Source organism: Coloeus monedula (assembly GCF_965178545.1).
Source record: "Coloeus monedula genome assembly, chromosome: 14".
Lineage (NCBI taxonomy): Eukaryota > Metazoa > Chordata > Aves > Passeriformes > Corvidae > Coloeus > Coloeus monedula.
The window spans coordinates 2,488,950-2,777,307 of NC_138794.1; the positions used below are offsets into that span (position 1 = coordinate 2,488,950).

Genomic DNA, 288,358 nt, shown 5'->3' on the forward strand with positions numbered 1-288,358 from the left:
GTAGAGGCTAATAGTTGCAATTTTAGCACATACATTTAAATGTGAAAAAACAACAGGACACTTCTAAAATCCAAGCTGGTTTTCATTTTCAAATGTTCATATGCTACAGCTCAGATATATTCACCCCACTTAGAGCTAACCACACTGATTTGATGTTTCTATGCAGGCAAAGAAGCAACACAGGTGAAAATCCCACAGAGTCACCAGGATGTGATGCCCAATGATGAGCAGTAATTATTGCAGCAACACTTCAGCCAGCATGAGTGTCAACGAAATGTCTGCTTTCCCTCTGACTTTAGAACAAAAAACTGGCTTTGCCTTTGTGGGGATTTTGTGTGTTTTCTTGGGACTTCTAATTATCAGATGCTTCAAAATCTTGCTAGACCCCTACAGCAGTATGCCTTCTTCCACGTGGGAAGATGAAGTTGAGGGGTTGGACAAAGGAACATTTGAATATGCTCTTGCATGAAAACTCACAGAATATCCTGCCTTAAATTTGATGTTGATTTCATTTTGGAAACCAACTGTTGTTACATTTGTTATACATACCTGCATTTTGGAGATATGTTGGTGACATCCATTTTGTTAAATAAATATTTGTTGCAAACTCAAAAGGTACTTCATGTTGCTTTTATTTGATGAACAGTGGAATGGTAGATGAGAAATGACTAACAGCAAACAAATACACAATAATTCACTAGAAAGTTACCATGCCCAGTGTTTTAAGGATCAGATGATATCTGGCTCTTCAGAGGAGCATCTCATGTCTACTGTGTCTCATGATAGGCTGAAGAAAAAGATGAAGAACACAAAAGACAGGCTCATGAATGGTGAATGTTCAAGTGGTAGCCCCCTCCCCTCCTCATCCAACACAATTTTCTGAAACTCAGTGTCTATACTTGTACACTGAGGATACAAAAGTGGAGGACAACAAAAGGTTGTGACTTAGAGGAGGTGCCTGCAAGAGGTGTGTGTCCATGATTTTATTCCACTTGGTTACAGAAGATGATTCCGTTTAAAGTGGAGCTTAAACTGTCTGGTTAACAGCTCCCAGGAGTAATTACACCAGCCTGGCAAGGTCAAAGCAGACACAGTCATGCTGCTTACCCATTTTTACCCAGCCCCCAGGCAGGTCGGGGTCCAGAGCTCTGTACACTCCACTCTCCACAGCTGGTTCTTCTGTTTGTGCTCCTGCAGTTGTGCACAGTATGGGATCTGGACTGTCACTGATGAACTGGTCATGGGAGATCCTCTGAAAGCAGAGACTCAAATCTGGATATTCAAGGTCACCCTCATACACACAGCTGTTTAGCAAGTGTGACAGTACTTGACAGAAATTCAATTCCGTTTTTAAGAAGGCTGGCATTAGAATTTTAGGCACTGTCACTTTTGCTAAACAGATCTGTTTGCAATGAGGAGCTGAGACAAGGAGATCAGTTGCAGCAGTTGTTTTCTTTTTCATGTATTCTGAAAAATACATGTTATTCCTTTTGCCCCATATACTAGGCAGAGGGAGACAGTGAACAGCAGACCTGAAGTGTCATTTGGAACATGAAATACTCGATTGTACAGAGAAGGACATGAATCTCCTGTCTGAAAAATACAAGAGAGGAACAGCCAATATTAATCTACACTGGTCCATTCAAATTATAAAACATAAACAATTTTGTGAATGTAAGGGCTTTTCAACTGCTTCAGATTATATGTAAGAAAAAATTCCAGACCCTCAGAGATTCAGTATATTGCATATATCCTAGCTGATTTAGCCATAAAATCCAAGGTAGATATCAGTACAATGATTCATGTGATTTGTTATTGCTGGATAGCATCATCCACTGCAGAGACCTGACACTGCCATTCTTTTAATGTACATCTAATCAGCACAGCTGAGCTCTGTGCTGTCAGGTTGGAGTGCTGAAGGTACTTAAGTTATCTGGGTTAAATATAGTTCAGTTATCTCTGAACTACACAGCAAGCACTGCAAACATATCCAAAGAACTCCAATATTGTCTTATTATTTTTGTTCTTTACCCAATCTATTGCTGGAAACAATTATCTAATCCCCTTATAATTACAAAGCTTCATCATTTCCTGCCTGCTCTTTTCTTCATCCCAAAAAGACTAGGAAGTCAGCCTTCCCAGAAATAATACAGAGCACATAATTTTTCAAAGGTTTTCCTTAAATATACAGAGTAAAACTTTAAATAGGGTCAGGAGTAAATGTTTTAAAACTGCATGTAGGACAAGAGGACCCCACAAAGACTGATCCCACTGACTTCACTGAATCTTCTGCATAAAATGCACTGAGCAGATCCTGTCCTGAACTCTTGTTATCTGCATGACTATATATGCAGAACTGAAAGATAGAGAGAATATGATCTGTTCAGAATCAGGCATAGCTGGGAGGGAAATGGAGATAACAAAAGTATTTTCAGGCCCCCTTAGAAATTTTGCAATGCCATAAACCCAGTAATTGTAATGGATAGGTACATTTGCTGGTTAATAGTTAACAAGCTAGAATGCCTTTCTAAATCACCATCTAGAAATGTTTTGAAAGAGAGTGATTGGATGGCCTATTCAGTATATTAAACAGGAGAAAAATCTGGCCAATAAGGCAGAGTCTGTAATGCCTCAAAGAGAGGGTCACACTGTATGCATGAATAAAAGAGGCAGATTGTCCTTCCCTAAAAACACAGGATTGAATGGTAAGTTAAATTACCCTGAATAAGGTAAACTTGATTATTTATGCATAATGCTAGAAAACTAAACACAAAGTTAATGGCAAATAACAGTTCAGAGATCTCTGGAAATACATTGTGAAAACCAAAGTATTGTTTTCAAGAACAGCAGAAAGGTAAGAGACTTTACTTTTCCTAGCAAAACACTAATATGGAAATAAGACAGTCAAATGACAGAATCATTTTACTTGGTAGCAAGAGTTTCATTGTCATCAAAGACTCAGGATTTCATTCAGTCATGGAGATGGAAACAAACATAGTTTCACTGACCTCAATGAGAGAAGATTTGGTTTTGCTCCTTCATGCCTGAAGATGAAACACTTCCTTGCAACTTTAAGAGGCTGAAGGAAGCAGAATACTATGATCATAAATGTGTAATAATAATAATAATAATAATAATACAGAGCCAGTAGAAGTAAAATAAACTAAATAAATGTAATATGTTGCTGTGAGGCTTACACACATTAAGGAGGAAAACTAACATAAATATGAAGGTGACAAAGTGGTGCCTCAGCAGAGAGGTGACAGCAGAATATTACCTATAGCTGATGGAAGAAATAAGAAAATATGCTTTAGCTGTATCTCATACTGAAGATGGAGGACATCTGATTATCAGCTCTTCAAATTATAACTTGATATGTGATTTTAGAGAAAATTTACATTGCTGAGCTATAAATATTGATGCAGTATTTTATCTTTCAGTGCCAAAGGGCCAAATGCATTTCACAAAATCATTGAGAAATTTAAATTGAAAAAATCATAGGAGTTCATCTAGTCCAACCTCTTGTGAAAATATGGAACTTAAAAAAAATGTCTGTAATGGGCTTATTTATCCAGATTTTCAGTTCATACATTTGCTTATAAGATATATTTTGTTTCTAAAACTTTCTGCTTTTACAAATGCTTGCAGAGTTTCAATGTCTAAGCATGCTCTGGTTTAGTGCCTTTGAACAAACCTGGGCTCCTACTGAATTATACAGGTCTATACAACCATACTCCCTAATCTCCTTAGAAATATGTTTCAAGACATATGATTGCCAGCATTTCAATAGCTCATTTCAGGGCCGTCTAGGTCATACTTTAAATTGCTGCAAAGGTACTTAACCCACTAAAGGCTTTAAATATGAGTACCCCCTCTTCTCTTGGAGTTTATGTTTGCTCGTTCATTTTCTTTGAGGGGGTCTGTGTGGGAAAGAGGAGGTGAGAAGCAGCTGTGTGTTCACCTGTCTATGAACTGCCACTCAGAGGGACCTAGACAGGCCAGAGGAATGGGCCAGCAGGAACCTCATGACATTCAACAAGGACAAATGCAAATCCTGTACCTCAAACAGATTTAACATCTGCACCATACAGGGAGCAACTCTCCTGGAAGGGACTGGGGGAGCCCCAGGTTACAGAGGAGAGAGCCCCATGCAATCCATGTTTTAATGGCATGATCACGTTCCAAGCTTGTGTACATTGATGCTCATGATGCCACCCTGCTCTTTTGTGGGTTTTTATAAAACAGATTGAAACTAGAGGAGTTCTTGGCCCAGTTACAGCTCAGGCCTTTACCTCCTTTGGAGCTTGTACCAAAATACTGCTGGTTTGGTTAGAGGGTCAAGTGCACCCATCAGAGACAGAAACATCTTCAAAAGCTCTGTCTTTGCTTCAACTATGCTTTTACTCAACGAGTCATAGGATGATAGTCTCATGGATACTTGGTGAGGCAGGGGAGAGGGGAGAGCTTGTGGTGGAAAACATATCTAACCATGCAAGATAATAGAAATAGTCTATTTATATTTTTATAGCAGAAAACTGGCAGCCTACATCAGGAAGACTGCTTAGAGATTCAACAGAAAATTCTCAGCCCTTCATTATTTAAGAAGCAAAGATCTGATATGCAACAGCACTAAACCCTTTGCTGTAGCTGCAACTGAGTGGCTGCAGCCACAGAAGAGTACACGGATCAGTGACCCAAGTCTGTAGCATCCCTGAAGATGTCAATGAACAATGCACCAAATGTATTCTTGGATCCAAATGCAAATCGCTTTCAAGTTAACATAATTAATGAAGACCATGACAACAGCGAAACAACCCAAGAGGATGTGGGCTCTGACCCACCACACTATGAAGAAACATCTTTTACTGATGAAACACATAACAGACTAAGAATCAGTTACAGACCAGGAAAAAGAGAATTATATGACAATTTCCGTCAAAATGGGGAGAAAACAGAAGCTAGTTTACATCCCTATGATACTCACAGTAAAATGTATTATCTACAAACTTTTGGCCATAACACAATGGACCCAGTTCCCAAAATTGATTATTATAGAAACACTGGCAGCGTCAGTGGGAATAAGCTCAACAGACCAAGCTTATTAGAAATTCATGAACAACTGGCAAAGGTAAGTGAAAAGGAAAGATAAAATTTTCTCTATTCCATTTCCAGACTGTTAATTCTGTTTATTAATACGAGAAAGTCCTTAAATTCATGAACCTTGCCCAAGAGAAAAAGTACAAGTAACTACTTACCATATTTCCTTTGGTAGCTGCAGTCTGTTTTCTGCTCTGTACCCTGCTCCAAGCAAAGATTTTTATTAAAAGGTAATTGTAAAGTACTTGATAAGCAGAAAAACACAGCTTAATCTTGTCTAAAAGTATGGATCTACCAAACCTCTTCTGTTTCACATAAGAGTTAGGATGGCAGATGGTGAATGCCAATTCATAATTTAACCAAGCTACACAATTCACACTTATTCTAGACTTGAATTTTACATCAATGCATAACTAATTTTGACAGATTCCTCCGTTGTGCTCATTAATAAATATAAGTATTATAAAAAATACTATGTGCAACAAACAGAATTTCAGTTAATCAGATATCCAGAGCACGACTCAATTGTTGCTGTAACAAACCATTCGAACAGCAAGAAAGAATCCAGAACAAGGGTGTTGAGGGATAACAGACAAACACTTTTCAGGTGCTGATACAGTGAGCAAATTTGGGGTTAATTATGCACTTATCAGGGCAGGGCTGGAAAGAGAAAGATCATTGCTATAGTTAAACTGAGACTAAAAGTGTCAATATGCAGCAAAAACTCCGGTTCTTTTTTTTTAGTTAGGTAGTTGTGAAATGAGAAAACTTGAGAGAAAATAAGCTCTCATCCCCATTCCACTCAGTTTTTCATATTTCTGAGGTCTGAATAATGTGGACAAGCTTCTGATTTTTGAATGGTGGTCCCGATCTTGTTCAGACTTCTGTTTCCTGGAGATTCCTCTTTCCTAAGGAGGGTTAATACAAAGTAATGAAATTAAACAAAAAATACAGCCGTTAGTAAATTAGGACCTGATTCCTTAGGATCTTATTAGGGCAGCTTCCTAGTTTTGGCCTGACTTACTCAAATTAAGCTCTCCACAAACCTGTGTAAAATGGCTTACAAGGAGAGGAGAAGCATTTCCAAAGATGAAAACAAAGCAGATAGGAAAAGGGAAAAATATTAATTTAGTATCCCTATTCATTTGCAGATGTACGAACTGTTACTCAAAGGACTAAACACATTTCCATGCCCAGAAGAAATTTCCTCTTATAGAAATAATTTACTTCAGTAGTGGCCAGAGAAGAGTAAAACTGTGTCTTAGCTTTGAACATAATGCTGAATGAACATGTATTGAACATTAGCATATTAAAGGATTTCAGTTTTGATCATAACCAGAAAATTCTGGGTTTTTTACTGTTGTATCTCTCAATGGTTTGTGTATTATAAACAAAATTAAATAAATTTGTTTAGGTTTTGTTTAAGGCTATCACTTAAAGAAGATTAAAAAGAAGGCAGATTACATCATAGAATAATGAAGAGAAAATTGTTTCACATGTTGGGACTGTTGGAAAAGAGAAAAGGGCATAATCCAACTTGGTAATTTCCAGACTTTTTCCAGTATCCGGTATCCGTTTTACAGAAATATAATCTTATGCCTTTCAAAATAGGAAGGTGAATGTCAGAGGTAATGGGATTTTTGTTACTCTGGCATCCTGCTGTGCCCTTACGTGGGTTGTGGCCCTGGTCTGGGAGCACAAGCACAGCTCTGGAACAAACAACGCCCCATTAGCATGGCTGGAGCCCAGTCCTGGCTGTCCCATGGCCTCACTTGGTGACCTTGGACAAACCACTTCGCTCTGCAGAGCTTATGCTGAAGAATAAACAAAGACAAGGTCACCAAATAGGAGCTTAGCAGGGAAGGAGCTGAGTGTGAAAAGGCAGAGCTCCTGTCAGGAGGCACAGGCTGTACGTGCGTGGGATGGGGCTCCAGCCCCCAGCAAGGAGGGGATGAGATGCCACACTGAGCGTGGACAGGAGTTACAGTAATAGCCCAAGGTGCACTTCTGAAGCAGATGCTTTATTCCTTTTTTACTTAACCACTAAAATCTGGCCTTACCACACCATACCCCAAGGCAATCCCACCCCCCTCGCCCCCAATTTGAAACTCAAGTTGTTGAAGACAACTGTTCTGTCAGAGCTCATTGCCAGATTCTGATGAGAAGTGGCATATGTTTGACTTCAGATTGCTAAACATCACATAAGCATTCCCATTGTGCTTTGATGCTGGGCTTAACATCAGAAGATAAATATTAATATTTAATACATTTTTTTAATATGTAATTTTTCAAATTTCAGAATGTAAGACAGGCTGAAAGGAAATTCAAATATCTAGTTTTCACACTGCTGGAGTCAAATGTGTGTCATCTTTTAGCAAGATGTGTCAGTTTTTGCACACATTAAGCCAATTAAATCCCTAAAAAATAGTCTAAGTGCTATTTCACAGCTGATGGCTGGTGATAATTACTTGGGTTTAATATTTACCCTACATAAGAAATAATCTAACCTTTCTTCCTCTTGGCTATTCTCCACACTTGTTATGGAGATTTGATGAGCTCATCATCTTTAGCCCCAGGAGAGATGAAGACTAAACCATTCTGAAACAAGGAAAGGAAAATGTTTGGGTTAGGTTTTTTGGGGTTTTTTTTAAGCAGTTAACTTTTTATTTTAGGAGCTTTTCAAAATGTTCTGTCACTTTTATTCCACATCCTTAATGCATGAGTAGCACAGGTACAGCTGCTTGGTAAATAACCAATCATTCACTAAAGCACACCAATTTAAAATGCATTTATGGAAGGTTTAAGGCCATAATTTATGATAATGGCATAGAGAGCACAAATTAATTCAAAGTACAGAGGAAACAACTTGTTTCAAGTACAAAGACCAAACCCTTTTAATTTTTTTGTCTTTGAAATTCTAACCACTGTAGCAAAAGCCCATCATATTATTCTGCTGATCTTCCTTCACTCACTTTAATCATTTACTGTATTTTGAGCAAACACAGGCATTATTATTTCAGGGTAAGAACTGTCAAAATTATCTAAGTATCTCAAAGGAGCTCAAAGTCACAGGCTTTCAATAGATCTTGTATTCCCACTTTTCTTAGGGCCAACAGGCACCAAGTTTAGCCCATGTTGAAATGTATTATCCAGTCACTTATTTTTCATTTGTGAGCACAGTCCTGGATTTACTGTGTCAAAGGCATTCTAAAACCCTACATCACTTTGTCTAGAGCCCCCATCCTTGAGGGGCAAGTCCAAACATTAGTGTAAGAGGCATACACAGTTGGTCTTTATGTCTGTTTTGGGTTTGTGTGTTTGGTGTTTTTAAAATTATGGACAAAATATAGAAACAACCTTAAAGTTAACCAAGATTTAAAATCTCGTGTTTCACAGGATCACAGATGTCTTTCCTCCTTGACCTGCTTAGTTAATCTGGAGATATCTTCATCACCCTCTAAAGCCTAAAAATATCTTGATTCCTCTCCAGGAGTGGTATCTGCTCCTGACTCTCTGCCAGACCATGGCAAGGTGCAGGGTCCTTCCTGAAGGCCTTTGAGGAGGACCCAGAAAATCCAGCAATTGCTAACCTAATGCCAGCTCCTCACAGGAACAGTGAGAGCTCTGAATTTAAAAAAAAAAAAAATTAAATTAAATTAAATTAAAAGACAATGACAGTGAGTATAAATCTCAGTACCATGACTAATTCCTACTTGAACCACAAGAAACATATCATGGTGCTAAATTGTCTCAAAGATTCTGGGGCAAAAGAGCTGAAGAGATAAAATACACATTTATGTCAGTAACTGGATGTGAACAATCTAAAATTCTGGGCTATTTACACCATAAATATGGCAATTCCTAATCCTATCTACTATGGTAACACCAGTGGTGGCAAAGCCACAGAAAGGATTATTCATTTACTACATTTCACTGGCATTTCTCTAACTGTTTTCAGGAATATGTTACCCACCTGCTGCTGCAGTTCTGTTTGTACTTTGTTCAATAGGAAACACTAGATTTCATCACAGAACTTTACCATGCAGCACTCAGTTAGGTCTCTTTTCACTGTGTGCAATTATCCCTGTTTCTACACTTAGCGTTATTCATGAATTGTTGCAAGAGCATGCAGAGGCCAACCACAAGACCCTCATTATGTCAGATGCTCTGTAACATGTCAACACAATGTATATGTGGAATAGCTTACAATAAAACCAAGTTGCTATCAGATCAGGTAATAATGTATTTATGCTGCTTAAGCAATTCTTTCATCTCCTCCCCTTGTTAGCAAGCCCACCTGCTGATGCCTGGTGTGAGCAGACTATTGCTCTCTACTCCAGTGACAGTAAAACCTGATCTTTGGAATTCTTTTCCATTATGCCTCCCTTATGCAGCCAGGTGTCCTCTGCCTGGCACAAAAGGATGTCTTTGTTTTGTGTGTGATCCTCCAGAACATTGCTGTGAGCACCGGCTCCGTGGAGAGAGTGGCGAATGGAGAAAGCACCGCTGGGGATGAGACAGCACTCAGCAAGGAAGAGGAAAACAAAACGGGATTTGTCAAGTTTGGATGGGTGAAGGGTGTGCTGGTGAGAAACTTACCTGCATTTCTAAAAAAAACAATTAAAAGAAAATAAAATCAGTTCTGTTACACTTAAGTCTTTGAAGAACTAAGAGAGGGAGGCAGACTTCAGGGATGTTTGGGGTGCTTTCTAAAAGCAAGAAATGCACTTTATCACCCTTCTGGTTTTTAACATTACTTTCAAAACTGAACTAATGCAGTATTTTTTCTTTAAAACCTAGGTAAGATGCATGCTTAATATTTGGGGTGTGATGCTCTTTATTCGACTTTCCTGGATTGTAGGTCAAGCAGGAATTGGTATGTATCTTATTTAATATCATTCTTAACAGTGAAAGGGATAAAGAGGATAAACTATACATGATCATGATTAATATATAATCTGAGATGTGCATTTGCATGTTGAACTAAATAATGTTTTCAAATGCTTGCCAGGGTAAAAGACATTAATCCTCCAAACCATTGGAATTTTCCAGACTCACAGCCAAATTACTGCTTAGAGGCATAGATCTGTTAACTATGCATATGATCATCACATTTGAGTATTTCTGAGCTTTAGTGAAATTTGTATTTAGATCCTGTAACAGATGTAAACTTTATGACTTGGGCCAATTTCTAATATGTGCGTACAGAGTTAACCTTTAAGAGTTCACACTTTGCTTATCTGTGAAACCCAAACCTTGTCATCTACATATTATAAACAACACTTCTTCACACTTCTCTGCAAAGATGAAAACAGAACTGGAAGGAGGTCTCATCTCATCAGGATTTTGTTATTTTTAACTACAGAACAGCACTAGATACTAGAATACTATGAAAGACTAAGTTTAAAAAACTCTGTTACAGCTTTCATATAAATTAAATAAGTACATTTCATTGTGTGCTGTATCTTTGCTTCTTCGCTGTGCAATTTAATTAATCCAAATTCCAGATCCCAGATCCCTGGGAGACTGGGCCCCGAGGCCTCCATCCAGTATACTGCTGAGTGAAACTGGTGAGAGCAGGAAGTGCTCCCAACACTGCAAGAGCAGCTCAGTGAGGTGCAGTGTCCCACAGCTGGGTGGTACAACTCCCTCCTTAGAGCTACTGCTCTGGGGAAGCACAGAAACCTGAGCTGCCATGGCAGTGTCCCTCTGTGATCCATGATCATACAATCAGAGCAATGAGGCCCTGATCTTTGACTGGCACCCAGATGTTATGAAAAACAGCAATCCAAAGGCAGGATGGCAAGTATTCCAGTTTGGATGCTCACAGAATGGAAACATTAAGGGGTGTCAGCTCTGCTGGGCTTGGACGAAAGTCAGTGCTCAAAATCAGATTGAATATAAATGTCATTCATATCCTTGTTAATGGAAGTGAGACAAAACATCTCCAAAAATTTACATGGTTGAAGTCTTATTTCCAATAAAAAGCAGTAACTTCTAAGAAGTTTCACTTGAGCAAGACTGAGCTTTTAATAAAAGAGTAACAAATGAAACACTTATTAAGAAAAAAATCACAAACTTTCAGAGACACAAATAGGAAAAGAAAAACCAACGCAACAATAAAAGATGCAGAACTAAGCGGAAGAACTTTACTACTTCTGCAGTGCTCCATGCATGGCTCCAGCGCTGTGCCTGACAAAAGGGTGCTTTCTGATTTTATGATGCATACCAAATGAGCACATACAGCCCAGGGCACTCATAACTATATGCCTTGCCATGAAAATTCTGCATCTTAATATTGCCAAGACTTTGCTCTGGGGTTTCATGCAAAATTAGTTTTTAAGGGCAGTTTAGTAACTTATTGAGATCATCAAGAAGTATTACTTTGTTTTGAGGTGTGAGAACAGCCATAGGCAAGAGTAATTCATTTTGGAACAACTTACTTAGGAGCCATATGCCTGGTTTTCAATCTGAACTTTAATCAGATTTTAACACTAATTTGCACCAACATCAGTTACAACCTTTCTGCTTTCATTTTTAATTTTACCATTTTAACTCATTGATGAGCAGGCTCTTCTTTCTTATGCTTTATTGCTCTGCTGTTGCTTTTTTCAATTGCCTGTATTATGCAAGGGGGTTACTTTTACTTCTGAAAATGAAACGTCAAATTCCATTTGAATAATTTCTCAATGCATTTTTGGAATGCCTTTTGAGCAATCAGCTTTAAGTCCCCAGCCAAGCTGCTTAAGGAGAACAGTGATGGAAGCTCATCATCACCAAGGCTCAGGGATTTCACTGAGTACTGCTACTAACATGGAAATTAAATGAGACAGTTAAACCACCATCTGGGCACCATTTATATCCCCATCATTAGAGGGCCAAAGAGAGACAATCCAATTATTTCCATGCCCTGATAGGCTATCTTGGGCAAAAGCTCTTACAGGGGAAAAAGTAGGATTCTGCAAGGTTCTCTGGTTATCATCAGCTAGGAAAAAAGGGACAGTATGGTTCTGACAAGATTACAGGTCCAAAACTAGGCTGGTATTTCCTCCTAACATCTGGGGACTCTCTGAGATCTGTATTTGTACCTATACATGGAATGGTTAGACAAAGACAGAGAAAAACACCAAGTTTATGCTACTTGAAAATCTTGAATATCACAGTTCTGTTACATTACATTATATTACAATGATGTTTTGGTTGAGTCATTTTATTTTATGCACTTTTTTTCTTAAATGATAACATATTTTTAAAAAATTAACATTAAAGCCTTCCCATGAAGATGTTACTATGAAATCAGCAAAATATCTGACCCTATATATCATATATGTGTTAACAATATGAATTGTGAAATGCAACAAAACATCCTTGAAAAGTATCCTTAGGATGCACATACACTAACCAAATAATTTAAAAACTGCTTTGGGAATTATGTGTCTAACTTACTCAGTTTAAGAGTTAACAGCTCTTAAAGACATATTCAGCCACTTCTCAGACAAAGAATTTGCATGGCTGAACAATATCCTCCTATGTAATGGTAGCTGACCAAAAGGAATGACCATCTGGATTTTTTTATACAGACCTGCATATAAAACACTTGCATGACTAGTTATAGTAAGAGTTCAGAAATCAGTAAGATAAAAATGATTTATTAGAGGCTCAAATCACTTTAAATATCCTACACTATGTTATATATCATTTATGGCTCACAGATTACATTGCTCTGTCTTAAAGAATTGTGATAACATAGCTATAATTTAAGCAGCAAAGAACATTAATTCAGGGACTGGATGTCTATAACCATCCACTATGAACTGAACTCAGGAATCTGATCTGTAAGTCAGATGGTAGAAATACAGGAGATAAATCAATAAGTTTGAGTACTTCTAGCTCAACATCAATTGTAGGATCCAAGTTTCAATTCGGATGAGCCCTGGTCAATAAATACTACAAGCAGTGTACATTCTCCAGTTCCACACTGAATGTCTACATACCCTGTGGAAACAAGGCAGATACTGCATAAGCCTTAGCAGTTCAGATAAAACTAAGAACTAATTCCAGGCTTGGCAGCAAACTGTAATTCTTTATTTTTTTTCTCCTGGTTTTCTCCCTCTCATAGATAGAAATGTGAATAAAAGGAATAAAGTTGAGAGAAAATCATTATATTATTTCTTCACCTGACTTAAAAAGGATTTCTGGAACTAGAGAGCCAAACTCCTCTTGGTAGTGGCAGAAATGTAACAGCAATGGCTGCAATTGTTCCTCGGGAGGTCCAGTTTGTACACGAACAAAGCTTTTTTATTGGGCAGGCAGTGTAGCCCTGGACATGTAATCCAAAGAAGCTGTGGGATATTTATCCATGGAGGTTTTCAAGAGCCAGCTAGCCAAGGTCATCACTGATTTAATCCTAGCAATAGTTCTGCTATGACTGGGAGGCTACAGACCTTCAGAAGTCACTTCAAATCCATGCTTCTGTGATTCTAAATCATACAAAGCACATTCTGCTCATGTAATTTCTAGCACAGTTTCACAAAGTTAACAGAAACACAGCCATATAGCCAAAGACTGGAAACAGTCTCAGATTTCAGACTTACACTGAAACCCAGTTACCTATAACTAATCACCTATCACTGATCTTCAGATGTTTGATTATCCTTGTGATATCAGCTAAAAAAGAAGAAAAATATTCTAAGTTCTCTATGACTATACATTACAGGTCACCTGTTAAAGTAATTGCCTCTAAAAAGCAGTATTTTCATTTTCAAGTGTTTCTTCTGTGTTAGAGTAAAACTACTTTTTGCAGGGAAAGAGGCAGATGTGCAGAGTGGGGAAGCAGAGCACTTGATGGCTTGGCAAGTGAGGATGGGGAAGGCTCCCACTCAGGTCTTGTCCCTCTGCCTGACAGACTCTTTGTGTTCATGCACTATGAATCTATACTATGAATCTGATCCAGCATTTAATTTACTGATGAAAGACAACAGCATTCTTACAAGAGCTCTGGTTATTGTGTCAATCTCTTCATTTAAACAGCCAGGATGTGTGTTAAAGGTAGATACAAGCATCCATGTCAAGGCATGCCTGTTTGTTCATTTCCTTCATCCTCTGGAAATCATAAGAATTCCTGGATAGGGTACTCCCATCAGAAAGAATCACTGCTTGAAGACTGATGGGAATAATTCACTATCGTGACATGGACTTCAGGAAAATGTTCTATAAGCCGCACGTGGTCAACAAACCATCTTTTCAGTTTATTGCTCTGATTCTGGCCTGAAAATTCAATTTAAAGAGAGAATGATTTGCAGGAAACATGGAACATGAGTAAAATATTTTATCTTCTTATTACTGACAGGTCTTGGAGTAATCATAATTCTTCTCGCCACGATGGTAACCTCAATTACTGGGTTGTCAACTTCTGCAATAGCAACTAATGGGTTTGTCCGTGGAGGTAAAAAATCTTAGGGTTACTAATGCTTTCAAGCCTCAGAAGGTATTTGTGCATTTTTTTCATATGAGACAAACCAGAGGGACCATAAACCAAAGGGCATATCTAATGGAACTGGAAGGTAACAATGCTAGCCACCTCTCATCACAATTTAAGGCGTGTTTGCGTTGTCACTTCTAACAAAGCACAGATTTCAGTTCAGTCTGAGAAGTACATTTCAGATGTTCCTGCCAACTGCTGAGCAAGGGATGGTTCTGGCTTTTCATGGAGTTCTTTCACCTTTCAGCCGTTTTTTTCTATTCAGAGCATTCCAGGTTGGACATTCTTCAACAAACCGAGCATGAGACATCTCTTCCTGTCATTTTGAAGACTGCTGCAGATCAGTGGCTATCTTCAGTTTAATGCCTTCTTTCTAACGCTCCTTACATTTCAGCCACTCCTTGGAAGATGGATGAACAATTTGGCTGTAAAAGTCTGTGTCAGGTATTTGATGAAACAAAGTTTTAGTGCATTTCAGACCCTTTAAGTTATAACTGGTCTGGTCTACGCCCTGTGGAAAATGGCAAGTTCTTACTACGTCACTTAAGCAGAACAGGTACTGGAACACACTTGCATATACTTTCTTTTTCGGATCTTTCAGGTCTTGGAATCATAGTTATTGCTCTGAGTGTAGTAGTAACAACATTGACAGGTATCTCCATGTCTGCCATTTGCACTAATGGAGTAGTAAGAGGAGGTAAGTGAATATGATGTCATATAAAAATGTGCAGATTTGAATTAGAAAAATACATGGAATTGAGATAACTGCGTTATAAGGAAAGAAAGAATATGTATACTTGCAGTGATTTCTCCCAGTGGATCAACAGCAAATTGAAATGTGTATAGATTTAATGCAAAAAACATTAAAGATTCACTGCATCACTATGATGCAGGAGCTTAAACACTGTACCATGGAATGTGACCTTTCATGTTAACACTGGAATAGATCCATGTAAGTCAGAACCTTTCTGGAAGTGAGTTTCTCTCTCCTTTGTGTTACTATATCATGTATCATGAAAAATTATAACAAGATCCACTTTTGCATGCTAATATGCACTAAAAAGATTTCTGGAATAGAAAGGCATACTGAAAAGTCTGAAGACAGAACCAGTACAAAGCACACTGCTTTTCTGCAGTGTCCCCTGTTAATATAGGGCAAAGATTGATGCTATTTGTGAGATTAAAAGCACAGATTTCTGCAAGAACAGCTATGTGGGGGAAAAAAAAGCAAAAGCTGAGTGTTTAGTTGATATGAAATAACAACCATTTCTGTCTGCAGGTGGAGCATACTATCTTATCTCAAGAAGTCTGGGCCCAGAGTTTGGTGGCTCTATAGGACTTATCTTTGCCTTTGCAAATGCAGTGGCAGTTGCCATGTATGTAGTCGGATTTGCTGAAACAGTTGTAGAACTTCTTAAGGTAAATGCAGATATTTCATGCATATGATGAAATTGGTTCAGTTTTGTTTGGTGTGGCTGTTTTTTTTTTGGGGGGGGGTGGTGATGGTGGTGTTTGTTTTACATAATGTATTTGCATAAGTAGTGATCTGTTTTAGTTAAGGCTTGAGGGATATCTTTAAAAGGGAAGAAGCTGGTCTGTCTGAACATGCCACAGAATGCTTCTTCATTATTTCTACCTTTTAAGTGTATTTCATACATTTCTTGACAATAATCTCAAAATCAGACAAAGAGCAGACATCCCATTATACAGCCAAATAACCCCAACTGCAAAAAGCCAGCTGGAACATGACAAACATGACATACAAACACGTGGTCTCACAAATCTCTGAAACTTTGACAGCTCACTGCTTTCCATTTCACCTTGTTACTTGATCCCACCAGTTGGGCAGAGAGAGACTGTTCTAATACCATTTCTTACCACTTTCAGGAGAGTGATACACTGATGGTAGATGAGTCCAATGACATCAGAATCATAGGGACCATAACTGTTGTGTGTCTTCTCGGCATCTCTGTTGCTGGCATGGAATGGGAAGCAAAGGTAAACCTTTAAAAGAATATAAAAGCAAGCAGTATATTAACCTGCTGTACAGCATTTGTGTGTGAAGAATGCTATTCAACAGATGGAATTTTCAAAAGCACTCAGTTTCAGTTTATGCTTAATCTTTCTAAAAGCAATAGCAGTTTAATCATTACATTCAATGAAAGCCCAATTACACTCTGCCTTGAACATACTTTTAAAAGCAAAGAGGAAGTTTGAGTTTTGCAGACAGCTTGGTTATATTGATTTTTATAATTCACAGCATCATTTAGAGGCTTGGCTATGTGCCCCTTTTGCCCTTATTTTTGATGCAGCCTGATAGAATAAACAGTAGTAAAAACAACATATGGTTTTATCACTGTACTCTCTCAAGCCCTACTCAGCAAAAGAGCTCTTCTTGTTACCCATTCCTCAATCTCTAATGATTTCTGCTATTCCTTCACCTGTAAAAAATGTCAGAATGCAAATTCAAATGGCAGTACTTTAGAGATCGGAATGCAGCTATTGAAATTGGGTCCAGAAATCAGGTCCAACAGCACCCTTGTTTTTGCATTATGCCATGATGGAGACTAGAACAACTTGTAAAAGAGATCAGAAAACAATTTGATATTATAACCTTTGAAGCGAACCCCCTGCAACTAAAACATTATAACAATATAAAAAAGTCTTACACTTGATATTAATGCATTAGCTGTTCCATTTTACCTTTTCTTGTAAGGAAGCTAAAATTAAATTGTAACACTATATTTCATTATCCTCTAAGTAAAAAGCATCTGCTGTTGTCATCAACTGATTCAGCTATCTTGATTCCTGGTATTTTTCAAAAACTATAGAAATTAATAACCTCTTATAGGAAACAGATACAGATAACTTACTGTATAGCCATCTCCACAGCAACAAAGTTAAAAACAACAGGAGAATCTTCTTGTTTCTATTAATAGGCTCAAGTTATTCTTCTGATTGTTCTCCTTGTTGCCATTGCAAACTTCTTTATTGGGACAGTCATCCCTACCAACACTGAAAAGAAGGCAAGAGGCTTTTTTAATTACCAAGGTAAGCTACCTTGCTATCTATCATAAAATTGTGTTTGCATTCTTTTGACTTAAAGTAAGTTAAGGATTCCACTGAAAAAGGTCACAAGATCAGAATCTTCTGCCCAAGTTTAAGTGAGCTTGCAAACAAAGGGAATGGATTTAATCTCTAATTTTGAGTTTGTCTCTCTGCTGCTGCAGCTGATAGCACAGTAAGATGCAGCTTGAGTCATTTATACATCAGTAGACCACAGACAAACTTTCACAGAGAGCTAAGAGCAAATGCTGCAGTGATATTTCTGTCACTTCAGCATGGATCTGTAGCTCTGAGATGCAGACAAGCACGTCCACCTGGGGACCAGACTAAGGAAATCAAATTTACTTTGCTTATGATGTGAGACAGAATCAAACCCAGTTGTCCAGATGGGAAAGACTGGCTTATTCACCTCCTTCATTAAGTAACTTTGGAATCAAATCTTGTTGGTATATTTCATTCTCACCTATATTTGCAGCATCAATATTTGCAGAAAACTTTGGACCAGATTTCAGAAGTGGAGAAGGATTTTTTTCGGTGTTTGCCATTTTTTTCCCAGCTGCCACTGGCATTCTTGCAGGAGCCAATATCTCAGGAGATCTGAAAGTATGTATTTCATTAACTTCATTATACTAGCTGTAGTTTGGAAAAATAACAAGAAAGCCAATCATGAATCAACACTGTATTCAGTTTTAGATCATGTCTTATTTTGGGAAGCAAAGCTCTCTCTTTCAAGTACCTGCTTTATCATTTAAAACATGCATTCACATTTTCTCTCATAATGCATTATGGGTATTTACAGAAATGATTGTAGCTAGATTTGGATCATTTAAGAACATGTTTCAATAACCTGCAATAATGTATCATTAAAGGTCCATTAGCAGCAGATGCTATAGAAGAAATTACATGTGTATCTCTTGGAGCTCATCTTTGGTTAACATCGATCCAAACATCATCCCAAAAAGCATACCTGGAAAGCTCATGTTTGTACTCACAAGAATCAGTGGAGACCAGCTTTTCATATTCAGGGTCATAGCAAGGGCAGAGCAAACAGAGAATTTAATGAAAGCAAGTATGTCCCAACCCCATGTCACTATTGCTGCTCAAAGGAAAAGCTGCAAGCTTGCAGCAGTGACAAAAAAAGGAGTCTGAAGAGAAAGGGAAAGGAGGTCCAAGGGTGCCCAGTTGCCTTGCTGTGGCCATTCTGTCAGTTTCCCATTCTCCTCTTGCAGTTCAGCAGTTAAAGGAGATGGAATTTCCAGTATCTAAACATACAGGTAAATTAGAGACAGGAATTTAATTTTGAGTGTCCTCTAGTTTTCATGACAAAAACACTCAAAAACCGACCAAAATAAAAGAAGAAAGTCACCAACAAGACATGGCTCACAGCTAGATAACCGCAGAATGTCAGATAAAGTTATTTGGCCTTATCCTATAAATCCATTGCCTTGCAGACCTTAAGGATTCAACCAAAGGTCTGTTATTTCTGTATTGGCACAGCAGTCACAAGTTCACCAGATCCTACCACCCCTGAGAGCCAATTCTCTTTCCCTTCCTCACCCTGAGCTACATGCCTCAGCTTCTTTGTTTTCAGAGGACTGCTTTTCAAGCCAAGCACAGAGAAAATACGTGGAAACTGAGCCACTGATAGCGTCAATGAGATTCCATTTTTAATTAAAAAACCAAAACCCATTGTACTTCTGCCCAGTGAGACTGAACCAGCCTCACACAATCTCCATCCTTTTATCAAACAAAAATAATTCTTTTGCCATATATGGTGTTCTGCCTGCATGGCATACTCCCAAAGCAGCAGCATTGTTTGAAACAATCCGAGCAGACCTAGGGAAGCAGCTCTCCTGTTGGATCTCTGCAGTTGTTTCAGTCTCACAGTAAGTGGACTTCTGTAACCAAGTCCTCCAGGCGGCAGATTTCCCATGGAGCATGTTTAGATGCATTAGACAAGTCTAATTCAATTAACCAGCCTCTCCAGAATCTAAAAGACAAGCTACGGAATGTTTAAAAAGTGTAAAATTTACCAATCAAACTTTCTTTAGAATTTGTTGCAAACACCTACATCTGTGCTCCCACAGCCACTACACACTCAGGTTGTGTCCTACTCCAGAGCCTACTTACAGGGACAGCTTCCCAGTGACTTCCTACTGACTTCAGTGGGGTTTAGCCCCTAAAGTGCTAACAGTATAGGAAATATGGGTTTAAATTTTAAAAATGTAAAACGTAAAAGTTGTCAAGTTGTAAGAAACTTTAACCTTAAGATGTAACGTTACAGAGTTTAGGATAACCACAAGATTCCACAAAAACAATGACCTAAAACATGCACATCAGAACTGCATAAATTTACCATGGTCTGAATGCAAAGGGTCTTATGCAGCTGAAGTGACTCCACAATTATTTTTCATCTCAAGAAATCTTTACCTCATTTAAAAATTATATTAATTACTAATACATTTAAGCAATTCATCCATGCTTCACAATAAACTCCATATTTCTATTTTGGTTTTTTACCCTGCAAGAAGGATTGTTATAAAAAGTCTGTGACTTAAAACACATTCAACAAATCTTTGATTTACAAAACCTTGCTAAACCAACTTAAGAAGAAAATTTATAAAAAATTCTTCCTAGCACAAACAAACACACCCTAAGTTGTATGGTTATCTAGCATTAAAAATCCCTTCAAAATTTACAGTGCAGATCTTTGGACTCTTACAGTTGCATTACTAAAGCTGATACTGTTGTGAGCCAGTCTGTAAGCATTGTAACCCAGCTGTATTAAATTATCTAAATTAAGTCAATACAGTGAAAGAAAGTAGTTGTTTTGAAGACCCAACTAACAATTACTGGTTGCAAAGCACAGAAGTACTACATCTGTCTTACCAATTAACCAAAAATGGTCTCATCTTGTCATCCACAAGAGTCTGATGGTTCAGTAGCTATTTACCCACTAGATCATTAAACATTAAAATAAAGCCAATTGCAATGTAAAGAGAGTTTGGAGTTCTAAGAAATGCAGAGCTCAGGACCCTCCTGTTGCTGTAAATGTGAGCTTTGCTCCTGCAGAATATCCTTCACATGTGCAGGTAGGAGCACTGCACCACAGGAGCACTGCTCTGTCTGCATGCTGGGACCAGAAATGTTGGCGCAGGTCAGAGTGATAAAAATCAACTCTCTAGGGGTATCTTCACACCACAGTGTGGCAGAACTCTCAGCAGGCAAATGCAATCAGGCTGCAGCACACAAACTCACCGTGTTTCTCGTGTCACTGCTTTGTTTAAGGACCCACAAAGTGCCATACCCCAGGGAACAATGCTGGCCATTGTGATCACCACGATTGCTTACATTGCTGTTGCAATATGTGCAGGTAAGTACAGAACTTTGGCTGCATGTCCTCACTCCTACAGTTAAGTTTGAAAGCTTGGCATGCAAATGAATGATTAACCTCACTGCTTTTTCATCCCATGGATTTATTATGTAGAGAGAGAGTAGTTTTGCTTTTACTGTATGTCAAAACAGTGGTTAAAAAAAAGCAGCAACCAGCAGAAACCAAAGTCCCTGTCTGCAGCTGGACCTTCAGGTAACCTGTATGGTTATTTTTGCATTCCATTCAGTGACAAAGGCCACCAGCATATAGTATCCATGAGTATAATAAAGATCAAAGGAACCTCTGATCAATCTGCTGATCTTCTGCTCCTGGTTCACACTGAAATTTCACATGGCTTCTGCTTGCATTCACTAGTCTTACTGAACACTCAGGAGAATCACAGGAACAGGGTAACACACATTTTGTACATTCTATGTCAAAGACAGAAATCAGTTGCCTGTCTCAAAGGAACTACACAACTACATGTTCTACAGTAGTGGAATGTGAGGTAACAAAATGGACACGAGTGAAAAAGAGACCTGTACTGAAGCCATGAACGGTGTTGGAGGATTATGCAGTTAAATTCTCATTACAAGCATACAATAAATCTCTGGTCAAGAAAAATAATTTTGCTTTTGTATTTAATAAATGCAAGAAAAAGGGTTGTAAACAACACTCTTTCTTATGAGCAAATACCTCAATACCACAAGAAAGCCCTGTAGAGAACTCCCTTTTCTGGGAGATGACTCTCAAATCTTAAATTCTATGGTTCTTGGACTTAATGCATAGGCAGAATACTTGACTCAAGCCTCAGCTCAGGCCGTTGCATTATTTAGATGAAATTTCCCCCTGCAATTAAAATTAAAGTAGTCATTCTTCACTTTCTTTTATAAATTTACTTTATATTATAAATCATTGTTGTTTATTTGAGAACATTGCTCTGGTCTCACAAGAAGTAGCTGTATTTCAGCTTCAGAGCTGTGTATTTTTCAGTGTAATACTTCTTTTTTTTTTTTTAATTCTTGTTTGTATGTTAGTTTTCTAAATAGCCACTGGGTATTTTGGGACTCTTAATGTTTTTGATAAATCTGAAGGTATCATATAAACTTACATTTTGGCCACTAACGATGTTGAGATCAACACTGCAACTTCAAGTTTTTCTTCTCACTTCTGGTGGCAAGCAAAAAAAAAGACAACATAACTATCAATAAACACAAAAAGAATATAGGTAATTTCTCCTTTTCAAAGTTTTTCTCATCATACTGGTATCAATAGGGCTATGACAATCTGAACAGTTGAGGATCTGGGTCTCTAAAGCAATTTTGTGTCCTTGTTACACAAATAGAAGGGTATGCCTAGACCTAAGACCCTCACTGACCTGTTTGCTTGGAATACTGGCACTTTTAAAAGCAGTGACAGGAGGACTAAAGACTTCTGAGTTAGTCAATTTATTGTTGATCTGTCTGCTGATTTCTGATCTCAGAAATATGCTAATCCTTATTAGTTAAGTGGCTGATTATTTTAAAAGTAACAGAAGCAAATATTTGCTTACAGACACCATGAGAATCTAAGTCACAGTACAGGGCAGTAACCCCTGCCCAACACAAAACGTTGCTCTTTGGGATGAGTCTAAGGCAGCAGTTGGACAAAATGTGTGCAGTCTAGGAGTCAAAGTGTGGCAAGAACATTCTTTCAAAGTCACAAGGAAGCAAACTAAAAATCTATCATTGTTTCCACAGCCTCCTGTGTTGTACGAGATGCTACTGGGAACGTCAATGATACAATTGTGCCTGGAATGAGCTGCAATGGATCATCTGCCTGCGGCCTAGGCTATGATTTTTCCAGATGTGCAAGTCAGCCATGTGATTATGGGCTGATGAATAATTTTCAGGTTTTAATGAGATAATATGTATTATCATATAGGCATATATTAGCATAATAAGCAATGCATGAATACATAAGTATGAACATGCAAAACCATTATTTGCAGACAACTAACTACAACAGGACAACCACTTCTATCTAAAAAACTAAAGAACGATAGGAATGATGAAAGGCAAAAATCCCCTGCATTCCACGTTTACCTTCATACTGCCCATCACTAGCCTTCTTAACACTCTGGTAAGGTCTTTATATCCTCTTTTAACAACTACCATGCAGCAGTGTATGTTGTAACATCTTCAAACTGAAAGCCCAGACTTAACAGAGACCTCAGGAGCTCCTGTTAGATGAGTAACTCACCTCACTGCTCTTGACACGTGGATGTGATTTTACCTCAGGGGTGCTGTGGTCACTGCTAAAGGGTTGTGTCACAGTACAAAAACCAGAGGTCTGACTTCTTAAAAAAAGTATCCAAAAATAGTTGAGTGAAAAATCAAGTGAGAAGTAATGGAGTCTTTCTCCTAGGCCAGAGAGAGACTGTCTGCCATTTTTATTCTTCAAAATAAAGCTTAGGCTAAGCATCAAAGTAAAGCAGTTCTGCAGCCTGACAACCACAGCTCCCAGATCTCTGTTCAGCCCCTGTGCTTCATGGCCAGCGAGAGGAATTCACCACCCACCTGCACATGCTTTTTCAACCAGTCATTTGTAGCTTTTAAAGTCACTCGCTTTTTTCCCAGCTGGCTCTGCTAAATGACAGGGCTGGGCAACCACCTTAAAAGGGATATGCTCTCCCTTTCACAGACTACTTTCCCTTCCTTCCTTGATCATTACCATCCTTATTCCCACCTCATTTCAGCTGCCCACACTCAGGACACCACTTAAAATCAGTGACCTCCCTACAGCCAGACAAAGTTTTGCTTCTTGCATTTACCTCTGCCAGACTAGAGCCAGAAAACAGCATGTCTTCATCTGACAAATCTTCAGGATTCACTGGTTTCTTTCCTGAAGTACTGCCCACACACCAAAAGCATCTGGCAGTCACATCCATTCATCTTTTAGTTTCCTTGTCTGGTGCTTCTCAACAACCTTTTCACTTCAGTAGTCACAGAGGCTGAGGGAGGCCCGACAGTGACCATCATTACTGATTGCAGCACTGCAGTTTCATCAGCACCATCAGGCATTTTCTCTCATTTTTAGCCATATTAAATAATCAAGGGAAAAAAAAACCCAAACAAAATAAAGTGCCTCCAACCACATTTCATACTTTGGTGTTTTTTCCTGCCATTTCCATTTTCTTGTCCTCTACCATCTGACTATTTACTCATCAAGTAGAGGCTGTTTCTCATAGCAATCAGTTAGTAAAGGCAGTGAGGAAATCTCACAGAGTACTCATCTGCCCCAGCAGACAGCTGCATACTTGAATAAAAATTTGGCTTTGCCTCTATTGCTTTTAACTAAACCAGAAATAATAGTATTTCCCTACTTCACAGCTGGTTTATAGCAGATTAAATTTAGAACCATGAAAAGCAGAGATGCATAGAAACAGAGCACTTAAATGGGTTTGTCATTAAAAAGTGCATCCAAATGCAAGCCTATTCGTTTTACCTTCATTTTTTTCCTAAAGGTGATGAGCATGGTGTCTGGCTTTGGTCCTCTCATCACAGCTGGCATCTTCTCAGCTACGCTGTCATCAGCTCTAGCATCTCTTGTCAGCGCACCCAAAGTCTTCCAGGTAAAATTAAACTATCCATTTCCTTATACTCAGTTTTACTTCAAAGACAAAGTTGAACTCCATATGCCAAATGTAATGTATATTTAAACAACACTGGCATGTGGGAGGAAGAGGCAGGGAAAACAGTATGTAGAATGTTTTTCAGCGGAAATAGGCAGGTCTTATCATCATACAAGGGCAATAATGCTTCTTTGGTCAGAGCTCAGCTTTGCTGCAGGAACATGGGATTCTCATGTGTCATAAATAGCTTCAAGGGTACTTTCAGGACCACTTCTGTCTTCTTGCAGAAAGCCACCCAGTAAGCACAGGAGCACCAGGAGCCCTCAGGACCATAAGATTCAGGTGCTGCCAGGTGTGCTCTAACAGGCTGTCCAGAAGCTGTCTGGGCAGCAGCAATGTGGACAGACTGGGAGCAGAGGGCATGGGACAGAGAGATAACCTGTAAAAATTACACCAAGCCACTGATTCATGCTTCAATTTTTCCCAATTTAGACTCTATTAGCTATTTAATTATCTTTTTCTTTTAAAGCACTGAATAAGCATTAAATGTCTGTGATTCTGTTTCCCATATAATAAGATAGTAGCACATTGTCTTATCAACCTTATTTAAATGTTCACATGCCACAGCAGTTGATGTACTTGAAGCACGAAGACAGATTTAACTTTTGTTTAGCAAAAGCAAGCTGCCACTCACAGACAGTGACTTCTGGTGCAAGAAAGTGCTGCTTAATGGAATTATGTGCTGATTTTCTTACCAGGCTCTTTGCAAGGACAACGTCTACAAAGGGTTGGAATTCTTTGCCAAAGGATACGGAAAAAACAACGAGCCTATCAGGGGATATGTCCTCACTTTTGTGATCGCCATGGCATTCATTCTGATTGGTTTGTACAATGTTGCACAGCTGCTATAGTATCATGTTCTGAAATCATACAAACTGGTACTATAATGTAATTAGTAGCTATGGTTTGAAGAATTTCCAGTCAGGTAAGCTCTGACATAAACTCAAGCATACTCAAATTCCTGGTAGCAATTGCATTATTCTTAATGAAGGCAAAAAGAAACCAGCAGGGATTTTAGTGACTTCTCACCACCACCACAGCCTCATCTTCCAAGACATGGAGTAGCTGCAATTCCTGTTCACTCTGCTGGAAGAGGGCAGTGCTTAGAACTCTACCAGATAAGGCAAAGTCAGAATCTTTGAAAAGAGCTTTCCAGTTTATACTGCACATAGATCTGAGGTAATTTTGAGATAATTAGGAAGCCTATTCTGCCCAAGCCTTTCCCAAGTCAGCTCTAAAGCAAATCCCAGTTTACCAGCACTGGTGAAAGAAAATCCCAGCTACCACACTCAGCAGTTGCAGGGATTTTTAAATCAGTTTTTGCAAGATTTGAAATTCAAACTGTCTTACACTAAGTAAATAGGATGTCTAGTAAAGAGAATTCAGATCCCCAATAAACTGTAACTACAAAGAGTTTTTAAAAATGCATCCATCCTCTCAATTATGTATTTAAAATTCTGAACTTTTTATCAGATCTACATCATTAATAGACAGTATGCTGAATCACAGTATCAAGTATAACCTTGCATAGCACATAATGTTATTAAAATCAGCATTAGCAGAGGTAATTCATATGAATGAAGGTAGATCAAGGTGGCCTTAAATTAGTAAGACAGGAAAATACTCAAGCTCTCCCTGGATGATAAATGCAGACAATGCTCAGATTTAATGCATCATTAGGAAACAGCTAGCCAACAATCCAGGAAACTGGTGCCTCTGTCTGACTTGTGTATGTGTCTCGCAGCTGAACTGAATACCATTGCTCCCATCATCTCCAATTTCTTCCTGGCTTCATATGCTTTGATTAATTTCTCCTGCTTTCATGCCTCGTATGCAAAATCTCCAGGTGAGTCTGCATTCAGCCATGATTTAAATATGGGCTTTATAGTCTGATCTCTGGAAGTTTTTGACTGCATGTCAGAGAAAATTGCAGTATGTGTAAAATATCTAAGCTATGTGATCTGATGTCTTATTGAATATGATGGCAGTTCATTTATCTCCAAAAGATAAAAATAACGGGTCCAGTCCTTACAATCCCAACAGTTGTACAGGATGAGAAAGGCTTTGGTGGATCCCACTGGAGCAAAAACAGCTCCTTCTCAGGGTGGCTTTTTTCCCCTCACTATCACAAAACATGGGTGGGTAAAAGCTTATGCCAACTCTGGCCAATGAAGTAAGCAAGGTATAGTGGGGAGTCATCATTCCCTTCTCCAAACCACCAGTGAAATGTACAGGGAGGTTCCTAAGCACAGTACCAGTGCTACAAGTGATGCTGCTGGGAAGGGAACGTGCAGAGCAAGAGCAGGTCCATCAACCAGCACCAGCACAGCTCTGCAGCACCCAGAAGCACAACTGTAAAGCACAATTGTGAAGCACAGCGAGGTCCTGTTCAGGGGTAACCTGAGATCCTCCCTCTACATTTGTGCAGCAAAGGAACATTCTGGCTGTCAGACTTGCGCACTGCCACAGCAGAATGATTCTCACCATCTCACGAATAAAGGGGTGACACCTTCAGGACTGAAGTCAATCAGCTGAGCAACACTGGTTTGGCACACAGGAAAGACAATTTCCTGCTTCTGTGAATTAATTATTCAACTCAAGGAGTGAGGAATACATTTTTGATTTCCAGTGTGAAGAAGCTGCAGTAGCGACATAAATGCCTGCATCAACTTCCTTCCTATGGATCTGCACAGTGCCATTTGTTTAGAGGGCAGAAAAGATGAGCACTTCTGCTAATTACCTGCACAGCTGAACAAATGCAGATCTGCTCCACATGGCCTTGGAGCTGAGTGACAATTACCTCTAGAGATTTCATCTGCGTGCATCTGACTCTACTCTGCCACTACTTAACATTTCAGATAGAACTGCAGCCATTTTTCTTTTCTCATTTCCTACAGTTAATTTCTGCCAATTCACAGTGATAGATTATAATAATTGCAAGGCTGCAGGACAGCAAATTTCTTCCCAGCAGGTCCCTCCCATTCCCTCATTACAAAGATGATCCAAGACAGAGTTGCTCAGCCTCTTCTGTGTTTTTTCCCTCTCCAAAGTCTGCTCTGTAGAACACCTGGCAGAGACCTGCAAACCATGAAGGCTCAGTGATTGCCTCATCATTTTAATTGGTAGCAGGGGATGGAATCAGTACTGCAGCTGAAGAGCAGCAGGAATAATATCTTTTTAAAGTCAATTGCAGATGATTTTATTCTTCTGCCACAAGGCCAGGCAATTTCCAGGTTTAAGACAGATGCACTTACAGTATTGGGATAAACACTCCTCTCAGCAAGCATTTAGCTACCAATAATAAGTTCTGTGTATATGCACCAAAAGTAAACAGCCACCAATTACCTGGACTTACAGGTAATCTCTTTCTGATGTTCTGAAATAATCTGAACCAGTAAACTTTAATTTTGCAAAAATACATATAAACAGAATAGCTACTCAAAGCCAAGCTGAACAAAGCAGTAGGAAAGAATGTAGAAGAAGGCCTGTAAGACCCAGTAGTTTATAAATTGAAACCTACATCAGCCAACACCTGAAAGTATCTGTTGATACAATGCCTGAGATTTTACAGGTATCTCTCCCACCCCTTCTGACAGTGCCTGAAACAAACTGTACATGAGTTTGTATGCACAAAAATCATGGATCACCATTTTATCAATATATTTTATGCTCTTCCAATTTCCTCAATTCTCTTTAAACAGGTTGGAGACCTGCATTCAGATATTATAACATGTGGGTGTCACTTTTTGGAGCCCTGCTGTGCTGCGGGGTGATGTTTGTCATCAACTGGTGGGCAGCTCTCATCACTTATGCCATTGAGCTCTTCCTATATATTTATGTAACATATAAGAAGCCAGGTAAGGCCAAACCCTACTATTATTATGTGTATATATCATGCTGCTAGACTGGATTTTAAAGGAATTAATTCTGCTTACAGAATTAGAAATTATTTTTCTGTGCTATCTTTATTTAGAGGGAAGTCTGGACCATCCCATTAAATTCCACTTTATATAATATAGATTAAGTTGATAGTCTGGTGACTGCCTGTTTAACAAGAATTTCAAGTATGGTTCAGGGTTTTCTGTAAACATTCCAGCAGGCTGGTTTATTCCCACATCTTTATGACATTTGGGCTTTTACTTGAGTATTGCTCAGAATTTTTTTCCACCCACGCACAAAACCTTACCTGAATTTTGCAGTGCTCTTAGCTGACTCAGGCAGGGTCCTGACTCAAAACGTACACCTGCTGCCCATTATACAACAAAAATGCAAGATGAATTCCTCATGAACTGATCATCCTCCAGCACCTCCCTACAATTCCCCAGTAAATCAAGACAGACGGGCCCACTTTACTGCTGGAAAAAAAACACTCAGTAGCTCAGCAAATCACAGGAGCTGTCCTCAAAAACCTGTGTGCTGTACAAGACTAGACAGTCTGGCTAGTCATAACCAGGACAAACTAACCCAGGCTCAGATTTCAATGCTAATCACGTGAATTAATTCTGCAGCAAAAAACATAAAACAAAACCAAGAAATAAAAGAGGCAAGGTTCCCAGCAATAGATGTGCTTTTATTGGAGTGAGCTTGGGACAGCAACACCTGGTGTGAGACTGTGTTATTCTTTTCTGTGTATTGCTGCACTGTTGTCTGTCCTCCCTATCTGTACTCTCTCACACCCAGTGGGATGGTCTGTGCTTCTCTCCCTGTAAATATATCATCAGCTGTAGGAAAGCACACCCACCTCAAGGCAATTGTCAAAAACATTCCAGGATTTCTGCCCTTTCCTTGTATATTGACAGTGTCCCTGATGCAAAGTACCACCTTAAAGCTTGGTGACATTCACTGAAGACAGTGTACAAAAGCCCTCTATCTCCTGCTAAGAGAGGGAGTTTTCTTCAGCACTAATTTACCAACAACTGGAGGGTTCAGAAAAAAGTAATATTCCTTAGAAAAGGAGACTGCACAAATCTCCACTTAGTTGCACTAAATATTGGCTTTGTATCTTGGCATAACAGGACTTGTTCTGCATTCATGTAGATCTCAAAGTGTAGAAAGACATTTCTTATAGGTCTCCATTGACCAAACAGCTGCACAGTAATGAGAAAATATGTATATGCCAAAACTGGGCTGGAGAACAATTTTTGGCCTATACAGCAGAACAGAGCAAACTGGAATCCAGAGTGTTCCTTCCTACTGGTTTCATTTGCCCTTCCTGAAATTCCACACCACATACATGACTCAGGGCTATCCATTTTCTAAATGGGAGAAGGATACAAAGTTAATGCAACAGATAAGAAAATAGTTTTTAAGCAGGGGAAGAACTTTCCCTACAATATTTAAATAAAGAATGAAAGTATTTACTTGCATGGGATTTTCTGCATCACACAAGCAAAGCCTATTCATTCTACTATGGTCTGTATCTATGAAGTATGACAGAATATACTCTGCTTTTCATAGAGAACACCATTGCTGATTTTTGCAGCAGAATGTGGGGAAAAGCCCATGGTTTAATATGCATTATTTATCTTTATTATATGCAGAAGTAAACTGGGGCTCCTCCACGCAGGCTCTGTACTTTGTTAATGCCTTAGACAGCGCTCTGGCATTAACCACAGTGGAAGACCACGTGAAAAACTTTAGGTAAGATTTCCAGTGAACATTAGAATGGCTTGTCCTGAATGTGTACATCAGCCAATTATATACAACCTCTTTTTTCTCCACCAGACCCCAGTGCTTAGCACTAACAGGAGCTCCTATGGTCAGGCCTGCTCTGCTAGACATCACACACACCTTCACGAAGAACAACGGGCTGTGTATCTGCTGTGAAGTGTACACGGTAAGGGAACTCACACAAACCTGCCCACTCAGCACCAGTGGGGGCTGCACGTCTCCATTACACATTCCACTCTCACTCAGCACACAGTGTTCCCACGGGTGCTGATTGGCATCTGTGCACTCCATGAAAAAGATTTGCACTGAGAATGAATTTTCTCATAAAAAACACAAAAGCTATTGGCTGATACAAAGCCTGCTGGTAAATGCCTCACTGAGATGCATTTCAAAGTCCATAGCAGGTGAACCAAAAAAATGGTTTGGAAAAAACCAAACCAAACCAAACCATTACAAGGAAAGATTTTAGGCTTAGAAAATGGAAAACCCCCAAACCACACAACACACAAAATTTGAAGGGTTACTGTCTGAGAGTCAAATTACCCAGGTTCTGTTTTCAGCTTTGTCACTGATTTGCAGAGTTGGGGTTTGGCAAGTAATTCAGCTCTCTTTTTGGTGGTTCCTCCAAAACTGTCACAATGCTAATTTTGAGGATAAGCATGCTCTTCTGAGATCTAAAGAGAGTAGCAAAGTATATTTCTAGATATAAATACACAGCAAATTATGTATCGTAGAGGATGAAAATCTAGTCTCTCATTAGGACAGAACAAAAATAGATAGGTTTGTAGTGTAAGGAGAAAATGTATTTTAAATATTACAACGACCTTTTAATTTTGAGAGAGAGAAAAAAAACCCAGCTCCTGGCACTAAATGGGGCTGCAGAATCTAGATAATAGAGTCAGTCCAGCCAAGATAATGTATTCCTCTACATTTGATGCTGCCACATTGCAGAAGCAGAGTACAGAAGATCCACACGTGATTCTTCCCAAATCAAATGAATCTATAAAGATTGACTGGTCCTAATTCCCCCCTACTATAATTATTGTTAGATTTCCCACTGCATTCAGTAAGTGTAGAACCAATCCCAACAAGATCCTGAGACTATGCAGCTTCCTAAAGTTGAGTTTCAGCAAGTTTTCTGAATTCTTAGGCACGTTTCTCTGTTGTTAGTACTTTCTATGGAGACCTGAGATTTCATTCCTGTCTATACAAAAAACCCCCAAAGACTACTTTGTTAGTATAAGCTTTGTAATTGTTTGGGGGGGCTTTCTAATTATTTCTTCAGCAACTTAAGTGAAATTTGATTTCCTTGGTAATAAAAGTGTGACAAAACGAACCATTATGAATTGTAAAATTGTGGTAAAAAGTGGATGATAAAATTCCTAGCAATTGCACTGAAGAGCAGCCTGTAATATATATCACAATACAGCAAGACTATTCAGCCATAAATGTAACACCCAGCACATTTTGCCTCAAAAGCTGACACGCTGTTAGCTATGCATAAAGTTTTGAAACACCATGCCAGAGAGAACATCTTCCATTCTTTTTTTTTTTTCCTAAAAGGCAGCAAGAAACTTTCCAGGAACATGGTGATACATAGCCCAGAAACAGGCAAAATAAAGATCACAACAGAACATAAAGATGATTTAAAGTTTACTTTTCTCTGAGGTTATGGCTGCATGTTGGTTTGAACAGTCTGAGTTTCTAGTAAAAGAGACTATTTCTGCTTTTATTCCCTGTCTTCATGTAAAATATTTTTGCGAGGTTAGTCCTCAGTCTGCAAATTCACTGGATTCCTTCTACAGCTGCAGGAACATTCCACAGGTACAAAGGAGTAGCAGGGGAGGACACGGCTGTCACCTGGTAGAAGGGTGGGACTGGCCCCTCGGCCAGCAGAAATGTATTGTGCAAGCCAGTTGCAAAACCACCTTCAGGTGCTTTCCTTAGACAGACAGGGAAGAAGGGCAAAACTTGTTTTTTCCTTGTCCTTACCCACAATGAAACTTCGACCTTATTGTTCAAGTTATTATTCCCAGCTCTTCATACAGCCAGGATCAAATTCTTCTTAAGTTATATCCATGTCTTGTGACTTGGATATGCAGATGGATTTTTTCCCATTAAATTACCAGATGGCCACTGAAAGAAAACTGGCAACAAAGGCATTTGCATCTTTAATAGTACTGCATCTACTCTTTTCTCTTCTGTCAGTAGATAGGAACTTTGACATGTATATTTAGATCTGCTGAGACTCTTTTACACAGTCAAGTCAGGGAGGGACTTTATTCACTCTGAGATGCTTTACTATACCTTAGATTTTTTTTTAAGATGTTACAATCCATAGTAGTCCTTCTTTCTGTCAGAATCACTGCATTTAAGCAGCATTAGCAGCCCCAGCCCTCTCAATATTCACATAATTCACAGAATGTGAATTATGTTTGCAGCACAGTTCTTTTCAAAGGGCTGAATCTCTGTGGACCCTTTTTGGAAATGTATTTTTCTGACTCCCTCCATTTGCTCCCACAGCAGACTAGGTAACTCCTTCAAAATCACTGTGTGATGTACAACACAAAGCCTTCTTAATAATATTTTACCGTATCATTTTTAACAGGGACCACGCAAGCTGTGTGTTAAGGAGATGAACAGTGGCATGGAAAAAAAGCAGGCTTGGCTCACAAAGAACAAAAGAAAAGCCTTTTATGCAGCAGTGGCAGCTGACAGCTTCAGAGATGGAGTCAAAAGTTTACTTCAAGTAAGCTTTTTGTTTACAGAACACACAGAAGAGTGTACATCAAAGCATCCCTTTATGTGAAGCATTACTATTTACTTGTTAAGAAGCCCTACATATATATGGATAATGTTACAGACAGAAAGGGCATTCTGGGGGTACATTTATATTCTGTCACAGATTACTTCATAAAGATCTAGTTCTGGGCTATGGAATTGTGAGACAAGGCAGACTGATTCTCTCCTAAATCAACGAGACACTATTATGAAAAAAGAGAGGCATCTACAGGGCAACATATGAATGTCTATGCAGCTGACACTTGATACACTTCAAATCAATTCCATTGTTTGGTATTACACAGCATATTAAATATCTGAGAATGTTTTGGCAATAAATGAAAACTGAAAATGTGTAATATACATTTTCTGCAAATAGCGAGAAGGTAATTTAAATAAAAACCTGCAATATTTTTCTATTACTCTAAGAATGCAGCAGATCATTTCCAACAGTCCATTTAAAATGGCCTTAATGAAAGCACAGAGACACTGTTTTCATTTTTCCCATCTCCCTCCCTATCTCACATACATGAATATTTAAACATATAGGTACTGAGGCAAAATGTAGAGAAAATTCATATCCTTTGCACAAAATACACTGCTGAAAAGACATCAGTGCCAACTGAGACAGTAGGGAGCCAGCTAAAATACTGTAAGTCACCCACTGGTGTCCTACCAGGGCTCTTTGTACACTTGCTGAATGGGCAGTACAATTGAGCAAGATGAAATGCTATTAATAAAGATCCCTTTGTTCTATAAAAGCCTCACAAAGACACTTCATCTTGGGCTTACACATTGTCTCAGTAGGAGATCCTTCTGATGTTTTTGACAACTCCTACAGTCTGATGACCTCTTCCTTTCCATTACTACTGAAGCACTACTGCCAAAGTCAACTACTGGACCCCAAATAATTCCCTTCCAGCAAACACAAGGATAACCATATCATCATTATTGTAACCGAAGGACATTGGCAACAATTACTGATCTCAGTGTAAACAGTGCTACTCAAAAAACCCACCAAGGTTCCAACAGTTTTTACCTATTTTCGGTTGGCTAGTAGTAAAAAATTGGCAAGTGTTACAACTTTATAAGCTGGTGTTTTGTGTCTCCTCCTGAAGGTTCCCAATACACTGAATAATTAGATTTCTATAAACACTGTCAGCTGAATCTAGATCTGACTTCCCTTACTTGTTCAGGTTTTAGCATCCAGAGCCAGTTTTGAAGGCAAACTAGTATGTTGACAAACCATTTATTTTTCCTGTTTATAAACCATAATTTTATTGATAAAGCATGCTCAGCAGATTTTGGATAATCATTTGAAAAGAACAGAGCAAATGAAACAGTAACAGTTTCCAAATTCAAGGCAAAAACATGCAAAATTAGGAGCCTATGCCTCCTCTGTGTATCTGAGATGTTTTAAGAGACTTCAGACCCACTTCATCTATTGAATATTCTGAAGCTGATAAAAGCTTTATGCCATTATGTTAGAATGAGCATACAAACAGTTCTTGAACTCTCTCTTGATTCCAAGTTATTGAACCATTTTAATGAGAGCATGTCAGAAGAAATGCAAATGAATGCTAATTTAGCAAAACCACACTTCTGTCATCTAAAATCATTTATAGTTGGAATGATTTAAAGCTAATCTCTCTGCTTTCCGCATGGGTATGAGCATGAAGGGCATTTATGAAATCCAATCTAGTTGTAAGTGTCTCCAGAACATTACTTCAGTTATCTTTTGCCATTACTTTTCATTTACAGTAAAAGCATGCATGTGTACCTTTCTCAAGCAGTGTTTTAATATTGTCAGGCCTCGGGCTTGGGTAGAATGAAACCAAATACCCTGGTGATTGGATTTAAGAAGGACTGGAGAAGTGCACCTGCCACGCAAGTTGAGAACTATGTGGGCATTATACAGTAAGTCAGCTCAGCACCTCCTGTTTCACTCCTCTTAGACTAGATTAATATAGACTAATTATATGGATTAATTTCCATACAGAATTTGATGTGTAGAAACAATGCAAGGAAGTATGTGCAAACCTAGGCTCACACATCCTAGCTCTGTGGCTGAAGTTATCGCCCATCAAAAAAAGGCTCACTGGCTTCCCACACCTCGTAGGATCTGCTTAGCAAACACCTGGCACCATCAGAGCTGATGTGGCTTGACAATGCTAAAGAAGCTGCACTGCTGGCAGCAGTGCTTTTGCAGAACTGTATTTTCCCATTTTTAGTGGGCAGGAGCTCAAGAGAAAAACAACCCTAATGTACAGACTAAGGGAATAAGAGAACATCATGGAATTCTTCTTTCAAGCCTAGGAGACAGAGGAAAAGCTTTGCTTCAAATCTCATGTGTGCCTAAGGCTCAGCAGCTCTGTGGGTTGGGATTTAGCTAGGAAACAGTCATTTTAAAACAGCCTTCTCATGGATGCTTGCTCAAAATTCACTTGTAAAGCTGAAGCAAGTTACAGAGCAACAAACCCCACCTCAACTTTGTTATTTCCTCAGAGAAGGGAGAAAAAAATTACCCTATGGCAACCTAGTTCCTAAAAAAGTGCTGTCTGAAAGACCCATTTCTGGAATAGCTGATCTGTTCCCATGCCCAATCACACCCTTTTTTTAAAAGAGGGAAGATAAGCTAAGTACTACAAATTTATCTGGGGCAACTCCTTCTGCAGTTTTACCTAGTCTGCCCTCCCTGTGAAAACTTTCACTGATCTCTTCAAAGTAGCTTTCCTCATTGACATGCACGATGCAAAATCCTGTTTACTCTTCTTTTTCTTTCTTTCTTTCCAGTGATGCCTTTGATTTTGAGCTCGGCGTAATTATCGTCAGAATTAGCCAAGGATTTGATATATCTCCGGTCCTTCAGGTTCAAGGTATGTAGTGACTTGACAGCTGAATATCTATGCTGGTTAGGTGCACAGCATAAGAAGGACTCTGACTGACACTCCTAAGAGTCACCATCTGGTTTCTAGAATAGTTCCTACGCTCATAATTTCCACAGTTTATCCTTCCTTGTGCAGTTTAAATCCTGCCTGAAATCCTTGCTGATCACTGGCAGTGACAGAAGGAGTACAAGCCTCACACATTAAGTAGCTCTGCACACCAGAGAACTCAACTCCCAAAGCAGTTCCAGCACAGGCACAGACTAAAGCAGTGAAATCACATTGTGCCACAGCAACCAGTTACTCTGCTGCATGTTTCCTTCCTGGTCTTGGCACGCCTTCCTCCCTCTGCCTACCTGGTATCTCTGGGACTGGCAGGAAATGGGAAGCTGTACTTTTGGTACCATCTCTGAACTCTTGAGCCCCACAGAGTTCCCACCCACGCAAAAATCTGGAAGCCGCAGGAAACATCAGTCCTCTCTTTCACCTTTCCCTTCACTCTTCCTTAGGCTAGCAGTGCGTATCTCAGGGGGAAAGGGAAAACCTTCCGCCATACCACAGCCACTCCAGGAGACATGCCATCTGGGTGGCAAAGGCAGAACAACTCTCTGGGTGCTCAGCAGGACAATTCTCCCCCTTGTCCCAGCTGGCGCTGGCGCTGCGGGGCCCGCGGCTCTCTGCTGCCGCCTGCTGCCCGCGCCGCGCCCCGCCGCCCTCCGGCCACACGAACGCCCCGCTCCGCGCTGCCACGGCAGCACGAGGCAAATGAGGTGACCGCCAGAAGCAAATCACCTCGCGGAATTAAAAGGTGCCAGAGACGCTTTTAAGGAACAAGGGTAGATGAACACTCACTCAGCACTGGCAGCTTGATGTGCACGGAGACCCACGAGGCAAAACTACAGGGAGTCAGAAAAAAATTCCAAAACAATCAAGCTTTTCTTCTCCCCCTGGTGATTTCTGAGAGAGATCTGCCTGTCTCTGCTTGATGCGAGTCACGAACTGAGTGCTCAAAATATACAGTCATTGGAACACCTGTAAAAATACACTGAAAAACAACTCTGCAATCTTACAAACGAGCAAATGTTCTCCAAGTGTTAAGACACAAGGAGTTAGAAAGGATTAAGGGGGGGGGGGGGGGAGTAGCCTCAAATAGAAATATTTTGAAGCAGATACAAAGTCATTATAGTGGAAAACAATGATCACTGTATTCTCTTATACTTGGTACAGCATTCTGTTCAATAGAAAAGCTGAAATTTTAGTTTGAGCAACCATTAAGTTCATGGCTATCACCATGTCTAATAATCAGAAGTACGTGACTGTCATTGATTAAAAAGTAAAAGAAAGTACATTATTTCTGTTGGCAACTGAGAGTGCTAACAGAGCATGTCTAGCTAGTGTCTAGCTAGTGAGGGTTTATTTTACTTTTTTAACACAATGTCTTAAATGACCTTACCTCATATTTAGTTCATGTATTACTCAAATAGAAGCTTTCCTTATGAAAAAAGTTTTCTGCAGGCAAATGCCTGGATCACATTAATTAGTGCCTCACCAAAATACATTCCTCAATAACACATGATACCTTTTTCTCAGCAGAAGTCTAATATTGCTAAGATGAAATTGTTCTTTTGTATTACTAAGTTCACAGAATTGATTAGCTAAATCTTACATCTTTGCAGCAAATGCTCAAAAAACATGAAAAATATTTCAGCATAGAGAATGACTGTATATTCAGGATCCATACTTATTTCTGAGAATCTCAAAGTACACACCATGAGACTTTGTTCTAAGAAAAGAGACCTCAGCTTCCTCAGTGTAGGAAAACAGCTTTCCTGTCTTTTCAAATTCTTGGCTAAAGAAACCAACTAAACATCCACAAAAATAACTCAATAAATAGTATCTCATGTAACTAAAAAATGTCATAATATTGATTTTGATTTGGAAGAGACAACCTGAGAGCAGCTGGCACACCCCAATGCTGTAGGCACAGGCACCCTAAGCTAGGGCTTCCTGAGGTGAATTCAGCTTCCTTCTCCCTACTGGTTTGCAAAGAAAAAGCCTTTTAAAAGAATTTTTCATCCCAGGAGTTTTACATTGTCTACAAAGTACCACAACACCAATTACATCATCACCATTAGTTCAGTAAGGGATTTAATTTAAAAGATACCAATGTGTTACCAGTTCTCTTACTTTTTCTAATATACAGAGGAATTAGAGAAGCTGGAGCAGGAGAGATTGGCACTGGAAGCCACCATTAAGGAAAATGATTTTGAAGAAGGGAAAAGGGGCATCTGTGGATTCTTCAAAAAAGCCAGCACACTCAGTATCTCGAAACATGAAACAAAGAAGGGTAAGTTCCAAAATGGCAACCTATTCCCAACCTTTCAATGCATCACACTTTCACCAATATGCAAACTGGACTTTACTCCAAGCCAAAAACTCCTGAGCCACACAGAAGCCCCTGGGACAGAACCTCCCTTGTGCAAACCGTGGTGGCCACAACCCTGTAATGCAGCACAGTGGCATCCCTGCTCATAGGACATGCTACCTACAACACAAGCATTTCCCTCTCATTTGCTAGATAAACTTCTCAGCTCAGCTTATGTTCACTTCTACTTGTCAAAAATAGAACATGGTTATTAAAGTTGGAAGAATACAGAACAAGTTGGTTGGAAGGGGTTAGGGCTGTTTTTTTCTTTTTAATAGGGTGTTTTAAAGTGAGGCTTTTTTTTCTCCTCTCTAAAGAAAATAGAAACATATGCACAATAAGCAATCTTACTTTGCTTAACATACACACACACACAAACTCAGCACACAGCTGAAAACCAGGTAAAAATAGCAGAGCTGCTCTATATTCTAAGCATAATTTCATAAAAATGCACAAGTGAAGGTGCTAAAAGTACTGAAAGTACATACACAGCATACTGTCAAATAACTAATTAACACAAATGTGTGGGTGATGAAGTCAATATGACGTTTCAGACATAGTAAAATGATGCAGACCCAATTTAAGGTCTCGTTTTACAACGGCTAGGCTGTACTGATAATGACCCACCTGAAGCCATACTTGTACACAGACATGTATTTTGAGAGTTTTCACCTGCAGACACTATTACATCTGGCTGTGCATGCAACTCCCACAGGTACCAGGAAGATCTACAGACCAGGAACATAAAATGTCATTATTCTTCAGCTGGCAGACTTCAGTTTATTTTGTTTCAGTAGAAAATATTTTTATGACAATTCCACCAGAAGTGTTGTACCCCTGTTTCAACTTCCCTTTTTGATTTAGTTGAGCATAAAGGAAATACATATTACACATTTTGGCTCTCCAAATTAGATAATGTTAATAAATAGCCTCTCCTCTCTGTTTTGTTTTTGTGTTCATACTCCCCAGAGTTTTTGCATCTTCCAGCAGAGGTGCTAGAACTGTAGAGGAAAGCCAATAACTGCTTTATAACTATCCTGTACACACTCCAGAAATAGAGGAAAACCAAACAAAGCTTTTTCAAAACCTACCAGATCAGAGTAAAACCTCTAAAGAAGCCTGTCTGTTCCATTTAGAATATTGCTCTGACACCGTCTCTTTGAAATCATTGAAAGAGAAGCAGGAAAAGGTGGAATGAGAGAAGGTATTGTTAGTACAGAGTCAAGACCATATCTTTTAAAGCCAGCCAAGCAACCAGCTAGAATCAAAATTTATTTCCAATTAGCAGTGACCAAGTCAGCATAGGGAAACAGCCAAACGTGCTTGTGTTGTTTTCTGACTTCCAGCTTCACCTATGCTCACCCTGTACTCCACCAGCTCATTTCATGCACTGTGACTGTGCCTTTCAGGGACCTCTCTATTTTACAAGACAGCTGAGCTTGGAAATGATGCAAAATGACATATTTACTTCTACAATCTGTCAGATATTTCCCAGTTGCTTTTTAAGGCCCCAGTGAATTTTACATTAACTAAAAAGAGACAGAGAACAAATAATCAGGTAACCTTTTTCAAGATGTTACAATCCAGTGACAATGTGTTACACAAGCTTTGGTTTCTGTGCATATTGAAACATTAGAAGTCCAAAGCGTCTATTCTGTACCTTTTTTTCCCGATTTTAAGTATAGCAATTATGTCAGAAACAGTTCATTTTCCTGAAGCTTTCCCTCCATTTGGCTCCTTAAAGCTACTTATTGCCTCACTTATCAGACATCCTTCCACATTTTTTTCTTTCTCATTACAGAGAGCACCATTAACACCATACAGTCAATGCATGTGGGTGAATTCAATCAGAGGCTGCTGGAAGCCAGCACTCAATTTAAAAAGAAGCAAGGAAAAGGTACAATTGACATTTGGTGGCTGTTCGATGATGGAGGTAAGGAATTTGAGTAAGAACCACAAGGAGAGAGATTTCTCTGTTACCAAATATAAAAATGGACTTGGGAAGTTGCATAAAACTGGGTTTTATTAAGCTTACATAGGAAATTTTATGTCAGGCTTAAATGTTTTAAAACTAAGTTACATCCAACACTGCTGAAGTGAAAGATGGAATTTTTACCATACAATGCACTAATTTGATACTCCTCCATTTTTGTATGTTATTCCAGGTCTAACAATCCTAATTCCTTACATTCTAACTATCAGGAAGAAGTGGAAAAACTGTAAATTAAGGATCTTCACTGGAGGAAAAGTCAATAGGATTGAAGAAGAAAAACTAGTGTAAATATAACTTTATTTGTCTCACTGTTTAAAGAGTTTGAATTGATGCTGAATATAATGCATATAGCAGGAAGGTGGGAATTTTCCAGCACAATTGGTTTGTTGTACTGTGGGCAGCATGGAAAAAAGATGTACATGATTGAAAGGTGTTAAGCTTATGGCATAGCCCTCAAGGCTCTGCAAATGGTGATTACCAAAGGAAACTCACATCCAGCACTTTTTCCCATTAATAGCTCATATTCCCTTCTCTGAGAAGAGTGGTCTGCACTCTGTAATGAGAATGTAATTACTTTTATGGGATTTACATGAGACTGTCCGGGTAACAGCAAGTGAAATTGCACATGAAGTTCTCATATGCAAATAGCATAGACAGATAGCTCACATAAATGTGATTAACTGTGGTAAAACTTGAAGAAGTTAAAGAGCAAGTTAATCAACTTTAAGGCCAAGTTGATTTTACTCAGCATTTTTTAAAAAGTCTAGATTTCATAATCATCATTTGCCTTCGAGCAAATGAAAGGTATTAATATAAACTTGTTTTTGTCACCACTGTATGTAGGACCTTTCCTTCCTAAGCACTTTACACACTGGAGGCACAGCCATTTCACCACCAGTGGAAGCAGCTCAATTTGGGATGAAAGTCGGTGACTGCTTAACAAAGAGCAGAAGCACCATGCAGTGTTAACAACATCTCTAGCCAAAACTCCAGTGGGAAGCAAGTGAGAGGGGTGCAAGGACAAGAGTTAGAATCACTTGCTTCACTAGGATTACAACACAGCACCTTGAAAAGACAGCTGCCACAGGACATGCCCTTAAAGCAAAAGGGAACACACAAAGCAAACGTTGCTACTCTGTGGTTCTGTCAGTTTTAAACATTACCCTAAGGTTAATGTACTTCTGCAGGAGAGATTCACAAGTGTTTGTACAAACTATCCTTACAATTGGGTAAAAAACACCTTAGGGCCGCTCAAGGACCTGCTGGGAAATGTTCTTTGCTCCCTGTCCAGAGTCTGCCCAGTCTTGGCTGTTCAGGACTGTAAACAGGCTCATGAACCTAGACCCTCTAGTCACCAGATTTTGCTGGAAGTAGGAAGTCTTGACATCAAATGGGATTTGTCAAAACATGATAGATTCCACAGAGGCAGTTCTGACACCTGCATACACTGCTTGTCCCACAAAGGCCACAGTAAACAGCATGATCAGGACAGCTGACAGAGACCCAGTCTGTCCCCAAGGAAACAGTATGTGTCTGTATTGCTACCTAAACACAAGCTTTCCTCAAAACACAATATACCTGCCACATGCAAAAGCCTTCAAAGAGACAAATCTGGGCTGGGTGGTTCCTCCATTCCCTAGGTAAACCTAATACAAAATCATCCAAGTACAATTTCAGCCATGTATTTTGAATTCAGAAGTCAAATTTAACTGGACTTTTACTAGTATGTAATTCGCAAAATATAAAACCCTTTCCACAGAAGTTGAGGTTTTGCTCTTTATCATGTTCAAAATAAGGATTTCTGCAAGGGACACCAGGATTTATACAAGCAGTATGTTCTCATATATATGTATGTATATATATTAAAAAAAAAAGAGTGAACTCTCAGGTCATAAACAAACACATATTTCTACCATGGTTTGCTCCTAGGAATTCTCTGACCTTTTCAAAATCCAAAGCTTACATACCAAAAATAGAAACAAAAAAGGAGGTGGGAGAAGGAGGTGTGGGGAAGAATCACAAGACCCCAACCATGGTTCAAACAAAGGCAAAACTGACCTAATTAAACCTCTCTATCCTCAGCACAAACACACAAAAAACTATAAACTATTCCTTCTGCCAACTGGGGCAGAAAAGCAAAGTATTTTCTTTTATGAACATGTGTAAAGACAACATGTGAGTAGATCAATATAAATTAATAAATAAAAAAGACGAAAAAGATTCTTTAAGTATTGTACATCAACCTTCTGGACCAAATTTTCACCAACACATGTACTACCAGTATTGTAAAACTCCATCCACAGCATTCTGACAGTAACAGAGGAACAGAAACCTTCTGTAAGTACTGGAGAATTCTGCCCTACTGTATACTGAATATTCTTCCTTTATAACTCAAGCCTTTGGAAATACTTAAAGTACCATCGTTTTCCCAAAATGTAAACACCCTGCCCTCTGTCTGCTATTAATTTCCATTTTTTTGCTACTTTCATCGATCATCAGTTAAATGAAATATGCTACAGCAATCACATGAATCCAGTTTTGTAATTGGAAATTGAAACACTAAAGCATTTAAAGTAATTTGTCATATAGTTAAAGATAAGATATAAAATGCAGTTGTCTAACTCATTTACAAGTGTTCTTTGATACAAAGCACTCAGAAGTACAATGATAAAACATTCCCTCTTTTGTTTTCAGGATGGCTTCACTCCTAAGCAAATTCAGAATAAAATTTGCTGATATTAATATCATTTGTGATATCAATATAAAGCCCAACAAAGAGAGGTAAGAAGCATTACCAAAATCCATTATTTAGCAGTCAGCCTTTACCTAGAGCTTACTTCTTTTATGCTGAACATTAAAAACAAAAAAAAAACCAAGAAAAAAACAAAACAAACAAACAAAAAAACCACCAAAAAACCCCAAAAATAAACACAGAATTAAAACCAAAACACAACACAGAAAATAACAGTGTCACTTGATTGTAATAATTTTCTAAGTACCAAGAGCAGGAAAAAGAAAAGAACCTTTTAACAATCACAGCTTAAAGGGTCAAAACCATGTGTAGTCTTTTGCTTTATGTCGTAAAGACTAATTAGACACCATACTTATGAGTCACTAGATTTAACAGACATTTTATGATGGTTTTAATGATGCTATTAAATGATGACATTTATTTAGGTTGCAACTAAAGAATATAAAGATTTTATAACTACATACCTAAAGTCCCCTTTCAGTGCCCTCTTGATCTCTCACATAACTTTTAATTATGTAAAGCACTGTGCAATACATGTCTTTTTTTTTTCTTCAGTACAATGCAGTGATTTTACATAAATAAAAGTTATCAAAAAGAATTAATATCTGGCATTAACATAAAAACCACATACATTTGCTGCATCAGCACTATCTGAGCTGAACAAGCTAATATTATGCCAGACACTTGCTAGACAGACCACTGTATCTCTCTTCCAGCTGGCATCCTATCTATTTGATTAATAATAAGAGGATTATCACTATTTTACATAGTGAAACAGCCAGTGAGGATGTTGACAAACTCTGACAACTTAGCAACAGCAACACTAAATGCTGCATATCACGGCCTTTAACCCATCTCTTGGATTCCTGGCCACAGAGCCAAGGCCAGCCTGTGCCCAGTCTCCCACTGCACTTCACACTGAGGCCTATCAGCACAAAGTGCTCAGAGAAATACACTCACATCCATACAAAAGAAACTCCCTGAGGTCTCTGTGGGATGGTAGAAACTTTCAACAATGGGCAAGCAAGGAAGTACAGAAGGACGATAAGATTCTCCAGATTAAAAGATTCAAAAGTTCAAGAAACAACTTGAAATTTAGAGAGAAAATCTGAACACAATTCAGAGTCCACGTACAGCAAACAACCTACAGTGTTTCCTTCAGCCCCTTGTCACAGGCAATTTGTATCACCTGTTTATCCACTGCATTAAAACCATCAGTAAAACCATATCAGTGAGGTGATTGGTCCAGCTAGTGCTGAAACAGTAATAAAAAGTTCAGTATTCATGAGGAGACCCATATTAATTGTTAATATTAGTAACCAATATACTGCAGCTTGGAGTTACTGTAAAACTCATTTCAGTATTTTTGCCAGAACCAGGACAATGCAGAAAATTCTCTGCTAAATGCAGTGTTTAATTATCCTCAAATAACCTTTAAATTATCCTCAAATAACCCAAACATACAGAAGTGGCACAGATATAACTTGGGGCACAATGTAGCAAAGAATAGTTAAAGATTTTGCACGTTTTTCAGCTATAATTATTATCAGTGAGGCCTGTCATACACAGTGACTGTGAAATAAGTTAGTGAGTTCATACCCTGCAGCAAGGCCTCCTTTGTAATTCGTGTTTCAGCTGGAAATTCTTTGAAGAGATGATTGAACCGTATCGCCTCCATGAAAGCTGCAAAGATATAACAACTGCTGAGAAATTAAAGCGAGAGACTCCGTGGAAAATTACAGATGCAGAGCTGGAAGCATTCAAGGAGAAGGTAAAGCCTCACCTACCTTTTTACATATGTACTTTTCCTTACCCTCCAGATGTTTGAAGCGATTAGTAAGAAAATTTGAAATACCAGATATGGAATTAGAAACATGACATGTACAAACCTGTATTTGATATTTACAGACTGGATTTATGTTGTAAACACTGCAGAGGTGTGTTACGATTGCATTATTGAGCTCCCTCAGACCTTGGCATGTTTACACAGCATTTTCCAGGCTGATGAGAAGCTTTGCCCACATCAAAGCCAGCCAGATGAAAACCACCTCTGAACCAGACACCACACAGTTACTGCACTAAGCCTGAGCTAATTGGGTCTGCTGGGAGGTTTATTAAATGGCTCCACTGTTTTGCAGCTTGAATCTCTTAAAGGATGCAGCTCCAAACACTCACCACTTTGGGTCATTTAGAACTGAATCCAGACACTTCAACTAAGGCTAGAAAGTTCTCCAAAGGCAAGGGTGAGCATGAATTCTTACCTCAGTGGCAGAGTGAAGACTAAACCAGTCTACCATGCAGAAGCTCTCCTGCAGTTCAGAGGAACTTCAAGGCTGATGCTGGCTGATCCACTGGGTCAATTACAGCCCAGTCTGCTCTTTAAACTTGTTGGAAAAATACCTTTTTACCAATGAACCACCAGGCTTCATCAGGACAGTGACAAAAGGAATACTGCAAACTCTTTCACCCTTAAGAGACAAGTTCTCCTGTAACTCCCAGAGAATTAATCTAGCAATTTTAGTTATGGTTCCTGTGGAATTAACCTGAGTACATTGGCAGTTTAGTTATCTCCACTTTATGGTGCTGGTAACTTTCTCAGCAGAGCAAGGATTGCAACTCTGAGCTCAGAGATGCCAGAAGTCACAGCCTGACACATGAACATCAGCAGGAATCAATGATGATTTAAGTAACACACTATAGTACTAACTGCAGCAGCTGGGAAGCAGACTGACTGCTCACTCTATTACCCTCTTCATGGAGCTGATAACCAGTGTAAGGTTGTAAGTAGTCAGCTATGGGCAGAAAACCTTAGAATTATTCTCACCGTAAATTATTAAAAATTGAGAGTCAGAGCCCTTAAAACATCTCAGTATAAAAGAAAACAGGAATATAATCACAGACACTTGCATGCAGAACCAGTGAGGATACAACAGAAAAAAAAATACATTATTAAGCTTGGTCTTGTCAAGGTCACTAACTAAGGAACTAAAAAAACTCCCCATAGATTGAAAAGAGTCAGCAATATGAAAATGCCAAATTACTCTGTAAAACAAGAACAGCAACAAAAAGTTTAGCTTATACATCCGGAAAGATATGACCCTTATCATCAGAAGTAAGGCAGTTCTGGGAATTTTACAGAGGACATTAGAACACATTTACAATTCAACAGAGAAAAACCTGGCAGCACAGATAAAGGGTGATGTTATAGGATGATTCTCATGAGGTAACAACTGGCCAAATTATGAGGATTCTTACCTATATAACATGTAAAAGAACACTGACATTTCCGTATAGAAGGAAAATTTAAGGTCTGAATGGAGAAAAACCAGCTTTCTTCTTTCTCCAGAGAAAGAGAAAGTAACTTACAAGATCGGTGAAGATACATCTATCTTACACAAACCTGCCCTGGTCTCTTGTTCCCTGTGACTTGTTAAGTTATAAAAATTTTGAGGGCCTGAGCTTGACCATAAAGTACAGTACAAAAATAATCCCTATCCCCAGGAAACCTTACACAGGGGCGAACAACCCTGGCCCTAATGTAACTATACTAATCAAAAAGTGTGGCTTAGCATCATATTTTGTCATTGCTATCACTCTGGACCCCAGAGCAGACCTGGCTTCCAGTGCTGCCAAATCAACAGCAGAAAATGTTGCAGACAAGGGTAGTGCAGAAGTATGTAAGACACCAGAACTGAGGATCACTGACCTGACTGATTTTTTTTCTTTTCCCTATTGTGTTTTAACCAGAGTTATCGCCAAGTCCGTCTGAATGAACTCTTACAAGAGCATTCGAGAGCAGCCAACCTCATTGTCCTGTGAGTTGCAAGATTTTTGATTCTAACTCTAAGAATAATGTGTAATGGGATTCTGAACTGGAGCTACAGCAACCCTTGTGTTAATTCATTGATTCATTAATTCACTGAGCACAAAAGTAATCTTTTAAGTACCTTTTGAAGGACTTGCATCTGGACTGGTGGTTCTCTGGGACTGCACTGAATATGAATCTTTCCTGGTGATGAAGCAATTGTATAAAGGAAAAGAGGCCACCAAAAAATTACCCAAAAAAAAGGCCCTTTCTAGAATTGATTTTTTTTTACAGAAATGTTTTTTATACACAGCTTCAATAAATTAGCTTGCACTTGTGATGCATAGATAAACCTCTACAGTTCCATTAATTCAGTCTCAAAAAAATTGGTGAGCTTGTAATGCTTACCATAAATTGAGCCATCTTTTAAAACTCTCATCTCACAGTAATTTCAGATCAGAAAATAGGCTGATGGACTGCAAAACTATGCATGTGTTGTATTTTTATCCTTTTTAAAAAATCATATTATGTGTGTGTTTTACGACCCCAAAAATATTCTTTACCAGTTTAAGGCTACAATCACAAGCAGTTCACGTCCAGTACAATCAGGTGAGCAAGGGTTTGCAAATTAAGGCCTTATGATATTAAAACAATCTCATAGTCTAATTATATCAGAGTTGTATATGAACAGTGATGTTTCTACTTAGTATTTAGTGAGAAGCCTGGGCTACTCCTGCCTTCAAAATCATAATTTTATTTTTCCCTCTGCCTAAACAGAAGCCTCCCTGTGGCAAGAAAAGGAGCAGTGTCTGATTACCTGTACATGGCTTGGCTAGAAATTCTCTCCAAGAACCTTCCTCCAGTCTTAATGGTCAGAGGCAACCACAAAAATGTACTGACTTTCTATTCTTAGAAAAACATCAGTGCCTAGAATATGCCTTGCTTGATTCCAACAGCTACATTTTTAATGGCAATGGCTTATCAAAGACACACTCATTTAATACAAATCTAAAACTTAAATAATTGACAGAAAATTTTTTAAAAATCCAAAGCAACACAGCAAAGAATTAGACAAAAATTGTACATGGTTCCTGCTGGTGTTACACTCCAGTACAGGCAAAAGAAGGAAAATCTACCTGTATGTCAAAAGAGACAGCAAACATTTTGAGCACACAAAGAAGAAATTCTTCTGATTTTATAAGGTATTGAAAAAGTTTTTGATATTTATCGTAGAAAGCCAAAATTAACTGGTATAATACAAAAATCATTAAATTGATAAAGAATTATTTCAAATTGCACTATCATAGTTGCTAATGGGCACACAGTAGGATTAAAATGAAATGCACCAACTTGTGAGACAAAAACCTTTACGGCATCCATCAGGTGTAAGTGATAAACTGACAGAATGCAAGTAGAATACATGCAATGCTTTTGGATTGTAATATTGCCAAATTAAGATGCTTTTACCTAAATTGTTCTGCTAATTTAAATTAATTCAAACACTTCTAATTTAGTGACAAACAAAAAAATTAGATAGATAAAAATATGGACTCTATTAAAAGACTTCATAATGCATTTTCAAGCTCTGACATGCAATGGAATTTGTGATTTAAATAATTGTGTTAAGTAAATTTCACAAAAAAAATTAGTAAAATACTAAATATTCTGACAATGTTTTCTGTGAATGTTAGGGCTAATACAATCTGACATTATACATTGGGACAAAATGCACAGTGATTTATGTGATTAGAAAAAAAACCTCATCTGAGTTGAATGCCTTATTTTTGATTTATATAAAAGATTTCTCTCTTTTTTGACTTTCTAAATAATATTAATTATACACTAACTTAAAATAAAGGCAATCCATTAAGTTATGTAATTTTTCTATTTTCTACTCTGCAACATTATGGTGCTTTATAATTTTAGCTGTCAAGAAAAGCAGCTTCTCTTTTTAATGGGTAAAGCTATATCCTATGTGTAAGCATTATTTAAATTAAAGACCATCACAGAACATGGCTAATTTATTTTCTGTAGTCCTGCAACTCCTTTGCAGAGATCAACTAACATCTAAGCCTCATGAAAGCCAAGGAGCCCTGAATTTCACTAAATGTGTATTTTAAAGCAGGCCTCATCTTGCTTGAATTATTAGAATTTAACTTGTGGTGGATCTAGCACTCCCATCTCAAAAAATGACAAATATTTGATGTTCACATTTTTTCTGAGTTCAACAGCAGCAATTCAGCAGAACATGGTAATGTAGCCCAGTAATCCATGCTTTATTTTCTCCATCTATTAAAGGCAGGATATTAAATATTGATATTTTCTCATAATGTTCTTCCTTTGCTTCTTACACATTTACAACCAGACTGAAGGATCATTCTAACTGCATTACACAGAAGTTTCCTCCTTATACCAGACTTTCTGCACAACTCTGAGCAAACCAAAGCTCACATTCTGCACCTGCAAAATAAGGAGATTATTCTCATCCTTCACAGTGATGCCAGCAGTGATACCAGAGCTTGTTATCTGCTGCCAGGTCCTTCCAGTTCCTTGTAGAATTGTAATGGTCACCATCCTTTCCACCTCACACAGCACACAGATATAATCTGAATGGCACCCAGGCAATGCCAAGAAACAGAGCTTTTAGGGAGGCTCCACTTAGGCTTCTGCATGTTTCTTATCACAATCTACACAAGCACCTGGAGGAATTATACACCTCTATTAAGCCCTTTAATTATATACATGACTGGAGATTGTTTCCTAAATATTCCCAAGTATTGTAACTCTCAGTCTATAGGGAACATTGACCCAAACTGCTCTGGGGGACCTAAGCAGATCCAAAAAGAGAATGAGCACAAAGTGAACCAGCAACAGCACTTTCAATACTATTCACACTGCTCTCTCACAAACACACTGCTGTGGGCATTGCAACAATAAATCCCAAGAGGTACCTTTCTAAAAAAAGTCATCAAAAACTAAATACGAACATACACATTTCTATCAAATGTCTTGCTTGCACGACAGTGATTAATTAGAAGTTGTATCCACACAACAGTGTAATAGGATAAACTCAGGATGCAACAGCACTTAGCTACCTGAAGGTGTTACTTCCACAAATTCACAAGTAATTTAGACTAAGTATTTTCCTAGCCTCTTCTATTTCCTGTACCTCACCATGATTTCTGAATTTGTGTGGACCAATTTGGAGAGCATACTAATTACAGACTATATTAAATTGCAACTTAAGATTGCAAAATTTTGTTAGTCCACCTCCCTCCTTTTCAACTCTGTAAGAGACACTTCTTGACATAAGTTATCCATAGAACAACTGCTGAATTTTAATCATCAAGTTAGTAACTAAACTCTAATTACATGCTTGAAATCTCAAGGAAAAAATACAGCTCTAATGCTGTCTAGCACATTTTTCGCTTATATCACACTACCATAAGTTTATATAATTTAGCCTGGGTTTGATCAGCCAAGACAAAAGTAAGAACAGGTAAGGTGACATGGGACATTAAAGTGTGAAAATACCACTGCTATGAAACAAGAAAAAAGAATAGTTTGAATTTTCTTCAAAAGCCTAGGCATCCTGCACAGCTAAGCTTGTGCCTAAGGGCCTGTTAAAATGATCCACTATTGTTCCTCCCATCAGTGAATCTTACCTTTCCCTCCCAATGTTAGTGGAGCTCCAACAGGTATCACAGAAGGCATTTCATCATAGTTCAGAGACTTCACTTTCCTTCAATCTTTTTACAACCACTGACAAGTTGCCCATCTTGATCACATATCCCTAAAGCACAGTCCAGATTGTGCTGCCCAGAACAGCATTCTCCGATGTGCTTTTCGCTAAATTTTTCAGTCCCCAACAAAGATTCTTTTTGAGGGGATCATTACTTTATTTCATTTTTAAATTAGCTACCCAACAGGGCAAGTAGAAAAGCTACCTAACCAAAAAGGCACTGCATTGTGAGGAGAAACAACTGCAACTACACTGCAAAGAGCATGTTGTTATCCTACTTCACACTCAAAGGAGTTTCCACTCAATCTTCGTAATACAACATACAAAGTTCCAGCCACCAGCATAGGAAATTTCCTCAGTCTTAAACTTCTGTAATTTTCATTACATCTTTGAGAAGTCCTAAAAAAAGCTTTCCTGACTAGGCAATATTAATTCACAGAAAACCTAGATATTTCTCATTTTTTTCTCTCAGTCCATGCGGTATTTCAAGATCTTTTCAGCGAAAGCAGTTTCAGCAAATGACTGGGAGTTTACAAGCAAGAGACGTCACCAGGTAACAGGAATTAGCACTGCAGTTGTACATATGGGGCAAACAGCTACAGAGTTTTAGCTACTACTGACTCATTTAACTCCCCTTAGCTCTTTGTCACCTTCCCTCAGGCAGAGGTCCCTGACCTATCAGCAAAGCAGGGAACACAGAATTTGAGTAACCCGCAGCACTTCCATCTTGAAGTTCAGGGGTCTTCCTCAACCTTCTGCCTCTGGTGGTTTGGCTGTCACTGCACTTTAATGAAGTGAGTGTGGATCACTCCAAGATCCTGCTCTCTCTCCCTTGCTACCTCTGCAACTCTTGGCAGCAGGGCAATAACCTTCAGGTGCTGCAGCTCTTTGCTAAATGAGTGACTCACCCCTCAAGTTACAGCTGAGGAAAGTCAAGGTTTTGCAAGTGTGCTTCAGCAGAAGTCAGGCCACTGTTTAAACATCTGTTCATGCTGGTACCTAGGACACAGCCCCTTGGCAGCTGTGTAGCCCATCGAGACCGTGTGGCCAGCATTGCTGAGGGGAACATCTCACACTGACCTTGACTCTGCAAGGAAAAATGGAAACAAACTCAGCGAGTTGCAGCTCACACTCCCCACAAACAACAAGTGCAATAACCCACAGTCATCCCATTGCTGGAATTTCATCAGAGGAAATTAAGTGTCAAACAAAATCAAACACTAAGGTTGTCTGGCACAGAGCAAAAAGCAATGGCAAAATTCTACAACCCCCACGCTGTACTGCAAACATGTAATCACAAGAACAGAGCTTCATTACGAACACACACATGATAACAGCCTTTTTAAATTACAAACCTTAATCACTGTGAAAGAGACAGCTGTTCTAAGTCAGAATGGGGTGGGAAATCTCTCTTCTAAAGCCACGGTTTTCTGCTAATAAAAATCCTCATTTTAACACCAAAACTTTTCAGTAGGGAGAATTTTGTGGCTATTACCCCTCAACAAAGCAGCCTCCACTCCTGCTCTCAGACCAGGAAAAAAGGCGGATGATTTCAGTTTATCTCAGTATTGTTTTTCAAAGTCAGGAGGAAATGCCCGATGGAGAGCAGCACTAATCAGCGATCAAGAATGCAGGAAGGTTGACTGACTATCTACACAGTAAGCCACACATTCCCGGAACCAAGGTAAACTTGCCCAGTCTTCCAGCACAAGGTTGAGGAGGTTTTCCCCGTTGTAAAGATCTGGAAAAAAACCAAGCGTCATTCAGCTAAGACCTTTCTCCTTAATAATATTTTTGGATGAGTCCTCCTCTCTATTATTCATGGGCTTTCAGGCTACCTTAAGCACAGTTTAGAACCCAGCCTGCCTCACCAAGCCTGGCCATTCATAAAATTGGTCCTTTTCTACACTATAATGCAGGATGCAGTTGTAAACTCTATAAAGCCCTACTTGTATAAGTAAACATTTACAATTAGATATCAGTTGTCTACAACTTCAATTCCTATGAACTTCGATTTTTGGAGAGCTTACATCAGAAGCCATAAAATATTTTAAGTAGTTTTTTCACAGGGTCAGTTTTACAATACGTATTCTCTTTCAAACAGTGCATACTATTTAGACTGAAAATACTGAACAGGAATAAAAGAAAGCCCAAACTGGGACATTCTTAAAAATACCTTTCACAACTGAACTGCAACGTGTAGTAAAGGTTTCACTGCCATCTGGCTGCATTTAAAAAACATAACATAGCAAAGAGACAATCACATAGAGTTTAAAAAAAAATCACAAAGAATAGTTGTTTGACAAACTTTAGACCAGCAAAAAGAATCCAGCAGTCTGTAGCTATTTTGCAAAGAGTCAAATACATCCATTAGCCTCACCAGGGGCAGTTTTTAAACTGTGAATCCAATGGGATAGTCTGTTCAGACCACAGCAGAGAGCTATGGGGGAATTTCAGAAATTCCCTATTCCCAAGGATATAGATATGTCCTGTAGAATATATCTGTATATCTTTATATATAGATAGATATATGGGTAGAAAGACATAGATACAGAAACAATATGGGGGAAATTACATCATAGATAGGATAGCAAGCATGCAGAGACTATGAAAGACAGTGAAAATATGAGTCTTCTGCTCCGAGACAGAACAGAGCACACCGACCACTGAAAGGTTTTCCCAGCTAGAGCATCGACAAGAGCTGGCCTGACCACTTCTGAAGGAGTCTCTTTATCCCACTATTCTGTGCAACCTGCTCTAAGACGACCTGCTGTAACAGCAGGATTAGACTGGATGCTCTCCAGAGGTCCCTTCCAGCCCTAATCACCCTGGGACTGTGTGGGAGGACAGCGGCTGTTTGCAGGCCGCGGGGCAGCCCACCGTGCTCAGCCACCCCGGCTGTGCGATACGGGAACGGGGAGGGGGGAACGGAGAGGGGAGGGAAGGGCTCCGCGGCGCCTCTGAGGCCGCCGTGACCGCCCGCGCCCCGCCGGCCCCGCCCGCCCGTGCAGCCGCAATCGCGTCCCCCGGCAACTCCGCGCGTCCCGCGGGGTCCGCCCGCCATCCCGCGGCAGCGCCGCCGCCGCGTACCGAGGAGCGCCGCAGGCCGGGCTGCTGCCGGAACGGCTGCGCCGGCAGGTAGAGCCCGGGCAGGGGGAGAACGGGGCACCGGCGCCTCCGCCCGCCCCCCCATGAGCCGGGCGGACCGCGGCGGGGAGCACCGGGCGGGCGCTCATGGCGCGCTCCCCACACGGCGGCGGCGGCACTATGCTGGCGCGGTGCCTCCGGTGGCTCCGGCACCGCTACGGGCGCTGTAAGAAGCGGTGGGGGAATTGAGGGGAAGCACATACTGCCCTCGGGGGCTTTGGGGAGGATACACGCTGCTCAGCCGCACCACCGGCCCGATCTGCGCCCCTCGGGGGTCGCCTGGCCGCGACGCGGCGGCTGCGGTTTGAGGCGATGGCGAGCTCCGCCTGACAGACAGGGCGGCACCCTCAGTCCCGGTGCGGGGCACTCAGGAGGAGCTGGGCGAGGCCATTCTCACCGAGGGGGGAATGGGGTTGCGGCGCGCGCGGAGAGGCCGCGGACGGGCCGGTTTCCCCCCCTATACTCGCGCCCGTGGGCCGCGCCGGGTTTTGGCGGGGTTTTTGGCGGGCGGTTGGCCGTCCCTCACAGCGACTCTCCCGCTCTCTCAGCCATGCCCGCCTCCGAGGCCGTGCCGCAGCCTTCCCCCAGCAAGAGGCAGAAGGGGTCGGGGCCCGGAGAGGTCTCCACGCGGCTCCGCTTCACCAAGCTGTCCGAGAACGCCTTCGCCCCTTCCAGGGGCTCCGCACGGGCTGCGGGCTACGATCTGTACAGGTGAGGGAGGGTGAGGCTACGGCACCCGGGGCGGGAGCCCGCGTAGATGCCGCTCCGCTCGGTGAGCCCTGGGCAGGGGCTCCGGCGGCTGAGAGCGCTCTCGTGGCCTCTTGCCGAGCCGAGCCTCCGGCCAGGCTCGCTGGCCATGCAGGAGAGGAGGCCACAGCTGACCAAGTCGTAGCTCCCTTGCTCCTCCATCCCTGACCACTTTCGAGTATCCGTGATCCAGCTGTGCTACAGCACTGATTTCATCAGGCAGAGATGCAGTCGTTGGCTAAAAGGCAGGCTCGACACAGCATGCGGAATTGCTGGTGGTGCCCACAACGGCCGGGCGCGTTCCTTTTGAAATGAAAAAATGGTAGCACACATCGGCCCTCCTTGCCAGCCCTTGTGCTTTTCTGCTTTCCTCTTGGGTCCGGGGTGCTGCCTGCCAAAGGGCGTTGTAGCAGTTTGATAGCGGTCCTGGCTGGAAACCATCTGCACTGGTGTACAGGCTTGGGTTTTGGTTTGTTTGAATTTATAATGACCCTTGTTCAATGGTTTTCACTATATATTCAGGAATACCTGTAGCTAGACTTGTGGTTGTTTGCATAGTGCTTCTGTGATCAAGTCACTAGTTACGTGTGAACTTTGCTGCCACCACTTTTAACTTACCTTTTTAAGTATTACTTGGAATAATCACAGCCTTTTTCTTCCTTCGCCTCACTGACCTCTTTCCTGAAGATTTATTTCACCACACGTCACCCTTTTTCTTTTTATCCCTTTTGTCTCACCAGGTTTGTTTTTGTTCTTGTTCCAATGGTGCACTGTAGACCTGGAAAAAGTCTGTTTTATAGAAAACCTTTCAGTGCTTCCAGTGTTTAAAAAAACCAGTTCTTTGTCAAGGTCAAGATATGACAAGTATTGTCACCACTGCCTTTCATTAAGCCTTCAGTTGGGTAACTTCAGCAAGTTCTTAAAATCTCTGCAGTTCAGAGTTCCCAGGTGAATTATGTGAATCATGAACTGTCAGACTGCTCAGAAAAAAACATTGTTGCCTAAAAGTTAACTTAATAGATTATTAATTTTGATTACAACTAGTTCATCTGCTGTAGAAAGCTTAATCAGAGCATATTATCTGTAAAGTTTCTGCTTTTGCACAAAAAAATGCACAACTACGTTCACCTAATGGTTACTTTAAACTTGTATCTTTTGTCTATCTTACCAATTAAAAAAACATTTAAAACTGGCCATTGCAGGAGTATGCTGTTCAAATAACACTTCCGGAATCTTAAACTAGCATCATCAGAATGGCAACATCTTGTGGTTTAGGACGTGCATTAAATTTTGCAAATCTGTAAATATTTGTTGTCTAAATTTCATGATATAAATTCCCAGGCAGATTAATTCTGGGTAATTTTGTACCTTAAGTTACAGTAAAGAAACTTTAAGAGGTATTCTATATAAACTAGTGTTTCTTTCTTTAATGTAGTGCCTACGACTGTGTGATACCACCCATGGAAAAGGCTGTGGTGAAAACAGACATTCAAATAGCACTTCCTTCTGGATGCTATGGCCGAGTAGGTGAGTACACAAGCTGTGAAAAGGCTGCAGAGTCATTGTAGAACGAGTTTGACGCCATCTTCCCATTTAGATTCTGCCTAAAGCTTTCAGAATTAGTCTACACAAAAAAGGGATGCCACGTGGCTGTGTGATTTACTAAATCTTGTAGCAGAGATTTTCCTGTTACCTGTTGTCAAATGCATTTGAGGTTTGGTGTATGTCAAGTGACAAAAGGATGATCAGCAAAAAGGCTTGTACTCTACATACAACTTCATAGGCTCTGCAGTAGTTCATTGTTTCTCTGCAGTTTCAAATTCAAATCAGAAAGACCAATAGGTAGTGGACATACAGAAAATGCATCCCTGTATGTTTAAAAATTAACCCCAGAGTAACAGTGTAGTAGAATTTGATTACTTTTGGTGACAGAATACTTGAGAGAACCTGTACAAGATGTTCTGTTTATTTTGTGCGTTCTTTATCTGAATTATGTATAAATATGTAAAGTGAAAAAGCAATAGCCACTCCAGGGGGAGAACATGATCAGAGTTTGCCAGGTCCTTTTATGTAAAAGGAGAACACACGTGCATTTCTCTTATCCCAAAGAAAATTTTGAAGATCGTATCATTTTTAGCTCCTCATCACAGTAGACTAAAACCCCAAATCCCCACACGTAATTTATCTGTGTATAATACTGCTTAGGAAGTTGATTGCCAAATATTGTTTTCCATTGTAACTTAAATGGTTTGACCTAATATTCTTCTAAGATGATGTCAAACCAGTGGTAGTCACCAAAAATAAACCAATATTAGACAGTCCTTGTCTGCTCCAGTTGCCTTCCATGGAGAAACCTGCTCTGCAATTGCAGGTCAAATAAAGATATATTTCTATCACTTAAAGATTGCAATTTTATTGTAGCCTGTTATTCCTTTTAATATATACGTAAACTCTTACAGTAATTCCTGTAATACGTTAATTTTTAAAAGACTGTGGAAACAAGACTGTGCAAATACACTGTATAACCTATAAATACTGTCTTTTTAAAGAAATAAATTGTAATACTTACAAAAAAATTCTTTTCTAGCACCACGTTCTGGTTTAGCTGCAAAGCACTTCATAGATGTTGGAGGTAAACTTTTTGTTCTTTTTAGTAATCCTTGGTAAATACTGATCACGGAAGTGCCTTAGTTTCACAGTGTAATGTGTAAATAAATGATGGCTTCATGGGTAATCTGGCAAAAGGAGATACCTGGATAACACCTGAGAGAGACAGTGCATCATGATTATGTTAAAACTGGCTTAATTATAAAAAATAGTACTGATTTTTTAAAATAATAACTATAGTACTTTTGTAGGCAGTGCCTGCCATAGAAGTTATTTTTTGGTTTAGGCATTAAAGATGACTTATTATATTCTGCTTTATCCATTTTTTTAACCAGCAAGTTAACTTGAGAAATACATGTTTTTCTAAATTTTCAAAACTCAGGGGATACTCCCAGTGTTACTAGCACCTTAATTAGGGAGCTGTTCAGAAATGCCTTTGGATTTATCCAAAACATTACAGAAGAGAGTTGTGTAAATACCTTTTCCGCACTAGAACCAGAGCAAAGATTGCATCATAACTATGGATTATATGCACTACAATTTTTTCACAAAGCTGAAGAAACTAATTTAAAATCCAGGTTTTTATTCTTAAGTGTGCATTTTTGTGGCTCAACATTAAAACTTCAAGGTACAGTCATACTACAGTTTCCTCTGGTACTCGTAATCTCTAAAGGCTAGTACTTTGTATGAGTCTGGGAATGTCTTGGAATGGCATTTAATTTTAGTATTTAAATTATTTCTGCAAGTAGACTTCAAAATACATACTTGGGACCACAGGGAGGCCCAAACTCCTGTTTTCTACTGGAAATATGTTTCCTGGCAAAGAAGCAGAATATAAATATTTTAATGTGCACTGGTAGATAATCTTCTGAACTCTGTAGCTAATACAGTCATGCAAAATACAAGAGTGAGCTAGTTTTGTAGTCTTGAATATAGCTGTATGACAATAATATCCTTACAGCTCTGATTCTGTTACCTTGCCAGAGGTACAGGATTTGGATCTGTGCAAATCCATAGCTCTCAAATGAAATGTTAGGAGTTGAGAACAGATTTCTGCTTACCACTGAAAGAGCTGAAGTTAGCAGAACAAATGGAGCCTGAATTTGATCCAGCTGTCTTGATTTCAGATAGGGTATTACTACTAAAATTAGTAGTACAGTGGTAAAGCATTTCTTGACATGTGGTGGTGTTTTTCAATTCCTTTTGCAAGACTGATTAGCATTTTTAGATGTCTTGATTTACCTAAATATGAATATCGATCTAATATCGATATCCAACTGAGATGGACAAAAGCTCTCTAACAGATTAGAGTTAGAAAGTGCATGTTTTATTTGGTGCCAGGCACTGTGTGGGATGGCTCCCTAAGACGCAGGGCCCTGATCCAAGCAAGCATGATACTTTTTATTTCCAAATATTATGAATATCCAAAATACAAATGTATGTTCATAACATTAACACCTCCCATTCTCCGCTTCGTATGAAGCTTACATGAAATGAGCTTACATGTCATTAAGCATGCATAGTGTGTGTCCTGAATGGAGCCGGTGGTCTTGAATTGGGTCAGTGGTCCCAAAAAAGATGAAGTAACTCATCTTCCTCATTTTGACTTTTTTGCCTTTCTGAACTTTAACAATCCTAATTACTTTAGTGACCTCTAAGTTTCTTCTTGCATGACTTTTGAACGGGTTCCCACCAAGGGAGGAAATTGGTAATTGTCCTTGTTCCCTACACCAACTTCTCAAAGTTTCTATTCCTCGTTCTAAGCACAGCTAAGCAAACATACAAATGACAGATCATCAATTATTTGTAATCAGTTACTAACATCTTAGAACCCATTTCAGGTCCAGCTCTCTTAACTATTTTAATTAAGTCTAGCTGGGCCCAAATTCCTTCCTATTCTAACTAATTTCAACACAGCTAGCCTATAACTAAAATCTTTATGTTTCTTCTAAATCTATGTTTCAGTCTCAGTATTTGCATATGTATTGTCTAACTGTGCATCAGTAGTATAAAGGATGTCAGTATGAGATACTGTAATCATTTATTAATCTAAACCTTATCTAATCTAGTTCTCATATACTGACACTAACTGAATATCTCTCTCAATTCTTTCTCATGACAGCTGGTGTTATTGATGAGGATTACAGGGGAAATGTTGGTGTGGTACTCTTCAACTTCGGCAAGGAAACTTTTGAAGGTAACTGTTAAGCCTGGCAGAGCCTATTTTCAGCCATCTGACTGGGAATGATAAACTAATTTTTTCTTTAAAAGTTTTTGCAGAGGTAGAATTAGCTGGGAACATTTTTCTTCTCTCAGTTAACAAAAACATAGATACTTAGTAATGTCCTGTCAAGGGAACATGGAAAGATTCTACTCATAGCAAATTAAGCAGCATGCAATAAAAACACCCCCAAAACCACCATGCCACCACAAAAACAAACCAAACCAACCCTTCTTAGCTAAGCTTTAGATTCACAAGCTGTACTGAAGTGCAACTTTGTCTTAAGTTTCTACCTTTCTCTGAAAAAAAAAAAAAAATCAGCTGAGTAGTATTTGAGATAAAAACTTCTCCAGAATCCTGCAAAACAGGAGTAATAAAGACAGGATTTTCCCTTTATTGTGCTGTCTTTTTGCAAAAAGTCAGTTTTAAGCTTCAGTGCCCAGTTAAAATATTGCCAGTGTTTTTGTGGCCTCTTCTGCATCTTCACATCACAAGCTTCTTTTGGAAGTTGTGTGAGCCATATTGGTTACTAGTGAGAAACACTGTTTTCCTTTTATCAGTTTGCCTTTTTCTCCCCAAATTCCTGGGTCTAGTTCAGAAAGCAGCTACATAATCCATGCAGCTGTCTCTCCATCTCTGCAGTACTTAAGCATAATGAATTAAGATGCCAGAGTACAGCATCAGGAATGAATGGAAAGGCCTTGAGCTGGTACAGCTGCTGACACTTCACCTTAAAAGGACCCAACCGAAGTTTATCTTAACCTGTATTTTTCTGGGACTGTTAACATCTGTTTAACTAAGTCTCAAATAAGTATTCTGATATTTTTGACAGGAGATTGTCTAAAGTCTGTATTAATTATTCACTTTTTTGAAGGAACTAATATTTTAACTTCTCTGCAGTTAAAAAAGGGGATAGAATTGCCCAGCTCATCTGTGAACGCATTTATTATCCTGAGCTAGAAGAAGTTGAAGTAAGTTGCCAAATAAAATATTTCTGCATTTTTCAATGACTAATAGTTTAAGATACTTGAATATAAGATGAAATTTATTATACAGATAAATACTTTGCTGAAATTACTTTCAGTGGAAAAACTGCATAGCAGCAGTGCTACCAGAATGAAAGTCTTGATTCTTTGTATGCACTTGGGTGGATTTTTTCTTTTTTGCAAGTTTTCAGAGTTTTTGGGAAACAGTTCAGTGTGTACTAGAAGTGTTTGCCTCACAAGCATTTGTTTAAGCTTGTACAAAAGATAGTCTGAAGCATCTCATGTACATTTTTTTGGTTTCTTAATTACAGCTCTTGTTACAAGTAAATGATAGACAATATCTGTTGTATAGAAACAAAAGGCAAGTTAAGGCACTAAACCAGCTTATCATAATTGATATCTTTCAGGCTCTGGATGATACAGAACGTGGTGAAGGTGGCTTTGGTTCTACTGGAAAAAACTGAAAATTACTTGAATCTGCTTTCTATGTATATTTTTGTTGTTGTTACACTATTTCTAAATTTTCATCTGAATTAGAAGTAGGATTTTTGGAGTACATAAAAATATTTCAAGTTTTATTGAGACTTCTCTGTATCTATCCTCCAGTGAATTTGTCTGCATAATGAGGAAATGTGCATGACTGACTTGACTTACTAGTTGATGTATTATTTTGTCTTTCAAGATGTTTGGTCCTCAGCAGTAAGAATGCATTGTTTATATGGCAATTATACTGTAATAAATTAAAACATAATTTTATTATTTTTTGATTTTATTCACCTAAATTAAAATGGCCAATTGTTCCCTTGCCAGTTTGTGTTAGACTTCTGAAAGCTATCTTCCACGTGGCTCAGGATTTCATACCAAGAGCCTATTTCATACAGCATCAGTGACAGTATCTATAGGAGTTCACACTCTGACCCCTAAATCAGAATAAGACAAAGATATTTAATATTTCGTCTTCTACAATCTATCCAAATACTTGTCTTTCTCTTCAAAGCTAGTTCTGGCTTTGATCCTTAGCTGATCTTCAAGTGGCCAATTTTTGAGTTCTCTTATTCTAAAAGAAAAAGCAATACAGTGTTTGAGGTGAGTAACACAACTCATCTGGAAATAACTTCTATATCGTAAATAAGAGCTATGAAATAAGCAGTTGAAGTATTTGTTAAAAATTAGTATGTTACTGTATGGAAGAAAGATTCTGAATTATTGAAGCAGTGCACAATTTGGTTTTTTAAGTTCACTTTTGTCTAGTTAACAGAGAATTCTTCTGGAATCTGTCCTAAACCTGATTCAGTGTGTGGAATTTCTTAAATGACTCTCTAACTTTTAGGTGAAAGAATGTGCACAGAAAAGAAGAAACAAAAAAAGCAAAGAAAAGTGACTGTTTTTCCACTTTACATAAAAGAATTAGAAAAGGCTCTGAAGCACTCAAACACTTTTTCCTGCAGTTGTCTGTACTTTAAGATTTTCTTATCTGGAAGATCACAGGAAATACTGTGCTTTTAGTTTTAGCAGTGGAAATGTGGGCCCATTGTAGACTGGTGTTCATACCACTTTTCTGCTTGGTAGTTTCAGATCAGGATAATCCTGTAGGTATTGGTTTCATGTCCTTGTCTAGGACTATTTCTAGTGAAATAGGCCCAAAATACTACATATTTTATCCATTTTATCCCACCCTCCCCCTCAAGGAGCTGAAAACTAGAGTAGCGTGACAGCATTCAGATCCCTTGTGCCATGGGATAAGCATTACATTGGCTTGGCAGTGCTGAAACAAGAAGTACATTCATCTTTATCTAGGGTAGAAGGCTTTTCCTCTGTGTGCATGATATGCTAATCAGTCTTTTTGCTGTTGTTGTTCTTACCCCTCATCACAGCACTGTACTTGCATCTGTACACCCAGACAGACCATAATGAGCAGGCTCACGATGCAAAAGGCCACTGTAAGCAAGGAGCACATCATACCAATGCAGTCTAAATGAACTGGAAAAGCTGAGCTTGCCAGTAAGTTTCTTCAGTTCTGTAACCTGCCCAAAAGGAACTTCAACTACCAAAGGCTATTTAAAGGTCTTAAAATCTATGATCCTTTTGTGTAAAGCTGTTTCCTCTTGCTGGACTGTAAGTCAAGAGCAAGTTTTGCTGTGAATTTTAGTTTCCACCTCCCAAAGCAAAAACCCAGCAGGGGATCCACTGATGCAAGTCCTTTTTAAAAAAAGATACTACAAAATGGCCTCACTTGGAACAGCAACCTACAACGAGGAAATTGGAGTTCTGTTGATATTCATTATTCATTGTGCCTGTTGGAAACTGATCTGATTTCCATTTTTGAAAATAATGCTAATATTACAGATTCTGAGATACGTATGTGCTAGAAAAAGCACAATCAGACATATGAGGAAAAAACAAATTTACATACACATGCCTGCTGTTACTTGTCAACACGAAAACCATTATCTTAAGTGTTACTACCAGAAAAGGCTCTCTTATTTTGAAAATCAGTATGGTGGAGTTCCTTTCCATTGTTTCCCAGTGTTTCTCTAGAGAAGCGTGTCATGAGTTTTAGATTACTGCAAACCGCTTCCCAGTAGGAGCTTGGGAAAGCTTATCTGAAATGAGAAATGCTTTCAAGCTCACCTCTACACACATCTCCTTCATGTGCACTAAACCATTGCACATGGGTAAGGAAGTCTGGTAATTCCTGTTAGAGTGTTGGGGTTTGCTTCAATAGGAGTAGCAAATCTATGAAAGACAAATACTTCTACACAGGCAACAGGAGTTACCAAAGTATTGAGAGTTCTTAAGTTCATACTGCTATTGCAGATCAAGGGCTGCATTTGAAACTTTGTACTGGTACTGAGTAGAGGCTTCTTACAACAGCATTTGCTAGTTTATGTTTCAAAACAAGCTCTCTACATCTTTTTTTATTTATAGTCCCACAATTGCATTAATATGAAAACCAATACCCTTCCAATTATTTTCATGTTCCATTTTCCTATAATATCTGTGTTAGAAAGTATATTATCCTGGTATCTGGCGAGAAAGAGGGACTGGGAAACAATCTTTTTCATTACTTTATCCGAGACCTGTCCTACCTACATTACCTGGTTGTAAATTAGTTTTGTAATTCAGTGACAAACTGCTTAAGTGTGTCATTAAATGCACATGCTTCAGCTTGAGCAAGTAACTTCAAGAGAAGCTACCCAACAGTGTGCATAGGGCTCACTTCTGTGTAGACAGGTTCATGTGTCCAGAGCCCATCACTGAGCTGTGATCCCCAGGGCTTGCTGCAGGTATGAAACTGAAGAGATGTAAAGCTATTTCCAAAGCAACAAAATGAAAATCACTTGAAGTAAAAATTATGTTGGGCTGTTCTCCATCATCACTGAACAGATCCAGACAAAGCTGCTCTTTAATTCAACTACTCTCATCTGCCAGAGGAGTTCCGTAAAGCTTGGGGAGCAATCTTGTGGAACATCCTCTGTGTAAATGAAACATGAAGCTTTTATAAATGAAAAGTAATTTGTAGGGAATTCTTTATCTACAGCAGAAAAGGGTATTTTCCTGCAAGGAAAGGAAAAGGACATCACTAGCTAAAAATCTGCTTCCTTTTTTTTAGAAATGAATTTGACTTGTTACAGGGACAGAAAAACTCCAGCCTTCCACCCGAGGTGAATTTGGAAGAAAGTTCAGATGCTTGGCCCCAGATTCACCTCCATGGTTTGGGTTCTGTTTTGAGATCTGAGGAGGGTTCTATTTTTTTATTTCAGCTGCAATATTTATGATAACCTCTATGTCTTTAGAAAGGCAGAAGCTCATAAGCTGATGAGGGTTTTGAAGAAACATAGGATTCCTATACAACTACTGCTTGAACTCTCCACTTTTGGACAAAAATCTTAAAGAAAAATTACGGCAATAATACCATTACTACCATTGATCTTTAGTCCTTTTCCTTCCCCCAGAGTGTTTACCTGGTCTTTAGTAGTTGAGAATTTAAGCACAGCTTCCTCAGTTCAGCTACTGTTATGGCATGTTAGGAATTTTTAAAATCTATTTATTGTTTTTTAGATCAGCCACTAGATGGCACTTAAAGTTTGCAGTCTTTTCCACTTCTTTTTCAGAGGTATTTTTCAAAGATCTGTTCATCTATAATTAAGAGTTGATGACTCCCACTGGGACTATGTTGGCGGAAAGCAAGATGCAGCAATATTTGAGTGAAAGCAGGCAAAAGTATAACCATTAAAGGGGGAACAATGACTATAATTTAAATAAGATTTGGGTGGTTGCAGTGTTTGCATAATCCCTCCTGGCATGCAAGAGCAGTAGAGAAGCCTGTGGCTTTGCTCTCCTGCTGCGTTTCAACAAAAATGGAAAATTGTAATGAACAGCAACATTTTTCCTATCTTTCGTATTCACTCTCTTACTCTCTTCCTCCATTCCTTTAAGTGGAATGCAGTCTACTTAAGGATTGCATTGTAATGAAAGTAATGTATAGCCTGATAAACTGTGTTGCATTTTCCAAATCAGATGCCTCTGGCTGCAAGTTCAGCATATAAATTAAAACTTGCTTAATACATGTTAACTCAGTAAGGGTGGGTGATATATAGTAACCTGAACTGTGTAAATTAAGCTTCCCTAGTTTCTGTATTGGTTGCTACTCCTGTAGTAACACACTCTGGAGCTCTTGGTCTTCTATCTCACCTTCGAATTTTTTTGTTGTTGTTGTTAAATAACTATCATTGTATTTTGGCTTAAAGATGGTTAAGTAAGTTTTGGTATTAAGTAAACTTCTATGACCCTGCCTATTTCCTGTCCTGTCAAACCTTTCCTTGTAAGAATAACAGTGTCCTTTTATTTGGTGGAGTGTAGCATGATGTTTTTGGCAGGCCCAACATTTTTGACTTGCATAAATTTGTGACCTCAAGTGCAAGAAAAGTGAATGCTTGCTTCAGTACCTCATGGTTTCTGCCTAAAAAGAAAAGTGTCCACATCACTAACCATTACAATTTCTGAAGGGAAATGATCAGCACACTTATTCCACCTGACTGCACATGACTGCACTTCCAAAGAAAAGAACCAGAAATAAAAGTAAGTATTTTGCACCTAGTTACGTAAGTTACCGAAAGCCTGAAAATATAGGGCAGACGCTACTGCCTTACAGGTTTCTAGAATTGGCACACATGGCACTTCCCTCACTCACAGCTATTTGGCAGTCTCTACCTCAGTAAGGATGTGATTCTGCAAAGTGTAAATTCAGGTCTGCTGCTGGGCAAAGAATGTCACTGCATGGTTAAAGGTTGCATGATCAGACTGAAGTGAATTTACGTAATTATTTTCCTAAACTTTCCCTCCATTAACTGTGTGGTTATTTAGCTCTTTACCACTGAAATGATGCTTTTCCCCTACTCAGAACACAGCAAGAAAGCCTTTTACCCTGCCAAGTCTGAAAATCTGACAGATTAATTTTATAATTTGAGAGCTCTCATCCAGAAAGTAACTACTGTATTTTAACATGTAAAGTATGTTTAAACAAACACATGTGAGCTGGATATGCCTACTTACTTGCTTCCCCTTAGATTTTGATGGGGTTTTTTTCATTAAGTTACAAAAATTTTATATTAACCTTCATCTTTTTAGAGAATATCTGTATAGTATAATTTGTAACAAAGAAGAGTTTTGTATCAATTAATACTGCTTGTAGCCTTGAACTGAAGAAAGTTATCTTTTGTCTACTATTGATTGTAGCAAAGGATTTCGTTTGCTTTCATTTCGTAAAAGGAAAAAGGAAAAACAAACAGACATGAATATAGCATCTTTGGCCAGATTCTTTTAACATGAGTATTTTTGTGGTTTGTGGATTCCTACTCTGAAAGGTTGTCTCCAAGTGTCCAAGACAAAATAACTATGTGTCCTAGTTGGAAGGAAACATCTTTCCTTTGCAGCTAAACTAAGTGTGCCATGTCTGGCAAGCACAGTAGTATCCAGTGCTGTCTTGCTCACACACCTCAGTCCTGACAACAACCTTCCAACTTGCTCAGTTTACACTCTGTTCACTGCCAGATTCCAGGGACCCTTCCTTAGGGTGCAGGACAGCATCAAGGAATCCCACTTGTCGGGTTTTCACAGCAGCAGACACAAAACCACCAGTCTCACTATCCTGTGCTCCCACATAAAAGTTATTGCTGGCAGCAGGCCAAGCTGTTCAGCATTACAGATAATTCAAGCCACTTAAATTCTGCAAGAATATTTTCTACATCCTACCTATGATGCTGTATCTTAGCAACATATATAGGCTAGAGCAGTCAAAGAAAAGGAGGTGTTTTGTTAGGGGAGAAAGTATGATATTTCAATCTTGTTCTTACCTTTCTTCTCAACTTGCATTTAAGGCATTAGTAATGACAGAAAACTGAAAAAGGAGCTGTGACAATGACAGGAAATCATGGATACAGCAACAGAGTACTCATTGCTCTCCCTGGACATGAAGAAGAGGTGACTGAGAGCTCCCACTTCATTATCTTGGTGAGGGGGTTTTTTGTTTGGGATGGGGTTTTTTGTCTGGTTGGTTGGGTTTTAGTATTAATCATATCAGTTAAGCTACTAAAAGTTCTCCAGGAAAAACTGGATAAAACTCACTGCCTGGAAGACTGCTACCAGATGTAAAGCCAAACTGCTGCACCAGGGAGGCAGCGAGGTACTGGGGTTTTTTGTCAGAAAATCATTCCTTATTGTACAGTTTGTTGTCAGTTGCTCGCCAAGAAAGGCTTTGAGAGTGGCTTTAAAGAGGGCCTCATATTTCTGGAAGCGTGACAGATGTTGTGTCCTGCCCTAGGTCACCTGCAAAGAGCCCCCAGACTGCTGTTCATCACTTTCCCAAATGGCAGCTGAGTAAGACTGACTAATAGTCAAAACAGGCAAGCTTTCACTATTGTATCTGGAGCAGGCTGGAGGTCTGCTGTGTGGGAGAAAGAAGCCTCTGTTTGCATTTACTTTTTATTTGGATGACCTTTGAGATGCTTAGCATTTATAGGACAGCCTGGACTGAGCAGAAAAACACAGCTCAGACACTTCCAGGTAGTTTGGATCCTACAATAGGATTTTTTATTTTTCAATTCTGTCTGCTCCTGGCCACCTGCTTGCCAACAGAACCTGCATATTTATTTTTACATCATTATTTTCTGATAATAAAGTTCATTTTAAAACTATGAGGACCTACAGTAATAACAATAATAACAAATTGGACTCTACCTCTGTCCCCCTCCTCCTGAAGTTTGCTGTTCAAATGTACAGAACTTATGTCCAAGGCATGGCTGGGTATTTATTACAGCATGCAAATGATCACTGATTCCAGGGCTGCATACAAGCTAAATGAAAAATTATTACTCATTTGCAATTATTCCAGGAAATCTTGAGTAGCTGCCAAAATAATAGAACAGCTGGATGAGAAGAGGGATGGGATCAGTTTAAGTTGGCACTCAGGCTAAAGAAACTCATGCAAAGTCACAGCCATGGTTGCCTGGAAGACTCAGCTTTATCCCACTGTTGAGCTGGTGCACAACAATGTGCACTGTTGTGTGCTAACAACATCTGCCCAGAAAATGGGTTACTCCTCCAGTCTCCATTATATTTGAGCTGTTGGAGAACACCAAGCACCTCTAGAGCCACAGATGAGCAAAAACAACGCCACATCGAAATCAGAACTGTGGTAGGTTTGTTAATCAAGACACTGTTGTTGATACTAACCCAGGTTAGAAATGCTTTAAGTGGAGTTTATTACAAATACTGTGACTGCACAGATAGAGTAGATGTGGAGAAAGCTAAGGCTTAAGTTATATCTTATGATGCCTTACGATTTCCTTGTATAAATTCTTTTCTCCTCATGTTTTTTCTCATTGATCTCTACCTTTTGGATGACCAAACCTTCATCTCCAGCTGTGCTATCAGCTAGCAGGCAATGGTAGGAGTGATTAAATAGGAGGTTGAAAAATTCATGTGAAACTTGCTTACTTCTAATGAACAATAGAGAAATAATTTGAGCTGTATTTAACTGATACCAAAGAAAAGTGCTTATAAGTTAAGCATTAGAATCAAAATTACACCTAAGAGCAAAGCTGCTGGCTTAGCACTATAAAGCACATGCCAATAGTCCAGGGAAAACCTTTTTCATAGGTCTCATCATAGGTCTACTAAGTTGCCTCTTCTGCTGATAAAAGTACATTCCATGGTCTCACTGGTATGTGCATATTCCCAAAGTCTGATGCTTTTGCTGGCAAAGCTTTATTATGTTCCTACATTACATAGAGCACTGTGCAAAAGCTGAACAAAAGAAAATGACATCCAACTGCTAACAAAGACATGTTTGGTATTCAGATTTCCCCCCTTTCCCATAGCCAAAGTGGCAGTCAGACAAAGGCTTCCTCTGAATCCTTGCTCATTGTGTGAAGCACTACTCAAACAATCACCAAATGGTATTAATCATGGCCTTCCATAGCTCTGTAACTATTATCTTTAAAACTTTAAATTGTGATTTTCAGCATCTGAGAACTGTGAAACCGATACAGCCCTCATCCAAATGCTAAAGGTATTGGCATTGCTTTAAAACTATCTTCATACTCAATTAAACAGTTTCTATGCACAGACATCTTCAAGAAAAGTCAGAGGATTGCATGTTTTAATAGCTATGGAAGTATTTTATTCCCTCTGAAAAAAATATTTGTGTTCATGTTTATTAATGCCCAATACTCAAGGTCAAAAAGAACATTCATCTATTTGGCCAGAGGCATTGCTTTGCAAGAGACCGAGATGCCAGAAAGTTATGCTTGATCGACAGTAGGTGCCCAAGGGATTTGAATGAAAACATTGGGAAGTATTAAATCAATAGCTGTCAAGATACCTTTATCTATAAGTGCAGTTGGTTTTAGTAAATGTGTGTTGAGTGGTTTAAATTCACCTAAGGAAAATATGTTGGAATTATGTTTTTTTATGCGTTTCTGGGACATGAGATCACAAATTGCCAAAGAACTTTGGCACAATTAAAAGGAGTGAGAGTCAGACAGACACTTCAAACACTAGTCAGGGCAAATTCTGAATGTTTGCCAAGTGAAATGCAATTGATCAGGGTCTGTGCACTATTTACTACTGAGAGATGACAAAAATCTGTCTAAGGAATAATTGCTGAAAGAGACAGCTGTGGGGTGGGACACAGCATTGGCCTCATATGATCTGCATACAAGAAGTCATTAATATAGAATTACATCTGAGATACAGTATAGTCATAAGACTGAGGGACCTTCTCTCAGAGTTCCTTTTCTCCATCAAAATGAAACGTAGAATGTTTCTATTATTCAGAGGCTCAAAGTTATTCCTAAGGGCAAGAACTAGTCAGCTATGTCATACTCTCCCCAGGGAAGCTGTGGAAACCCCTCTGGCTCGATGCAGACAAAGAAAGGAAAAAGCACACCACAAAGAACATCCCAGCATTGGCTGGTAGGTTGAGTAGATGACCTGATGGGTCTTTTCCATCTATAATTTTATTCTGTGACTTCAGTACTGAAGGCCCTGCGGACATCCACAGTGCTCTTGCTTTCCTGGAAGCTGTAATAAAGATCTGGTTTGGAACTCAGAATAGCAACTAATAGCACTGAGCAAATTATTCTAGTATGGGGTGAGAGGCAACAAGAATGCCAGTGGGAACACGCCCCATCATGCTAGTTGGGTTTGTTCTGGCCATTAGCACTGGGATCCCCTGAAACACTGGCATCAATATATTCTAACTGCAATGGTTGTCAGCATGCTGCTTACTTCAGTGCAGAAAAACCCTGGTGCATAACCAGGTATTGTACTGTTTACTCAAGGTAGTGTTTGGATTTATAAGCTCCCTTGTCTGGCTTGGTCCTGAGACTTTAGTTCATTAGGAGATGTAGAAATTAATCTAGAAATCCTCACTCAGCAACAAACGTGTCAGTATTTCTTCTCTACTCTTCACCTAGTCTGTGCCTCCCAGAAGCCTCTTCACTATAGCACACCCGCCTGTTGAAGTTGGTAGAAGCTCACAAAAGCCACTTATCAGGTTTCTTCATCAGTCCGAAGACCAGATTTTCTACTTTACCCTGTTGCCACTGGAATTACTTAAGGAACTAACACAATTCCAGTTCTACCTCAAAGTACAGCAGAAAGATTCACAACCTCTCTTGTCACCCAAAACTTGGTCACTTGCTTCTCCATGGCAGATACACCATAAGCCCCTAAAGCAGAATCAGTTTGTGAGCAGTTCCTGTTGGTCCCTGGAGCTGAGTTCCTCAGCCAGCAGTTAGATTTCCAGCAGTTTGCAAAGCTGAAAGATATTTTGCCAATATGTTAACTAAATGAAATATGGAAGAATGTAGCCTACAGCAAGCCAGATCTGAATCTAGAAATCTGGCCTTTGGAGGATTGGTGGTACCAGAGGAATATTCTGACTCAGCTGGAGCAACGTCTCAGATCTGAAGGAAACTTTGCCCAGTGGGAACTCACAGCAGGTCACAGCTCTGTTTCTCATGAGATGGACCACATCTGTTCTCTTTTATGCAAGAGAAACACTTCATTAGGGCCCTATGTAACCTTCTGTTGGGCAATACTGGGCACTCCTGGTTTCATCAAAAGATGAATCAGTGGGTTCCATTGTTACTTCATACCTCAACTGTAAAGTTTTGGGTGGGTTCTTGGACAAGAATCTTGGCTCTGAAAGACCTGTTTGATATGGTAGCCTTGGACACAGCCATACAGTAACTCAAGCACTTCTTACAAAGTGCATGTGTTTATTTACATCAATAAGCATAAGATGGAAGCCAACACTTTTGCTATTGTATAAAAATAAAACAGCTCAACACTATTATATCTCTTGGAACTCAGAGGGACCTACACAGACAAATGTACCCCTGCTATGTGACTTACGAAAATATCTTAAATTCCAGACCTTTCCACGTACTGCAGAATGGCCCTGTGGAAAAACCTCCTTCAGAATTGAAAGCTGGCTGTAAGGGTCCACCACAGGCCAGTATCCCTGACATTCAGTGAATCAAACTGCACACATATGGAAGATAGAACAGAATCTGGGACTTAGTAACACTGAAGTTGCTCTTTTTAAAGGCCATGTTGTTATCTTTTTGAATGTTTTGTATGAATTTAGCTGTTTATTTCTTGGCTCTATCACAGTCCAGTTTACTCTCCAGAGTAAATTTGAAGTCTGAATGCATTAGAAAGCACAAAGAAGCACCAGGCTGTTACCAATCAGTCTCTCACTACAGAGAAAAGTTCTTGGTGCTGAAATAGTTCTGTTTGTTCCCATTCTTACCTTAATGTAATATTGTTGCTGTATTTTGTCCTCCAGAAAGCACCAGAGACTGTGGCTTCGCAGCTCTCTTTCCACTAAATGCCTCACACAGATGACACACCCTAGTAGTGCTGGGCCTGAGCTTGGGAACATCTGCCTGTTCCAAAACCCAGAGTTCCCACATAACTACATAATTCGCTGCTATCGAGTTACTGGGCTAGCCACAAATTGACTAATGCAATAGTCATCAAGGATCAGGAGGTTGGAGCATCAGTGCTTAAATTTCAGGGGAGAGCGATTTTTCCTTTAGTATCACAAACACTATCAACACACAAATGAGCAAAAATTCCCCATCTACCAGACATGAACAGTACAAAAAGAAAAGGGAATCTAGATACAGTGTTTCATTTGCAGTGATGTACCCTAGACAGGGCCTTCCAAAATCTGCCAGTGATGTTTGTACCACGGGTGCTTCCCCAGCTGTGGGGAAAGGCCAAGGACAGGAGAGCAGCTGGGCCTTGGCACTGCAGAGCTTTGCTTGCCTTACTGTAACTGAGGAATATCATTCTCAGATTGGATATCACTCCCTCTCCCTTAGTGTTTTCAGCACACAAACTAAACAGCAAGAGCAGTCAAGAGCAATCCCTTTTCCCCCACATGCCTCACTGATAAAATAAAGCTTTCCTGAGAAACCCTTTCAGTCTTGGAAAATCAGATTAGTCTTTTTCTAAGACAGAAGGGTTTTCTGAGCTGCTGCTTAAAATTAAGCTTCGCATGACTCTTTGGTTATTTCTCATAGTCTTTTAGCAACCAAACTGGCCCACAACCTGCAAAGAGAGACTGTGCTCCACCTACAACAACAGGTTAGATTAGAAAAAAAACAGAACTTACGACTTCAGTAGATCAAACTGATCATGTTCTCTTCACCAGCTCAGCAATGCTACAAACACTCAGGAAGTAGGGGAATGAGAACAGGCTGTAATTATTGGCTGCAGCTGTTTGCACCAGCCAGTCTCCTGTTAACTAGCTTTAATTGCCAGTGTCACAGAATCATAGAATGCTTTGGGATAGAAAGAACCATAAAGATTACCTAGTTCAAGCCCCCTGCCATGAAAAAAATGTTGTTTGAATCAAAAAATGGGAAAAACCTTTCCGTCAGCTTAGAAAATAGTAAGGTATGGGAGAGTTGGCAAAACAAGAAACTGGTGGAACAGCTCTTACATAACAGCAATTAAATTTTTTAGTTGATCTTGTTAATTTACTCAGGTAGATGGCAAAATATTGTCACTAGAGGTCATGTGTGCAGGGGTGATGGGAAAGTGTAAGAGCAGGAGGCAGTTAAATGGTTGTGAAAGAGGTGGACAAAATATGACACAGTGCCAGGTCCAGTTAATGAAACTGCCTGAATTTATAGCTGGATAAAATATGTTAAGTTATGGGTCATTTGAGTTCTCCAGTGACAGATCAGATCTGTGGAGTGGCAAGCGCAGCATCGTTATTGAAATAAGCACTGGCAAGCATTATGAGTCTGCCCTTATGCTTAATAACATTTAATTTTATAAGCAGTTCTAGATGATAGCAAGGGGCTGTTCAGTCAATTAAATGCACACAAAGAAGTGACTGGAGGCTGGATTACTGGCACCAGGTCAAGGCACTCCTGGGTGGGTGGGACATCTCTCCATCTCCATACCTAAAAACTTTTATTTGTATGTTACTTATGCTCTGACCCTCTGGGAGCTCAGAGCAAAACTCCACTGACTTACAAAATTCTACTTCTGTGCCAAAGTATCTGCACAGCACCTATCTCACACCCAGGCCTGTCAGTACTGCCAAAGTGATATTCTCATATCTATCTGAGCACATCCATCTGAGCAGGACACAGGCTCAGCTAAGGAAGAAGCAGGGCTCTTCTCTGCTCTTTGTTTTCCTTTCCTCTGCTGGAGCTGTGGATGGCTGTGTTGAACATGGGTGAGATCCCAGGGGCACTTTGAGGATTTGGGGTAAGAATCTTGTTCCAGAGAAATCAATGGGAGTTTTGCCATTGACTTTGGTGGGGCCGGACTTCATTCATAAAGTGTTGACTGCTTTAATAGATTTACCAGCCCTGCAGGCAGCCCATGCAGAAGTGTAATAGATCTTGCACTCTTGCTTCTAGAAATGAATCCCCTGGCTCAGGCCAAGGTCTGCAGAGAGCAGCTTCTCTGTGCCAAGCCCTTCATCTGGGAAACCTACCAACCCAGTACTGCACTGTAAGTCTGCAACTGAGTGGGACTGACTTGTGCCTCCACCACAGGAGCATACGTGCTGCCCAGCTCTGTGAAAAGCCCAGGGAGGTGTAGCCCAGGTGGTTCTGCCCCGCAGTGGGCTACGCCCTCAAGCAATAGCAGCAAGGGTGGACTTTGCCAGCTTGCACCGTGTCCAAGCTAGCCCTCAGCAGCCTCAGCACCAATCTGGCTGAAGCCACTGTCGGAGCCAGCAGCTGCACAAGCAAAGGGATGGAACCTGGCTCGTTACAGGGCCAGGCTGCTGCTGCAGCAGCCAGCACTGACCCTGTGCTAAAGCTGCAGAGAGGTCTGTGGTCTGAGTGCTGCCTGCCATGTGTACTGCCCTGGCACGATGGTCACTTTATTTAAAAAGAAAAAAAGGAGAGAGGGAATCCTGCTCCATTGTCCTACTGCAAGTGGAAAAGGGCTGAATTAATTCAAACCAAACTCCAAACAGAAACTCCTCCCAGGCGGAGACATTTTTCTGTCAAGTTTCAGCCCTGAGAGAATTTTTACAGCTGAGCAATAAACTCTTGAAACAGAGGTTAAGGCCCTCACTAGCTCCAGACTTTTAATACAAGGAGCAGCACAGACCAATGGGCACTCTTTAATGTGCAGGAATGTGTCAGACTGATGGGAAGCTGGATGTACTGGGGAAAGGAGGGGGTTAATTACCATAATTGCCCGACAAACATTTCTTAATATTGTCACTTTTTACCCACAAGTTACAATTTCTGTTACTATAGAGGCAAGATGTTGATACTGGATTCATTTTCTGGGTTTTATTCCTTTTTGTCATTTTTCCCATGAACTAATAAGCCACAGTGGATTTGAAAGTATGAGCAAATGTGAACACTATACAAAGCACTTTTATGTTCTATTGACATTTTCTTCCCACCCTAATAATTTAGAGCTGTTAACATAAAAAAAAAAATTAAGATGATCATACTTCCCATCACTTTCATTTCCCATGTTTATGAAGGAAGAATTGTGAGTAATTTCCCATAGTTATTGTTTGCAGCACAACACATGGTCTCAATTACTGGGATAAGAAACATAGGGAGGGTATTGGTGAGGATACATGATTTATCTGTGTGTTTCATTCAAAATTCATTTTCCATGCCATTTTGATATTACTTTGATCAACATCATCTTTCTTGTTTGACTTTATAAACATAATTCAACTATTCTGAGCAGGACCCTGGGTCATGAGTTTGCTGACATATTTCTGGAGCAGTGAAGCCTAAGTAGAGTGATCCTCCACCAAACCTACTTTCTGATAAAGGTATCTACCCAAGAAGGGCAGATCTTGGGTATTGAGAGTAATGGAACACAAAATAACCCTGGATTTGACTTTTGTTCTCATTTCCAAGGAAATAAAAAGGCAAAACAACTAGTGTCAGGATCCATTCCCCCACAGAACAGAATTCCATGCATTAATATTTTCTTTCTGGCACTTGGAGGTCTTTCACTTGCCTTTGCACTACTGCCTTGAAAATGCCATTTCTGCATTAATGACCTGAGTGGTTGCAGGCCCGTGGCTGAAGTCTCTGCATGGGAGCTGTCTCTAGGCAGCTCTACACCAGCCTTGGGGCACTTTGCTCCTGCTGCTCAAGCAGAGACAGGTGCCATTGACATGTGACTGTGCTGAAGCAGCACATGCTATAAAGAGGCAGCTTCAGCACAGATCACAGCAGCTCGGATATGGCAGAATAACTGGGTTTATCATTCAGGGCTTGATTGTTGCAGCAGATTTGAAGAGTGTGTCTGGCTGGGACGGGCTGGTGGCACTGCAGAGACTGGCAGCAAATGATGTTTGGTTAATTGCAGATTTTGCAGGGGTGGGGGTTCAGCTGACACCAAAGACAGCATTTCTTTCTTTTTTTACCCCGCCTTCCCAGCTGGTGCTCAAAGAAAATATTCAGCTGCTTCTCTTGGAGGACTGCTCCTTGTTAGAGATCATACAGGACATGAGATATTTAGTGCTTAGGGGGCTGATGGGGAGGTCCCCCTGCATAAATCCTTTACCAATTCTCTGTTTTTTAAATAAATTGCAGGCTGGTCTGTGGGGAATTCAAGACTGTGCTGTTTGTTAGCACAAATGAGCCCAACACAAATAGTTGGTCTTTTTGACCAGAGGGTTGTGCAACTCCACCAGACTTGGCCTTCAACTCAGGCCTGGCAGTCACACTGGGACCCACAATTTCCTCCCATGGTTTTATCTGTGCTACAGAAAACACTTTTGTTCCCAGCATGTTTTGGGATATAGGACTGTGCAGTAGGCCTATGTACGGGTCACAACATGACCCACAATAAATTCAGTCTCCTAAATGATATAATCGTATTATGGGGCAAACGTATAACACACAAATTCACACAGAGCTGGCTTTGTTGAAGAGTGAACTTATGAATTACAGTTCTGCTTCCTGGTTCCTTACCTTTGCTCTGAGCACATGTGTAGTGGATTTTCTCAGCCTTTTTTTTCCCCTTCCATTGCTGGGTGCTGCTTTCAGTCTTAAACTATGAAACACACAGACGATACATGATTTAAAGACCTGGTCTCTTCAGGACCTCCACCATCCTTCACTGAAACTTCTCCATGCCATACAGCAGCTCTCATGGCCTAAGACTCCACCTGAGATTCCCCAGATCTGGAGAGCAGCTGAATACCACAAAGGCAGATGGCTGGTGATTCACATCAGAAAGTCTTCTGAGCAGCTGCCCTGCAGAGCCAGTGCTACTGTATTGTTCATTCCCCTTCTCCTCTCTTCCAGTCTCCTGTTGTTTCAGCTTTGCACTGTTGTGAATACAAACTGTTCCCTTCATATTCCTTGTCTGCTCTGCACTGACACCTTCCCCCTCTTTCCTGCCCATCCCTTCCATCACAGGTTTCTCAAAGCAGCAGCAACTTGGGCTATCACCTTCTTCTCTGGACCCACCACTTACATTCCCAGTTCATATTTTGCCTGATAGTTGACTCCAGCTCCTGCTCAAATATTTTCCATCTACAGTTTATGTTTGATGCAAAACTAATCTTGTGATAAAGGGGTTTAATGATAATACATTTTTTTTTTATTTAAAAAGTCAACTTTATATCGGAAGATTCCTTTAAAATGCCTGAATGAATCTAAAGAAATCTGCATTGACAAGTGTTTTTAGGTCTTTTCCATCTTTAAGGTATCTGTGCTATGGCAGAGCTGGCAGCACTGACAAGTTGAGACCCATAATCATGTTGGGTACCTCTAGACTGGGAGAACTGGCACCACATCGCTGTGAATCTCAGCAATTCAGGTAGAAAGTCGATTTCCCCACTATCTGCCTTGATGTGAGCCATATTTAAATGCAATATGGGGATGAGGACCATTTGCCTCATCTCCTGAACTTACTTGTTAATTCCCTTGTTAGCTGAATTTACTCCTCAAAATGCAAACATGGAGTATGGACTGGATCTTTGTTGCATAAGCCAAACTTGAAGTCGGCGCACTCCAGGCTTGGAAATTGCACATGCAACTTCAAATTAAGAGTCTGGGGAAGGCTTAATTATTTGGGTGGTTTAGTGGAGCAGCACAGCCCACATCTAACCATGCACAGCATAACCTGCAGTGGTACAGCATAGCAGGCATGCTCAGTGCAGTCACAGGCTCCCACACTGAGAACCAGTTTCTGCATGATTTGTCTTGGGACTCACCTCTTTGACCTGGTTTGTTTTTATGGTCTAAACTCAAAATCAAAGTGAAACTCAGCCAAAGTGCCAAGATTTCCTGGTTACAGGTTGAAACCAAGCAAAGAGTCCATGGTTGGTATGGTTTCAACCTAAAACCATAAATCATCTCTTATTCAGCTGAAGTTTGTTCCAAATTTCCTCAAAACTTGGGCTAGATTTGCCTGAAACTTGGCCTATTACTGCTTGAAGCTCAGCCCAACTTCAGAGAGGTTCATGAACCTTCACAAACCTGGCCTGAGTCTCGAGTTTGTAATGAAACCCAAAACCAAGGGAGTTTCACCTGGTTTGGGTTGGGTTATAGACATTTCTCATGGCTCTAGTATTTATTATGATTACAATAACAACACATTTATACAGAGATGCAAGCACACAGAGAAGCCCAGACAGCCTTCCTACTGGTCCAAGCTCACCAGCTCAATCATGTACTGGACTGGAGCTACAGTCAAACTCAGCCCCAGATGGGCTGCTTAAAAAAATTTCTCCTGGGCTGTCAAAGACCCAAAAAAAAAAAAATCACCCTGATGCACTTCACACAGAAATTACAGGGATAAAGAATCAACCTCCAAAAAACTAAGTGGTAGCCCTGCTTTCTGGGCTGGTTCATCCAGCATTCTGAGAGACAAGCCAGGCAGGCTGGCAGAGCTCAGGTCCTGCTCACCAGCAGTGTCACTTTTGATTACCTCCCTGCAGCCTGCTGGCCTAGATACTTACCCAAAATCTCTTTTGTAGTAGAAAATTACCAGGCACTGACACTGGTTTGGTTTTTTTTCTTTGAACTGGTGCTGCTGCACCTGCAGTGGCAGCATCCTGGGTGGGGTACCTATGGGAAGAGCCTCTCCAGGGGCCGTGTGCTAGGGCACGGGGTCACGCTCCTGGCTTTCTGAAGAGGGTGGGGAGTGGCCAGGGCTCCAGCAAGCTCCATCTGAGATGCATTTTACTGAAGAGGGGCAGTTCCCATGGCTTTGTGCCAGCTGGGGCTGTCATAGCTGATGAGCCCCTGCAGCTCCTTGTTGTCCTCTCCAGGGACACCTCAGTGCTTTGGAGTTACTCCTGGAAGAACAGGCATTGCCTGTGAGCTCTCCCAAACCAAAACATCTGGTTCTCAGATCCTGTCCTGTAAAATAAGGATGACAAACACATCCCAAGCTCACAAGGGTGTAGTGAGGAACATCCTACAGCCCTGGGAGCCATAGAGAAGCTCATAAACAAACAAACCTGCAGATGTGAAAGCCAAGCCAGGGAGAGGGCTGGGCCGGCACTGCTGCCATGTGCAAGGGAAAGGTCCAGCCCAAGAGAGGGGAAAAGCCCTTCCTGGGTATTTTACAAAGGCTTATCACAGTGTGCCTTTGGCCTGGAAGTACTGAAATACAGTATCTGTCTAGACTCTCCAGACAAAACCACCTACATTTCTATGTGCACATATGGGCACGTGTCTAAACAGGCTGAGGACTTGGCTGTACACAAACAAGCAGCAATGGCACACACTGGACTGGCTGGCACCAGCATGGGGCTGCAGCCCAGCTTTGCCAGCACATTCCCACTGATTAGGCAGCCTGGGCCTCCACAGACACTTCCTGCCATTGCTGCATGGCACAGTAGAAATAGAAAGGAGAGCACAAAATACAAAAACAAACACTTCTTTGACCTCTCTGGCCCCAAGGCTCCTCTCCTGAACTCAACAGGAAGCTAGAAACTGAGAAATTGGCTTGGGCGTGATATTCCTCAAAAGCATTTGTTATGAGGGTGTGAAATATTTGGCAAGTTTTAAGGACAACAGAAGCAGATTGTTGGAATTTGTCAGAGCTGAAGTCATCGACATCTTCAACGTTTTTGCTGCACAGAGGGTCTCATCTTCAGGCAAACCAAAGCACACAGCCCACTCCAGTGGGATCAGACTAAAAAGTCTCCAGGAGCAGCACCAGCCTTGGTGAAGCGCTCACTGAATGGGGCTGCAAACAGAACCCTGCTGCCGACCACTTCCACTGGCCTGGCACCAGCAGTGCCTCTGCCTGCTCCAAGAGCAGCCAGGCCACATCCCCCTCTGAGGGGACAGCTGCTGGCCCCAGCAGCACCTGCCTGGGGACCTGCAAGGGACAACTCAGCAGCACAAAAGCACCAGAGCTGCTGCAGGACCAGCACATGTGAGTGAAGCAGAAGTCACGTGCATTGGGGTGCTTTAGGCCACTGAATTACTGCAGCATTCTGCCCTCTCCCTACTGCTTTCCCTCTTGCTACTACTGCAACCTCTGTAATCATTTATATTTTCATTGGTGTAAATGATGGCATATTTTGCCCCAAATCACACCTGTCTGCTTGCCCCGTCTCAAGTTCTCTCAGCATCCTGAACAAGCATGACCCTGCAGGTTAATGTGACGTCCCAGACCTGTGGTGCCGATACTGTTTGCACGCAGAGCCCTCCACACAGCTCTGTGTAACCACAGGAGCTCACACAGAGGCTGCTCGGGTCTCTGCAGGCATCCAACATGCTCAGGCCACAGGCAACAGCTAGAAGCTCTGGGATTTTCCTGACACAAGGGTTTTAGCCAAGTGCTATTCTGCCAAGATTGTGATAACATGAGGGCTTACTCTGGGCAAAGACTCTGGTAGGACATTGCCAACCCAGATTTACTGGATTTATCTGGTGTACATCATATCTTGGCCTTAGCTTCTGGCCACTCCTGCAAGCAGGAAAGCTGCAAGATTTGCTCTGGGGAGAGAGTGAAGCAGACAATATCCTGGGTCCAGATGTCCCAGTTTTTTGAAGCTGGTGTGTCCCATTAGCTCCTGTCCTACCTGCCACAGGGCAGCTGGGGGGCACTGAGAGAGGTGAACAGCTCCTGCAGCTCCAGCCTCATCCAATGCTGAACTCTGGCTTCCCTTCTGTAACTGAAAAGACAAGATTTTCTCATCACAGTGAAGAGAAGGTCTCTCCTCTTCATCTGGTGCCTACTCAGAAAGTAGGAGCACAACACAAGCTGTTAACTTCGCTAATTTGGGCAGAAACCATCAGATCCACAAGAGCACTGTGAGGCTTTAATGGTTCAAGTGGCCATTCCTTCACAGCCAACATCAATTTTTAGAAGTAGTGAGAAAGCTTTTGCAATGCCAGTGCCAGCACCCCCAGCTTGGCCTAGAGCAGCAGGTTTGGTGCCTCGTGATTCACTTACCTGTTGTGGTGCTGCTGGCGGAGACCAGCAGTGCCAAACTTGGGCCCAGGAAGGTGCAGACAGCTGCTGGACACGAACTGTGGTGTCTTGCTCTCCAAACAGCTCAGGCCTGTCTGTGGAGTCTTGACCTGATTAGCTCTTCCAAAGCACAAAGCTGAACTTGAATCACAGCATAGAATATTTATCTTAGAGAAAACCTGAGTATGACCCTTTAAGACCTGCCATAAGAAAGCAAACACTTGGGGTTCTTTGAAAGTCAGCTTAAAAGAGAGACTGTGGAAACAGTGGTGTTCTGCCAAAATACATGTGGGCTGTCAAGTTTACAAGATACTGTTACAACACACAATAAGAGAATGATTTTCTGTGTACAGTAACAAGCCACCGTTGTTAAACTCTGTTAAACAAAAATTAGACTTATTATCCATGCAATCATCTATGCAGAGTCATATGCACAATCGCAATGGAGGGAAGACACACTTATTTCAAATATTTAAGCATTTTGCTATTTCCTTGAATTTGAAAAATATCCTTTAATTGCAAAAGGATACACATTCAGAAAGACCTCTACTTCAGTCTGTCTTGTGCTTAGAGTCATTCTGTGGTCCCACTATCAAATGAAATACAGCAGATTATTTCAAAATCCCACAGCAAGTTACAAACCACTTTTTAATTGCAGGTTTCGTGCAATGTTATTGTGCAACCTTTGTGCTTCACTGAGACGCCAAGGAAGCTGCAGAAATTCAAACTAATGGAAATGATCATACATATACAGCAACTAAAACCAAGAAGCCAAAATTATATACCAGTTAAAGAGCACTGCTGCAAAGAGACAGATGAATAATGTACAAAAAAGTGTATTTTTATGTGCAGACTGGTACTGTGAGACTGGCTTTTCCATTTTAAAATGACTATAAGAGCTACTGTCAAGATTTCTTGTTTCTGAAGCATAACAAAGGCAATTTACAGAACTGTGTGGGTAATGCTGGGGCTGCTGGAACACAGTCAAAGAACCTTTGGCATCATAAGGTGTTACATAGAGCTTAAATGTAAACCAACTGTACTGGACAGACTCCTGTCAGGTCTTTCTGAAATCATCCTTCTCAGTTCCTCTCAGTGTTTAGGGGCTGAGAAAAAATACTTAAACTGTACACTTAACTATAAGCTATACAATCATGAACACTGGCACTAAAAATCATTCCCAACCTGCTGATATGAGTGCCATTTGCAACTGTAAAGTTTTGGTTATATCTCACCATAGTTATGCAACATGTGGAAAAAAATACACCGTTCAACATTTTGACACACAAATAAAATCCAGACACGGTCTATTAAAAATATTAAAGTAATCCTGTGCACAAGCTCCTTTTTTATATAGTTATATTTGTTATGCAGAAGAAATCACAGAGAGCTGAAATCTAATTACAGAAAACAATACAAGTTGGGGTGAATTATAGGAGTACATTTCCCTTCCAAAGCTATTATAGCTCAATATATGCTCCCTCTATCAACTACAGTGCTGTCTCAGCAGCACTTCCAGCACTTCTTTCTTCCAGATTTTTATAGCATCACACCTCAGTACAATGTTCTGCTGCTGCTAAAAGATACACCACGGCATCTGCATATACAGGAACATCCACATCCTTGAATAATTCACTTGATATTAAAACCCATCTGCATCTTGTGATGGCTTCTGGTATTGGATTATTCCACTGCTATCACTCTTGGATTATTTGACAGTAACTGTTGAAGTAGGAGTAAAAGAATGGAATATCTTAAGGCAGTTTTAGCAAACAAAGACTTTTCACACTTAACTGTGTTTTCTGTATAATGATTTAAAATCCACTTCTGCATGTTTTAGCTATCAAATTACTTATTGACAGGACTACTCAAGTCATGTCATTGGAAATGTTCTCACTTCCTTTCTGGAGCCACACAGTAACTTGAGAGAGGTCCACTGCTGTTTAGATTTGTGAAGGTTTCTGTACTTCTTCTGTTCTTCCTTTGCATGAAGAATGAACAGCAGCAGCAGCACCTTCAAGGAGGAATCACCTGGACACACAGACAGATACACAGACAACCCTACTGACAATGCCTGAAGTAGAAGAATGCAGTTTATCACACTTTTAGCAAGAACACAAGGCCACAGAATAAACTAAAAAAAAAAACTGTTTTATTGTGACATTTATGACATTGAACCCTTGTTGATATGAATGACTATGGGTACTCTTGACATGTTACAATATGTCATGGTGTAGGATGGCACTGATTGTCATCTGACTTTTGAGAATGTTTAATGGTCCCTACTGACCTCAGTGCATTTTGGCAAGTCACAGAAACTTTATCATCAGGTTTGTGTATACAGTTAACAAGTAGTTGGTCTTACAAGCACCATTACAAACCCTCACATTAAGGGTATTATTAATCTAGTTTACAAATGCTTCATTGATAAAAATAGCATGATTACAGTATACACACACTTAATTTACATGTAATGTATTATAGGCATAACTGAGATAAACTACTGAGCTAACTTTGGTTGATTGAAGTATTTAGACTGAATAATGGCAATTTTGGCTTCTAAGTTGTGTAAATATTACAGTGCATTTATAAATCTAGGTTGAAAATTTACTAGCACCAAATGGATATCATAAATGGCTGACCTAGTAAGTTGTAGTTGGAGAAGCGAAGTTTAAGAATTACAAAAATAGAGCTGTCCATCAGTTGAAAGCACATTCTTGTACCTCTGCTGAAATGATGACGTGTCTCAGCATCAGTGGCCAACTTCGAATGATAAAAGTCCCAGTTTTCAAGATTCAACATATCAAGGTAGCTCAGCTACACGTAAAAGCCTGAGAAAGTGGTAGTTTTGAGCTCATGTATTCATCCTGTACCTTGTTTATGTAATAGTATGATAGTGCTCGTTCATACAAATGTACTCATGTGAGATTGTACCTATGATATGGAGAATCTGATTGGGAGGAATATTCAGTCCTACCTATCTATCTTTGGTTTAATTATTTGGTCTTTGGTTGATGAATTAATGAAGCAATATCTGAATTTTCATTTTCAGGTTATCTCCCAGCTCACCACTGAGGTAGTCTTTGTCATGTTTCGCTTCAAGCTGGTTAAGTTCCTTCTTTTTATAGAGTGGAATACTACTGATTTGTAATGAATAATTTCCAGGCACTGGCTTCTTCTTTGTGAAATGAAGGTAACTTATCCCGTCCTTCTTATTGATTCTAAAGAAACCATCTTCATTTCCGGAGTCAATTAAATATCGGTTATGGTTTGTCAGTGTTGTGAGGGCAGGGAGCAGTTCCAGGATGCGATCTTTGTTACTGAGATCCGAGATATTGATGGAGAAGACTGCTGCTTTCTCAATATCCCAGCTGGCCAGACTGATTGGCGGCTCCAGCTCTTGCTGATCCTGCATAAGAACAAAGGATGTCAGTTGGCTTTGTCAGCGAGCGTTTCACACGTGCCTGTGTGTGTTTCTTGCCCAGCTCATTCATTACTAATTAAACGATTTTAAAGAGGAGGTTCTGTAACATCATCTGTCAAATCCACTATTATGGGCCTAGGACTCCTCAGGATCAAGTACAGAGTTTGTCACCACCCCTGTGTGGGTAAGAGGAGCTCGAGACATGCACTGGAAGTTTCTGTGCATGGGCCTTGCCGCCTGCCAGATGAAGCCCCTCCATGCTGGGAGCCTGTGACCAGCCTCCTACAAAGAGAGCAAACAAGGCACACTCCACCTCTCTGCCAGGGGAGCCACAGGCTGAGAGAACAACGTGTGAAGGAGAGCAGGGTCTGTGAGGGAGCCACAGCACTTCAATGGGATTTTCTGCTTTGCAAGATTTGTTTGGTTTAAGTGTGGAGACACGGCAGCCTGCAGGTACAGCAGAGTGCTGGAAAAGCCACCTCACTCTGCACCTCTGACTGGATGGTAACATTCCAGGCAGCAGCACATTAGCTGTAACATTTTCATCTGGAAAGCAAGCAAAGCTCTACATCACCTCTGAGACAAAAACACTACCTGACATTCAAAACCAGCTTTGGCCTACTTCAGGGTGTAGATTTTTCCTGAGATATTGTCTCTTGGCACACCTCCCTTTGAGTCCAGCTTTCACAAGACAGCCACAAACTCTCTCCCCCAGAAAGGGTCAATTACCTCTGTTTCACTTGCAGTTTCATTAGTGCTCCTGCGCTTCCTTCCTCTCTTGGGATAGCCATTGATTTTACATTCATAACAAGCTTCTGGAGAGAGGGAGTTGTCATCTACTTCTCCACTGAGTGAAAGCTCTTGTCCTTGACCTCTGCCTAGCCCCACTCCAGAAACACAGTGTCTGAGGAAGGAAGAAATTCAAAATTAACTCCAGCGAGACACAGATCTTATCAAAAGCTGAATTTGGGGGACTGAAAGTACAAATAATTAAGCAATTATGTTGCATTCATTTCCTAGGAAAAATTTCTGCTAAAGTCAACAGACAAAATTCTCACTGAATCACAATGAGGCCACTCTTATTTCAAGAATCTGCCTTCATGGGTTTTTGCCCAAGAGAGACCTGCCAACATTTAACAGTCTTAAAAACACAGGCTTAAGCTCTGAGTTGTTGTTAGCAATTTCTGTTTTCCAGCCTGGAACACATTTAAAGAGACCAATTTTTAACAACTGCTGAAAAATCTGAAAAGTGAGATCTTTCATAATGCATCCCAAAGCTTTTAGTCACTTACAAAATTTAAGCCATGATCTTTCTGCTTTCCATTTGGGTTGCTTGGTCCTATATGATGCCCAGCCCTAACACTCCCACCGGGGCAAGGGAAAATTGCTTTTCTTGTTAAAGCAGACATTAAAAAAATATTAATTTGAAACACAGAAGAATATGGAACATACAAGAACATGAGAACATACAGAGTTGTTATTCCAACCAGCAGGTAAAACCACTTGTATAATATAATTTCTTTTTGCAGCTGGCAGGGGGTGTTATTATTAATGTTTTATTTGTTGTTTCTTCTTTAAGGAGACAAGTGAATCACAGCAGAGTGTGAGCTCCCAACTGCCAAGCTCAGAGGACTTGGAAGGCTGCTGGGGTGTGCAGGAGAGGTGGAAGCAGTAGCTTGATATAGAAGGATTGCACCTGGTAGCCCTGACCAAATTTCAGTTTCAAGCATTAAAACCCACCCTTTCCATGGTTACCTTTCCCCACCCACCCTCCCCTGCAGATCTCCAAAATCAGTAGGTGCACCCAGCTCTGGAGCGCCTTCCCAATCCTATCCCTCTTTAATTGCTGACAATCCCCCTGGTTCTGCCGCTCCACACTGCAAAGAAAGGAGTAGGCTATGACCCCTTGGTATCTGTTAGTTTAGAATGAGAATCCCTTACCCTTGTCCTATTCTGAAGTAACCAGGTGGACATCCACAGACGTAGCCACCTTCAGTGTTTGAGCAACCGTAACTGCATGGGGCTTGTGCAGAACCGCATTCATTGATATCTTGGCAACCTCCACTAAACTGCTCATACTGAAATCCAGTAGGGCACATACATTTATAGCTTCCCAAAGTATTGTGGCAGGATGCTCCTCCACAAATGTGTGCACTGAGACATTCGTTTTCATCTGGAAAAGAAGCAGAATATACCACATTAACTTTTACCCTCAGGTACAGTCCAGCCTTCCCCTTGCACAGGTCATGAACATTAGCTGAATGTGCTGCCACCGCAGATGGACACAGAGAGCTGGGCTTGTCCTCCCCCTTGGCTGGGGCAGTGGTCCCTGGGAGATGACTACAACCACAAAACAGCAACACTGAGGCTACTCTACAGAAGATGTTTCATACCATGTCAGCTCATACTCTGGAGAGCAGAGAAACAGAGGAGGTAGCTTTTTTCCCCAGAAATAACTGAGAAGAATAAAACTTTGTGCAGCAAACAATCTGGTCAAGTAATCTCTTGTTCATAGTGCTATTCAACATTAATGAAAAAGAGTAAGGAATCAAGCTCTGACACCTTCTCCAGGCATTGAAAATTCCTCCCTACACAGTCACATTTAAATATTAGATATAGGTAAGGTACGGGAACAAGTAGTAAAGTAAAAATAAAAGCAGCTGTAGATACAAAAGACTGCTACCTTCTGAACCAGTCCTTTTCCAAACTTCCCAAGGGTGGCACTGTAGGAGTTTGGGGTCAGTTCAGGTTTATTTGCTGAAAATGGCTACTATTTGAAATGAAGCTGGTCTGATTATTATTGTCCGATGTGGCAAATTGCTTCAAAAAGTTCTGAATATTATTGTTCCCCATTTTCTGTGATAAATGCCTATGTACATTGTGGGTGTGTGCACACATAAGCAACTCCATTTGGGAAGTACAGAGCAGCATCTCTGACCTCAATATCCAGGTTACAGGAGAATAAGTACTAAGTCAGAGCATTATTGTCTTTTTCCAAACAATATGGCTCTTTGTTCTTTGTTTAAAAGTAATGTTTTTGCTTCTTGCAGCCTGATTCACGATGTGGTGCACTGTGGAAGTGCCTGAGCAGGGGATGCAGTCATAGACTGCACAAGACATGGGAGGAACCAAAGCATTCTTCAGTGATTATCTAAATGTGTTGCAGCAACATAAAAAAATCCCTGAACGATTCATTAAATAAGCTAAAAAAGACACAAACTGTTTGGAGAGTTGGGATTGCCAAGGAATATGAAGGCATTGTCACGGAAAAACCTCATACATGGATTCTTCCCTGTGGTACACCCAGGAGATCCAGACAAGTATCCTAAGAATATACAGTTACAGACAGTACAACGTGAACACGTGGAGACCACAAGGTACTAAAACCTGAGGCTGAATCCTGTGTTCCCAGAGCCTGCAGGGGTTTGCCATTAACTCAGAGCGATGTTTCAGTATTTGTCACACCTCACAGCAACTATACCAACATCATAAGTGCTTGTTTGGGCCACAGGAAGTTACTGCACCAAAAGCAGATTCACTCCACAGCAGCAAGGAAGGGGATACTAATGAGGTTAATTCCCATATTTTGGGTTACTGTTGGAAGAAAAAAATATGAAGAAAAGAAAAAATAAGTTTTGGGACCCTCAAGACTCTACACAAGCTGTGCTGTCAGGCACGAGCCTTGCTCTCCTGTGCTCTGTAACACACAGCTCTGTCATGCTCAGCTTCAGCAGGAAGGAGAAATGCTGTGAGGACACAGGGACCCAAACCTTCCCTGCAGCTTTGGACTTCTGCCTGGACTGCCCCATGTCCAAGAAGGTGGAAGTGCTGGCTGAGTTTTGCCCCAGCTGTGGCTCTCAGAAGAATTCTCCCTGGTGAAGTTTCTGATGGACCAGCATCTCTGGTGCCAAGGCTGAAGCCTTTCTTTCAGTGGGGCAAATACTCAGTGCTTGTGTATTTTGAAACTGGTATTCTCTGGATAAATCTAAACAGTAGTCAGTGGGCTCAAAAGCTGGAATACCAGTGTACACCTGATTTGGAAATACACTTAGTTAAATGCTTTCACCCAGGAAGACCTGGAAACAGGCAAGATGTTTCACAAAACTCAGTGCTGCACTTCTTCAGATTCCAGTGTCCTCCAGCAGCCAGATGTGACAGTGCTGGTTTGTTGGGGGTTTTTTAATCCTCCTGCAGATTAAATTCTAATTTAACCCTAAACTCTGCTAATTTAATTAACATTCAAAAGCCCCACATGTTTGTGTTCCCTCCTTGTTCCCTTTATGTTACAGGCACAGAATGCTACAGCAAAGCAAATCTCACTGCAAGGACTGCATATAATGTCAAGAGGTTTGGTAAGCACAGTTAAAAGTGGAGACCTCCCTGGAGCACCACTGTGATAACAAGGCAAGGCATCTTTATGTTTTTGAAAGCAAAGAAAGCCAAACAAAAAGCTATAAGACCCTTTGTTCTCAAAGAGGTCATCAAACACCTCTCTGGGTATCCACACAAGACTAGCTTGCATGAAGTCGATTAAATGTGATGAAAACTGCACATAACTCTCACTAGAGGAAAAATGATTCCTGTTTCTCTTGTTTGAATATGCTGCATACTACACTGCTGAAACAGAGGCTTTTCCCATGACTGCTGCACAGGCAGCCCCATCTATGGGGCTCAGAGACTTGGGATAGCAACAAAGTTTGGATGGGAAAGAAATAGGCATTTAATTCACCAGTGTATTTACTTATTAACATAAACTTATGAGCACCAGCATTTGTTAATTATAACCAGATTTGCCCTGTAAGCCCTCACTCTAAACTGCATCCCAAAGCTTCAAGGAAGCATCTTTAGACAGACAGCTGCAGGTTTGCTCAAATATGACAAATTGTTAATTCTGTACAGAGGAAGGGCTTAAACACAGCAGCCTTCCTGTAGGTGCTGTAAGAATGACAAAAGCACAGATCAAGTAGGATTTTAATGGAATTTGAAATGCTCGGGGCCAGAAGTTGAATTTTACAATTTAACAATCCGAACTTGTAGTTCTGAGAGTGCCAGGCTCAATCCACCATCCACTCTTAGACAGGACCTTTATCCAAGCACAGCCCATCGCAGAGCTGAGTAAGATATCCTTTGTACAGACCACAAAATACACAAGTAACACGAGTTTCCTCAAAGTCAGTACAACCTCTAGCACCCTCAAGGAGAGCTTTGTGCTTAAACACTTTTGAACCAGGACATGAGCTACTGGGTGCTTCATACCCACTCCGCCTTCACAGCAGGACACACTTGTAATGAAACTCTGTTGAACTTATGAAATTATAATCAGAAAAAGAAAGTACAGCAAACTGCACCACTGCCCTTCACTTCTTGCTGCTAACAAAGCTAACATGCATTTTAATATATGAATTTACAAAAGTGACTTGCCAACACATTGGTTCCACTGGTAATGCTGGAGATATCCTTGTGGGCAGCTGCACCTGTATCCTCCAATTATATTTTGACAGCCATGCTGACACCGGTGGTTTCCATCACATTCATCAACATCTAAAAGGGTGAGACACACTCTGAGTTTTGGGAGAAGCTCAAATTATGCTGAATTTGGAAAACATGTTACAAATTATCATATATATTCATTTATCATATATATAGCTATATTTCAGGATCTTCCAAACACCTGACCACTTTGGGCCCTTCAGGTTTGGATTTGTGGCTCCACATCAAGTTACATAGGGCTGAAAACCATGGAAAGCTCACATTCAGCCACAATTTCAGTTTTTGCATTCTGCTGTGGAGCAGACAGCAGAAAGCCATTTTTATATGGGATCCCTAATGCTTTCCTAAGGGTCCCAGCTCCACAGCAGACAGACCCTTGCTTTTACCCAGGCATCCAACCCAGAAATCCCAGGATATCTCTTTCAAAACAACCCAAACTCTGTCCCAGGACAAGGCTCTGAGGACCCAGAGGAATAAGTCTACAGCCCTTGAACTCTCTCTTTAGCAGGTCACCTTGGAGATGCAAGACTTCCTGTCCTTGATAAATCCCTCAGAAATCCCTGTAGGATTCAGAAGAAGTTCACTGAATTTACGACACTTAAACTAAAACATTCCAGGCTATGTCTCCTCAGAAAATATCTATCCATGTCTTTAGAATCCCAAAACATACCCATTTTTCTGGCCCATGGAGAGAAACGATGCCTTGTTGCTGAACTTCTGTACTCCCCCCCACCCCCTTCAACCTACACACGCTTACTTCTGTAGGTTTTGGTGTTTACTCCATAGGTCCTTCCTTGGACAACAATATGGCTGAAAGAAGATTAAGGAAGCAAGAGAAAGCCAAGTTAAATGCACTGTGTTGTACCCACCTTCACAGCTCTGCCCAGTTTGATCAAGTGAGAAGCCACGTTGACACTCACAAACAAAACTTCCTGGAGTATTCTGGCAAATGCCCTTTGCACCACAAAGATTGATCTCAGTAGCACACTCGTTGTTGTCTGAGGGAAACCAAAGCTCAGTGTTAGCTTGTAGTTGTCATTTCAAAGCTGATCTTTTGGCCACACTAATGATGGAGAAGGTAAAGGCACATCAGCAACACAGGTGTCCCACTGCCCTCCCAGGCTCTCACTTGGCACTACAGGACAGCTCACACTGCCTTCTTTTGAATTTGGAAACACAAAAGTAACAGGAAGGGAAACACTCCTTTTCTTCACCAAGGATATGGAGTTTGATGTTTTGGTCTCCAAATACCTCCAAATTCATACCAATACCACAGGATCATCAAACTGACACAGAAATGGGCTCCAGCTTACAGAGCAGAAAGTGTGTTTTACAGGAAGCAGTTTAGCTTAACATTTCCACGTACCCAGTGGGTATGTGTTCAGAGGACAACTGCAGAAACATATATTTCATAGTTGTTGTTTCAAGAGGCCTTGACATGATCTCAATGAGCTACAAGAAGAGAAATAGAACTATTCTTCTGCTCAATGCCTAAGAAAGAGTAAGGCAAGAATTACAAGGTGGTGTTTTTACTGGCTGGTTCTTGCAAGTGCAAAATTTAAAGACAGATTATGAAAGCAAGGGAAGGTAGGAGCGAATGGGCCTCTTTGCACCTTCTGCTCTGGTGAGATTAGGATCAGAATCTGGCCTATGTTTCCATTCGGTTTCTCAGGAAGATGATTCTACATCGTTGCTACTTTGCTTCTGGAGTAAGGGTCAGTAATAAATCCCAAATCTGTGTCTCCCTTCCCATGTCACCTACCAATGCAGGCTGTATGGTGCTGAGTGAATCCAGGAGGACATTTGCAAGTGAATCCCCCAATAGTGTTGACACAAAGGAACTGGCAGTTGTGCTGCTTTGTTGCACATTCATCAAGATCTAAAAAAAACCAAGAAAACATCTTTTACTTATGTTTGCTGGACTCAGAAAGAAGTGATTACAAATAACAGCAAATAAAGCCTTTTGAATCTACATCTCACTTTCCATGCTGGCTTCCAGTTCCTCTCACATGAAGCCCCACCTTATCCAGCATGCTGCAAACGCAGTAGGTAAAAATTCTGTTGATGTTTGGCAATGTACTGCAAACCATGCTCGTCTCTGCATCCAATAAGATCTATTTATCATTGAATTACATGGCTTAAACCAACATGCTTACCAAAATAAGAACAATCAGATATATTCTTATTTACAGAATCTTTTAAGATCAGCTGCCATCAACCTGCAAAAATTCCTGTCGATCTGTTGTTCATCCAAATTAACAAGGAATTAACTGAAATACCAGCTCCATTCTATGCAGGCCACTTCCACTGTCTTTAGTGGAAATATTCATATGAATCAAGGAGACAGATTTGTATCATTTAAATGTCCTTGTATTCATTTTTTGCCTGTGGAACACAAAGTTTCCACAGTATATTCTTCTCTTGATTTTTACCTTTGCAGCTTCGCCCATCTTCTTGCAGGATGTATCCTTTTGGACATGAACACTGGTAGCTCCCCTCAGTGTTTTTGCAGATGAAATTGCAAGGTTTTGGAGACTCATTACATTCATTCAGATCTACAAGAAACAAAAACAGATACCTCAGTGCTGGTAATCAGGATTTGTGATAATGTTTTACGAAATGTTCAGGATAGATCAGAAGAAAATCCAAATCCCCAAAGCATTAACAAGTGACATTTTATTTCCTCATTTTTCAAAATCTTTCTATTTCCTTCTTCAAGTCCTCTCTTAGTAATAAACTTTATACACAAACACCATAATGAAAAACCTACCAACACAAAGAGTGCCAGTGATATCTGTAGTGTAGCCCAGATTGCAAAGACAGCGGTAAGTTCCCCTCTCGTTGATGCACTCCCCATTGCGGCAGACGTCGTGAATAACCTTGCACTCATCAATATCTGCAATTAAACGAGGGTTAGTTCTCAATGGAACAAAACTGATTTTGTACAGCTTCGAGAGATTCTTGTGACCTGACACAGAAAAACCCACACCATACATAAAATAATTACATAAAATAGTGAAATATTGCACAGATTTAAGGAGTACTATTAAGTGGAAAAATATGGAATGGAGCATTAATCTAACTTTCTTATGCAATGAACAAGCTCTAAGTGGAAGGGAACAACTGGAGCTGATCATGTATCAGCCTCCACAAATCAAACACCACTTTGCCTTCACATACACAAATAGCTCTTAATGTGTCCCTGCAACACACTCAAATGTAAGAGTGCAAATTCCCATTTGAGGGCATGTCAGTCAAACAGGACATAAAGCAGGTATCTGCCAAGATGGGATGGATGCCTCATCATCCAGGGCCTTTGGCTATGCACCCTCCTCCCAAAGGATTATATTCAGTCAACATGAAAAATCTCAGAAAATTTCACCTGAGATCTAAAACATTTAGGACCTTACAGTGTTCAAATATGCAAAAACAGAGTTTATAATTTATCTCTTAATTTGGCATTGTCTAAGAGAGCATTTAAGGAAAAGTACCTGCTCCACTGGACGTGTATCCTCGGCCATGAGGGCAAAGTTTCTTGAAGGCCACGGTGCCTGAGAAGGGACAGACCTCACAGTTCTGCCCCCAGCCTCGGCCACCGTCACAGCAGCATTCAGACTTGGTGACAGCGTTCCTGTTGCTCGATCCGATTTGGCACATACTTTGTAAGACTTCGGTGAAGCAGTAGCCCTCCCTGTTGTCTGAAAGACAAATGGTGCATCACAGAGAATCCTAATGGTGACCACCAGAGGGTCATGAGATACTGGGAATTTAGTCAGGAATAGAACAGAAAGGGCATACTTCACCCTGAGACTGTGGAACTGAGAGTGAAAGACTACCAGCAGTAAGAACGAGAGAATGACATCTAAGGGAAACAAAGACAAGAAATTTAGCAAAAGGTGGAAGACAAGAAGTTACAATATGCTTATAAAATACATGTTTCTGTTTGAACCTAGAGAAAAAGGACTGGCTGAAAATCAGGACCAAAGAAATGTCAAAGCAGTTCCTGGCTGAGTGAAACCATGGAACAGTCAGCTTTTGTAGCAAGTCACCCCAGCTGGACTGACCGAAGCAGGGATATGGTGAGCATGGCAAGAAAGAACTTGCAAGAGGACACCTACATACTAAGGCCCCTTCTCAAAGGCATGTAAATTCAAGAGAATGTTTTCTCACCATACATTTCTAAGTTTAATTTCAACCCTCAGTGCTGCTACGCAAGTGACAGCTCATTCAGGTGTGAACTGGGACTTACCAAGGCACTCATCCTGGGTGTCACTGACGGTGAATCCCTCGTTGCACTCACACCTGTAGCTCCCCACTGTGTTCACACAACGGCCGTTCTCGCAGAGCCCAGGTTTGGTCTGACATTCATTCTCATCTGCGTTTTTGAAATTTTATGACAAAAATCAAGTCCAAGTAGGACTAATGCAGGTAAGAGCACCTGGTATGGAATTCTTATGCTGTGCATTCTGCCTGGTTAGATTTAAATTTTTTTTCTTCTTCTTATATTTTAAGGGTTCTTTTACTCAATTTTCAGAGGAAAGATGGCCATCTAGCTCACAACTGTTATATAAATTATAACTGAAGTACATTCCTCACTGGTTTTCAAAATTTTTCATAGTTACAGCTGCACTTCTGAATGCCATCCAAGGTTTAAAAAAAATTCAGACCTACTCTCATTCATGCTAACAGACATAAACAAGCCTACAGCAACTGACCCAAATCCTCACCTTCCCTCAGAGCATTCAGCAGCAGCAGTACAAACTGATTGTAAAGACTCCCACACCCAGCTTTTCTACTTACTGCCCACAGGTGTGTACACCTGAACAGCAAAACCAAGTGTGTGCAGACCCATTACGCAGGCAGTTGTGAAATTCTTCCCTTGAGTTTCTTAACACTTTGTTAAATCCAAAATTTTTAGCTCTGCTGAGAAACTGTGTATTTCAAGAGCTTCAACACTTCAGTGTCACTTACCTATACAGCCTTCCCCATCTGGTCTGCGCTGATAACCAGGCCCACAGATACACATATAGGTGCCAATTAGGTTTTTGCATTCCATCTGTTTTGAGTCACAGTCGTGAATTCCTTCTTCACACTCATTCTGATCTAAAACACAAGGTTTAGACTTTATTATATAGAGAGATGATCCTGGAAATTCACAGTAGTAAATTCTGACTTTGGAATCTCAATTGTAATCAAACCCTACACTTATATTTATTGTTTTAAACCAGCTATAAAATATACTAGCCTTGAGCAAATGGATTTCTCCCAAATGCCCATTTTTAGGGCAAGACAAAACCACATCATCTGATATGACCTCATTTTAGGCAGATGTATAAATCTACTGGCAGGACAGGCCTAGTACAATCAAGTGCATAATGCGAACCAAAGAATTTCATCCCAAATTCCTTCTGACTCAGTTACTTCCTGGGATTAAAACTCTGGCCCAATAGTGCAGTGAGTCAGAGCCCTGCCCCTGCAGGAACTGAAATCATTATCTCATAACAGTGAGAGTCTGGTAGGAGCTTTACCTCTGCACATTCTCCGGTCCTCCCGCAGAACGTACCCCCCGGGGCACTTGCACTCGTAGGATCCAAACGTGTTCACGCAGCGGAAAGCGCAGAGCAGGGGGTTCTGAATGCACTCATTGACATCTGCATTTGGAGTGACAAAGACCACGGGGGAAGGGAAACACTTGTGTAAAACTCAGCAGACAAGAGCACAGGTTTTAGGTACAGGCAGTACCACAGATCCCAGTTTACTGAGGACTAGATTTTAATAGCTGGGGACCCTTGGTTCTATGCTTCATGGATTTCTGTAGAGAAGCAGGCAACAGACACGCCAGGATGTTTGCCCAGCTCCCTGAAGTTTCAATAAGTTCAACAGCAAGCAGCCAATGGAAATAATTTCCAGATCCATGCTGCCAAAATAGTTGCTCAGTTAAAACTGTACCTTTTCCACATCTAGGTTCTGGGTTTTTTGGTTGGTTATTTAAATTCTATGTGCACTAATTCAGCTTCTTCATAAACTGAATTCCACAAAACAATATCCTTACTAGAAACATTATTTTGAAGTGCATTTACATACGTCTGGACTACTTGAGTAATTACTGCTATATAGTGATGTTTATGCACTCTGCTAACTCCTCCTCTGCAATTTGAGCTTTCACCCAAATTCCACAGGGAAGTGAATGAAGCTCTAACTGTATATAAAACTAATGCAATCTGATGCAAAAACAGAAGCATTCTTTTGTATGGGCTTGCAAAGAAAGAGATTGTGGCAGATAATTTAAGAACAGCTGTGTCAAGTCAGAGGACAGTGTCAGAATGTCCTAGGACATTCTCCTCTCTCTGGTTGTAACAGGAGGAGATGAATATTAAAAACCTCATACCATGTATGCAGAGAAATTTCCCCTGATACAGCCTCTCAGCTTAAGGACTCCCACAGCCAAAAGCCACAACCAAACTATCAAGCTTAATTTCCACTGATGGATTCCCACACCAATTTGTATATTCTCTTTCTGGGTCAACTTATACTTGTGGCCTCACTAATACTCTGCAGCAAAGGGTTCCACAACTTAAATAAGTACCATGCATATAAAAATGTTTGCTTTGGTTTGTCTAACATGTTCCCTCTATTTTTGGTACCTTTACCACTTGTGGCTTTATAAAATCATATATCTCTTCAACCACATCTTCCACACTGAAAAATTCTGATTTATTTTCTGAGTGTCCCATCTATACCTCTGATCTTCCTTACTTCTCTTTGTGTATTTTCAAATTTTAATTTTTGAAACGAGACACCAAAGCATGAAAAAATATTCAACTTAGGGGTACCAAGGTAATTGTTGAGTACTGTATTTGTATTTTCTGGTCTGTTCCCTCTTTTTTCCCTAACTCACTCAAACAGCCCATTTCCTATTTTCATCATCCACAGTGAGTTTCTTCACTCGAGGAGGTAGGCAAAAACTACACACAGTAAGCAGCACTTTTGGGAACTGTTCTGGAGAGACTGCACCCCAACATGCTCCTCTCTGGGCAGTCCCTTAAGTAGACACCACCTGAAAGCCTGTCCACCCCAGCTCCAGTCAGCAAAACACACTGCAGTTCAAGGTGGATACAGGAAGGAGGAGCCCATTTTCCTGTTTCAGATAAAGAGGTATTGTTCCAAGTGTCCATATCTTATTTTTAAAGCTGCTTTACTCCCCTCAACTGTTTTCAAAATCAGAAAACACAACTACAACAACAGTCCTTAACACATGGGAGTCCCACCTTCACAGGTCATCATTGGCCCAGGCTCAAATCCTTCTACACAGGTGCATTCGAAGCCTCCTATCACATTCCTGCAAGTTCCATTTCCACATGGGTTTCCAACAGCACATTCATCAGTATCTGCAAGTAGTTAGACCAAGGCAGGAATACATGGTTATACTCAACCAAAACTATATAAAATCTACGTTGTTGATGTGCAACCAGAAAAACAGAAAATGCAAGAACTCACTAAGTACTGAATTAGAACCACAGACTTCTAGGATAATTTGGGATTGCTAGAGGTTATCTGGGTCAAACACTCAGCCAGAGCAGGATCAGCTTGGAGCAGATTGCTCAGACCCTGCCCTCCAGCAGGCATGGAGACTCCATGATGTTAGAATAAAACAACCCCACTGCTCCTTAATGCCATACCTAGCAACTCAGAAAATCTTGACAATGGCAGCTGGAACAGCCATACTTACCCACACATTCTGCTCCTTGTAGGATGTAACCATATGGACATTCACAGCGGAAAGACCCATCTGTGTTGATACACTGCCCAAATTTACAGTTATCAGGATCAAGGCACTCATCCACATCTTAACCAGAAATACAAACAACACAGTAAGTGCAACTGGCTTCATGTGCTTTTAGACTTCTCTCAAAGAACAAGTGTCCTGGCAAGAAACATTCCTGAGATCACAAAAAGTACTAATACTTAAATTCTGACACACTAGGATTAGGGCACAGAATTTGTTTTGCAGGCCAGCTTTCAGAATGCAGAAAAGAAACTGATTCTAAATGTCAGATATAAACCTCTCTGACTGGGGCTACAGGGAGAGCAGCAGATATGAAAAGCAGTAGTCATCCAGTGCTCCTTAAATGCAAACTTTTGCCAATAAGGCTGAAGTGCTGTTTGTCTTGGGAGAGAACAGAATGTACTGAAGGGATCTGGGAAACTGTGGTTTGCACTTCTGGAGGATTAAAACCATTTACTGTAAACAAGCTACACATATTGTAGAAGAAAAGACAAGTATGCTACGTGACATTAGATCCAGTCTCTAGAGCCTACATAAGTTTCCTAGCTCTAAAAGAAGTTTAATTTCTGATATTTGAGATATTCAAGCTTGAATTTGAAATCAGTATGAAAAATTGGGGAAAGAAAAAGGTATAGAAGTTTCCACAATTCATGTGGAAATAGTTGCAGAGGTGTTATTCTCAGTTGAAAGGGAGAATGGCTTATGGGTGGAAAAGGGACACTGATGCAAAAAAGGCACAGTGCAGTTCAGGCACTTACCCAGTCTTGCGTCACCAGGTCCAACAAGGATGCCAATTCCAAATGGACAAATCTGTCTGAATGCCTCTGTAAAAAAACCATAAAAATCATACCATATGTTAAATTCTATCTTGGCAATCAGAATTCCTCACAAGCTACACATAACCACTGCTACCAGTTCATCCTCCTCATGTTCAGGTCCAAAAAAAAAGCATGCACATGTATAGACTTATAATTTTATATTCATGCAAAATCTGCATGTTTGCTTTACATTTCATCCAATCTCCTCCAGGCATATATGTAAGATCCTGTGAACAATTAGCAGTATTTAACTTCCTTAAGAAACAAACTAATGCAGCATTTCTGCTTTAGAAGTACCAATAGTAGTGGCTGCGTTTTTTCTGTTGTAAAAGAAAAATTTCCTACATTTGCTGAAGAAGGCATGATTTAATCCAGACTTGGCTATCTTAAAGCTACTTCTTCTTTAGAAGATGAGAAGAAGGGCCTTGATATCCTTTGAGAGAGTTTGGACTGTGAAAAATGCATGTGCTGACACTTCAAGGAAATGCTGCAACATATGCTGTGCTTTTCAACTGACTTCGGTTCACATGGTCCACGTCAGCAGAATGAAACACGCACAGGCAATAGGCCTAGGAGGAATATTGCAACTGGTACTTCTAATTCTTTTCTGACCTCGCCTTTTGTGAGGATTTTCTGCAAAACATCTAGATGACTAATGAATGAAATGAACTGCAATCATGTATTGCTGAAACCAGTAATGCTGTTAACCGCATTTGTCAGCATGAATTAAAGTCCGTTCAGCCAACTGCCCCACGATGCTACAGAGGCCTGTTGAGTTGCTTGATGTCGACTTACTCAGTCTTAAAAAGGATACTAACAAAGGAAAGTGTTTCTTTAGCAACAGTCCAGGGAGGCTTTCCTTCAAGGCCTGCATTTTGTTATTCCCTGCTATTTCTGCAAGTCATTCACATTGATAAGATTGAAAACTTACATTTTCTTAGTATCAATATTCAGGTGCAGATCTAGTTTAACTGTTTGGGGTTTTATTTCAATTAGATTTCATGTTTATGGCACCTCTTCCTATACCTATTTACAGTTAGAAGAATTCCATTTGTGTCTTGCAGGACTTGCCACTCAGAGCCTATCAAGGACCTACTTGCTGCTTTCTGTACACTGTCTGTATGTGATACCTCCACAGCAAGATACCCAGCCCGTAATCACTGTAACAAATCTATAAGCAAAAAAGGAATATATTTGATATCTGACTATCCAAGGGACATGGTTTTGAGACTGCAATGGCCTCTACTTTACACAGACCAATGACAATTACTAGGGTTAAACACCTTTAGAAAATTATTTTTCAGAATTCCTTCTAATAAGAATCTCCAATCTCCTTTCAGTTCAGAGAGGCAGTATGGTAAGCTGGTCAATAACCCACCATCTGCTTCTTCTGGGCAGAGCTCACAGGGATCTCCCCATCCCTGCCCCTTTAAGGCACAGCAACACTCTTGTTTGGAGTGGTTTCGGGACTTCGGCACAGAACATTTTCCATCTTCAAACTTGGTAAAGCAGTAGCTCACTCTCAGGTCTGCATAGGGAAAAAAACTTGTTATGAGCAGTTAGGGTCACTTTGGCACAATTTTCACACAGAGGTGTTAATTGCATAATTACACGATACCCCCCCACCAAAACACCCAACTTCCATCTAGCTCTGTTAATAGGAACCATCGTTGTCTCTGACTGTGGAAGATTTGACTAAGGAGGGAAGCTCTGTAGCTCAGTAAAGAAAAGCTATAGGATAGTTTCCTACTTCAGTCATGAAAAAGCAAGGGTTTTTCTCTTTGGTCCAGCAGAAATCGAAGAGCTGTACTGTCCTCTTATCCTCATTCCTCTTTGAAAAAACTGAATGTTGCCTCATGAATTTATATTCTATTACTAGTAAGAATCACTCGAGTCAAGAGATTTTCATCAGCTTGCAATGACAATATTATGTAGTGCTAAAATGAGAGGCAATTTTCAACAGCCCTTTCCTTCCTCATTCTTCCAGAGGTACACACAAACAAAGCAAACTCTCCCTGTGGCACTACATTTCATTTCCTGAAGCTGGGTAACCAGGATGCTGGACAGAGCTGAGATCACAGACCACAGGCATCCAGCAGGCTGGGAGCTGACAGCTCTCTGTGCTGGCAGGGGGACAGCAGCAGGGCAGTTATGGAAGCAGCTGCTCATCCAGTTTGCCAGCTGCAGCATCAATGCTGGGCAATGTCCAGGTTTTAACAAAGTCCTAGGTAACGGGAAGTTTTAAACAAAACTTTGTTTGGCCTGAGATACTTGAAAAAAGAACAGTCCTCTTTAAGGCATGGAGAGAAGCCCTTTTTGAAATTCATACACAAGTGTGCATTTTCCTCTGACATTGTGTGGAACAGTGGCCTGTGTTTAAAAAGCAGAAGATTGGGCTGCATTCTTTTTCATTATTTTTTTCTTGGTGGTTTTTTGTGATTTTTCTTGTTCTTACCTGAAGAAAAGAACACCCTGAGATTGAAGAAACTTCATTTATACAAGCTACATAAACACAGCTAAAACATGCTTTCTTGATATTGAGTGAAGTAACAGTGCCAAACTGCATGGTGGTTTGGAGATTTGGATTAATGTTTACTGCAGGTTGGATTCATTTTTACCAAAACCACAATTTCATTTAGCCTACTGTGAAGTGAAGAACTTGCTATGGTGTCAACAAGCTTCACTGTTCTATGCCAAGCAAAACTGTAGAGGTCCTTATAAAGGTCTTACTCATCAGTGGTTCCCACTGTGCACAGTGTATAGGACATTTAATGCTGTATCTATTTAATCACTTCCAAAGCCTTTAAAGTAACTCACTCCCTAATTTGTTGTGCTTGTTCATTATACACAAAATAAACTAACCTGTGGCTTTTTATTACTAGATGTTCAGCTTTTAGCATCTGATCTGTGTGTTAGTGCCCATGTTTCAGCTCTGAACTGTGTATGCAGTAATCTGGAAGCCAAAAGACACTTCAGACTTCCCTAAGCAGATGGGTGCTATTTGTCCTCACAACATTGCTTGCAAATTTTTGCCAACAATCTTTTTTTCCACCCACACGTTTGCAGAGAGGATCAGCACATAACAAGTGTTATGGTGAGTATTGTAAGTGCTAAGGACAGCCTTAAAACTGGAAATGCTCCCTTTAGTCTCCTGCCCGTGTTCGTGCTCCATCTCTGTGTCATGTTGCTGTCTACAAGGAGTCCAGGTAGCCCCAATATTTCTTCCAGGGGGGCAAGAAAGGATTTCAGGACAACATAACTTCTTTGTGTAACCTGTGCATTTAACATTATCTTCACCCCTTTTATTGCAGTGTTCTGTTTAATGACAAACAGATGTTAGGGCAAGACAGAACCTGGCCCCAGCTACAGAATTATCATGTTTTCCCTATGAAAAACACTGTTTGAGTCCAGAGTCGTCTTGCTGTATTAGAAACAGCTCGCTACTAAGACTTTTATGAAACAGCAAACAAATTTTGAAATGCCAGAAAATAGGAATGAACTTACCTTGGCATCGCCTTCCTGTGGAAGACAATACAAAGCCTTCTGGACACAGACACTTGAAACTGCCTGGAGTGTTGCTGCATGTCCCCAGGGCACAAATTTCTGGCTGTTCCACACACTCATCAATGTCTGTAAGAAAAGTCATTAAAGAGATGAGAAATAATAATGTTTACACTGGCAGCTATACTACATAAAGTGCAATTTTACATCATCACTGCTATCTATCATATTTGACAAACAAAAAAGCCCAACAAAAAAAACCAGAAGGAGGAAGCAGTAATCCAAGTGCAAAATCCAGAGTTAGTTTTCAAATCCTCAGGCAGTGGGCAAACTTCACCAATGTACCATCAGGAAAATAGCCTGGGATTATATTTTTCTAGGGTTCAGAGCAAGTAGTTCTGGTTCAAACAAATGTTGGTGAGACCTTTTCTAGGAAGTGAGAGACTTACTAGTGGCTACAGTTCAGAACTGTAGGCTGCCACTAAAGACTAAACATTACTCACATTCAAATGCAAGGGAAATAGGTAACAATTGTGAGCAGCTAAGAAAGAGACAGAGGAGGAGTGTTCTGTACATACCTTCACATTTGTCATTCTGCAGGATGTATCCAGGAGGACAGATGCATCTGAATGAGCCATCCAAGTTCTGACATGTGCCTGGTGAGCATTTTCCGGGCTCCAGTGCACACTCATTGATATCTAGAAGAAAAGAAAGACAATTTATTTGAGGTAATTGCTGTTATCTCAATAAACCTCTGACTGAGGCTACTTTAATTTTGATTCCATCAAATGGAAGGTGGAACTTCTCAGGAGCAGGAGAGGAGTCATCTTCCTGTCCTCTTGTCATTGTTTTCTTCTGCTAGGTATGATGATGGCAGTGTGACAGTTCTCTGAGCCTACTGCTTCACTAAGCATATCTGCTCAAGGTTTGCTGCACTTTTTTTCAACCCTAGAAGAAAGCACTCACCAACACAAGTCCTTCCATCCAGAGCCACCTCATAGCCATCATTGCAGAGACACTGGAAGGACCCGATGGTGTTCACACACTGACCATTTCTGCAGAGCATTCCATTTCCACTTGCACACTCGTCCACGTCTAAGAAAAACAACATTGAAAGATGTCAGAAACATCAGCAACAATGGAAACTGGGTAGGTGAGTTTTCTGTTTCCACCATATCAACAAAGTAACTGATAACACAATCCCATTTCGAAAGTGAGGGGAAATTACTATGTTATACAATTGTCAGAGCAGGAGTAAAACCCAAATGTTCCTGTATCTTGTGCCAACATTCAAGTGGCTCTAGGAAAGTGAGCAGTGCGTAATCAAAGAGACTGAAGAAACAGGGTTTTGTCTTTAATCACACAGATCATGCAAAAGAGAAGATGGTAGTTATGGTACTTTTATTAGAAGTAGGAAGTCTCAGGAGCACGTGCCTGCTCTCAGCACCCCTCACCTATGCAGTCGTTGTTGTGCGAGAGGATGAAGCCCAGGTTGCAGCGGCAGTTGAAGGAGCCAATGGTGTTCCTGCAGGTTCCGTTGCCACAGGCGTCTCTCTCACACTCATTAATGTCTACAGAGGAACAGAGGAGAAATAATCCACTGCCAACAGACAGAATAGAAGGCAAAAAGATTGTCCTGTCTCCCAAAAAGAAAATTTTACATAGGTTTACACACTCGATATTAACATCTACAAAAATAATCAAGCGTCCAACAATCATTTACTTTACTGTGGCTCCTGTATCACCCTTCCCAAAGTAAGTCTAAGCTATCATTAATTGGAAGCATTCTGAAATCTCAATTTGTTCAAACAACACACAGCCAACAGCTGTGAATGGGTTAAATACAAAATTCCCTTGTTAATGAAGATGACTGTTTCTGAAAAAGGTGCTTTTCTGGCAAGAAATCTACCCTTCATTCCCTCTATTACCAAGTAGGCCGTATACAACTGCTGCATTGCAATAGTAATCTACTAAATTCCTTGCCTAAAGGAATAAATGCAACAAGATGCTCCAGAAAATTCTAAGAAGAATGAAATATTTTCTCAAAAATGAAAGCACTAGCAGTTCATTAGACAGGCTACGTAATTTTAAAGGTTCACTCTGATGAGATGGTTTTCATTCAGTATCAGCTTTTTATCATCTCTAATGGCCAGTTTTGCACCTTTGTTTGGTGGTAAATGGCTCACAATGTCAGTTATTGTAATGCAACTCCTTATTACAGAGAGGACAGACTTAGTAACTACCTTACTGGAAGCCTAAGTTCAGGTTAATTTGATATACTTGCCTATACACATTGTCCTGTCATCGTTGGTTTTGAATCCATTGTGACAAATGCAGTAGAAACTTCCAACAGTGTCGATACACTGCCCATGGCTGCAGATATTGGGAATTTCTTGACATTCGTTCCGATCTGAAAGCAAAGAGGTGCAGTGAAAGTTAAGGCTTCTAAACTACAAGGCTGGAAAGATGCATTAGCAGCAACCAAGACAGTACCCAGTGCATGGCAGGACCTAAAATAGTATTTTTAATTTATTAATGACAAAAACATTACCAAGTAAATCCCAGAAAAGGAGCTTAGTTGCATGTAAATGACCTCTTCCAGTATGAATGGACCTGAACAAAATTTAGCATAAAAATGATATTTAGCCAACTCAATTCTTGCTGGAGGGAAATCATATCACCATGGCTTTGAAAAGCAGAATTAATGGCACGAGATTGGAAAGGGTCTGAGTCTGAGGGCTCTATATTGACTGCAAGAGGTATGAAAAAGGCACATGAATTACAGTTTGCATTCTTCTCATGAAAGCACCTACTTGCATTTAACCACATTTGATTGTAGCACAAATTGTATGATCAACTCATGGAAACCAACAGAACAGAGAGGGGGATGAACACCACACTTTTCTCACCAGGCTTACAGGGAGATAAAAGGCACTGTGGATTTATCAACTCATCATGCAGAGATAAAACAGGTACACATACATGTGTTGCAGCATCCATGAAATGTGGTGATTCTATAAACTGGACAGAGCTCAAACAGCAAGAAGGGTAACTGCTATATGGAGTCAGGAATATTTTGTATAATTCTGCACAGAACGGGGCAAGCTCTCCTGCCAGCATGTGATTGCTGCCTTACAATAGCAGGGCAACTCTTACACTTGTTCAACAGGCAACTGCTTCCTGCTACTCTTGTTACAAATGCTTTCAAGCAGAACCCAGGATTCTATCAATAGTAAATGAAATAAAATGTTGACAAACAGAATGTTTGCTCTCTGGCATAGTTTTTTCCACGACAAATCAGAAACATGACTCAAATGAGGTGTTTCTGTTGACCTCACCAGCACCAAGAGCTGATTTGATTCAATATGCTTCCTTCCTTCTTATACTGCAGCTCCAAAGTATTAGAACTCAGGTGCTGCCATGAGCTTGTATTAAAATTGATTAGGCTCTAGTGTTCAGTAGTTTTCTTTTATATGCAATCTAAGCTGAGTAGATGCGGTTTCTCAGCAAACCATCCCCAGGTTGTTGCAAAAGTAAGAGTCAAGTTGTTCCTAATTGCAAAGGACTTTATGTACTAAATCTGGTTTTCCTGCCTTTCTCCTGCACTGTGCTTAGCACAGGGACAATCAGCACATGGACAATCCTGACAGCCCCATCCCCAGCATCTCTGCACAGCACATGGGGCCATGAGTAACTCTGGATGGGTGTGCACTGAGGACCAAGCTCTCCCAATGTTATTGATGACACCACTGCTAATTACAGTCTGAAGAAGGCAGAAGGAAAGCCAATGCTGTCTTAAGAACTCCCAATCTTCACAGCTCAGGAGAGCAGAGACAAAGGAAAACCTATGACTCTCTGGTGCTTTGTGGGCAAATGAATAGTGATGCCAAAAACTAGTTTATAAGAAAAATTATTTATTTTACCACAATAGAGAGCTATCTTGAAGGTAAGATAAATGCAGTGCTCCTAGTACTGTGGCTGTGATGAATCAGGTTTGATTCAACAGCACATAAACTACTCAGCTGTGATCGTTTTCCACGCAGCAGCACGGCTGATCCAATACAGCAAGGTGCTTACCACTCTCTGCTCCCAGCAGAGTGGTTGGGAATTTCCTTCCTTTGCTGGATCACATACTTTATCAACCACTTTTATTTTTACTCTAATTGTGTAACTTTATTTTCACCAAATATAAAGTAAGAGCAAAATACAGGGAAGTATTACTGTTTGTGCCAATTCATCTCTGGAATTGTAACCCATATCAGAACCTTCCCTTGCTCTTCCTGTACTGCTGCAATGAACCCTTAACAACAACAATTACATTAGGAACATATTGAATATTTACATGTGCCACTGCATAGCTTAACAAAGCAAAGTTTTAGTTCTCATAGTAGTGTTCTGATTTCCCCTACACCCTTTTCCCTCAAGGGTCACATGAAACAATGAAAAACTGCACTGCGGGGAAAAGTGCACTTCCTAAAACTCAAGTACTCAGAAGCAAAAACCCAAGGAAAATGTTACCAGCTTCCATTGCAATTCTTATGCTGTTCAGAAATGTATATAGTATATAATATTTACAGCAGCTTGACCCACTGCAGTTTTCAAAATGTCACCAATTCTTCAAGTAAGCAAGATAACATGAATGCCTCTCTGGACTAAGATATTATAAGAAAAAGTAAATAGATTAAAAAACTGCAGTCCCACTCAGTGAGTATTTAAAAATAATGTTATGGGGCCTGTTTAAATCTGTATAAAAGTTAGGAAATTCAACAATAAGCTTTTCAAGTTAGTTACTGCATACAGGCAAGCAGATAAGTCTACCTTATCAGCAGAAAGTCCAGCAGCAAGCAGTGAATTATTTGTAAAAATACAAGTGGAAAATAAATTGCAAAAACACATAAAGAAAATCGTAATGAAAATCAAAAAATACAGAAAGGTAGTGAATCAAATGGTCTTCCCTTCCTAGACATGACAAGGGCTAAAGAAAAATGCTTGTATTTGGTGGGATAAAGTGAAAGACAAACACCTACTTAGGTTTTTAACTCCCACTTACACATCCATGGGATGGGCCTGGAATTGCCTTCATGTTTATGGGATGCCCTAAAAGACTTTAAGAAAAGAGTTCTTGAAGTTGAGATCATCTCCTGAAATACCAACTTTCTGGAGAGGAGAGATGTTTTCTCAGGCCCTTTTAAAACCCCCTCGCGTGTGCAGCCCCCGCAGGCACTCACCAGTGCAGCGCCCCGTGGACGTGAACCTGTAGCCAGGTTTGCAGTCACAGCGGTAGCTCCCAGCTGTGTTCACACACTCTGCGTTTTGCTGGCAAACTGGTCCGTTCTGGCACTCATCAATATCTGTCAAGATAAGAGATGAATTTGATTTTTATAGTAAGCTGGCAGTGGAAAGATGTCAAACCCACATTTTTTAGCATACAGGTATTAGTAGCTTTCAATGTAAACACCACTGCAAAGCTTTAGGCAAAAAATTTGGATCAATTTTCGTTACTTCAGCTGTTGCAAAAGGAGAACTTTATCTCCCTAAAAATGTAACTGGGTTTCACTTAGAAGCAGCATACAGAAGATGCTTTTACTCAAAGCTCTCAGTGCCTTGCCTGCAGCATCCGTGTTGTCAGCAGTCATAATTCACACCAGAGAATGACAGCAATACATATGCTATCTTCAGTTTCTCCATTACAGTGACTAATACAACGTTAGAGAATGTTTAAACTGGAAATAAAAAACACATCTGTTTATATTTTTTACAAAAATATTTGTTCCATTAGAAAAAAAGTACTTTGGAATTAAAAAAAATGTGCTCATGATCTGACTCAAGAGTACGGTTTTTTTCTTGGCTTCAGTGTCAAATGTGAAAAAAAATGTTTCTTCCCATGACTGCTGACTCATGTGCCTTCAAGGCCTTAGATGTCTGACAGAAAATATGGTGTTTTCTATGCAAAAGAATTCAAAATGTCTGAATTAACACAGATATTACACTGATACCAGTATTCTCCCCTCATTAAGGATGCCTAGCAGGGCTCTGACTCGGCAGTGTCTGAGTTGCCAGCTTGTGAAACACCATTTCTCTGAATGAGAGGAGCACTCTACCTTCACAGATCAGGAGCTTGTCATTGTAGAAGAAACCCACAGGACACTCGCATCGGAAGCTGCCAACCATGTTTATACAGATCCCATTTTCACACACTCCAGGAATCTCTCTGCATTCATCAATATCTGCAAGAATAATTTTTTTTTTTAATATTTCTATTGAGCACTTCATGGAATCTTCTGCTGCAGAGTATGTCCTTATGCATTTACCCTTTAAGATAATTATCAAACATACAATGCAAGCATCAGAATGTTCCCAACTGAACAGTGAGTGAGTCATTCCAAACCGTGCAAACGTGGGCATTTCCTGCTTTCTCAGGTTCTGACTCTTCACTGTACTACAGGTATATCCTGCTACAGACAAACGCACAGGGCATCACATCTTTCCTCATGTCTCCCACCCACAGCCCTGATGAATCTCATCACCTTCCCAAGAGCTACAGTGGAGTCACTGGAAAGAGCCAGAGAGAGAACGGAACTGTCTTTGGTTTAATACAGGAGAGCATGACTGAATGCAAACACTTACCAGAATTAGTTTTGCACTGTTTTACCCTTGTTAATCTGAAAAGACTTTCAAGGTTTTATGTAACAGTTTCAAAGTGCCAATGACAGGTAACATCTGAAGTGCTGCCAACATGCTATTAATTAGATTGATTAAGCCAGGCAGCCAGGGCTTGCCAGTGCTTTATATACACCCCAGTTAAGTAACTGATTTTGGCAGAAAAAACCCTAGCTGCTATTACAATTATATGTCTTGCCTATTGGGTCCTTACACATCTTAATATTCTGACATGAGAGAGTTCAGAGACTCCTCCAAAGCCTCTGCCTTTAGTAAACATTGCCATATGCACTGAGGTACCCAGACATAGAATATGGTGGGAAATGATCAGCTAACAGGAATTTCCATCAGATAATGTTATGGTTTTGTTCGTTTTTGGGGTTTTTTTTTGCTGCTGGATCCAACCCTTAATTTTCTACATTAGATTCTATAATTTTGAGTCCTCTGACACACAGGATGAGTAAAAATAGAACTATTTCTGTTTCTGAAACAAACACCTGGAGCAACTATATAGAACTTTAACCCAAACAGAGTAACATCATTGGACTGTAAGCAAATATTAGAGGTACACAGAGCACTGCCCCTGCAGAAAGGGCTCTCCTTTGATCCTGTGCCTGCAGGTGTAAGGGACATGAGTAACCCCTGTGCAAAGCAGCAGCCTGAGTGCTACAGCCTTGATCCCAAAGCAGCAGGGAGAGCTGTGATTTGCACAGCTGTGAGAAGCTGTGTGTGCCTCAGTCTCAGCACAGGCCTGCATGCACTGGGATGTACTGGTGGGCTCTGTGGGACAGCCCTGCTGTTTCCACTGGCTCCTGAACTGCATAGCTCCCTGCTGTGGCAGCACAGACAGAGCAGCCTGCAACACCCCTGCACACACGCAAGCACTGCACTGCAGCTTTTACCTGTGTGTGTCAACAAGACCCAAGGGCTCCCTGCTGATGCTGATGAGGGGCCCAATCAGCTTGGTAATAATTTGGACTAATGCTAATAGCCAGAAGGGGAAACTTTGCTTCCAAGAAATGACCTTGTAAATAATAAATATTGTACATTTCTGGAAACTCTTTAAAAATTACATTCCCCACTTTACTGGAATATTTCCATCTAACTAGCTAAACACTGCATCACAGCAACAGCTTCATGCTAATGCATCTGATTACTGCCTATATGCCATCTCTGTGTGTTACAGGGTACATTATCTGCTTTTCATTTGCATTTTAGTGTGAATAAAAACAAAAGGGAGTCCCTTTAGGGATTCACTCAATTCCTTGTCCTAGAATTCCTCATTCTCTCCCTCTTTTTGTTTTGCAATTTGTTACTCACGATTCAAATGTAACACACAATAACATATGTGAGAAATATTCCAGCTGAGCAGAAAAAAGGATTTTTGTGTCAAACCAATACCCAGGGGTACTGATGTGAAATGTCAGACTAAATCTTGGTTTAGTTTGAAGGAAGGACTCCCAGTTCCTCTCAGACCAAATGCTGGTTGGCCTTACTCCCAGGCCTCTCATTCCCAGTATCTGTGCCCTGCTCATGTAGGACAGATTACAGTTTCTTTGGAGCTGTGCGTTGCCTTGATTACAAGCAGCAACTATCACTGCTGCCAGCTAGGAGCAGCCAGGCAGAAAGTTTGCACTTAAGTTGGACTTAAACAGAGGGTTGAACTCCATTACACTGTTTAATTGTTATTCCTCCCATGAAAACAAAAACTGGGAAAACAAACCTCCCCTCTTCCCTGGGCAGAGGTAGCATGGAATTTAGTTCAACACATAAATTAGAGCTCACCAACTGGTAATCCTGTATAAATGTCAATGAAGAAGCCAGGCCTTTGACTTCCGCACAGTGTGGAGAATTCATCTGCAACAGGAAAAGAAAGCAGTGATTAAAGCATTTGGAATTGATCAACAGTCTAAAATTTATCATATCCTCTGGCTGAGAAAATTCTTCTTCTACTCTTTGAGCACCTGCAGGGCATGCAGAGGTAGGCAGCCCCTTTCCCAAACTCACCATGTGAGCTCACTTGGGTTCTCATCCAGCTGGGCTCACATGCTTATTTTGCTCTGCTTCTATCTATCCCTGTGCACTACAGTGTTTGCACACAACTGCAGATCTGTCTCTAAAAACCTGAACTACAAGTTGGAAATTAATCAAGTGTCTAGGAAGCGGCTCTTGAAGCAGACCACCTCAAACCAGAGTGGGATGTCCTGCAGTCTTATCCACTGCGGAAGAGTCATGTATGCCCACACAGCTAGCAGAGAAACTCCTACATTTTACATTTAGCTGCTCAACCCAGATCGTTGTCAGAGCACTCCAAGGTATCTCTGTAAGCCCATGGCTGCCACAAAGGCCCTTCATGGCAAACAGTAATCGAGGCAGAGCAGACCAGACTCCGTATTTGTTGGAGCAATACCAATAAAATCTTGGTCAGCACCTCAACACTGGATCAACAAGCACTTGCCAAGAGATGGATTAATCAATATGGACCATGAAGTCTCTGAGACAGTGAAACTGGCACAGGGGAGGCACAACCCAGCAGCATGGACACAAACCACTCAACACATGCCCTCATTGTGACTAGGGCTGATCATCACCAGGACAAAGAAACAACTATTCCCTTCATTTTAGACAAACCAGAGCAGAAAAAGACATCTCTAATGGTGTTACACTCACTAATAGTAATTACAATGTTACCAAGGCCTTCAGACAGCTTTGCAATGCAAAAATGTACCTGTGCTCGGGATAGGACACTGTTCACAAGGCTTATTCCATGCACGCCCAATGTTGTAGGAACAGCAGCACATTTTCTTGGTCATATTGAAGAGCAGCTCACCATCACAGGTTTGATTGTCAGCATAGTAATTTCTGTAACACAGACTTCTCCTCATATCTGTGAAAATGAAGAAAACCTCAGGCCAATGCAGTAGGCAACTCTTAGGGAAGATGATCTCCCTGGCCCAAAGCACAGAGATAAAGCTTTAAAGAAACCCCAGCACATACCCATGCAGTTGTTTCCTCCATTGACTTGCATGTAATCAGGAGGACAGATGCAGGTGTAGTTCCCAACAGTATTGTAACATGTGCCAGGCCCACAAATGCCAGGTGTCTCACACTCATTCACATCTAGGAGAGAACAAACAGGCAGTGAGTGAGTGGCCACAGAAGCTTTCTTATTGTGCTTCTGAGAACAAAAATGTTTCAGTAATGCCTGAGGTAGGAAGGTACTGGTGGAGAAGAGCTGAAGGGGCTCTGAGGAAGGTCATGGTGGAGCGAAGCCACAGAGAAGGAAGTGGCAGCACAGGCGGCCATGGAAAGCCTGGCTGTGATGCAAAGGTGGAACTCTGATACATCTGTGTAGCTCAGAAACAGCAACTTGGCCCTTGCACCTGTTGCACAAAAATAGTATTTGAGGATCTCCTCCGTTCTGGATTCTTGTATCTGGAAAAGAACCAAAGCAGTTCCCTGTGGAGTTCCCACTGAGCATTGTCTGACTGGGGAAAGTGAGCAACTTTCCCAACACAAGATGTCATATTTACTTGATCAAGAGAGTAAGTTTTGTTTGAAAAAATCTAACCAAAACCAAACACACCATCCCCAAAACACCTCAGTTCCCAAAAGTTAGAAAATATTTCCCCAGCCTTACAATTTTAGAGTATCTTTGACACACCACTCAGCCTCTGGTGAGCTACGTAAGCGCAACATGGATGAAGCACTTTGGTTCAGCCTTAATTTAGGGCCTGAATGTTTTGTATTTCTGCAGCGTTTTGCACATCATAGGCACTACATTAACATTATTAACAATCTGGAAGACTGAAGACAGCCTGAAGAAATTTTAGAACTTGATGGGTTACTTAAGGTTTTATATCCAGTACACCCTGAGAGTGGCACGTCATGTGACACGTACTACTGACTGTGCTATGGAAAGGAAAATGTTTTGCAGTACAACCAATATTTTCAGTTGGCCACTGGGTCAGCAGGAGTAAAAAAAGCAGTGGAAAAATACATGGACACATCAGCCCACCAGATTCATGGGGAAAGCTTGTTCTTTTATCTGACTGCTTAATCATTGCCCACTAACAAACAGCTGGTTTTTTACAGCCAGTTAGCAAATTTGCTTTACTTATAGAAAAAATTGTACGGTTTTCTGGTTTTGATCAAAATATCATTTTAAACAAAATTTGCATATATTTCAACACAGTCAAAAAGGAATTGTCACACTCTCAATGCAAGACTTCAACTTGCTCAATTTTCCCACCCTAAAGCTTTACACTGCTTAGTCTGGTTATGCTCCTTTTCAAGGAAGATTAATTCTCTGCACAGTGATCTGTCACTATTTTCAAAGAATAAAGCAGAAGACTAGTTAAGTGAAAGCTCCATACCATCACACACTCGAGTCTCTTCATTCAAGTAGTACCCTGATGGACACTGACACTGGAAGCTACCAAATGTATTAATGCATTTTCCTCCTTGACAAAGTCCAGGCAGTTCTTGACATTCATCAATATCTGTCCAAACAAACCCATAAACATTTCATTAATGTTTTCCATGAAAAAGAACAACCCAAAATTCACTATAGAGTTTCACAATTTCAGACATGTAAATATAGGAGATTGCAAACATTACCTTCCAATATAACTGTAATAGGGTTTGGTCGGAATCCTTCCCCTCCAGGGCAAAGAACCTTATACTCAGCTGAAGACAAAACAAATTTATGAGCACATGATAGTAGAAACATTTTCAGAACAATTGTTTTTGAAAATGGATCAGATTATTACAGATAATTTAAATGTAAAGTTACAAACTAACCAGCTGGAGACATTAGGTTTTACTCTGTTACACCATCTGCTATTCCATTTCATAATGTAGTTTTTGGTGTAATAGCAAACTTGCTCAGAAGTGATAATAATATTCTGACTAAATAATCTTTCTCAAAGACCAATAAAGTTTTTGGTTAAGACCAGTGGAAGCCTGTCCCCTGCATGTCCACAATAAATGCACACCAGTATTTGAGCTACCTGGCTAAATTAGGCAAAAACCCAACAAACACATTGGTGTGTTGAAGCCAGGAAGAGCAGACTTACTTGTGTTCACCAGTGGGCAGTGCTCACAGGGAACTCCCCAGGCTTTGCCCAGGGAGCAGCAACAGGAGGCCTTGGAAACACCCACTCCAATCTCATTGCTGCAGAAGGTGCCACCGTTATCTCCCCGCGTTTTGATGTCCAGGTAACAGTTGCCAGATCGTGTATCTATTCACAGTGCACATAATGACAAACACATCTTAGGAGAGAGCAAAACACAGCACATCCTCTCAGGGTGAGGGATACCTACAGGCGGCTCCCAGTTCTTGCAGGACACCAAAGCAAGTGACTTGCGCTGCCCAGGGGGGCCCAGCATTTCCCACTTAGGTAGGTTGTTGGTGCCCCATTCCTTGGGTTTTTTTGACCTTTCACAAAGTAGGAAATTTATTCATCATGACCAAGGGCAGTTCAGTTAAGCTTTTTCTCATTTTCACTCAAATTTCCCCCCACATTTGTACATCCTTCCACAGTTCCAGATATCCACTGCTTTCTCCTCTACTCGAGGTTTACAAGTAGGAAAGCATCTACTAAATGTTAGGAATTTCAAACATATTTAAATTTGAGAAGCATCCCTACACCCTCTTAAACAAACAAAACCAAAAAAAAAAATTAGGATTACTAAGCAGTTGGAGCCTAATACAAGAGCATTTCCATTGGTCATGAAGCTGCACCTAGCCAAGTGCACTCAGTGCTCCAAGAGCATGGGTGGCTTCATGCCACAACTTCATTTGCCTGCCATCTTGGGGCCAGCTGGATGTGGGCTTAAGTTTGTTGAATTTTAAAATTGTCTCCTGCCTGCTGTAAATTGTGGACAGCTCTAACAAGCCCCAAGGGATTGGTTCTGGCAGCGGGGCACTGCTGGCATGCTGCATCAGCTCTGGACATGCTCTTGCTGCCCTAGCACAGCTTCCAAGCCAAGGACAGTGGGGTGGGAATTGAAGAGCCTGATCAAGGCCTTTCCCATGATCTGGGACTTTATTCCTAAGCAGTGAGGCTTGCAGTCCCTCTGGGGAACTTCACTTGTAAACGACACAAGGAGTGGTCCCTTACCAACGCATCCAACTCGGGTGGGATTCAGCTCGAAATCAGGAGGGCACTCACAGGTGTAGCTACCAGCAGTGTTGATACACGTGCCACTAATGCAGGTTGTAGGGTCTGCACATTCATTAACATCTGCAAGAAAAAAACAGCACATGGTAAACAAATACTCGAGGACACTAAAAACCATTGATATATCACGTACCATATGCTGACCATCACAAATCCATTAGTTATGACATACTGATCTCCAGAAAGCTCTAAAAAATAAACAGGTGTTTCAGAAGAACAGTGGTCTGAGATGAACTCATAATTTCATAGGAAAAAGAAAAAAAAGCATTTTTCCTGAAAAAAATCAGTCTATGAACAAGATTCACATGAAGTACTAAAAAATTACTTAAGGGAAAAATACAAGACAAGGCCATAGCTTACCATCCAGTATTGTGAGGTACTGTACAAGGCACAGCACATCTCTGACACAGGGGTTTTCTCTGATCTGTTTTTCCCCTTCTTAAGGGGATATCAGAGGTTGACAAAGAACGTTAAAGAGAAGCATTAAAAAGGTATGGAGAATCCTGTGTTATACAGTAGGGAAGTCTGCATTTTCCTATATCCAGTTTGATTTGTACAGCTTCTTAAAAGAAAAGGAGCTGACTGTGGCACTAACAGAAGATGAAAAAGCATGCTGTTCCAAGTTTTACCTGTGCAGTTACCACCACTTCTGTCCAACTCGTAGCCCACTTCACACTCGCATCGGAAGAGTCCAGGGAGGTTATGACAAGTACCATAGACACAGATGTTAGGAAGTGAGCACTCATCAATATCTGATTAAGAAACAGGAGGGGAAAAATATGAGGTTTTCTGATCTTCTTTACACATAGACAGAAAATTGCAAAAATTTTCAGCAGCATGGATCTGGAAGGCAACAGCTGCTGCACACCGTGTAAGACAAGAAAAAGTAACATGAAGATTTATGCTGGCACCTAAGGAACCTAATCCATAATGATTCTTTGGGAAAAAGGCTCCTTCTAATATCTCTGGAAGCTATGCCAGAAACCATCCTACCTTATTAGTGGGCTAATCTGACAATTAGTAATATTAAACGTAGCAGAAGACATGCCTTAATAAAATGAAGTTTATTATAAATCAGCAGTCATCTGCAGAAAGCTGGACACCAGCAAGGGAAAAGCCTGTGCCTAAAGGTGAACTTCATCTTCAGGTTTCTCCATTTGACAGATCTAAAGTTTGGCAAGCAGGCACTTTTGTGCCTTTCCTCCAAATCACTGAGTCTGATTCAGTGTCTACTGAAAGCCACATGCACTGCAGCAAGAACAGCTGATCTGATACAGTAAAAAAGTGTGTGTTTACAAAGGACCTTAAAATACTGCACTTAGTGTACACATCTGAGCCACGAAGGCAAGTCTGTTTTAGCAACAGGAGCTAGCCTCTCTAAAAGCTATTTAAACTGAGCTAAAAGGTTTGAAAGTAAATTGTTTCATGAAACATTACAAAACCTAATATTGGTTCAGTTTAAAGAAAAATTCACTCTCAAATTATTTCATTTTGCTAGGTTACTAAAAAATACACAGAACATGTTTCAAGGGGAAAAATAGTGATGCACTTATGAACTCCATCAAACACCAGCTGGTATGGGTTATTATGTCAGATGATAAGGCTGCATCTTCTTGACTGACTTAACTGATCAGTAGTGTACCAAATAAGGATTTCAAATGTTCAAATCAAATCTATGACCTTAATCATGCTGGTAATGTTTATTATTTGATTGTTTTGAATCTTTGCAGATGCAAAGCTCTTATGAACGAGTTGTAAACTGTTAACTGACAGCTCACTTTCAAAACTGAACAAATATTCATACAGGATTTTTTTTTGTGGTCATACAAACTTCCTGCAAGGCTTCACACTCTGATTCTGCACCTCACAGAAGCCCTCAAAGCATGTTCATTGTATCAGCTACCAAATCACTGTTTTTAAGCTTCATACACACCAATGCAAATAACAACCTCTTCTGTTTAATTGTTTTGAATAAAATGAAGAACTGGACATAAATGATTAAGAAGAAATGGCAGCTATCAGTGCCATTTGGATCACTAATCAGACCCCAAAATAATGTATCGTAAGATAGGCTGTGAAAAGCTGTTCTCTCTATATACAGCAGGTAGATGAACATCTAGAGGTCCATAACAAATAAACTGCAGAAAAGCAACTACTATTGAAAATTTTCATGCAGTTCTCAATACAACCACAACAGCAAACAATTGTAAAAAATTGGAACATAAAACACTATTAAGGCAGAATTTGTTGAGAGTTGTTTAAAGCTTACAGAGAATTACCTTCACATGCTTTCCCATCTACACTTGGCAAAAATCCCATATCGCATTCACAGCGATACCCTCCAGGGGCGTTGAGGCACTGCCCATTTTCACAGAGGTTCAAGTTTTCTGAGCATTCATCAAGGTCTGTAAAAGGAAGGGATATTGCAAATTAGCAGTGAAGATGGTTTTTTCACCAACATTTGAGCTGAAGCACGCAGTGTTCTGAGCATTTTAATTATTCTATTATATCTGAACACATGCAGAAGAAACTGCAATCTAGTTATGTGCAGAGGTAACTATATGTAACAGCTCTGTATATTCCTGACATGTTGAAAATACAGTTTCTAATCAAAAGGAAAATCAGAGAGGCACAGACTCCTAGAATAGCTACAGTTAATAACAATTGGAGGCAGTACACAGGGTCAAATTTAGACTCAGAATGAGCACGTGAAATTTATTACAGTTATTGTTTCTATTACAGCAAAGCCTAGAGGCAGTAATTGAGAAAAAAAAAATAGGTTTACTATGCAGTGAGGAAACATATGGTAATAGGCAGTTCTCCATGCCAAACATCAAAACACTGACAAAAAGTGGCATGAAAAGAACTTCATCAGAACTAAACTGCAGGTTAACAGCTGATGAGAAAAACAGCCTTGCTACTGGACTCCACTCACCTTCAGCTAGATCATGGCCCTGACTCTCTAGCTGAAATGTTACACATCACAGAAACACCTCCTTACTGCAACAGAGTCTGGCTGGCAGCGGGAGTTTTGAAGTCCATGGCTGGTAAATCAAAAATCACCTACCAGGGGGAATGCTGCACACTGCACACTTTGGCAGAGGGCTTACAGAACATTTGAGTGCTCTAGTTTGAGTCCCAGACACCTCTTGAATTCACAAACAATAAAGTATCCAAATTAAAAAAAAAGTTCTACTGAATGCAGAAACTCTATAAGCACTCCATCTGAAGGGTGCAGCTTACAGACTCCTGGAAATCATCACACAGGAAATTAACAAAGAGCACTGGGTTAGGAAGGCCACTGAGGAAGCTGAATCAGATTCAAGATGAAATTATATTGAGAGAATTAAACAGAATCCCAGGGTCTGCTTAGAATTTGGAATGATTCAAATTCAGCCTTAAGCCTGATAATCCAGATTCTCAGATGCTCTAAAAACCTGCTGTAGTTGATAGAGGGCTGCTGATTTGCAGCAGCTGAAAACCTGGCCCACCAGCTCTGTCACACAGCTCTGCTCCAAACAGAACCAGCCTCCAGCGAGCACCCCGGGCACACTGCGGCCCTCAGTGCAAGAGCAGGGCTCCTCATGACTAAGCACCCATGAGCTAAGCTGTTCCTCAAAGCAGAAGACTGAAGTGTGGGAGGGAAGCATCTCTCTAGCAAAGTTTTATAATCTCATTTACAGTTTATAAAATGAGGTTTCAGAAGCAGCTACTTCCTTCATTCTACACGCCAGCACTGCATCCTGACACCAGCTCTCAGGATGATGGAGTAAAGAAGACAGACATCACACACTCACTTGTGGAAAGGACAAACATTATTTGGCAATTTTATTAAGTAATTTTGATGCATATGCCCTATTATTTAGGAATTAAGGTGAGTAGCCAAAGGACTAGTTTACTAACTAGTCAAATTACATGATCAAGCATTATTTTAATAATTTTGCCACTTACTTCAACTAACAAGGAAAACAATTTTTTTCACTTTTATCAAGTGAAAAAAAGTGATTGATTTAGACTATGTATAATATATAGTATTTCTTTTAAGCAATGGCAACCTAGGTGAAGGAGAAGACAATCAATGATGACTTATTACTGAAAAGTTCAGATGTTTAAAAGCCATTTTTGTGTATTGGATCATAGACTAACTTGGGTTGCATGGTATCACTGGAGTTCATCCTTTGCTTTCCTCAGACAGCTCACCTGTACAAGTGAAACCATCCCCAGTGTAACCTTCTTTACACAGGCAGCGGTAAGAGCCCATCGTGTTCTTGCAGTCGGCATGTGGGCTGCACATGTGGGTTCCATTGGAGCACTCATCCAGATCTTTAAGACAATAAAAAAGGGAGGAAAAAAACCAAAAACCAAAAAACATTAGTTAAAAAACATACATGAATACAACTTTAAATAGTGTATGGAACACAGAAGCTCTACTTTAAATAATCTTCCATAAAATAAAACCCACACACATGTGTGGCCATCTGACTGAAAAAGTGGGAAGCAGCTTATTTCCAGCCCATCAAAGAAGTTTGACGAGGTAACTGTGACTGAGGAAGCTCCAGGGCACTCAGTACTAAGACCTGTACCTTGTTTCTATGGGGAGCACCAGGAGGCCCCTCACTGCCTCCCATTAGCTGCCCTCAAGCACAAAACATCTCTCTCCATGGTCCAGTCTGTTCTCATTGTTTCATAAGCCAAATATGAGATAATGCTGATTTCACAGTTACCATGGTGGAGAATTTGTCCTCCAATAGATCGCGCCAAATCGACCTAACAAGTTCGATAACCATTTGTCTTCTCAATTTATAGGTGTGGTATTGTTTTCTTCAGAATTGCTAGAACCTTGTCTGACCTTACAAATAAATACAAATGCATAAGGCCCTCACCTGTGCACTTGATGCCATTTCCAATCCAGCCAGGGCTGCAGCTACATTTGAAGCTTCCTGCTGTGTTTGTACATATGGCGTGTCTGTCGCAGTTATGGGCTCCAATTTCACACTCATTGATATCTGCAAAACCAGAGATGTTTGAGGAGCTCATGGAGCACATGTTCTCATGTCCAGATAACTGGCACTAGAATTTCTCAAGCAAAACAATGCGAACATGAAAGAAAGCATGCATTTCTTTACAACATGACATTCAAAAAGGAAGCAGAAGAGAAGAGAGAAGAAGAGAGGAGAAGAGAGGAGAAGAGAGGAGAAGAGAGGAGAAGAGAGGAGAAGAGAGGAGAAGAGAGGAGAAGAGAGGAGAAGAGAGGAGAAGAGAGAAGAGGAAGAGGAAGAGGAAGAGGAAGAGGAAGAGGAAGAGGAAGAGAAGAGAAGAGGAAAAGAAAAGAAAAGAAAAGAAAAGAAAAGAAAAGAAAAGAAAAGAAAAGAAAAGAAAAGAAAAGAAAAGAAAAGAAAAGAAAAGAAAAGAAAAGAAAAGAAAAGAAAAGAAAAGAAAAGAAAAGAAAAGAAAAGAGGATCAAAGCAAAGAAGCATGTAGCATATTTCCAACGTGCTGCCCCACTACCTTACTACCTGTTTTTCTGACAGGCATATAAAGCAGTGCTGCTGCAGTTTACCCCGAAGCCTACATTCAAGAAGGAAAACAGTACCTCAGAAGACAGCTTTCCCAGTGTGCCCATCCTGCAGAAATGGGCAGAGCCTGCAGAGAGGGACCACACTGGTGGCTCCACATTGCATGGTTTGCTAAGAAGTCTCAGAGGGAACTCTGCTGCCCAGGGACTCTTGGAATGTAGCACTCCCACAGCCCCCATGTATCTGCACGGATGCTGATGAACACCAGCCAGGCACTGCCAGCCAGCTGCCCCCAGGATTATCCCCAGGCAGGGAATGAAGCAGGTTCTGCCTGGCCAGAGGCTGTGTGGAAGGTGGGGGACAGGCTGTACCACTGTATTTAACATGACAGCTGAGGGGCTCATCAGAAACGCAGTTTATTAGGAACTCAGGACACCTAACACAACAGGAAAGAGTCAGCATCCCTGGAGACACCAGGCAGCAAGACATCCAGTCTTCAACATACACGTTCATCCCAGCACATTCTATTTCAGTACTTGCTATTTTCACCTTATTTTCATTTTTGGGCATTCTCTGGCAATGTCAAAATGTATAGGCTGCAAAAACCAAACTGAACTCCATTCTTCCTTCTCACAGAACATTATTAATGCCCCATATAAGTACTTGGAGAACGTATAAACTCAAAGGCAAAGTTTTCAGAAATTACTACTGGTAACTAAAACAAAACTGGTAGGAATTTTCTTGCACATCTGAGCTATGGATTTTACAGTATTTTCTGTAACTGAGCTCTCAAACTGTGCTTTACTTCCATGCAGGATGTGATTTATCTAGAGTTCACATCAAACCACGTAAAACTGAAACCCATTTTTTTAGCCCTCCCAGGTGACTTTGATGTTGCTGTAAGCCAGATCATCCCACTCTGTAAAGCAGCTGATGGAAAGGGAAAACAAGCTCACAAACTCTACATGATTCCACGGACAAAAGCCCAGCTCAGACCCTTCTCAAGAAGATGATTAAGAAAAGGCATCAGCCAGCAAATATGTAGCAACCTTTGGGATTCTCAGCCCCAATATCACAGACTTGAATTTCCCTATGATTTTACCCAAAAACAATTAGCTCTTTGAAGAGGGCAAGGTTGTGGAGCTACTGGGGAAAGTGTCCAGGTATCATCTTAACCACTTCCTTCACAGCACTTTCTTAGGCTTGTCTGTCCACACTTCTCTAGACAAAAGGCTGTGTCCTTTCACTATGCCTGGTACACATATTTTGCCTTTCCACAAAGGCAACACATGACTTCAAGAAGCAGACAACATCTGTCTGTTATCCTAAAATTAAATACTCAAGGCCAGAAAACCCCCAAACCCACTAGTGGGGGGGGGAGGCAGGGGGAGGAGTGTTTGTTTGGTGAGTTTTGTGCTTTCTTGGGGTTTTTTGTTATTGAGATTTTGGGCTTTTTTGTGTGTGTTTTGGTTTTTGGGTTTTTTGTTTTGTTTTGTTTGTGTGTGGGGGTTTGTGGTGAGTTGGCTTTTAATTTTTTGGAATTTTTTTAGTCTGTTGAAGTGGAATTTCATCCAATCTTACTTTTCTGTGTCTCTTTCTAAATGAAGCATTGCTTTGACTCAAAGCCCCAGACATGAGCATTCCCATAATCTGAATGCTGACGTGTACATATGCATCTAAATCTGGCAGCTGGAATCTACCATTAATGAATGTTGACTCCACCAACAGGCCTGAAAACATGCAAATGGACACTTACTTTTTATAACTTAAAAAAGGGTCAGGAGCAAATGATCTCAGGGCAGTTTTGCCTTTAGCATGTGCAGAGACTCATACAAAGATAACATCACCCTAAACAGGAAACTCGCATCTGTCAAAAAATCTTAAGGGTGGCCTGAAGAAAAAGCAACTCATTTTGGCTTGGGGAAAGACTGGAAGGAATTTAGAGAGGTCAGCTACAGTATACACTGACATAAAAAAGCTGAGGCAAACACTCTATATTTTAACCTTTACATGATTTTAAACCCCAAACTGTTAAACCACTGCTCACATTAAGACTCCACTGTGTTTGATTATTTGATGCTTTAAAACATACAATCACAAGTTTCCTTATACCCTGCAGAGCACAACAAAACACCGCAAAAAAAACCCCATCACCAGTAGAGAGATTTCTGCCAAGAATTTTTTTAAACCACCAGCAAACACAAACAGAAACTTGCATGCAACAGCTACACCGCAATGAAGTCATGCTCAGGCTCAAGTTTAAGACAACCCAAGCCAAATTTTCCACTCTCCATAAAGTGACTGTGGACTCCATCCCACCACACAGCGACCCACTGACACATTGTACCTGAGAACCCCCATTAACATCTCCCAGTGGAACAGCAGCACCACAACACTGGGGCACTTGCAGTGGACACTTGTTCCCCCATCAGCTGTTTGACACACACACTAAAAAGCTTAGGATCTTCTGTGGGATGAAAGCTGCAAGTATAAATCCATATCCCAATACGGGTATTTATAATGGGCTCAGCTTTCTCAGGCATCAGCCACTGAAATTCCATTCCACTTGCTTTGAATAAAAAAGCTTTTCAGCTTTTCTCCAGTAAAAAATTTTAATAGATTTCAATGCTTTTTTGCCTGGGTAAAGATCAAATAGGGAATGCAAAATGTATTCTCTAATACATCTACCTTTAAAGGGACATTGCAGGGCTTATTTCCATGATGCATGGAAAGGTTTTCAGATACTTAAAGCTGATTGAAGCATATAAAATATCATCATTGGCTTCATCCCAGATTTTACTTCTTTTCACCTGCATTTCACTCAGATGTTGTTTTGCTATAATCCCTATTCTTTCCTTTCACTGCACAGCTGAGTTATAAGCCTACATTTATTGCACTGCAATTATTTCCAAGGCAAAAGAGATCTTAGACCAAACATGGTCCTGTGTAAACTGAAATCAATGGAATTTATGCCTGCTTATACTGGAGCATAATATGGATTTATGTTGCCATTAAGAATTGAATTATGGCTTGACAGAATGAAACAGAAAGGAGAAGTTGAGCTCTGTAGGGGAAAAATTAACTCAATATCTTTAATAAAAGCACAAGTCCAGCCTGTTCTGTCTGCATGGCAGTACAAACAGTACTACACTCTTCAAATACTCCAGCTATTTTCATTTAATTGTCTAAAGACAAAGGCATTACTCGATCTGAGTAAAGGCATCATGACCCAAAGAGCACCCACGAGGACACTACTCAAGGCAGGGTTTCACACAATGATGGCCTATTCCCACTGACTTCATGGGGATTTTCACTGAAGAGTAAAGGAGCGAGTCACTGATTTATATCAACCTTCTCCTTCTGCCTCCAGTATGAGTCTGTGACAAGCCAAGGAAAATAAAGACATTCCAGCCAGAGACTGACACTGCATCCTCAGCCGGTCCCACTGTGCCCCAGTGCTGCTGCACACATGTTCTCAGCTTTGCAATTGCACAACTCCCATCAATACTAAGGGAGTTGTCTGCCTACAACAGATGAGAATACGCATGATAAATAATATGCAGGTCTGACATCATAATAATCCCAAGCACTCTGGGGAAAAAAACCTGTCAGTCACCCTATTTTGTTGGCTCCTTCAGTTCTCTTCTTTGGACAAATATTTTTTCTCTCAAGCCTTTGGCAATTAATAAAGCGTCTCTCCCATTAATCACAGTGGCACAAATTTTTAGGGCTCTCAGTGTGTGTGCAGCAAAAATACACATCATCTGTACCTGCCACCCTTTGCACTATGCTTGCAAAATGTGGCCACCAAAGGAAAGAAACTGCTAGCCAATATCTGCACAACACATCCTTACCCAGTCTGGAAGTGGATCATCAAAGCTGGCCGGAGAGGAGCATGGGAGTAAATCACTGTTTCCTCACCTGTACTCTAGAAACATCCCTTTGCATTTAAACAGAACAGGAGTGTACATTAACTGAAAAAAATTCACATGCTCATCACTGGGCATGAAATCCTCTAGGTACTCTGTGAATTGTTTTCTGTTAAGTTTCACTGGGTTTCAGTGGCCTATAAGGATCCTTAGCATACTGTAAATTTAATTCAGACTCCACCTATAAATCAGTACTGTTTGTCAGGAATTATGCAAATCCCTTAAGCATTTTCTGCCTTTTACATTTTTTTGGCAGTCTCTGCATATCTGTGCATTTTATCGCACTGACGTTGCACTGGTATTTCGAGCCTGGGTCCAGTTCCCCAAGGGCCAGTCGTCTGGTGGAAGTCACAAGGCATTTCCTCCTCCTGGGTTGCTGCCCATGTAATCAGGTAGGAAAAACGAAGGCTTTTCAGAGGGAAAAGACTGAATTTCAACTTGGTGCTCATACAAGTAGAAAAATATATGGAAAAATTTCCCTCTTCAGATCTTCCTAGATGTAAAATTGTTTTCTCTTTTGGAATCACTCGTAGATTTTATTCAGTATACTGTACTCTTGGAGTGTCACATGGGACAGTTCAGCTCTTGCCTGCTGTCCCTCCTTACATCATAGCACACTGGGGCACAGCATGTTACTGCTGGACAGATGCCTACTGCCAGTACACTCCTCCTGTAATACGCCCCTTTGGTGGGCAGCATCTCAACATCATTATCTTCTGGTATTTGGCCTGACAAAACCAGCTCCCAGATTCATGAGGGCAAACATCTCTTTCTCTGGTACCAGAACTCTTTTGTGTCATCAAGCCTGAAACACAATGTATTATTAATGGCCAGAAGCCATTAATAACGGCAAGGAGAGCACATTATACAAGTCACAAAATACTGTGGCTCTATTTCTGAGGACAAAGGACAGGCTCACCTCTTCCTTTCCCTGTATCAGACGTCTGACCACTCTAGAACCAAGTTCCTGCCAGCCATGCAGGTATGCAGAGTGCACTCACTGCCCCCGTGTCCACTAACGCTGTCATCGCTGGATGATGTTCAACACCAAACTCCCCAAGCTCCCAGCCCACACCGAGGCTGCAGCTGAATACCTTCCACTAGCCTTTCTCCACATGGCAACAGCATGGCCCTTGCAGAGTCAGAGCCTGGTCTCAGCCTTCCAGCTCCCTCCAGCTCCCTGTGCAGAAATCCAGCTGGCTTGTAACGCATTTATTTTTGATCTGTTGGCCATGTGGGGCAATTACTGCCCAAGTTCACCTCTTTCAATGTGATTCTGTGAAGAGCACCCTAAGCTTGTGCAAGCCCCCCTCCACCAGGAACCACCACGGGGGCTGTGCACACAGCCATAATGGCAAGGATGGATGGGAGAGAGTCAGAGAAGAATTTGTTTCTCTGTGAAAATATCAGAGCAAGTTCAAGGCTCCACATCAACCGTGAAATACTGCAGATTTACAGGCAGTAATCCAGAGTGGTGATGAATCACAAAATACAAACACAAGTGCCAAACCAGGATTTCATTTCTGCACAAGTACACGTACACTTTATTGACAGAAAAACTACAGACAAGGTGTTTGTCATAAAGCTGGGCGATGTGGAACTGGGGTAGGGGAAAACACAGCAATCTTCTCTCTACTGGCTGCGTACCATTGCCTGCTTAGCAAAGTCCAAAATGAACTGCTCTAAGCCACTATTATCACAGTTTGCCTTGTGAATGGAAATTAAACCACTCACAGCACTTCATGTTGGAAACCTGCATCTACAGCCTGTGTTTTTGCACAGTATTGTAAAAATTGTATTTTTGTTACTGAACTCTGTCCACATTCTTACTGAGAACCAAGGAGAGGGGAGAATTAGGGGAACTAACATCTGTGTGGGATGGGAATGTAAGTCAGTGGGTGGATTCTGAATACGGTTAAATGATTGGGGGGAAAAAAACAAGTTTATTTGTTAGAATGGAAACAGTCAGTAATGACAAGGGAGCTGAAATATTTGGACAAAACTGGAATGGAACCCAAAGGACATGATTTAATTGTTCTCAAGAAAAAGAGGATCTCCCATTCAAAGTGCTGCACACGTTTTTGTAATTTTTTTTTTCCACGGGAATTCCTAAAAACTGTGGATGCTTTTTGATCTGTCTCTAAGACAAAAATTGAATTCTGGGGTCAAGGTGCTGTTAGCAAGGTCCTTCCAGAAGAAGTATTGAAGGATGCTCTCATGGTCTGCAGCACCTGAGCCTGGGAACTTCAACTCTGCTCGAACACCGTGCAAGCAAGAAATGGGGAATTCAGTGTTCTCCAGCAGTAAATCAGACATTTTAAAAAACAAAAGGTGAGAACCTGCACAATGTAGTCACCATGGGATCTCTATCCACAGTTTTTTCATTATGAAACCAACCTACAAACTTCCTGCTCTGCTTCCTCTTCTCTTATTGAAATCAAAATTTTTCATTATTTGAGTATGGTCCCATCTCAGCTGTATCAGCATAACTGATACTTCACCATTTTGTCTTAGACCACTGGGCTCTTTCAAATTACTGAAATTATTACCCTCATAATACCTGTTGTAATTAAGGTATTCTGGTGTTTTTCCTGGTGAGTGCCACCCTCTCTGAAATATTGGCATGCAAACAAAAGCAGCAGGAAAGGTAAAAACGTGTAAGGAGGTGGGAAGAGCCCTCATGACAGACAGTGTCCATCCACAGGTCAGGGCTTGGCTGGGACCAGGAGAGAGGGATTTCCTGGCCTCTCCTTTAATCAAAAAACACTGCTTGGGACATTTGCCACTACTTTGAATCACATGATGCCAAAATGGTGGCTATTTCCAGGCACTTCTCCAGAAGCCATAGCTCAGATTCCTCCCCTGCCTCTATGACCTTTCTCTGTCTTTTGCCTTCAACTCATTGCTTCATCTTCCCTGCCTGCTCCTCAGGCTGGGACTGATAGCTGCACCATGTGTAACTGATCAGCGTGAGGGTTTTCAGGTCTAGAGTGCTGAAGATCTTCACATAATTTAGCACAGAAACAAAGAACACTGAAATGTTGGTCTACAGGGTACAATTGGGGATTTCTTGGATTAAGATCAGTTCATATGTAAGTCAAAGGCAGCTGTTACTAATGCACAATTATTCATCCATAGTCCAATATGCAAAATACAACTCCAGCTCTCAGATTTTTCTGTAAGAGCTCTAAAAAACCAGCTTCATATATTTGGGGCACTTAAAAAAATACATTATTAAATCTCTATAATAAAAGCAGACTAAGAATAAAAGTGTGTCTCAAAGACATTGCCAGAAATGTGTTTACCCTAAGTCTACATTAAAAATTATATTAAACATATGTTTGCATTCATATTTGGGCAAAGCCTAAGACTCTCAACACCTTGGCTTGAGACATGAGCACTTGGATTATTAATATCATGCCCTCAGAGCCTGTATATTTGAATCTCATTTCTGTTTGCTGGCAATACACGAAATAAAGCAAATTCTGATTTTGCTGATAGAATGTAGTTGTGTAACTGTATTGTTGACACTTGAAAATATATTTTAACACGTATTTCAAGCCATCTGTCTCTGCCAAACAACACTTTGAAGAGATACCTGTTATGTGCTTGCATAGTATACAATTAACTAATCCAAATGCACTCAGATCCTCAGGAGGTTGTCAAGTTATGGATAATGGCATTTGCTGTTCTCTTAGATGAACAATTGTGCAGTAATGCACCCAGTTTTGATCCCAATCTTTGCTCCACTCATTTCAGCAGAAGCAGCATCAGGCTGAATGCTATAGCACTGAAATTCAGCAGAACATGAGCTCAACAACTTTGGATAAGAGGTAGAATAAGAGCAGAAGTGAAAAATAGCACAGTGAGAGGAGGTTCTAAACAACAGAAAAGCAGACTCATGAGTTTAACTAAAAATTAGTAATTACACTTTAAAACTTACCTGTGCAACCAGTTGTGCCTTTCTTGCCTGAATATCCCATATCACAGTGACAGATAAATGAGCCTTTTGTATTCTCACAGGTTCCACTCAGACAGATGTTTGGATGCAGATCACACTCATTAACATCTAAAAAACCCCATGAATTAAGATTTATTAAATACAATTCTTAGAAAGTAACTAGAAAAATCTCTTTAGATATGAATTTTGATACAAAAAAAGTCTACATATGTGAAGAAAAAACTGCTCATGGTAGTTGTTCCTTACCTAGTACACATTTTGAGATCTGGGGTAACAGTGCTATATTACTATATCTGCATTAACATACCTTTAATGCCAGCTTTTCTTAAAAAATAGACACTAAGGTGCAGTTCATTACCCAAAGAATGACTATGATTATTGATAATTTCTACATGTATGCATATGTGTGTGCACACATTTAGAAATGCACGCATGCCTTGTCTAGTTTTGTCAGACATTTCTCCCCAAAGAGAAATGACACACTCAAGACTTTACATTAAAATGTGAAAATGTGGGTTTGGAGATATGCTGTTTCAGGCCTCTGCTCTACCAAGGTACAACACTTCCACACAGTTTTGTCCTACAGATAAGTTTAAATCAGCAGTGGGGATTTATCTCCCCAGAAATTTTCCATAGCATCATCCACTTCCTTTCTGCAGGCACTCTTTTATCTGAGCTGCATAAAAACCTCACTGGAAGAGAACCCAAAGATGCCATGCTATAGATGATCATGTTTGCCCCCCAATCTACAGGGATATACAGAGACTGCATTCCCATTTGTGCAGTAGGGCTGGTTCTATATGGTCAGGTGACCAAAATTAGGATATAAGAGCAATAATCTTTAAATATCATTGTCTGTCTATTTGGAAAGAGTGCCTTTCACTTACCTATGCAAGTCTTCATGTCTTCAGATGCCATGAATCCATCATAGCAAAGACACCTGTATTCTCCTGGGATGTTTGTACACTGGCCTCCATCACAGATGTTAGGATTGTCTTCACATTCATCAATATCTACAGGGGAAAATAAGGTTTAAAATATGTTACCTTTATGCAATGCAGTGAACCATCATCATGGCAAGTAAGCATTTTAATGCTCTGATAAACATGGTGAAGATTGAATCCTTGCAAATAACTGAGCAGTACATTGCAAAATTGTCCTGATGAGTAAACTCCTTGTCTCTGGCTACAGTCAGTGGCAAAACATTCCCTTCTGACTCAAGTGGGAACAGGAACCAACTTTTCCTTCAGAGAAAAGAACCCCAACGGAACCTTTGTCACACCACAAGGCCACATATAATTGGGGATTCTTGGATACAATCCATCATTGTTGAAATCAATGGAAGCTCTGAAGTCAAATTCAGTGAAAAACATATCAAACTTGACAGAGCTTTAAAAAAGCCATCATACATGCAAAATACCTCTACAGATGATCTCAAGGGTGGTGACAAACTGGAAACAGCTCAGCTCATGATGGGAATAATTACAGTACACACATTTATTCCACTAGGAGATTTTTATGGTCTTTTTTAGCATTTCAGCTGACTGGCCAGCCATATAGTTACATCCTCTAGGATGAAAAGTTGTTTTCTCAATTGATAAAATTGCCATCACTGATTAGAGCCAAGCTCCAGAAGCAGATACTTTATTATATTAAGGCAACCATGCTAAGTTCTGGAATCTTTCAGAGCCCCTGGGATTATGTTAGTGTTCCTTGTAAAAATCCCTAAAATCTTCCTGTGTCAGCACCAACACAGACCAGCAAGAGCAAAAATCAGAAACTCTGCCTAGTGATACCATGGGAAAAAAATCAGCACAAAAAGGACAAGATTCAGGAATCCTCTCCAAGAGAAAGGTTGTAACTCATTATCAGAGCAGCCTATTGTGGATTGCAGTAATTATGCAGCTGCAAAAAATGAACTCACATTAATTTAAAATATTATGTTCATTATTCTGCTGTATTTCTAGCAGCTAGTGCTTGTGTGGATACACAACTTCTGCAAGGAAGAAGACTGACCAGTCCCTGTTTATCTTAACAAGCAAATAATGTTGGCATGGACATTAGCCTGAAAATGTTAATTTGGAATGGAATTTGAATTAACATGCAAAATTAAGCTCTAGAAATGGGAATAATAATGACAGAAATAAAGAACTTTATTTACGAACCTGTCACTGTACCGATTTCACAGTTGGGGGAAAATCAGCTGACAAAGAACCTGTTGTTTCTCCTAATTGAGCTGATTATTTATGCATAACCTCACCAATTCAAACCTGACCTACTACTGAACTGCACAGCATTCTTACCAGCTCAATTATCAGAAAATATATTCTGTGATGGCTTCCAGCTTTGTGTGATGCTAAAGATAAAAGACACATTCACACAGAGAGAAAACTGAAAATGTAAAATAGGTGTTTCACAACTGCAGGTCACAGTCCTATTATATCTTGTACCATGCACAAACACCTAACAGTGTAAAACCAGGTATCTAGTACAACGAAAAGGAAATGTCATTAATTTTTTAAAATTCTTATTGGTTTGGGCAGAGGCAAAACTTTAGCATGTGGATTTTGAATATTCAACAGATTACTACATATGTAAATAACATCTTTCCAAGGGAAGAAAGCAGCGTCTTCAAGACTAATAGGGTAGTGAAGGTGACTCCTCAAATCTCTGGATATTTTCTTAGATTTGACTTGATATCCAAAGATGTGTGGTGTTTCTGCTATTTAAACCTTTTTATGTGTGGCTATTGCACTCAAGTCCTTATTAGAGGAGAGTATGAAAATGAATACCTAATAGTTATTACAGCTGGCCTGTGAAGGAAATTCTATTTTTCAAGTCAAAGCTGGATATAGAGATGCAGAAATTCTCAACTAAGGTAACATCTGACAACAAACTTCTGTGGACATGTTTAGGGTCAAGCTAATGTGTGAACAAACCACAGAGAATCCGTCCCCTCCCCACAGCAAAGGCAGATGCTTCTGTTTTGACTCTGAGAATGGAAAGGTGAGAGTTTCCTATTCCAAAGATTTCAGTTTAATATGCAGGAAGGTGCTCTAAATGATCAGTTCTGGTTCTGGGTTTAGAGATGCGTTTGGGTGGCTAAGGACAAGGGGGAGTAAAGCACAGAACTGCTTCTAGCCATGGGACTTGAGATCCCAAAGACTGTCCAAGTGCACACTTGGGTCATTTGGTCCCCAGTCAAGTCAAGAAGATGAAAACAAAACAGTGGCTCAGCGACCCTGCTCCCCCCCTGCTCCCTTCCCTCTCATGTCACTCTAAACCTCTCACTGGGTTTAGATTCTGGCTGAGGCACAATTTCGATCAACTGGTTTTATTTTTGCACTGAAAAAGTGCCCCGAACACCAGTGTTTGGGCAAGGTTTTGAAAAAGCTTGCCTTTTCTAGAAACTTGAGCTAAAGCAAACTACTTCTAATCTAAATATTTTAGGTTTTCGGGGTCAATCAAATCTGCACTTTTTCTAGCTGAATTCTTTCTTTGAATGAGGGTCTGATACTTGCTGAAGGCCGGCTACTTTACATCTTTCTGACAGAGCAAGCTACAATGTGGGGGAAAACTACATTTTACTGTGCTTTAGGGCTCTTTTCTCTTCTGGAATGGTAGTGAGTGACCTCAGGGTAATTGAGACCCTGGTTTGAGGTCTATAAATATTTACAAATTCTAAATGTGAGCACTCTGTTAATTCAGTATAGAAAACTCTCCATTTGTTCAACCGTAAAGGCAATTCTATTCCAAGGGATTAACCCTGTTATAATTCTCATGCTCCTCAAGGAGCTCTTGGATGGAATTGGCAAACAGCTGGCAAATATTCACATGCCTCATCAGGCCAGTGGCTGTGAAGCAAAAAGTAAAGAGAAAAGTAGGGTAGAATTATCTTTCCAGTAACCTATGTGGAAATCACCAAGTGCAATTCACTTCCTGCGATTATGACTCCCAGACTCCCAAAGGAGAACACCCGGCCACAAGAGAGCTCTGAAAATTTTCTCACAAACCCTTTTAAGAGTGCAAAAGACCTGTTTCCTAAGAAAGATTTGTACTGTTCAGATTTCAATTTCTCTGCAAGTCTTTCAGCTCTGAAGTAATGCAGCATACTTGCATTTGACTAAACAAAGAATTAAAAATAGGAATTTTCTTGCTTGCTTAAGAGCAGATACCACACAACCACAGAACAGAGCAATCAGCTTCTTTTCTAGCACCTCTATCCTCTCCACCATAACCATACAATACACATGCACAGCATTTTGGCTTCTGTTCATGGTAATTTTTTTAATGGTGTTCAACGTGTTTTGGATTTGGATCTAATATAATACCTTAAGGGGAAAATTCAACTCGTACTGAAAAAATTACAGGTTTTTTGTTATTAAAATCAGAATCAACTTGTACACTTTCTGAAATTATGAAGAATCAATTCCCTTCAAAGCACTTCTTTCTGCAGTTGCCCAATTTGGAGATACTTACTTCAGAAAAAGAACTTCATTTTCCATTTATTTTCTTTTTGTAACAGTGTATTTGTTACAATAGCTTTAATCTTAAAAAGGTCCATTTTTAAACTATTGAAATAAACCCTTCAAGCAGAAAAGTTCCCGAACTCTCCCTTACCAGTGCATGTCCTGTGGTCTGGCATGAGTGCAAAGCCTTGTTTACAGCTACATTCATAGCTGCCCTCTGAGTTTGTGCAGAAGTTCTCACAGCCACCATTCATTATACTGCACTCATCGATATCTAAAAAGGAGAAAATTACAGTTAAAACCCACAATACCTTTTACTTTAAAGCACATTTCAAGGACATACTTTGAGTCAGCTTTCCAGTACAGCATCAATCCAGAACCTACACTTGGCATCTGCACACTAACATTCAAGTGTTTACAAAGGTAGGCACTGGGATGGATGTCAGGCAAACCAGGGATGGAAAGAGATGGTACCTGACTGCATATACAAATACTTCTGTGCTTCTCCTTCTACATATAGAAATAGCACTGTTGAGTTACCACAGTATCATTAGGACAACGAAGTTTTTTTAAGGATCAAGGTAAAAAACTACTTGTCAGAATTAAAGCCACTGGATTTTTCATGTATTTCCATGGCACAGTAGAGGGAATGTATGCAATTGAACCACATGATTCTATTTCATGGTCCAGCAGGAATGATGATTTTTAATTAAATATGTAACTAATCTAACAAGTTACTCCCTCTTAATCATCAAAGTCTGAAGTCTTGGGGCATTTAAAATAGTACATGATTTTATGCATCATGATTGATTTACTAGAGAAAATAATCTGTTACTCAGCTAAGTGCAGCAGTACTATAACTTCACTCATTTCTCTCAAAAATGGATGTGCACGTTTTGGAGGTTTTGCATACTGTTTTGACAAACTGTAATAGATTTTTTTGAATCATGGTTAAAAATGACTATATAACTACCAGACTGAAACAATTACATGTGTTTTATCTTCCCTGTTTGCTAGAGCTCCAGTGCAGATTTTGTCCTTACCGACACAGTATAGCTTGTCTTGTGTGGACTGATAGCCAGGGTTGCAAGCACACTGATACTTTCCAATCAGGTTGACACAACGGCCATTTCGGCACAGGTTGGTGCTCAGCTCACATTCATTAATGTCTGTTGCAGAGGAAAAAGAGGAACACATTTCAGATCTGAAAATGATACTACAGCACACGCTGTAAATGCACAACACAAGAGTGGTACAAAATGCTGTGCACCATCTTGATTTTGCCTGCATGTCTCACCTACACATGCAGAGATATTTGGTGATATCTGGTGGCCTGGAGGACAATCACACCGAAAACTTCCCTCTGTGTTGATGCAGGTGCCACCTCGGCAGAGAAGGGGGTTGCGCTGACACTCGTCGATGTCTGTGGGGAGAAGGGGAGGCACATCATGGCAGGGCCAGCACATCCCTCACCACAGCCCATCACAGCACCATCTGCCTTGGTCAATCAACCCTGCAGCCTGTCCTAGAGCCAGCCATCCCTTGCACCACAGTGCAGTTAGAAAAAGAAAATTAATTCAAGAAGGCTTCTTCTAAATCTTAATTTATCTTAAGTTCAAGGTTCAGGGTGTTGTCTCACTTAGCAAAAAGGGGATTGTGGGGATAAACTTAACATCCCAAAATCCTGTCCCTTGCTTATATATGCTTTGGCAACCTGCGGAAGCAGCAAATTCACGTTTAAATTTAGCTTTAATAAGGCTCTCAAAATGAGAGAGGCCTAAACTCAGGCACAATCAAACCTTCAAAACCCCCCCAAATAAATCATGCCTAGCATACTAGCACATAGCATACTACAGCACATCTAAGGTCTATAAAAAACATACCCATGCAGTTTTTCATCATCATAAATCCACTTTCATAGCCTTCAAAACATTCACACTCAAAGTCTCCAGGAGTGTTGACACAGATGCCTTGGCCACAAAGGTCAGGAGAGATGCGGCATTCATCGATATCTGTAACACAAAACACATTCACAGGATTTTCAAGGGAGTTCAGTTTGCCCTTTTCAATTCAAAACCAGAAGAGAGACATCCAGGAAGTTTACCTGTGCAGTTCCTCTCTTCAGAATCAAGGGCAAATCCACTGTCACATCTACACTTAAAACTGCCAATGGTATTTCTGCATTTTCCATGGGTACAAAGGCTGGGGAACATTTTGCATTCATTGATGTCTGAAAATGAGATCGTATGGACATATGATGTTATCATTTCATACAAAAACAGTGCACAAAAGAGCAATGCTGACATCAGAGCTCATCTTTTTTCATGACAGTGACCCCTCCTTTTGGGAAAATTAGTCCACACTACATAAACTGATACTGACTTCCCCCTACCTAATAGTGTAGGCACTCTGTGCTGGAATTGCCAAGAACACTTTCTTTCACAAAGTTAGTATTAGTCTCCCCTTTGTCCTGCAGGATGTGATTTGCAGCTCAGTAAGATTTCAGTGGACAGAGGATCAAGGCAAAGACAGCTTCGAAAAGAATCACTCTGTCTTCTGATTTCTGAGAAAAATGTGACTTCCATGAGTCACAGAAAACATAATGAGCATAAATAAAAGCACATGCCACTTTTTTTATGGATAATAATGGCTTAGTAACTGTTTATAAAACCAAGGCTGAAACTAACAACAGCAACAGTCATTCATATCTGTTTTCCCCTCATTTCAGACTTCATAATGTTTAGTTTTTGGGTAGCTTTTGACATTGTCCAGCTTAACCCCACTGGTAACCCTGGAAAGACAGCTTTCAACACATGGTGCTAGGGCGTCACTGTGTGATTCCCACTTAATGCTGGAAGTTTACCAACAAGAGTCATAACATGACTTGGTTTACAGTAAATAAAATTCTCTGATTTGAGCCATCATCCTGGAAGCTATTTCCTCTGCTTCTCCAAGTAGCTTCACAAGAAATTTCCAAAATTATTCACCATTTCTTGGTTGCTCCACAGCAGAATTACATTTGTTGCACCCTTCACAAGTAAGGACTGCTCTTTCAATGCATCCAAAGCTGACTGCCCAGCTTGTTCCAGTTCTTGTACTGTGAGATGCCAGGAGGCAAAGTCAGGCACAATTTAACCTCTCTAGTGAGAGACACAAATTCTTTGTTTTGAGGCTGCAGAATTATATGGTATTTAATGGTCTGTAACATGAACTAAATTCTCTTGTATTTTATTTGGGCTTTAGTTGCCATGAAATCTAATTGGATTTTCAAATGTGCCTTACGGTGAGTGAAGTGCCTATCACTGAAATTTTCAAACCCATAGGAGTTGTCTGATGGAAGAGTAAAAGCCTTCAGGATTTGCTGGCAATTAACCACAAATGGATCACATACCTTTAGAGAAGGGCTTCCCACTTATCTCTATCTTCGTAGAGAACCCAGGTCCCCTTGGGCAAAGAGCTTCAAACTCAGGAGTTCCCCTGAGAGGACACTCCTCACACTCGTAGCCCCAGGCTGCCCCCACGGAGCAGCAGCAGGCGTCCATGCGGTGCCGGCCCGGGATCTGGGAGGTGCACTGCTCGTCCTCGTGCTGCAGGTAGCAACTCTCCAAGCGAATGTCTGTTGGGCAATTCAACAACATGTGGAGAAAGAAAGAGAAAATTTAGTTCACTGCAGTGGATTTTTTTTCCCAAATCCCTTCACAGGACAGTTTGCTCTGTGTTTTTGTGGACTCGGAGGACCATCCCAAGCTCACTGCATAATTCTTAACAGCAAAATATTAATGCTAAACTCAGACATTAACAGTTGAAGTAAGTCTAAAGCACCACTCTGAAAAATGGTGCTCAACACTTGAAGTAAATTTTGGATCAGAAAAGGATTTTAAACATTCCAGCTTGCCATACTTACATAAGGCCTTTTAGTTACTACAAGCTATGCCTTGTTCAGACAGCAATCTTGGGCATTTATTGTCATAAATGGACAAAGGTGCTGTGGGTGGGCAGCATACAAAACTTGGATATTTTGTTGCACCCTCCATCAAGGTGCATGCCGTGGCCAAGTCCAGGGCCACAATGGTGTGTCCTCCACTGTTCAGCCTTTGTGGAAGGTGGTTTCAGCAGGGCTGCAGATGAAGAGTGCTAAGAGCACATATGATCTGCAGGGATTTGTCAGATGAACAGTCTGGAATCAATGCTACTCACCAGCTAGCAGATGGTAACGGGCTTTAGCTACTACTACTGGAATCTGCTCCTATTCCAATAGAACTAAGTTCATGTCCCTGACTAATTCCATTTGAAAAATGGGCAAAAATACTTCTCCTTACTTGTTAGAAAACATGCAGTGCAACCACTGGTCACTGCAGAGATCTGCTCTTCCCTAGCAGACCTGTACACGGAATTAATACCTACCAAGACAAGTTCGTCCAGAAGCATCTAAAGTCATTCCACTGGGGCACTGGCAAACAAATGATCCCAAGGTATTGACACACTGCCCATTTGTACAGACCCCAGGAAACACCTCACATTCATTAACATCTATTAAAACAAAAAAAGAAGTGAGTAAGAGTAATCACTAGCATGCTAAACATGAACAAATTAGCAAAAATATAGAAAATAATAATATTCTAATGTTTTTAGGATAAAATAAAAAACCACAGCAGTTTACATGGCCTGAAAAAATTCAAAACATTTACAGTTCCCTAAGCAAGTCAGCCAGAAGCAATTAATTACAGAAAACTGCTGATGATGAGAAATCATACATGTTGCTATTTGCCATTTCTACATATACTGAAATCAAACTCAAAAGCAACAGGAAAGGGAGGGGTGTTTAAAAACTATATCCATTTTTATACTCACTGTGGGCCAGATATTTGAAGCAAATGGGCAAAGAAAGACCAAGATAAGTACAAAATGACATGCATTATTCCAACTAGAGTCAGTATTTTTTAAAGATTTTTGAGAATTTTTTTCTATCTGCATGTCTGGAAACTACAACACCATTTGAAATCTGGCCCTATGGCCTTGTCAGCAACTAGCAACTGTATATATATTAAAATAACCTCCTTACAACTACACACAGAGTTTAACTTCGTTAAGTAAAAACTGTATTTCTATACTTAAGAGGCAAATTTAGCACTTTTGGGTAAGGATATTTTGATTAAATATATTAGCTTGGCTTGAGCTCCAATAAATGTTTAGTAATCTAAGTGTGAGGTCTTCCCACCCAAGCCCTTTGTGGCAACTGCCTTGGGAAGAAGCCTCCAGCATTAAACATGGCTCCAAGATGAAGGGTGACAATTTTTATGACAGGAGAGGATAAGAACAAGAAATGGAAAAAGAATGACTGGCAAACTGTAGATGAATACTCATGTATAGAGTAACCAAGAAGGGGGAAGGTTGGGCTGGTTAGGCCTCCATACAAAACTCCTGGTGCAAAGAGGCTCTGCATCTCTTAAACCTCACGGAGCACGATGGAGGATAAACGCTGGGGGGCAAATCAGTGGCCTCTGCCCTTGAACAGATACTGCAAATTGACTGGAAGGTATGAAGTAAAGCCAGTGGATTATTAGAAACCACTGAAACACTCTTCACGGCCTGTGAGCAATATTGCAGCTGACAACTCCAGGGCTCACCCGTAAACGAGAGGAATGCTGCCAATTCAGTTTGCTTATTTCCTTGCACAAGATCTATTACTCATTTTACATGGGCTGCGTATGGGAGAACTGACTATCACCTTTTGGGAACTAAACTTACTCCTGTCTCTAACTTGCCAGTAAATTTCCTAGAGACCTTTCCCTGTCTTGAAAAATGCTTACATTGGTTGAAAACCAAGTAAGGCTTCATAATGTTACAAGGAAGGGGAAACTACTCTGAAAAACCTGGGGCTATCCATGTCCCATTGAAATGAGAAAGATTAAAGCACGTAAGAGATGTAATCCGATGTGCTGGTAAAAGAAATGTTGAAAACAGTTATGTCTGTATCTTGGAAGGATAAACTTTCCATCCCAGCAGTGTTGAAAATGTTCTAAGACTTTCCTTGTGAAGAGAGATAGGTGGGCCCACTTTTTTCTTCTTTCCTTTCACTTACACACTCCACAAAGTGTTGCTGAGGTCAGATAAGTTATGTACAGTGGGTCTGCAGCACAGACATGCCAAGATATTCAGTCATCATTTGGAAAGCAAAGAGTATGTGCGAGGGTGTTCCTCTTTTCTTTTTTTTTTTAAGGGAAAAAAACAATGTTTCTTTATGGAAGCTACATATGGGAGTAATTTTTTAAAAATATTTTAACTGCAGTGTCATGTCAGATGTTGTCAGTCAGGATGACCCACAGCAGTTTGAGACTCTGAGCTTCGGCATATTATGTAAATATGCAGTACTTTTCCAGGGGTTCAAATCAATTCAAACAGAGATGAAATAGGGTGGGACCTTCAATTCTCACAGAATAGTATAGAGTCATCTCATACCAAGAAAAAACTACACATCTAAAATATCTTTAACCTTTTCTTTAACCAAAGTATAACTGTGTCCTGATGCTTTTTTTTTTTTTTTTCTTTTAATAGGACAGTGAAAATATGTTTTGGAATGTATAAGTTTTCATATAATGTTGTATGGGAGAAAGTCAAGGTTAGGGAAAAAAAAAAAACCCTAACGTGAACTACAGGCTTTGAACATTCTTTTTCTAAAGCATAGTAATGGCTTATCATACCACTGTATTATGCCATGTTTTGTAGTATACATAAGACACATACTTTGTAAAAACAGGTTACTCAGTTAACAGTATTTGAAGAGAAAAAACCACCTCCTTATACTGGTAGACATTATATTTGCAAGTGTGTACTTTGAGATAAACTGTGAGTAGGCAGGAATGTTAAACAAACTGAAACCAAATTCATCCCTGATATAACTCTAATGAAGTCAATGGAACAACACGAGGTAAGAACTTGGCACAGTGTTCTTCTATGCTAAATTAACCACTTAAATCAAAACACTGGCATTTTTTCATTCAAGCTCTGATTTATATTAAGGCAACAATAAATACCTTCACACAATGTTCCTCTTATTCTTGAATATCCCTTTTGACATATTGGGTCTGTAAAACAAACAAAAATGAAGCTTCAGAACACTAGAGTCCAAAACTCAACATTAATTTATTGTGCAAAACTGATCATGTGAAACATTATCTAGTTTATTGCTATGAGAAGTCTGAGTGCTTAGACAGTATCCCAGTAGTTTCTGAAATAATAAAGAGAGAAGATGGGGCAACTACATAAACTATATAGAGTGTCAGCCTTTATCCTCTTTTGCTTCCCATGTGTCTCAGCTAGCTAAACCAAAAGTGGTTATGATTGCTGCTTCATTCAAACCAATTAATTCATTTCACTTGATCACAGCACATTACAACCCTATTTGCCATGGATGAATGAGGATGAATCCTGTTAAGATATACAGAATGAAATTAACCAAAGATTTAAACAAACTAGCAGCTTTCAGGATATAGAAATAACAACCCACACACATTTCTGCATTCATCAGCTCATCCCACAGTCCAGTAAAATGATCAAATGAATATGCAGCGACCTCAACCCATTTCTTGATCAACTCTATGAGTCTCCAGGTCATCAGTTAATCTACAGAGTACAATAAAAAGGGCTACTCCCTCTCCTCCCTCCATTACCACACCAAAGATCCATTTGTTGTGAACATTTCCTTGGGATCTCTGGGGAACATGCATTTATTGCTACATCATTAGGAACTCCAGATCACTAATTATGACAAACCGAGCTAAAGTAAGGCTGCAAGTTACAGACTGTAGGTGTGGTCCCTTCCCTTCAGTGCTTAAACTTGTAAAGTATTTACTGTAAAATCCATTTAGAATCTTCTATAGCTGCATGCTACCTCTCAAATACTAAGACTTCTCTTTTTTGGGACTGAATAAGGAGTGACGGCTTGATAACAGAACAACTGAAGTTATTTGTCTACCCTGTGCCCAACTTCTCTGACAATCATCTGGACCAACCTCAGAGGAGGAAAAGCCCCAGGCTCCTGAGGAAAATGAAGAGCATTACCTCGTTCACATGGCGTACACGGGCTTCCCCAAGCAGCACCTAGTGAGGAACAGCACTGGGACTTCAGAGTTGCTCCATTGATATTTATTTCACACCTTCCATTCACTATGTTCTGCCAACAGGTACCCTTGACAGTTTCTGTTTGGAAAAAAACCGATGTATTTTCATGCAGATTCTCTAGCATTATGCATTACTGTCTTTACAAACACATGTGAATTTAACCATGAAAAAGAATCATCCTTTCACTATAATTTACCACATCAGAACTAAATTTATTTTAAAATCTCTTAATTTAACCTTCTCTATGCTGAACTATAGCCTAAAATCATCCCAGCACAGAGCTCTTGCATATCCTAGTTTATGCTTATTGTCTTTAACAGGCAGCATATCAATAACACTCAAGATGTGAGTCCCTGTATTTATTATGACTCAGATTAGGGGCACATGCAGAAGAACAGAGTAGACATGAACCCTTGCTACATCTTCCATTGTTTTGCTAGATCCCACAGTCTGGGTATTTTCCCATACAGGGAGTGGCAGAAGATAGCTAAGGATCAGACAGCTGTAGTCCTACAGCTTTCCTCACTGACTAGACAAGAGCTATAAATTACTGTCCCAACAGAACAGGCAAGAAAGGAAATGATGAGCCTACAGAGTATCTGAATCACAGCATTGTCTGTGGATGCTCTTGAGCTGGTCTCGACTGTGCATAACTTGTTCATGCTCCATCTCAAATAGAAAATTCCTTCCAGAGAGCAGATCCTAATTAGAACATGCTCACCTTATTATAGGAGAAATTAAGGAGGTGAGCACAGACCTGAAGTACTAGTCTTAACCCTTCTGCGTTGCTCAGAAAAAATTTTCACCTCTTTCAAATCTGGCATGGAAGCACACTAAGCTCCCAAGTGCACTTCATGCACCCACAGGAATGGTGAAAACAAGCACTTTCTTAACATTTTTTCTGTTACGTTTTCCACTATATTTATCTACACAAGTTATTTTAAAGTATTTTCTAAAGCTGGTGGTGTACAATGTTCGCATGTAACTGGACATTTTTAACCAGCAAACATAAAATCTTCAGAAGAATAAATACCTATGCAGATGGTTCTGGTTGGATCCAAAGTACTTTCGGGAGAACATTCACAAACGAAAGAGCCTGGTGTGTTTTTGCACACTCCATTAACACAGGGGTTAGATTCACATTCATCAATATCTAGAAAAGAAACACACTGCTGCTAGTGCCAGAAAACATTAACAAAAATACATATGGCTCTTTTCAATTTAGGAAAAAGGGGACGAAGCTTTCCTCATAACCAATCTTCCTGATATTCCCCTTTTCTGTTATGAAACTCTTCACAACAGACTAACGTGCACGTGTCCCAAAGACACACTAACACATTCGAACTGTCTATGGCTCAAAAAGGGTTCAAACTAGGAGCCCTTTGGCTCTGCTCCTCAAAAAACAGATTTGTAAAGCTTGGGTTTTTCTCACCCTTGGCACAGTGCGGGCTCACTGATAGTAGTATATAGGGAGAGTAAACACAGGCTATTCCATGAGGTTATCTAATGGCTTTTTTGGCCTTGTCTCTTCTCATTCTCCTATTTCCCCATAGAATTTATTTATGGTGATTTTTTTAGTTTTACACATTATATCCCCATCAAGGTTCAAAGTATTTCTGGCACAATCTGAGAACAACCCAAATGAATAAAACTAGGATTAAATGGTGTGTTACCAATTACCTTCACATGTCTTTAGATCAGGAGTGTATACAAATCCTTTTGGACAGGTGCAGGTGAAACTTCCAGGGGTATTTCTGCATTGCCCATTGTCACAAAGCAGCATGTTCAGTGCACATTCATCAATATCTACAATGAAAATAAAGAACTTTTTAAGAAATGAAACATTTCTGGAATAGAAGTCAAGACTGAATTTCCCTCCCAAGAGCCACATTTCAGAAGAGACAAATAGGGCAGGGGGATGTGGTATGTGTGGAATATGAATACTGGATTCTTTTTGTAGACAACAGGTTTGCACAAGAGTTTGTACTTCCTTTCCTCACATATTCATATGTATGTGAGAGCCACACCACAGTTCAAAATAAAGCTGGGGATCACACTTTCATCCTGCCTTTATTGTGGACTAGGTCTATGAAGTCTCTCAGTCCCTGCACAGCAGCCCCCACAGCCATGAAAGAAACAAGCAGAGGATTGGTTTGAAAAGGTTTGCTGATCATCCTGGTCTTTAAGTCATCATTTTTTCCAGGCTGGCTCTGAACTGTCTTAGATGTTATGGTTAACAAGGCTAATGTAAGTCTACACTTGCTTCAGAGATGAAAAATTTAAATAGGATTGCTAGTGCTAAATTTCAAGAACCCTGAGGAAATCTTTGGAAGAACTGTGGTCATTAGAGAGAAGTTGCAAGAAGGTGGCAATGGGCCATGAATAGCAGGTGAAGACCAGGAGAGACCCAGAGAGCAGACGGGAACAATTGGCTAAGTCAGAGAGGCCTCAGAAAGTGTTGAGAGAAGTTGGGAAGACTCAGAGGGTCAGCGCAGCAGCTGGGAACAGCAAAAGTGCTAGGAAAAGAAGGGAGACTTGCAGAATAAAACAGACCATGTGGGAAGCTTCACCGGAGTTCAGAAAAATTGAGAGAGGGCCAGGTGGAACATTATGGGAGAATGGGAAACAGCTGTGATGGAGCATGGATGTGGCCTGCAACAGGGTGGGCTGGGAAGCGTCTGGAAACTCACAGATGGACTGGGAGAAGAGATGCCATCAGCTACAAGAGAACACTGGAATGGGACAGGGATGATTAAAGCCAAAGAAGCAAATGGGAAAATGGGATGAATTACAGTGTGATTTGTATCTAAGAAAGATCAACTTTTTTTTTTTTTTTTTAATAAAGATAATGGATAGTTTAGACTGGGATAACACAGATGACTTAAGCTATTTAGGCTTAAGTAGAGAATACAGAACCCAAATAAAATTACTACGTAAGCAGGAGATAATAGAAAGGAATTTAAGAATTTTAAGGTGGTTCCAGAGCTGGATGAAGAAGAGGTTACAGTAGGATATATTAAAAAAGAGAATTATCATGATGAAGTGAGGATATTAGAAATGCTTTCAAGGATCAGTCTTGGGACTGGTCCTATAAAATATTCATTGTAATGCAGAAGTAAAAAATGAATGGAATCAAAAACTGCGGACAACACTAAGCTGGAAGCTATTACCAATACAGAGAATCAGGCAAGGCTAAATTAATCTCGACAACATGAACAAGAAAAGTAAGATGAAATATAATCACCAACATTCAAAACTTTGCAGTTAGGGACCAGTAACAATAACATGCTAGAAACCAGAACTCATCAGCTGAAGGCTAGTGAGAAAACTCTGGATGTAACTCCCAATTAGAGGTTGACTTTGATCCCACAGTATAACACTTATTTGAGAAAAGACTAATCCACTCTAGAATCAGTTTGGGCAGGATATTCCATGGGGCAATGGAGAATTTCTGGCACGACTACACAAGGCACTGGTCAGACTTCATCAGAATACTGTACACTGGTCAGACCAGTCATGTTCAAGAGAAGGCTGCAGCCTCTGCTTTTATGAAAAGACCAGAAGTATAGATTTGGATAGTTTAGCCAACAGAGTTTGAAAAAGGATATGATGATTCTTTATAAATACTTTAGGGATAAGACATTTCATACCAATGCAGTTTTTCCCAGTTGAGTCTACTTCATATCCAGGGTCACAATAACATTTGTATGTTCCATGCAGATTCTCACACCTTCCATTTGGACAGAGATCGGGATCCAATAAGCACTCATTAATATCTACATAAAGGTAAAGAAACCCAAACATCAGAGCCAGTCGTTGAGGGCTTGTAGGGGTTAATTCTCCAAACTAGGAAAAGACAGTTTCAATATCATTAACATTGGCTGCTCCATATTTATAATTATAGTTCTGACCAGGAAATTCACACCTAAATATTCACATCCAAGAGAAAAAAGCATCTCTTTAACATTGATTTATCTCTAGCCCATGGTCACTTAGGAAACTTTCAACTGTAGGTAAGAACTGGAATATTAAACTGGGGTAACAGATTAGATTTAGAAAAGCCCACGTATTAATACTCCCCATATCTCCTGATTCACAGCATTTCCAGATGGCATCACTTGCCAAAGTATTAATATTCCTTCTTTCTGAGTGCTTTTCCCTATCTACTGCCAGCAAATCTACTAGTAAGCATTGACTGACTTAAGAGTTTGAAGTTTCCCAGTTCTATGACTACAAAGCTTTTATTGTAATCATTTCCCTCTTCTTTGTAGTTAAACAAACTCTGGCCTATTTTGACAGATGAAAACATGAGTAAGCTCAATGTTCAATATGTTTATTCTTCAGGATGATTTCACCTGAAATATGCAAATATAATTTACATAAAAAGTCACGTAGGTGACGACACTTCTCATAAATTTGTCATTATTTTATAATGGCACTTACATTCACTCCAAGATGTAAAACAGAGGCCCCACAGGTGAAATGTCATGATCCTGAAACTTCATGCTCCATTCATTTCACCCTAAGCCTTTCTCCCATCCTCTTCTGTCACCATCCCCACCAGCATGGCTAACAAATTAAAGATATCAAGGTAACACTTTCAGACCAAAGTGCTATAGTTTGAATTACATTAGGTGATCTTACCATTCCCTCCTGCAGTCATGCCAGTTCCACTGCTGCACAGAGCCTGATATTCAGCTGGAAAAAATATTAAAATACTTATTGGAATATTCTTTCTTAGCTCATTGCTTTCAGCATCACCATTTACACTATGGCAATTATTAGAAAGATTATTAACATGCCTTTCAATTCTTCTGAAAATGTTAATAACCTCACAGTATTCTGAACCCGTGAAGCATTTTAGCAGATTCAGGATCTGAATCTGCTTATGAAGATGGATGAGTAAAAACTTCACATGACAAACTGTGGCATTTAAGAATAGACATAAACTTCATGCTGGTCCTCCTACACAAATGAACCATAATATAATCACAGCAAGATTCTCCAGAACTTGTATGTCCAAGTCCTTGCTCAAGGTGCATGTTCAAAGAGACCAGGAAACACAACATTTTTTCCTATAAATCTGCCCCATATTTAACTCCGTTTAGCAGAAGTGTCTTCATGAGTTCACAGTATCTTATCCTTACAAAAAATAAAATTAAAATATGTGTCAAAGCTTCTCAAATGTCTCACTTCTGGGTTCAAGTTCTTCTTCTGAGTTCAGGACAATTAATAGCACAAACTGAGAGCCAGCTCAGCACTAATTATTGCCATATAGGTCAACATTTTTCAATATATTTTCACTATAACAACATCCAAAATACTTACACTGCTAAAATTAATAAATATTAAAAATATTTATGGAATTAGCTGTGTTCTCTTTGAGAAAATTCCATGCAACACATCTCCCACTATTAACATAACCAGCAAATTAATATGTATCCTGGCCTGAATCAAATAATCACTGTCACTGCATGTGAAAGCAGACCTGCTCTGAATGTGCATCAACAGAATTTAGTCTAGAATGGCAGGAACTTCTGCAAATTGCTTCTGAGGAGCACAGAGGTCTTCCTTTCAGGAATATTTTTCAGTCTCTCTGGTAAAATGCTTCTCTAAGAAATCTTCTCCTTCCCTCCCCCACTGAAAGCCCAAAGAAATGCTACACTTCACTCTACATGAGACAGCCTTTTTTTGACAATTGAAGAGGTGAGGAAAACAACACAGGAAAAATAGCTTACACATATGTAAATGTTCCAATAAAGTAAATCAAACATAACACTGAAGTCAATGATACAGAGTCCAGTATTTGTAGAAGATTTCTACTCTACTGTACAGTAAGAAAGGCCCACTAACATCACCAGAGGCTGCTGGAAAAGCTCTTTTCTATTTTGCTAACATGTCCTTGGTGTTTTGCTATTCTAAACAACACACCAAGTTATAAAATGGTCATCAGCAAGTTCCTGCTGAAGAGCTCACATCAGCCCTACCAGCCTAATTTGTTCCAACTGGTTTTGTCTCCCTAATGCTTTCAGAAAGCTATCGTTAAAAACAGATTTGAAAAATAAATCTAGAATTATTTTTGCCTACAAAGCCAATACCATGGTAGTATGACATGCCTTGGAACGACACATCAAATGGCACGCTTTCTTTATATGCAACAACAAATTTGCTGAGTGACAAGAAACACTTGACCAATTGAGGTTTCAAACCAGCTCCCTGCAGTCAGTCACCTCCATGAAAGCAAGGTCCTTTAATTTACTGGCTTCAAGGCAAGGACTGTGTCAGCTGAGTCTTGTTGGAAGAAGTGTTTTCCTAAAACACTTCTGCCCACTGGAATGGTTAGAAGTGCTTTCTTGCCAGAGAGAAGTTATGGCCCAGACAACTTCACTTGGGGGGGATTTCAGTGACAGACTCAAGTATTCGCAAGAAACTGAACTGGACATTTGTTTGTGCATTGACTACCCAAAGGTGAGGTACTGAATAAACTGCTTCAGATCACTTGAAGGATATAGGAGTCATGCAGCAAACACCTGATTGGCAGGTGTACATAAGAATTTGAATCTATGAATTAATCAAGTTTTTTCCATTACTAACTTGAGTTAAAAATTATATTTTTCGTTATCTACATCTACCAGAATACAGTTTGTTGCCTAAAAATGTCCTGTTTGTTTTTAATGTGCATAACAAATCTGGACCCAGACATTGTAATTTACTGTTGCTTTAAAAAAATATCTCCCATAGCCTTAAAACATACAAAACAGAAGACTGTTCAAAGCATGTAACACGTTATACAACAATTTAATCTCCTGATTTAAGTTGCAATGTTAATAAAAAACTTTCTTCTACCTTTCCAAAAACAGTTTATCAACAGAAATGGTAAATTAGAATATTTACCAGTGAACATGGCATACCTGAATTTTGTGCTGGGCAGGGCTGGCAAGGCTCTCCAAAGGCATAGTCAGTGCTGGCACAGCAGCACTCTGACTTTGTAACTGCACCCGTTAATGGTCTCACACATTGGCCTCTCTTGTAGCCACCATAGCATGTGCTCCGCATATGTGTATCTGAGGGAAGAAATCTCTCTTAATCCTGCCATAGCCAACTATCCTGCCATCAATTATGACAAGTATTAAATGCAGCTCGGGTGTCATAAACACCATGAAATAGCTGTCAAAACAACGGATCTTTCACTATTTCCCTCTGCTTTTCAGCCACCTATACTCCCCCACCCCCCCCACTACTCGGGACAGGAAATTCTTCTTCCTCATGCTCCCAAGAACTCAGGCATACAAAGTGTTACTGCATTTACTGACTTAACATGCATTAGTGAACTACTAGGCAAACAATCAGCTCTTAACCTTGAACTAGTGAGAAGCTATGGGGAAAATGGACAAAGTCTTTGCTCTTTCTCTGCTTGTAAAAACCCAAGAAAAAGTCATTAATGCTATTCCAGTACATAAGACTTCATATGTTTACGTTTTCAGATCCAGGGGTGATTTTTCTCTTTATTTAAGAACTGGCCCACAAATGGCTGTCAGGCACATTAGCATTTTATAATCAAACACTGAGCTTGTACAAAAACAGGCAGAAAACTGGGTACATCCCACGTTAAAAAGAGGTGACAGTAATTAAATCTCTGAGCTTAGTGACAAATGAAGAGTTTTACATTGACAGAAACAGGGCAAATTCTCACCTTCTCAGAACTGATACAGCACTAGTTACCTCTAGACTGTATAGTCTACCTAACCTTGTGATTTGACCCACACTTTTTTTCTCTTTAAATAAAAACGAAATGAAAACGGAGCAAAATGGGCTATTACAGCAAGCATCCCAGAGCTGTTAGTATCCACTATAACTACTACCCACCATTCCATGAAAAAATGGTAAATTCTACATTCAGACTTGATCTGTCCATCAGTCTAGCATTGATGCCTTAACCTTGGTTAATTGTGACTCCATTAAGTTTGTCTTACCAACACAGACACGTCCATCCAGTCCTACTGCAAGGCCAGGGAAGCATTCACATCTGAAAGAGCCATCAGTGTTCACACAGCGCCCGTTCATGCATATTCCATCTGTCTCACACTCATTGATGTCTGTTGGAGAACAGAACGAGCTTTATTAGAAGTTAAATTACATAGTGTTCAATGCCTGGCTGAAACTTGCATTTGTGCAGCTTATTTTCAACGTATCCTATAGAAAAATATCAAGGGTAAACGGACAGTAGTTCAAGTAAAGATTTTGTTAGCAATAGTGATGAATTCGTTCTTTGAAACAGAATAAGAAAATGCCAAATTCAGGAGAAATAAACAGAACAAAACGATTTTGCTCTCCTTGGAGAATAAAAGGGGCTACATTTTTCTAACTTGTTCCCAAGAGGTACATGTTCCGATTTAAGGGTCATTCAGGCAAAATCATAATTGGAGGAAGGAGGAAACGATGGCTGCTAAAACAAAGGATTCATGCAGTATGTAACAGGACGTTCCCTTTCCGTATTAACAGTTCATGCTGTAAGAAATCAGTCCAAACAGCAAATTGAATCTTTTACCCCCCCACAAGGTGCCTTCACAGGGCCACCAAAGAATTTCCTTTCCTCCTGCTCTGGGCTCAGTTTCTGGAAGCACATCTGAATCTCCCCAGTCAGTCCCTGCCCACAGTCCCTGTCCCTCTGGTGATCTGCATGACAATTGGGTTTTCCTATTGGATGCTCATTATAGCCCATTTTATAAACTTTAAATGAACAGACTGCACTCCAGCCTTGAAAGGAATTTGCTAATGATTTGAGCCCTGAGTAATTGCCCAGCACAAGCCACCACCTTTGCCCAACACTGGCATGTTGAACAGTAAGGCCCATAGCAATGAAATACAGGAATGAAGCCTTATAATATTAGACTATCACAAAGGGATGTTAAATTAGTAAAAAAACTACATAGGCTGTGTAACCTGCTAATAGTAAGATCATTCTCTAGATGCAGAGAGCATATCATCATTTTAGAAGTGATAAAAGGAGTGTTTAAAATATTGTTTGGAAGTATGTATAACCTTTATAAAATAATCACTTCATAACAATTCTCCATACTATATACAAGAGACAGTGTGTGTGACAATTTCCTTTTTTCTGACCTTAAAAGGGCAAATTGAGAGTGAAACACCTCTGTGTTTTACTTAGTTTGTGTTGTTTGGCATAAAACACGGCTTGTATGATCCAAGATTCCTTTTTCAAACTGCATTTTAAAATAAAAGCTATATTTAAGTACATGGGCTCAATTCATTTCTACTTCATCCTGCAATCTTTTGTTCTGTTTCAGACAAATCTTAAATGCTTTTGCCACTTTTAAATTTAGTCCTTACTCAGTGGAGATAAAAATGGAGTTGGGATTCAAAATGAGCCCTTATTATTTAATGTTGTAGACAGTTATTTTGGTAGACAACACTGAACTCCTATGACAGATTCTCCTACAAGCTTAAAAAAAAAAGGAAAGTTGGTTTTTTTTAAGATTATTTATAGAAACAGAAAGGCAAAATTAGTTCTTTCCCGTTTCCTGTAGTTCATTTTCAAAAAAAGATTTTGTAAGCTAGTAAAGGGTGACATGTGCCATCTTTTTTCTTTTGCACCAATTTAGGAATGTGTCGGAAATACTGCTGCAGACATTTTTTGGAAAGGTAAAGTGGGTCACTTAAAATGGTGCAAATCAGCTGGAAACCTGGTTCCTGTAAAGATGTGTAAAAAGCCTCTGCTTCTACCAGGGCTGAGATTCCATGGAGTTAATCAACTTTCCACACAGGCATAAAGTCCAAATTTCTAACCTTGAGAACGCTCTGCTGTCTTCTGTGGTAAAAGTCACCATTTGGACAACTTAAAATACACTCAACTTGGTTCTGGAAAACCAACTAATGGATTTGTTCTCCATGTTCAATGAGTTTTGCCTTTTCTGTTTAGCTTGCTTAGCAGTGCTAGCTGGGTACACAAAGTCCTCCAATTTTAACCAGGAAAAATTTACTCAGACTACTAAACTACCATTTTCAATTGCCTTGCAATGGCTTTCAAATCAGGGAATTCCTGTTTGATCTAAAGATGAAACAATGTATGGAACAGAAATAATGCTTCAAACTTCTGCCTGCCCAGTGTAAGTGTTTCTGAAAAATCAAGCAAATCATCATCGAAAGCAGCTAATGGTGAATAAATTCAGCATGTCTTGTATTTCAGGGAATATACAAGGCTATGGTGTAACATTCTTTTCTGGCATGTTATTTCAGAAAGTCTAAGTGGAATTTTTTACCAGACAGCCGAGCATATGCCCTGTACTTATACTTAAATTCCAATTTTATGGAACTAAGTGTTAATTACATTATCCCCATCTTTGGGTTAGAAGCCTTTCCTACTAGCTGAAAACTCAGCTTACAGTGCATCAAATGAGATGGTTACAGAAGCAATGAGTTGCACTCTTCCACTCCTTTGTAGATCCCCTAGTTTGGCAAGAACACATGTTCAATTCCCTATCAAAATTGCTCAGGCAGGAAGCCAATTTGCTGCAGAAATGTCAGTTTGTGCATACACATATTCCCAATGTGCACAAGAATTCCCTGCACACCCAAGCGTGACCTTAGAGTTTTAGCTGGTGTCAGATTTTAATGTATGCACTTGACAAACAAATTCAGGATATGCAGTGTCAATAATGAATGTTTCAAAGACTTGCAGTTCTGTAGGACACCAGTTATTTACTTTGCACATTTGGCATGTACAGAAAGGACTCAATAAGGACAAACATCAAAAATTCACAGGAAAAGACATCATTAAAGATGAAACTTTTAAAATTTTAGTAACACAACTGGAGAGCTGTGCTCCTCTAGCCACTGAAGACCTGGGAATTGTTTCATGATACTTTGGGCAAATGGAAGAAATGAGACAAATATGAAGAGGATAAAAGGTGTAATTCGGGTGTCCAGGTTTCAAAATCTGGTTTGATTTTGTCCCAGTAACAATTCTAACATGTAATAAATGTTTGCATGCTCATTCATAAAGAACAAGGCTTATGGTAAGTGCTGAAAAGCAGTGGGAGAAATTCTTCTTTTTACTATAAGATTTGTTCCAATTTTCAGTAGGAATCAGTTGAGTTCTCTGCAACTTTGGACAATTTTCAAATATTCCTCCTTTGATGCAGAGAAGTAACATTTCTCTACGGCCAGAAACCCCTTTTTGACTATATCCATACTCCTGTTTAGCCAGGAGGCACATAACAGAGGCTGTAAGACTGAACATCATTGTGTTTTAAGTAATCCGTAATCTTCTTGGGTGGCCTTTCAGACTGGCACAGACTGATGTAATAAAAAAAATAAAATTAAATAAATAAATATATATATATATTCAAGGCAAAAATCAAGACAAGCATTTGGGCTGGGCTGAGCTTGCATCCATGAGTCACATCCCTGCTAATGACACAGAGAACAGCCAGGGATCTGTGGGAACACAACTGGCTGATGTGCCATGGCCTGATGGGCATTGAAGTCTTACTGACATCCCACACACAGACCAGCTGGAAAATCAGCTTTGGCAAAGCACACACATCCCACATGGAAAACAGGTAAGAATGGAAATAAATGTGATTGCCCTAAGTGTGTGAAGGCAGCAGCCAACACAGCTGGCAGTTGTTAGGCTAAGGAGACACTTGTATGGTAATGCACAATGGCTCTTTTGAGAAAATAAAGCACATCCCAACTAAAGCAACCCTTTTACAAAGCCAGAACGGGATCATCTCATTAGAGTTACCTGATTCCCCTACCTGAAGGCTGGGTAGCACTCTCCTGCATACCTAGTGCAAGAGTCATCACATTCAAGAGATGTTTCAGATGTTTTACACAATTTGTTGTCCTGATTTTGATCTAAAGTCTGTTTTGGACTGGTACAGTGTTCAATAAACACAAGGATCCAAATTAATTCACCATTCACATCACTAACTCTCAAAACCAAGTTATTCAAACATTTACTTTTGCTACTGGTCCACAAGATGCTGCAATGTGACATTTTTTTAAAATTTGCCAAAGTGTATTCAAGCACTTTTTCTGCCTTGATTCAAAGAGTTAAAAGATTTTGAATTTTTCAAAAGAAAAGCTGTAAGTAACTTGGCCCTTGTTTATTCTTGTTTATTCTTTGTTTTGAACTTTTGCTTTGTGCCTGTAAAACCTGTGGAAACATGAAGATTTATATACCCAAAATTTCCAGTTCCTGATGGGACTGAACAAAACTCTAATGACAAAAGTAAATAACTAGCAACCAGGAGGCTGCAGTGTCTCCCACAGGGGGTATTGCTGAGCTAGTGCACCAAATGGAAAAGGCAATCTTGCTGTGGTGCTCATGTCTGCATCTTGGTCACACGGAGTGCTGGGCACTCCTCAGAGATGCTGCATTGACTAGGAGCACCCAGACAGGAACGGGAGAAAAGCCCAAAGTAGGCAATGAGCCAGGATGTTTGGGTGGCCAAAGGCAGAGCACTTTCAAAGGCCAAATACAAAATGTTAGATATGCTTGAACCAATCTGCAGAAGACACTATTTGCAAAAAGAAAAAGGATTTTGACTAGGTCAGATCATGCAGTCCTTCTTCAAACAATATTTCCCACTGGCTGGCTAGGGTGGTTGCTCAACAACGTGGAGAAGACTGAGTACTGTCTTGCACAAAGACAAGGAATTCCAGCTGATTAAAAAAGCATCTGCTGAGAACTCTGCTCAGTACATCTTGTTCCCAAGGATCACTGTAAGGAAATAAGTTTATTCCTGAAGCTACCCAGAGAGACAGGACTCACAAGTTTCGGGAACCCGAAATTTATTGTGCTCACCTGTGCAATAGCGTCCATCAGATGCTAGCTGGAAGCCTGGTTTACAAATGCACTTAAAGCTGCCATCTTCATTGATGCACATCCCATTGAGGCAAATGTTCCTGATGCTGCATTCATCCATATCTGAAAATGTACACGATACACAGAATGCTCATAATGTTTATGCATAAGAACTCTTACTAGTTATATCCAAAAGATAAACCTTAAGTTTTTTCTTAGTTGTCAGAGGTATAATGATAATCAGAAACATATGATGGGATATACTGAACTGTCCTAGAGGATGTGTCAAAGCAGTGACTCCATTTTTCAAAATGAATCATTAACATAAAAAGGAATGAATCCAAAGAAAGCAAAGAGAATAAAAAACAGATGAGAAACTGGACAGCTTAAGAACTTCCAGTTGGTAAAAGCCATCAAAAAGTGAGAAAGGATGCAATTAAAGAGGATTTGCAATCTTAATCTAAATAGAAGCTGGGTTAGAAGCAGCCTCCTGTTTGGAATGTAAATACAATTTTATGTTACTAAGAAGACCTGAAAGGGGAGGAGTGTACATTTGGGTTTGGAGTGAAAATTTTTGTAACCTCCACTGGACAAGTCTAAGATATATGGTATGGGAGAATTCCCAGCACTGTGCTTATGCATGAATTCTGTGGGCACTGTCATCCTCAACTTCCATTTAAAATAAAACCTGTCCCTTTCCTGCATTCAGCATGACAGGCCATACAGAAGGGTACTTCCTAATTATAGCTTCATAAAAGCATTATTCATCCTCTGACCTAATGGGATAGCATGAAGGATTCAAATAGGAAAAGGTGGAGGTCTCAGACACTGTTATTCTGAACCCTGCACAGTTATTCACACAACAGGAAAGAAAAAAAAGAAAAAAAGAAAAAAAAGGCAAGTAGAGATTTCTGTGCTTGATTTGAGTAAGCTTTTATATCCTCTCAGTCTTTACTTTGTCCTGGCGCAGATGAAATCAGTTTTGGATGTTACATCCAAAAAAAAATCAGTGGTATTTACCAGTTTCATCTAAAGAACTACACACAGCTACATTAAGGTATGGCACAATGCCATGGTCTTTACTGATTAGTGTGTGTGCACACAGCTCAATGCATTACAATGCCAGAGATGAAACTGTTTCATAAGTGGATGCAACAGACATTCTGGCAGCACATGCAATGGAATTAAAAATGTTTTACCAGACTGCCGATGTCCTGGTTTTTATTACTATTAGCACATGGTATTTGGTGGGAAAGGAAGAAATCAGAATAGAGGGTTTTTTCTTGAATAGTCTAATTTCCAAATCTATTTAGTCAATGTACTTCCATAATAAGATATTTTAAAAGCAGCTTATGGTGCTAAATTGTATCTAAAAAAGAGTCAGGAAAAACAGAGTCTTAAAATGTCTGTCTCTACCAAGGATTAACAGAATCACTACTAGCACATAAAATCACTGGATCATAATGACATTACAATATATTCAGAATCGTGCTATTTTCCTTAATACCGCAGCTGTCTTGGACAGAAATTACACTTCTAGACATAGTGTGTTTTCTTTTTACTTACAGGCTAAGTCAGACAAAAATAATTTATGATTAAAAAAAAAAATCGTGTATCTATCCCAACCAGGAATTTTGGCATTAAGTCTTTGAGCTGAATCACTGAGATAATATTCTGCCAAAAATGTTTCTAAGAACAGTGCTTGAAATTCTTTTAACGTATGAATAGATCATTGGGAACCCTCCCAAGGACCTTGGGAAGCATGATAAAGAACATTCTTCTTTTTTTCCTCTTTACTAAAGGTCTGGGAGGTAGGAACACATCAATTATGTTTACAAATTTTTGTTAAAACAGTTTTTATAGGTCAGACCAGCCTGCATCTACATAAACCACATTGCTAGTCACCCAGTAAGATCCCATAAAGCATGCTGTTAAACACACAGTAAAATCAGGCAGCATGTGACTTGTGCTATGTTTCAAAATGTACCACTCCCATCAAAGAAACTGCATTTTGTGATAGTGGTATGTGCTATTTCTCCTGCTGGACAGACATCCTGTTGAGGATTGCCAAGCCAAGGCTCCAGAACTGGCTGCAAAAGACATTTTACTTGCCCTCCCAGATACAGCAAAAGGTATTTGGAAATCTGACTCCTTGTTCCTTCCCTTCCCCCCACTAGGGGTCCTTTTCTTTTTCATTGATGTGAATAACCTCTTGCAACTGTAATTACTGATATGGAATACCTTGAGAAAAGTCTTACCTTCACAGTTTTTCCCATCAACTGCCACTTGAAAGCCAGCATTACACACACAGTGAAAACTGCCATCTGTATTTATGCATCGTCCATTATTACAGATACGACCATTCTGTAAACATTCATCGATGTCTGAAAGCCAAACAGAAAGAAAAATAACATTTTGGGGGATTCTTTTTTATACTCAAGAGGAATTTTTCCCATTTCCCCTTCCCCTAGGTTTTTAAACCTACATGGAAATTGTATTCACCTGAAAAAGGATTTATTTTGATTTCCATAATGGAACTTTATGGGGGTGGAAAATGTTCGTCAGCTTGAAATTTCAAGTTGCTGTGAAAGAATTTCAGTGAACATTACCCTGCAGCTTTCTCAAACAAGAATCACAATTTTTGGCCTTTTTTTCATTTTTGCTCATCATTAAAATATTTTTACTGAACTTTAAAATTTAACAGTACCTAACTACTTAGGGAAAGATGGGGGAAAGCTTGTCTTTTGCTGCTGCTTTGTAAGATAACAGGAAAGTTCAAGACTTTCCCACCTCAGAAGAATGTCTCCTGCTTACTTTGTATTTGAAACATCAGATCCTCATTTCCCTCTCTCTGCAGGAGGTGCTTGGCAAGTGCTTTGGAGGACCTGAATAGTGATATCACACGAGGCTGGCAGCTCTCCCTCTCCTCCAAAGGAGGGAGAGGAGATGCTGAGACAGACTGTCTAGACATTTTTCAGATTGCTCAGTATTCTCAATCAAGGCCTGGACCATCTCCCAGAGATTCCTGCACACAGGGCACTCTGCTCAGGGAGAACACAGCAGCCCATGCAGACCTATCTATCATGCACCCATGCTTCCCAGTACCCTGGGGGTGCCCTTGCCCAAGCCCTCTCCGTAGAAATGCATCGCTGCACTTCAGGAAGGAGTGGAGCACAGGGTGTCCTCCCAAATGCCCCTCCTCTCTGGACACTTATGCCAGGGGAACTGATACCTGTCAAAATTGTGAACCTATACTTGCCTTCTTAGCAGCGTGGCAGTTCTGTGAAGAGCCTAAGAAAGCCTTGAAAATCACTGTTTTGCAAGCAAGCAAACAGGCCAGCAGAGGCACGAGCTGCTCAGTGACCACGCACTGCAGCAGCAGCTTGCAGCCCTCCACTTCCACAGAAGTGTACAGGCTTGATAAACCTCATTTGATAAACAAGCATCATCAATCAGCAATGCATAAACGTGATTTTCCTCTCTGCTCAGCCCCTTTTCTGCCCACTTTGCTGGCCCTTGGCTGCACCCATGTCTGGCTTCAGCTACTCCACCAGCTTTCTTCCTTAGGACAGGCAAAAATGCCACAGCATCTCAAGATTTTTCTGGCCTTTTAATGTTTAGAGCTCATTAGGTTTTGTATTTTAATGCACCTGATGCCATCCTAATGTGTTGAAAATTGATACTGATTCTCACTGTTCATATCACAGCTGAGCAGAGCCCCAGAACTAGTCTGACACATTTCTAATTTTCAAATGAAATAACATCACCATTTTTCTTTCTCCTCATAGAAACTAGCAAAAAATCAAAGTCCCTCTCTCACTGAAATAGCCAAAATTGCTGTCAACTCCCAGTAAGACCTGACCTCCTCTTGTCAAAAATGTTGGGTAGATTATAGTAAGCACTTAGCTATTAAAGCTTTGACTCCCACACATTCATAGCTAATCATTAGGAAATTTCACCTTTTTTTGAGGTCCATTTCATATCCTCTCTTCTGCAATTGAGAAGCATTTTTTGTTCAGATCATTAATCACAATGTGACTTTATTCACCTATGTCTCCAATTAAGATATTCATTCAGCCAATCTCCTACTAGAATTATAAGGGATCCTAATAATGGATGAATCAGTCGTTTGCAATACAGACTGCAATGTTTAATCGGTCACCAATCAGAGTCATCATGGAGAAAAAACCCTCCCCTGGAACCTCAGAGCAAGGAATAGATAAACATCTGGTCATTATGGAGACTGTTTTTCAAGAGCAGATGTAAGGAATACATCTCCAAAAGCACATCAGCACAGACACATTTGTGCATGCAAAAAATTAAAATCTAAACATCCAAAGTAGTCATGAGAAATAATTCTACAGCAAATGCTGATTTTGGCAGGCACCAGTGCTATATGTACATTTTGCCAAATGCACCCCACTAGCCTTTTTCTTTTCCCTACACTGGTCCTACAAATTCCTTTAGAAAACCAAGATTCTGCACATCACAGCATTTTCTGCTCTGGCTGTCAAGCAAGCACAGTTCCCATAGACTGCAAAGGAACTGCTAAGTGACCACACTCCAATGCCATTAAGCTACTGGGCTTCTGACAACCATGTGTTTGTGTAATGAATCAGTCAAATTAAAAGCGTGTGACAAAAATGACTCATGAGTAAATTCATCACGGCTGAGACTCCCCTCAGCACTCCCTCACCACCAGTCAGCTGAACTATGGAGATGCTTCTGCAACACGGCTGCTTGGCAGCAATTAGGTCAAATACCCCCCAGCAACATGCAGCAGTGGTGCTGGCTCTGCGTGTCCTCCTGGACTGGAGAGTGAGCTTCTGCACCACCACCACCTTTCTGATTCACAAAAGGAAGAAAAGAAATGCACACTAATATAGATAACTTTCTTCTGGCTTTATAGAAACTCTCTGCTTCACACTGAGTGCATGCTCTGCACCCTGCACTCAGTCCAGGAAGCAAAATACAAATATAATCTGTGACTCTGAGCATTCAAACACCCTGTTTCGTTTGGATGCTTCATTTTTTATGGAATCTCAAAGCAGTCATTCATTCTTCTGCCAGAAACCTCTCATTATGACTTAATGATAAAGGACTGCATCCATCCACCTTTACAGTCAAATTTCTACCCAGAACAATTTGGCAGTGACAAAACCCTGACAGAGGGTTGGTTGACTGCTGAGGAGTTATGTGGTCCCACTCCCATAGGAAGACAGGATGCAGACCATCAGGACTACTGCTCTGTCTGATCATCAAAATAACTATAATGAGGATTCTACAGCTTCCTCATCTACTCATCTAGACTTTCCCAGTGCTCCACTCACTACTTTTCCACATCTAACTTTTCAGTGCTGTAAATTATGTTTAGTTCTTTCTCTGGCAGTGAGCAGAGGCAACACATGGGCAGTGTAATCTTATATTTACCCACTGGAAGACTTATCTTCCCCCCCAGCTTCCTTAGTCTTTTATACATATAGGGTTTCTCCAAAGAAGGGATGTTTAATTATCCTTGAGATCTTCAAGTAGCAAAAGAAAACAGTGTCTTAATATTTAAAAATAAAAAAAAAAAAAGTCTCTTCGTCTCTTCTACTTCAAAGCCATAAATAGTGCCAAGATCCTTTTAGCACAAGACAAAATGCCTTTTCTCGTAACCCACTCTGTGAACAGCCAGCTCCAGCAGGTTAGTAATTTTTACTGCCATATCCAATTTTATTTTTTTTAAACTCTCATATTTGACCCATCTGTTAAATTTTGCTTGAAAACCATTTTCCCTCCTGATGTGTACACGACAGCAGAGGTGGCTGCATGACCATTACCTCGGCACTCTGTCCTGGTCGCTGTGCTCTGATAGCCAATACGACACTGGCAGATGTAGGATCCCTGGGTGTTCACACAGTCTCCACCAATGCACGGATTCCTTTCACATTCATCAATATCTGTGGAATACAGACAATATAATCTTATTACAACACTGGCTAGAAGTTATTTTTACCTGCAGGGGTATTTTACCATTTTGTACTTGGAGAAATAGTGGCCTTCAATCTGAAAGGGGACACCACTGAGAGCCCAGAAAAAAAGATCCCATATTCTAAGACAAGCAAGAGCTGGGAAAAATGAATTTTCAGTAAGATAAGATATTGCATGTGTGAAAAGTAGAGGCCTTAATCCCACATTTCCACATTCCCAGCTTCACTGAAGATTTTGACAGAACCAAAATCTTGCATCTAAGAGACAGCTAATCCTTGCTTCTATCATTGAGATCTTGCTGACTTCCAAACTTAAAGGTCTCAAGAACCCAACAAGATACTAGTCCTGAGCTGAAAGAGGACTTGTAAATCTTAGTAAGCCTAAGTTTATGATTTTTTTAACAATAGGTCACTGCACACTCAAAAAGCTAGTAGCATTTTAAAGAGATCATTTTCAATCACTAATAAACACATTATAGTCACGAGTTTGTAAAATAAGAAATCCTTGCTTCTGTATAATTTTATTACAAGATTTGTTAAATACTGTTTTAAAGGCAAAATTGTTGTAAAAGTAAGTTTGCCATTGAGATCAATTAGCTCTTTGAAGTCTCTTTTCTTGGTTTTTTTTTTTGTAGGCGGGGCTCTTCTATTTAAGAACTCAGTTGTTACATTGTGTGGAGAAGAATGTTTTTTTCTCCAAAATGAAATTCCCCCCTGTGATTTACAGCAGAAACCCACATACCAATGCATTCCTCTCTACCATGCAGTTGGAATCCTTTGTTGCACTCGCAGCGGTAGCTCCCAGGAGTGGGAATACAACGTCCATTACGGCAGAGATGCCGGAATGCTTGGCAATAGTCAGTTAAGTTCACCGGCAAGATCGCTGAAATAACAACAGTTGGAAAAATATTTTAATAGTTCATCAAAATAGCTTCTGATCATCTACAACTTCAGCAGGATTTTCCATTAAAAGTCAACATTTACCTTCAATTGTGATGTGAATTACATAGTAAAATGGGAGAGAGAAAATGGCCCTTTGACTCTTAAGAGATTTGTTTGAAAACAGGTAACAACCACAGAAATTTTCATTGTGGCAAGTCAGATTCTGTTTCCATCTTTTGTCCTGCCAAAGAGGACCATGTCTGTTCATACCTAGAGGTAAAGTGGGTGTGTGGCACTGCAGGGACTCTACTAAAAGCCTTAGACTAGCATAGAGCAGGCAGACCAGTTCATTATTTTAGCCTTCCCAGACAGATAGCAATGAGGAGGGCAGGGATAACCCTGGGAATACGCCTATACTGTCTTTGGCAGGCAGGCATGAGCTGGCTCTGTCCCTACTCCCAGCTGACCAGAAGCTGTGCAGCTACGTCAGTGCTGTGTCAGCCTGAGCTAAAATACTTTGTCTCTTAGGCTTATTAGCTCAGCTTGGTGCTGAACCAAGACTAAATAGTTTCAGCTGGTGCCAGTGCAAGCAGAGACTGCTTGCATCTGCACAGAGCATGGGCAAAATCAGCTTCTGTTTACTTGCAAAAGAGTGTGTGGCTATGCCAAACGGTTTCAGGTGGCACATGCCTACTCCAGACTACATGGGCATGTAGTAATTCTCTGAGCAAGGGACAGAAAAGGATGGTATTATATTGGTATGTTGCTCTGCATTGGTAGTCTGTTCTGGCTTCCTTCTTACTCTAGAGAAAATGAGCCCATCCATGCGGAGCACTAAAATAGTTCTTTCTGCGCACTGGGTCACTCTCAGTATCCAGCAGAGTAGTATTTTTATCAGTACATTTCCTACCTGGCCAAGTGCAAGTGAGGAAAACAACCTGAAAGAAGTTGCTTTCTGTCAGACAAGCTCTTTAATGTGTATCTTTCACAACCTAGTCAAAGAGCTACCCATACTACACAGTGCTGACATGCAGCAAAGCTCACAACGGCCTTAAAATAACAGTAATGTAACTACTACAATACATGAGCCACAGTACACGCAATGAGAATGTGATTTTTGAAACCTATCTTAACAGGGAAAACACTACTAGTGAGACAGGTATCTTGCCATAAGGTACATGGTAAGCAGGCTCTGATTAAAAGGATATCCAGAGACTCCATGTCCACATAAAGTAAGTAAAAGACACCAACAGCTGAAGGGAGCACACCGCTCCTGAGAAATGCATGTTTCTAAAGAAGCTAAATGCACACGGTGCAAGGAGAGGTTATTTCTTTCTCTCTTACGATGAGGTGGTGGAGCCCGAGATGGATAGATGATTTCTGGATGTGGAGGAGGGTAAACATCAGGAATGCGTGGTGGAGGGATGATGTCAGGACGGGCCGGAGGAAGGTCATGAGGTCTTGCTGGCAGCATAGCAGCTACTGTGCACAATTTACGGTACTCGTCTGAAACATGAAAACATGAATGCTGTTTTAGACTCTTGCAGCCTGTTCCATTTAATCCAACTCTCCCCCTTCTTGCAGTTTCAGATTAGCAATAACAAACCTTAAATAATCTGGAAAATGTGAGCCTATATGTTTTCTTCATAGTAACAAGCTTTGTTCTCTGAATGGAGTCATTAATCCACAGAATCTCAACACTACTTGACAGAAGACTGCCAGTAAAAAGGTAACAGAACTGACATTCTGGACATGAAATTGAACAGTGAGGCAGGGACCTGATCCTAATCTACTTAGTCTTCTTTCAAGCAAAAAATCTTTGGTGAACTCAGTGTGAAGTTTATCTAAAGAAGGACTTCTGGATTTGATCCCAAGTTAATTTAATAGAAAGCTTGCCACAGAGTTAGAAAAATACTGAACAGGGAAAAAAGCCCAGTTTCAACTGGATTTCTTAAAAGTTAACCTCCGAAAACAAAGAAATATAAATATAAGCAATGAGGCAAAACCAATTAGAGAATGAACACACTAACACTATTTCCCTGTGAAAATTAAGTTTGCCAATAAAAGCAGAAACCAAATAAGGTGCAGTCTAAGCAGCGTAGCCAAAGACAAACCAAGTCAGATCCACACAAATTCATCCTTTTCCAGATGATGGGAACATGATCTATTTTGCTGTAAGCACAGTCAATGCTGAGTGTGATGCATTCTCCTATTGTTTATTAGTGGCATCTGCCCTACTGCCCCACTTTTCTTCTTGCCCATGATTCTTTTGTCTTTGGGAAGTGTGGGTTTGGAACTTGCGATCCAAAAAATGCACACGGAGTATCACAATTAAAGACCACATTCCAGCTGACCTAATTCATGTTCACAATCTGTGTGCACACAAATAACCATTTGTGCAGCCAGTATCTTTGAACTTCAAAATTTAAAGTCTGTGACACAACAGGGGAGAGGAATTATATAATGGAGGAAAAAATCTAGAGATGAATGAATTCCTGAAACAATATTAAAAATGAGAACAGAAAAATAAAGTAAATGTTGGGAGAACTAAGCTGGATATTTCAGCCTTCAACACTTTCATGTCATGTCTCCTTCTACCTGTAAAATACATTAGAAGCTCTTCCTGAATCACAGAGGACTTGTTAAAACAAACATCATAGCCTAAAGTTCTGCTTTTCCTGATTATAATGTTTGCATTTATTTAATGCTGTTGGGCAATCAGGTTGCTTCATGTGTCACTGCATTTCCCTCTATTGTTCCTTTATTTTAGTCTTTAAATAGTGTCAATGGTAACCCCTGTTATTCCACATAAACAATTCCTGCCATGTAATTAAAAAATACAGTGCAAGCCTTTTTTATTGCAACTTTAATCTCCATGTGTAATTTCTAGTAATAAACAACCTATTTTGTAGTAGCAACTGGGTCTGCTGCCCACATTTAAAATGCAACTACTCGGTTACATTATGCAGCTACTGCTCCCCTTTATATTGCAGTAAATTTCCATTTCAGAGTTAAGGAGACTTTGAGCCACTGACAGCTCCAAATTCCTTGTCTTGCTCTCTCAGGATACACTAAGTAAAGAATAACTGAACTTGATTAAATAATGACAGCAATACCTTAAATGCATGTAAAGCTTTTCAAAGAATTTCAAAGCACTTTTCAAAAGAGTAATTTATAGTCTCAATTTATATCCCAGGTCAGAAGCAAAACCAAAAAAGAAGTGGCATGTAACCATGATCTGGAAGACCTTGCATGGATTTATGAGTCAGGAAGTCCTGGGTTCTAGTTCCTTCTCCATGACGTCTCAGTCTGTAGCTTTGGCCAAATTACTTTACTTTTCCACCCAGTTTCTTCACCAGTTAGATATGAGTAATTAGAAAGTATTTGAAGAAAAAAGGAACTGTGTTAAGACTGAAAAATTTCTCCTTGTCTTCCTATTTCAGATGGTTATCAATAGAGTGCACTGTTTTTAGCATGATTCTAGCCAGTTTTGAACTTTTTTAGCATGTTTAAATATTATTAATAAGACAGTGACAGAAACAGAAAGTCTTCCAAGAGTTCTGATTGTAGATTTCTGCTCCAGTACTATGCAGTTTCACTCAAAGGATTAAAAACAAAAATAATAAAAACTCCCATCTATGAGCTCTGACAATTTCTTCAGTTGCACTGCTATAGTTTTACAATCCCATTCCTCCATTAACTCTGCACCTCCTTTAACCTCCTCCCATAAATTCTTCAGTTTCTTGTATCCTCCTTTTCTAAAGCATTTTATTAGGTCTCCAGTCCTAAACAATCTCAAAATCATCTTCCCTCCACTCCCCCATACTTAGTTTCACAATCTGCTCACCATCTTCTCTCAATTCAAGTGATACATTATCTGAGGATCTCAATACACACGGAGGCAATAAAGAACAGCACATTTTGGTAGCAGAAAGAAACCATCTTCTGTGTCAAATTTCGGGAAATATATGGCACCTCAGAAAGCTTGTCATGAGGAAGGAAATCCCAGTTTCCCAATGAGAATGAAAATGCAGAGGGAATAGGGATATATTAGAAGGGTCCAGAGGAAGTAACTTGATCTTGAAGAGGATGTTGAAAACAAATCTGAACTAGGTAAGGTCAGAGTAACTTGGCTACAAAACACTAATTAGCAACAAATAATTCCTTCTGTCTGCTTGCCCTCCTGGGAGTCCTGAGCACCCTGCCATAGGAGGCTTTGCCCTAGCAGGGGAGCTGGACTAAGCAATCTGCCAAGGTGCTCTTCAGCCTCAACCATTCTGTGTAGTTCTTTAATGAAAACATTACGGCTAAGAAAAAAAAAACATCACAGCTAATCCAGCATTCAGCCATGCTGGTGAGAGCTCAGGTGTGTTCATACCAGTGGATCTGATGGGACACATTTCTGGAGCGGTGGCTGGAGCTGAGGCCCAGCAGCGACCGCTGTCACAGCAGCACTGCATCTTGGACAGGGGCTGCGGCAGCTGATTGCCACAGCGCCCGTTGCTCAGCGTGGAGAAGCAGAATCCAGGGCGCACGTCTGCCAAGAGAAAGAAATGGATGGGTGACCATCAGCCCAATGAGGAAGGTGACTTTCACAAAAGGGAAAGGTCCCACTTTGCTGGAGTGATTTGCAGTATCGATGGCATAGCCCTTGCAACATTACAAGAAGGAGAAAACCAGAACAATCTAGACAATATTTGGGCTGCTTCGGACTCAAGTGTAACCTGTGAGAAAGCTGCAGTGAAATATGGAACAGCAATGAATCAACAGAGGCAAAAATGCAGTAAAAACATATATTTAGTCTATAACAACATATGCTTCTGTGCCCCTATATTTAGTCTATAACAACATATGCTTCTGTGCCCCTAAAGAAAAACCGCAGTGTCATCTCTATTAATGATAGTACCAGATCAATTAAGCCTTGATTTGAAAGCATGGATGCACAGCAATAAATTCACAGCATTGCAGCTCTCAAAGCATTAGTTCATTTTTTATTAGCCATGGCTTCCCCAGCTGAAGTATGTAGTGATTTGACAAGATATAGGCTTGCAGGCAAGAAAGAGCAACACAGTTTTAACTGGTGCAATCACACAGTTTATGGAGATGTGTTGGCTTCCTGTCTAAAAAGGATAAGCATGTGTTTGTACAAAGAATGTCCTGTACCCAGATTTTATATACTCAGCTCCAACAACATTGCCCAGAGATAGCCCAGCTTAGAGAAGGACAAGAAAATGTGGATGAGATTAAAAAAAATCATAAAAAATAATCTTGTGATACCATCTGAAGCTTTGAGGAATTGTTTCACAATATGTCACATCATGTCAAACTCAATGTAAGCTGTGATGTGATTTGATGCTGCATGATAAACCAGACCAAGTTTGTTTCTAAAACATACAAATACTTGCTGTCAAAATGTAGTGGAAAAAGTTGCAGATATAGTCTTACAACAGCAGACATCATTCCCTAAAGCAACAGCACCTCAATTACTTAGGGCATGGTGGATTCATCTGTCTAGTACCAGTGCTTTCCAGAATTTACTAGCTACACAAGTGGATATAAAAAAACCAGGAAATTTTCATACTATTTTGAGGAAGTTGACATATAGTGATATGTTGTGAGAGTCTGTGATAGTTCTGCCTTTTATTAGCTGGAACCCTGAACGTGGCTATTACTGGCAGTACAGCTAAAAGAGTCAGTTGGCCTTTACTTCCAAACTTTAATTAGCTCACTCGTATTATCATATAGTGGAAATCTGAAACAGAGAACAAACAATCAGTTTTCAGTTCTAGTACTGGTTCTCCATTTTCTCCTGGTACCCAGCTAAACTGCCACATGTATTTACTCCTTCATCTCCCTCTTAAAAAACAAAGAGGACTCCTTGGAGTCAAAACTGTTCTCCAGTACCCCTGGAGAGATACTCAGTTGCTTGGTGTGACAGTGGGGTGGATGGGAAGAAGGAAATAATCTAACAGACCTGATCATCCTCCTTCGTAATTCATCCTTCTCAATTTTGGTCAGTACCAAGTTTTGAAACATGGAAAGAAGTGGAAAAGGAATCTACATGGGATCTGTGCAAGGACACAATGAGCCATGAAGAGATGAGCACACAGCAAACAGCTTTATCTAGCTACAAGTATAAGAGGGTGTCCAAAAGTCACAATTTTCAGAAAAAACCCCAGTAAGTTTATGAGAAAAATAACAAATCTTTCCATCTTCGTAATCAGAAGTGAATATTTTTGTTTTCCCCCCTTTCCTTTTCTGTTTCAAATGGTAAAATCACACAAATAAGGACAAGAACAGCAGGAAACAACTTTTATCTGTTTCAGTTTTTAGTATTTATTATTTTTACTAAAAATTACAGCCTTCTGAAAAGGCAAAAAATCACCATGGGAAGAAATTTCAATAAAAATGTGTCTCTCAAAAATAAAAAATATGCCAGTTGGAAGTACAGGCTATCAACTTTCTTCACTACACTCTTCACGTACTTGGGATGAAATGCCCTGCTCTTGTTTCTGCTCTTCAGCTCTAGGAGATATTATCTTTTCTTTGTCTGTTCTTATTTTTAAGGTTTGTAATAATGGAGCTCCTGGTGCATCCTTTGGATGTTTGGCCTCAGTGCTGCTCAGTTTGAGTCCCCTAAGGGATCCATTTCTCAGAAGCATTTCCTCCTCTCTAACAGAACAGACACGTTCAGCTAACACTTTTCACTTAAGACAGACATGTTGTAATTAAATCAAGATTACATGTTTTGCCCAGCAGTAATACAAATCTGGGCTCTGTCCCTGTGAATATGGCAAGTATGAGTCTGCATATTAGACCTGAATCCAAAATATCTACAAACAATTGATAGTGCTTCCCATTTAGCACATCTTGCCTTGAACACAAAGCCAGAATTTTAATGATGGCTCATAGTCTGGCATATTATTTATCATACTTTGTTACCATTTAAAACTCCAATTCTTTAGCTGAATTGCCTCAGCCTACAAATACATGGGAAAATGTAAAAATGCTGGGAAACTGCAGGAATGTGACATGGGTGTGAATGTTGGCCAGTCCTGACTAAGTGGTGATATATAAAGTAAAAAGAAAATGCAAGTTGTGCATCTCTAGAAAGTTTTTGTTACGGAGAGGTGAATCTTGCTCAGAAATATTAAGTGCAGGCAGCAATCAATGATTTAATGATCCATAGCAATTTAGAAGCTATTAATCTGAAGCAATAAAAGCAATTCCTGTTGGCATTTTAAGTGTAGAGTATGGATCAAAACTACAGAAAAGCTGTTCTTGATGATGGAAGAAAAACAGTTTATTCCTTACAACCTGCAGAAATGGAATGGCACCATTCAAAATGAATCACAACCCAAACTACTTCCAGATCTCCTGGGAAAGTTAATATTATTTGGTACTAATCTCTGTGAAGTTTGGGATTCTTTCCAATTTTTTTCTGAAATTATTTTCTTCCAAAGGTACTAAACACAGGATGCTGTCTTGATTCCTAATGCTGGCACTATGTAAGAGCCTTTAAAAAAACAAGCTAAAACTGAGGAAATAAAACTTTCATTTGATTTTTGCCCAAAATTCAGCACTGGCACTGAAAAAAGAAATTACTGCACAAAAATGAGAAAAAAATAAATTAACAGACCTGCCTCAGGGCAGGCTGTATGCTTCCCAGAAGCATTAACTGCTAACACTGTTCTTTTAGGGCTTTGGTACTGCAGTGGCAGTCATTTAATTCACAAAGTTCTTTGGTTCCTGGTTGGGCCTTTGGAAGATGGGTTCTGCTCTGCCACCTGTGAAAGCCTGAGAGAACAGCCCTGCCAGATCATCAGCATCATAAAAGCACACAAAAATGTCCCATACTCAGTTTATCACACTATTTCTTTTAATGACAAACACCTGCATTAGGATCATAACACCTGGAATGTAAATTTGCTTTTCTAAATGAGTGCTAAATATAACATGGACTAAATTAAAGACAAACATGAAAGCAACAGTACCAAGGAGATGGTTAAACAAGTTCTAAGGCAACAAATATGACATAATAGAAAAACTGTGGCAGAAAAATAAAAGAGAAGGTCACAATGAAGAAGCAAAGAAGAAACATTCTGCAAATGGAAAACTCATTTCAGAATACATATACAGGCACGTGATGTACTTTTATATAAAAGAAGGATTTCAAGTTCACAAGTTGAAATATGTTTCTGACATACTCTTACCCATTCTAGAAACTCATGAATGTTTATGACACCTATGGTCCTATTGTTCACAGGATTCTACTCACCTATGCATTTTAAGCCATCAGGAGCTGTATAAAACCCTGGAGGACACTTGCAGAAGTAACTACTAACTGTGTTTGAACACTCTCCTCCATCACAAATTCCAGGAATGGTGCTACATTCATCGATATCTTCAAGACAAAAAGAGATGCAGGGGCAGGTTAGCTAAATTAGTTTTGGCACAAGAAGAGGTATTTTATAATTAGTAGTAATAATCAAATTCAGGGCATAATCAGCAGTTTTGAATGAGCATCTTTTGTTAGGCATCTTACAAACAGAAATGAAACAGAACCTAAAAAACCACTGTATCTGCATTGAATTCTGCATACCAGAATTAAAAAAACTGTGTTGAGACCAGAGTGCAAACTGTGCCATGACCACAGTGATCAGGAGCTTAACCATTATCTCCAGCAGCACAGCATCTCCTGGTACCACACTGAGGCACTGCTTCAATACAGACTCGAAGAGAGATGTACCACCTACTGAACCTCCTGTCCTTCTCACTGCACTCGGGTTTTGTCTTGGAAATCCCCCGCACAAAAGCACTGAGCAGCTAGGTATTGTTCAACTAATGCAATCTGACAGGATTACAGCTCAGACCAGGATGACTGCAGGCAACAAAAATTATATTCCCTGACTTTCTCCACTAAATCAGTGTTCTGAAGTTTCAACAGGTTTCTAGAGTGTAACCGAAATATCTACTGCAGAAATCAGGCAGCATCCATAATTCTCCCTACATTTTGTCAGTGATTTTAAAATAAAATTTCCATATCATGATTCTCTTCACTAAAAAACCTCAATCCATATACTAAATCATCATCATGGATACAATGCAAAAAAATTTTCAAAGTCTGTAGGAAAAAAATCTAACAAATTCTTACAACTCATCATAGCTACACAGAGGGAACTTGAAGGGTTTCTTCCACAGCTAGTTTGTATTATCTACAGCTATGTGAATAACAACCTATGTCAGCCCCAAGTGCTCCTTAATTACCACCAGTAGCCCGCCTGTGATGTGTAGTTACTTTGCCCTTGGTTTCCAGAGACTGTCTTAACAATGCAGCTGCATCTAATTAGCACTGCCCTCATCTCCTAGGAACCTGGAGTTCTGCTGAGGTTAAAAACAGCTCAATCTTTTCCATGGTACCTACAAGAGTAATCAGCCAAACAGAGCAGAAAGGGAGGTTATTCTCTAGGCTGATCAATGACATCTGCTTGTCACAGCCATCTACAATCACCCAGATGCTCTCCTGACAGGGAGCATCCAGCTAGAAATAATGGCATCACAGGACTCTACCCAACCTCTCCTCCAGAGATCTACAAAAAGACAGACACATGACTGTAATAATGATTTCACCAACCACAAAAATTTCTGAGATGAAATACTGCAACACCACCCAACACAGCAAGGCAAAGAGTGAATAATACCGTAGTTATTAAAATGGACTGGAAGAATTTAAATGTAACGCCTAAACTGGAATTTGGCCCCACCAGATGGGGGAACACCCGAAGTCCCACAGGACTATTAATGAGAATTTTAGCAAGTAGAGAGGATCTCAGTTCTACTTCTGTGAAGACAGTCATATAAAACTCAGTAGTATAAAAACTAACAACTCCTGCTCTTCTAGGTAAAGTAAGGGATGGTCTAATATTTTTGTAGCCCCTTGCCTTTGCAGGAAAGTAGTGGAGGGACTGGGGTGGCACACAGATCACTCAAGTTTGCAGACTCAGCCATCCTGAGTGGAGCAGGGCCCTGGGTCCCCTGTGCACACATTCTTCCCCAGCATCTTGCTAGTTGTCCTGATGTGGGTCACATTCCTCACTTGGGTGTGTGAGAGGGGTGTGACTTTTTGTTCAGTGCTACTTCGAGGATGTTGCCAAAGCCTCAAGTCCGAGTGCCCTGGGAGCACTGCTAAGAGACTTCTGGCTTCTGCTCCAAGATTATACACCACAGGAGTCCCACAAGTCTCAGTGACAAAAAATGTGGAAATTGAATTTTGGTCTGAATAAAGCCCTTAATTAACAGAGAAAAATGCAATCGTAAATGGATCAGATTCAAGCATTTTCTGACTCAAATTCACCAATGTTTATCTTAAAGTCAGTGTTGCCACTGTTTATATAGAGTCCGACCTTTTTAAAAGCAAAATCATCACTCTTTATTTTAGGGTTGAGCCTAACCCAAACAGTATTTCACTATTTATATTAGTGTTGACATCCATATAAGCAACATTGTCATTGCTAAGCATGCGAGTTTTACAAAGGTAAGTATACTTGATGTACTCGCAGACTTAGATGTCACTCCAGGAAAAATTACTCCCCCAGTCACCACAAAAAGAAGAATTTACTTCAGCATTAGTGCCAATGGAAAAGAAATAACCATTATATCAAGCAGTGAAATAATGTAGCACTTAAAATACAGATTTCCACCAGCTCTGCTAATAAAGAGAACCTCGGCCAACACACCTCATTTCCCATCTTGTTGATTGTCTCCCTGTACTTGACGATTGCTATTATGATCTAACTTTAATGGAGACCCCTTGAAAAAACAGTGCTGGTAATTCAGCAGGTAGCTCCCAGTTGAACCAAATCAGTGCCCAAGGACATATTACAACTGCCAGAAGTCCTGCTCACTAAAAAGGAAGCTAAACCAAACAATCAGACGTTATTTATTATGTATCAGAATCAACTACAGTTAATTCCTGTAAAACAAACAACTTGTGTTATATTGTCTTATAAAATTCAAAAGATAATTTAGAAAGAACAGAACGGATATGCTGTTGTTGCATGATCATGCTCTTAAATGTTGAGCCTCTATCTTATTTTATGGCACTGGTATAAAGGCAGTACTTTTCACTATTTGAATTAATACCTACTCAGGTTTAACTAAAATTGCTTGGTACACACAATATGAAGATGTACTGAAAGTAACTCTCTGTCTGCAGAGGTTCAAAAATCAATAGGTATGAAACTGAAGAAGGAAAAATTCACCTGATCTTTGCATCCAGCTGATCACTGCAAAGAGATTTCACAAATGGAGCAGGAAATTTGCAGCAGAATTTGGGAACACAACAACCTATACGAGGTTCTTGAGTCCAGTTCCTTAACTGTTAGCAAGTGCAGGCTCTGAGGGTGGTGGTTGTTTGGGGGTTTTTTGTTCTTTGGTTGCTGGTAGGGCTTTTTTTTAAGATGATTCAGCAGTTGAAAAATATCATCAAAATATTTATGAGATGCAGCCTACAACTCTCAGCTTTTCATGTACTAATACTTAACAAGGCACATGTTCAGTCTCTCCTATTCACCACATTCTTGGTACTTCATCCACAGAAGGAAACACTTGCATTGTTGTTCTATCCTAAATGTATGTTGCATTCTGACAAAATCACTGGCAGACAATATGTAAACCATGCTGTGTACAAGCTCTTCTGAAACTGCTCTCCCTAACCTGCAAATAAATTATAAAGTTTTGCCTAAAATAGGGATTTTTCTTTTGAAAGAGTAAGTCGTAATTCTTCTAAAATGACTAAAAATTTTTGAGTGCTTCTTAAAGGGCATTTGATGCAAGAAAGGATGGTGAATGCACACCTTTCTTTCACAAATACTTTTATGGTACTGAAAGTTTGCATTCCAAAATCACTAATCACTTATGAAACTTGTCTGCTCAAATTAAGTTAATTTTTAATATTCTCTGGTTTGGGAGAAAGCACCCCTATTGTATTTGTTGTGAATAATGTTATTTGCATATTCAAGGCAAAAGAGACAGAAAGTTTGTTACAAACTGTTAAACAAAGTTGGTCTCCTAAAAGAAGACTCCCCTGCTTCTACTTTCAGAAGAAAGTTCTAGAAGTTCTTACCGTCACATTTTTGTGTTACTTCATTAAACTTGTGTCCAGCTGGGCATTTGCACTCAAAAGATCCAACAGTATTAATACAATTTCCCCCTTGACAGATCCCAGGGATAGCTTGGCATTCATCCACATCTATGACATAAAAAAGGAAAAAACACCCACTTTTATTTCATTTCTCAAGAACAGCCATAATAATTTGTCTACACAGAAATTAAATATGCTTAAATCCATTCTTCACCCATCATAATATTATGATACTTGCTTGGGAAGACAGACACTGATTTTGTAATTACTCTATGCAAAGTATGATTAAGTACAGTACTCTAAATATTTTCTGCAAGAAATCACATGGTTATTATTATTACAGACATTAAATATCTAACTGCTATTGCTTTGTTTTTCCAAAACATCTGGGGAATGGTGTGCAGAGAACACAGCCTGCCAGAACTCAAGTTTCTTTGAAGTGTCTAAAGCTGGTCACCCAAAATCACTTGCCCCCTCAAAAATCTTGGCAACCCCATACAGAGCTTAGGCCACCAGCACAGAAGAGCAGTTGCAGTGTGCATGGAGGGGGCCTCATGGAGAGGCACAGCAATGCAGAGTCATTACTGATGGAAATTAACTTGACACTCCAGCAAGATCAGCACCGATGACATTAGACTGTGGTTAGGATTTGACTCAGAAGGTTTCACAGCCATAATTAATGTCTCAGGAGGAATTATTAATGACCTGCTTAGATATACATAAATTTGGAGAGGTTTTTCCCTTTTATTTTTCTTTCTTTGCTTTCCATTTTTTTTCACTGAGGAAAACGAAACAACAGAGATGATATCACGGGCTAGGTAGTAAGCTCAAGACAAACATTTTCAAGAGGCCCCAGTTTCTGGCCTCACAATTATTTTAGCACAACAACGTGTGTCGTCACTTAGCTGCAGAAGTGTTGCTACGGCTTAATAACAGCTACAGAAAGGAGGCTAAAGGAGGCAGAGGAGTGGCATTGCAACAGGACACTCGGGAAGTCTGGCTTGCAGTCCCCAGAGGCTGCCCTGTCTCTACTGCTCAGGAGCTCCTTCAGGAGCACAGAGCACCCCACTCTCTGAACCAAATGCTCGTGCTTCCCCCATCTCCTCAGCAGAACCACCGGCTGCTGATAAAACATGGTTGCTTGAGTTCTTGGGCTTCACACTGACAAAGGTTTCAGTGCACAGACACAAGCTGAAGGAGATGATGCCTCCAAACCTCCCTTTTTAAATCCCAGAGAGACAGCTGTAATGTGTCTTGAAGCCTGAAAAGTGAAGTATTATGTATGTACAAAAGGCTAAGAGGCAGTTTTCCTGGGAGCCACAAGGAGGAAGTTTCAGGAATGCCATGGGGCATATCTGCAGCACATGGCAAAGCATTATGCAAAGATCCCTGGGTGAACCAATCCAGGTCTGGGGAGCAGCAGCAGAGCAGAGCTGTCCCTGAGGGAACCATTGTGCTGGGAGGTCAAAGAACCAGCACAGCCTCAGCAGCCTTGACTCAACCACACTGCTGCTGGGACTTGAGCTACAGCAATGGGCTGTGCTTTAGTAGCAGTCATCAGCCAGACTTCATGGCACTGTACTGACTTAAAAAAACCTCAAAAACGAAAAAAAACAAAAGTCAGGCTTCTGAGTCATGATGTCTGTTTCAAAATTCCACCTTTTGGTTTAATTTTTCTTCTTTATATCTTTAAAAATCTAGCCTGTGATATTAATTTAACTTTCAGCCAAAGTCAAACTCTGGGCAGTGATATTCTATTTACTTTTGAAAATAACCTTGCCCTCACTTCTGCTTTATTTTTTCTGACTTCTCCACACAATAATAATGATTCCTTTTTCTCCTCAGAGAACCTGGATTTTATTTAACCTGTTTTCCTTTATTTAGATTGAATAGGGATGTGAAATCCCTGAAATGTCTTCAGTCTGAATGGATGTTATGTGATTTCAAAAGAATTTAGTACAATTGCTTGAAAAATAAAGCTAATATGTGATTCCATAAAAGATCTGTTGAAATTACAAACACAATACTTACGAAGGGAAAACTGGAAAATACAAGTCAAATGTACAGGGCCAAAACTGTTCTGGCACCAGACAGAGATCAGCATCAATGTAGCTGTTTGCTAAGAAATGTGCAGTAAGCAGAAGTATCCTTATTCCAAACTGCACAAACCCATTAGAGAGTTCACTGTAGCTTTCCCCTGACACAAACAAGAGGGATATAACTAGGTGTGGCATAAGTGCAGGGGTGTGGGCCACATATTTATGTACATAGGCTTTCAAAAGTGTCCAGAACCTCAGTTCACAGATTTCTGCACAATTTAGTCTTGACCTTTACAGAAAGAGGGGGAACAAAATCACTGAGGTCAAAATATGGGCACATCATGCAATGCACACAACCATGTCCATCTTGAAGTTCATCATGTCTGTCTGCAGGCACCAACCACGACTTGGCCTGTGACAGAGGGTATCTACATTTTTAATACAATGGAATGCCTCGAAGTCCCTTCATAGGAATTTCATGATTATATAAAATCACTCACTGATTTATAATCTTTATCTTCCCTATTTTCAAAAATATTGTAAATTATTAGAAAATGTTAGACAGATTGAAATAAACTGGCCCCAAAGATATGGTACTGGGAACGTATAATCCACATCAGTTTAATACATAGTTGCCCCTGTTAACTTTCTCCTGTTTCCTGCCAGACATCCAGACAATAAAAGAATTTATACAGCTGGAAGTATTAGACTAAAAGCCAAAAGCAGTGTAAGGACTTTCTATGGTAAGGCATGCTCTGAAAGAAGTAAGCAACATCTGGGTGGATTTTATGATTTGAAACAAATGCAAATGCATTTCCAAACTTGTATAAAATATATAATAGGGCATTACAAATGGCACGACAGGCACTTTTCTCCAGGTCAAAGCAGTATAGCTCAAGAGATAAGACATCCAAGACGAATCCAAATTAAACAACTTTTAGCTGAAAAATCCCACACCAGATGAATGGGGCAGTACTGCCACAGATTGATTTTTGCATGTTTTGAGTGCTCTCTGAAACAAAACAAATTCCTCCACAGAATGATCGAGTGGTATACTTAAAAACACCATTACAGAACCAAGGGAAAGGGCTGCTGGCAGTGAAAAATTCATTAAGATGCTGGCTGCTCCCACATGACCTGAGTTACTAATGTACTCACTTGAACATCAGGCACTCACTGAATCATGAAGTAATGCAGCTGACAGTGTTTTTCCATTCTTCACACATATAGCTGAGAATGGCTTAGGACAGGTTATTCACAGCAGTGTAACTCAATTAAGATTAATCCAGTAACAATTTCAGCAGCTTTTGGGGAAACTTTGCTGCTGACTTACCTTGACAGGCTCCCGTTCGAATGTTTGGAATGAAGCCTCGGCGGCAGGGATGCGGCTGGGCAGGACACATTTCACAGGGATGGCCCCACGCTCTCCCAACAGTTGCACAGCACAGGGTTTTTGTGCAGACAATTCCACTGAGCTGGCCCTGGCACATCTGGTTGGTTACCAAAGTGAAGCAAGGGCCCGTCCTGTAATCTGCACCAAAAACAGGAAACCTGATCAGAATCACAATAAAAATACACAACAAACCTCACAATAAAGCAAAACAACAGCACATTAAGGCAATTGTTTTTCACACAAATTGCCCACCAACCCAACAATTTATGCCAGAAGTGGTCTACAGAGAACATTTTTTCTCTCTCTTTAATTCAAATCCACTGAAAATATAAACTGTGACTATTTTACCAGGAATATTACATCTGTAGGTGCCCTTTGCTGCTTCATTTAATGACTCATAATATTCTTTCCAGGGTCTTTTCATCAGTTTATTTTAAATATGCAGCCTATTATTTAGAAGAATACTGATAAAAGAGTTAGGATATGTTTATTTCCACAAGTTGGATGGTTGTTCTCAAACGAGGCTCAAGGGAAGCAAATACAGTCTGCAGGAAGTTTTTTGAGGACAGTTTTCACTGCTCTTCAGGCATATGCTGTACCAGATATGTGGGCAAGCTTTGCCTACAGCTGCATGGAGGGCATGTGGAACGCATCTGCTTTGATTTGTTTATGGTAGGACAGGCCACTTAGCCAACAGACAGAATCAAACTGAGATGTTAATGAAACACCAGTAGGCTTCATTTTGTTCCGTCCTCCAAGGGCAAAAGCCAAACAGTGGTACTGCCAACTCCTGCTGTCTCCTGTACATCCGGGGTGCACACTCCAGTTAATTCTTCACAAGCAACTCTAAAATGCTTTTTTGTTATGGTGCACCAGGACAGAGTCCAGCATCCTGTAAGCACAGCCAGCAAATTATGAACCTGTTGTTTGTTTGTACTGAAGAAGTTACCAGATACCTCAGCCAAGGTCACTAAGCAATCCACACTGCCTTAGAGTCATGACATTATAAATTCCTCCAATTTTCACGCCACATCTGAACTTTGTTAACAATAATATGATTTCACTACATCATTGTTAAAAAGTGTGAAATACGGCAGAAGCGAGAATGGACATCTTTCCCATCTGCTCTATCTCCCCACACCAGATGCACCCTGAAGCCAATCATTTAATTAATCTTCATCCAACCCAGAGATGCTGTGTCCACATGCTGTAATTCTGATAATTAATCAAGCCATTCTGATACAATTAATAAAATGGCTTACAGAAATTCTGTAAGGCAAACAATAATGCTATATTGCTACTGTTATCTTCACAATTAACATGATGATATCAGAAAGGATATTGAGTTACATCAAAGGACCTTTCTCTGATGAACTTGTACTAAATGACACTAAATACCATTTACTCTTCATTAACCCTGTATCACTCTGATAATTGCAGTTCTATCTTTTGCCTGTTTAACTCACCTATAATCACTCAGATAATCTCTTTTCCTTTTAAAATATTGGATCATCAACGATTTTCTTTCAGCCTCTGGAAATTTGTCTTGTATTTCCAGATCTGTGGAGAATTAACGTGTGAGAACCCAAAAGCTGTTTTCAGGCTCTGTGGTTGGCTGGACTAGCTGTATAAAAATACGTAAATCCAATTCCTGCTATTTAATTTCAGCCTGAAAGGCTATCAGATTTCAAGTATAAAATCCCTGTCCTATACCCTCCAAACAGTTCAGCTACATTTACTGAACACTTCTCCCACCCTTCTCTAGCAATTCCATCAGCCTCATCATGAAACTAGTCATAATCTCTGATAACATCTTTCTTGCCCTTGATTACCTAATTCCTTATCATCATCTTAACTTTCTTTGGCATGGTATTTCTTATTCTGTCCCTTCATTTCCCATATTAATTTTCTACACTACAGCTTCTACCAAGTTTTTCACTATTTTAAAGCTTTTTTGTAAGTGCTTCAATTTTCTCAGTTCAACAGGCTTGTTTTGCTTTTGTTAAAACCTACATTGCCTTCTTTCTCACTGTAGAAATGCAGTTTTGGAAGCATTCAGTACAAACCCAAATATTACCAGCTTCATCTTATTCCTTCAACACAGAAATTAAAATAAATAAGTCATGATCCGTTACACCTATCAATTAAAAAAAATTATTTCCCAGATCGATTTTTCATCTTTGATCAAAATAAGACTTTGTGCTTTACTCTATGCAAAACTCCCAATGTTGTAACCCCAAATACTAAAACAAGAGACAACAATTTCTTTAGAAATGCCACAGTCTTGTGTTGGCAACAGGAAATCTTCCAAGTACCTCCCCAGAATGAAACCCTTCATTGTAGAGTGTCCCTCTGCCATTTATATATAGATGGGTTAAAAAGGACTCATTCTGTTCTCCGTCGCAGTGAGAGCACGCGGCAGACAGCAGTGAATAACCCATCTTGTGTTTTATGGTAGGATATGAATGGATCAGCATTTACAATTGTTTGCTTTCAAGCTATAAATGACTTAGCAGTGGCTAATATGCCTTAGAAATATGGTGAACCCAATGAAATTAACTTCATAATCATGCAAATCTTTCCACAAGGTCTCAGTAACAAGATGTGGGTTAAATATGCACTCAAAACCAAGCAAGTCTGGCTCCTATATGTTATTATTCAAGTTCATAACACTTTAGTATGGAGAATTACAGAGTATTTTCACCTAATATTTTGCCTTGATAAATTTTATTCTTAATACTCAGTTTTCTTCTAAATACAGCTTTCCATCTACTTTCTCAAATACAGTCTTCCACATTTTCACAAGATTTTCTTTTCTGGTCTTAATGGAAAATTCTAGAAGTCAGAAAATGCATATGAAAAAGATAATTTGAATGTACACACCAGCCTAAGGCCACAGAGAAATCCACACATCAATCCATTTTTTTATACAGAGGCCAAATAAAAAGAGCTTTAAAATTGAAGTGTTTGAAATAGTGCGTTTAAGATTTTATTTATTACAAGATGAAGGCCTAAGAGAAAAAAGTGTGATTCTACTAACACTTTGGCAAAATGAAAAGAGGGTATGAGCTTAAAACCCCAATCCTTGTTTTGTAGCAACAAAGGTTCCTTACACATTCATGTCATTTGTGATTACTCAAAGTACTTCAATAAGGAAAGCTCAAACACAAGGTACCAGTGATCAGTCAGGAGCTGGAAAGAGAGAAATAGGGAAAATATAGCTGGAAAACCTATTATGCAATTTGTATGGGTTGTTTTTTCCTTTTCTTAGGGATAACTTCAATTTAACTGAAGAATGAAGCTTGAAATTATTTTAGCAAAATGATTTTTTTAAAATGTGCAACTGGTAATTCCAATCTTTTAAGTCACTTCTAATGAAAATTTCAGCACATGCAAGCAGCCTTCAGTAAGGCAGTAGCCACCATTACCTAACAACTTTATCTGCTTCTTTACATACTTCTTAGTTATTTTGATAAGGAATAACACCACAAGGAGCTTCAGACAACTCAGAAGATGGTAGAAATGGTAAAAGCACACTAAGTTCATATATTGTCAGAAAGAGCAGGAGAGCAATAGAATGGCACCAGTTTACACCATGCAACAATGCAGCTTATTAATTCCACAGGAAAGAATCAAGTTGCATTTTGATCTAGAGCTCATTCCTGTTTCAGTCAGAACCATCAAATAATTTTAGTTATCTTCTCAAAAGATCCTTTATATCCCTAAAAGCAGCAGAGAGGCTGCTGAAATATGTCGTCTTGGCAGGCTGTGATCAAAACCAAGCGCAGCAATAAATGATGATAATTATTTCAAGTAATTCTGGACAGCACCGAAGAGACTACAAGCACCAGGATAGTGCAAGACTTCTGACACCAGACACACATCTTAAGCCCCCTGTTCACAATAACTTCTGCTTAGTTTCAAGCACAATATAGTTTTTAATATAAAAATAAAGTTTAAAAACATTGTGAATGAATGGAATCTGGATTACACAATTATGCTAGTGCAAGGATGCTGGATGAAATTTGGTCCCTCTTCCCTCTAGGATTCACTATAAATCTCCTGTCTTGATGTTTCAAATTAACAGCCTGATTTTGCAAACGGATAACCACCTGTTAAGGGAGGTTGACAGACTCCTTCACCTCTCTTAAAATAAATAAAAACTGAATGGGTGCAAAGGATCAGACTGCAGCAAGCCATGATCAAGACCTCAATACAGGAAGCAGGAAAATGCCATCTCTTGCCATCACAGAAAAATGGATGATGATAAAATGAGCGGTGTTTTTCCAGCTCTCTGTACACAGCATGCACAGCTCACACAGTACCTCGGGATGCAGCATGGTCTGAGCAGCAAACCCAGTCCCTCCCAGCTGTTAGCACCTCACAGGGGGAAAATCTGGCATGAACCCCCACATCCAGCCAAGACTGCTGTGCAACTGAAACCCCCCTTGGCAACACAAACCAGCAACTTCCCCTTTCTTGAGTACAGGGGGAAAGGGAAAGAAAGGAATATTCCATTATCATACAAATAATGAAAGAAAGGTCAGAAAGGGCTCTAAGGCAAGTGAAGTGCCTTAATGCTGATCATTAGTCCAACTATTTTCCTGCCTAGCAGCACTTTTGTTTCTGCTGCTCGGAGAGTTGCTTGGGTTTTTACACCAGCTGGGGATAAAAGAGGGACATTGGAAGAGAGACTGCACAGGGCAGAAACATCCTCTCATCTCTGCACAGCTGCTCAGTACTGCCCAGGTGTGACCCACTGCACTTGGCAGCCTGTGCCACTGCTCAGCCACACGTCAGGAAAGGGATTCTCCTTTGGAGCCTGATTCTCACACAGCCAAAGAATATACAAACTGTACTGTCAATGGAAAAACCCAGCATCCATCACTGTACGTTTCACTGTACTTCAGTCATTTCACTCTATTCAGAGAAGTCAGCAATACATTCGGAGGTGATGGAGAAAACCATAATGTGCCTCATTTCAGAAGGCAGGATGTGCTGTGTCTGAAATGAGAATTTTTGCAGTAAAATTCAAAGAATTGCACAGAGTCTTGGCGCTGACAGAAGAGAACAGCATGACCAAGCTGACTGTAGCAGTGAGCATCACCATAGCATATAGGGAGTAAACACAGAGGTTTAGCACTTCAGGCTTAATTTCAAAATCAAAGTGATTCTAGGTATTTTCAGACATACTAAAATCTCCTGATAAGGACAGAGAGAACCAACAGAAGGCTCTACATACATACACCTCATATAAAATTAATGCAAACCTCTGTGTGTCACTATACAAAGGAAATAGGGAAGAGCACTGAGCTTGTAACCATCTTCACTTGCAAAATGGCCCTGTCAGTTGCTTGTAGACTTGAAATGATATTGATCATGAAATGGTATTTCGCATACAAGACCTTATGACTTTTAACTGCTGGTCAGAAAAGTGAATGACCATGCTCAGGGATGACCATGGGATAACTATCATTTACTTCCATCTTTTCTAATGGGGGACACGTCTCACATCTCAATTCACAGACCAAATCAAGACCAGACCCCAACACATTCCCAAGTCAGCTCAATAAACTGACTTCCAACTATTTAAAAACTCAGACACAATAATGCTCTGTCCACAGGTGACACTGAAAGGCCAGTTGATAAATGCATCCAATCACAACACACTTTTCTTTCCACACAGGCCATTTCCTTAAATAATTACTCACTGTTAAGCACTCCCTGTCCTCTCCTCCCCCCAGCCAGACACCATTACTCACCCCAGTCAGATCCCAATGTGTCATCATTGGAAAGTACATGGCAAAGATATCAGAGGGTGTTCAGAAGAAAAGAAAACAAAACTCTGTAAATATTTAAAAACTTATTTCCTATGATGTCTGACACTTCTCACCAATGAGGTTTGGTAGGTTTGGATGTGGTATGTGAAGAAATTATCACCATGCCACTTCTGTCTGCTCCCTTCCAGTGCCAGAGATGGTTTCACATATAAGCAAGACCATTTCCCAGCTGCTTCAGCACACAGTGCAGCACTGAGCTCAAACAGCTGAGATTTAACACTGGCTAGTGCTAAGATGTCACTGGAACTAGGGACTCGGAGTGCAACCATTCAGGCACTGTTTCTGGCAGGGATATAAACCTGGCAGCAGAAATGTCTCAAAATACTACAGCTGTGCTGTGGACAACCACCAAGTTGCTTCTTGTTATTTTCACAAGAGTAAAGAACATCCATGGAAGCAGTATCTAACACTGGTACCATAACTCTGTATGCTGTATTAGGCAGCCAAAAAGTTAGTTACTGCCTCATATAAATTCCAGCCCCAAGAATATTACCCTTTAATTCATGAATCTGATGACCCTATTCCTTCATGTCTTCCTCACCTTTGCTTGTTGCAAATTGTTCTCATATATTGACTTGCTGGCACACTTCAGCCTAAATTTATTTTCCATTCCGTAAGCTGCTTCACAAATCCATTTCTGCACAGATGATCTGTTTAACACGTCTATCTAGCAAATATTACCTAGTCTTCCTAGGATACTGGTTAAAGAACAGGACTTTGAATTAATAGCTTACTAATAATATGAGACTAACATTATCACTTACATTTGATGCACAGAACAATTCAGGCTATTTTATAACATATGTTGGCAATCTATTTTCCAGAACAAATATACAACTATTTTCATGCCAATTTTGTTCATGCAACTGACCCAGTTCTCAAAGTCTGTAACTGAAAAGTAATAACATTACAGTAATAAAATAAAAAAAAATAGTGTTCAGAAATTATTATTACAGAATTGGAGTGATTTGTTGCACACATTTTAATCCAACACGCAGACTAAGCATTTCACCAAAATCAAAGCCTTAGCTCTGTTGTTCCCAATTATGTGCGGCAGCAATCCAAATACAGAAAATTGTTACCACATTTTATTCTATTCCATGATGAAGAAAACAGTAAGCAATGCAGCTAAATGTAGAATAACTTCTCATTTCTGAATAGTCAGTTACCTGACACACTCTAGTCTACCCTACTTTGCTGTATAAGCTGCAAAGGACCCTGTCTTTGTAGATTTTAATTTTTCCAATTTCTTTCACAGGCTAGCAACAATTAAATAAAATTCTGACTTAATTTTCATCTCCCTTTTTGATAAAAAGTAACTAGCTTTGGTGACATATTTATTGTCAAGACCAGATGATTATTAAGGAGAATGAATTCTACTACAGAACTGTGCAAGTTTCACTTAAAAAGAACAAGTTGGCTGAAGTTTATTACTATTTTTTAAAAAGTGTTCTTAGGAGTGCCACGTTATAGAAACTCTCTTTACATACCACAAAATATTAACTATTAACTAGCAAGGTAAAGACAAACCTAGTAGACGAACTCTGGGTATTTTTTTTCTCTTTGGCTCCAAAATACACTGACTAAAGTAACTTTGGCTATCCAAAAGTAGTGCAAACTGTGTAAGAAAAATAGATCCTAATGCCTTACAGAATATTACATAGAGTGACATCCAAAGAGAGGGAAAATGCTTTCAGACAATGCAATGCGTACGATTTAAAGAGATACCTCTCACATTTACCAAGGAGATGGAGTGGTACAATACACTAGAAATAACTTTTTCTTTTCTAAAATATAAATGCTCCTCTGCAGAGCCATGAAACAGAATGCAATTGCAGAGCACTGGAATGAAACTCAGTCCAGAACTGAAAATGGGTTATAAATAAAAACGGGAGATGAGAGGGAGAGAGGGAACCAACTTCCAGTGCTCCAGCTCAGTGAGACACAGCAGGAGTAAACACACAGCAGAAATGGGGAGAAGTCGATTTACTTTCAGTGTGGGAAGGCAGTAAATGTAATAATGACGGTTTGGGTGTTGTAATGGTATGTTAATGATACCTACACAAATAGCTTTTGTGGTCCTAAAAGAACTCTGAACTTCTGAAGTCCTGGCAGCTCTTTTACAAGGTAATTAGAACAATCAGTATCTTACTCCTTTATAACAGGAATCATCAAGCTTGTCTGAAGCAAGCTTCCTCTTTTCCATAATCCAAAAAGACCAGTACTCCTGAGAAATTGTAACAGTGGAAAATTTCCACTGAATGAAAGGAAGGGGCAAACAGATTGTATCCCTGTAAAGACTCTTCTCCATATAGCAGACAGCTCCCTGGCCAAATTTCTTCAACCACTCAGGTTTTTGAATTCTCATATACATGTATTTTTGTGATATGATTTTAGCAATGACAGACTTGATATGATGTAAATCAAGATTTTTTTTTTTACTAGCCTAAAGACTTCGGAATAACTAATACTGTTCTTCTTGAGCAAGGCTGTAACATAGAGTTTTATATTTTATACAGCCAGCTAAAAAGACATGAAAAATATCAGAAAAACAGTGACAACACAGAGTATTTGATTTTTAGAGAAATATTTTAACAATTATTTCATTTCGTGGTTGCACAATAACCCACCTAAAAATCTCAGGAAGTGTTAAAAATGTAAGTCAATAATGTACAAAAATTGCTTCAGACATTAATACCTCACCTCTAACTCTATGGTGAAACACATCAACTACTTAATTGAAATACCATGCAACCCTCTGTGTTACAGGATCAGATTCCCTCCTCAATGAAACTGTGGCATCACTCTGTGTGTACACCAGTGTAATCATGACCAGAATCTGGATCATTTTGCATAACCACATATATGGGATTTGCATTAAGACTGTAGTCCAAAAATAAACACAGCAATAACGTGCACTATTTAACTCTGAATAAGTCTAAGGTATCTCTGTTGAAATATTACAGAATACATGCCATAACTCTAGAATTCACATGTATTCAATTTCTATTACTAGAAGTAAAAAAACAAGAAGGTAAATTATCCAATCTTGATTCACAAGTTTTCAACTAAGCAAGTGTAATTTTATTAAATATATATTATACCCACCAATATGAAGTACATGAGATGCTAATACATGTGTTTCATTACTCATATTATTTCTTTAAGGTCTTCTGTCATTCCTGTCTCCATTGACCACTTGGTTGAAGGAATCTTCTCTTTGCTTAGCACTAATGGGTAAATGTCCCCCAGAGTCAGTTAATGACTGGCCTCAAGTGACTGAGGACCATCACATCTTTAATCTAAGATTATAGAAACTATTTATGACAATTGTCAATTAAACTCTTTGTAAAACCACATCAAAAGTCTGATTTTCCCAAGCAGTGAGAGAGCACAGAATAATAAGCATCTTAAAACGGGAAGGAGGGTGAGAGGAAGGGATACTAATCCACACACAATTCTCAAACTTGGGGTCAAGTTCTCTTCTTACTTGCATGCAGCAGGAGAGAAGAGCAAAAGGTCTTTACTGACTCCTGTTAGTGATATGATGAAGAGCACTTTTTGGGTCTTAAGGTATTTGTCATGAACAACTGCAAGTCCCTCTAAAAGACTTTGAATTACCATGAATACTCTAGATAAATATGGGAAAGGTTTTGCGCCTTTACTGAAAGTGTAAGCAACTCCACATTCTTAGCATATTGTTTAGCATTTCTTAAGTTTTTAATAGCATCTGGGCTGATGCCTTTGGCCTTTCCTTACCCATCACACTTGCTCTGTATACATTATTTTAGTCTAACAGATATTGCGGCTAACAAATCTATTTTTACCTCAGCACTGGAAACTGGCATCTCTTCTATTTGTTGAAGGGAATGTCAGGTCCTAAGATTTCATTTGCCTCCACATGTGGGACAAATCATTAAAACTTGGAAACAGTCACCGGCCTGAGTGTCTTTAACAGAAACATCCAAGATCTAAGACTACAATCCTTACAGGTTTTTGTTTCCTCCCTGTTAGATAGAACTGCTTGGTTTTGTTGGTGCCAAGACCTGACATTCAGCATGAAGCCCAGGTCCCAGTTACAAGGGAAGCGTTTGACTCACCGACTTTGATGAGAAAATGATCATTCAGTGGGGGAATCCCATTGCCTGTGACTGCATGAACACCCCTCACATAGGAAACAGACAGTGTTGGGGGGTGTCAGGGAAGAGAGAGACCCACCCAGATGCAGAGGCCTCTTGTCAAAAGCTGGGCCATAGTGGTTCCACTGAAAGGGACACACTTCAACTGTATTTTACTAATTATGTGCTTATGAGGAATAGCATCAGAATCCTGGAAACCGTCATGTGCACTGAATGGTCCACTACACTGATCATCATTTTGAATCATTTCTCATCACTTATTTTAGAAAACAAGGTTCCTCTCACCTTCATGCTGCATAAATCCCATCAAAGTTGATCTTTTTTTTTTCCCATGACAATCACTGAAATTTGTCTGTGTAAATGCACACAACATCTGGGACTAATGGTTTCAAATAATGGAGCTCATAAAGTGGTGCTCCAGAACACACATGAGAGCCAGTGAGAACTAGATAAGTAATTTTCAGTTGGGGGATGTGGGAGAAAGGAATCAGGGGTTCAGCAAACAAGCCAGGTATCTATGAATAAGTAACAAGCATACTGAGGGGAACAAACAAGCTCTGGCCTGTTTTTTGTATGCTACCACACACTAATGCTGATTTCATACTAAAATGGGAGAGCCCAGTTGAAGAAGGCGGATGGTTATACATGTACATTATTTGCTCATACTTGCACTTCTTTTATCCTCTTCCATTCGGGGTACAACAGATGCAAGCTGAAGTTTTGTTACACCCTGGCTACACAGAGATGCTCCAAAAGATAAGCAAATACTCAACATAATAGGAATCACTCAGATTTAGGTCAGCAAACTGCAAGCCTCACTAACTCCCAACACAGGAGTACTTAACCTTTGCATAACACTGGAGCGTTAGCCTGTCATGCGACCCGAGCCTCCCTTCCTGAGCTTACACCGCAGCGCCCTGCACAGCCTGGCATAGCTACGCATCGCTGCTAATGCCTCGTGATGGATGAGTACCACCAGAAGCTAAAACACATGAAAATTAGAGAGCCACAAACAACAGAAGTCCTTTAAACACATTTTCCATTCTTAAAAATCATTAAAATGCCTTGAATTTAAGTACAGATTTTGTAAATTTAACTATGTTATTTTTCGATAAAATAATAATTCATGTAAAATTTACAAAGCCCTTACAGGCTTTGCTTCTGTTTACAGATAAAAGTATCCGCAGAAACTGCTGCTGATCCAGATGCCTGTCTAATACTTAATACTTCACAGCCTTGCAAAATGCTGTGTATTAAAGGCTGGAAACTGCTTTTTGGCCTACTTTCTACACTGACATACTGAAAAGGAGGGAGAGTCTTGTGGTTGAGACACTTGGCTGGGACTGAGATGACCTGGGTTCAGTTTCAGACTCTGCTACAGACTCCCAGTACATCCTTACACAAGTGACTTAATCTCCCTGTATATTAGCTCCCCACGTGGAACGTGGGGCTGCCAATACCTCTGGATGCTGGTGGGGCTTTTTCCTCTTCAGACTACACAGCCTTTGGGACACAGACTTACGTTTTCTGAATGATAAAGGGAGCCTCAAGCTGAGTTCAGGCCTCTTGGCATTACTCTAATAAAATGAGAAAAGATCTTTCATGTAAAGTTTTTTTGTGTTATGATTCTTCAAGGTTTTATGGTTGGTTGGGTTCGGGTTTTTTTTCTCTTTTGGAGTGGGGACTGTTCTAGGGTTTTATGGGGGTTTTATAATGTTCAATTAATTGTCAGTTTCTAGTAAAAGACGAGAGGAACTTGTTCCTGAGATTTTCTGTGCTGGGCAAGTGCAACAGCAGCAGAACACATTCCACAGAGGAACTCATGCACAGTCAATTAGGTCGCCTAATTAATTTTCCAACTCAATAGATGCTATGAACTTTTTTTTTCCCCAGAAATATATCTATACACATGTGTAAAAGCAACCCAAACATTTTTAAAATCTTAGAGGAGAAGGACTGATGATATTCACTTGAAGGGAATGGGCTACTACATGGGAAAAATGCCCTCTCACATGGGATTTATATTTCTGTCATGAAGGGAGAAAACACATATGGGGAGGATAGGAGTATTTTCCCATTGACAAGGTTGTGTAGATACCATTAGGGACTGACTTGTTAATCAGTACTTAGAGTCATTTATGATATTAGGCTACCCCCATAATTAGAGAGAATGAAAACATGTGGAGAGAAAGAGACACATTTAAAAAATAGGTTTGACTCAAACAGGGACAAAAAATATAGATATTTACAGGGGGGCTAACCACATATTGCATCAGCTATGCCACAGCATGTAACAACATATCTGTTTCTGTAGTCCTAACTCAGACAAAATTTCAATTAGCATCACCCGGAACTGTGTCTGAATAAGGACTCTGGAACAAAGATTGAAACAAGCAGGAGAAGAATGGCCAGAGAATTCTCTGCCTTCTCTCACAGGGTCTTCAGCAGCAAATTCTCAACTGCCATGAATTTTCCTGCACTTCCTTTCCCATCATTGTGATACCCAAAAGTCCTTATTCCACACTAACATAATGAAGTGTTTGTGGGACTAGAGTTATAATTGTGATGTCTGGATTAAAACAGTGAGTTGTGACATTTCTAAGAGTCCTAAGGGAGACAACAGTGAATTACAGAGAATACACAGATACTTGATAATCCACAATTATGGGAAAAAAGGCACAGAAGCACAACATCATTTGGAGTTTTACTATGGGTGTTTCTATGGAAGCATAGACTAGATTTACAAACTTATAAAAAATATCCATAGTAAATAAGAAGTGATAAATATAACAGTTTCTCCAACCTGTAACACGAATCTGTGTTCTGTTAGTAACTGTTTCAAACAATGTGGCTGCTAGATCAGATGAACAGACGGGAGAGAGACAGCAAGCTCTGGAAAAGATACATACTGCTTGTAGGTAGGGGAAAGCCAGAGCAAAAAACCTTCAGGGAACAAGTGTAAAGGAAACAAGGATACAAAGAAGCAAAACAGCAAAAGAGCAGAGGGACGAAAAACAGGAAGGCAGCAAAGACGGATGGATCAAAGCAAATGTAAGAAATGAGTGGGAGGCACAGAGACAAGAGATAAACAGTGGGAGCCAGCAGACACCATGTGTGTGAAGGGGAGAAAAGGAAAGGGAAGGGAAGGGAGGAAAAGGCTGGCCAGCCCGGGAGCTTCACCAGCCGACCAGGAGAGGGAAGTTTGCCAGGAGAAGCCAGCCAACTAACTAGGTAAAAATGAGGGCCAGAGAGCCAGCTAGGAGAGAGCAGCCAGCCAGCCAAAGCCATCCAGGAGAGGAATCCGTGTATGGAGCAGGGTGGGCGCAATCCCAGCTGCAGCCAGGAGCCGGGTGAGCTGCAGCAAGCACCACGCCTTGCAGGGAGAACTGGAAGCAGCAGTGCTCAGCCCCATGCTCCAAGAACAGCAGTGAGCAAGAAGCAAAAAGACACCTGAGAACATCCCAGCAAAAGGATGTGCATCTCACTGAAACATCTGGTTATGCATTCTGAAATACTATCCACTAGAAACATTGGGTGGCCAAATATGAATAAACAATGACTACACAAATTGCAGATATTAACCATCCATTTTCCCAAAAGGCACTTTCCTCACATTTGTAGAGCTAATATCCATATTTGTTTTGTACTTTGACACTAAAGCTGTCAAAGTACAAATTATGTACCCCAATATTATTTACATAGTTCAATATCGCAATCCTAAATCAGGAAAAACAAACACCAGGCCAGTGATAAACAAGAATATTAGTTAAAAAAGGGGTTACAAACCACATGAAGAATGGCATAATCTAGCAGTGACAACATGCTGCTTATCTGTTCATTTAGGCAGCTCATATCTATCCATCTCAAAGAAATAAAATTAACTATATTGACTAAGAAAAACATTTGAAGCTGTTGCTAAAGAATTTCTACTAGATAGTAAATACTTGTGCTATCTTCTGAAATATTGTTTACACTAAAAGAACAATAACTGAACGATTGAGTGGATCAGAATAAACCATGACAACGTCTGTGTTCCTACAGAGCTAAAATTTATTTTAAAAAAAAAAGAGCAGTAAGGTGTGTATATATATATAATTATTTCTGAGAAGAGCAAGCTTCATTTCACAGTCAAAACAGACTGTTAAGTGCATCCTGTTAATTTTTTTCTCCCCAAAAAGTCTTCCTGGTGTAACTCCGCACCATACAAAGCAGGTACTTAAATTAACGGGTGGTCCTGTCAAGGAATCAGGACTCAGAGAAAGATCAGAAGTGAGGTAATCCAGGTGTAGGCAGTGTCTCAATGCTTGCCTTACCTTTCTGGATATAGGACCTGCTCCACACCACCAAAACTCCGGAGCATGTTTTTCCTTTTATCTTCACTGGGCTTTGAATGAAGTATTAAGCCATCAGGAAGCCAGTGATCCATTAAACTCCATTACCCCCAAACCAAAAGAGATTCACAGCTGAGACAGATGATACTTCAGGTATTAAAAGACATGTTCTGCTTGGGACCAAGTGCAAGAGAGCAGTACATGCCAGGCAGGACCTTGAGGTCCCCACAACTGGCAAGAGGAGAGAGGGGAAGGGAAGCAGGAGGGAAGAGGGAGCACCCTTCTACTGCTGGGGAGCAGTGAAGAGTTAAGAGGGGGAAGCATACGAGGTACAGCATAATGCAGCTTAAAGTTCCTCTGTGGGAGCTCTGGCATCTGTCTAAGCTGCAAGGTTTAGCAGTTGCAGTGCCAATTCAAACTTGTACCTAAAAATATAGGAAATATTTTCTTTTAATCTTCAGTAGAATGGGTACATTTAGCAATCTAGGTGGTCATCAATACATATGTGATTGACTTCCAGCAATGTTAGTGGAACAACAGACTGTTCTGCATGGTGTCTAAAGTTTCAGCTGCTTCTAAACCAGCACTGTGGGAAAACTTCTAGGTGGCTTTAAAAAAATTATTGTAAAACAGTAGAAAGGTCATAATTTAAGAGACTTCCGTGGAAGAGAAAACTTCCTCCTGATTATCAGAAATATTTTGCACTATCTCCAAAAGGCAAGTAGGATTTCCTCCAGAAATAATGTCTTTTATCCACATCATTCTTGTCAGGAAAGGGTCTGAATATCTGTTTTAATAATTAAGTTTCATGTTTCAGCTACACTTGTGATAAATAACATTCACAGGAGAAAAATGTTTTTAGAGCATCAAATAGTTTAGTCTTATAAAATAAAATAAGCTTGTGGTGGTTAAACTACCCTTACATAAGAACATTTTATTAGTGTGTGAATATACTATAAGCTTAAGTTATAAAGATATTTAGCCCACACGTTCAAAATGAGAGAACCACTGGATTGGAACTCTTGCCTGGCAGCATGCTGATCTCTTTCTTTCTCCCACTTCATTTTATTAGAAACTTGAAATTGGATCAGCAACTTTTAAACAGCTGATTAAAAGCCCTGTTCACAGAAGTGATCTTGGTTATTTTTCACATGAGCATCAGGCTGCCCCTCTGCAGGGCAGCAATTCTGCTGACAGACTGTGATCCCATTCTGTTTTGGAAGAGGTGTGGAGAACCAGGGGCATCTGCACCTCTGCATCAACATCCCGCCACTGCAAACCACGCACAATGCTGGCTGCTTGAATAAAACCAACAAACATTAAAAAAAGACACAAGGACATCATCTCATCAAAAAGGAAGACCCAAAACTCTTCCACATCTGCTCAAATTTCAGCATAACCTAAATCCTACTAAAATGCAAACATCTCCTTTAGGTTTAAAAGGGTTCCTTACGCTTCATCAGAAGCTATTGGAGGACACGTATACAAACTTTTCTAGGTGTTCATCTACGTACATTAACACACTTGTATTCTAAAAACACTTTGGAAATGAGAATATCACATGAAAGACTGTGTATGTGGCATGTAAGCCCAAAGGGAAAAGAACAGTATATTATAAAACTGAAAATGGATTTTCTTTGCTATTTACTCTATTAGAATATTTCTTACTCATCATCTTGAAATCCCTAGTTGCAGTTAAATAAATACCATTCTATGTAATGGTATTTTCTATACACTATAACCACAGTCTTTGCTAAAACATGTTCATATTTGTGGCTTATGCATTTAAGCACTTTTAACTTTTACCCTAAACTACTGATTGATAGTATTGTGTGGTAGCACAGCACAGATCTAATTGCCTTCTCAATAACCTGATTGAAATCTGGATCTGATCAAGCTCTGATCAAGATCTGATCAGCTCTCTCTGACTCCTGATTCAAAGCCTACTTAGGTCTTTGGGCATCCCTTTATTTATGTGAGTAGGTTCTGGACCACTTCGATAGTGACTGTGAAGTTTCATCCAGGCTTCACTTCTCTGAACAATGTCAAGACTTCTACCTTTGAGTTTAAAATACTAGCCAAACATCTGAATATAAAACCTATCTAGGCACAAATGTGTGTCTGTGTGTGTGTGTGTGTGTGTGTGTGAAATGCATGTAAAATCTACCCTCTGGACACAGCAAAACAGGCTGTGGAATAAACATCAGCCATTCCCTGCAGGGTTTTGGCAGTTGTTTACACTAAGTGGCAAATCATTACTGCTGTAGATGTTCATTGAAATGCCAGTCATCTTGCACTCTTTTGGTATTTCCTTGGATTCGATGGGCAGTTGCCTAGAAATTTTCTATGTGGTGTTTGATGCCGAGTCACTGTGTAACTTTTAAAAGATTACCCAAATATTTATGAACAAGGAATAAAAGTTATATGTGCATATGCACAAACCCCATCTAATTGGTTTAAATCATTTCAGACACTAAAAAACTTAATTCTCGTATCAAGAATTCCTTCAGCAGACAAACATGAAGCAGTAGTGGGAGATGTTAAAAGGAGCTCCTGTAAGCTGCACTCCAGACAACTACCACTGAAGTGTCAGAACTATCTTAAGTCTTCTCAGCAAGTCTCTGCCCCATTATACTGAATTCAAAGGAAGTGTTACCATTTATTTCAAAGAGGACCAGGATACCAGTCCTACTATGTCTGGGGGATAGTCGAATCATAGATGCAAAGGCTTGCTGCTGCTGCAGAGTAACAAAGAGAAATTCCTCCCAGCTTGAAGTGAAACGGACATCAACAACATAGGCTGAAGGAAGGTGTTATTTCTACTCAAAATTCTAAACAGCTGTTTTCAAGGCAGATTAAAAGATTTTTCAATGTTTGGATTCAACTCAAGAGCTTTATCTAATGCATACTTTGTATTTGAGTATTTGTTGAATTAGAAATTTAATAGAGCAGCTGAGTATTTTAAAATCTTTTGGAAGATGTGAAAAAGGGATGTGAACTCTAGCACACCCTGTAAAACATAAATTTCTTACCAAAAGAATATGTTATTCATGTGCTCTGTACATTAGGTCAATTATTACTCACTTTCTTTGGAGAACCACCAAGTGCCTCCACCCTTTATAACAGAATACTGTAATCAAGTGTAGTAAGAATAGCAGAATTATTTTAATACACACCGGTGGCTCAGGCCTGAGCTCAAGAAGGCTTGCACAGTAAGAGACTAAGATGGACTTGCCATCATCTTTCGTTTTTAAGAGGGAAACAAATTAATGTTTCCTTGTACACCTTTGTAAATAATTTCAATTGCACATAAATAGGGAAAAATTTATAAAAAGGAATGCTTTAAATTTGCCCTCCAATTTAAACACTTCTGTTATTTAATGACAAATTCCATAAACATTCTGATACCAAAACTTCTTCCACTGCACGTCTTTCATTTCTGCCAACCCAATTTAACCTCGCATCTTCCTTGCACTCAGCAGCTATACAAAGCACTTTTTTTGTACTGACATCAGCAAGTGACTGAAGTGCTAGTGCTAGACTTAAAATGCCTTCTAAAACCATTACTTTTTGTATTGAATTTGGAACCAAGTTTGATACAACTTGTACTGTTAGTTTAATATAGTATCACCTTTCATGAAGCCATATCTTGTTGGGATCCTGCTGGGAACCTGAGAACTGAAATAGCACAAAGTTTAATGCATGGCACTTCATTTTGTCCAGCCTGGTCTAGGCCAAGAGAAGCATTTCAAATTATTTAGATAACCACACAGATTAAATACCCAGCAAGATAGCTTGCTAAGTCATTCATCATTTGCCATTCCTGGCCTGTGCTTGTGTCTAGCAATGTTTTTACTAGAAGAGCCATTCAGATGAATGGAATGCACATCTCCACTGGGTCTCCCCTGCCCAAGCAGCAGTCTAAACTTCTCAACCTGCCTCAAATTCTCTTTTCCCAAGAGGAGTGAAAATTGTCTGGCTAGATCCTCTCTGTCATCATCTTGCCTATCTTCCCTTCTCACCTGTTTCTCTTGCTTTTGCTTTATGAGCCCCCATAAGTCTACCAAATTTCAGTGTATTAAAAGATTACTCTCTCCTTACTTCAATCCCTCAAAAGTTCACAAATCATCCTCTTATTACTCTTTACTCCTCAGCTCAAGAATCAAGTAGCTGGAATGAGTTCAACACCATGTGGTGTAATTCAATTCCAGACATAATATCTGCATCATTACGCTGTATCTTATCTTAAAGATTATTGGAGCTGAAGTAACCTCACATCAACTCTCCTTTCACAGGATCCTTTCACAGAGGTGCATCACTCACCTCTTTTTTCACTGCCCATTCCAATGGCAGATCTTTTGGCCTTCCAAGCCTGAGGCTTGGAAGCAATTTCTGACCCTGTGGCTTCTTCTGAAGCCCGTATTAATCCAACTGTAGAGCTGTCATACTTGCATTTTACAAATCTCTCCAAGTTACCACCCATACTGTCACACCAGGACAGGGAGAGTCTTACAAAGGCTTTCATCATATCCCAGCAGGACAATTATACTTCACTGCTTGTTGGTTTCACTATTACCTCTTACAAACATTTCAAGTCCAAGTAGTGTTCTGTCACTGTACTGCTCAACTGAGCTAAGACATCTGGACAATCCAGCCCAGAGACCAGTCCAATGTCCCTTGAAGAAACAGTTCAAGGTGTGTCTTACTTAAAGATCCACCTTAATTGCACTTTGAAGAGGGAGCACAGCATGATCTTCCCACTGCATGCTTACCACTTTTTTCTTGCTGTAGTTCTCAGAAACACAAGCAAACAGGAGCTTTTGAGGTCCTAAAATCTCCCATCACTAAGGGACCCAGCTGCCACCTAAATCAGGTGACATTATCAAGTACCTAACAAGTCTCCCCATCTTTTTGTAGTAAGTGACAAGCAGGTAACTGCAATTAGTGTCAAGTGCAAAGGAAAACTCCCCTGACAGCATGTCTGTAGTTTTCAGTATTACTCGGATTTAAAACCATTCCCTATTCCACAACCCATGAACCACTGTAATTTTGTCCGGTTTTTTTATTTGTTTTTAAAATAACTGTTCCGCTTTTAGAATTTGATTAGGCAAGTACATTAGACATTATCAGCATAACACATGCTTTCATTTCACAGCACTCAATCAATCACTGCCACAGGACAAACACTCTCTGGATAACAGAACACACAAAAAAGAAAAAAACAGAGAAGACCCAGAATTATTGTTAACACTTTGACAATGTTAGCACTGGATCTTCATTAAATAGCTTAATAGGTGTGAATGGTACAGCTGGAGGTATTACAAATCACAGACTAACGTATATTTTAACACATTTTCCAGAGAGTGACTGGACACAGTCCTGAGCAACCTGCTCCAGCTGATCCTGCTTGAGTAAGGGAGTTGGACTAGGTGATCTCAAGAGGTCCCTTCCACCCTAAGCAATTCTGTAAGCTGAAACAGAGTTTGAAATAACCCTCTCTCCCTGTAATTCTTACAGTTCTATTTTTAAAAGAATGTAAATGCATTGTTTGATAGATAGGAGTTACCCCACTAAACAGCAGATATGCATTTTGGTGTGCTGTTTTTGCTGAAGATAAACTGATTTTCCAAGCCTTGCTGAAAATTCAGCTATCAATAGATTCAATGGAGCCATTGTAAGCAACAGGGCCGGGATAAAAGGACCTAGAGCAAAAACTGATGGCTTAATCTTGAGACCAAAGAGCACTATGAGATCCCTGTGTATACAGAAATAAGGAAAACGGTAAGTTTAGTAAAATATCACTGAACGTATGACCACTGCTGCACTGCCAGCAAGGACACCTCTGGCTTTTTCCCATGCTGTGTGCAGTGGTGCAGGATGAAAGCAGCAGCCACCACTTCCCCAAAGAGGCAACAACTGTGAGCATACAGGTTTCTACTCAGCTCCTGCTTCCCTATGATTTTCAGCACCTCTGTGTTAGAAGAAAAAGCACTACAGGGTCACAGAAGACCATTCATTCCAAGGAGCAAAGAGCAATTGGGGACAGTACTGAACACCTGGCAATCATTGGGTAAACTTTGCAAAAAACATAAACATTGAGGACAGAATCATTATAAAACATGACCAAGATCACTTGGTAAAGCCAGGCTTACTTGAGTTAAATGCTTTTTAAAAATTGAGTACACACTAAGTTAAACATTCAAGGACAAGTAAAACAGACCTTTAGAATGGGAGATCTATAATCTGAATTACACCACCAAGGAAAGAAATAAAGGCTATGGCACAGCAGACTGCCATTCCATTAGCCTACCTGTGCTAGTTTAGCTTGGGTAACGCCTGCAATACATACAAAGTAAATCTATAAGATCACAACCAAAAATCAGGTGCTTAAAAGGTTTCATATTTCTTTCTTAGAACATAAACCCACATGTGGATGTAACTGTAAACACACATGCACTTTTAATAACTTTCATGCTTTTTTAAAATTACTTATCCCTAGCCTTTGCACACCTTCCTACAAAGGGAAATATTAACTCTTGGTTTTTTAATGTAGCAAAATTCCACCTTTATTCAAAAGAAGTTTCTTCTGGATAAAGAGTGCAAAGCCAGGCTGTTTTACAGCATAGCAGAATTTGGATATTTCTCTCAGGGCTCCTTTCTTTTCAGACCTTATTTAGGCCTCTTTTCTTTTCCTACAGCATTTCTCTAAAGTGCCAAACTGCACAAGCTGTCACGAAAAAAATTATAAAAACTACTCAGTCATTATTCGTGAACCTCTCAAGGGAAACTGGAAGTGCGAATGTGCCTGTCCTTACAGCTGCTCTTAGGTAGCTGTTTCCCACAATTTTTTGCAGGTTTTATGCTCATATAGGACAGATCTCTTTCTAAATCTAACAGTTTACTTCAGAAAAGTTTTAATTTTTACAGAGATTTCAACAGCTCTGTTACAAATATGTAGCAAATAAACTTACATGTGTCAAAACACTTGCACTGGCCACTTTGAGCACCTCTGTTTAAGATGCATTTTCATTAGCATTTTGCAGCTGACCTACATAAAAGAATTGTTTTACTTGGAAGTGCCTTTGTCAGTTTATCCTTTCATTAGGTTACATCTATGTTTTAAAAGAGGTTTCTCGTCTTTGTTAGAACTGACCGTCAAGACAGTTTTAGATCACTTACAAAAACAAGAGAGAAAAAAAGTCACAGACTTGACTGAGGCATCATGCATACTGATATTTGTCTCTGTGGCAACTTTAACAAAAATTCTCAGCTTACCAGCCCAACAAGAAAAAATGCTATGAATGGATGATTCACAAGGAAACATTTGTTTTCACTGTAACAAATGAGAGGATTTCAGGTAGTGGTGCTTTCTTATGTCAAAATATATTACAGCCCAGAGAAGAAGGAATAATTTTCTCCATAAACAGCTAAGTAGGCATTGTTAGGTAAATTCTCAGCTGCATTTACTCATTCTCCATGTCACGTCCAACTCCGGGAGCCACCATTTCAAAGGCACCTCTTCTCTGGAAAGTTCCAAGACAAATTAGTTGTGCCCAGCTTTTTTATTTTCTACAAGTTTTGGCTGAAATTAGAAAAATGGACCTGGTACAGTGGTACTAAAAGGTGAAGAACAGCTTGAAGACACTCATTCTGAAGGCCTGGAACACTGCAGAGCACAGATCTGGCAGTATAGGCCATTTAGGGAAGTTACAGCTTTCAACTGTCTGCACTGTGTATACAGAAGTCATATCTGTATGACCTGCATGTAGCACCCCATAATGAAACAAACATAGACATATCTCTGGGTAGGTAACTTTTTCAAAGCCTCTCCTCCACTCTTCATTTCTTAAGACACTACCAGACAGACTGCAAGTACCATGTGCAGGCAAAGGCAGTGCAAGGTCCAGCCCAGCTGCAGTGAAAGCTGAACCCAATTTCTTGCAGAGCAAACAGGAGCCAGAGGCTGCCAGCACAACTGGCAGCAGCAGTCAGGTTCAACAACAAAGCTGTTTCCAGTACCAGAAGAATGATCTAGTGACTTTCCTGTGAGTCCTTTCAATGTCCTACATGCAAAAACCAAACCTTACAGATTAGAACAATACAGCTATTTCATTCAAATGTTTTTATGATAATATAGACTCCACAATTCGTGATTAAATTTGTATGCATCTCCACTGCTACAACTAAAATCAGAACAAAGCAAAGTCCAAACAATACTTCACTGCACATCTAAAGGTCAGTGTCCTTAGCAGCCAATCAAGAAGGCATGGAAATATAAAAAGGTCTGCCAAATAGTTGAATGAAAACTTTAGATTTGTTTGACTGAAATCAAAACTCAATTTGGAACAAAATGTAAATGTTCAGCTTCATGTACAAAAGCTGGAGCCCTAACATCTCACAAGAAACCTAAGCCATATGTACTTAATCATTTATGGATCTTGATTAAGCTTATAAGCATATATCTGAAGAAACATTTTAAAACTTGCTATGTGATATTTTAAGACACACAAAGCATAGAGCAAGCAACACAGGACCAGTTATGGGGGGTATCTGCAAGGACCAGAACAATGGATAAAAGCCTTCCTATACACAAGATCCCTAAAAATGCTTTTTGGCATCAAATAACAGACTGAGCTGAGTCCTGAGTTCTGATCCAGAGATCTGTTGATTGTATTGTGAAGTATTACAAACCACCTTAAATCACACACAATCATTCTGTAGAGGCTGACTTTTCCACCATAAAGCTGCAACTTAAATTTTAAAAATTTTAAAACTCATCCAGTTATCTCAACCTCTTTTATAAAAAAGATAATCCAAAAAAAAGTTTATTCTGAAACTGTAAGACATCAAGAGTGACAACATACATTGAAATTATTTTAAAGTCAGTAAAACATCACTCTGTGATTGAATATATTGATCTTCAGCCTGAAGCCATTTTTCATAACTTTTCAGGGGGAAAAACATGTGCAAGAGTCCTTATTGCAGGCCTTCAAGTTTAGCCATCTTTCAGTTTTCTGCTATAGCACTGTACACGCATTCATGTTACATGGCTGCATAAAGTACATGCCTATGTCAACAGATGTGTTTCTTGGAAGAAAGCTGCAGAAATCAAGTTTATTCAAATGTTTGCCAGCTACCATATGCTGCAATACTACTTTAAATGCAACATAAGGCTTTGGGAACATACTTTTACTCCTATCTACACTTTGTTATTTACTTTCCATTTAGACTAAATACCAGAGACGGGGCACACTAAGGGGTGCAGTGTCCTCTTTGTAAAAACATTCTACCCGTTGTAGTATTTAGAAAGAAAAAAAATATACAGAGCCCTACATTACTCCTGACCACTTTCAGCAGCTGCACTTTCATAGAGAGGCTCTGGGAAAGATATTTTTACATATGGCATTAATTCCGGGAACTTTTAATAATGGCCAAATATAATTAAAAATTATGCAAAAATTCCTGCCATGAAGAGAGCAGTACAGAAACGACTCTGTTTGAAGAAAAAGCAATCGTTTGCTCATATTCTGAGTCCATAAAAAACCAAAACACACGTGGTACATTTTTAATATTTGAACTACATCAGGCCCAATTCTGCTCCTATGTGAAGCAAGTGGCAAAATGCCAGAATGCAGCAGGATTGAGCCCCTAATGTTGTCGCAAGCATTCAAATAAACAAACAGGGCTGTAACACATTCTAAGCTTCCACTGTGTTCCTCTAAATGAATCCAGACAGAAAAAGAAAAGCACATTTAATTGCGTTTCTGCAATACAAGGATAACAACAATGTACAATCTTCTATATAGAACTCACCCTCTTACAGTATTATCACCCAAACGTCCAAAGAGAAACAGTTTTGAAGAGTCAAGAAAGCCTTTGTGCACAAATCTGGAGGCAACTCTACCAAATCTGATAGGGCTGCTTGATCTCCCTGAGCTCCTAACATCAATTTTTCCTCTAGACTTTCATAAAGTGCAGGATACAGGGATGTTTTCACATGACCCAAACGTGGGCATCTCCCATAGCCAGCTAAATCCCCTAGGCTCTTTTACAGACAATAGAAAGAGCTGTCGATGTTCTGAATCATCCTCAGGGGAACATAAGCTAAGTCTCTGTTTTCAGTCTCTTCAGCAACTCTAAAAGAAACTGCAGAATGTGTAACTCACTCAAGTTATTCAGCATTAACATTCAAATAGCATAAAGATGGCATCCAGTTTTGAACCAGTGGGAGGAATTTTGCTTTGCCCACATCTTCATTTTCTGCTATCTGTGATTTCTTTTCATTAATAATATGACTACTGATAAGCTAAAAGCTGAGTGCATCTCTCAGATCTTAACTCTGAAAGCCTGGGCCAAAATCCAGCAAGGCCCTTAAGCACTTGCATAATTCTAGGCATATTGACATCTCGGGTTTGAATTTAAAGGCATGTCAAAGCCCATCACTGGACCACTGCCAGAGAACTCAGCACCTTCCTAAAAGAAATCCCTGAAGTTCAACTTCTAACTGAGACAATGTCTTTGAAATATTTTCCTTCCTGGGCTGTGTATTTTAAATGTCTTAAATGGCTGTAGGAATCATTCCCAACTCTGCTACACTTTTACTGCTGAGTTTATGTCAAGTCCACCTTTTCAAACATTATTCCACAGAAAGGCCAGGTCTGTTGTTTTATGATACAGCTGCATACACTTGACACTATGTCCAGGCAGCTTCTCCCACTCTGGAAAGGAACCAAACACCACACACAACAGCTTAGGAGTTAATGATACCTGTGCACCACTTGCAGCATGACAAAGTTGTCGATCCAGCTCTGGTGAAGCCTGTCTCACCAGTGACATGGTACGCACTCCCAGAACATGAAGAGGAACTCCAGTGATAAAAGTGCATCTCAAAATTCCTTGTGCGCATGTTTGTAGTGCTTTACACAAAGATTAACACTTCTAAGACATACAAAAAAGCAATTTGTGTGCCAAAACTGTCCAAGGCCAGCTGCAACCCTCTCGAAGAACGACTGAATAAATACATAGAAATACTCATGCCACAAATTTGATGGAGTTTGCTGCACTGTGAAAGCAGTGAGTCTAAAGCCCTTCATTGTGCATGTATTTGATGCTACTGACCTACACAGAAGTCTTGTAGATCTTCATTAACAATCACATGGTCAGCATTTACTGAGGTAATATATGGAAAAACTACTTAAAACAGTAGACACAGAACTACACAACTTGTCTCTGTATCTAAGAAACTGGATCTAATTTTGTTCCAACCACCTGCAACATTTTAAGTGTTTTCCCTATCGGATTATTAGAATAACCCCACGTGTTTGGTTGCCTTGACATTGTTTTATTCAAGTCAGTTCTAAGTTACGACATATGTGGCAAAGGCTGGAACATTCTTTGGTGTGTGACATATGTGCCACAAACACTCTTTGATTGTTCCTGTTAGTTGATGTTTGTAGAGAAAAGCACTGGGTGATACACAGCAGTAAATTACTTCCATAACTGTTAGTTTGTGGGATGGCATAACCTAGAAGTCAAACCACAGCCAAACAGATGGAGAATGTGTATGCCACAAAACTGTATCACTTCACATTATGTTTATATCCAGAAATGGTGTTTTCAAAAGAATCTGCTTCTCCTGCTTCCCCCAGAAATGGCATAGTTTAAGAGACTGTTTGTCTTGAGTATTTTCCTTTCCCCCCTGCTTCCATGCACAGAGATGCTTTGGTTTTGTTGTTTTGCTTCCTCCCCTCTTTCTTTTCTTTCTAATAAACACACGATTTTACTCTACGAGGCATGAATCTTGTCAATTTACTGGCTACAATCCATTCACATGTACATCAGAAGCCCACCAGGGAGTGTCAAATCCACAGAACTTTCCAAAGCTAGATTCAACATACGGACCTCTTACTTAGCTGACAGCTGTGTCAAATCATATGCAGCCAGACAACTCCCCAGTGACCACACAGGTGCATGTGCTGAACAAGGCAAGTTATTCTAAGACCAAGATTAGTTTATACTTGAAAAGTTATCTTCAGAAAAAGCTTTTCTCATGGCATAATGCGATTCTGAGACCAAAAACCACCACACCCTTTTTAGAGGAGGGGAACATGTTAGCTCAGCTAGGTAGAGAGGCTGCAGGAAATCTGTGAAAGCAGCCAAATTTCAGAGGTTTTCTGGGAAGATATGACAATCATTTGGCCTCAACATAGCAAGCGAGCATTAACCAGGAATACTACAGCTCATTCATGTCCATTTTCTCTTTTATTGATAACTGTAAAATCAAACACGTTTTAAGTAAAAAACTGCCTATGGACAAAGAATGTAAGTTACAGATTTCCACCTCAGTTGTGCTCAACAGCATGCATGTAATTTCAGGACAGCTTGACTTGGCTCAAATGGCTCTGTGCCACCAGTTTCTCACTCCACCCACCCCCAGGAAGGAGCCCTGAGGGACAGGACTGAAGCTGTTACCAGGATTCCGCCTAGAAACTCGCCCTAATGATGTGGAGTCAAACTGGTCTCGGATCAGGCAACACAGAAGTAGCACTGAACAATCTTCTTCTGAACTTACACTTTACACCTCCTCACCAGACTGAAGGCTCAAAAACTTCACCCATGAAGAACAAGCAGTAATTGCTTGAAATTCCAAGTCCTTGCAGCATTATTCAGCATATTCTCACCTATAAGCATTTATTCTCTTCAAACTTAGGAATTTTAACCTAATTTCCCATTCCTCTTACTCCTCCTCCAGCAGTGAGATCCCATGATTCAGAACAGAGCTACTTTTCAATCTTTGGAAAAAATTCACCACTGGTTTGAACTACTTTTATAACATCTGAGTGGACAACTGGCAAGACTTCACACAGTGCCAACACAGCAATTTTATCTACTGTAGGGAGTGCAGGAAATACCTGCTTCATCCTACCATCTGTTTTAGCACAGAACAAAAAGCTTTGGTCCCCTCAGAGTTGTTGTTCTGTATCACCCACCCATGCTGCCCACATAAAAAAGCCAACCATTACTCTTCCAGGAGCAGCACTGATAGCAGAGATCATCTGACACGCTCATTGACAGAAATTTCATGTGCTAATGAAATCTACATCCTCTGCATGGAAGCCCAAAATTAGATTATTGATGTCTATTCTGTCCCAGCTTCACAGATATGTAACACAACCTATTTTATGAGTAGTATGCATGAATTTCCAACTACACAGACCAATTGCTCAGACAAATGAAAGTATTTTATTTGTCTTTTTATAAAACTCAACAGGATTATACCTAAATATTGTCCACTACACTGCTCACAAATGAAACATTAAATTGGTTTAATAACCCTGAAAAAAATCCACATACCATATAAGGCAGTTGGTATAGCTGTGTTTTCACTTGAAGACTATCACTATGGATATGCAACTAAAAAGCTAAAATCGAAACAATAAATCTGTACAAAAAGGAAAAAAATTGAATAAACTCTGCAAAAGAAAACATAAAGACAGAGGCAAGATGCTACTTATCATGTCTATCAGATTCGAAGATCTTTTTTGATGACTTAGAAGTTTGAGCAAAAGCACACAAAAACTTTCATTTGCCACCTCTTCCACTGGAAGGGTTTCATCACAAAAAAGTAAACAGTTCCATCTGTGTTTCATCCTGGCCTCTATCCTTATGAAGTTCACATATTTCTAAAAATGCTACTTAAAATTTATTTTCCTTCTTGAGACCACCAAAAACAAACACAACCAATTCAGCTATAGAATACAATAGGTAATAGCCCAACAACCCTACTGTGAGAGGTGTTGGAACATTATTATTCCCACTGATTTAGGGCACATACCTCTCTCACACTGGGGTCCAGTGAAGCCATACGTGCAAGCGCATCGGTTCGGAGCTACGCATCTCCCTCCATTCAGACATCCATTTTCACAGACAGCTGTACCAAAGGGAAGGCAAAAGTAATCTTTATTGAGCTATTTGCAGAAAGGCATGAAGGTCACACTTGACCAACTTAGGCAAACTGGTAAAAATGGTAAACATGACAGCACACCAAACTCTTTTCCTAGAATCTACTTAATGACCTTTTACTACTTCCTGGCCTCATTAGTACCATGAACTCATCTTTTCAAGGGAGCGTAACACAAATACAGGAACCACCACAGCTTTTCTGACCTCTCAGAGCCTTTCTCTTTGGGATAGCTAGACAATCCTGTAACTTCAAAATAACATCTCTTTCAAACTTGCAACAAATTCCCTTGGGGTAACACTGATAGAGACTGCACAAAGAAGATGCAGAGGAATATTTCATCTCTAAATCTTCAAAATTGTATTTGTTCCTCCTATAATAATCCAGTATTAAAAGGCTGTTTGCTGATTAATTGCTATTAATTAGGATAGCAAAATGTAATCAATATCTATTCCATGTTAATTCAAGATACTCTTCCCCTGTATGATGATGTCACTGGCTTCAGAGCTCAATTTTTTAATAATAAACTCCAAAAGCAGTTGCTCTCAAAAACAATCAGAAAATACAACATGCACATGAAAAAGGAGATTTTAAACACAATTTGATGCCCATTGAGTAATGTTATTCTTTGTTTCACTTCACATTTACTTCAGTAGATAGAAGATTTCCATTTATCCTCTTTTATCCACTTGGTATTTCACAGTGAAGGCAGAAATAAATTCTTAATCTTTTCACCATGTGATCCTCCTCCAGATTATTAGGGTAAATTCCTAGTCCCACTGAAGTTCATGTAAAGTGTGCCATTGATTTTGACAGAGCACAAAAGGTTTTCATTAAATGAGCTAAACACATTTTCTGTGTCAGACCAATAGTTCACTAGATAGCAACATGACAGCCTCGGTTAAAAGCAGTGTCTACATCCTTATTTGAGTTACTTCACAGCATTCCAGCCAAGAAGAACAAGAGAGCACCAGAGTCAGTTTGGGAGAGATTTCAAGCAGCAGATCCAGGAATGCTTTTGGCTAAGGACTCACTGAGCAAATAAAAAAGTCTGTCGATCAACTCTAATAAGACAGCGTCAAAATTTCTAGAGCATACTAGCTAAGTCTGATGCAAACCCTGAAATGAAAACAAGACTTTGTATTAAAATCCTCATTTTATCTATAAAATGAAAACTGAATCCCATGTAAAATTTACACCTATGACCCACTGCTCTAGTGGGTGAAAAGTCCTGGAGGTCAGTGGGAATTACAGTAGTGTGAGAACTACAGGATCAAGTTATATCCAATTGTTATGAAGTCACATGATGCTTATTTTAATAATCTTGATCAGTAAGAATTCACTCAGCATTCATTTCAAAGTCACATGTTTTTCTGTAAAATTGCACTATACCTGATCAAAAACCAGCTCAACAGCATCTGAAATTTAGTGCTAAAGGGTGTCCACTCCACATATCACAGAAACACTTCACAGTATGTACATTCCTAGGAGTATACTTACGCTGTCCACAGTGTGTTCCTGTATAACCCTTCTGACAGAGGCAATGGTCATCACTGCAGCTACCTCCATTCATGCACCGGATGTTACAGTGTTGGACTTGAAAGGAAAAGAGATTTTCCTCAGTTAAATGGAACCAGTCAGAAACACTTTACTGTTTGCTAAAGGACTATTTTTTTTCAGGGATTGATTCTGTGAAACAAGAAGTATTAGAAGTCAAGAATGCACATTTTAGGACAGATACTTAGAATGGCACTACAGAACACAGTATACAGTTCCTAAGGAATATAGGACATGGTGCAAAGATTTGATGCACTCTCTCATTCAAATGAAGTCAAAGGCATTTCATATGAGCATAAATCCTCAACATTTCTTTCCTAGTTTGCAATTATGAGAAAAAGCCTTCAATAAGGGAAAAGTACTAAACTTCTAGTAGACAGCACCATTAGAAAGGGAGTCTTATCATCTGGGAAGTGGGGGAGGGAAGTACTAAAGGGAAGCATATAAGGAAGCTCCTGAAGACACCTCTGTTCTGCCAACACATGCAACACCAGAAGCTGACCTGGCCAGGCAGGACTTCTTGCATAAAAAGGAGAAATAACAGAGTGACTTTTTTCTGTATGCCGACTGTGGGCTCACCCCTCCAGCAGAGTTTGCTTGGGAGCTGCAGAGCTCACAGACAGCACTTCCCCAGAGCCAACAACCTTTCCCTGCCAAGGGCAGAGACAGGGGAGCAGCAGCACACTCTCCTCAGCTGCAGTTCCACCACTTATAATGGTTAACAGGCAGCTTAAGCCCCATGCCAGTAAAGCATAATATCTCTGCTGCATTTTTCTAGTAATAGGAGCAAATAGATTTCTTAACTAGATGTTGGGAGCAACTAAAAGTATGTCAGGCTCTTCATCAGGCATAGAGAAGTGGGCAGGTCTCCCAAAAAAGTGAAGTTCTTACAGGTCCTGCTGTCCAACACAGCTGTGAACTGGGGCCTGCACTCCAGTAAGCAGCTGGGAAATGGTTTTCCTCTTAACAGGAACCACATGAAAGGCTCCTCCCCAGATAGGATTACAGTCTGATCAGCATTTCAGTAGATTGTGATGGAGTACTGGATACCCACACCATGCTGTCTGAACTGCTCAGGACTGAAAAATGGAAATTGCATGTCCCGTCAGAGCCTGCAGCTAACAGGTGCCATGCCAAACACTGACTTTTTCATCTCACACTAAACCCTCAGGCATCATTTGGATTTTAACAGTTCAGAAATATGTGAATAGATTTTTTTTTTTTTTTTTTCAAGCAGAAGTAATAATTTTAACTGTACTGCCTTCTATAACAATACGAATCCACAAAACCAAAGTAAAACATACAACTGGAAAAAGAAGTTAAAGCAATCTAGCATTTAAAACACTAGTTACCTTAATTCTTCAATTATAAAAGCAAAAACTGTGTATTACATTTCTTATGTGTCTAATAGTTATTATACATCTTTGTTTTGCTTTGGATGTACTTCAGTACTTCAAGCAACAAAAATGTACTAACATTCCTCAATAAAAAGTAAAATTGTCTGCAAATACAGAGTGAATATCTGGTGAAGATTTTTGGACAGTGTCCTAAGTAGGTCAGAAAAAGGTGTATAGTTACTTTAAAATGTGTAGTTCAACTCAGCTTTATACAATCTTAGAAAAACAGAGGGGATTACAAAAAGCATAGGAAATGATATCATCTGTCAAGCAGGGAAGGAACTTTAAAACCACAAACTGATTTCAATTAGAGCAAGCTATGCCAAGAGCTAATTTCCATTCCCACATGAAGACCAAAGCCATTTAAGTAGTTTGAACTACATTTGAGATAAAAAGGTTAACAGTAGCTTAAATGATGATTTTCATATTATTTGTTCATGTATAAATAAAGTATATGTCCTCATTCTGGGATACACACACAAAGTTTCCATAACTTGTCTTACTCCTTCTTAAAAGAACTTTTCCAAGGTAAAATATTTCTTCCTCCATTTTAAACTAAAATCATTCTGGGAGACTGCTGGGACACCCAGTCATCTTTACTTGAATGAGCCCTTTAAGTCAGTGAGCTTTTTCCCCTATTACCAGGCAAGAGAATCAAAGACATACAGTCAGTAAACTAATTACTTATTTTCTGCCCTCTTTTGCGGGAATGTTGAAAAGATTACTTCCAAAGTCATACAGACTATTCTGTAATATTATCCTTCCAAAAGTTTACAGAAACACATTCAAAGGCTGTCTGGAGCTCAGATGATGATTTTAAAAATGCATTTTTGAAAACTAGCATATTAATACAGGTCCAGGTTCTCTTTTCTCAGCTATATCAACAATTCCATTATTGTCAGTGGAGATATTCCGGTAAATGAAACAACCTGTTCCAAGATATCACACAGACAGAGATTCAAAAAAAAAGCACAGGAATTACCATAAGGCTGGTAAATCAATGCATAGAGCTTTGTCTTATCTTGGCACGCACAGGAAATGTTAACATTAATAAATGGTTGCTTTCAATCAATTGTTGTTCTTTTTCACATCCAATCTGTAAATGGTCTGCACTGGAAATGTCTGAAGTCAAAACAGGAATAACTGCAGGAACACAACTTTCTAAACCTGCAAAAGAGCCAGCAAGACCATACATAGCCGCACGGGCTTCGCGTGTGGGCAACAGTCGTGTTTTTTATCAAAGTGCTGCCCTCTTAAGCGTAAGAGTTCCTGACTTCTTAAATAAATACCCAGAAAAACTGAGTAAAGACTTCATCACACCCAGAGCACCACCACAACCGCTCACGAAACGTGCAGGAGCTCACCACGCAGACAGAAGGTAGCACAGGTGCCGTCTCCTCTGCAATCCCAAACTAAGAAACGTGAGGTGTGAGGGTCTGCAGTCCTCAGGTGGGAAAACCAGCGGAGCTGCTGGCCCAGCACCTCAGGCCGAGGGCGCGGCAGGGCAGCCAGCGGGCACCGCAGGAGAGGCCGGCTCTGCCTCTGTGCCACTGCCGAGGAAATGCTCCCAGCCCCGGCCGTGCATGACGCAGGGCTTTGCCTGCCAGGAGCTGTAAACAAGGAATGACGGCCTCATCGCATCCCAGATGCTCAGCGTGCTTTCTCTGTCAAGTGACTGAGTCAGGAGAGAGATGGCAGCTAGCGCCGAGGCGGGACATGGGCCTGCTGCCCTGCGGCCCTGCACAAGGCACAGACAAAACCTGCAATGCCCTCAAAAACTCTGGGAACATTCAAAATTCAAGACCTTACACCACCTCTGACAGTAGCAGAACCTAAGTCTGAGCTCCAGGTTTTACTGCCATTGAGCAGACACCTCCCATAGCACCCAAGGAGTGGGGTCCCGGGGCACGGAGCCAAGGCCCAGGCTCAGCCCCACACCACCGGCAGACACTGAGGAAGACTCCAGGCGGGAAGTCTCTGAGGAGGAGCTCAGTCCTTGGCTGTGCCTCTGACGCTGCTGGCAGAGGAGCAGAGCAGCCCCGCTCTGGATACAGACACTTGTCTCCACAGCTCTCCCCCCGAGCAGCCACCACAGCTCCCACTGCCTCTGTCACAGCTCCATTCCTTCAGGGACAGCCCCGCCAGCCCAAACCATTCTGACTACAGAAGCAAAACCAGGGGCTGAGCTCAGAGACAGACCTGACCCATAACCCTGGGGGCAGCCTGACACCCTCCTCCTCATTTGCCCCCCCTCCCACAGGGGCAGAGCAGCAGCTCTAACATGTGGCAGGATCACAGAGCACGAATGGAGCACAAAGAAGGGCCAGGTTGCAGCACCAACAGACACAGCCACAGCAGCCACAGCCCTGGTGCTGTGGGGACAGCAGTGAAGCCGCTGCCACCAGAGCTGGCAAAGCACAGAGCACAGGACATCTCCCACAGCACGGAGTGTCACACATCTCCACACAGGTGCACCTGCAGCGTCAGAGCACCCACACACCAGAGCCAGCGGCACGGAGGCCTCCACACTTGGCACTCTTATCTCCAAGCCTGCTGTAAGCACACCCAAAAATTCACTAATTACACAGAAATAACCACTACTCAGCCAGCAAGTTTACTGATGTCACTAAAATCGCTGCTGAGAAAACCACCGGTTGATCTTTTCAACCACAAATCAGATTCCTAAAGCTGACTCTTAACCAGAAAAGTCCCAGCAACTGACCTGCAAAAGAATCAAACTTGGAGGCTTTGTTTTGCTCTCAAATCCACATGCTTTCCAATCTGCATTAAATATTTTATTTTGACAGACAACCAGAGTATAAAAGTCACTGTCAATTCAGTTTCTGTCTATGGACTACAAAACCCATACAGCATTTTTCTGCTGTAAAACCCATGCCCACTACTGACTGAGTACTAAAGATGCACATAAAAATATCCAAAGGATACCTCAGACACATCTCATACATCAGAAGCTATACACTGAATTCTGAGAAATCATGGCATTTTCACTCATATTTGCTATTTTTATTTTGCATGTGACAAAGACATATCATTTACATTCAATTTTAAAATTATTTTAATTAGATTTTTTTCATATTTTTTAGAATATATAATTAAAACAAGGTTTCATGAATGCATATTCTGTCAAAACATTGACTGTTACCAAAGGTAGTAGACAGTAACCATTTGATGTCCAACAGTATTTTTTATTTTTACTTTGTTTTCTAATTGCAGATCTAAGTCATTGTGGTCTATTGTGTAAATACATATTCATGGGTTTTGTCTACAGTGCCAACAGAGCAAATGACTTACATAAAGTATGTTCTGTAAGTACTAATGATGTGCTAAATCATAAAAATATTAACAAGAGTGCACAGAAGCAGTGGAGTCTCTTCTCCCTACAACTTAAAAGATGCTTTTGCTTTTAGAATGAGTATGTTTTAATAAATAAAGGGGATGTAAACACATACACAAAATGTATCTTACTGGAGAAACTGAACACAATATAAACCATATATATTTTAAGCCAACTGCTAAGTCTATCTGTAAAGTGTTAATACTTATACTGTATACAGAGAATCAACACTTAAAAGTAGGCAAACCTATGCAGCAATGTGAGGAAAATAATGTCAGCATAGATTAAGCAAATTCATACTTAGGAGAAGTAATGGTCAACAACCAAATTAGCTAAGTCATATAGGCTTTAGAAGCTGCTTGATTAAACACTGTAGTAAAGTCCTGCACCCATTTATCTGTGCTACTCCAATGAAGGCTAAAACCACGGAGATCAATGGTAGAATATTTCAGAAAAAGAGCCACAAGAAGAACTGAAACTTTACTCATACTCTATTTTTCTTTTAAGTCTTGACTCATAAAAGACTTCAGTGTGGCCAAAGAAAAAAATGAGGTAATACTAAGGCCCACTTGTTCCTGCCTTTTACAAAGGTGCCAAAACATGTAACAGATACAAGGATATATCTCTCCTTCTGTGTCCTGAAGGGTACCTGGGAGAAGGTCACACCTTCCATTACTGGCTAACAAGACTAAGGCATAAGCACCTGATAAAACAGTAGCTGCAAACCCAGGCAGGAACACATCACCACAATATTTGTGCAGCATTTTGCACCCTTCCCTCCCTCCAGCACTCGCTGGGAACTCCATAGCTCCAGATCTTCCTCATGCTGTCCTCTCCCTAACAGACATCACAGGAGCATGAGATGGGTTGAACTGCAAAGAACAATATTTACCATTTTAGTACATGCCATTCCATTACATTCTGCAGTTGTTAATGTTTTTCCACTGTTATTGCATAAAAAGGATGCTAAAACCACAAACTGAAATGGTCAGTTATGTGGGGAAATTCTTATCAACCAGGAAAGCAAAAAAAAAAGCAAGGTAAAAAATACAGAAGCAAAGCAGACCACACACTGAGTCTCAAAAGACACTCAGAACTAAAAGGATGACCACTGTGCATAATATTACAGACCTCAGCGGAGTGCATCCCCCCACTGACTTCTGTCAATATGTTGTTCAAACACTTATAGGCATTTGTGGGAACCAGTCTCCCTCAAAATTCCTTCCAGAAACTTCACATTTCATAAGAAATTGACATCTACATTCTAAGAGACAAGCACCATGTTCAAATGAGAATAGAGAGTACTTTACAGTTGGCATCTCAGGTATGAACTGTGCAAAATCCTACTTTATATCAAACACTCAACTCATATTTAGCCATTGAGTTATCTGTTCATTTAATGTATTTAATTTTACTTATTCTTCCCTGGCTCTGGAGAACCTTCCTTGAAAACCTGAAATATAAACAGTTTTAGGAAAAGTCATCTCTTTGAAAAATTTCATTTCCAAAGCACCTTTGTTCTTCTGATGAACAGCTGTTCCACTTAAAAACGTTGTGCAACTCTGTACCTCTACTACCTACGAAAGTGTCACCTGAAGGAAGTCAGGAGTATTAGATTCAGAAGATATGTACCAAGCCTGGCAAGGAAATGCTCTAATGCTTGTAGGCCTAGGTATTAACATACAGCATGCATAGTGTCTGCTTTATAACCCTGGAAAGCTGAAGAAAATTACAAAGCATGTCAAGGTCAGCCAATTGTCAAGAGTCATCTCTCTTATCATTACAACTTTTTTGCTGTACACATGTGCATGTCTATCAGTGAACAGAGATAAGGCATTTTCCAGAAAGCAAGGAAGACTGGAATTAGTGTTACAAAGTGGCAAATGAAAAAAAAGAGTGTCTCCAATAGCCAGTCTCTGAGTCATTCTTTGGTTTCATCATAGGAAGCTACACTTCCCTTCCTGTGGTAAAAGTACGTCTGGTGACTCAGAAGTTATTTGTCTTAAATACTGACTACCAAACCATTTTACATACCTTAGCAGCTTCACAGAATAAAAAGAGCAATATCAGAGACACGGAAGAAATACTTACTTGATTTTGAACCACAGGAGGGGGCTATCTGACCATTTGGGCATGTGCACATGTTTGGTCTAGAGCAAAATCCATCCCCACAGGAATGTCTGCAGATTGCTATTAAGAAAACATAAATGCCTTTAAAATATGTCCCAAAAACCTCAAACACATAAAAAACCACCTGATAGAAAATCCAGTATCATAACATAAACACCCACAAACTCATTGAACTGCGTACAACAGATCCCAAAACAGTTCTTCCTGTTTATCTGCATCTTTATAGGGGGCAGTTAAGACCCAGACCTTCACCATCTGCTATGAAAAGGTCTGGGAACATGCCACAGGCTACACTAGATATGGGGAGATTTCCTTGGAAAAGTGAAACTCTTGTCCATTTTACCAGACTACCCTTGGAGGAAGGATGGCACTGAGGCAGCAGTACAATGCTTCCTTTATTTCTGCACCACACACATGCAAGAGCAGTAATTCCCATCTGACAGCACGCTGCTGCAGGATCTCTGGAAAAAGTCTTATCAGCCTTGGGCCAAGTGCCTTTAGGAGTTATTTCTAGTGTGCTGTTGTACTACATACGAATATGCATACACTACAGTGTATGCATGTATTTATACCCCTCTGTATGTATTTCAGGGATATGGTCCAAAGAAGCGGATAAAATGTACTTGCTGGCCTGATGCTGTTGCCTCCTTCCATTAACTTAAACAGATTAACATATTCCACTCACTCCCAAGAGTTCACACACCCCTTGGAACCCTTTACCACAGACTTAAACAGAACATGTGGATGAGATTAATCTTTTGTTAAATACTGGTATCACATCGCTGTGTTGCAGCCCAAGAAACTCCATATATTAGCTTTGTATATATTTTAAATGGTAAAGAAATCATGCACAGCTGCTATTGAAAACATATAGAAACACATTTCCGTTCTGGTATACAATTAAAAACATCCTGAAACATAAAAGGACAAAGATAAACATGTAACTAGATTAACTTACGGACTATGCATTGGTTTCCACCAGGTAAAGTTTTCCATCCAGGGCAGCAGTAGGCATTGTAACGTGATCCACACACATTTGGTCTGGGGGGGAAAAAAAAAGGATGAATTCTTATTTTTACTCAGAAATAAGTTTTAAAAGTAGAGGTATAAAACAGAAAAAGTAAATCACTGCAATACACATTTCAATAATTACATTTAGAAGTGCTGTATGTTTTCAGCCTGTATTTGTTGGGGTTTTCAGGTAACATACACTTATACAAATTAAAGATTACACTATAAGCACAAAATCAAATTGGTAGCATCTTAACAACAGGAACAGAATGGGCAAACCTTGTCTCACATCACTCCATATCTGAAGAAGTAAACACACAGGTTTTTTGAGCAAAACTCACACTTAAATACAAAATGAGGGATCCCATCCAGCATCATTAATAAGCACAAATTAAATCTAGTGCTCTTTGAGTGGTAATTTTTAAGCTTCCTGTTGCTTTCTCTTCTTTACTCTAAAGCACTATTACTATTCCCTGTTTTGTCCATGAACAAAACTATGTATGTATGAGTGAAATGTGCCAACAAGAACATCAGCCAAATAAATGAGCCAAAATATGTTAATTCTTCATTAGGAAAAATTCCTTACTACCAAAACTAATCAAGGATGGGGGTATATGTAGTGACACGGTCCTATGAAATGAGTATGAGGGGCCTACTGCCCTCCCTAAATGATGTATCCACAGGAATTTTTCTTTCCAACCCATTCCTCTCATCCACATTTACCCTGCCAAATAACTTTATTACTAGAGTTTACAATGAAAGCTAACAGGACATGACACTATTCCTATCATGATTTTATTGGTAAAAATAGGGAAGTTGAAATGATTCTATGTCCCTGACAGATAACAGATTTTTTTTAATCTTGTCCAATTTATTTATTTTTTATTTAATGCATCTATCCATGCAAATAAAGCTAGTAAGAACAGCTTCAAAAATGAGAACATGTTCCTTCTTTTGTTTTATGCTTAATAATCTTAGCAGAGGAAAATGCTACAACCTCTATAAATATTGTGAGTTCCTAGGAACTGCTTTATTAAAATATTGTATACGGATTAGAGACAGATTTAAATGTTTACTGTTTTAGGAAAGGTTTCCTATTACTATTTTGTCCTTGGTCTTTCAGAAAGTTCTTCATTCCTAGTATTGCAATGTCTAAGTAAACAACAGTTACTTCATATGGTGAGGCAACTTAAGACAAACAATCTCAATACATACAAACACTTCTTTATGCACGTTTTCTAACTAACAGAAGTTATATACTGTGTTTATTTAGGGATATGCATTACTAATGCAATTTCAAGTATTCTGATTACACCAATTTCAGTGACACCTATTCTTTCCAACTACAGCCAGAAACTACTCTAAATTAAAGCAAGCACTACCACTACCAACTGGTTTTGGATAATTACAAAGTGGTAACTGAGGTGAATGTGAGCACCACAACTGGACTTGATGGAGGGTCCTTTTCCCTTCCTGCAACTGATGTTACAGACTCAAAGTCTTATTCATTTAATTCCAGTGCATTCAATTTTAGTAATGTCAGCTACTTCCCCGCAGGGCTATAACCATGTAACTTTTCCTAGAGTTCCCTGTTCATCAATGCCAAATGTTGCTCCACAATCATCTGCCAAGTAAGACTGGCAAGCAGACAAGTGAGATTGTTTTTCACCTTTTCCACTCAGAAGAAATAATGGAACTTATTAAGACAGATAGAATGGGTTTGTTGCTACCTGTTACAACCTATAGGCATAAACCACCCATTTCCGACTCCAGTTGGTGAGGATCTGTAGAAGGCTGATCATAAAGCAATGTTTATGTACTCTGTCAAACTTCAGTCTCAGCAAGTACGTGGCTTTAGGAACCATCTGGTCCACGTTAAGAGTCAGGAGCAGATTTCTGTGTCACAGAGAAACCTGGTTTTAAAAATCTTTTTCCAAAATGGGACTCTGGAAAACCTGTATGTGCCAGCAACCATGAAGTCAGAGACCCTGAGAGCCTTGAAGCTGTCCACAGGGTAGGCTAAGCCACACACCCAGGAGGCTCCAACTCTGATGCAGCATGCTTAGCTTTGAAAAAAGAAAAAAGTCATCAAACTGCACTTCCATGGAACGGTTTGAGCCTGACAAGTGCATTTTCCAGTGGAACACTTTTTCGTCAGAAAGTTGCTGTCTAGCTTATAAAAGAAACCTATACTAAAGTCTGAATGCTACTTCTTTGAGACAGAGGGAGTGTTCTTAAATTGTGCATATTTGAAAAGTGACTTTGAAAATAATTCATTTTAAATTCATTGGTATTTATGAGGTGATCAGACACTATAGCAATAAATCTCCATAAATAAATAAAGTATTTGAGGCAATAATAAATAATTTGCCTCATGTAAAATCATGGAAACTATCAATCAAATTGTAAAGGCTCTATCATTGTACTTACTTTAAACAGTTACCCACTTTGTGTTAAATAGAGCGTATTTTCCTGCTGATATTATAAGCCATGAATAAAGTGTTTTATATTCTCATAAAACTGTTTTCCTGAACAGCACTACAAACAGAATTCAGTTTTAAAATCTGATTTGTAATAAAAAAATAAGCAAAAGCATGTCTATATACCCTCAAAGCACCTACAGCACCTTCCTTTCACTCCAAAGCCCAGAGAAGGAAGAGAAACTCTCAGAACAAAGCTGTTACCATTGCATTTAGGGAAAAAAAAAAAAAAAAGACAAGTCCTTCATTTTATTTTAGAGTCACTTAATGAACTTCTAAAGCATAAAAGGATTTCTGTAATGGTATGGTGCTGAGAGACTGGATGGCTGATGCCCAGAGTTTCATCAAAGATGTCCAAAGTAAACAAGATATTAGGTCTTTGATTAATGACACGCAACTAGAAATTCAGTAGTAAAGTGAATTGAATTATCAAAAGGCATTAGACATGAGTCATCAACTAGAAAAATCTTGGAACAGCAGAGAGAAAAAGGTTCATCTGGAAATTCTGATAACTAACACTTGAGAGTGATAGGCATGCATAGATATTGACAGCACCTGCGTGCACCTAACTAGAAGATATTCTTCTTCAGAAACAGCCACAGGGGCCCTACACCTCATTACGAAATAAAGCCTTGTCTGTCCTTTCCCAGCGTGCAGGGAATGAGCCCGGGCAGAACCGCAGCACCGGCTCCTTGAGATGGACGCGCGCGGTCCTGTCCCGGCCAGCGCGGTGATGCAGCACAGCCTCCGGCTGTCACACACTCTCAAATAAAAGGTCCCCTTTCTCCACGGGGCAACACTGATGTCACCCACGGAAAGGACCGACTGGGTCTGTCCCTCCCGTGCTTCCAGAGCCCTGTCTCAGCAGGGACGCGTGGCTGCCCGGCTCCCCCGACCCGCAGCCATCACCCAGGCACTACGGGTGGATTGGCGGAGCGGCCACACGGAGGTAAAATAAAGAGAACCAAATCACGCTAAGCTTGGCAGAGTCTTCTTATCAGCTATAACCAGGCAGCGAGGGTACGTGGCAGCCAGGGAAGTGAGGGAGCTGTTCAAAAGCCCTGTGTGAAGCCGGCAGCAGCGAACAGCCAGCCCGGGAATGGAAGGGACACCTCCGGCATCGGGACTGTCCTCTCGGGGTCCCGGCAGAGGCACGGCCGGAGCCCCGTGCTGCAGCCACCCGGGGGGGAGAGCGAATTCTGCACATCTCCGCTCTGCCCTGCCTGTGACCCCTCGAGGAAACTGCAGCCCTCTCCGGAAGAAAGCATTGCCCATCAGCAACTCCCATGGGAGGAAGAGTTTCTGGCACTGCTGTGAGCGAGGCTTCAGGCAGAAATTTTGTCAGCAGCACTGCCATGCACCGGCCAACGCTGGCGTAATCCGCGCTGAATCAAACCCAAAGCACGGGTCTCAAATAAATTAGACAGAGACCAGACAGAGTGGGCAGAGAACAGCTGAGAGAGCAAGAGAAACAGCTGATCATCAGTTAGAGCTGAGCTGAGATGCAGGGATACTGGGAAGGGGTTCTCATTGCTCCCTCAACTCAATTGTCCTCTCCCTAGGAAAATACACAGGGATTCCTCCTTGCAAGAGAATGTTTCATGAAAAGCTTCTATTAACTATTTGGCTGCAGTGGTTAGCATATGTTTAACATAATGTAGGGACCCAGTTTTCTGGCAGAAAAATACAATTTAAAGCAATATCATCAGCCAATGGTTATTTTTAGAGAAGCCTTTGCCTATTTTTCTTCTTACGTGGGTAACTCTGGTAGCTGCTAAAACTGTACTCAGAACTATTTACTGATCATTTCCACATAAAATTGGAGTGATGCTTCCACACTTGCACTGGGGACTTAAAAAGAACGACAAACGGGAGGCTGGTCTTAAAAATGTGCTTGTCTGAGTCCAACCAATGTAATAAGAAATAGTAGTTAAGGCTCCAGAATGTGAAGATGAATAGCTTTTACTAGTAGGTTTCAAGAGAGACAAAATCAGATTGATACCTTTTGCTGTAAACCAGCTTTATGTACCTACCTAAACCTCTCAGTGTCTCAGAGTAAATACTAAAGGCACAGAGTGGCTCTGCTCTGCTGACTCCACTGGAGTTTTACTCAGCTTTCCCACAGAATCAAGAACTTCCACCACTGGACAGAATCCAAACTTTAGTGGACACAGCCATGAGCAGCCTGATTTAAGTTCACCATGCTCTGGAGTAGAGGTTGGACGATATGGCCTTCCAAGATCCCTCCTCACTTAAATGACAGAAGCCAAGTATGCATAAATTAGAGGTCAGTATCTAAAGCAGCTCCTTTAACTGCACTGGCACCTACCCCCTCCTCCAAGGAGCAGTGAGCAAAGCAGAACTGGGAAGGGAAGATCTGGTTCCTAGTGGGATGCAGCAGTAACAGCTACAGCACATGACAGGCAGCAACCCTGACACAGCACTGAGCATCAAGGCCCAAGGAAGAAGCCTGGCTGTGCTCTGAACTCACCACTCTCAGCAAATACACCCACAGACTGCAAAACTTAACTGTGCGTTGGACAGAGCCAAAAACACAGACACAGGTCTGCATTTAGCATGCATAAGGCTCATTTCCAGGTATCTCAAATAGTTTAAACAGGGGCTTATTTTCTGTTGTTTAGCTAAATATTATAAACATGGGATGTTTTTATCACTGTGCCCCTTTTAACCATTCAGTGAAGATCATTAAGAGAACCCTTGGAACTATTTATTTCAATCGTATAAAAGGAAAACCTACAAAACTATGCTAAACTCTGGAACAAACAAAATTTAGTTTCTATTATACTATAAAGAATAAGCAGGCACTTTTAAGCAAAATGTATTTTTTACATACAAAGGATTCCATCTGATGAACTCGTTTTTACACTGCAATAAGCAAGCCTGTGCCATGCAGAGAGCCTAATATGATAACTATTTCTCACTCTGACAGTAAGGATACTGCTGTCCCAGAATCCTGGCTCAGTTCAACTAAAAAAATAACACGCTGAGCAGCTCTACGGGTATCTTTGGCTCTGGCCTACGTGCAAGTCAAGAGTTCAAAATGACATGCAAGTTTCCTGCAGCAGCACTGAACACTTTTCTAACCCTAACCTCCATCACACTGTGACAGCTAAATACAGCAATCCAACAACAGCATTTGACATTAAGAGAATTCTTCCACACTTGCTCTAAAAATCCAACCCTGTTTTTTGCAGGGACACGCTCATCTAACCTGACAGCCAGGCATTGTTCTCATTCATAGCCAGGGACAGACGCATTTCTGGCATGTATTCCTTTCATTGTTCCACTTGAGAATGTCAATGGGTCCAGCTCAAAACCCATCTACATGGCTGTATAAGACATGTAAAGTACCAGTATGTCACCACAAGGAACTATCTGCCAGGCCAGACAAGTGCAGCGGGTAAACAGGAAGGATCCATCAGGTATTTTCTTAAAACAAACACACACAAAAAACCCCAACCAAACTAGAAAGATATATTCAGAGGACAAGAACTCTTTTCTATTTGGCAGCACTAAACAAAGTCCCATGGGAAATGGATGTAACTGTGGGCTAAGGCAATGCTTAGCTGTCCAGATGTCACTTGCAACGGGAACAGGGAGAGATCATTTCACACCTCCAGGTCTACTTCCCACACTCACCATGTACCCACTAACAGTTATTGAGGAGGCAAACCTCTAACAGTTTCCCAAAGGAAAGCACACAGGGAACTCAGGATTTCTGCCAGCCCGTGCCCAAGCTAAGCAGCAACACAAGGGCTGGTGTGGGGCACACTGGCCAGAAAAGCCCAAGGCCAGCCAGCCCCTCGTTGAGGCTTCCCAGGACGCTGCAGGTTGTGCTGGTGCCACCCACCATCCCCACTGTGGAGGACACCCAATACTCTAGGCAGTCTCCTATACCTGACACTTGCATCAATACTGTCAGAGAATGCCCTCAGGTGTTAAGCAATGCTATTAATTTGTGTATTAAGTGCTCTCCCTTAGGCTACTGAAGATTTATTCTAGGTAAGTTATCAGTATTTCTCCTCCTCCCTTCACTACATGCTATTCTAGCCTTTGTCTCTCTCCTTGCTGGGACAGTGACTCTATATTTTCAAAAGGCCAGTTACCTGCACATCTATCATAAGGAAACAGGAAAACCCCATTGATACAGATCCCACTGTTTTAGTTCAACTCATCCCTAGCAGACACTAATTTATTCTGTACACAGGGAAGAGAAAAAGATGGAATATTAGTGGGAAAAACAAAGAAGAAAAGAGACAGGAAAATAATGTTCCTGAAAGGAAACGAATTTTAGTTTGAAACCTCAGCTGAACATCACTGGATATTCTGATGTCCTCTAGCAAAACATGAGAGAGAGAGAAGCTTGAAAAAGAGGATGAAAATGATTAAGACCGTAGACAAAAGAACTGTGGCTTTCATTTGGTATTTCTGAGGCTATAATGGTCATGAATCATTTCATAAAATGAGAAGTAGAAAGGAAAACAACAGATTCTCCAGCAAGTCAACACTGAAAATATTTTTCCAGATAAAAGCTAGACCTCCTTCATACTTCAGTGAAGATCTGTAAGCAAAACCAGAAGGCAGAGGTTTTAATTTAACAGGCTACATTTTACATCCCAAGGTACCTTCCAAAGAAGAGCCCAACTTTCCTCAAGTGTCACGAAAAACCAAATGGTTGTCCTCACACCTCTATCTGCACACCAGCCTTAGCAGCATGAATGAGGCTGTTCAGTAGGTCTGAAATCCTTTTTAAAATATTAAATAAGTACAACCAGGTGGGAAAGTCAGAATGGATGAGAAAACAATCAAAAGAGAAATGTAAGATCAAAAAGCTACAAATATATTTCCCAGCACATTGCAATGGTTAATCAGAAACAACCCAGGCCACAATTGCTCCGTTCTACAAAAATATTTACTGAGTCTGGGGAGCAAGACCAAAGTGACAGACATGCCTGTATATCCTCTTCATGTTTAGGGTTCATTAGGGAGATGAAGAAGAAGGATGAGATGGGAGTCAATCTCACTGCAACACAAAAAAGTTAATGATTCATTTCTTACTATTTTTGTATGTGCACATTCAAAGATCTCAAGGTCCTAAAGTTCTTTTTAAGTAGAGATGGCCTCCTATTACCCAGTGTCTATCACATTTCTACCAAGAGGAAGTTTTCCTAGTTATCCACACAGCTAAATATTTGGGGTCTTTCACATTGGGTAACACTGTTCTAACAAACACAGGTTAGAACAGTTGCTCAGTCCGTGAACATATTGAAAGTCACCCTTGTCAAAATGTATTGAAGTTTATACAGTAAACCTTAAGTTTGCAGGATGGAAGATGAATGACAAAGACTGTCCTAAGTGAGCAGCAATGCTGAGCAACACACCACAGGAAAGGAAAATAAGCATACAGGGAAACAGAAGCTGCAGTCTTATTTGATAAGGATGACTGTAAGTGAAGCTGACAGATGGACTGTTCCTGCCAAGCTCTAACCCAGACATCCTCCCTTTGCTCCCACGTCAACTGAGAGCAGCCCTCTGCTAACTTCAAGTCTGCATCCTCAAGCCCAGCACAGCCCCAAAGGCTCTGACACCACTGTGTGAAGCTGCACACAGAGCAGAAGCTTATCCAGTGACAAGGCAAACAGACCCAGATGACATCGAATCTGGTGAACAACTTGTGGAACCACCACTGAACAAAAAATGTGTCCTGTGCTGGCTAACAACAGGGGAGAAGTCTACTTTTATAAATCTTAAATAGGCTGTTGACTGAGGGAAGTGCAGCTATGCCTAGCCAGAGTTTCTTCTGTCTCCTTGAAGCAATTCTGTCAGGAAACCTGCACTGGAAACTGAAAATTACTGCACTCTTCTCCAACAAGACACACTTTCTGCAGGTGCTGTTCTTCCCCCGACCCTTTATGCCTCCAGTTTCTGAAGACAGTACACCCCTATCAATAAAAGTTCAATTAAACACTAAGAAACAGATGAGAAAGTCTCCAGAAAGACACCACCACACGTAAGAGTAGACAACTGCATAACAAATCCACAAAAGGAAACGATTACCTGGAGCACAAAGAAAGAGACAAAGTACAATCCACAACATCTCTTGTGTTCTGAGTTCTGAGTGGGATTAATCTGTTTGTAACCTGCCAAGCAATTAAGTCACAGCAACAATGAGCCTTAAAGGACCCCTCAGGATGTAGGACAGTAAGGTACCTTCCTGTGATGGGGCACAAAGTGACAATACTGATGTGAAATACACGAAAGCCACCACAGGCCAGCTGTGACTGGTCCTGCAGCATCTGGGGCAGTGTATCAGCCAGCCTGATACAGCCAAGAGCTATGCAGACAACAATGAATAAATAGATACATGAGGGGAAGAAAGGAAAATAATTACATCCAGTCTTGCCTTCCTGATCTTCAACATGTCACCTTGGCACAGTGGTGCTGGGTCACAGGAAACCTGCTTCATCTTAGTCTCACCAGCCGATTTTACAACACTTCCAAAACAATCTTGTTCCATACAGTACATCATGAATGCTGCTACACTGTTTATTGTACCCCTTTTCATCTGTTTTCTCTATTTATGACCTACTACCATCAAATGGCAAGAAAGTATTTATCTAATGTATTTTCAGAGAGGCACGTGGTGCTTCAAAACCATTTGTGTCCCGCTACCATATAATATGAGAAAGGATCACAGAGAGGAAGACTGGCTAAGCTGTTGGTAACAGAATCACGTGTGCCTGAGAGCCTCCCCAGTGAAAGGGAGGCTACAACAGTATTCACCAAGAGTTTCAACCACAGGTTTCACTGGCATGGCCAAAGTGAATGAAGTCCTAATTCTGCCCTACAAACTACAAAGGCCTAGAAGTCTATCCCCAAAACTGATAAACCAGAATTCTGATTAAGGCTGTGCCTTCTAAAGAGATGCTGTCCAAATGACACAATTTGAATATCTAAATGGAGACTACAAGGACTACGAAGCCCTGGAGATTATTTCCTTTTTACTGTTTTTCTTCTGCTCCATGAAGTCACACCTACATCAAATCACATCATACCAAAAGAGAGGAAACACATATATGAGACACAGTGCCAATATCTTGTGAGCTTATTTCACTCCAGAACTAGATTTCCAAGCACCATGTAATGCCAAAAGAACAGTACCACAACCATTGGCAAATACATTCAGAGAGGTGCAGAATAGTAACACTACATGTAGTTGCCAAAGACTTCAGGTTTCACACTAGGATGTGCTGGAACAAAAGTTCTTCATCCTCCATGTAAGCTTTGCCCCACAGGCACAGAGGACTGGAAGGAGTCCAGCCATGCCACCTGGAAGCCAGGTGAGTGCTCCAGCACATTGGGTATTACAGCAACCTGCATGTATTTTTAATTAAGTTTTTTATTTCCAAGTATTCAGGCTGCCTCCCGCTTGCAGAGTGACATTGACAAGGTGTGGCACCAGCAGCTGCCCAGAGGTGTTGAGGCCACAAGTGGCAAGAAAAATGTTTGGAGGTTTTTCAGTATAAACATATATTTACCAGTACAGAAAGTCTGCTTTTCTTCAGCAGGCTTTTAGTGGTAAATATTGGTTTAAAACAAAAACCAGAAGCCCTAATTATATAGTTGAACACTAGAATTAAGTTATAGATTTATGAGATTTATTCTATTGCAGGGAGCACTGATGCATAAAAGGGGTCAAGTTCAACCAAGTTTACTCAGGGAAGCTGTATCAGTAAACCTGTGGTCTTCATTTGAGATAACCAAAAGAAATTGGTCCAAAAAGCTCAATCCCCTGTTGAACACCTATAATCCAAGACCTTTACGAATCATTTTGGAGCCAACTATTTTGCTCTGCAATATTTGCTATAATTTCAACGTAATAAAAACAAAGAAATTAAATCATTCTTGCACAAATACATTTAATTAGTCTCCTAATTAGAAACATGTCAGAATTCAGCTATCTTGAAGAAATTTCAGTTCTTTCAAAATTTCTGCTATTTGGTAGGCAAATCATTGCTTTCTTTGGCCATTATACTGAGAAGAGACTGATAAACATGACAAACATTGCTTAAAATATTAACAACTGACTGCTACCCATTAGTGTTTGAAGTCATCTAGCATCATCAGAAAATGAGAAATCCTAACTAATCCTAAAATCTTTGAGTACGATACTTCTTGTATTCAGACAAGTACCAATCAAATCAGCAGTAAATTATTTTTTACTTTATATTGAAAGACATATGAATGGTTGCCTTCAAGTATGTATTGTTTAGAAAGAACTTCCCACTCATGGCCAATTTTTCATGGTTTATTTCTTACAGAAGCTGACACTGCATTCTTAGGTGCTTAAGGGGTAGCAGGATAATGGCTTGATGCCTTATAACTCAATACAGTAACATCTGTGATAAAGTTCTGGGAATCTGGACAAGTGTCTCACTAGCAGCTTATTATTTTAACTTGCTGAATCACAATGGATTCCAGCAACATTTCCATGACCAGAGAGTCTGGTTATGTTTTTTAATAATTACTGCCTTTATTCTGATTGCTTTCTGATCACTTAGAGACACCAGCACACAAATATACATTGCAACAGGCCAAACACAGATGGTATTAAAAGACTTCCCCTCTAATGCCTCCATAGCAGGATTGATTCAAACTACATAAGCAGCAAGGGTAAAGTCTTAAAATGAGAAGCTAAGAGGCTTCTCATTTGGAGGCTTCCAAATAATTTATAATTACTACAATTAAAACATACTTCTAAAATCACATTATACATTCGGACAGCTCACAGGCATAAACAATGAGGCAAAGGTCACACAGATGAAAGCAAACATCTCCTGCAGTCAACAGCTTGCAGTAAGAAATGTTAAGCAGGAGAAATCATGAGAATTGAAACAGATCTTGGGCTTCATTTTAACCTACAAGTCCAGAATTCACACAGACCAACCTCAATACTTTCAAATGCTAAAGACTTTCAATAGTCATTATAATCAAACACACAAAAAGAATAAGTGTAAAGGGTCTGCTCTAAAAATGTATCCCCGTGGGCCTTACAATCAGAGCAAGAGTTCATTTCAAAATGAAAAGAAAGTCTTAGTCAACTGCAATAACATGAAAATAAAGTTTCCCAGCATCTGTTATGACTTGTATTACAATTATCAGATTCCCAAATGCATTTGTACTGACGAACAAGTTAAAAAAAATACTATGTCTTCTTGTAAAATCATATTTTTAGTGTTTCAGTCCTCCAATTACAATGAATAATGTATATATGGTTCCTGTACATTCAAAATATGTTTTCCATCTGTCCTTCCAAAGAATTCGTTCCAACCTTGTCTGTTAAAATGACAATTCTTTTTATTCACATTGTACAGTACAGTACCGCACCTAAGAAAGTGCTCAAACTTCTAAACTGGAAATATCCAGCAGGATTCACCCAACAACTATCAAAATTACTGTCCTCCAAGCAATTTGGGAACTCTATACTCAGCCTAAAATCAGGGTTACAAAAAAAGATATAACAAGAAACTAAACTAATAATTTGTTTTGTCTTCATCTCAGTTCATCTGGCAAATTATTACATCCTTGTTAAGAATCTGCTTCCCAGGGGCACTCACTCTTATTTGTAATATTCAAAAAAACTAAGATACAGAATACCTAAAATTTATGTTGACATTACCTCTAGATTTGCAGATTACTAAGCAGACACGTAACTCATAGATAATAGACAATAAAAGGAAGAATTATTGCAAAGGACATAAAATATGGCAGACTTCTGTTAAACATAAGAATCAACTCAGAGAATTAAGTACTTACCCTAATCCATTTTAGATTCCAAAAATAATTAACACTTGAAATATCATTCCTGGATGCACTGTTATTACTGTCCAAAGAGCACAGGTTAGAGTGACAGTTATGTACACCAAAGAAATCTTATCCTCAGCTAAGGTGCCTCTAACTTCCACCAAGTCAGCACAGTGTGCTAGATGGCACACTCTGTGCCACTGAGCAAAAAAGGGTGTTTATCAGTTTGATATTAGCTCAGAGTTCTACAACAACACAGATTATTAAAACACCCTGAAGAATACAGGCACTTTCTAATAAAAGTTTTTCCTTATCGTCTTTTATTGCTTGCAATTAGTCCCTCAAACTCTGTACATCCTTCTCACCACCTAGACTGTCACATCTAGTTTGGATCTGCTCTGTCCAACTATTTACTTTGTGACAAAGTATAAGGAAATTAAATAAGAGAGTCTGATCCTACAAAATCAGACCCATGAAAAACAGTGCTGACAGCTTGCATCCATTTTTGCAGCATGCAGACCTAAAAACATAAACCTTTTTCAATCAGGCAAGCATTAAAAAAGCCAAGATTGTAAATCAAAATATAGGTTAAAAAGTACTGTAGAACTATGAGGAAATTAGCAAGAAATTAAAGCATATTGATCAAGGCCTCTAACAATAAAGTTCTAATAGCTCCTTTTTGAGGAAATGGGGGGGTAAGAAAGTAGCCTGCATCCCTTACAGAACCATAACTATTTTAATGCAATTTTTGTTACACAAAATTTTGTCCTCTGTCTGACAACAGAAAAAATCTGGCTATTGGCTGAAAAGGCACATTGGATCACCTGAGAAAGGAAACTTCTTTTTTTATTACTTTATTACAAACTTTTCACCTAGATTTTCAGCTGCACATGCATGCAATGCCTTTCAGCTGACTTCACAACTATTTTTGCATTGGAAAGGTGTTCCATTAGAATTGGGAAAAGTTTGCCTGACACAGATTTAGCTCGCCAAAAAACCTCTCTGCTAAGCATGTACCACAATGTTCCATAAGAAATTACACTCTTGTATGCTTGGGCTCACTCATACTAGTCCTAGATAGTTAGACCGTCTACTTGAGAGCAGAATGGACATCACAAAAGGTTCAAGGCGGAGAGGAAAGAGGACAGCTGATGGAAAGGGCATGCTGTGGGCTCCAGGCATCACCGTTATCCTGCTTTAGGCAAAGCAGAAGCGCGGGATGCGGGAGGAATGCACAAGCCCACAGCGTGCCTTTATCTAAGGCCTTCCTAGAAGATAAATCAGCAACCCCCGCGCTGCTGCGGCTCATCCTCACGAAGCATCGCCCACCCAGAGGAGAAGAACGGCTGCAGGTCGCAGAGGACCCAGCACCCGGTCCCGCGGGGGGGGCTGGCAGGGTGGCGGGGCTCCGAGCCCAGGCGCTACCCTGCAGTGCTGCAGGCGGCGTTCGGCGCCCCCAGCCCAAACCGCTCCTCGGTACGGGCAGCCCCAAGGGGGCTCGGGGAGCTCTCGCACCCCCAGAGCTCCAGGGGTTCTGGCTGTGGATGCACACACACTCACACCCGCAGGCAGATGTACACCGGCTGCCCGGCCCGCGCCGCGGCACCCCGGGAGGGGCCGGGGCCGGCCCCGCACCTACCCTTTGAGCGCGTCGTGCCCGCCGCCGTGCCCTCGCCTCTTGGCCCGGCTGGACCGGCTCTCCTTGGCGCTCACCCCCTCGGCGTGTCCGGCGGCGGCGGCGCCCGCCTGGGACGCCCACAGCACGGCAACTCCCAGGGCGATCCCCAGCAGCCGCCCCCGCCACATCGCGTCCCCCGAGCCCCCGGGCTGCGAGCGGCCGCTGCCTCCTCTCCGCCGCCGAAGACCGCCGGTCCCCGCCGCCCTGTCTCCGACCAGCCTCTCCAAGGCGAGCTGCGAGGGGAGAAATGAGGAGGAAAAGGAGTTAGGGACGGAGGAAAAGCGGCCGCGCCCCCCCCCCCGCGCCCCCCGCCGCCTGCCCCCGCGCCCCGGCGCCGTCGGCCCCCGGCCAGCCCGGCGCTATCGCGCCCGCGAGAGGCGGCGGCCGCGGGGGATGGCGAGGGGCTGCCCGGGGCCGCGCGGGCTCTGCCTCCCCTCCAGCAGCATCCGCGGGGGCTCCCGCACCCGCCGCGGACAGACCGCGGCCGCCGCCACCGCTCCCGAAGCCGCTCCGGGGCTGGAAGCGTTCCCCGGGGATGAACCCTCCCGGCTCCCCGAGCCGGGCACCGCTAGAGCCGCAGGGGCCGAAGCGCCGCGGGCAGGAGCCCCGCGCCCAGCCCGCCCGCCCTGGGAGAAGCCGCTGCGAGGGGCGCGCACCCGCTGGAGCCGCCGCCGCCGGCTGCCGTTCCCGCTGCTGTTCCAGCTGCGGCCGCTGCACCCACCGCTAATCCAGCTGCGGTTCCAGTGCACCCTCCCTCCTCCTCCTCCTTTTTCCCCTCCTCTCTCCCCCCCTCTCCTCTTCAAGTATCGCCCGCCCAACTCTTTCTCGCGAGAGAGAGGGGAATAAAAATGTTCCCCCCACCCCCGAGCCGCCAACCCGGGGGCTCCCGGCGCTGCCGGGGCGGCCTCTGGCCCGCCCCGCCGTGGGTCACCTGCGGCCGGCCCGGGGCTGGCGGGATGCTCGGCTCCCAGAGGCTCCCCGGGAGCCGCGGGTAGCGTGCGGTGCTGCCCGGGAGGACGCGGCGCTCCCGCTCCCTCCGCTTCGGAGGCGGCTGCGGCCAGGCAGCGCTGCCAGCTCGGGTTACCCCGCGGGTCCCCGGCTCACACGGCGGCAAAAGCATCAGCGCCTGGGGTAGCCTTAATGCTGAGCCAAGTGTGTCAGACAGGAGTGAGGGGGAACCGAAGGAAGTGCCCGCCTATGCCTCCGTCTAAAGGCATATAGATAGGTATGTGTAGAGGTATCTGTCTCCTAGAGGTGCAGCATTTTGCATCTATGGCTTATGAAAAATAACATAAAGGTATCTGTTTCCCTTATAAGGAAAAACAGCAACGATGGTGGCTTTACCGGAGAGGCTGCTGCAGAATGAATAATGCACTTTCTAGTAACTAACATGGCACAGACACCAAGGCACCGAGCTCTTCTGTACCTACTCCTAAATCTCCACAGCCAGCTCCAGAACAAATGCCTGCCTCATCCTTCTCAAGGAAAGGAAGCCCTGCAGTTTATATTTATGGTTTAAATCAAAAAGAGCAACTGCTACGAACACCTGAAAGGTAGAACGTTTTTATACTGAAATAACTGAGGAGGGAACACAACACAACACAGTTAACAGAGTTCAGACCCAGATTCTCTATCTGCTCCTATCAAGTAACTCTCTGAACCAGGATTATCCCATTTCAACAAACACAGGAAATACAAAACAAACAAAAAGCAAACCAGTTAGACTGAACGTAAATGATACTTATGGATTCTGCTGCTGCTCACATATAAATATTTTGGCAGAAACGTTGGATTCCTAATTTGCAGGTATTTCCCTTTTTTGTTAGTTTCAGGCAGGTACTGATGGTAAGTGGTTCTGTAGTATTGAATTGATGTTGCAAATGCTCAGCTGCACGATTTCATAAGCAAGCAGCTGCCCACACACAGCAGCTGTCAAACCACCACCCTGCCCAAAGATAAATGCATGGTGTATTCTGCCACTAATACAGTCTCAGGAAAAGAGGAAGTAGTGTGTAAGATTTCCTAGAACCAATCTCTGTTTATAGCTGAATTGTAGGTGACACAAGGTATGACAGATGCTATTTGAAATACGGAGTTTGAATCAGTTTACAATAGTTTATATACTACATATTTAAATATGCATTATCCTTCTAAACACACATAGAAGTATCTAAACTATGTACTCACCACAATAACAGCTTTCTAATCCTTTTGGCTGATTTTTATCATCAAGAAAAGTGCTAGATTCTGCAAATTACAAAACAGTCATTTGATTTTGACCATTTCAATGTCACTGTTTAACAGTTTACTGTTAAAACTTTCAGGTGCAATGTATAAGGTAAAAGGTAGATGTGAAATACTACGAGATACTGGCCCAAGAAAGAAGTCATGGAGTACACAGTATGCCACTTCAGTGTGTCTGAACAAGGCTCAGGACAGTAGCAGCCCACACTTTATACCACTGTTTTGTAACTTGTGCAAAATTAACAAATTAACTTCAATTCTGCAAGCAAAGTATTACTGATTTGCAGCTTGCACCACAGAAGTAGATGTTATGGGTTGTGATTAATGTGAAATGTTCATTTTCCTGTTACAATCTAGTTGAATAAACAGGAATTTTATTTTTCAAAGTTTTTCTTGTTTGTCTAACACACAAGTATACAAAGATAAGATTTTTTTTATGGCTATGCTGGTTGAAGAGACAATATAGCATTGTCTAAAGGATTTTGTATTTCTTTTGCAGTGTCAAATTAAAATTTGCTCAAACCCAAAAAGAAATGAAGAAAAGGTGGTAGTAATTATCCCTTCAATTAAGAAATTCAGGACACGCAGTACGTTGATATACAGTTCTCTTCCTTCACTATCCTCTATGCATACAGCAAAATCTAAACATTTACTTAGTGAATATAGAAGTTAAACTGAGCCACTGCAAAAATGTCATCAGATATTTACTAAATATGTTTATAATGTGAAGATAGAATTTACCAGTAAACAAAAGTGAGTTATGAAAGGAATTCTGGGTTGCTATTTACTCAAACATTCTTTTGGTTTCAACATTTTCTGTTTCAACTGCTTTAATTTTGTGGATGATCTACCAGAAAAATATCTAGTCTGTGTCACAGGCTAATGTGGTGACTTTCTCATATCTCCTAGCACATTTTATGATGTATTTTTTTGGTATCTTGCATGGTTGCAGAAATGGGGATTACACTATATGAAGTAATGTTACATGATATGTGGGCTGGAAGTTCATTAATCTGGTGAAATATGTAGCACATCATCAACTTCTGGTGTGTCATTTTAAAGAATATGCTTATACATTAGAAGTACTTACATTGTTGACAACTTTAAAATAGTGCCCACCTGGGTTCTCAAACCACTAGAAAAATACATTGTCATAAGCCAAGGACTTAAAACAACTTCTGCTCTCTGCTGCTGAACAGAGCTGCTAATAAGGGTCATCCACTCTTTCCCACAGCCACTTGAGTCTCTGCAAACATTTGGACTCTGAAGAACATCTAGACAAACAGATTTCTATATGGTCTCCAAAACACTTGTCAGCCACTTGAAGTTTCACTTAAGGGAAAAAAAAACAAGGCAACTAAGAAGCAATTCTGATGATCCAGTTGATCACCATTTCCTGTGACAAACAGAAAGATGAACTCTTAGATTAACCGAGATCCAGCAACTCAGTGATATTTGAGTTCCTTGATCAAACCATGCAATCAAACCCAAAAATAAAAGACACCAAGAACAAGACATATAAGATCATTGCAACATGCACAGTGGAATTTTCCATAACATATAAGCAACTATTTTTCCACAATGCTCATTCTTCCAGGTGATTTTGAGACTCTTGTAGCTGTATTTTGGAAGACATAGATGACATGGCTTGTGGTGGCAGGGCCCAGAATCAGGGCAGGTTAATTACAGGTAGATTGATTATAAGAGGGAATGATAGAAGAGACATAGACTACACTTTACAGCTGGGTATCACCTGGGAAACAATGACCCTAAATATTCAGCTATACACACACTTTAAATCAAGACCAGTACATTCCTCTAGTGAAAGACACGCTACTTGCTAACCATGCCTTGGTGCACCTCCCTGTGTTTATCAGCATCATGAACAGAAATCATTTTACACAGTGCCCAAATTATTAACATGTAACTGATCCTCAGAGACATACCTATTTGTCCTGCTATTTGGCTCCCATAAAAACACTGAACTGAAATTTTCAGTGCTGGTGATCTTCATGCTCAGCAGCAGAGGTGCAAAGTACTGGTCTCCCTCCTTGCTGGCCTTGGGCTGGCCAGTCCTCTTCATCTTACTCAAACACTCCTTCCTCTCCTCCTGAAGGATGGTGAGCAGAATTGTCATATTTCAGGCAAATTGTTGTGAACTGTTGCAAATAAAAAAATCTCACTGGAAGTACTGTGATATGCTGGGAGCTCATTTCATAAAGTGTTTCTTTATTTCAATTTGTATGAACTTTTGCAATAATTGCATTTTTTTAATCTGTAAATTTACTCTAACCCAAGTGAGCAAAAATAAGTATGTCCATCTTACATGTTTCTTTATTAAGAGGGCCTTTATTATGCCAATGAAAACAAATAGTGTGGGAAAGTTTTAGTGTGTGTATTTTTTTAAGTACATTACAAGCACAAACAGTAATTACATCCAGACAACCAATTAACTGGTTTAAATCTAAAAAAATAAAATAAAATAAATTAGGTAACTCGAAATAAAACAAGTATCCATTTTTCTTAATGCTGTTGGGTCAGACAAGCTGTGATAAGTAGCTATGGAGTTCATTAATGATAGATATGGGGACATATTTCACCCAAGACTTTAACTTCATTTTTACAAATGATTTTATTTGAAGTTTTCATCTGTCAGCAGAGTTTACAGTGATGGAGAAGGAAATCCAACCTACATAAGCATATAATTCCATAACTTGTGATACTGTGCAAAGTGTTGTAATATTTCTGTAATATAAGAAATATAAGAAGAAATAAAAGAAGTTCTTTCTTGGCTTAGACATTAGGGGCCTATGTGCTTCTGCAGAAATTACAATATTTTATCTCAGTTGTATCTGAAGTGAGCATAAACATATTACATTTTATTACATTCAGAGCACATCTCTCCTGTTTATGCCTCTATGAAATAGTTTTAGCACAGATCTCATCTTGTTCTAAACAAAATAGCACTTTTAATTTAAAAGAACAAGGCAAATTTTTGTATCACACCACCAAGAACCAGACATTTGTCCTCACTAAGATCTGCATGAAACAGATGTGCTTTCTCCTCTAAAACACATGGATTCCAGCGACAAAGAAAGTACAAGGAAACTCAAAAGAGGGCCTAATTCAGACATTCCCTTCTCGGTATTTTTTTAAGGAATGTTCTGTACCCCGTTCAAATGAGATCTAAAACTCGATCTCATTTTAAATCAATCCTTACCCAGTAAAGGTGAAACTTCTTGCACATCTCCATTTGCTGAAGGCAGCTTCCATTGTCAGAGTTATTCATGGGGGTCCTAAAGAAAAGAGAACTAAACCAGAAGAAATCCTATGACTTTCATTCTGTCTTCCAGGTAGGGGAAGCACCAACCTATTTTTGTAAGACTAGGGTTGAATAAAAATACAACTAAAATACAGTGGAATTTTATTTTTAATCCCAATCTAATATACCTACAGTGATGTATTTAATTCTATGTGTACTGCTAGAAAATCTAGTTTAACAATAGCAATTGCTTCTTTGATTTAAAAATAAGAATTTTAATCCACCCTTAGTGCAAGAAAAGGAAATATATATACTACTACTTTCTGTCAGCTAATAACCCTGTCAAATTTAATGGGAATTTTGCCAGAGTAACAGTTGCAAGCCAAGCTTCCTCAGTCTTACATTTGTCCCCAATGACCTCTTAAATCCCACCTGTAAACTCAGAAGCAAAGTGAAACAACTTTCATGGCTTAGCATAAAATACCAACTGATGGGTGAATTTCCAGGCTAGAACATTGAGCAAAATGGATATAGCTTTTTATCCAAATTAATACAGTCCAAGTGGGTGGAAATCAGTAACCAAGAGCCTCTTGTAACTCTGATTTATGCAGAACTCCCTACTGACTCCAACAAAGACAGCTGAATCAGGCCCTACATTCCTTCAAACACTGTCAGCAAGGGATTGGGTGTCTCTGCCTCTGTTTTCCATCCTAGTGCTCCTCTGGCTATGCGATGTCTCAGTTGATAGGGAGTTACCCCATGATGCAGTTGAAATAATAAAATAGGTAATAAGAGACCAGGGATTAGACTCTGAACCCACCACATTCCACAAGGCCCTTCCTTTGAGAAATAACACTATGAGAGCATTGCATACAGCTCTCATAGAACCAATGATGAGTTTAAATTGGAAGGGACTTGTGAAAGTCATTCAGACCAGTTCCCTGGTTAGAGCAGGACCAACCTAAGAATGGGCTGCTCAGGCTCTATCCAGGTGAGTTCTGAGTATTTCCAAGGATGGACACCCCACTTTTCTGGAGTAACCTACTCTGTGGTTTCACAACCCTTGCTGTGATAGATTTTTCTTAATACTTAGTAGGAATTTCCCTTCCTAGAATTTGTGCCTGCACTTCATCCTACCACTGCTCACCACCCACTAGAGTCAGGCTCTATCTCCTCTATACCCTGAAGACAGCAGGAAGATGCTCCCTCTAACCTGTGCTTCTTAAGTTTGGATGGACCCTTTGCTCAGAGAGCATTGCTTTAGCCCCTCACCATGTTGGTGTCCTCTGCCAGGCTTGTTCCAGGTGTCAGTGGCTTTTGGGTTTAGAGGTGAGTGTGGGTTTTTGTGCCAGGGTGCCCAGAGTTGGATACAGTACTGCAGGTGCAGGTTCTAAAGTACCAAAAGAGTAAAGAATGGCTTCCCTGCACAGCCTGGTTGCACTCCCAATTCACAGCCCCTGTGCAGTTGGCCGCCTCCGCCCCAAGAGCACCGCTGACTCACAGAGGACAGGGATGAGTCTCCGGCCACTGAAGAGCTCAGAACAGCTCTGATCTGCACTTTCCTTTATTCACTAACTTTCAAAAGGCTGACTTCATTTCCTCAGGTTTTCTAGATACCAGTAAACTGAGACAACCTCATCTGTGATTTCTTACTGGGTGTAAAATCACCTGGGGATTTCCCTCCCACTAGTATTAAAATTTACTTACTGAGGATCACTGGGGCGTTACTGTATCAGGTTCACAAGTTTCAGCAGCCAGCCTTCATTGCCTGCAAACGTCCATCAGATGCAAGGTCTTTATACACCACACTGGATAGAACATGATCCATTTATTAATACACACATCTTTAATATATTGCACTGTGCACTTCCAGTACAGTTACTTGGGTAAATTCAGCCTACAGATGTCAATAGGAAACTTCCTATTAACTTACAGAAGATTCTGTTTAATTTTTAGCCCCTTCTTATTTATGTATTGGCTCAACTCACAGCAAACTCATTGATTTGCAGTATATAAACGCTTTATAGCTGTATCTGTAAGACACAATCAGCTTGCCTTTCTTTATAAGGAAACAAGAAATAAAAATTGCAGTTAATTTTAAAATATATTAATTTTACAAATAACCAAATTAAGTAAAAGAAGCTATTTGAGGAGGAAGTTGCAATAGATTCCACATACTGTGGCTCAAAGTGGGAATGAGAAGGGACAGGAAGAAAACCGTATGTTTTTTTGGAGGTTTAAAACCCCTTTTTTCTCTCCTACAGAAAAAATTTAAATACAGGGATCGAGTTAAAATCTAGTACTTAGAATGAGAGTACTTAAAATGAGAGTAACTTTTACTAGTTTCTAGTACAAATTATTCAGATTATATTTAAATGAGGGAAGAAATTCCAACAATAAAAAAATCTTTTAAGCTTTTTTTAAAAAACAGAATTACTGCCTCTAGAACATCCCCAGTGGTTTACAAATTATCAACACCAGGTCCACCCAAAATTGCTATTACTGTGATGAATGGGGTAGAGCTCAGAAGAGATTGAGCTGCTACATTTCTTCTTTAAAGAGTCAGGTTTTGACACTTTACAAATTTGAAATAAAGATGTTGAACACTTTTTCTAGCTTTGTGAATTCCTTTCAATACCAAGAAAAATACCACACAACTTCAGACAAATAAGAACAGAGGTCGAACAGGCACAGAGTCAGCAGAGGAAATGTCATTTGAAACCCAAGAGGGAGAGCCAAGGAAAAATACTCATGGGCAGGAGATGCTTGGGAAAAAGGACATCTCTATCTATCTATCTATAGATATATGGATATATATTAAGGCTGACTTTTCCCACTCCTGTTCATCAGTAAAAGGAAGGAAGTGTAATTTTATGGCTGAAAAGTGGATGATGTAAATAAGGAGATTCATGGTGCCTTTTCAAGATAAGGAAATCTTTCACAGGCTCCAGTCTGGAGGCATTTTATGATAAACTATTGGGAAAACAGTTTCCCTGCACTGCAACGATCTGGAGAAGCTTCCTTTGACACTACAAGCCTAGTCCAAGCCCAAGATAATTTTTTCCTCTCCACTTATTTCAGTGGAGTCCAGAGCATGCCCTGACTTCAGTGTGGTGAATGCTATTCCATCAGTTAAGCTAAGCTAGAGCAGCAAAATTTCTGAAAAGAGCCTATGCCATGGATTTGAAAGCTTTATGGAGAAATGGAAACAATTCCTTCCATACAGTTGGCTACAAAGTCTTCAAAGTCTTTCCTCCTGTTCAAAGTATGCAACCCCCTGTATTCATTGGTCTGCACATGAGGCTCTTTACCTACTTGGAGTTTTGTTACAAACAATGAAACAAAAAGCCTGTGACGTCTTGCTGACTGAATATTCAGAGTCCTGCACAGTGAAAATACAAAGTGAAATTCCAGAAGTGTTCTGCAAACCAAGAAATAACTGTTTTTTTAATTTACTCAAACTTGTAAAAAATAAGTCTTCAGAATTCACATATGTATCATGCTCTAATACACACGTTCAAGAGTGTCAAATTCAGAGCTAAATGTCTTAAAAAAACAACTGTACCATTATATCAGTTCAGCAGATCACTGATATGCATGTGACAATAATAGTCATTCCCCATGGAATCCTGGTAAAAGTTTTTTCTTCTAGGGCAGCTCAGCATTTGAAACCTAACTAGAATTTTCTGTGTTATTTCTTTTTGTTTGGATTCCACCTTTTGCCCTATCACAAACTCCATTTTAAGGGTGGTGGATTTAGGCAACCCTGGTAGCGACTTATCCTGCTTTGACAGATTTGTTTCACAAGTTGTCCTTCCCCTTCCTGCAGTCAAAAACTGTATAATACCATTTTCAAGTAAAAAAATAAAGAGAAAGAATAAAGTTCAAACATTTTAAATAGAATATTATCAATTATGCCACTGGCTACACCCATAACATGGGAAATGTTGGTCCTGTGCTTAACCGAATCCCATGCTGGAGAGCTCTTCTAACACATTTGGAACTAAATCTGCTTAACTGTGATTGAAGGACCAGAGTAGAAAGAAAACCTGAGGAACTTCTTCCATTCATGAAGAATGCAGGTGGGATTTAGCCCAGGACAATGCTGCAGAGTACAACAGAGTGTTAATCTGCAAATCCCAGCTATAAACCCATCGGAATCTGCACTGCTCAGCCCCACTCCCGGGCTATCAGCAGACAGCTGTGTGTCAAGAACACCCTGGCTGACAGCTGCCAGGTGTGGAAGCTGCCGTTCTTCAGACGATCCACAAAATATCTTCCACAGTTGCCAGCACTTCTGCAAGAAAGCATTCAGCAGGCAGTGTGGTGATTTAATTTATAAGGTTGTTCATACTCCAGAAGCTCTCCAAAAGCCCAAGACTGGCCTATTGCAGTGTATGAACAGGACAGAAAGCAAGCTCCAGACAACTGGCCACTGCCTTTGACACCAGGTCTAGGCAAACTGCAGCAGCATAGGAAATATATACACTTGGACAGCAAGGCACAAACATGTGCAGCAAGTAGCCCAGCTCTTGGATGACTCCAAAACTTCATTTGCCATAACAGGATCTTGCAGCTTTGGATATGGCCACTTGCACATTCATTTTAAGACCTTTTTTTCCTTGTCAACAGTCTCATTCTTCTCAAACTACAAAGAGGGAAGAGAATAATTGTAAGGGTGGCAGAATATGTCTCATTATTAGGGATTTTAGCAAGTAGTTCCTATCAGTTGTATCAGAGATTTGTGAAGGTGACTGAGCACTGGAACAGTTTGTGCCATAGAGGTTGTGGAGTCTCCATCCTTGGAGATATTCCAAATCCTGGACAATTGGCTCTAGATGACCCTGCTTATTCAGTGCATGTGGGACCAGATGACCTCCAGAGCTCTCTGCCAACCCCAACCAGCCCATGATTCCGTGCTCTGACAAGTAGGGGTACCAGGATCCCACTGGAATCTATTCAATCACTTCCTCTTTGATACTTCTACTGGGGCACAGTGTTGCAATAGATTTTCTGTTTCAGAAACCTTCAGTCATTGAGTCTGAATTCATACTGGCCAATTTCCCTGTTCTCCTAAGCGCAAGAACCCAGCAGTCCTACTTTGACTCATGTGTTAAGCTCTTAAATAACTACATCTGCTCCTTGGAGGAAGGTACTGGATCATATGCATGCCTGGAATTGCAAGGTTATGGGACTACTACACAGACTGGGTGCAGAGAGCTAACAAATGGAACCCACAAAGAATAACAGCAATAGCACCAAAGGAGGCAGGGAAACTTGTGTCAGCCCTCAGCCCCAGTGCCCACACTGCAGTGCTGGAGCAGCAGTGCTGAGTTGGGCCCACCTGCAGAACTGCCAGGTGTCAGGCAAGGTGCCCAAGCAGCAGCAGATCCTGCCCTGCTCAGGCCCACACATTCCCCAAGGTAGGGCCTGCCCACTCGTTGAGTAAAGAAACTTCTGCACCAGCTGCCTGCTTTTTACAGCTACACAGATGATTTTATTTCAACATTACATGTCTTACCTGCTTCCTACACATGCACATGTGAATGATTTTGATTTAGTTTGACTGTTGACACTGCTTGTTCAAGAGAAGAGTTAAGAACAAGTTAAACTCCCTGGCTGATGAATTGGTCACAGCTTCCCACAGGGACTGCTCAGACATCCGCAGTGATAAATAGAGTCAAAGCCTCTACTGGCTCAGCTCATGTTTATTAGAACTATCTGCTAATGACCTAAAGGGAACAATCTTGAGAAGTGTAGGAAATAGTTTCCCCAGCTATTGGTTATTGTAGCATGCATCGCTGACACAGGCAAATAATCTCTTGTTAAGTGCACTGCAGGAAGACAGGAGTTACGTTTTTACGAAGGATTTTACTTTTCACATTTGGTTTCCTTCCAGTTTGGAAGGAAACTGAGATACTTAAGTTTTCCACAAAAGAAAAATCATGTGGAAAAAAGTCCGGATTTGGATCTCCTAAACTGTTTCATTTCAATTTTGACTTTTTAGAGCTACAAAAGTTTACAAACCAAGACTCATTTTAAAACAAAACGCTCCAGTCAAACAGTGTTAAAATGTTTTGATTCTTGGAATGTTTCCATTTTTCTTCCACAACTAAATATGAAGACAAACACAATTCTGTGAAGTATTTTAGGAGAACTGTATTTTTTCAAATGGAAAATCATCAACATTTTCTTCATTGACCCTATACTCCTTTTATTCCCCTTTATTTTCTTCAAAATATTAGTCCAAAGCATTCTAGAATAAAATGGAAATGTTTCTAGTGGGAAGTTTGAAAAGAGCAACTAACTTCTGAGAAGTGAATCCTCTATCTACATTTTTCTTAATACACTCTGTCTAAGCAGAAACAGATGACAAGCCTCTTACTAGTTACCCTGTCTTCTCCAAGGACATTAGCAAGTCATTTCTGTTTAAAATACAGACTCCAGGAAGCAAAGAAAAAGTTAGCCAAGAACTTACCCATTAACTATTGCTAAATGTAGCCTGTGCTGCACACCTGGATTACAACCTCAGTAACCTGAGCAACAAATCAGGGATATACTGCAAAAGAAGAAGTTTCCATTCTGATCCTGTAGGTTCTTGCCTGTTTTCCACCTCGTGAAAACTGCATAGTACACAAAATGGCCAACTGGCAAGTTTGAAGGAGGAACCCAGTCATCTGCCAGTCTCCTTATGCCCCCCAACTTCCACAGGCCCAAACAGTGTTAGACACACACCAAAACCTGGCACGTGCCACAGAACAAACACAGAGCAACACTGCAGTTAGGACTGGGTTCTGGTGGTGTTTCTGCAACCTTGGCTGCAATTTAAGTCACTGTGACATTGACACCAACACCCCCTGTGAACACCTTTGAGGGCACAGAAAATAAGCATTTACTACATAGAGTTGAGAATTTCCTGCAGGTACGGATTTTAAAGCTGGGGGTACAGTTTGGCCTTTAATTAAATTCAACATATAAAGAACAATTTCACTTAGAGATTTATATTGGCAAGAATCCCAATCCCTGAAGTGGTTTCTCTACAGAAAGAGAAGAGGAGCAGAAGGAAGGAGAAGTTAGCAGAAGACTTTTGGTTTTTACAGAATACTAACGCTGCCCTTGAACGTATGGTGATGAAGTGTTACATAAACGTACGTGTGGTATGAGACCACTAGAGGGGAGTAAAGTAACTTAAAAGTGAATGTTTCCTCTACTCGGTTTTGCTGTACAAATTGCATTTGCACATGGTAATTAACAGCTATAGTAAAGCCAGAGTATTAAAGAATTGCATTTGCCTAACATTCTAAGCAAAGTTGATTAGATAATTACAGTATTTCTGTACCATTGTCCCCTCTCACTAGGCTGCAGGCTGACAGGGAACATTCATCATCTGGATGAAGCCAGAACACCAGGGATGGCATTCAGCCAGAACATTTGGCAATAGACATGGATTTCTTTACTTGTATTCAGATTTACAAAGAAGCAATGCTACATGATGGAAACAGACTCATTTCATCAAGTGTGAAAAAGGCACTGGGCTCAAAAGCTTGCTTGGTAGGTAAGCATGTACAAGGAGGAAACTAAGAACCTTGGTTCTCACATAGATCACTGCCCAAATCTACACAAGAGTGAAATATTTACCCAAGCAACAAGAACAGAGAGGAGCATGATTAACTTGGAAGTGTGAAATACTCTGCATCAGAATGCTGGGTGAAATCTCACTACAGCTGCAAGTAATGTGCTCCTGTATCACTGCCAGGTTGCCATCGTCTCCATTGTAAGCCATCCACACTGTGGGAGACAGGACTGCACAGTGAATCTGCACAAAAGAGAAAAATAAATTTCAATGGGAAATCTTAGCAACTCCCACAGAACAAAGGGGAACACGAGAACAGAGTTCCAACAGCAGAAGAATAGCTTTGACAGCAAATTTTAAGGATGAATGACTGAAATATATATGTATGTGTGACTGTGTATCTCAATACTTCTGGGAAGTATACCCAGCTTGAGATTTTATGGGAAAAGGGACACAATACAGTAGTAAGTAGATCTTCAAAGTTAAGAGGAAAGTACCAACTACAAAGTAAAGTAAGAGGTAAGGGGCAAATGAGATCTGAAATTGCAAGGGTGTTACGTAGAGCCTGGGAATGCAAGCAGAGCTCTCCTTAGTTGCATATCCACAGGTTATACTTAGGGAACTTGAATTTAATCATAGCAGTCTTGAAAGGCTTTCACAATCTGATAGAATATTTTGCAAAGATTGTAGTCATTCTGCAGAACAGACAACTGGCTGAACCAGACTGAAAACTATCAAAGCATAGTAGGACCAAGACTGTTGGGTCTAATTTTTTCCTATTTATCATTTGCTGTCCTATATTATATCTGCAAGATAGAGCAGCTAAAGAAAACATAGAGAACAAAAAGACAGCAAAGAAAAGAATACCACTGCATTCTGCTACTTTGGAGGTGTTGTTAAACAAAGTTTAAGCTAAATAGTGCTGAACTGCAACATTACTAGAATAAAATTTGATCTGGCTCCTACAGCATAAACACAGTATCAAAAAAAGAACCATCTGAATCAAAAAGGTGTAAGAGCAGGTAATCAGTTCTTGAATAAGGCAGGTAAGTTCTTTCAGCTGTATAACTTAGTGGGTGAAAATACATGACAGGCTTGTTTTAAGTGCTTCATTTAGTGACTCTATTACAATCTTGGCTAAACTATCCAAGTCCAAGCACATGTGTTGCAACATTCCATCCCCCCCTTCCGACTGGGGTTGGCTGTCCAGTTTCAGGAGCTGCCACCCCCCATGCTACTCTCTTACTGCTTCATTCTTTCCTACTGACATTGGAAGGAAGAGGGCTGAGGAACACTTTTTACTAGGAGCTGTTGATTCTTGGGCTAAGGATCATCTTGCACCTTAAACTTTACTCACCAGGGAATGATTGCTGCTGTTTGGATGTAGATCTTCTCTCCAGGCCTCTACAGCTGATTTTCATTAAGGAAAACTTAAAATCTCCTTGGCAGCTCTGGAGTTCTCTGGAGTTGTCACTGCAAGAAGACACACAGTAAACATTAGGTGAGCAAGGATTTAACTGCATCTTTACCTACCTTCACATTCTCACATACACTGCAGTTTTGGTCACTGAGGTTGCCTGATACAACACAACCGAAACAGCAAGACAAAAGCAGTCACTCATGTGGAAGGTCCCTCCTATCAGTGTGGCCCCAGCTTCTAAATTAAATATGTAGGATCAGTAAATACTTCATTCTGCATTGAAACAACTGAGCTTTTAAACACAGGGAATTTGTTAAAAGCTGTGGAAATTGACAGTAAGAGCACACAACACTGAACAAGGTAACAGAAATAAAATATGTTGCAAAAAGTTACATTTCAGAATTTTAAAAGCAGTTTGCACATTGTTGCTAAGTGTGGCATTTGGGGGAGCAACTACAGAGAGACTCTTGAACCCACCTCAGATGGAATATTTGGAAAAGTTCCATGTGATCCAAACTGTCCGAATGGTCAGAGATGTCCTACAGGAGAGCTGGACATTTACAGATCCAATCTTCACCTGGGAAGGCTTCTGAACTTGCCCAAGGATTGAATTCATCTGATGTATTGGCTCAAACTCTTGTAAAAGTACCTCTTCCACAGAACTAAATGTGCTTGTTTTTTACCTTGTGGAATTTGGGAAAATGTTTAAGCTAACCAGAAACAGCCACTCATCACTGGAGAAAAAAAAAAAAAAAAAAAAAAAAAAAAAAGCCTCCACTTGGGGCTTAGAGGACAACTAGTAAAAAGTTTCCTTTGCAGACAAGGCCACAGCTATTTCCTCAGCTAAGAGCTCGGAATTTGGCCCTTGAACTTAACCACGGCCCGTGTTTGTTTAGGCACCAGCGGTCTCTCATGGCCTCAGTTTGCTCCCACTGACGATGACAAACCCCACCTCACTAGAGAGGAAGTGGGGTTGGATTTATGGGCACATGAAAGGCCACCAAGAAATTCAGAAGTCTCTCGTTAGAGCGCCTGTGAGAGTCTCAAGTCACAACCCAGGCCTGCGTACCAAGAGCTGTAATGCATTCTGCCTGGCCAGTTGGCCTGGAATATAAACAAGCAGGACATTTTTATAAAGGAAGTTAAACACATTTGTCTTCAGATTCTGTACTATTTTCCTCTTAAAACTCAAAAGATTCTCCAACTGAACTCTGATGTTCAACTCCAAAAGACCAAATAACCTTACAGCAACCTTACAGCAGTTACATGTTACATATGAAAGGCACACAGAACATCTTTGAAAGAACAGTCAGACTTTTTTCTTCTCCTGATATCACAGAACAGTAGCAAGCAAAGCCTTTTGGCCTAGAACTCCCATATTACTGCAGCTGTGAACTGCTGGTCCATTACTATGAATTGCAACAAGTGTGATTTAATCACCCCTGCATAAGCCAGCAGCAAAATGCTCTGCTCGTCACAGGATCACTGGAAAAGAAATGCCATCCCAAGGAAAGAAAAAGGTCTAGGAAAAAAGATACATTTTGCAATTCTCTTTAAAATGCGAGCAGGCCTTTAAAGTAGGAAATTTCCAAGCATCAGGAGGGCAAATTACTACATCTTCAGTTTATCCTGATAACCTATACTACTTAAACACCTACAGAACATGGTCATTCTAATTGATACCTTTCTTATACCCAGTATGAGCTATTTTTCACTGTATCAAAGGGAAGAATAATTGAAACGTGATTGGTTATGATAATTTAATGAAAAAATGCAAGCATATTTGCTTTTGTTGTGGGAACACAAACAGAGGCTTACAAGAGGTCCTTCAAAATGGAAAAGTCAATTAAAAGACTAACTTCAAACAAATCCCAAAACAGCTCTCATTACGCTCTGAAGGAATTTTGATAGCCATTTAAAAAATGACCACAAGTTACAGTAGCTTGGTTTTAGATAAACACTGCACTGCAAGCTAAATTGAATATAAAAATAGATTCTATTTAATAAATTTGTATCTAGTGCACTATAAACATTTATGAAATTGTTATTACAAAGGTAAACAAAAGTCTGCATTAATATTTCAAGTAACTTGATAAAATCTGTTCATGTAACATGGATCACAAAACAGACACAGTAGAATAGATTTTCCTCAATCATCACACTTTTATTTAAACATCAAGTTAATCTTTTCCTTCAAATGAGGACTGCTGGTATTGGTTCAAGTTAGAAAGTAGGTTAATTAAAAACCACTATCTTGCTGATGAGGCTGGGGATCCCACACCATTTTTCTCCAAGCATTTCTTGCAGCATTTTCCTGCATTTGAATCTGATGATGCACTGAGTTGTGGGACAGCTGAATTTGATTTGTCAGAGCTGAGGAATGAAGTATGCTCTGGGTTTGTTATCTGCTGGTCTCTACTGTAAACTTTTGTGCTGCTTTTTGTACTGAGAATCTTGCCACTGCCACTAGAAATATCTCTCCAAGTAACATTTTCATCTGCAGGGGAAAATGACCTGACATGAGGAAATTCTTCACAGTACCCAGTCTGTGCTTGAACATTAGTATTGGCTTTTTGTTGAGGATACAAGAGAGGCATTTCACCACAATCCAGATGCAAGCTTCCATTCTCAGAACTCCATTCACTGCTGCTTCCTTCATCCCTTTCTGGAGTGTCTTTAAAATCAAATTCCTGAATTCCCTTAGACTTAGTTCTCCATTTTCCACATGATTGGATACATTTATCCTCTTTCAAGCCTGTTCTTCCATCCTTGCTCTTAAGCATGTGATGAGTTGGCCCAGAGCCAGTGTGGCCATTTGTAGCACTGAGTACTTGCATATTCTGTAGTGTTACCTGACCAGCAGATGGAGGAGCATCATCATTACTCACAGCATACAAAGGTCCTTTGTCTACATTTATAACAGGGCCATATTTTTCTCTTCTTCCATCTTCATTTGAGTAACATTCTGGTAAAACACCTCTAGAAGCACCATCCAGATTTTTAGAATTATTCCTTTTCTGAGTATCTGAAGTCACTGTTTCATGAAGCACATGTTGACTTTTGGTCTGTGTTGCATCAAACTGCTGTTTCAAGTCACGTGGAATACACTTCTGGACAACTTTGTCAGTGGCTTTTTCAGCACTGCTTTCACTACATGATTTGCTTTCCATATGGTGTGACCTAGTCCGAAGCACACAATCTCTTCTGGAGTGCTCAGCTCCAGGATCAGAATTTAAATGTAGAGCTAGGAGAGGAAGGAAAGAGATAGATAATTGAAGATAACACTGGAAGAGAAGCATTTCCATTACCACATGCATTAAAGCAGTATGATCAAGAAGAGAAGGACCACAGAATCCAGCACACCTGAGCGGGTAGCTTTGCGCTGGGGAATGTGCCGAAGAGGCGTTTCGAGTCCTTTAGCCATTGTAGCAAGTTTACTGGCAGCATCCATGATTTTCTTTTCAGCTCTGTCAAGAATTGCAGAACATGGAGAAAAACAAAAACAAGTTTAAGGGTAATTCAACTCTACATTTTACTTCAAGGCAATGTTACTGATAGTCAGAGAATACTGAAAGGACAGTGTGCCAGGCAGCTCAGCAGTGACCTGGTGCCGACCTGGCCTGGCAAGACTTCAGGCCAGGCCCTGTCTGCTCCAAGGTGGACAAACACCAGACTAACATCTACACACCTCTTGCAAAGCCAACAGTCATTTCCAAACATACTTGAACTTACCCTTCATGTTTGCCATTATCAGTGAGCAGTTGTTGAAGGCAGGTCAAGTAGTACTTGCGCATTTTCCGTGCTGTCTCTTGGCGCTCTCTTAAAACCTCCACTTTAATCATTTCAGCAGCTCTTTCCTTACTTTCACGGATATAACAAAGCATATCACCTACAAAACACACTTTATAAGTACCAGTTTTCCCCCAGAATGGGGAAAAAGCCAACACCACAAACTGGGATTGTCTAACAGACCTGGAACAAGTCAGCAAGGGCGTGGGTTTACCTGCCAACATTGCACCAAATCCTCGTGCCAAGTATTGCCTACTGGAGGAATGCCAGGGCAAACCAGAGCAGGTCAATAGGAAGCATCAGAAAGGAACTCCGTTGTCTGATTCTGTATCTCAAGCAGCAATAGAAAACACCAGGCACAGGGATTTGGGAGGAACTTTGGGTGACAAAATATGGGTCTAGAAACATTTCTGTGACCACACAGCTGGAATGTGGGGACCTGCTGCACTCAGGTAAAACCTGGTGCTACACTTAATCCTTTCTCCTCAGCTGAAGGTTGCTGACTAAGCCAGAAGGCAGGACACAGCACAAGAGGAAAGCAGAGTTTCTCTCAGAACAAGCTGCAGGCTAGGTAGGTTTTTTTCTGGAGAACAAGATCAGTTCTCAAAATACACTTTACCACTTTAAAAGACATAATTCAGTGCAACAAAGCAAGGATTGTAAAACAAAGCTTCACCCATCACAATTACATGTTAAATTTAGGGTGACAATTCCATTTCTCACAGTCACTCTAATAAGATGGAAAAATTTACTTCTCACGTGATTTGGTTGTCAGATTCCTGTCCAAGCTGGCTGAAGGAAGAAGCAACAAACTAATTTATTTTCCTCCAATAAATTTTTAGCTAAGACTTTAGTACTTACACTTAATCTTGCTCACAGCTTTAATGTAGTGAGCACGCATTTCTTCCAGACCTTTCACAGAGTCAGAGGATGCACAGGGTTTTGAGATGCCTCCCCTTGACAGTGACCTGAAATGCATACACATAACACTGCACAAAAAAGCAACTTATATCTTACCAAAGTAAGAAATCATCTTGTTTAGTTTTTTAAATACCTTGGTGGTGATCCCTGGTCTTTCAGTTTCATCTTCATCTCAGAGTCTTCTGCAATTAGAGCTCTTAGAATCTCCTCATTTTCTATTAAAAAAAAATGAACCATAATCCAACTGCATTTCTCTAAATTCAAGTTCAAGAGATCTTTATGTAATAACTGCTGCCTCTGGTCCAAGAGCCAATGTCCCAAAGCATCACCAGCTGCAGTATAGCTGTTGCAGTAACAAGCAGATAGGAATCGATCCCAACACACCTCAATGAAGTCTGAATACAAAAGTCATCTCATAGCAGTAATTAAATAAGCTTGAAGTCTTCATATGCCACTACTAACACTAAACCGAGATATCAAGTGTCCTTGTAGAGAAAGGACGGGATAAAAAAATAACAAGGGTTGCTTTGACAAACTATGAAAAAGAATTACTAATTTCTGGGTTAGCAATTGTGCCTTTGAGGTAGAAAGATAAGAGATAAAACTTGGTTGGTTTTGTTGGCTTCTTGTGGTGAGAGGTTTTCTTGTTTGTTTTGAGGTTAATAACCAAAACCCCAGTATCCACTGAAAACTAAAAGATGCAACAGATGAGGGAATCAAAGTTGTCTTTAGGTGACTAACAATCCTAACCTTGGATTTGCTCTTACTTAGCTTCATGTTCCTTCCCAGCAAGCTGAAGATGTTTGTGGGCCATCTCTAGCTCTTGTGTCAAGTCCTGGCACACAGCCTCTCTTTTTTCAAGCTCCTGACAGCAGTGTTTGCAGCACAAATCTTCCTGAGACCCAAGGTTCCTTTTTGTACATTTCTGACTTGCAACAGTAATTGCTAAAAGTTATACATCAACATGGGACCAAAAAACCAGAATCAAGCCCAACCTATTTTCAGTGCTCTACTTAGTCCTCCTCTCACTGGAAAGCATATAACATTTTAGCCCAATTAAACTAATCACAAGAGGCTGGTACCCTGCTCCAGAAGGTCAGCAGCATCTATCAACTCATACAGCCCTCACAGCCTCAAGGTACTTCCATAAGTGATGATCTGAGTTCTTCAGTCAGCAAAAAGACTTGCAGGTTAAATGCTTTTAAAATATTTTTAGTATCTTTTTTTTAAAAAAATAAAAAAACAACAGCCAAGCAGGGTCTTTTGAAGTCAGCTGAAGGAAACTGTCCCAGCTGGAAAGCCTCACACGCGGCTGAGTCTGGTTAACGGATACACAAAGACTGGGCTCCTTCCAGGGGAGTGAGGGCTGCTCCCCACAGCCAGGCCAGGGCGCTCTAGAGACAGGAGCACTGCAGTGCTGGTATTGTTCTGTGCTAATAGACCGTTTGTTAAGTTGGTGTTGAAGGAATTCAAGCCACACTACAGGCACAGAGCCAAACACTCTCTTGGGCTTTGCTGCTTTATGTTCCTCAATTGCGTAAGAACTCAAACTAAACAGAAAGCCTCGGGGACATCTGTCCCTCCCATGAAGTTTTTCCCATCTATACTGTCTCCAGTTTTGCCATAGTACACGTGACAGCCTTGGGAAGAGCTACAATGCTCAAGTACATACTGGGCACAGGGAGTGGGGGGAAAGGGAAGAAGGGGAAAAACAAAGGAAGAGAAACACCACCCAGGGATTCACACTTTTTCAACTACATTCTTGACCAAAAGAACCAGAGAAAACTACCATGCCAGGTCAAGCAAGTTCTTGACACAATAGCATCTTTTACATGAATGCAGAATTCCTTGTCTTGTGTAATGCCAAGGGCAAGTAGTATAATTCAATCTTTGAAGCTCCAATTTAGTATTACCCATTTACAAGACATAGTTCAGACCATGCCCTACATATCATGGTCAACATTGCCTAGCATATGAACTGATATATACTCCAAAGGTTTCAGTGCTAACAGCCCCCAAAGAGTACACACACCTCTAGCAGCTGAGACAGCTATTCCTTTCCTCCTGAAGAATGGCTTTAAAAAGCAGAAAGCTACTAGCATTTGATAAAATGAAACCTCAAAGCCTAGCATTAAATCAGTAAACTGGAGACCAGTACCATTTGTTGCACCTTGTGACTTTAACTTGGCTTATGCAATATTAAACAACCTTACAGTCAGAAGAACTGTATCTTCCTCTATCACCCAAATATTCACTAATTAACTAACTTTGCATTGGGGTCATCAATAGGACATTGACTATTAAAGACTGCTACTAACAAGCTTAATTTGATGATATGCAATCTGCCAGATTAAGATCAAACCCAGTACCTTTGTCTGTTCCAGTTTCCTGCAAGGGTGTTTGTGTTCTCAGTCTCCTTTGTGCTTCTGCTTGGTGTTCAACACTGCACACAGGAGGTCTTGCCACATCCCCAGTGTCTCCTGCACCATGTTGTGGGTAAGAGCATGATTCTTTATTTGCATTACTCACTAGCTCTTCATATTTCTGCAATTGAAAAACACCTCCTGAAAACCCAACACAGAGCAAAAAAAGTGTTCCACACCACAACCAACCCTGGCCACCAAGTAGCTTTAGTAACTTTAACACAGGTACTTTAAACCTGTAGTAGAACCACAGATTACAAGTCAAACAGAGAAGAAAACATCTATTCTATTACGTAGAAGTTTTAACTTAGCATTGATGATTGCAACAGCACTGCCTGAATATCTTGAGTATTATTTAGAAGTGTCAGCAGCCCTTAAGATTACAGAACTATACCCTGTCTCTGAATAGCTGAAGATAATTTGCTTTTTAAAGAGGGAAGACATTACTAGGAAATTAATGAGACTTCACTAGGTAAGGTGGTTCAAGCCAACCAACGTTTTGAGGTTCAAAGGCATATTAAACAGTTTACCAAGAGGCATTTCATATCCATTGGCAGAAGGTGCCTAAGGCAAGGGAAAAAAGCCCTCTTTACCATTGTGGATATGGCTTGTGACATGAAGACATTTAAGGCCCACTTGCTGAACAGAAATATATTGACACTAAAGAAATGGTAACATCCCATCTTCTCTTGAAAAACAAGACATTTTGTCTGTCCTATTCTTGGATAATTCCCCAGCTACTAAATGCTGGGTGGCAATGGCATTTCCGGTGGGATGCTCCCCATAGCAAAAAACTTATTAAAAGCATAAGCACTGCAAGAAGAAGAATCTGCTAAAACAACAGAAACAAAGGCTTTGGGACACGATTTGACTTAGCCCCAAACTCCTCTAGAAGAGGGTAGGACATCTTTCCTCATTTGGGCAGGCATACTGAAAAAGATTTCCTAGAGGCACAATAAAATAAGCAAGAATCTTATTCCCAAGACAGAACTGAGTAACTGACAAACTGATCCACTGCAGGCAAGTTGCAGAAAGGATTTACTGTTTTCATCGTTATTTGTATAAAGAGGAGGGAAAAAAAGTGTAACATGATCCACAATCACTATCCAATCACCACTACAAACTGGATTTTGCAGCTATGCAAAAATCTGAGGTGGGTTTTGTCATCACAGCCCATCTAAGAGATCACAAGGAGCCTTTAACAGGCTTCCAAACTTAATCAGTGGATTCATCTCCTTAATTTACAAATCTTTGCATAAATAACAGTCCTAACCTGACTTTCCCTTCTTTAAAGATTGAAGAAGTCATGGCTACATCCCTTCACTTTTCACTTGCTAATTGTAGATTTAGCCTTCTTTTAGTGTTACAGTACTCTTATCAATGAACACAAACGTTGAATTTTATATTTCCCACAATTACATGGATATTTTGGAGAAAACAAACCTGACTGACTTCCCAAATCCCTTTTCTGACTGGCAGTTGTAATTTCCAGAAATATTACCTCTTTCCATTCTCGCTCTTTCTTTTCCAGAATTGTGCAAACTGTGGTCCTATAGGCCTTTTGTAAACAAGTCTTCAGTTTCTCTTTGCCTTGACTGGTTAATTGAACATGAGAGTCAAAACACTTGTCCTTCCAAGAATGTTTACTATGTGTGCACTTGACTAGTTCTTCATGAATTTCACTCAACAAATACTCCAGCTCAACCAGAGTCTTCTCCTCATACCGATTAATTTCATCCTCCAGTCTCTTGGCTTCCTGAGCCTCCCATTCTCGCTGCTTTTGGTCTAGTAACATCTTTATTTCTGCCTCTTTCTGAATGGAGAGTTCATTCTTCTGCTTTGCAAGATCCTCCTTTGCTGTTGCAAGGACCTCTTTAATTCTGTTTCTATGATCATCTAAGAACGATCGGTAGTCTCTCTCATTTTGCTCTTGTATCTGCAGAATTTCTTCTTGCTTTTCTTTGTTCCACTGCACACGGGCTTTTGCTAGCTCTGCTTTGACAGCTGCAGGGATTTCCTCTTTCTTTAGCTCCAACTCCTTCCTCAGAGAAACTATCTTTTCTTCGAGTTCTTTCATTCTTGGTCCAGATCTCTCTGTACTTTCATATTCTTTCTTCCATTTCTCCTCAGCAGCTGAGAGGACCAGGGCTAACTGCAAATGTACAACACAGTCATTATAAACATATGTACACATTTACAGCTGCACAAATTATAACTCTGAGTCATTACAAATCTATTGGAGATATTGTCAAGTTATTTAATAAAAATTAAACCTACACAGGCAAAAAACTGGGTGTGGACCGAAGTACACGAGAAACATCTTTCCTTCGTGATTCCCTGAGCCTATGTCTACATTCATCCCTCAGTAATATATGGGATCTGGAAGACAACTGCTTATCAATACACATATAGTAGTATTTTGGGCTACCTGCTTTGCTGTAGTCTTTTGGTGTTCTTTTTCCCATTTTTCTCGTTCTATCTTTAGATTTAGTTTGTACTCTTGCAGCCACTTGGAATGAGCTTGGGTTAAAGCTGCATCTACCTTAAAACAGATAAAAATCCTACTTCAGTAGGTAGGTAGGTACACTGAATACATTTTTATAATTACTTTCATGTAACAGTGCAACAACAGACTTCACTATGGATTGCCTGTGTTTACAGAAATTAAAAGAATCAGACCGGTAGTACTTGATGCATTTCTTGATGCAAAAATGATGTCAAAATGACAAATACTAAATTTATTTTTAGCAAAATGGTATAAAATCAAAGTCAGTGTTGCTCAGTTCTGTTCAAAACTCCTGCAAAACTTGTTTAACAGTGTGAAAAACAAGCTACATGCTAGAGTTTTTTCAGAACGTTTAAAAAAACCCTCTATTTCTAATATAGCAAATATCAACCACTAAGCTTAAGAGGAAGTCAGTGGAAGAGTCCACTTTTGGTTTTTTTAGGTGACTTAGTTGGACACAGCAGTTTCACAGACTCCAGGCAGACAGAACAATTATTTGTTACCTGGCTGGCAAGATTTTTACAGTATTTATTTTCCAGTTCTAATTCAAATTCTTTTAAGGCCTCTTCAGAGGCTGTATTTTCTTTCTGGATCTGCAGCCTCTGGTCTTCCACAGTCCCTTCTAACTCTTTAGCTGAAACTTCATCCACAACTGTTACTGGGTCAGTTTGGCAGCTGCAGTCATTACATTCAACTACAGTTCTTCTCATTTCTTCCAGCCTACTTTGCCATTCTCTTTCTAATTGGGCAAAGACTCGTTCTTTATTCTACGGAAAAAAATATTTTTTAAGAAAATCTCCCCAGTGTCCAAATAAACAGATTTCACTGGTGTTTAGCAAATGAAACACTGCTCACACCAATGATATTCCTTAACAGAAGAACAAAACCATGCACAGAGAGGAGAGAGTTTGGTGACTCATCACAGCTTTTTTCTATGGGAGAGGATACACAAAGGAATTCTACATGATACCTGAGTGAAACAACAGAAAGCATAACTGCTAACTCAAAGATCAGGGTGGAAAACTCCAGCATATTACCAGCTGTGACATTCAGGGTATTCTGGTTCTCACTTTGCAAGATCTAGGTTTTGGGATTTTTTAAAAATCTGAAACATGTGTAATACCCAATGACTTCTTCAGAGGCTTTTAAAATGACAGATCTTTAACAGCCACTTCCAACGGCACAATAACACCACAAAGTTCTGTTCCTGAAAATAAACAGCAAAAGAACAAAAAAAAAAATTGAAATTCCTTGATCTAAGTTTCACACCTCTTTTTCTTCCTTTTCCCAGTGAGCTTTGGCTAATGCAACTTCCTCTTGAACCTGCTGTTCTTTTTCTTCCAGCCACTGCTTCTTTGCTGCTATCATGGACCTGGTGTGTTCCTCTTCAAGCTCAGTCTTCAGAAGTTTAAGGGAGACTTCTTTTTCTTCTAGAAGCTGTTTCTTGAGCTAGACCAAAAATAAATAAATGAAGTATTCTCCAAGGCATAGCAACTGCTCTGGTACAAAGTGATGAGAATGCATGAGACACATGATTAACTCTCCAGTGCCCGTGCACTGATCTTACTGAGGACACCTAGACAAGAGATTCAACTCTCAAAAAAAAGGTGTTTTAAGATATCATATCAGAGGTTATTATAGGCTATTTGCTGAAAAGTAAGTTTTCCTATCAAGCATCTTTACTCCCCTCATACTTTGAGCTGCACCTCTTTACTGTACTTTCTTACCCAGACAGTTGATCTACTTTAGTCACTGCACACTGATATCTTCAGAAAAGCAAAGTTTTTAATCAAATCAGTCTGAATTCATTACTACTTTAAAAAGCCACAGTATTTTTTAGTTTTATAAAAAAAAACTTGTATCATCATTCAGGATTTTTTGAAAACATCTAATGAATTTGAAAGTCATACGGCTGACTCAGCATCGTCAGAAGTCAGAATTATGGAAGATCACTACATGAAAACAAACAGCTATTGGAAAGAGTTACTTCTACAATATTTTCAAGCCCAGGACATGACACCAGCTTAATTTAAAAACCAGTAAGTCATATGTAGGAACTTTCTGATATAGCTGCATGGTCTTTCAAGTATGTTCCACAAACATTTACAAAATTAAATACACTTATTAATATTACATCTTGAAAACAGTGTGAAATTATATAGTTTATAGGCATTTCCATTTGTACCTTCTCTTCCTTCAGCTGCTGCTCTTGTTGAAATTTCTGTCTTAAAGTGGTTTCCAAGGTGTCCTTCTCCCGACAAATTCCAATGTAACATTCCTTCACTGCAGTCATCTCTTTGTTCAGCTCCTCTATATTAGCCCTTCACAGGACAGATACTTATTATCAACTGGCCTTCATACTCACAGGACAGCAAGTCAGCTTTAAAATACGTATAACTAGCAGTGAAGGTCAAACAGGAAGCATGAAAGTTTCAGTAAAAATGGAAATAATGGTAAGTCTTACTTTAACTGCAAGATTGTCTCTTCAGAAGTTTGAACAAGCCGCTGCTTTTCTGCAGCAAACCTCTCCATCAGCTCTTTCTCAAAATGTGCTTTGGTGTCCTCATGATGTTGCTGGTAAGTTCTCTCACACCTACAATTTCAAGAAAGGAAAGATACCTGGTTTCAACTACCTAGAACACTGACCTCTTCTTGTCCCTGATAGCTGGAACAAGATCACGTGCGCAGGGTGAAAATCCACAAATTAAACTGAACAAAGTTAACAGACTTACCTGTCAATGGCTTCTTGCTTATCGTGATCAAAATCCTCAACCATCTTTCTCATCTGACAACAGAGGTCTTGATTTAAGCTTTTCAGTTTTTCCTCATTTTCTTTCAGTTCTTCAATAGTTGAAGTATGGGCCTGAACAAACAAGGGTCAAGTAATATGTGGGTTGTAAGAACCTTTCCTATTCACAGGTTTTAGCACAGGGTGGGGGTTTTTGTGTATTTTTTTCCTGTAGTGGTAAGCAGCATCTCTGTCTTACCTCAACTTCCTGTAGCAAAGCTTCATTAGCCTTTTTGAGTCTCAAAACTTCTTCCTTTAGATTATCAGAAGCATCCTTCAAATTTTTGGCAGGCTAAAAATAAATAAAATTAAGATGATATCTTCCAAGATACAAATGATTTAGCAGTTAATGCTTTAAAAAGTTAGAGTTGTCAAATAAAAATTGTACTCAAAAAAATAAAAGAACAGGAAATTATTGCAGTGCAAGATAACCATATCACTGCTATTCTAGATGAATTCTTAAAACTCAGTATCATGAAGGTTTGGAGAAGCACACACTCAATGCTGTGCTTACAAGCTGAATGACAACAGTCATCCAACAGAGAGCACACTTTTCACATATGTTGTATTCCTATCCCACATCCATGGCACCATGTACAGATACTGCAAGTCTGATCCATGTAGAGAGGGAAGGCAATAACAGGCTGAAGAGAGATGCAGCATCAAGGAGATTCCTTGCTGATCTAATGAAGGCCGTCTGAAGGCAATCTGTTAAATGTTCTGTTTGTATAAGCTAATGGTACTATCAGCTTTCTCAGAGAAATTACAAGGTCCTTTTGGCTAAAGAAAACCAACTTTTTCCAATGAAATTTATTTCTAACAAAATCAAGGTGGCCACTAAGCACTCTCAAGCATGTAAGTTATCATTTTAGAACTCACCTAATAATGCATATGCTGCCCAAGTTCTGCTATTCAGTTGTTTTCTTTTCAATCACAGATACAAAACAGGAGTTGCTATGAATACTCAGCTATGCATAAATTTTTGACCTATTCTCATAAGAAGTTTAAATGCTGGTTTTGTTCACCAAAACCGAGGGATACTTGACTTCTAAAGAAGTGTAAAGAACAAACCTCTGAATCTTTTGATGCTTTTTCTGCTTTCAACTGCTTGTATTCCTCTAGTGTCTTCTGGCAATCTTTAAGACTATTTTGTAATTGAGTAATCTGGTTTCTCTTCATTTTATTACTGCTCAATAAACGTTCCAGCTCAGCTTTTAATTCTACAATAATTTCATCTTTAGAGAGTTCTTTATCTATGTCTCTGTTCTGTATTGCACTGTCAGAAAAGACATAACCAGTTCAGTATTTAAAAGACAAAACACATTTATCTGAAAGGCAGTGGTAACAAAGAGAAAAGCAACTAATGCTACAAGAAATACCAGGATGTCTAAGATGTAATAGTAAAAAGCACAAGTGGATATGAATATCAAAGCTTTTTCATCAAGTTGCAATTAATTTACAAAGAACTTGTTAATTCAGCTGTTTCCTCAAAAGATTCATTCTCACATGATGTGAAGTGTTTTGAAACAACTCAACTGGTTGATGTAAAAGACAGCTTTAGCTTTAAGTAACTATGTGGAGGCTTTGAGAAAAAAAAGCATCCGTGAATATAATTCATACAATTAAAGGAACAGCAATACAGTCCCTATAAAATCTGAAGATTTATCAAGCAGCAATTAGGCAACCAATTTATGGTATTAGTACAGTTTTTCTGTTTCTCAGATTACCTGGCAATACAAGGAGTATTTCAAGTATCCATCAAAATCCTGTATGTTCATCCAGGAGGACCCTATTTTTTACACATCACTTGCATAATTTCTTGAGGATTTAAAATTTTTCTTTCAACAAGAATTACTCAATACCTGCAGAATCTTGGCTTCTCCCCTGTGATTTTTTTAATTCCCAGATCTACATAGGAATCACCCAGGCTCATATGCCTCTCTCCACCTGCATCATTCAAAAATACCCCAAGCTTGGCAGCAGATTCATACAAAGCTATTTCTTCTTTCAGTTCCATTAATTCTTCCTGAAAGGAAGAGACAGAAAAAAAATTACACTGACCAGAGAGACTCCAAGCCAACATATCAAGCCCATGATAACTCTTCCAAAGAAAACAAATACATTAAGCTCTTCCTCTAAATATAGCTATATTTAGTTGAATTGTCTGGCATCAACTTATTTCTATTTTAATTTTTGATACCTCTAGCAAAGCATATGGTAAAACTACAAATTAGTTAAAATATACAAGAAATATTCCCTACTGTTCTTATTACAGTTCATCTATAAAGTATTATTTCTTTTGCTCTTCTGCTTTCCTGCTGCCCTTGTATAGTAAAAAAGATGACAACAGAAAAGTACACACCTGGAAAAACAGCTGTTAGTCTAGTACTCAGTAGGATTCATAGTTTCCAAGATAACAGATCTAAATCAAATATATGAACTGAATTGGAAACACAGACTTCCACTCATACTTTACAGAGGGCTTTCTAGCATTCCCTTTTGCTGACAAAAGATAAACTTCATAACATGGTATCTCCTAATTAAGTTACAAGACTCCCAGCACACTGAATTTACACTCTTTTTTTTCCCAAAAGCAGGTTGGACAGAAGTATGAGATCAGATCTCTGCCAATACAATTGCCCCACTGTGTTTTAATTGGTGGGGAGGGAGGAAGTCCAACATGCAACACTGGGAGATGAAGTAGCCAAAGATGATGTGCTTGTTTCCCCCCAAAATTTAAAGTGTTTCAACCACCAACCTCTTAGTTATAATGCCCACCCCCCATCAGATGAAGACATTTTATTCAAGCATAAAATAGTCAATAAAATTAGTTAACCTGCAAAGCCTTGTTCATGTTGTTGCTTATCATCTGTGCAGACTGAGCTTGCTGCAACTGAAACCGTAACTGGTTTGTCTCCTGCATTGAGCCTATCGTAGGAAAGAAAAGGGAGAAAAGGAGCAAGTCATAAATATGCAAGAAAGACTAACCTGAAGAAAGATCTCTGTTAAAAATGGCAGTGTTGATTCTGGCAATAGACATTACTGCTTCTATTTCCTTGAGCTCACCAACAGCTATTAAATACACTACTATCAAAAGACTTCAATGTGTAAAGGTAGGCAAAAGCCAAACACACAAATTGCAAAATATTTCAGAATCTATTCCTATGATAGAGGCTTCCAAGATCAGCCTCCAGCTCCCAAAACAATTCTTCTCATTGAGATCTGAATTTAGAATGGCAATTCAAGTCAAGCACCTTAATACAAAACCTAAGTAGTTTGCTCCCAAACACTGCTGCTCAGTATGAAACAAGGTTTACATAAATGCAGCACAAAGTAGTCATGGAAACAGTTTAATCACTGTTGTTTGGGGCTTGGAGATGGTGTTTGCTTTTATTTTTATTTGGCTTTACATCTTAGTCTAGACTTTACTTTAAGTCTGGCTAATCCACTGCATAGGAAACAGTCTAGAACACAAGTAGCTTGATGTTGATTCCACTTCCATAGAAACACTGATACACAAGTTCATACTTAGAAAAACTGAAGGCATTTCTACAAGAAAGGTAAAAGTATGAGTAAAAGGCTGACCTGTTTGCAGTAAATTTGCACATTGCTTTTGGCTCTCTTCGAGGCTTCTGGTCAGTCGATTTATTATTTCAGTTTTTTCACATTTGGTTTCTTCCAGCAATTTTTCAAGTTGCTTAACATGCTCTCCTAGATTTTTGCAAAGCTCTTTCTAGGAAGATAATATTTTTACTCACGTTACAAACATTTAACCATCTAGAACAGGTTCAGATACACAAAAAGTCAATACATACAGGACAAAGGAGAAAAATAATCAGATACCTAGAGGGGTAGAGGACAACTAAATCAATCACAGATCAAACACTATCCTTGGCTGACAAGTGACCTCTTACAGCATCAAAGTTCAGTTTTCACTGGGAGACAGTAGTTGTATTCATATATAAACATACATGGATGAGTATCATTTCATATTTCCTAGAGCCATTTCTTTTCAGCACATCAGATTATCTCCTGTAATTAATCACATACACTTAGTCTACTGCAGAAAAATCAAGCCTTCACATTATACCAAGCCAGAGCTTAACTCAGTTTATTTTAAGTGAGCTTAAGCCAAGCTAGCAAGTGCCAATACCCTGTAAAAGAGAAACTGTAGTTTCTTTTTCACAGGATACACAAAGTAGACATTTATATGGCATTACTTAGTTACCTACACAGACCTGGGAGGCCCAGTGCCTTGTATTTTGACTTTTCTATATTCTCTCAAAAACAAGGAGATCTCCCTCTTTAAATACCCCAAACATGCTACCATATATTTTACGGTAGAGACAAAGTTGTGTAAGTTTTGTTCTGGTACTAACAGACAAAAATTTAGCAATGCACTGTGTTTAAAATCAAGCATTGGTTACCTTTCCAAAGATACAACCCATCTATTTTTATATGTTGAGACAAATAAAGAAAATTTTATTTTCTTTATTTGAAATAAGAGGACAATTTATTAAGACCCGCCTGGAATACATTGCTTGAATATTTCTCATAGTGTAATGAATTCTTATGACATATCAAGTAGAATAATTTCAGTAAGGTCTACAACCATGTGACACAATCTGTATCAACCTCCATCCTAAAGACAGCTTTTTCCTCCCTCTCTACTTTTAAATCCTTACTTCTAAAATAAAAGTCGCTGTTCACTGGTTAGTCATCCTTCAGCATTTTGAGACCAAATCTTGGCAACAGATTGTTCAATAAAGAGTTTTTCTTGGTTTTTCTCTTGCAAGAATATCACATTATTTCTTAATTAGTCCTTTTCTTTCCCAGAGTTATTTGCAGAACTCTTTCAAAAAAAGATTGTGCACAGAAGGAAAGCTCAGGAGAGCAACTAAGACAATGAATTCCCGCTTCCTCTGCATCTGCTGTGTACGAACTCACAAACTGAACTTGCAACTGCCTGGGGATGTTTATGAAAACATACCTCATAGGCCTCATAATGCTGAGACTTTCCTTTCCACTTTTTAGCAGCTTCCAGAAGGAGTTACTCGAATTGTAGGTCAAGAAATGAAGTGTGGGAAACATGGGGAGTTCTACAGTCTCCCCAGTACGGTACTCAGCATCCTAAAATAATTTCTCACCTGCTCTCGGAGTGCAGATTTTGTAGTATCAAGTTTCTGCTCTAATGACAGTACTTGCTGTTCATACTTCTGCTTGAGTGCAGAAATAATGGCCTCATGCTGTTCTCTGGCTCGCTGGAGGGCATCTGACCGCTGAAGCTCTAACAGCTGCTTTTGCAAGCTTTCCATGGCCACCTCTGCCACTTTAGATTGCTTCAGTATCTGTAGGAACAGCATTAGAGAAGCTCCTAGTTACATATATTTTACTGTTGCTCCAGTATTCTGTACATCAGTTCAATGTTTTTTGTGCAAGAGGTGCCAAAAGTCCTCAGATAATGCCTGTGTTTTAATAAAAACTATTTTCAACCAATGAATCTTATCCATCCATGAGGTATTTTGCAATGATCATAAGCAGCATTTTAACAGACTAGCACTTCTGTTTAATGCAAACACACCACACATTTAACTGTAGAGGTCTTCCACAATAAACAGTCTAAAAATACACTACAGTACCTGCTCCTCATTGGTAGTAAGAGTCTGAATTTGAGTTTCAAGAGCCTTGATTTGACCCTCAAGATGCAGTTCCCGTTCCTTTCCATTCTGATAGAGTTTCTGAGACTCATGAAGACTAAGAGCCAAACCATCCTTTTCATCTGAAGAGAGAGACATAATAGTGTGAGAACCATGGCCAGCCACCCAAGAACCTCATGCAACATAACTTTCAGTACCTGCTCTACCATTCACTCTGTCTCATACTGTGGACAACAGAAGACTGAACAAAAACATTCAGTCTCCATCCAGCAACCACTGTCTCCTCCTGGCAGCAGGGAGCACTCCAATATACTGTTTCCAGCAGGGTCCTGAAGGTACAAGCCCCACCCTGGCAGCAGGAGGACCTCACATCCTCCCTTACACTCTAAGTTTACTACTCTTTTTCATCTGTTCCTATAAGAAAGGGGAAATTAAGACAATCATCAGTCTCCACCACAGATTTTATAATTTTTGAAAGAGATTTTCTATACATACAGTCTATGAAATGGCTTGTTAAACCAGAGAGCACAAAAAAATAGATTTCTTTTTCATAGATGTCCACTTCTCCTACTGGGGCGTGGGTGTTTTGGTGTTGACTTTTTAATTTTTTTAATTTTCTGACTTTTAAAAGACTACTTTGGCAAACTTCTCACTTTTCCATACATTTGTGATGCCTCACATGTGGGGACTCTGGAAAACAACATCGGTCTTGAAAATACAGTAAAAGTTAAGACAGTTATGCAGTCAGACATCAATCCAGAGATTTTGATTTAGTACAATATTTGGAAGGAGAGGGTTAGGTGCATATAGTCCCAAATCAAGTTCATAAGTATGATAAATACCTTCAAAGACACTTTCAAAATCAAAGTCTCAGATTTAAAAAGTTACTAGATATGAATAAAATCTAAGAATTAGCACAAAACATTTTACCTTTGACCATTGAAAGCTGATGATTCAAATACCTAATCTGCTGTGCACTCTTTTCTAGCTTTTCATTAAGTTCTTCCAGTTGTCTTTCCCTTGCTTTATTTAGAACTTGAAGTTGAAGAATCTGCATATTTTCTGAAGAATCTGCCAAATTTCAAATAGCATACAGACAAGTCAGCACAGACACAAAGAAAGTCATCACTGTAATTCCTGCTCCAAGATACCTCTTTTTTTATAGTGCTAAGTTCATTGCTGATGCACAAAATCTTGTTTTTTAATCCACATTTGATTCACATCACACAAATTGCTCTGGCAGCAATGGCTGAAGGATTGTGTGAACTACCAACACAATTCCAACCTAACAGCAAGCCCAGATAAAAGTTGACATGCTGTGAACTCACAGACTTGTGGTCACTACAGATTTACAACATGTCTAATGAAGTAGTTCTGTCATTTGAAGTGTACCTGACAGAAAAGCCCAACGTGGCATCACTTCCTAAGGTACAGTGAGTTGCTATTTTCCAATATTATGGAAAGAGACAAAGTGCCAACAAGATCTGACATCAAGCCATCAGAAATAATTTTTCAGTCTCATCAGTCAAAACTATGTTTTTAATAGCCTGAAACTCATATACCCTGATCAAAAAGAGATAATTTCTAGATATAAAAGATTGTATACATCAACATACTTTTAGTTGTCTTCTTACTGAAAAACTACTGAAGTCAACATGTTTTCTATCACTGATTTCCAGTGAATTCTTCACACAAGTTTATTTCAAGTCTAAGCAGCAAACACTTACTTTCATCATTGCCCAAGAATTCATGTTGCAAATCCTCAAACACTTCATTTCTTCTGTTTCCTTCTTGGATTCCTGGAATATTTTGATGAATGCCATTTTGGTACGGTTTATAAGTCACTTTGTAAGATTCTGGGGATTGGCCATTGACAACATCAGATGCAACAAATTGCTGTTGTGACAATACATACATAAGAGGAAATAAATTAAAACCACAACTATAGCCTTGCTCAGTGAATATATTTTTCATTTTACAGGTTGACATTAAGAAGAGTTCTAGCAGCTCTTCATTTTCAGGCTCCAATCCAGCACACCATTGAAGCATGATAGAATTTTTCATGAAAGCTTCCACCTTAGAAGAGCAGTGAAGTGTTAACTTCAATAGAGTTAAGCACACACTTAAGTGAATCACATTCATTCTACCTCATGGAATTCTAGCAAGGCAACAAAAGAAAGAAAAAAAATCATAACAAACATATGAAAATCCAATTACTCACATTTCATTTTTTTAAACAGGCTACAGAAGCCTCCCATCACTGTTTGAACTGATTGTCAGAGAGTGAAGGCATTCAGAAATATTACTACCAATACTTAAAGACCTGTGAAAATTTTCCAAGAGACAGAAAAACATGTCAGCTTCTGACATACCTTAAGATGTTCCTTCGGATCATCTGGAAAACTTATTATTTTATTTTGCTGATTGTTAAATTCTGGTTTATGGCCTTTTGTATAAGGCCTGAAGTTTTCGGGAAGATGATACACATTGTTCTCTTGGTAGCAACTTGGAGAGTTAAACCCATCTCTACCAAGATACACATCATCAGCATCATCTTGACCATTCTGGCCACAGTAATCTTCTTTAACATCATATAAATGTTCCTTTTCGTCATCATTATGCAGGCCATTCCAATTCTTCCCATGTTTTTCAACGAGATCAGTTTGCTGGTCACACAAGAATTGTTCAGGGTACAGATTTTGTCCTTGTTCATAGCCCTATGAATGGATACAAGCTTTAGAACTGCTCTCTCAAAACTCTCATTTCACCCCGCCCTTCTTTTCTGAGGTTACCAGCCCTCACATTAGAAATACTTCAAATAAATACCAAAACCTGTCACCTACATGTATTTCTGTAATGAATTTAAACAATATTTAGCATGTTATTATGAACAAGCAGTAATTACATCCCTGCTCATACAAGCTTACATTTGGAGGATCACTTATCAATGGATGATCATTCCACCTTCCATCATGCTTCCCAGGCTCATGTGACCTAGAGAGACACAAGCAGCTTAACTATGTATTAATCATTCCAGGGAAAAAACAAACCACCATTTCTTAAATTAAGGCACATCTAGTTTACTGCAAATTGCACTCCAGCTCCCTTGTCACCTGGATTGCTTTTACACACCTCATCAACCAAGACTTTACTCTGTTCTTGAAAGCATAACGTAAATAACAAAAAAAAAAATGGTGCCAAATGCCTTACTGCTCCTCAGTCTCCTGAATGCTACAGTCTGAAAAACTGGAAAGCTGGTCTCCACTGTCCTCCAGCATATCATGGGGAAGGTCTGTCAACAGTTGTTGCAACTGAAACACAACAAACAACATACATTATTTGCTCTTCAGAAGAATTAATACAAGTTCAGCCCAAAACCACTTGGCAAAGTAGGCCACTTGCACAAAATCCTAATTTTCTTCCTTCAAGGAAGAATTCACAACGCTGAAATTCACATTGAAATTTATACCACAGAATGTTTACTAGACTAGAGTACCAACCAAAGGGTTTTTCTGCCAAACTCTTGTTAAGAAAAGAGCTGCACCAGAACAAGGTGTATATATATATCTGCCACCTGGTAGATATGTCCCAGGACAGACTGATTTCAAAGAATGATTTGCAAACTAATCATACCAAGGTTTTTCCTCTCTAAATTCCAGCCAAGAGAGGTAGTGGATATTCAAAACATGCTCTTTCTGAGAAAACTGGATGGAAATCCAGATAAGAACTTGCCAGTCAGTGTCACTACGTTCAAGAAGTCATCACTGCAATGATTAGTGCTCTGCTCTGGACCAAGCAACTGGACACAAACAGAGAAAAATACCACCACAACTAAAACACACCTGAACTTTATTTCTTATGCTTTTCAAGAGTGGCACAGTCTGTACCCTCTTTTGCTCTTACCAGACTACATAAACCTTCTTCTTTCTTTTTAAGCACTTAAAAGATAGGAAGAAGCTAAATTCACAAGACTTCAGATGAAATTATTTAATTCTTTTTCACCTCTTGTTCTCTTGCATAATCTTCTTGGTCATAGTCTTCATCTTCATGTTGAGTTTGTAGAGCTCCACTATCAAAGTCAAGGGACATTGTTTTCTAATACTGATTTTGTGTATCCAGCAAAACCTACCACAGGACAGGAAAACATCACACGTGAGTAAAATACAAGAGGAATCAAAAAGCACCATCCTCATCATACTTAGACAACCATACACAAAAATACAATTTTTTAAGCAGTCATTGCACATTTCTTACTTGTTTCTCATATATACAAGCCTACTCATTTCCAAGAATTTAGCATTTAAAACAATTATTTGGGGTTTTCATAGGCTATTATATAATTTCTGAAGTTCACTTACAACCAGACATTATTTTCTGCAAGTTCTAACACTGTACAGTATACATATGATGCGATACATAATGACAATTATCCCCACTTTTACATGTTGCTTCGTAGTCTTCTAGAGAATAACTATATTTTGTATTAAAGACTGAAAGTATGCTGGTTTTGTGCACTTGGATAACGACTCCAAAAGGAAAAATAGGACAAGTATGACGGAAATATGAAGAGTATCATGTCAGTTCCAGATTTCACTGCTTAATGAAAAGACTCTGAGTCTCAAGGGCTTGTCCACACTGAGCAGTGAGTTTGAGTTCACAGTAAGCTACTGTGTGTAAGTGCTGGTCTACAAGATAAGTTTGGTTACAAGGTAAGTTACTCCCTGATAAACAGATACTCGTTTGAGCACACAGGTGTAGCACATGCTGAAGTCCTCACTTGGTATAATGTAACATTACAAGAGCATTATTTCCAACTTAAAAGCCACTTCATAACGTTTGAAGGACTTCTTGCCCACTGTTGTCCAAGGAAACCCTCCAAGCGAGCTGGCAGGAGGCCCCACAAGGCAGCTACGGCCTCTGCGCACCGCCGGCAATCCCCGCGATCCCCTCACAGCAGGCTCTGAGGCAGCACCTTCCCCCAGACTGCACCAGCTGTACACGACCACCGGCCCTGTCCCCTTTCCTTAGAGCCCTTCCTAGCCCCGGGAGCAGTGGCAGCCGGACGAGAGGGCACAGCCGCCAGAGCCGCGATCAGCCCCGGAGAGCCGGACCCGGACGGGCCGGGGGCAGCCCCAGGGACGCGGGGCGACCTCGGCGGCCGCCAGTTCAGGCCCCTCAAGGCGGCGGCGCGGGCGATGCTGCCGTTATTCGCTGCACCTCCCGCGGGGCCTCCAGCGCCGCAGACGGCGGCAAAGCGCGACCCGAGCAGCGAAACCCACCGGAACCAGCGGGGCCGGCCGCCCTCCACGGCCACCAGCGGGGCGAGCCCGCCGCTCTTCCGCATCACACCCGGCCCGCGCCCGCCGCGCTGATTGACAGCCACGAGCGCCAATGGGCGGCCAGAAACGCCCACAGCCGCGCTGACTGACAGCCCTGAACACCAACCGGCAACAGAGCCCGCCCAGCCGCGCGGAAGGGTGGGCGAGCAGGCCCGCCCCCGCTGATTGTTTGAAAGCAGGCGCGCATGTTCGCGGGAACGCGTCTGGCGAGCTGATTGGCCAAGCAGGTGACCAATGGCAGTGTGAGCTCTGTGGGTGGGCGGGGCTCCCGCGGGCGGGCAGCGGCGCCATCTCGCAGCGGGACGTGGCGGTTGCCTGGCAACGCGCGGCCGCGGGGTGACGTCATGTGCCCGCGAGCTGCGCCTCACGACAATGTCACGATAGCCCTGAGGGCATGCGCGGGCAGCTCTCCTGTCCGAGCACCTTCCCCAGGCAGCCTTCCCTCGGGTGCCCCGGCACCCGCTCTGTTTCGAGAGCTCATTCTCTTTAAAAAATTGAGACCTCCTCAGAAGGCACAGGTTTATTGCCGGAGTCGCGGGCAGGGAGCCGTTCTGACGGAGAGTTGGTTCCGTTCATAACAGCCCCAGCTGGCGCCCGGGGAAAGGACCCCGGGGCAGAGACGTTTGGGTCATTCGTTACAGCATTTTTATTGATGGGAGCAAACAGTTCATGTGTTTCAGTAAAATTTATAGAAGTTTGAAAAGGAACGAACACGCTGTGTCTAGTAAATGTGACATTATAGGCGAAATCAGCCATTTTCCCAGAGGATTCTAGTAACCATCCGGCAGAGATTAACCAATTCTCAGCATTTTCACAGGCATTAAATGACTCAAACAAGAACAAAAAAGGGTTTAAATGTGTCTGACAATTCATCTTGAGTTTCTCAGGAACAATATTTTGAAAACTTTCCAAAATTCAGGCAACTATTTTTAGCATGATTATTTCTAAGACTTCTACAGAGGAGCTGACAGTGTACTTTACATGAGACATCTGGGCCGCAGAGCAGCATTAATAGCTTAAATGAAGGCTTGTAAATGCTAGGAACCAAAAACTGAGAATAAATGTAGTTTATTCTAGGAAAATGCATGGATGTGTTGTGTTTGAATTTTTTCTGTAATTAGTTGGATTATCTGCTTTCTCTCACATCAAAAGATTTTGATACACTTCTGTATTGCCCTAGCACTCAATTATCTCTCTCTCCTTCCTTTTTCCTTCACAGTTCTGCTTCGGCCACTAAAAATATGCAGGACCATCAGAACAAAGATTCAGGTCTTTTAAACTTTTTACATTAGTGCTACTCGAAGAGGGAGACACAGACTGCGCTATACTGTGTTCCAAACATCACACACTGGCTCTGGCTGCTCCTATTCACTGGTAAAGTGAAAACTGATGAAGTGAAAAAAGTCCCTGAGTCAGCATCTTGACTGGCAAAGTCAGAAAACTTTGATCTCGTACTATCACAGCTCCAAATGCTGTTATTTAAGTCCTGAGTAACTTTGATTTGTACTATAAATAGAGGTGGAGTTTGCACATTTTCCTTCTATGACCTGTCATAAAACTCAGCTTTGATGCAAAAACGAAACCAGCAGGTCTTTCTCTCCCCTTGACATGCCACAGAAGCAGCTGGGTTTGCTTCATTGCTTGCTCCATAAAGTCTTATCAAGGACATTTGGAAGTTTGACAAGATGTGAGAATAGAAAGGATATTATGCAGGGGGTTAATGTCCCAGTTACAGTTCCTTGCCAGCTGTCCTTGCTGTGGCACAGAGCTTGAGCATGAAGGAGGCCTCTTGCTGGAGGCCTTCACAGGTAGAGCACCTTGCATAGGATAGAATGGGCGTAAGTTTGGGTTGCTAGTCTGAAGGCTTAGGATATCAAAAATGCTAGACTATTAGCAAGGAAATCAACTACTAATGTTTTAAAGCTTCTCACTGCTTCAGTATATGTAATTGAGTATTTTAATCATGTTACTATCAAAGAATGAAATGTATTTTTATGGCTATGAGCTGAGGATAAAAATAAAGATATTTTCTAGTAGGCTCTAAGTGTGGCTCTTTACATTATATTTTCCCCTCCAAGGAAGCTTGTCTTCCATAATTTTATCCGTATATGACCTCTCCTCTTGTGTTCTAGAGGAAAGAGCTCATACTACAGTGTCCCATTTACCATGAACACTGGCAAAAAACCAGAATGTATTTTTTTTATAGTCAAGATTTCCAGCAACTGCTGAACTCCACAACAATTGTCTGCCTTAGGAACTGAGCTGGTGGGCTTGGAGAGAGACAGAGACAGAGAGAATTATGTCTGCTCATGCCAGAGGACATTGCTTATCTTAAAGGCACAATTTCCATCAGGCCATCACCTGGACTACCAGCTCATTCCCCAAATCTCCCCTGCCTTTCTTCAGTTACTTATTAAATCGCTGTTTCTTCAAAAGGAAGCCAAATAAATCACTGTTCACTCTGAATATAGGATTGTTCGTATGTAGAGTATTTATTGTGGCAAAACAATTAATAGATTTCTTTTAAAAGACTTTTTTCCATGTTTAGGAACAAACGGACTCTATGTGAAGAGGGGAAAACTATCTTGTTTTGGAAAGAACACTGAATAAGGACACATGCAAAGTTCAAACATCTTTTAAATAGTTTTCTCCCCAAATGTATCATTAGTTTTGTTCAGCTTTTCTAGTTTGTAAACAACTATGTAATCAATGAAAATATATTTAGCCTACCTTTAAAAAGATGTTTCCAGTATTAATTGATAATAATAGTAAAATCATATGCAGGACAAAAATATCAAGATCTAGCATGCTTGTCCCTTAACAAGTTCTATTCCAAAATTATATTACATATATTAATTTCAACTTTGTAAATGTTCATAATCTCAAATCTTTTGAGTAGTCAGACAGTGACAAAAAAATGATTAAGAAACTGGACAACCTTTCTGTATTGTGAATGCTATTCATTTCAAACGTTACTTGCTAGTAAAGTGCTGTTACAAGCAAAATGAAATTGTTAGTGTCTATTGAAAGAAGACGACATTTTAGTAATATTCAAATTGTACTTGTTTTTTGGCAAATAGTTAAAAGCTTAGACATGTTTGTTTAACCACCCAAAACTAATTCAGTATAAATAATATTGGTTTCAATAATTCTATGCTAAAAGGCACATACTAATGTTCCAGCAGTTCTTTCAAGTGAGCTTTTGCATGTAGAGTTTTAATTGTGCTTTTAAATAGTTACTGATTCAGTATGACCTTGAAAGTGACATTTGTGCATGTCTAAAATACCTTCTCACAAATGAATCTCACACTCTGAAGGTGTAGTTTTGTTGAGATTAAGATTATATGTATCTATATAACTATGCTTGTTGATCTCTATAGATCTACATAGATATACACATATACATATATTCATACATACACACACAAAAGGGCTTCTTCTGGAACAGCAGCAGAAAGTGCAGTCTATATTTTTTTGACTTGTCTTCATAATAGAAAGTTCAGGTATGAATTGTCTTGGGCTTTGTGAGATCCAAGGTATTATTTGTGATACTGCATGTGTCCCGTATTACTCTCTTTCCTTACAGGCTGCTTCAAGCTCACTTCACTTCCAGAAGAGATGATTGGCAAATTATTTTCCATGTGATACTGAATAAGATGACCCACACTATCAAATATATGGTCTTTGGTTCTCACCTAGTGGAAGAAGCAAAAGAATATATTTATGGTTAGATTGTGTTTATAACTGGTTGAACACGAGCCTAACACAATAAAGTCAAAAGGCACTTAAGCCACTGAACTCACGTGAGCAGGACAATTAGGCTGTAGACAGCAATTCAGACCTATCCTCTGACCCATCATTAGCTCACATGAAAAGTAGAGGAAAAGTTAAAGAGACTGTATGTCAAACTGGGCTAATTCTGCAAAGGGGAATGAAATAACCTTTTTTTTTCTCCACAGAACATAGTTTTCCCTAAAGCCTGCAGAGGATTACTTTTCTGATTTACTCTCTCCTCAGAGATGTCACTCAAGACTGCTCTTCTAATCCTAAGCAGAAGAAAGTAGAATTGAAGTGACAACAAACCTTTTCTGTATCCAGAAATTAATAATTTAAGGATAGGGTTATTTTTTTCTAGCACTAACGATTAGAAAGATGTGTTAAGTGTCTACACTAATTATCAGCACCTGGACTAATAGTATTTAAGTCCCTAGGTGGTCCTTCCATGTACTTACAAGTTTTTGAACTTTCAAACCCACTGCAACCACTGGCTATATTTAAACTAAACTGGATGGTATCAAATCAATTCCACTTCATGGAACACATCCATGCATTTTGATTGAAATATGAGCAGCACTGAAATTTCATTATATGAAATATTCATACCTTGCCCTCAGGATCCACCAAGAGTAGATGCTTTGCCTGCCCTCCCTGAAGTCCACTGAGGACATACTGACCAGGTGACGTTGTGCTCTCTCGTACCAGAAAATCCCCGTCATTGACTAAGAGGCTCTCTGCTGCTTTCCTGTTCAATTTGCCATGGTAACAATCTTCATTCTTTAGCTGTTGCTTTATTTGTGGCAGAACACAGGGACCAGCTGTGTTGCTTGTGGCACTCCGCTGAACAGCTTCCGGTAACTCTAAAATTAAATGAAAGGGAATGTATTGGACACTTCACCAGAACTTCATCCTAAAAGGATGCAAGACAATGTTTTTAATAGTTTTCCAAAAATTCAAACGATTCAGTCTTGAAGCTGTGATCAAGCCAACCTTACAGACTGTAAGAATATGCACGCAAGAAGTCTCTCTACCCTCCAGTGCGTTAGGCAAAATTATCACACCACCTCTTCCCCTACCTTAGATGGGAAAGCCTTTGGTCGCTAGGCAACAGGGATCAGAAACAGGAATTTTTCTGATGCTGTACTGGTTTGGGGTTATATTTCTTTGATTGTATGAAAAAGTCAAATCTTCCTTGTAAAAACAAGATTTTTGTTGGCTTTTTAGCTTTTTTTTTTTTTTTTTCTCTTAAGATCTTGTTTTTCCTTCTTCCTTAACAAGCTCTGAAGAGATTGTCACAGATCATTGGGAGAGTCATGTTGAGTGGCTCCAGCTATGTGCAGGAATGTAAGACAACATAGCCAACATAGCCAGAAGGGAAGGATTACAGCATGATGCATTTGCTGTGAAAAAACGAACAATTACCAAATGTACTAAAAAAACTGGGTGGCTTGGGATGTAGCCAGTCAGACTGCAGATGATTCACAGGCAGGGTTCTTCTAAGGAAAATAAGAGGATACCACTTCTTCAATGGAATTGTGCAACCTAAGGCTCCTCAGGATATAGGCAGTTCTTTTTAGAGCATGATGCAGCCCCAAGTTGGAAATGTCTCAATGGTCACAGATTTCTTTATTGTATTTCCTTTGTTGTCCAGTCCTTTTTCCACTTTCTTGTGTGGAGCCAACTCTGACAGAGAAAACACTCGGTGGGAAACCATGAAAGGCAAAGCTGATAAAGTATATTCAGTAATGAGGACAATCAGTAGCAACCATATAATCATTTAATGAATATCCACCACTTTGAGTCCATAAATCAAGTTTTAATTTGACATACATTTAATCGATACCACAGATCAAACAGTTTGATTTAGAAATTATTGGATGAGATTCAGTGGTCACTTGTGGAAGAACTGAGAAAAGACAATCATAATAATCTCTCTGTAATCTTGCATGCTACTGCCTGTGAAGCAAAGGCATCTGAGGTTATTTCCACCTTAGTGTGCTTAAGACCTTGAACATATAGGAGAACCCCTTCTCCTTGAGGCAAGGTGCAGTCCCAAGCTTGTATCATTCTAAAGACTTGCTTTTTAATCCCTGTGGCACTCTATTCATTGTCGTAAATCAACTACAGAAGATGAAAGGTTACTCTGCTTGTTTACCATCACTACTTTTACTCCTTAATCCCCTTTCTCTTGAATTTGACAAGCAAAAAGAACAACCATGATAGATCTCTTCCTCCCAGCTTTTCTATATTTCTTATGGGAAACCCAAATCTTTCTCCATGCAGAGAGATGAGAAGCCCCCCTCCTTCCAGCACTTAGACAGGTATGGCATTGCAATGGGAACCTACTGGCCTGGCGCAGCGGGCTCCCAGTGATCTGTGCTGTTGCTGGACCTCGGGCTGCACAGGCTGCAGACTGCAGGGACTGGGTGTTGATGTAACACGGATCATCAAAGAGATCTGCTTTGTGGGCAGGTTTCAATGAGGTTGCCTCTTTTATTGTCTTCTGTGATCTCTCATCACAATTACCTGCAATTAGTATATAGTATGCACAGATTTCCTTCTTTTAGCTCAGCTTTAAGTAACTGTGAAAGCTGGAATAGGAATGATGTTCTTTATATCCCACTAAAGTAATTCAGAAGGAAAAGAAAAATGCAAATGAACTTGTTTTTCCTTATGGCTAGAAGGCACAAGGTCCAAAATTAATCAGAATGAAGTTTTCAGAAATGTTCTGCACTAGTTCAATGCTGCTTCAATCAATGTCAGCAGTGAACCCCCCCACAGATTGGAAAGACATTAATACATATGACTCTACAGAAACACAAACCATATACATTATTTGTTGCAAAACCCTTTCCTTCCCCTCTGCACCACAAAAAGAGCTTGTGGGAAGCTGAGCAATTCTCTCTCTTGCTATTCTGGTGGAGAAGGGAAATATGAAGGAGATTGGCACTTTGAGGCTCTGCCTGGAGAGCCAAAGCCACATCTGTCAGGTTAGGATCCAAGCCTAGGAATAGGCTAACAGAATATCCCCTGCAGGGTAAGAAAATAATAGCACTTCAGCTAGCCAAATAGCAGGCATATTTTTGCTCTTCAACAAACGTTTTATTCATAGATCTATCTATTCATTCATTCTTTTATTTGTTCACCCTCTCTTTGTAGAAACCATTTGATTCTCCTTTCCTTGAATTGGAAATAACACAAGAAACTGAAGTATCCCCTGCAGACAGTGTAATGGACTGCTTCAGAGCCGTGCAGGTGGGAATTCAGAAAGGACCTCATTGTGCAGTGAAAGAGAGGAGCTGAGGAAATGTGCTCAGGGCATCAGCTGTGGCGAAGGAAGTCCAGAAAGGGATGGAGGCTGATGATCTCCTGGGGTCCCTGAGAGCAGGTTTTGCTAAAGGCAAATTGATCCTGGGCACAAAGCTGCCTAAGGCAGGGGAAGGGCACAGTCACACTGAGAAGCCAGGGATGCTGGAACCAAGGGACCAGGTTCTGTAGGAACAACCCGATGCTGATACTCTGGGTCTCATTGAGCATTTGTAGGAGAGGGGATATATTCAGAGACTGATAAGTAATGAAGTTTCTTCCTTTTTCAAATGGTATGAAGAAAGGGAATAAAACAACAAAGAGTATAAAAGAGAATTTAAAAAAACAAAGAGCTACTGTACAGTATCATGAGAAGTAAAATGAGTAAGTCTGCCAGCAGACATGAAGATAGATCAGTGGCCTTTAGAAAAGCTGTAAGGCTTTTTTGTCTGCACTTCATCTAGGGAACTAAAAATGACCCACTAAGTAGAACACTTTTCACCATTGTATCGAAAGCCAAGAGGCAGCTCTTCCAGGCAGCCTATTCTGGCTAATTCTGCATATGCATGAGAAGGAAAAGAGAATACATACCCACAGTTTTGTTTTCTTCTGGACAATTTTCATATATATTGATGAACGTTGGGCTGCCTGTCTGCAGAAAAATTTTAAAATTGGTCACATAAGGCAGTCCCTTAGAAAACTCAGGTAATTTCAATACATCCATGCCTCACTTAAGAGATATACAGATAATTAAGCATGTTCTTCACCAAAAAATTCCCATCTCCTCGAATAATATTTCACACTGATACTCTTCTTTCTGCAGGATGTCACCCCTGGACTCCAACCTCATATAACTGCCCAGTTGTGTATCTAAGGTTTAGTATATACACAGTATAACTCCTGGGTAAGAAAGCTCAGATTTTCTTATAAATGTCCCTCATGATAAAAGCAACTACAGGAATCATGGTTTGGAAGTGAAATGGTCACTAAATTGTCTGGGCAGCACTGAAAGAGAAAGGAAAACCAAAAAGTAACACCCTGTGGGAAAAAGGCATTTGCATTTACATGCAGGGTAACTCCTTGCAACAGCTCTGGCAAGTGTCAGGTGCAAACTCAGGATACAGTACAACATTTTTAGAATTAGAGAACTGTTGGGGAGGTGGAGACCTGATATATGGAGTATGGTTCACATTAGCAAAAAATGGAGCAGTAGCAGAGGAACACGCAGCAGCCTGGGAGCAGTTGCCACCAAACACGAATAACACTTGGGAGCAGCAAGTTTTTAGGCAGAACCAACTGGATCCCAGCAGGCACATCTGAGTGTGCTCCCTCTGAGCAAAGTGGTGGTGCCTTCTTTCCTGTGTGGGGAAAGGATGTGTTCCCAAGGACTTGCATAGCAGGCTTTGAAATCTGTGCAGCCTGTCTAAACTTGGCTTGTTCTACTCCCTGATATGTTTTAATTTCCCACTATCCCAGATAAGAGCCACAGATATCTTTTGCTGATTTAACAGAGCTTCTTGAAACAATCCAAGAGTAATGAATATTGTATATATATTGCAATCAGTCAATGTTGTGTGTATAAGTTGTAGAGCATAATGCACAGGATGAAATATTTATTAGATCACAGAATCAGGAGCCAGGAGGTCCCAGATTTTGCAGATGTTCTCTCCAACAAGCCATTTAAATTGGTATCTATTTTCTTCTCAGAGCTAATGAGTGAACAAGGGAATATTACTTGGTCTCCTAAAAGTACTCTAAGGACAAACCAGTTAATATTCAGAAAGTGCTTTGGGATTCAATTATGTACTAAGCATCATTAAATCTAGCCTAAAAAAACCTTTTCCCAGGATAATCAGGACCTGGTTCTGATGTTAATGCCATGCTTTAACACCACAGAAACATTTTATTATTCATTCCCATAATAGGCAGCGAATATTTATCCCAGAAGATGATGTACTTACTGAGCAATACTGCTTTTTGCACTGGATGGGACACTTAGCCCTTTGGTCTGTCTGCACTTTCATTCGCATGTCTAACACTCCACCGGTGGGAGGCTCCTTCCCTGGAATTTCGTTGTAATATTCATGATCCTCCCTCTCCCGTGAATTCCCAGCTGATCCATTAGCATTTGCTGCCTCGCTGAAAAAAATATGGGGAGGGGGGGAAGAAGATTCTGATGTAATCAATTGCTTTCTAGTGTAGGCAAACATCCCCAGTGCCTGCACATCGCACAATACACAGATCCGCCATACGGAGGCTGTAAAGGGCTTTGGGCTGGAACTTTCAGAGCTGTTTATTTTTCCAGTTACTTCTTCCTGGATTAAAAATAGAGTCATGACAGTTTGGGGTAAAGGGAAGTACAGTCATTTCATTAGCACCAGGCAGCCCAGACATATTTTCAAGTCAAAGAAAAGGTAAGAGGCAACTACTGAAACTTGAAGAATTCCAAAGCATTGTTCATTAAGGTATCCAAAATGTGACCATAAAACTAATTCTTGTGTCTTCTTGACTCAACTCTATAAATCTAGAGATTGCTGGGGGGGGGGGGGGGGAAAGGGGTGGGCAGCCAGACTTCAAGAGAAAAATTAAAACCTCATGGCATTTAGTCAGACAAGCCTGCAACTGTTTTAGAAAATCAAATATTGCTACAAAAAACAACAACAACAACAACAAAAAGTAGCTGTCCTCAGTGGCATGTACCCTGATTTTAATAACCACAATCAATGTTCTGGTTCAGCTTGAAGGGAACACTGAATGACATGAAGAAGAACACACTGTGGTTTTTTTTGAGTGAAACCAGAATGAGATAGTTTAAATGTACAGCTGATACACTACAAAACAACTAGGTGCTTCCTGTACTGTCTCCGGTCCCAAAATAAAAAAACTCATCTCAAATCTTACTTCTCTGATTAACAAGAGTATAATTGGATAAAAGGCCATGAGCAGGAAAGAGATAACGTTCAAGTAGCTGATTATGTGATATGCAGTGCAAGTATTTGATTATGTGATTCATAGTAGTTTGGAAGGGAGTGACTCATTCACACAGCAATATCCGACTTCTCTGCCCAAGGACCATCCTCCGAGGCTGGCTGTGGGATATGCTCAAGGAGGAAATCTAATTACCCTCTTCCATTTCTCCCTGCCCCTATGCTACTTGTGACATAACCTAGCAGCGTTTCTTAGGAAAGAAAGGCTTTTCCTCTGGTTATTTTCCCCAGGGAAAACAGACCAGTTTTAGCAGTGGAATGGCAAGAACCACCATATACATTGGAATAAATATAAACTGGAATTGGAGTTGCATTTATGTAATAAAACCAGCTGTGTTCCAGAGATACTGGCTGCACAGAACTCCTGTGCTCAGGGTGCAGGTAAGCAGTGCCACGGCTTTGCCTACTCATAGGAAGTGTCAGGCAATCCAATTTGGTGTTACAGTAAAAAGAGGAAAATAGGCATGGCTAATCTGTGAGGAGAGCCATAAATTAGAGCAAGAATTGTGTCCCCAGTGCAATGGAAAAAGGGTAATTGAAATGGGGAATTGTGGTCCAGAAACTAATCTAGGCCCTGTATTTTGGGCAATGTGCAGAGGACAGGGCTTCACACCTTAAAATGCCAAGTGGTGGCTGTGTTTATTTCAGTACATGAGGCTGATGTAAGTCACACCAGGTGAAAACTGAGGCTGCTGCCAGGACATGAGCAGAATAGCAGAAAGGTGAATTAAAATGGCTTTTTTTGCCACCACACACTTTCTACAGCTGCAGCAAGCTTACACTTGGCACAGGTCAGGACTGAGCTCAGTCTCTGTGTGTGTGTGCTATTTATAGAGCTGAACTTACTTGGGCAGAGTAATTTGAACATTTGTTCAACTCGCATGACTTAAAATAAGGATGCTTTATCTAAGGAACAATACAGCTTAATTCTGTGTTCTGCACCTGTACAAATGTCACAGAAATCAATGAAGATTACTGGAATAAGCTAATTTTGGTATCTTACACACTGCATATACAGGCATATATTACAATTATCCTATGTCCAGAAAGCATACTCAAAGCATCTTACTTATGGATCACTCTTCATAGTGTATTGTTGTCCTGAAAAGTACTAAAGAGAAGGAAACTACCAGTTAAGTGACTGAGAATATGCTGACCTTTCATTAGATGTAACCAGGCTGGATGGGTTCTTCAGGTACTGTCTGAACCGGAGCTCAAAAGCCTGCCCTATGGTGTTGATCACCTCCTGTGCCATCCCATTGGGACATTCCAGGATGTGGCATGCTGCAAGGAGACATCTTACTTTAGTTAAGTAAATGCAGTTTATACCAGAAAGTAGAGACTCAAGCTGTATTGCTGATAGCAGAAAAGCTAGGCATGAAAATATGCGTCTAGATAGCTTTAGGACATTATACAGACTAGGATGGTTCATGTGTTAAGGAAATTGCTCTAGGTTTTTTTTAAGCATAGTATCTTCTTATACCTCAATAAAATAAACTCTCTATTTATGCTTCTTGCATCTCCTTTTCTCCCCATGCCTGACAGTAAGCACAAGTAGGGGAGAAACTACCAATGTGCAGTTTTCACGTGAAGCAGCATGACAAAACAAGTATGGGCAGCTCTGGCATCCTGGGGCTGAGGGGTGGCAGACCACACTGTGAGGCTGCAACCCAGATTCTCCAGAAAACATCCTGCTTGTATGAGCCACCACAGCACCTTAGAGTGAGCTTTCCTGAGAGCTGCCACCACCAACTCCATAGACATTGGCAGTGTTGAGAACAGTCTGAGAACAGGCTGGCATGAAAGAAGCAGCCAAATGCCAGTCTTTGTTGTACTGCCCATAAATAATGAGTGATGGAAAGGGATTTTATCTCCTGGGCTAGGTTCCAGAGGGGAAAAGGTCTTGTACACCTGAGTACATGCCCCATTCTGCCTTCCAGCAACACGCCCACAAGTCTGGGTTAGATGAGGAGGCTCATTCACTACCCTTCCCTCACTTGAAAGTTGTCTTGGAGCAGAGCAGCTGCCCACCTTTTCTTTTCCTACCCCTTCCTGGAGCCAGCAGCTAGTACAGCTTTAGTCTGACCTGCAGTCTCACTTCGTTGCACAAAGAACATGGCATTTAAAGTCACAGCCTGCACACTATTACCCCTACCCATACAGCAAAGCCAGAAATTGTACAGAGTATTGAGCTGTTCAGTAGCTTTCTTATTTTAAAACTCAAACAATTCCTTGTTACATACAAATAAAGCAATCATATAAACACATGTAAGAATTGGAAAATTGTTTCAATACCTCTCTGGTTAACAGGGTCTTTTGCTACATATGCCACGTAATCTGTTGTATCCTACAGGAAAGAAGACAACAAATGTCTTGAACATTATAATTATGAACCACCCTACCACCACAGCAAAACAATTGAGTATAGACAGATACATGTTTAGCTTTAAAATGCACACTTCTTCTAGGGAAAAATGACCAGAGGTACTAGCAAAGTGAGCTAAGGAAAATATCAGTGACACACTGGTAGCTACCAACACTTGTCCCATATTCTTTTTCTTCTAAAAGATGCACTAGACCATTTGGCATTCTTCGAGTCTCCAATAAACCATGTATTCAATTCCAGCTCTGCAACAGGAGTAGAAACACAAGTGGTGCCTCATCAGCAGGCAATGCTGCTCCTTCCTCTGCTCCCAAGGAGCTCACAGCCTCTCCTGTGTAACACATCAGGGCTGTGTGACTGCTGGGCACAGCTTCTGGCTGGGACAGTGCTTATCAGAATCAGTGGAACATAAAATAGTGCTAACATACTGCAAAGGACGAGTCATAATGTTTCCAATTTGTAGCAAAAAGATTGAATTTTGAAGGCATCTTAGAGAAAAGGTAAACTTTCAAATTACGCGGAATAAAATGAGTATCTGATCTCAATTGCTGCTGCCCGATTTTAGTCTGGCTACAATCAGGTTAAATTACCCTGGATCTCAAAGCTGCTGCTGAGATCAGACAACCTCAGTATAATCACTTTTTTCTTTCTGATTCTCTTTCCAGCCATCGCTAAAATAATCCTCTTTTTCTAGTCAAACTGAAAAGGGAACTGGAATAAAAAAATTAACATTTCTAATGATACCACAAAAGCAAAGAGTGGCTTGATAATTCAGTTTTATAGTCAAATTGGTGAGGTAATGAATAACATTCTTTTAATTATTAAAGATGCATTTTGTTATTTTGGATCTTTAAGGTGGGAAGGGGAAAATGCAATTCACAGCTTAAAGGCATGGCTCTCTTGAGGGAAGATGCAATCAGCTGGCAGGAAAAAAGGCCCCATTTGCAATATGCACAAGAACAATCGTTTAATAATTCACAATGAATGACACAAGAGGCAGGTCTTAGGGCCAGCAGAACTTGTCCTAGATAATTTTTTTTAAAATCTCTAAAGTTAACATCATTAAAACAAAGCAAGCTAAATATTTCTTATGCATCTAGTGAACTCAATTTCCTTCCTTTTCCTTTCAACTTTTTCTTAAAGTTCATAAATATTTTAGGATAGATATTTTTAAATAAATTAGATCTAGGAACTAGAGTAACTGGAGCAGTACCTGCTATTTTTTATGTCTTTTTAATGTTTATGTACATGCCTGAATGATTTTGCTTTAAAGGAAAGCCAGAACAGGCTTAATTCTCAGGCAGAATAGTGCTACTCCTTCATAGCCCAGAGCTATGAACTTCACTTAGACCCTGAATGTGGGGCAGGTGGAAAGACATGCCCTGTGGAAACTATCTCCCATTTTAAATGTAAACAGAATTTTGAAAAAATTACCTGAACAAGACAACAAAATTGCCCCTTATGTGAAGGGCCACTAGATTTATAGTCACCACTGATGAGCAAGACCTCTATTTTACATATCCTCCCAGTAAGAAGTGTCACCAAGCACCGCCCATTTCTTGCAGCCATCTGTGTGCAAGCACATCTCTTGCTGACCCTGCCATTAAGCACTGACCAAACCCAGCACTGTGTAGCCTCTGAAATCTGATGAGGTCACTGTGCAAGACCAGTGCAGGATAATAATACAAAAAACACTAAAAAAGGTAAACAAGCCCTAAAGAATTACTTATCCAACCCAGATAGATGCCATCTCCTGCTTACAATCATTGCAATAAAGAGTTTGGAATAGAATAAAAAAAACCTCTGGGTTGAAAACATCCATGACTGCATGGCTGTGACACTAGGAAGAACAGCCCTATCTGCAGGAAGAAGGTGGTGATGCCACATCTGTCTCATAGGAGCTCTTTGCTTGACTCAAAATTAAACTAAAAATTTAGAGGTGCCAGTGCTGACAGCTTTTGTGACAAGGTATTGGATCACAGGGACCACTGAACAGATCAATTCCTATGTTCACATTCTTATTTTTAGATGCCCACGTCAGAGGGCTTTTGAATGGACTGAGGCTCACTGCTGGACAACAGGAAAGTTAATTGTATGTGTCTATTAAAGATGCACTGAGTCTATTCCACATCCCCTTTTCAATTTCAGTCCCTCCATTTTCTTGTGTTACTGGTCATGATCCAGAAATGCAGTGTACTCTGTTAGTGCTTGTGGAAGGAAGGGATGAAGCAAAGTATTTGCAGGTAACAATTATTATGTAAGTTCATTATACCTGCAGAAGTATATCTTATAAATCAATACTTACTGGGTCACCTCCAGAAGCAAATGAGATGGACTGCATGTGATGGTTGGCAATAATCTGAAAAGCATAACAGAATAGTTAAACATGCTCATGGGCCACATTAGAAGACAGCAGAACATGTCTTCATAGAACAAGCAATTAAATTCATAATAGCCCAGTTTATTAATTTATGCATATCTCATTTAGGAAGGAAGGAGATAAAAATAGGAATATTTTTGAGACTACCTGTTCATGTTTAGCAGTGTCTAGAAACCTGAGTACTCTTCCTTAAAGAGTTTCCAGAATTAATTCAACCACCAACTTCTAATTGTACCCAAAAGGAAGGGAAACCTGGTGTCCTAATCCCCTCCTGGAACAGATGTGCAATGGACAGGAGACCTCAGCACTACAGACAAAGCCCTAAGAGCTCCTTGATGCTCAGCATGGCACCAGCTCAGTGCAGGATTCCCAGAGCCAGTGAGCCAAAACTACCTCCCTGATGTTCCCCTGCTCCAGCTTGGAGCAAAACCTGCTGCTGGTCTGGGGCGAGATCATTCTGGGAGCCGATACCAACAGCTGAGGGAGGAATTGGGTGGGCAGGACAAAGATTCTTATCATATCTGCCAAGAAGGAAGGGAGCACAGCCCAGTTCTAAGCAAATCCAGGCTCTCAGGAACACACCTCAATGGAGCCTGGAGACTTCACGTAGTATAACTGATTGTACACATGTATTACCCAGCTGTAAAACAGCTTTGAATGACACCAAAGCCAAGTTCTGACTTAGTATCTATATCAATTTTTTTTTCCTCCTAGGACTTGTCAGAAACTACAGCTGGGCCCAGTGCCTTGTTTATTAGGCACTTTACAGGCAAACACATCCAGAGAAACAGTTTGCCAAGTGCTCAAGGATCCCTCCCCATGGAACACACCATCATGAACTAAAACGACCTGCTGCTGTATGTTCAATTCCTCCAAAGTGCTTTCATTTTTAAATTCAGAGGCATCATGTAATTCAGCTTCAACAGGGTCTGCTAAAGGGTGCTGCTTTCCCTTTGAAGGGTGCAGCCTTTTGTCAGAAGCCAGGAAGAAGGAGAAAACAGTAGCATGGAAAAAAGGACACTGATTACATGTATCCTACCTGCTGTGTGTCAGCATTTATCAAAGTGAGGCTGCTTGTTGAAATGGTCAGCTTTATATTCATGCCAGAAAACTGAAGGTTACTTTTGCCAAGTACAGAAGACAGAAACTTCACTGGAGGCTTTGAACAAAGAAACAAAAGAAAGAGGCTGTCAGCCCACTCTGTGAGGGGCAGAAACATATCAAAGTCAAGTAGCTTTTACGGTATCTTATTGAAACTTTTAATGGAGAAAGGATAATGGCTTGATCAAACACAAATAGATCTTCTAACAAACATCAGCTGTGAATACAATACTGGTAGGAATGGGTTTTATGTCAACAATAGGAGAAAAAAGTTTTAAAGCAAAATCCCAGTGAGCTAAATGTTATAGCTCAGTAATTCAGAATGTGCAATTTTCCTTCTGAACTCTTCTTTGTTTCCTAAGGATGAAGTGTTTCTGGGTAAAGCAAGAAATTCTCTCATGTATTCTTTTTTCAGGAGCAAGTTCATTCCTCTTGAGCTCCACAGCTACAGAAGGAAATCAATAAGTTCCACTGGACACAACCCAACTGTAACCACTGATGTTGCCCCTCATTGCATCCCAGTTACTTAATAAAACCCATTAAACACTGCCATTTTAGCTGTGTTTAATTTTTTATATATATAAATAAGTAGCAGATAATCTTCCAGTGAATCAGCTCCCTCTTCCAAACCAAAAAAAACCCCAATTCCAAAAATTTAGCAGCCAGAGCCTAAAACTTGTAAAGCACCACACATGGCAAGGGCTGGTAGAAGCAGGAACTCTGGGCAAAACATTAATCCTGAGAAAAATAAAGCAGGGCATAGCCTGAGCCCCAAACCAAAAGGGCTAAACACCCTGAAACCAGCGCTTCCATGTTATCCAGGCTGAGTTCAGATGGATTAATATGTGCTAATTCCAGCACAGATTGAAGCCTGTTAGAGAATCATGTATCCTGCTTATCAAAAGCAGATACAGAAAAATAACTGCTGAGCTAAAACAGGATTTACCTTCCGCTTTTTTATAGCTCCATTTGTACCCGATACAGCTTCACACAGTCGGCTTATTGCTTCCCTGCAAATAAAAGAGTACAGCACAAACTGTTGGATCATTTCACATGCACCATCTGTAACAGAGCCAGCAGCTCTGCAATTTATTGTTATCAGCCCACTTATAAACACTTAAATCTTCTGGAAGGTCTTTCACAGTTGTTTTTCTTTCTTCTTTCCTCCCACTGTTAAAAAAAAAAACCAACCAAAAGAGCTATTTAACAAAATACAGTGATTCAGCAGCCTGGTTTGGATTGATTCTTTTTCTTCATCAAAATCGGTTTCACCTAATGAAAATTTGTTTAATAAAAAAAACTCCAGACATAACTAACCACAAGACAAACAACCTAATGCCTTCAAACCCTTTTTCTCAGAATGGTTAATAGGTCTCTTGCTTGGCAGGAGGGGCTCCTCCCTGCTTAATCCTTCATATTTAGCACAGCAGGTGCGCGCTGACTGGGCCCAGCTGGGTGCTCTGATCGACTTTCTGGCGTTTGGGATTTGTTTTAAAAAAAAACAAAACTAAACCAAAAAACAAAACAACACCCCCCTCTCAGAAAAAAAAACCAAACCAAAAAACCAAACCAAACAAAACAAAAAAACCCAACAAAAAACAGAACCAAAACCAAAAAACACAATAACCCAAACAACAGTGTGGAGGGGTGTGGAGGTATAATCACCTTCTCCAGTTCATTTTCAGAGCTATCAGTCCATGTCTTGTAGGAATTTCCCAAACTAAACCTTCTCTCTAGCCACTCATTCTCCTCTGCAGGTTCCTCTCAGTTCAGGCAGCAGAAGGGTAAGGCATAAAGCACGCACGGTGTTCATTTCTAGCTCAAAGATAAATCCCACGCAGGATAACAGAGTGGTGTGCTGTGCCTGTTTTCCACACTTGAACAAGGCAAACTGTGGCCTTTGCTCAGGCAGGTGGCTGGTTTGGACATTCAGTGGAGCACTGACAGCCCTGGTTGAGGTTAGCCCAGCAGCTGGGAAAAAACCTTTCTGCTGGCAGTCACAGGCTTTTCCTCACTGACGCTTACTGCTTTGAAGTCAACAGGAAAATAGTGCCTTACTGGGCTGGGATGTGCTTTGCAAGTTTCCATAACCTTGCCTGGACATCCCGGCTGGAGCTGCAGCCCAAACCTCTCCAGCTGCCCTGGCCCTGTGCCACAGGCCCTGTCACCCTCTCAGGCTTAGGGTCCCATATTGGGCACTTCAAGCCTCAGCCTTTCTCTCATGGCTGAATTCAGACTTATCTTCCAAGCTGGGATTTTTTTGTTGTTGTTCTAAAGCAGAAGGGAATTTGTTTAATTATTTGTTTAATTATTTGTTTATATTATTGAATTATTATCCAAAGAGCTAATTAGGAAACGAGCTGCTTAGGAAAGTTTTTCTGTTTCCAGATCCCAGCGCGTGTGTGGGAGGAAAACACCACTGGCTTTCATCTCCTGAGAAAGTTTTGGTTCAGAAGGGCTAAAAAATATCAGGAGACCACACAATGACAAGAGGTTCCAGCCAGGTATGTTCCATGAAGCAGAGGTGCCCCAGTGAGGAGCATGGTCCCCCCAGGACCCTGCTGATCAGAGAGGAAATAAAGCCAGCCCAGTGCTGGTGAACCCCAGCATCGCTGCTGCCCCTGCTCAGTGCCCCACAGGCTGCCACACCAGTGGGCTACGTGCTTGAAGCACTGAAGATCAGTGATACACATTGAGGCTTCCTGCCAGGGAACATCCTGAGAAATTCAACCTGGACACTGTCAAATGAATGGAGACCTCACCCACAGCAAAATATAATTAATATTTTCTGAGTGAAAACAGCAGGGAAGAAGAGGGGCCTCATTGTGGGCTACACAAGATGGAAACCCAGCCTTTTAAACACTGACCCTTCTTAGCATTTAAAGGCAAAGTACTTCCCCCTACACAACTGAAAATACCTTTTTTAAGCAAATTCCTGATACCCTTCTTGGATAGCTCCTGTTTTATTTACCTGGTACCAGGAGGAAGGCCAAAAATAAAAAAAAAAAAAAAAGAGGAAGGCATCCTGCAGGATGAACTTGCAGATTCCAATAATCAGCTTGGAAAATGAGAACTCATCTTCTCATTCAATATTAAAGGAAATTAAAATCAGAGCCAAGACATTAAGGCTACTTGGAGCCTTCAAGTCTAGCCCTACCTAGAAAGAAAACCAGATACAGAACAAATTGGAAAAACAGAGAAGTTGTCTCTTTTGGTGACAAATGAGTTCTTGTACATGTCAGGCAGCCCATGTGAAATCAAAAGTTGTAGGCAGAGATGCCAGCCACAGAGCCTGTTCTTGTACAAGTGTGTTGACTGCCCACTTCACCATGCTCTGAAGCAACTGTCCAGCAAAAAGGAGCCAAAATGTAGGCAAACCATTTCTACTTAATAGTTTCTATTACCTTCTATTTCCCCTACCTCTTTGGTAGGGGAAATAATCTTACAGACATTTCTTGCTGCACATCTCTGGGTGATTTTCCAAGTGATCTGACAAAACTTCACAAATATTATTTTAAAGGTATGAAAAGCAGGAGTTTGGTAACACCTGCTGCTACAACTGAACACTTCCTACATGCAGCCATTTCCACAAACTAGAACCTGCACCACAGACTAGGAAGAAAAGAAACTCTGGATGCGTCCACGATAAACTGAAATCAGTCACCCATTTTTGGTATCCATAAGCCTTTAGACTAGTTGGGGTTTTTTGTTTTTTTGGGTTTTTTTTCTTTTTCAGGCCTGCTCAGAAGTACAGTCCACAGGTTTTCTCTAGGTCTGCAGCCCTGGAGTGAAACCTGTGGCAGGCACAGCTCCTGCTCTTCCCAGAGCGTGCCCGTGCTGGAGAACGCCTGTGGGCAGCAACACTGAGCTGCTTTGTTTATTGTTCCCCTAAAACGAGAATAAAGGACGAAAGATGGGCTGATGTAAGCAAGCAAGCATGCTGTTGAGGATTTGCTTTTAAGCATCTAGGGCCCTGCCTACACCATGTAACAGAAAGGGATTATGTGGCTCAACAAAGTTGAAATTAATCTTCCAAACAAAGTCAGCCTTCTTCCAGCAGCCCTCCCCGGCTGCACATTTCAGATGCCCTTCACCCCTCACTGCCTGACCATTTTCGGGTTTGCAAGTTAATGTCCCAATCCAAGATACAGAAACCCTTTTCCCAGAAATGCCCAAATTTGATGACTGATAATCAGCTTGATTTAACAGAAGTGGGAAATGTGTAAGAGGAAAAGAGCTGAAGGGCAGGACAAGAGAAGAACATATCAGAGTCCAGCTAAGGCAGGACCTGCCACAGCACAAGGGTGACAACCCAAACACATCTTGTATCCAGAACAGCAAGCACAGGTTAACCATTACAAAAAAAAAATACAAAGCCCCTCAAGCAGAAGAATCTGTTACCCTTATTGTTACTTCTTGGTGTTACTTTTCTCATCTACACAGAGTTTGAGATCACAGATTTCTGCAAAATGGGAGGGATGTCCTAAGAACAAGTAAGTTGGGTCATGGGCGGGCAACAGCAGAGAGCTGGAAAACAAGCAGTGGAATCTCCTCTGCCAACCTCCTCACCCCACAGCCACCGAGGGTAAGGAGCACCTCAGTGCCCAGCCCTTCCCTTGCTGCCCTGTGGTCATTTGGCCACACAGCACCTCTACACCCCATGGTCATTCATAGCACTGGAGAGGCCACTTTCTGCCTTCCCTAACCATGTGCCTTCCAAGCAACTGAAAATGCAAGTCCAGCAAGAAAACAGAAAGTAAATCCTCCGTGTTCATGTCTTTGGATGCCTCACTGCACTTTGGCAAACATGAGTTTGTTGATCTTTCCAACATTCATAAGGTAGATAAATAACATCTTCAATTTTAGATAACATGAGGTAACTAAGCATGCACCTACATATAAAGCAAGGAAGGGTGCAGACATAACTAGAGACCCTTTCTACCTCACCTCAAAACAGAAGATGCCTCTTTGTTTAGTGAAATGCCATCAAAGCAAAAATATTTTTTACCCCAGTTCAATAACAGGCACGATTAAAATGGGATCATTTCCAGCAGCTCCTTGGTTGGTGCATTGTGCATGTCTCTATAAACTTACTCCCCTGAGAGAACAATAGGGGAATAATCAATGTTATCTTTGCTCCAGTCATCTTGTCATTGATCGAACTTTAAAGTTTGCATGCGTGAGCTCAGCACTTCAGCATCTGGTTTGCAAACAGTTTAAGTTTTGAATTTCTCGTGTTAAGGTCAGCAGTGGCATTTTTTTTAGGTGATGGAAATACTTCCATTGTTAAATTTTGACATAGTTCTGCTTAACAAAACCTTACTATCTGGCCCAAATTTAAGTTGCCAAGCTCTTGTCACGCAGTAATTCATATTCATTATTTTCCAGACAAACCATCCAAAGCTCTGTTCTCTCAGCACAGCAGCACACACACCTCTTGCAAACAGGAGATAACCTCACCCTCTAGCTGAGCTGTGAAGAACTGAGTGGCCTGGGCTTTGGGCTCAGTGTATTACATGGCTCTTCTCGGTCAGGAAAGGACTCGCCTGAGGGAAGAATAGTGGTATCTCAGGCACTTCTTGATACCCACATGCAGGAAGTGGGTGAGTGTGTGCTTATGCCAGTTGTAAATGTCAACAACTGCTGATTCCAATATAAAACAAACAGGACAGCTTTAAAGTGAAGTCTATGGGCATTGAAGGACTCAAGTTTTTCAGTTCTGTTCAGCTGGTAAGTCTGGGAGCCAACAGGTATAAATGCAACACTAATCTCTTCATGTTGCTTTCCTTTCTTCATGACTTCTTTGATACAAACTTGAGCAAGCAAAACAGCATCGGAAAATCTCCTGCCAGCAGGAAGGAAAAGCTGGGCAGGCACAGGAAGCCTCAGCCACACTCCTGGCATCCTCAGCATGAACTGTGCCAGAGAAGCAGCTGAGAAGACAAGGGAGCATGTCTAAGGCCAGGTCAATATAACCTGCACCCACCCATGTCTCCAAAAAGCCTTTGGAGGTGCTGAGCTGCTGGGTGGCTGCTGGGGCTGCCTGGCAGAGCACTAGTCCTGACTGCTGGACCGTGAGCACATCGCAGCAGCACACAGCACTCAGAGCTGGAAAGAGGGTGATTGTTTTGAAAACTCAAACACTCCTGCAGTGCCAGACTTGCAAGAATAAATGTAAAAAGAAAATTTTGCTTTTCTGTTTCTGACAGGACATTTCAGCCACCCCACAGGCATGGGGGTACTAACAATCTACACCCAGAAACTGGCAGCAGTCTGCAACAGAAGTTGCAAAGTTCTCAAAAGACCACAAAATATTTCACATTTAAACCACATCCCCAGCTGTATCTGAAAATGAAATATTAATCTTTATCTGATTTGCAGCCTAAAAACTTGGGCTTGCAGTACAGATGGAAACAGCTGTATTTCAACATGCTTTCCTTGTGACTCCACCTCCAGCTGTGCCTGGTCTTGGTGCAGATGGGGTCAAGCGATGTCATACATCTGATAAAAATTCATTAGATGACCTTGCTAGATTGAGGAACTGATGGCACTTTCTGCATCAGGAGTGAAGCAGCGTGGCAGAGAGACCCATGAGGGTCCTGGCTCTCCACCTTGGCCACGGCACCCACAGGCACGGCAGCAGCAGTGGGTTTCCCCTGTGCAGGCAGCGCCGAGCCCACGTGCACAGCCCGGCTGCTGCCAGTCCCCAGCTGGCTGTGGCTGTCTGCTCTGTGCTGCCACTGCAGGGGGAGG

The 288,358-nt window shown here is 40.2% G+C and overlaps 6 protein-coding genes across 10 annotated transcripts in view; 3 read left to right on the plus strand and 3 right to left on the minus strand.

The window, feature by feature from the left end:
• Positions 1-220: 220 nt before the first annotated feature.
• Positions 221-469, plus strand: CTXN2 (cortexin 2; the record flags this gene model as incomplete). The annotated part of the gene is made up of 1 exon (XM_082290572.1): positions 221-469. The coding sequence occupies one exon, from the start codon at positions 221-223 to the stop codon at positions 467-469; it is 249 nt and encodes an 82-aa protein (XP_082146698.1).
• A 4,248-nt stretch (positions 470-4,717) lies between these two features.
• Positions 4,718-47,914, plus strand: SLC12A1 (solute carrier family 12 member 1; the record flags this gene model as incomplete). 2 transcript variants are annotated; one of them, XM_082291020.1, is made up of 26 exons in its annotated part: positions 4,718-5,128; positions 9,549-9,683; positions 9,898-9,973; positions 14,447-14,542; positions 15,858-15,997; positions 16,466-16,576; positions 17,518-17,629; positions 18,120-18,247; positions 20,933-21,017; positions 22,757-22,908; positions 24,523-24,630; positions 25,389-25,512; positions 26,435-26,536; positions 28,392-28,547; positions 30,231-30,330; positions 30,415-30,526; positions 32,969-33,109; positions 34,952-35,058; positions 35,935-36,017; positions 38,230-38,373; positions 40,253-40,384; positions 40,617-40,728; positions 43,139-43,225; positions 44,832-44,967; positions 46,944-47,011; positions 47,779-47,914. In XM_082291020.1, 26 exons carry the CDS (start codon positions 4,718-4,720, stop codon positions 47,912-47,914), a joined length of 3,294 nt encoding a protein of 1,097 aa, XP_082147146.1. The 2 variants fall into 2 exon arrangements, with proteins under 2 accessions (XP_082147146.1, XP_082147147.1); XM_082291021.1 differs by lacking the exon at positions 14,447-14,542 and adding an exon at positions 15,180-15,275.
• Positions 47,915-53,755: 5,841 nt separating this feature from the next.
• Positions 53,756-61,223, plus strand: DUT (deoxyuridine triphosphatase). Of its 3 annotated transcripts, none has more exons than XM_082290602.1 (7): positions 53,756-53,881; positions 54,439-54,601; positions 56,073-56,164; positions 57,225-57,269; positions 59,367-59,441; positions 60,366-60,436; positions 60,859-61,223. In XM_082290602.1, the coding sequence occupies exons 2-7, from the start codon at positions 54,441-54,443 to the stop codon at positions 60,913-60,915; spliced, it is 501 nt and encodes a 166-aa protein (XP_082146728.1). In that variant the 5' UTR covers positions 53,756-53,881; positions 54,439-54,440; the 3' UTR covers positions 60,916-61,223. The 3 variants fall into 3 exon arrangements, with proteins under 3 accessions (XP_082146728.1, XP_082146726.1, XP_082146727.1); XM_082290600.1 differs by lacking the exon at positions 53,756-53,881 and adding an exon at positions 53,904-54,056; XM_082290601.1 differs by lacking the exons at positions 53,756-53,881; positions 57,225-57,269 and adding an exon at positions 53,904-54,056.
• Positions 61,224-83,843: 22,620 nt separating this feature from the next.
• FBN1 (fibrillin 1) lies at positions 83,844-227,877 on the minus strand (the record flags this gene model as incomplete). 2 transcript variants are annotated; one of them, XM_082290967.1, is made up of 65 exons in its annotated part: positions 83,844-84,329; positions 85,080-85,254; positions 86,292-86,523; positions 89,772-89,891; positions 90,710-90,838; positions 91,603-91,719; positions 92,273-92,395; positions 92,611-92,736; positions 93,332-93,538; positions 94,090-94,215; positions 94,812-94,943; positions 95,369-95,491; positions 97,109-97,228; positions 97,570-97,686; positions 98,385-98,450; positions 99,823-99,972; positions 101,949-102,074; positions 102,524-102,643; positions 102,912-103,040; positions 103,400-103,516; positions 104,230-104,355; positions 107,174-107,296; positions 108,047-108,172; positions 110,391-110,462; positions 111,334-111,492; positions 111,603-111,725; positions 112,982-113,107; positions 113,226-113,294; positions 113,684-113,848; positions 114,731-114,853; positions 115,420-115,542; positions 117,070-117,195; positions 118,991-119,113; positions 119,674-119,796; positions 128,179-128,304; positions 129,084-129,209; positions 132,817-132,939; positions 133,709-133,834; positions 133,963-134,088; positions 134,549-134,677; positions 134,770-134,895; positions 136,057-136,281; positions 137,070-137,195; positions 139,700-139,750; positions 140,727-140,864; positions 141,820-141,939; positions 142,467-142,592; positions 144,437-144,562; positions 145,431-145,484; positions 147,698-147,850; positions 148,760-148,882; positions 153,619-153,741; positions 155,877-156,002; positions 159,441-159,560; positions 160,333-160,473; positions 161,817-161,978; positions 164,851-165,009; positions 168,751-168,876; positions 172,597-172,722; positions 175,987-176,184; positions 204,191-204,286; positions 205,817-205,912; positions 212,717-212,815; positions 213,714-213,796; positions 227,711-227,877. In XM_082290967.1, 65 exons carry the CDS (start codon positions 227,875-227,877, stop codon positions 83,946-83,948), a joined length of 8,592 nt encoding a protein of 2,863 aa, XP_082147093.1. In that variant the 3' UTR covers positions 83,844-83,945. The 2 variants fall into 2 exon arrangements, with proteins under 2 accessions (XP_082147093.1, XP_082147092.1); XM_082290966.1 differs by having other exon boundaries at positions 83,844-84,335.
• A 16,510-nt stretch (positions 227,878-244,387) lies between these two features.
• Positions 244,388-265,695, minus strand: CEP152 (centrosomal protein 152). The gene is made up of 25 exons (XM_082291082.1): positions 265,612-265,695; positions 264,335-264,457; positions 263,543-263,643; positions 263,260-263,326; positions 262,705-263,049; positions 262,060-262,228; positions 261,263-261,403; positions 260,315-260,454; positions 259,823-260,023; positions 258,261-258,408; positions 257,512-257,603; positions 256,538-256,701; positions 255,747-255,951; positions 254,875-254,967; positions 254,620-254,750; positions 254,352-254,480; positions 254,073-254,208; positions 253,157-253,336; positions 250,883-251,533; positions 249,328-249,502; positions 247,092-247,173; positions 246,899-247,005; positions 245,981-246,137; positions 245,612-245,715; positions 244,388-245,492 (listed from the first exon to the last, which is right to left on the minus strand). Exons 2-25 carry the CDS (start codon positions 264,419-264,421, stop codon positions 244,498-244,500), a joined length of 4,800 nt encoding a protein of 1,599 aa, XP_082147208.1. The 5' UTR covers positions 264,422-264,457; positions 265,612-265,695; the 3' UTR covers positions 244,388-244,497.
• Positions 265,696-269,210: 3,515 nt separating this feature from the next.
• Positions 269,211-288,358, minus strand: part of SHC4 (SHC adaptor protein 4) — a gene marked incomplete at both ends in the record, with an annotated part of 27,001 nt that continues 7,853 nt past the window's right edge. The window contains 10 exons of the mRNA XM_082290563.1: positions 269,211-269,366; positions 270,055-270,308; positions 271,795-271,974; positions 273,346-273,406; positions 274,716-274,893; positions 276,899-277,025; positions 278,037-278,088; positions 280,430-280,483; positions 281,544-281,663; positions 282,552-282,615. Of these exons, the coding sequence (XP_082146689.1) occupies positions 269,211-269,366; positions 270,055-270,308; positions 271,795-271,974; positions 273,346-273,406; positions 274,716-274,893; positions 276,899-277,025; positions 278,037-278,088; positions 280,430-280,483; positions 281,544-281,663; positions 282,552-282,615 (1,246 nt within the window). The remainder of the gene's footprint in view (positions 269,367-270,054; positions 270,309-271,794; positions 271,975-273,345; positions 273,407-274,715; positions 274,894-276,898; positions 277,026-278,036; positions 278,089-280,429; positions 280,484-281,543; positions 281,664-282,551; positions 282,616-288,358) is intronic.

Bases quoted from the DNA above. Each gene is read 5' to 3' on its own strand.
- DUT (XM_082290600.1), top strand. From the start codon at position 53,978: ATGGCGCGCTCCCCACACGGCGGCGGCGGCACTATGCTGGCGCGGTGC. The intron at 54,057-54,438 runs GTAAGAAGCGGT...CCGCTCTCTCAG, and splicing joins CCGGCACCGCTACGGGCGCT to CCATGCCCGCCTCCGAGGCC. The intron at 56,165-57,224 runs GTGAGTACACAA...ATTCTTTTCTAG, and splicing joins TGGATGCTATGGCCGAGTAG to CACCACGTTCTGGTTTAGCT.
- CEP152 (XM_082291082.1), bottom strand. From the start codon at position 264,421: ATGTCCCTTGACTTTGATAGTGGAGCTCTACAAACTCAACATGAAGAT. The intron at 260,024-260,314 runs GTACTGTAGTGT...CTGTTCCTACAG, and splicing joins TTACTACCAATGAGGAGCAG to ATACTGAAGCAATCTAAAGT. The intron at 256,702-257,511 runs GTTAACTAATTT...TCTTCCTTTCAG, and splicing joins ACATGAACAAGGCTTTGCAG to GAAGAATTAATGGAACTGAA.